General features: G+C 44.0%; 27 protein-coding genes across 45 annotated transcripts; 18 read left to right on the top strand and 9 right to left on the bottom strand.

Annotated features, from left to right (window-relative positions):
- Positions 1 to 273: 273 nt before the first annotated feature.
- LOC130537707 (olfactory receptor 52K1-like) lies at positions 274 to 1236 on the bottom strand. Its single transcript, XM_057054711.1, has one exon. The coding sequence runs from the start codon at positions 1234 to 1236 to the stop codon at positions 274 to 276; it is 963 nt and encodes a 320-aa protein (XP_056910691.1).
- Positions 1237 to 5671: 4435 nt separating this feature from the next.
- Positions 5672 to 10901, top strand: rnf167 (ring finger protein 167). 2 transcript variants are annotated; one of them, XM_057054746.1, is made up of 11 exons: positions 5672 to 5835; positions 5944 to 6077; positions 6952 to 7083; positions 7213 to 7290; positions 7385 to 7522; positions 7597 to 7684; positions 7775 to 7865; positions 7950 to 8055; positions 8649 to 8742; positions 8902 to 8982; positions 9068 to 10901. In XM_057054746.1, exons 3-11 carry the CDS (start codon positions 6979 to 6981, stop codon positions 9514 to 9516), a joined length of 1230 nt encoding a protein of 409 aa, XP_056910726.1. In that variant the 5' UTR covers positions 5672 to 5835; positions 5944 to 6077; positions 6952 to 6978; the 3' UTR covers positions 9517 to 10901. The 2 variants fall into 2 exon arrangements, with proteins under 2 accessions (XP_056910726.1, XP_056910725.1); XM_057054745.1 differs by having other exon boundaries at positions 5672 to 5868.
- Positions 10902 to 12997: 2096 nt separating this feature from the next.
- srrt (serrate RNA effector molecule homolog (Arabidopsis)) lies at positions 12998 to 19688 on the top strand. Its single transcript, XM_057053453.1, has 20 exons — positions 12998 to 13086; positions 13772 to 13890; positions 13991 to 14119; positions 14200 to 14346; positions 14471 to 14659; positions 15887 to 16056; positions 16182 to 16354; positions 16429 to 16539; positions 16611 to 16764; positions 17017 to 17162; positions 17243 to 17304; positions 17406 to 17484; positions 17617 to 17805; positions 17903 to 18073; positions 18194 to 18347; positions 18450 to 18643; positions 18755 to 18911; positions 19056 to 19148; positions 19218 to 19341; positions 19471 to 19688. Exons 2-20 carry the CDS (start codon positions 13772 to 13774, stop codon positions 19544 to 19546), a joined length of 2637 nt encoding a protein of 878 aa, XP_056909433.1. The 5' UTR covers positions 12998 to 13086; the 3' UTR covers positions 19547 to 19688.
- Positions 19689 to 20698: 1010 nt separating this feature from the next.
- mogat3b (monoacylglycerol O-acyltransferase 3b) lies at positions 20699 to 23916 on the bottom strand. Its single transcript, XM_057053456.1, has 8 exons — positions 23244 to 23916; positions 22819 to 22909; positions 22603 to 22710; positions 22306 to 22376; positions 21968 to 22172; positions 21696 to 21870; positions 21437 to 21621; positions 20699 to 21358 (listed from the first exon to the last, which is right to left on the bottom strand). The coding sequence occupies exons 2-8, from the start codon at positions 22898 to 22900 to the stop codon at positions 21204 to 21206; spliced, it is 981 nt and encodes a 326-aa protein (XP_056909436.1). The 5' UTR covers positions 22901 to 22909; positions 23244 to 23916; the 3' UTR covers positions 20699 to 21203.
- Positions 23917 to 25025: 1109 nt separating this feature from the next.
- On the top strand, positions 25026 to 47483 carry LOC130537050 (neuronal tyrosine-phosphorylated phosphoinositide-3-kinase adapter 1). 4 transcript variants are annotated; one of them, XM_057053450.1, is made up of 8 exons: positions 25026 to 25461; positions 25534 to 25637; positions 36835 to 37075; positions 40936 to 41300; positions 41471 to 43312; positions 43403 to 43639; positions 44198 to 44304; positions 44891 to 47483. In XM_057053450.1, the coding sequence occupies exons 3-8, from the start codon at positions 36888 to 36890 to the stop codon at positions 45320 to 45322; spliced, it is 3171 nt and encodes a 1056-aa protein (XP_056909430.1). In that variant the 5' UTR covers positions 25026 to 25461; positions 25534 to 25637; positions 36835 to 36887; the 3' UTR covers positions 45323 to 47483. The 4 variants fall into 4 exon arrangements, with proteins under 4 accessions (XP_056909430.1, XP_056909429.1, XP_056909431.1 ...); XM_057053449.1 differs by lacking the exon at positions 25534 to 25637 and having other exon boundaries at positions 25027 to 25461; XM_057053451.1 differs by lacking the exons at positions 25026 to 25461; positions 25534 to 25637 and adding an exon at positions 25721 to 26053.
- Positions 47484 to 48256: 773 nt separating this feature from the next.
- Positions 48257 to 56992, top strand: atp1b2b (ATPase Na+/K+ transporting subunit beta 2b). 2 transcript variants are annotated; one of them, XM_057053459.1, is made up of 8 exons: positions 48257 to 48726; positions 51791 to 51919; positions 52003 to 52110; positions 52294 to 52499; positions 53064 to 53123; positions 53314 to 53340; positions 53571 to 53666; positions 53757 to 56992. In XM_057053459.1, the coding sequence occupies exons 1-8, from the start codon at positions 48636 to 48638 to the stop codon at positions 53922 to 53924; spliced, it is 885 nt and encodes a 294-aa protein (XP_056909439.1). In that variant the 5' UTR covers positions 48257 to 48635; the 3' UTR covers positions 53925 to 56992. The 2 variants fall into 2 exon arrangements, with proteins under 2 accessions (XP_056909439.1, XP_056909440.1); XM_057053460.1 differs by lacking the exon at positions 53314 to 53340 and having other exon boundaries at positions 48259 to 48726.
- Positions 56993 to 57252: 260 nt separating this feature from the next.
- On the bottom strand, positions 57253 to 62000 carry gltpd2b (glycolipid transfer protein domain containing 2b). The gene is made up of 4 exons (XM_057053457.1): positions 60861 to 62000; positions 59234 to 59292; positions 58907 to 59085; positions 57253 to 58782 (listed from the first exon to the last, which is right to left on the bottom strand). Exons 1-4 carry the CDS (start codon positions 60940 to 60942, stop codon positions 58167 to 58169), a joined length of 936 nt encoding a protein of 311 aa, XP_056909437.1. The 5' UTR covers positions 60943 to 62000; the 3' UTR covers positions 57253 to 58166.
- A 1058-nt stretch (positions 62001 to 63058) lies between these two features.
- On the top strand, positions 63059 to 69748 carry chrne (cholinergic receptor, nicotinic, epsilon). 2 transcript variants are annotated; one of them, XM_057053455.1, is made up of 12 exons: positions 63059 to 63216; positions 65848 to 65981; positions 66063 to 66107; positions 66194 to 66300; positions 66392 to 66547; positions 66637 to 66737; positions 66810 to 67010; positions 67315 to 67429; positions 67516 to 67630; positions 67900 to 68107; positions 68204 to 68337; positions 68439 to 69748. In XM_057053455.1, exons 1-12 carry the CDS (start codon positions 63150 to 63152, stop codon positions 68619 to 68621), a joined length of 1566 nt encoding a protein of 521 aa, XP_056909435.1. In that variant the 5' UTR covers positions 63059 to 63149; the 3' UTR covers positions 68622 to 69748. The 2 variants fall into 2 exon arrangements, with proteins under 2 accessions (XP_056909435.1, XP_056909434.1); XM_057053454.1 differs by having other exon boundaries at positions 66191 to 66300.
- A 1849-nt stretch (positions 69749 to 71597) lies between these two features.
- On the top strand, positions 71598 to 84305 carry pld2 (phospholipase D2). The gene is made up of 24 exons (XM_057055006.1): positions 71598 to 71968; positions 74208 to 74375; positions 74488 to 74615; positions 74973 to 75115; positions 75233 to 75326; positions 75508 to 75573; positions 75648 to 75706; positions 75781 to 76026; positions 76116 to 76259; positions 76340 to 76423; positions 76642 to 76720; positions 76816 to 76926; positions 77000 to 77203; positions 77307 to 77463; positions 77782 to 77900; positions 78147 to 78260; positions 80061 to 80165; positions 80370 to 80458; positions 80576 to 80689; positions 81123 to 81169; positions 81309 to 81443; positions 81613 to 81766; positions 81915 to 82032; positions 82140 to 84305. Exons 2-24 carry the CDS (start codon positions 74243 to 74245, stop codon positions 82362 to 82364), a joined length of 2868 nt encoding a protein of 955 aa, XP_056910986.1. The 5' UTR covers positions 71598 to 71968; positions 74208 to 74242; the 3' UTR covers positions 82365 to 84305.
- A 312-nt stretch (positions 84306 to 84617) lies between these two features.
- On the top strand, positions 84618 to 106407 carry mink1 (misshapen-like kinase 1). 9 transcript variants are annotated; one of them, XM_057055001.1, is made up of 32 exons: positions 84618 to 85987; positions 89966 to 90031; positions 90279 to 90461; positions 90553 to 90663; positions 90750 to 90840; positions 90938 to 91068; positions 91143 to 91197; positions 92588 to 92666; positions 93149 to 93324; positions 93419 to 93488; positions 93564 to 93774; positions 94700 to 94807; positions 95326 to 95412; positions 96252 to 96425; positions 96521 to 96688; positions 96960 to 97226; positions 97432 to 97511; positions 97607 to 97710; positions 97805 to 97896; positions 98077 to 98100; positions 98821 to 98972; positions 99423 to 99540; positions 100488 to 100502; positions 100697 to 100808; positions 100988 to 101137; positions 101314 to 101457; positions 101637 to 101771; positions 101896 to 101996; positions 102078 to 102227; positions 102485 to 102644; positions 102728 to 102867; positions 102942 to 106407. In XM_057055001.1, exons 1-32 carry the CDS (start codon positions 85931 to 85933, stop codon positions 103023 to 103025), a joined length of 3795 nt encoding a protein of 1264 aa, XP_056910981.1. In that variant the 5' UTR covers positions 84618 to 85930; the 3' UTR covers positions 103026 to 106407. The 9 variants fall into 9 exon arrangements, with proteins under 9 accessions (XP_056910981.1, XP_056910980.1, XP_056910977.1 ...); XM_057054997.1 differs by having other exon boundaries at positions 84619 to 85987; positions 94706 to 94807; positions 100386 to 100502; XM_057054996.1 differs by having other exon boundaries at positions 84620 to 85987; positions 100386 to 100502.
- A 635-nt stretch (positions 106408 to 107042) lies between these two features.
- On the bottom strand, positions 107043 to 112287 carry gnb2 (guanine nucleotide binding protein (G protein), beta polypeptide 2). Of its 2 annotated transcripts, none has more exons than XM_057055010.1 (10): positions 111955 to 112287; positions 110173 to 110252; positions 110053 to 110091; positions 109838 to 109944; positions 109519 to 109582; positions 109176 to 109338; positions 109011 to 109077; positions 108739 to 108940; positions 108380 to 108596; positions 107043 to 107916 (listed from the first exon to the last, which is right to left on the bottom strand). In XM_057055010.1, the coding sequence occupies exons 2-10, from the start codon at positions 110227 to 110229 to the stop codon at positions 107810 to 107812; spliced, it is 1023 nt and encodes a 340-aa protein (XP_056910990.1). In that variant the 5' UTR covers positions 110230 to 110252; positions 111955 to 112287; the 3' UTR covers positions 107043 to 107809. The 2 variants fall into 2 exon arrangements, with proteins under 2 accessions (XP_056910990.1, XP_056910989.1); XM_057055009.1 differs by having other exon boundaries at positions 111554 to 112286.
- A 1079-nt stretch (positions 112288 to 113366) lies between these two features.
- On the top strand, positions 113367 to 121008 carry slc12a9 (solute carrier family 12 member 9). The gene is made up of 14 exons (XM_057055007.1): positions 113367 to 113599; positions 115171 to 115404; positions 115475 to 115609; positions 116242 to 116379; positions 116469 to 116771; positions 116856 to 116963; positions 117082 to 117193; positions 117274 to 117431; positions 117514 to 117596; positions 117685 to 117809; positions 117917 to 118109; positions 118179 to 118353; positions 119232 to 119378; positions 119454 to 121008. Exons 2-14 carry the CDS (start codon positions 115200 to 115202, stop codon positions 120281 to 120283), a joined length of 2712 nt encoding a protein of 903 aa, XP_056910987.1. The 5' UTR covers positions 113367 to 113599; positions 115171 to 115199; the 3' UTR covers positions 120284 to 121008.
- On the bottom strand, positions 120932 to 124578 carry hsd20b2 (hydroxysteroid (20-beta) dehydrogenase 2). The gene is made up of 11 exons (XM_057055011.1): positions 123343 to 124578; positions 123199 to 123245; positions 122989 to 123064; positions 122784 to 122894; positions 122629 to 122696; positions 122509 to 122553; positions 122373 to 122407; positions 122219 to 122300; positions 122051 to 122116; positions 121316 to 121462; positions 120932 to 121238 (listed from the first exon to the last, which is right to left on the bottom strand). The coding sequence occupies exons 1-11, from the start codon at positions 123491 to 123493 to the stop codon at positions 121125 to 121127; spliced, it is 942 nt and encodes a 313-aa protein (XP_056910991.1). The 5' UTR covers positions 123494 to 124578; the 3' UTR covers positions 120932 to 121124.
- A 2262-nt stretch (positions 124579 to 126840) lies between these two features.
- gucy2d (guanylate cyclase 2D, retinal) lies at positions 126841 to 135488 on the top strand. Its single transcript, XM_057055005.1, has 19 exons — positions 126841 to 127352; positions 128217 to 129240; positions 129323 to 129624; positions 129703 to 130075; positions 130157 to 130241; positions 130318 to 130426; positions 130520 to 130639; positions 130717 to 130797; positions 130979 to 131155; positions 131239 to 131395; positions 131484 to 131633; positions 131789 to 131937; positions 132018 to 132181; positions 132612 to 132804; positions 132909 to 133083; positions 133503 to 133601; positions 134673 to 134767; positions 134852 to 134934; positions 135084 to 135488. The coding sequence occupies exons 2-19, from the start codon at positions 128370 to 128372 to the stop codon at positions 135166 to 135168; spliced, it is 3468 nt and encodes a 1155-aa protein (XP_056910985.1). The 5' UTR covers positions 126841 to 127352; positions 128217 to 128369; the 3' UTR covers positions 135169 to 135488.
- A 2820-nt stretch (positions 135489 to 138308) lies between these two features.
- Positions 138309 to 149635, top strand: si:ch211-284e13.4 (insulin receptor substrate 1-B). Its single transcript, XM_057053927.1, has 3 exons — positions 138309 to 139040; positions 140375 to 143419; positions 145437 to 149635. The coding sequence occupies exons 1-3, from the start codon at positions 138692 to 138694 to the stop codon at positions 145442 to 145444; spliced, it is 3402 nt and encodes a 1133-aa protein (XP_056909907.1). The 5' UTR covers positions 138309 to 138691; the 3' UTR covers positions 145445 to 149635.
- Positions 149636 to 152073: 2438 nt separating this feature from the next.
- On the top strand, positions 152074 to 155445 carry slc25a15b (solute carrier family 25 member 15b). 3 transcript variants are annotated; one of them, XM_057053931.1, is made up of 8 exons: positions 152075 to 152239; positions 152323 to 152379; positions 152993 to 153068; positions 153499 to 153757; positions 153842 to 153979; positions 154200 to 154375; positions 154579 to 154737; positions 154822 to 155445. In XM_057053931.1, exons 4-8 carry the CDS (start codon positions 153552 to 153554, stop codon positions 154938 to 154940), a joined length of 798 nt encoding a protein of 265 aa, XP_056909911.1. In that variant the 5' UTR covers positions 152075 to 152239; positions 152323 to 152379; positions 152993 to 153068; positions 153499 to 153551; the 3' UTR covers positions 154941 to 155445. The 3 variants fall into 3 exon arrangements, with proteins under 3 accessions (XP_056909909.1, XP_056909911.1, XP_056909910.1); XM_057053930.1 differs by having other exon boundaries at positions 152993 to 153072; XM_057053929.1 differs by having other exon boundaries at positions 152074 to 152239; positions 152993 to 153072; positions 153499 to 153979.
- A 141-nt stretch (positions 155446 to 155586) lies between these two features.
- tm4sf21a (transmembrane 4 L six family member 21a) lies at positions 155587 to 161179 on the bottom strand. Its single transcript, XM_057053934.1, has 5 exons — positions 156990 to 161179; positions 156741 to 156806; positions 156116 to 156249; positions 155844 to 156030; positions 155587 to 155753 (listed from the first exon to the last, which is right to left on the bottom strand). The coding sequence occupies exons 1-5, from the start codon at positions 157359 to 157361 to the stop codon at positions 155745 to 155747; spliced, it is 768 nt and encodes a 255-aa protein (XP_056909914.1). The 5' UTR covers positions 157362 to 161179; the 3' UTR covers positions 155587 to 155744.
- On the top strand, positions 159595 to 162986 carry LOC130537264 (mannose-P-dolichol utilization defect 1 protein-like). The gene is made up of 7 exons (XM_057053935.1): positions 159595 to 159734; positions 160299 to 160364; positions 160472 to 160604; positions 160684 to 160769; positions 160974 to 161089; positions 161177 to 161287; positions 161762 to 162986. The coding sequence occupies exons 1-7, from the start codon at positions 159653 to 159655 to the stop codon at positions 161882 to 161884; spliced, it is 717 nt and encodes a 238-aa protein (XP_056909915.1). The 5' UTR covers positions 159595 to 159652; the 3' UTR covers positions 161885 to 162986.
- Positions 162663 to 166279, bottom strand: slc25a35 (solute carrier family 25 member 35). Its single transcript, XM_057053933.1, has 5 exons — positions 165724 to 166279; positions 165587 to 165652; positions 165364 to 165516; positions 164651 to 164785; positions 162663 to 164562 (listed from the first exon to the last, which is right to left on the bottom strand). Exons 1-5 carry the CDS (start codon positions 166093 to 166095, stop codon positions 164392 to 164394), a joined length of 897 nt encoding a protein of 298 aa, XP_056909913.1. The 5' UTR covers positions 166096 to 166279; the 3' UTR covers positions 162663 to 164391.
- Positions 166280 to 168763: 2484 nt separating this feature from the next.
- On the top strand, positions 168764 to 173327 carry grk1b (G protein-coupled receptor kinase 1 b). Its single transcript, XM_057053928.1, has 8 exons — positions 168764 to 169148; positions 170242 to 170948; positions 171142 to 171269; positions 171437 to 171594; positions 171946 to 172029; positions 172107 to 172231; positions 172307 to 172508; positions 172583 to 173327. The coding sequence occupies exons 2-8, from the start codon at positions 170250 to 170252 to the stop codon at positions 172864 to 172866; spliced, it is 1680 nt and encodes a 559-aa protein (XP_056909908.1). The 5' UTR covers positions 168764 to 169148; positions 170242 to 170249; the 3' UTR covers positions 172867 to 173327.
- Positions 173328 to 175678: 2351 nt separating this feature from the next.
- On the top strand, positions 175679 to 179254 carry LOC130537885 (claudin-15-like). Of its 2 annotated transcripts, none has more exons than XM_057054983.1 (5): positions 175679 to 175995; positions 177893 to 178057; positions 178308 to 178389; positions 178458 to 178568; positions 178637 to 179254. In XM_057054983.1, the coding sequence occupies exons 1-5, from the start codon at positions 175767 to 175769 to the stop codon at positions 178734 to 178736; spliced, it is 687 nt and encodes a 228-aa protein (XP_056910963.1). In that variant the 5' UTR covers positions 175679 to 175766; the 3' UTR covers positions 178737 to 179254. The 2 variants fall into 2 exon arrangements, with proteins under 2 accessions (XP_056910963.1, XP_056910964.1); XM_057054984.1 differs by lacking the exon at positions 175679 to 175995 and adding an exon at positions 177116 to 177332.
- Positions 179255 to 180022: 768 nt separating this feature from the next.
- Positions 180023 to 181939, bottom strand: sat2b (spermidine/spermine N1-acetyltransferase family member 2b). The gene is made up of 6 exons (XM_057054985.1): positions 181820 to 181939; positions 181678 to 181729; positions 180932 to 181012; positions 180752 to 180853; positions 180636 to 180676; positions 180023 to 180556 (listed from the first exon to the last, which is right to left on the bottom strand). The coding sequence occupies exons 1-6, from the start codon at positions 181880 to 181882 to the stop codon at positions 180377 to 180379; spliced, it is 519 nt and encodes a 172-aa protein (XP_056910965.1). The 5' UTR covers positions 181883 to 181939; the 3' UTR covers positions 180023 to 180376.
- A 294-nt stretch (positions 181940 to 182233) lies between these two features.
- Positions 182234 to 187131, bottom strand: taf6 (TAF6 RNA polymerase II, TATA box binding protein (TBP)-associated factor). Its single transcript, XM_057054785.1, has 15 exons — positions 186895 to 187131; positions 185538 to 185695; positions 185364 to 185450; positions 185115 to 185268; positions 184911 to 184967; positions 184706 to 184825; positions 184491 to 184612; positions 184222 to 184299; positions 184042 to 184143; positions 183783 to 183965; positions 183607 to 183681; positions 183392 to 183517; positions 183132 to 183305; positions 182863 to 183054; positions 182234 to 182785 (listed from the first exon to the last, which is right to left on the bottom strand). The coding sequence occupies exons 2-15, from the start codon at positions 185691 to 185693 to the stop codon at positions 182501 to 182503; spliced, it is 1911 nt and encodes a 636-aa protein (XP_056910765.1). The 5' UTR covers positions 185694 to 185695; positions 186895 to 187131; the 3' UTR covers positions 182234 to 182500.
- Positions 187132 to 187313: 182 nt separating this feature from the next.
- Positions 187314 to 190318, top strand: mrps31 (mitochondrial ribosomal protein S31). Its single transcript, XM_057054786.1, has 7 exons — positions 187314 to 187496; positions 187890 to 188339; positions 188520 to 188672; positions 188786 to 188929; positions 189007 to 189080; positions 189560 to 189700; positions 189780 to 190318. Exons 1-7 carry the CDS (start codon positions 187315 to 187317, stop codon positions 190013 to 190015), a joined length of 1380 nt encoding a protein of 459 aa, XP_056910766.1. The 5' UTR covers position 187314; the 3' UTR covers positions 190016 to 190318.
- Positions 190319 to 191115: 797 nt separating this feature from the next.
- On the top strand, positions 191116 to 205825 carry LOC130537705 (forkhead box protein O1-A-like). Its single transcript, XM_057054705.1, has 4 exons — positions 191116 to 192102; positions 201774 to 201965; positions 202072 to 203259; positions 203356 to 205825. The coding sequence occupies exons 1-3, from the start codon at positions 191530 to 191532 to the stop codon at positions 203245 to 203247; spliced, it is 1941 nt and encodes a 646-aa protein (XP_056910685.1). The 5' UTR covers positions 191116 to 191529; the 3' UTR covers positions 203248 to 203259; positions 203356 to 205825.
- A 10831-nt stretch (positions 205826 to 216656) lies between these two features.
- On the top strand, positions 216657 to 222218 carry f11r.1 (F11 receptor, tandem duplicate 1). The gene is made up of 10 exons (XM_057053476.1): positions 216657 to 216926; positions 219501 to 219560; positions 219838 to 219954; positions 220046 to 220189; positions 220344 to 220546; positions 220631 to 220733; positions 220828 to 220935; positions 221204 to 221216; positions 221351 to 221411; positions 221496 to 222218. Exons 1-10 carry the CDS (start codon positions 216875 to 216877, stop codon positions 221529 to 221531), a joined length of 897 nt encoding a protein of 298 aa, XP_056909456.1. The 5' UTR covers positions 216657 to 216874; the 3' UTR covers positions 221532 to 222218.
- A 518-nt stretch (positions 222219 to 222736) lies between these two features.
- On the top strand, positions 222737 to 233116 carry ubash3ba (ubiquitin associated and SH3 domain containing Ba). Its single transcript, XM_057053473.1, has 14 exons — positions 222737 to 223482; positions 228713 to 228766; positions 228975 to 229161; positions 229561 to 229759; positions 229861 to 230030; positions 230117 to 230325; positions 230482 to 230626; positions 230729 to 230849; positions 230954 to 231076; positions 231175 to 231267; positions 231618 to 231762; positions 231869 to 231975; positions 232158 to 232267; positions 232358 to 233116. The coding sequence occupies exons 1-14, from the start codon at positions 223355 to 223357 to the stop codon at positions 232493 to 232495; spliced, it is 1929 nt and encodes a 642-aa protein (XP_056909453.1). The 5' UTR covers positions 222737 to 223354; the 3' UTR covers positions 232496 to 233116.
- The last annotated feature ends 2354 nt before the right edge of the window (positions 233117 to 235470 follow it).

Below are 235470 nucleotides of genomic sequence, written 5' to 3'. Positions count from 1 at the left end.
AAATGTACACACTTTTTCTCCTCAGTGTGCATGAATGGAACTGGATTTTTATACATTCAACGTATTTCTTTATAAAGATGTAAAGACACTGTATGAAATCCACTTCTGATATGATATTCAATATCCCAAATGACAAGATTTAGTGAGTCAGAAACACCCTTGAAAATAGATTTACCAACAGGAAAATAGCTATTGATAACCACGTGAGAGCATCCATGTCAGACAGAAGGATTGCTGCAAAATAGTTTAGAGAATATTGTAAAATAAGGGTTTTTAAGACTGACGGACTGTTTTTGATAACTTTGTTAAGGGGATCTTGTGTCTCATTAAAAGTTTCAGTAAATTAACTCTTATTAATTGAGTACCGAGTCCGTACAGCACAGGGTTGCTAATTGAAGGAAGGATGACAAAGTATAAGGACATAAAGATGCGTGCTTCAACCACCATGTGAGTCATGCTGAACCTGGTTTGGCTGATTTCAAAGATGCTGCCAATGGTGTAGTTCAGCAAAGACAACAAATGCGGTACGCAGGTTTTGAGAGCGCGGCGCTGAGACTCCCGGGTTAGTTTCCTGCACACTTGGGAAATCTGCACATAGGAGAAAATGATCATCAGGAGTTGAGGCAGAATCAAAACCAGGATAAGCAAAAGGCCTACGATGTTTATGTGAGCTGGAATGGAACAGGAGTTTTTCACCACCTCCATGTTCACACAGTATAATTTTGCGATGAATCTCCTGCAGAAGGTCAGCTGCAAGGTCAGCGAGTAATAACACAGGAAGGCGACGTTCGGGTAGACCACCGACAGAGTGACGAGCTTGCGCATTGTTGAGTGAGACATGATGGTGTGGTAGTGCAGCGGGCGACAGATGGCCAGGTAGCGGTCATAGGCCATCAGCGCTAAAACACAGAACTCTAGACTCGCATAGGTGTGGAGGAAATAGACCTGAGTCAGACAACACTTGACGGGCATCTCATACGTGGTGGACAGGAGCAGGGCCATGACTGCGGGCAGCAGCGCGGTGCTGCCGTACACTTGGTTGAGACACAGCAGGAAGGTGAACACGTTCATAGGCTGGTGCAGCTCTTTGGTTTGGTGAATCAGCATGAGTATCACCAAGTTCAGCGTGAGGATGAGGAGGTAAAGGAGGAGGAACACGGTAAAGATGCCGCTCTTGTAGTTTTTCATGACGGCGTAGGCCGTCATTGTGAACGTCAGCACCGTGGTGTTGTCCATGTCCCAGTTCACTTCTGGAAAGAGAGAGATGAGGGCATTGTAACGCCATTTTAAACGCACACAGGCTTAAACTGATGTCAAGCAACGCTCCGGGTCGGAAATTTCACACATTTAATGGTACACAAAACAAATATTTCCCAAACTTGATTTCACTGAAGTGTTTGAGGCTGAAATTAAGCGACAGTTACATTGGAACCATGCAGTGACGTGACACAGGACACAGTCCACCTTTACCTGGGTGAGCGTCCTCCTCTCCAGGCAGCAGAGGCCGGCAGCGACCTTTTTACCATTCTAACAGTACACCAGGGGCACAGTAACCATGGTAACCAAAGTGTCTTCTTTTTTCCTGACAAAACAAACATCCTGGCGCTGTTTTTGTTTTTTTTATTGCAGGTTGGACACGTTGGAGGACAAATGAATAAAAACTTTCTATCAATTACCTCGATGTAAATATTAGAATTTGCATGCATGTTTGTTTGGGGGGGTTTTACGCTCCAAATACTTTGCAGTGATGACTTTCATGATTGTGACCGTTTGTTGGTGTTTTTGGCCATTGAAACAAACATTTTTCTAACTATTGCTGAAACCTCCTGCAGCAGAAGGAATAAATAAAGTCCCCACCTCAACCCCATCCAGAAATTGGTCTTAATTGGTCTTAATTTCATTTTCATATGAAATTTAACTGATCTGTTGCGATGCTTTGGCTTGTAAAAGGGATGCCTTGTTTTGTTTTTAGAAACTATACTGACACCATTGCAGAGAACGATGTGCTGCTGAAATTACTGCAGAGGTTTGTGGTATTTATACTATTTAGGGATTCTCTGTGTTTGTACTTAGAGCCCTGATTTGCATATTTAATTAAAGATACTTCCCACAATGGGGGAAAGCGATGTTGTTATTTAAATAAAAACCTTTTTATGCATCCAAAACACAATTTCATTTCATTCTTTTAATAAATAGCAGGTATTGTGGCTGACATTTTTCAAACTGAAATCAATGATGGAAAACATTTTTCTTCTATAAATCAGGTTTTTATAGAGTATGATGAATCAAAAATGATCAAGGTCATGTGTATTTGTTATTCCTGTTTGCTTTTTGCTCAGGAATCTGATTCTCTATGGCAAGAAAAGAAAAAGAACTGGTGCATCTTTGAGGAGAATATAGGTTTGTTTGATTACATTTTCAATCATTTAGTCATTTTGCTAAGGCCTTTAATATGAACAATTTCCATGAGTAGTTAAATAAGAATGTAAAAAGGTGGCATATTTGAATCTAAGTTTCAGCTTTAATGATGCAACCACCACTGGACAAACACACTTGTTTGTTATTGTTGGGTCATTAGTCCACCATAGATTCACATCCTCTAGAAAGCAATTAGATCCCACCAACGAGACCTCTTTGGACAGCACCTGGAGAATAAACCAGTAAATAAGCGGTAATGACTTCCCTTCAGACGGCCCTGATGCAACTCTGATGAAACTGTGTCTGGTTGACAGGTCATCACACACCACCGGCGAGCAAGTAAGACGTCAGCGTCTCACCGGGACAACATCAGCTTCATCAACAGTGGAAATGTGCAGATAAACATCACAACTGGAATTTAAAAAACAAAGGGTTGATGCATCAAGAAGAGTGCAGCGGATGCGAGTGTTTTAAATGTTTCAGAATGCAGAAATAGTTCATCTGTCTTACACAAGCATTATTTAAAAAAAATCTGAACAGTTGTTTAAAAAGTATCATTTAATGATAGATGTTTTTAATTTTGGGATTTCCAATGTTTTTTTTGGGGGGGTTTTTTTTACTGTGAGAGCAAGAGGTAAAGTCAGATTTAAATCAAATGTAGTTCTATTAGATTAGTCAAATTTGTTTTGTAACATTAAAAAGGAGGAGTTTAGACTTTAGTAATTTAGTGCTGCAGGCTGACTGTCAAAGCAAAAGCTGTGTTTTTAATGCTGCTCGCCTGCTAATGCACGTAGTCCAGATATAATCAGACTGACTAGAACATGTGACTTCTTCATGCACAAAGGCCTGAGTCTTGATGAGTTTAATGTGGTGCAGCACATTTCATATTAACCAAGTCTTTATTTAGGTAGGAAACATAAATTGCCACTGGGTTGAGACCCAACTGGGAATTCTGTCCTTCCAGGCAGATAACACTGTCCCCTGGAATTCAGTTTTCCTTGGAGGAAAGATTTTCTTCCCGGTTGGACAAAAAACCCAGCTGAAAACCCAGGGACTGGACTTGGGTACCCCGCACTATAACATACTGGACTTCTCGCACTGATATTGATGCAAGAAGAGAAGACTTTTACAGATACAGATCCTTCTAATAAAGCTCAATGATGTGGTCAAACAAGATGGACAACTGAGCTATGGAGGACATGTTGGCTCTGTTACCTGAGATGTACAGGACAAGTCTTCAAAACACAAGACTGGGTCACCTGTGCGTGTGCATGTACGCGTAGACCTCTCTGACCACCATCTAAGCAAAATAGGAAACTTATGAGACAATATGTATGCGGCATTTTGATGATGCTCCAGAGAGAATAAAAATTTCTGATTAAACGCCTTATATGATGAATAACAGCTGGGTGGAAAAAAGAAGCCAGCCTTTGTTCTCGTGTCCACGCTCTCGTCGAGGTATAAGTAAGTGCATGAGGTTTAAATCAGCTGGAAAACAAGACTTTCTTGATAACATATGTCTTGTCTCATGACGACGTGGCCACGAGTTTAGCTCAGCAGTAATGATGTAACGTGATTAAGGTCCCCGAGTTTGTAAAAGAGCCCTCTAATTGAATAATATAAAACCTAGCGACCAGTTAGAGGGACATCTCCATTCTCAACCCCAAACTGCCCAACCTCACATCTTCTAGTTGGAGCAAGAGTTTCGGACTCAACATGGCCTCTTACCGAGCTGTCGTTTTGGCCCTCTTGGTTGTCTTAGTGCTTAATGGTAAGCCTTACTATTGTTTTTAATTTCCTACAATGGCCTTTTTTCCCCCACGAGATTCTTGATATATTCAGAAATCTTACAACTAAATTTAACGGAGGTAAAATCCCCCCATCCCTACAGCTGTGGAGAACGAGGCAGCTTCGTTTCCTTGGACTTGTCCCAGCCTGAGCGGAGTGTGTAGAAAGGTTTGCCTCCCCACTGAAATGTTCTTTGGACCTCTGGGCTGTGGAAAAGGATTCCAGTAAGTCCGGATGTTGTGACATGTGAACTGATTGTGTGTATAACATGCAATAGTGGTCATGTTCTCGTGTGTTCCAGGTGCTGCGTGTCTCATTTTCTATGAGAGTTAAACCCCAGCAGACTGGAGCGTAAATCTCTTTCATCCAAGGCAGAAGACTTACATATTTGGCTTTTCAGTCAGATGTGACACAGTGGACTTATAGTAACTTAAATATCATAAAGGTTTCAGAGATAGGAAGTGGTAAAATGAAAAAAAAGAGGCATTTAACTTGCTTGTTTTTTATGTCCCTCCTATGTGTAACTAACGTCCTGAACTACAGACAGCAGTTGAGCTACGTCTTCATGCATGGTGTTTGTAAAGCCTCAACATGTCACTGGGCAGAGAGACTGTAAAGGAACTTTACCATAAGCAAGTGAACATTCCATCTAGCTGCATTACAGCTCAATAAAAATGAACTCTAGTCAAAAGGACATTTGTGTCTTTAGCTCTGATTTGCCATTTGTTTATGATTCAGGTATCCGTGTGTGAAGATGTAAATTTGGGCTTTTAAAATTCTGAAATCAACTTACTTTGCCCTCTGTTGGACATCTGTGTATCCAAATTAAAAATAAAATAACACAGTCTCTTTTTGTTATGTACTTCAGCGTTTGAATCTTTTTAATGATCAAAATGTGTTGATCTTAAAACCCTTTAAGATTATTTTAATCAAATTTCATATTCTTGAATATTGACACACAAAGGACACAGATAAAATGCTTTAAAATGACTTCCCAGACACTAAATTGCATATGGAATCTCAAGAAAGGACAAAGGCCAAGTCTGAATTGCACATGCAAATATGTATCCATTTCTTTCTTTCATTGCAACGACTGTAACAAAAGACCATACAATCATGTGTCCACACTGCACAGAAACATGACTGGCTGCAACGGTAATTTTTAAATGTAATGGAACTGTGTCTGACTCGTCCAATAATGCAGCATCATTTGTCCCAAAGTGGGGGAAATTGCAAATTGGCAGCAGGGACAATGAAAGTGGCTGCTACTGTAGGCGTCCTCTAATGCATTAAATCGCTTTTCATGCTGAATGAAACAATGGCGCCGTCTATACGGCATGTGCATCCATTAACATCCGTTACCACGTTAGTTTTCAAGGACTTCTAATTCGCCCAAGCCAGAAGCTGCATGCTGCCATGTGTCATCCCTGCCGTTGGTGGCGCTGTGGGCCCAGACGCTGGTGAGTTGTCCCCGATTACAAGTAGAGATCAAGGAGCAATAACAAACAAGTGTAATAGTCAACAGCACTTTAAATACAAGAAAAGTGCTTCGGCGTATTATTCGGCAAATATTGTGTTTTTATACAATCGTAAACGTATTTAGTCACAAACCTGGACTACAAAACACTGGTAATATTTCGTGGAGACGGTCGAGCTGCCTGTGTAAGGCTTATACCCGTAGTCGTTAGCCATCCAGTGTAAGCTAACGGTTATTACCATCGTCTTTGTTGTTTTCAGGGGGATAAAACTGTTTTTAGCAACCTGGAGAAATGTGATTACAACAAAGTCGTGTGTTAAGGTTACTTAAGAGATTCGAGTGAAACGTCTGGAGAAAACATTGTTCTGTGCGCCAATTTTCAGAGGATTCTAAGGTAAGTCGTGCACTGACGGGGAAATGGACACATTCATAGATATATTCGATAATTTAGAAAGAAAAATAGAGCGTGACTTTAATCTAAGGCACTTAAAATATAGAATATTAAATTATTGGTTTCACTGTTATTATAAAACGAGATTTGGGACAGGAACACCACAACAATACAGATCTATAACAAATGACAAAATATGCTGTGTTATATTTTGTTTAAATGTGGCAAAAATCTATGTGTTATGTATTATTTACTTGTGTTCTACCAACTTTTTGTTTGGTGTTTAATTCCTGAGCACACCACTTTATGACACTTGAGTAATATAGTTAGTGGCTCCATAAACCTGATTATGTCCATAAAAATAGGTTTATCCTGTAGACAAAGAATTGTTCACTAAATCCACAGCAAGAATCCAGAATATTCCAGGATTAACAGTAGAAATTCCACGTTAGTAGCCATTAATTACAGATACTTTAAAGTTGTAAAATCACGCTAATTACCCATGAAACCATTTTAACCTGCTGAATTCTGCAGAATTAGTGAATGTAATTGTAGAGCTCGAATTATTCAGAAGTTAATTGATAGAGTTTCTAAAATATGTAAAAAACCTTTTTTCTGGTAAAGACATGCAAGTGGTTTACAGAGTACTTTTTTCTTTTATTCTGATGATAACATACATTTAAATGCATGGTGGCAAATGGGTATGAATTCCATAGTTTGCATATCTAGATGCATATTTGTGGGGCTTTGCTGGGTAGTCTCTTCGTATTCTTATGCTAATTACTGATCTGTGATCAGAATGCAAGATCACCTTCAAGTCACAAGGTGAGGGCTCACTGCCCGTTATAGCAAAAAAAACCCTTTTCCTTTTGCACAGGTTAATGTGACTTTAATCAACTCCAGGATGATTTTCCATGGAGATTCCTGGGTGGGTGCTCAGTGCTGCATCCTTTCAGTGCTTCTTTGCATTGTAATATGTCCTTCACCTACACACGCATACATCTTTGCTGTAAGTAATTTCTAATTTTCAGATTCAAAAAGCATTTAAATTTTTTTTTGGAATGTTCTTATAAATATTACGATGCAAATCCTGTGGGGGAAAATCATATTTCTTTTATCTACTTTGTTCTGGATGCAGTACACCAATATGACCTCCATGTTATTTGAGGACCTGCCTGCCTTGTTTGGTGCTGAACTTCCAAAGGATGGACTAATGGTAAGAGCTTAATTTATTTATTCACTCTATGTATTAGGAGCATTATACCCTCAACATAAAGAACCAATTTATAATGTTTCTTTTTATGTGAAAGGGAGTGTTGGTGGTCTCCCGTCCACTGAATGGCTGCACCCCAATAGACCCTCCTCCTCCACTGTCGCCGATGTTTGACCTCAACATCACCAAATCCATTGCTCTGATCAGACGCTATGATTGCAATTTTGATTTAAAGGTGAGTGATTCTGGCTTCTTGCTGCTCCGTTATAAAAGCGCTGCAGAACGTCAGTGGTCAAATTGTTTTTTTAGGTTTTGCATGCACAGCAAGCGGGATACAGCGCTGCAATCATTCACAACATGTATTCAGACATTCTGCTCCACATGGACTACAGCAATGGTACATTTCCTTCACTCGTGTACACATTATCAAGATTTACACATTAAACACATCAGTTTCAGTCATGTTGTGTTTTTCTTTACTCTTCAGAAACTATTGCAAAGGAAATTTTGATCCCATCTGTATTCACCAGTTACTTTGCTGCTCAGAGTATTAAAAATGCAATAATACCTGAACAAGGGTAAGTAGACAACTGTTTGTTCAATATGATGGTTTTAGGCTTATGATATAAAGTGATGGTATTCTCTCCTTTCTTGGCCCGCAGAGCTTATGTGATCCTTAAACCGGAATTTTCTTTTCCCCTCTCGTACTACCTTATTCCATTCACGGGAGTGGTTGGAATGATCATTCTTGTGATGTGTGTCGTCATGGTAAGTGGAAATTTACATAGTCTCACCTGGAGTTGCTAGCCTACATGTCATTGTTCAATCACCAGCAAGAAGTGCATTTCCACGTACATCCTTCCGTCTACAAAGCAGTTTGCAACAATCGGATTAGGTGGCGATTTTACTTTGTTGGTTTTGGGCGACACTGGCTGACCTTTGCTGTCGAACCACAACAACCCATGATTGAGTTAGCCAGCGAGGTCGCAGCCACAGCAGAGACTTGGTGCACGCTCAGATCCCATAGGCTGGTTTGACGTCCACATGCATTTAATGTAATTGAACTAATGCAGGAATTTGGTTTTGTTGCATCCCTGTCAACGCACCTAATGGGGTTACAGTTGAAATGGAAATGCTAAACACTCTATATATTGTTTCACTCAGCTTTATACACTATTTGGAAATCAGGCATCGAGCCTTCAATGTGCCTCTTTGTCCTGGAAATTCAGGACCTAATTATAAGTCAGGAAAGCCAAAAGCGGATAAATTCTCTGTTGTTACACAGTACTTGTTGCCCTGCTAAAAAAAGTTTCCTTGGGTACGACGTAGCGAGCATAAAAATGGTCTGCTTGGTCCTTTAGACAATACGATGTGTACAGTACAGGAAGAGGATAAGGAAAAATCGCCTGTCAAAAGAACAACTGAAGCGAATTCCAATCCACAAGTTCCGTAAAGGTAAAAGAAAATCACAATGGTTTATTTTCATAAAGAAGCAGAGGATATAATTATAACAGGAAGTGATGCAAAAGTGCTTGTCAATTAATAGCAGCATTGACAACATCAATTTTGTTTTAATTTGAAATGACTGAAGGCTTTTTCTGTTCTCCCTCCCAGGGGACGACTATGACGTGTGTGCAATCTGTCTAGATGACTATGAAGAAGGGGACAAGCTCCGAGTTTTACCTTGTTCACATGGTAAATATATTATAGTAGACACTGGTAGCGGTGCTTTGAGGATGCCAAAAGTGGGCCGTGATGACTTTTAAATGTTTTATTCCAGCGTACCACTGCAAATGCGTCGACCCGTGGCTCACGAAGACCAAAAAGACGTGTCCTGTGTGTAAACAGCGCGTCACTCAGAAAAACCCAGAGCACTCTGACTCTGAATCTGAGGAGGAGAGCGGAGCACGTGGTGAGGACGAGGGGGCCGAGGGGGAAGCACAGTCGGAGCGCACGCCCCTCCTCCGGCCCTCCAGTCCCGACTCCCCATCGGGGACCCCTGGGCCCTACTCCTCCATCACCACTACTACCGCCCAGTGTCTGGTCTCCCCAGTCCACTGCGACTCACCCACCCTGGGCTATGGAGACTACGAAGACTACCACTCCCCACAGGAGGACACGGACTCAGAGAGCGACGACCCAGATGAGAGACGCCACTCTGATGACGACACTGCACAGCTCATCCGCAGGGGTAGAGCGAGATCTGACGATCGTGACAACATAGTTTAGTTTCACCTGAACCCAGACATACTGCCATCGCACCCTACTGTTAGAAGACTTTCTGATTTGGTGTTAACTAGACGTGTTACAGAAAAGGTTACTAAAATCTTGCAACAGTTGTTTTGATCCTTTTAACTGGAATCCAACACTGAACCTTGATCCGCTTCTCTCTCTCTACAAACACACACACACACCTTGTACTTCTATCTTTGCGGGGACTTTCATAGATGCATTCTCTAGCTCATCACAATGAAGCCTCCATTCCTCATTGCTGACCCTGACCGGGACCGACACCCAATTTTATCCTCTACCTTAAAACCACGTCTTAACCCTCAACCAGTCCTTTGAGGTTATAAGGACCTGTCAAATGTCGCCACTTCTCAAAAATGTCCTCACATTGCTAGTAGAATGTGGCTTTTGGTACCCAATATGTAGCAAGTACAAGAACTCACACACACACACACACACACACACACGTCCTGCACTCCTGTTTGTAATTTTCTGAATTAATGTTCTTTAGAAATAATTCACATGTAGTTTCTGTAACGACGAGTGGGACGTTAAAGAAGATGGATTCAGTGGTCACTCTTGAAATGCACATTAGAGCAGTCTGAGGTTTAAAAAAGAATAACTGATGAATCGGACTCGTTCGGGCTTTGGTTCCCAGCCTTGTATCATTTCCCAGTGGGTGGAAGAGAAAAGTCTAATCAGATTTCATGTTATTCCTTTAACTTTAAGATGACTTTGTTCACTGTATTTTAATCTTATGTAAAGCATTTTCTCTAATTTTGCTGCTTTTATCATTGTTTTCACTCCTATTTTAAGAACAGATGGTGAAATATTTTAGATTTATAGAGTTAAACAGACTTGGGTTTATTGCCGCAGGTTATGGGTCAGTTGGGGTTATAACTCGATGATTAAGAGGATTTTTCTTTTTGCACATGTTGGGTGGTTCAATTGGACCATGGAAGGAAAGCATTGCCTTATGTTGATCTATATGTCTGTTAAATGTGTGGAATGTTAAGGGAAAGGACTTGTCATCATGTCACATTGGGATTAATACTGCTGGTCAGAAAGTTTTGATCATCTTTCCCTCTGAAGAAGACTTTGTTGTTTTTAAATAGGAAGGACCGTGTTTTTACTGTATTCTTATTTCTTTTTTGCATAAGGATGCTGGTGGTTTCATGCAGAATTGATTTGACCCAGTTTGATCAGCTCTGCCTTGAAATGTCCAGCAATGAGCTGGGAACAAAGAACATTCTTCACTTCTTCACAGTCTCCTACATCTGGATGTATTCTAGATTCAGAAGGATTGGTTGTTCTTTATGAATGATTCTGTTCAGATTACGCAACATTGATCCTACTGTGCTCTCAATAAAAACAAATGCTCCAGATTTTTTAAACGTCTCTTTGGTTTATTAGAATCATCCCACAAAATTTTTTAAATCAGGTAAAAAGGGGAGACTTTTAAATCAATCTCTTTTATCTCCAGATTTGGCTGATGCGTGATTTCAAAATGCAACTGTTGTTGCAGATTTGATTCTTAAGACAAAATATACTGTAACAAACTGACAGGTTTGAAAATATTTATATCGTAAAATCATCTGTAGAAATCGGTTTTAATCGGTGCTCCATCCATCCATCCCTCATCCATCCATCCATCCCTCATCCATCCATCCATCCATCTTCTGTTGTTGTTATATCCCTTCAAGATCTGGCCATTAGTCTCCTGCTAATAATGAAAGACTAAGCTTCATTAAGAAAATGCATTAATTGTTAATCATGCCGACCAACTCTGGGTAGCTAATTAGCTCAGAGAGGAGACTCCCTGCAGAAATAAGGTGTCTGATCTACAAATTAGAGAAATGCTGAGATAGTGAATGTTATATCAACCCTGAGGTTTACACACAGTTTTTAACACACAGTTGTGACAAATATTCACCTGACTGTGAGATGCTGCACTAATTTGTGTCAACTGTTAGTTATGCTCGTAGCTTTTAGTCCATCTTATTTATTAAGTGAGGTGTTGTATCAATGGCTAAAGAATAAACTGATATTACTGTGTTTTTTTTCCAGACCGGCTTCTTTGTAATGGTGATTCATTAACATTTCCAGTTATAGACGATAATCCTTTCTGAATAGTCCCCTTTAACAAGCTCGGCGTCTTTAGAATTTCTCTATTTAATGTTCCCTTAATCAAATCTCCTGCTGCTCAGAAGAAAAGACAATTCAGATCTGAGCCTGTTAGACCTGCAACTACAGTCATAATGTAAATATGGTGGCTGGCGCTCGGGGTGTGACGTGACACCATAAAGTATAAAAGTATGAAACCCCTGAAGGCTTATTCTGGTTCTGGATTCTCTGATGTGCCTCCAGCAGTTGAACCTTCTCTGCACATTGATACAATTTGAAATAAAAGATGCCTGGATCCATGTGGCCAACATCTCATTATATTTTTTTGCTGACCTTCATGTTGACTTTGTTTGTGCTGCTCCACTCAAGAGAAGCTGAAAATGAGGTAAAGTAAATGTGTATTTGACTATAAACATACAAGTTCCATCTATGTTAACAAACTGGAACCAAAGAGGCAAATGTTTAAGAACTATCAGTTTGCCTGATGATGTCTGTGCAAATTGAAAAGGAAATTAAGTCATTGCTTATGCACTTACAGGATTTTGTGGAAAAACTCATCCCTGATTCATTTCCAAAACAAATGCTGTCTACGTTTCTCCTGGAAGATGAAACACAGACAACTAAAGTGTGGCCGCGTACGATGCTGGATTACATGAGGCACCAGATCCGCTTCAGAGGAAGGACGAAGAAAAGCTCGAGAAAATGATGCGTTATATTCAGATGTGTGTGCTGTTGGTAAAGACAGTGGACGCAGTCATGAATGTGACTGAATCTGTTTGACTATTGTTGCAAATATCAGTATGTTTTACACACAAATCTGCTTTCACATGTGTGCAAATATGTACAGAAATATTAAGTAAAACAATGCAATGCTCATGTTGCAGTGGGTGATTTATGACCACCATGATTGTCTTGTTTATTTTTAAATCCATCCATCCATCCGTCCGTCCGTCCGTCCGTCCATCCATCCATTCTAACTAATATTGCAAGGTGCCTGAGTTTGCCCTTTGTTTACTTCCTGTGTGTTCTTTCACCTGATGACTGGATCACATGACAGTCGTAACGCTCCTTTCCACCGAGGGTCAATCCCATAACTAAATCAGCAGTGGTGTGTGTCATCAGACATCTTCTATTTCAGTACCGATTTTTTCTTATTGCATAAGATCCTTTTAAAATTAGTACACACCCAAAGAAAATCATAAATGTCATTACTTTTGGAATGTACAACATGCAAAAAAAGGCATTTTTTTAATCAAGTCGGTTGATTTATAGACTTGACAATGATTTCCTGAGTTGCAAATAAACAAATAAATTAATAAATCGCACTCCCAACCATTTGGGGGCAGCATTGCACGATGTGGCCACAACATCCGGTCGGTAAAAAGGTACGAAGAAGACAAAGCTCTGGTAGTCGGTAAGGAACACGCGAAGTCGATCCAGGCAGAGGTATGATTAAATGTATTACATTGTAATACAAATGGTTTTTTTTTTAATAAATGTAGTCAGACTGTAAATGGAGTATCTATTCTCTGGTGTATATGAAAAATCCTCTCGCGTACAAGAGACAGAACACATTTCAAGCTAACCGGCGTAGCCTAATAGCTAACATTAGCCATCCTGTTACAATCATCTTACAACAGAATAAAAACTCTAGTTATTCTAGTCATCATAGCTATATATTTATCATTATCAATGCCCATTTAAGTAAATAGCTGTAGATTGTGATATATAAGATATTCTATACTGCTGAGTTTGTGACTTTATGCGTTGTACCAACAGTTGGTTGGTTTAGCCAACTGATGCTAGTTAGTTGACAATATTACAATATTTTTATACTTGTCGAATATTCAGTTTATGTGGCAATAATTTATCGAATTTCGTGGATTTTCTGCGCCTACCTTCCGATTTATTCAAGAAACAGCATCTTTAACAAATATTTAAAAACAGACTATCTTTGGTGCACAATCACCAGAAATATCGCCTTATTTACAAATTAGGAGGTCTCCTATCTTGTCACAATTTTGAAATTCCTTGCAAGGTAAAATCCTGAGAAATATTTTATATTGCTTTGGTGTATTTGGCTTCCCCATTCTAAAGTGTAACAGCCATTTTTGTCTTAACTTGATAACAGATGGGAGACAGTGACGATGAGTATGACCGCAGGAGAAGGGACAAATTCAGAAGGGAGAGGAGCGACTACGACCGTTCCCGAGAGCGGGAAGACAGACGCAGAGATGAATGGAATGAAAGGTGCCAAAATAGCCTTCTTCCTCGGCATTTCGTTTCTCAGCGGGGTCTAATATTTGTCTGGCCTCACCTTAATAATTCCTTCTGAATTCAACTTTTACAGGGAGTGGGACAGAGGCAGGGAGCGGCGTAGTCGAGGAGAATACCGGGATTATGAGAGAGGTCGTAGAGAAAGATTCACACCACCGAGACACGATATGAGTCCCCAGCAGAAACGCATGAGAAGAGAGTGGTAAGATTATAAGCACTGATTCATTCAAACTCCTTTGAACAGCTATCTTGCTCCATGTGAAAAAAAACTGTCCTCATCAGGGATGACCATGGTGGAGATCCCTATCGTGGTGGTTATGACATGGGTTTTGGTGGAGGAGGTGGTCCCAGTTATGGCCCACCACAACACTGGGGTCATCCTGACTTGCATCTCATGCAGCCTCATCATGGAATCCCTATTCAAGCAAGGTAAGAGAACTTTTGACTCAGCTTGTACTATTTTTGCATAAAGCTATAAAAATCAATGCGGTTCTCCAACTTTTAATTTTTGCTACTTTGCTGTTATTTAAATTTTTTGTGTCCCTTCTGGTAGGCTTGGCAACATCCATGACATTGAATTAGGCCCACCACCTCCCATAATGAAGAGCTTTAAGGAGTTCCTGCTGTCCCTAGATGATTCTGTGGATGAAACTGAAGCGGTCAAACGCTACAATGAGTACAAGATTGACTTCCGTCGGCAGCAGATGCAGGACTTCTTCCTAGCTCATAAAGATGAGGAGTGGTACGATCATATCTGGTTCATTTTAATGTTTTTTTAATATTATTAGTAGTTGTTTGTATAGATCATTTCCTTTGGTTCTCATTGTTTTGATTAGATTTACTCTATTGATCCCAAACTGGGAAATTCTTAATCGTGACTCTAAGATATTAATTTGTTATCAATTTGTTAATACCAATCAAAGTTTGAGCCTGGTGCTGCTGTTGGTGGATCAATAGGTCTTATGATTCATATTGAAGAGAGTAAATTATATTCAGGAAAAGGCAGTTTAACAATTGGTTCTGGTTCACAATTAGATTTAATCCATTCATTTACTATAATTAACCTAGATGTTATTGATTTCGATAGAATACTCCATGTAGAGGCAACAGCATATTTTCTAATAATATAATCTTTTCAATAATTTTACAGGTGTTGTGTAAAATTGTTGTATTTTGCCTTAACCATTTCCCCCTTCATTCCCACTACCATGTTGACAGCGTGGTTTTTGAAGATGAGAAAAAGTGGAACTCATCACCTGGAATCGGTCGTAGACAGCAAGGGCATGCACTGCGCACAATGCAGTTGCTCTTAGAAACAAAGTATGAGGGAGCTTAGATAGATGGTCGAGCGTTTTTCCGCGCGTGGAGATTTTTTTCATCTTTTATGATTTTTTTGAAGCTATTTTCTTTTTATATCCGGATCAAAACAAATCCCAAATCCGAATTTGTGTGTAAACAGACACACCACTGTGGTGAAGTGGAGCGCTTTTCCACAGAAGAGATCCCCCCTCTCTGTATTTATTTGTTAATAAACTGGCAGAACACAAGGTAACTGTAGTTTACTCACTGATCAAGCTTTTAAGTGTGAAATTCTCAATATGTGAATGCTTCATTTCATAATTTCTGCTTGAGTTTTTTTCCTCGTTTATTGGTGAGTAAATCATTTCTCAGAATGTGCAATAATGAGACAACAGTACAACAATCAGGCAAAGGTGCACACACTGAAGGGCATTTAAGCAGACTAATTATCTCATCCTGACTTAATAATTGATCCCAAATTTTGTATTTGCAAACTCTCACAAGAGCTTACTTTTAAAAAATATATTTTTTGTAATATTTTTCAGTGAAACATGTCACTTACAACATAGACTGATAATATGTGGTAATGTATAGATTCTAATTGTCAAGTTTTGCTTCCTATTCATCCTACTCCCTGCCCACCTCTTTCTGGAACAAACTCGGAACGCAGGTTCAGGACCAAGTATCATCCAGATGAAACCAGCAGGCTTAAAGCAGAAACTCAGAGCGCCTTGAACAACCGTCTGAACGTCTTCACTTTCCTGATGGAGAATGGCTGGTTTGATAACGTCTCCCTGGACATCGATCAGACCCCAGCCATCATTAAGGTTCTAGATGCAGGTGAGATGGAATGATGAAATAAAAATCACAACAATCGCACACAAAAATCTGCAGGGAAAGAGTTTACAATAATTCATTGTGGAACTGGATGTGATCAAAATGAAATATGTCATTTATTTCCACAGCTGTGATAAAGATGGAAGGAGGGACCGATCATGATCTTCGAATCTTGGACCTGACAGCTGAGGAGGAGGAAGAGAAGTCTGCTTTAGGAGCTGGCGAACCCCCCAAGAGAGAGCTCCCCAAAGGCGTGGATGGTGACCGTAAAGCCTTAATGGAGAAAGACAAGAATGAGAAGGTGGGCTGTGGTTTTTGTTTGGCCTCATTAGCCTCATGTGAGTGCTCGGTTGTTAATAAAGACCTGCGCCGCAGGAAGAGGACAACTCCGCAGTCACACAGAGAGGAGCCGCGACGGAAGGAGATGGGACGAAAGAGGAGGGACAGAAAGAAGGCACCAAGGATGAAATGTCTGCGCCGAAGAAAGTAAGTTTAGAGTCCATGTCAAATCATTTTAGACAAGACAGGAATCGTGCAAATGAACTTTGATTTATCAGCCAAGAAGAAAGAGGAAGCGCAGCGGAGACAGCGACGATGAGGGCAGTGGCTCTGAGAGCGACTCCGACTCCGATTCTGACTCCAATTCCTACTGCTCCGATAAATCGCAGAAGGACAAAGACCTGGAAGACAAGGATGATGACGAAGAGGAAGGTGAAGTTTGGGCATTTATTTGGTTTGTGACTGAGTCTTAGTAATGTAGTAACGACCTCCCCCGTTCATGAAGCACATCTGCGATGTGGCGCTACATACGCATGAAACGATTGTATTATTGGCTTATTCACCTTTTACACTAGTTTAAAAGGAAGTAGACTCTTGAGAGTGAGGTTCAGTTCAGTGTAAAATACATGTGCATTTTGTTATGGCTCCTGACACTTTATTCTTTGACGCTTTAAATAAAAAAAGATGAGCCAAAGGACAAGACTGAAGTGGAAAAGAAAGAGGAAAAGAAGACCAAGGATGACGCTCCCAGACCTCGGCCGCTCCACAAGACCTGCTCTCTGTTCATGAGGAGCATCGCTCCCACCATTTCCAGAGCCGAGATCATTTCAGTGAGTTAACGCGGCTGTTTCTGACGCACAGCGAGCAACGCGTCTTTTAACACAGCATCTGTGTCTGCCGGTTTTCTTAGCTCTGCCGGAGGTACCCTGGGTTTCTCCGCGTTTGCCTGTCTGACCCTCATCCGGAACGCAGGTCGCTATTTGAAAAATTGTTGTTGCGTTCAGTTTTCTTCGTGATTTTTGCGGTGCGGGTGACATCACAGTAACGTGACGGTACGCTCTGCATGGCCACAGGTTTTACAGACGTTGCTGGGTGACCTTTGACCGTGCCGTAAACATAAAGGAAGTTTGCTGGAACCTGCAGAATATTCGCGTATGTATGACAATGAATGATTGTCAGTCTCATTATGTTGATGAACTATGTTGTTTTGTTTTTAATTTTGATAGACATTTAAATACTCCATTGCTGCGTTTGAGAGCTCTCTGTTTCTTGACTCTTTTACAGCTGCGAGATTGTGAACTGGCACCTGTGGTAAACAGGGACCTGGCCCGGAGGGTGCGCAACGTCAACGGGATCACCCAGCACAAGCAGGTGCTGCGCAATGATATTAAACTGGCCGCTAAACTCATCCATGCCTTGGATGAGAAGGGAGACCTGTGGACCAAGTTCCAGGAGGAGGGGCACAGCTCTGAGGTAGATCCCTGATTGATCTCACTCAGTCGCTGGGTCACTTTCAGCAATTTGGCCTGAGAGTTTTCCGTGTAACTGAGTTCATTTGCGTATGTTGAAGTTGCCTGCTCAGAACCCCATCCTGAAGAACATCACAGATTACCTGATAGAGGAGGTCAGTGCTGAGGAGGAGGAGCTTCTTGGCTCCGGGAGTGGGATGGATCCCGATGAAACCACCAAGGAGGGGAACCCCACAGAGACCACTGTCGAGCGAGATGACAAACTAGCTAAGGTCTGATATTTGTCTGATGAAATATGCTTTATATTTCATCTCTATAGTCTCTCCAATGTATAACTACAATTGTCTAGATAAGAAAAGGGAACAAGATTCTTTGCCATGTCTCTCTTCCAGGTGTTGGATCGACTGGTTTGGTATCTGCGCATCGTGCACTCTATTGATTATTACAACACATGTGAATACCCCAGTGAGGATGAAATGCCCAACCGCTGTGGCATGATTCACGTGCGTGGACCCATCCCCCCAAACCGCATCACGCACGGGGAAGGTGAGAAACCCTTGTTTGTTGAGCACTACATTGATTTTTAGGTTTTAGTGACAAAATCGAGTGTGGTAACATTTAAATTTGTAAAAAAAATCTGTCAAAAAGTTCAACAGTGGCAGAAGGGGATGGAGGAGAAGCTGAGTCCGTTGTTCAGTTTAAAAGAAATTTTGTCTGAGGACGAGGCAACGAAAATGGGCCGCAAGGATCCCGAGGAGGAGGTGGAGAAGTTTGTGTCTGCCAACACTCAGGAGCTGGGAAAGGACAAATGGCTCTGCCCACTAAGTGGCAAGAAATTTAAGGTGCGTCATTAATGTTTATGATGGTTATAGTCTGACACTGAAGACCAGACTGCACATTCATTCGCTGATTATTATTTCAATATCAACATCTATGTTTCATATTATTTTAAGGGCCCAGAGTTTGTTCGGAAGCACATCCTAAACAAACACGGAGACAAGATAGAAGAAGTGAAAAAAGAAGTGACTTTTTTCAATAACTTCCTGATGGATGCCAAGAGACCGGCAATGCCAGAGATGAAGCTTCCTCCTCTCCCAGGCCCCAGTCCTGGTACACACAGCTTTTTAATGTTGTCACACCCAGTGGGCAGAAAAAGGGTCGTGGCTGTTCACTGATGAATTCATGCTTTGGATTACCAATATAATAACTCTGAGATGAATTTATAGTTGGAAATTTGTCTCTTTTATCCTACAGCTTTGCTTTCACCCAGCTTGCCATTTCCACCACAAGCTCCCCAGGGTCCAATGGGCTATGGGCAGCCGCGTCCACCACTGATGGGCTATGGGGGTAAGTGTTAGTGTAGATAATGAAAGTGCGAAGTCTGTTCTGTCATTATTTATGAGTGTTTGTGAACAGGCGGGCCTCCTTACCCTCCTAACCAGTATGGCGGAGGAGGAGGGGGAGGAGGAGGAGGTGGCCGAGGGAATTATGACAACTTCCGAGGACAAGGTGGCTACATGGGGAAGCCGCACAACATGAGGTGAGCGCGCTGTATGTGTGATATATAACTTTATTTTTTACCATGACCTTTCTGTTTGTGTTTGATATTGAGCTGTGGATTCATTTTTCCTGATTCCATATTTTTCTCTTGCACCAAAAACTGCATCAGAATGTCTCGAGGTGACCCACGCAACATCATTGAATATCGTGACCTGGACGCTCCAGACGACATGGACTTCTTCTAGAGCATTCACTTAGTCCCTTTAGCGTTTTGTCCAGATCTGTAGTGTTTTACTTGCTCTCTACTGCAGTAAATTAGGTTTCTGTGCATTTAGGTTTTTTTCTTCTGTTCCAAACTTTTTCTTTAATAAAGATGTGATGTGATCAGTTTGTTTCATGGTTATTTTAAAGGTTGGAGGAACAATCGGTAGAAAGTGAGTGAGTGAGTGGGTTATTTTAAAGACTATTCCTTTTTTTTAGAGAGAATGCTGGTACTTCACTTAATCCCAAATATACATTCTTTGTGGCATTAAGACGGGACGATCATTAACAGTCAAGACTAATTATAACTAACTAGTCAAGACTAATCACTGTGGCTAAAGACAATTTTTTTGTTGATGTTACTGCCCTCATAATTTCTCTGCACTTTCTTCCTCGACGCTTCTGTTGGGAGGCTGAACGGAGCATTGGGTGCCCTCTACTGAACAAACCCCTGAATTGCACGTGTTTGTCCACTTGTTTTGCTTTGCACCAAACTGAAAGATTTAATTTGTACAAATATTAATGCAATAATATGGATACAGTCCCCGATATGCTTAACTGGTGCTAAATTGCATCAACAAACACAAAAGTGTCTGAAAATATGCTCAAGTCTGCTCAGTGAATACATCAGAATTAATATTGTGGCCATTCCGTGCTGGTCATTTTAATCAATCTATAAACTTCTGACAGTTCTACTGAAACAAGTCTTTTTTTAATCATAGATTCTGGCCTGTTCTAGGGTTTATGGGATTTTTTTCTGGTTCTTAGTCTGCGTCAGGAGCCTTCTTGAAGCTTTCACGCCAATCGACTGAACAACGCGTTCTGAATCTGAGCGGCGTCTAAGCTGAAAGGGACACCAGGCCTTATAATGATCTTTAGCCTTCCATCCACAATCCTGATCGTTTTCCTGTCAGCAGCAGATGATTAGCTTTTGTTTCTGTTTCTGTAGCAGAGGCAACTGGACCAGATGCATTTGTATTCCAGAACAGCTGCTGACCTGTAGCTGCTTTAAGAAGTGACACTGTTGACTTGTTCAAGCCAATAATCCAGTTTTTCAGATCAATACCGAGCTCTTTTCTCTTGTTTGTGCGTTTGTGTCAGGTGGTGCTTCAAAAACAAACTCAACTGGACCAGGACAGCGTGCATGGCGATCGATCAGAACGCTGTGATACATTAATTTGACTGTTTTCTGCAGCATTAAAATTGATGATTCCGGCGACTGTAGTCATTTCTGACTCAGCAACCAAAGCCATAAAGAAATACAGCAAAAAAATCTGACATTTTATGACCCAGCAGTGTTCGTTCCTCTGGAATGACGTCAATTGGCAGTGACACCCTTATCTCATGGACCTCAATCAGGCAGCTAGTTAAAAAAAAAAACAACAAAAAAAACAAGTATCTTTCATATTCATTTGTGTTGCCCGTTTTTGTCAAGTTTGGTCAGAGGTGTTGTGGTTTCTGCTGCTTTCCCCATCAGAAGAGTTCCAAATGATGGCTGTCGAAGCCCATGAGCGTGCACCTTATATACAGTAATGGCAGATGCTGTCAGAGCATCCAGTGTTCACAAGAAACCCACAGGGTTGAGGCCTGTTTAAAAATTCAACATGGAAGTAAAGAGTTAATGAGTCGAGTTAAAGAAATCTAGATGATCTGAAGTTTGTGGTCTTCAGGAAGTCCACAGCTGAGCTTGTGTTCATGGAACAACTTGGACAAAGCCTCCATGTAAAGTTCATGGTAGTGGTCCACTTCTTCTTCCGTGGGAGTGGCCCGTTTCGGCACCGGGATCGGTCTTCCCACTGAAAGAAGCAAATGTTCAGCATGACAAACAAGATATTGCCCAAAATTTAGAGGATGCGGAAGAACTGCAGGCTTACCAACGATAGTGATGGGAATCTTGTAAGGCACCAGCGCCATGCGCTCGCCAATGAACAGACACGGGGCAAAACCCATGGTCTTTTTGAACAGGTCCTGTAGCCTCCGACCCAGGCTCCCCTCTGGGAAAATGACCTGCTGGAAGAGCTCGTTCTCCCCGAATGAGTAAACGGGCACCAGATCAGCCCTGTGGAACATCAGAGGTCCCGTCAGGGTGTTTCCCGGTTAGAATTCCCTCTGTGTATTAAACCCACTTCTCACCCAAACTCTAGCGCCATCCGCACAAATCCTTTCCTCTGTCTCACGACCACCGTGTTGACCCCGGGTGAGGAGGCAAGAGACTCGGCAGCGCCCCCTATCACAATCACCACTGCATTGCCCTTACCACTTTTGGAGAGAAGGTGCACCAGACTGGATTTACTGACCGGGCAGAGGCCTGTTCAGACGAGGAAGATATCAGATTAGGTGCATTTGTTGTTTTTTTTTAAAGCTTAATTGCACTTTATTACACTGAAGTGCAGAAACAGATGTACCTCCACTCATGAGGTACTCCCTAAAAATTGGTATCATGAAAAGTCCAGCCAGTACTGCCAAAGTGGGCTTGACACCAGGAAACACCTCCATGAACCCGCAGCTGTCGGTGCCAAAGGTGGCGAAGGCTCCGGTGCTCATGATGCCATGTGGGTGATAACCTAAGATGTAGTTCTTGTTTGGATTCAGGTCCACAGTCTTCACCAGCTAGTAGGAAAAATCCCTTAATATTCTGTATTTAATCATATTGCTCATTTACACATTTTAGACGCATCTGCAGGGCAAAGTATTGCCAATTCAAATGATGAGTGGAACAATCGCGTTCCTTAGGGTTACTTACCTTGATTGGGAAGAAATCTCTAAAGTGGTCCCACACTTTCCAGTTTCTTACAAATCTTGTCCTCCGGCCCCCTGAGAGTATATTAGAAATCACCGTTAAGCTCTATTTATCTGCACACAGTCTTAATTACTGTAGGATTCCAACAAAACCGTTCATTCACACTACAAACATGAATAAGTACGTTAACTCCCATAATGCACCACCACCTTTGATGAGAATGTAAACGGCGTTGCTATTCCCCGATTTTGCCTTTTTACACAAATTCTACAAACTCCTCTCATCGATGCTTTGGTGTACCTCGTTCAGGAGTCCTCCAGTCTATCACCATCCATATGAAGTAGAGAGTGGAGAGTGGCCACAGTGACGTAAACATGAGGTACACCAGCAGGACAATACAACCTACTCCTGCACGGCGAGGCGCATGTTGGGGTTAGAAAAGATGTCTTGGATAAGCTCAGCTGCATTGTTAGAGATACTCCATCTGAGCTGGGGGGGCAGATGAAAAGACCTTACCCATGAAGAGAAAGCTCAGCACCCACTGAAGAACACTCACTACCTCCACGTACTCCTTCAGCTGAGATTTCTCCTTAGTCATTCCTGCAACCTGGAGGCCACATTAACTACAATCAAAACACTTCATGCCTGGAAATAACATCTTTTTTCTGTGAAAGGAGCTGATATGTGAGGGGTATTTTTGTTGCGAGCCAGACTGCAGTGGCAATCAGCACACTTGCATGTGATCTCACTCTTCCTTTAGGGAACCCATAGATTTACAAGTGGTGCCTCAGGTTTCTGCATTTACAGCACACACAGACACAAGATTTCAGCGTTTCCCTGATATGATGCGTCTTCAAATGATCCGGCCTGTTTTACAGTCATTTACACACCATAAAACAATGCTCACAGCTGGTAAGAAGTATAAAAACACAGCGTTTTACCTGGTTAAGAGTTTATTCCAGAGTTTTAATCGTTCACTCAGATTCACTCAGCAGAAGCACGGACTGCGGCGTGCACTTTGACCGGATGGTTCTGTCAGCTGATAACAAATCCACTCCCCCCGATACTTTGGCACAAGCAGACGGCTTTACAGATAAACCACAAAAAGAAGTTGTAGAGTGGGGATCCTTTGTGCTCTGGGTCCGTGTCATGTTGTCGGTGATGTCACAGTCAGATAATGAAATGTCCACTCTCTCTTTGGACACGGACGTTGATGTCCTCGACTGCTACAGTCCCGATCTGATGCTGCTCTGCCAAAAGTCAATTTTCCCCTATTGATCTCCTTCAACCGGACACTTCTGGATAGTTCTTTGACTGTAATTTCCTTCACATTAACGCTACCTCACATGTTTTCTGGGTCCCAAAGCTGATGCAGAAACATAAAATGAGAAGCAGATTGAGGAAGGAGCAGCAGCCCTCACTAACAAGGCTGTTTAATGGAAGAGAGCTGGCGTTATTGCTCCCACCTGTGTTCATCTTTTTTAAACTTTGAGAAAGGCCCTCCGCTTCAGCAAGTGTGTTGCTAATTGCTGGCTGATGAGGGATGAATGGGGCTCTCCTGGGAAGGGCGGTGAATCAGTAAGTAACGCTCCTGCGGGTGCCTCGTCCTGTCAGATCCAGCTCTCGGGAAGGCGAGGAAAACTTAAATGTCATGCCCACATGACCCTGAAGTCTAATCAGGTAAATCGAGTGAAAGCACCTGGGTAGATGGATTATAGATCTGTGTGTGTGGGTGAGTGTGTGTTTGTGTGTGTACCACCTAATCTGAAGACAATCATGTGAGCGAGAGGTGCCAACAAAGCTTCGCGGCTGCTTATTTGAACGCTCGGCCCACATCTGCGACGCCCCGCTGCTGAAAATGTGGGTTTTTAATTCCAAGAACACCACGAAGGCCCAACCTGCAGTATTTCACTTCATTCCCCACAACGGAAAGGATGATGACTCAATCTGTGAACAGGCTCAGTGTGGACTTTGCATGCACCTGTCATATACCCAGAGCAGCTGTACCTGTGTCAGTCCAAAGATTTCTGCGATAATAACTGACATGTCCGCATGTGCTCCCCCCTAATCTCCAAGTTTCCCTCCCTGCAGTCTTCACAATCTGACACCGACTGTTTCTTTGGTGGGGGGGTGCCAGACAGGGCATGTGTTGGCCTGCTGGTCATATGACACCCACCTCCTGTTCCACCAAAACCGTCCAGTTACTCATTGAACAATTCTGTCGGAACAATAAAAACAAAATGGTTCAGCCATGTCATTTTAATGCTCCCCCGCTTGTGAATAGGCGATTATTCAATATTTCTGTGACAGCTTAGCCTACTTCATGCGGGTTTATTTCAAGCGCGTTTTATGCCTAATAGTAGTTTATCCCCTGTGAAATCATATAACGCGTTCTCATAGCCTTTGGCAGCTCCGCTTCCTGGTGGTCTTATAAAACAAACATTGGGTTCATTAAACTCGGGCGGGAAAAAAAAAATCAAGAATCCACTTGAACATCTAATGACACCGTTAGTGAACATTCTAGTTCAGAAAGATAACAATAACAATAAAAACCCAAGCCAGGATGGGCTGCAGATGTTTCCTTCTCCCAGGAAGTCCTGCGTGAATATTAATATGGTTGCCCAGCGCGTGAACCCAGCGCGTGAGCCACACTGCGCGTGGTGATCTGCGCATTATTCTGTTGACGTTTTTTTTTTCCTCCCGTCCTCGATCCCGTGTCTGAGCTGCCTGTTTTGGCGGAGGCAGTTTAAAACATACACGCTCGCACGCACGCACGCACGCAGGGTTGGTGTTTCGCTCGGATGCTCGCAGAGGAACATTTTGGCACGATTGAATCGCCTCCAGGTTTCCAATCCGCTTTCACGCTGACCAGCGGGCTGCGCGCCGAGCCTCCGCGCCACGGCGCGTGTTTATCATAAAAAATGGAAGATCCTTCGCGTCCAGAGAAGGCGTCATCCCGGTGATGTGCGTCTGAATTACTGATTTTTCAGCTCCGCGTCAATTGACACATCTGGGGAAAGCTGTTTTTTCCCTTCGCCCGGGCTACCAAGACAGCTGTGTCATCAACAACCGGCGTGGTGTTGTTGTTGTCTGATTTTTTTTTTTTTTTACGACTGGATATCGGCTGCCTCTGCGCCTCGCAGGCGATTCGGCTGGAAGGTAGGTTGCGCACACCTTCGTTGGCATTAGCCATGTTTTTAACCATATAGCACAGCTTTTGCTCTCCATCAGGGGGAGAACGCGTCGACTGTCCAGTCAGAAAATAGGATGCTGCGCTGCAGACGAGACGTCGGCTCCGCTGACATTTTCCAACGCGTAAATTTGCCCAAGCGCAGGTTTGTCAGTTAACACGCCGTACGTACATGGCAAATTATTCAACCTTGAAGCCTCACGGCTCATGAAGGTGAATATTGGGCCCGCGTTATTGCCCCCAAAACACGCCTGAGTCTGGAGGAGATGGCAGGATCCGCAAGACGCTGCCTCTATTAAAGTTAAGTCGTGACAAAACGTTATGAATAATTTCGCACACGCATAAAAACAAGCCGCCGTCAGCTGACCGGTGATGCTGGAGCATCCGCGGCGGTATTAATCAAACCCCGACACCGCAGACAGCCCGTGTCAGTGTCTGGAAACCCGCTCTGTGGGGCCATGATGGAACATCTGCATGTTTACGGATGGTACCAGTGAAGCGGGGCCTGCGGACTCGCTCCCATAGCGGGGCACGCCGGTGCGTGTTGGTGCGTATCGCCAGGTGAGATGTTGTTGGCGCGTCTTTGAGGTGCGGGAAAGGCGGCCCCCGTCTGGATGGGTTGTGTGTGGATGCCCGTGTGTGCGCGCTTTAAAGACGAACCCACCAATAAAGTGCCGCAGTATACCGCCTTTAGAACCTTCATAAGAGGATTCCAAAAGGAGAAAATAGGTTTGCGTAGAATTAAGGTTCGAGAGAGCAACGTTGTGTTTGTGCCCTTTTATCCGGGCGTGACTGCGACGCCAGACCAATATCATTTGACTGAGAACACTGTTCCATACCCAGCACATGCCTATAGCAACTTTAATAAACAGTAGCACATTGACTGCTGAACCCAGTGTTGAGGATCTCAGTATTGAGAGGCCCTTTAAGAGATGTTGACTGTGTGTAAAAACCAAATAAGCCTCCTGCGTTGGGTGGGGATAACCCAACGTTCCCGTCAATATCTGCACGACCGTCACTTGTTTATAGGGATCAATTGGAGTCTTGAATAAAATAGCAGTCGTTCCCACTTGACCTTGGAGCCGCATAACAGAAATCCTCCTTTCGCATTTATTTGAATTCTTATTGCGGTCAGCGGTTCCGTCTGAGCAGGACTGTGTGACTGTGCCTTTTGTGCTGTTTGGTTTATGTTACTGATAGAGGCAGCAGGGATGGGCAACAGCAGCTGTGACTTTGGGGTCATTGAGTGCAGGCTGGGAGCCACACATACTGGGCAGCGTGTCTTGAATGCAGAGGGAAACCAGGGCTGGCATGACTGTGTCTGCTGTTGCTCACCTGGTGAAAATACCACAAACGTGGTTAGATCATAAAAAAAGGACGGAGGTCTGTTTGGAAAAAACAAACAAACCTGTGGCGCCGGAGGATTAGCGCTGCTAAATCAGATTGAGCGTTGAAAATCTATGAAGATCAAGCAGGGACCTTTGCTGAGCATTAGAGTGATTGAAGCTCGTGGTTGAATGCATTGACAAATAAATAAATAAAATAAACACATAAAGTCGGAGTACGAGAAATCCATGTTGGAAGCTCAAGCAGACTCATCAACAAGACCCACACTGGAGAAACAAGGCTGAGGGAGCATTTCTGCTGCTGAGAGGATACCCCTGCCTGTCTGCATGTGAATTCATGGATTTTCTTTTCTGTCTGGATTTCCTGGCTAATCTAAACAGGTGGTTTCCCTGGAGTTCAAGCAGCAACGGGCCAATGGGTTTGTTAAAGTAATATAGGAGCCACCGCTCATGCTGGCGTTTCTAAATGAAATGTTTAGCCATAGCATTAGTCTGCGTTGTTGCTTTTCTAAAGAGGCAGCTTTCATTTGTGCTTTCACGATATCTTAGTGGCGTCAGTGGGATGGACGCTGTTTCAGGCAGCGCAGATATTCCAGGTTAATTAGTCTGAGGATTTCAACTTCTGATTAACTCCTGTTTATTGCTTTCCTTGCTTGTGTTCTTTTATACGCAGTGAATTAGAAAGGATTAGTCCATTTATCAATCCCATTGTAACACATTAATTGGAGATGTTGATTCTACTCTTTTGTCTGAGATGAGGCTTTTAAGGGCTTTATTTTCTGTTTGGAAGTTTTCAGTTAAATTCCTCCGTACTGGAAACATTATTTTGGTTGAAGTGTGTTAATAACAGGCAAAAACCACAAGGACATCGGGAACACACAGGTCAAGGTCATTGCATTCTCAGAAATACAATTTTTATGGTTTATCACCGTTTTCTGTTTATTTACAGTTTTGCCTTGACAGGAGAGGGTCTGGTTGGACTAATCCCGGCTGTCCATTTACAAGACCATATGTTTGTTTTGCGTTGACCGTAAATTCTCCTGTAAGCAGTAAAGAGCTCTAGGAAGTGACGGCTGTTGCACCGGTGCGCTGCACTTCAACACCTGCTGGACACACTTTGCGAAAGACCCAAATTGATAAAGCAGAGACAGAAAGACTCAGACGCTGCTCCAGAGGTCAATTTCCTCCTCTCACCCTGCACAGGTGACGTTGGTATGACATCATCTGGGTTATTGTCTCAGTTTCCCAGAAAGCCACAGATGTCATCATAACACTTCATTTCACAGTGACAGGAAATGTAGGAGGCAGTGGACTGTGCTGTAAAGCATCTGTCAATTCTGAGGTCAGATTTCCCGTCCTACTTCTGTTTGTCTGTTTGTTATGTTATAGTGCACGATTCAGTGATCGGTGTTACTGTTGCAGACTTTCTTAAATCAATGGTTTGCATCCATTTATCTGTTTTCTACAGATCAAATCAACTTTTTCCACTCGCCGGAGTTGTCAACGTGTTGAGTTATAAATAGAGCTGGAGTGGTAGAAGTGCTCTCTGGTGGCTCCTTGATTAAAGGGCATGCCATTTACTAAGGATGTGTTAGGTACAAATGCATCTCCTTGCACATTTTCCTTCATCCTCCTCTTTTTCCTTGTCCTTTCGGAGTTTCAGGCTGTCCAGGAACGAGTAAGAAAAACATTGAGTTCCGTTATTATTTTTTTCCTTCAAAGGACCTCACTGTGAATTCAGTAGACATCTTTTAGGCATGCAGATTGCCCACTTTTCTGCAGAATTAGTCGTATATTTACGCCTCACACTCACCCCTCTTAGTCATGTGAGGCACTGGTTGCAGCACTAAAGGAAGGAAAAAGCACTATGATAAAGTTTAATGGAAGAAGAACAAATTACTCCTCCAGCAGCCATCCATGTATTGGTGCTGCATTAATCTGCCCCTGCAACCACGGTGATGGGCGCTGGCGGCCCCTCCTGGGTGCCCCGCGCCCCCAACGAGCTCCTACATGTGTGTTTCCCGTCTGACTGGAGGATGTCTGGGATGCATATGGTCAATTTAACCACTCAAAATTCAAATTAAATGCTCCCTGTAAATGCTTCCTGCCCGGACTCTAAGCCTCTTACAGCATCCAGTCTTCATTGCGATGTGTAGTCAAGAGTAATGATGTGTGGTAATGATTTCCTTCAGGCGAGTCATCTTTGTTCATTTCCCCTGTGCTTTCATCTCGTTGCACATCTCCGAGCCATTGGCATGGTCCCATGCAAAATAAATAAAGTTAGGAGCCAACCGTTGCCCCTTTGTTTTTGGCACGCAGGTCTTCTGCTCCGTGCTAATCACCACCTCTTTATCAGTGTCTGGGCTGAATGTCTCACATGGATGGGCAAGCAATTTGGGACAGAAGGCCGTTCTGCCTGTTTACATATGTTGCTGTGCCGTGTGTGCTTTTATTTTTCTCGAGTTGTTACAGTATCGCTATCTGGGAGAAGGTTTTTCAGATCTTGTACGTGCTTCTCTCAGTATTTTGAATTACACATGTTTAGACATGCATAAATAGATTAAAGGGATGCCTTAATATCCCTATTAGCACTAATGTGGAGCATTGAACCTCAAGTTATGTCCAATAAATAATTAAGAAAGTGTTTTTTTGAACAGCTGTTGGTTGTTTGTATGGGTTTTAAACGGATTTGGGTAGTGAATGCTGGTGGAAATGTCTCAGAGGGACCTCGCAGGCTTCCTAAAGGTCAGAGTAGAGCAAAAACTCTGGATCCAGCAGCACTGTGTGCAAGGGGACACTGTAGAAAATGCGAATCTTGACACGGACGAACTTAAGTGTGCTGTAAATGTCAAAGTAATCTTCACTTGGATCTACCTGCTGTGGGAGGTCTGAAAGGTGCTCGATGCAGCACTTTATGTGATTTTTAAAGCAGGGCCTTCAATGATCGCCCATGAACGTCCTGCACAGCGTTGGTTCTGTCATAGAGGCCCAGCTTCCTCTGTGGCCGCCTGTCCCAACCATCCTCAGGAGGACAGTGTGGGAACTGGCTGGATCGGGCTTTCTGGTGTTATCAGCTATTGTCTGCCATTTGCCCCAGTTAGTGCTTTTTCATTTCAGAACTGTCAGAGGGGTGAACAGCAGGAGTGACAGGAATAAGAATCGCTTGAGTGAAGAAAGATGAAAACCTGCCCATCACACCTGTAAAACCAATGAGCTCGAGCGGTGTAACACCGCTCTTGCTTCTCTCGCGGCAGAAATGATTTTAGACGTGTCTGACCGGCGGAGTGTGGACAAATCTCACAGGACCCACCAGTTTGTGCGTACTTTACCTTCACTTTCCCACTGTTTGCTCTCAGAACGTTGTGAATTACAAACAAGTGAGCCATAGGAGAGTGGATTCGTATGACATGAGATGAATGAGTGGGAGAGCTGTGTGTGGGCATGTGTGTGCTTATCCTCAGCTGCCTACGCCATGACTCGCTTGCTGGGGGAGTTTGAACACAAGGAGTAGGAGGATTCAAATGTTTGAAGGCCACAAGTGGTCCACCTGTCCTTGTTAATCACAGCGGCGCTGCTGCATGGACTCATGGACTTGAATAGAGAGACGAGCAGCTCAGTAGGTGCAACAGGGGTTTTACTACAGTCAAACAGTTGGAGACGACTGTTACACGTGTGCGGTTGTTAGATTTGTGAATTGAAAATCAAATATTTAGTAAAGACAGTTTGGAAAAGAAAAATGGGTGTCTTCCTAACTTCCAGGGTGGAATTGACAGCAAAAGTCTGAACTTTTAACGTTTATATCAGGTAAAACCTTAATATAACAACAGGAAATGGTTTCCACATGACACACAGGGAAGTATCCAGACTATCACAGATGTGTTACCGTTGGGAGAAGACATAGGGCAGATACCCATTATATCGAAATATTACACAAATTTTAGCATGAGAAAGAAAAAAAATTGGCCTGAGCTGTTTTTACTGTAGCCTCTGGGCCTTTTTGGGTGAAGGGAAATAAGATCTAGGTCTGTAAAGATAAGAGCCAAGCCCGGCGCAAACAGGTCACATTCGTTTACAGCGACGTTCATCTGGTACTCATTTAGCTCGATCGCGGCTGAATAGTTGATGAACCTCGTTATGTCGACCCACAGTCCTGCAGCAGCTTTTCTTGATATGGGTCACTCAAAAAAAACCAAAATGTTGGATTCAGCAGTCAGCAGCGGGGGTTAAAGTCTGACAAAATAGGTCCAGCGAGAAATAATGTGCATGCGCTACACGCTAGGTGGAAGCTTTGTTAAAATAATGGGGACTATGAATGAGACGGGCAATATTGCAGCGTAATTCCCATCTAAAATAAGTCGAGAAGGACGCAGGCTCACTGAAGCGTGTGCAGCTGCAGAGTGAAGTTCTTCCCAACATGCCTGAGCATGGAGAGATGATTTTTTTTGTCCCTCCTTTCTTTTTATCAAGCGCTCGTTCTTCTCCCTGCAGCAAAGTATCTCAGTCTGGATTTCAGCATCCAAATATAAAGGGAAAACAAAACAGCCTTTCTCTCCATTTCTTTTGTGGCTCTTTGGCTTAAGTAGTGCTCAGAGTAATGTCTCTGAAGTTATCATGAGGGAACCCCGCAGAGAAAATGTGAATACACATGATATTGCATTCTTCTACCACATCAAGTGACAGCTTCTCATATTCTGAGCTCTATTACGCATAGCTTCATCTCTGCGTGTGCCATTCCCCCCACAGCTCGTCCTCTAGGTGCATCTATTGTCTGGGATAGGATTGTGTTGTTCCCATTATATTTGCGAGATGGTGAAAACACACACTGGGTTTTAGCACAAGCAAGGTCTCGCGGACGCAGCCTGCAAGTGTCCACGTATGCGAAGTGCAGTGGGTCACCTTGGTTATAGCAGATTCCAGCAGAAGATGACGGAAGCGGGGGGGGCAAGCTCAGGTGGGAAATGATACAGAGAGGTCATATACTGGCCGTCTCTTGTTTAACCACAGAGCTAATAAGTGCTGCTTCATTTCATTTACATTAACCATAAAGCCGTGCGCTCTAGACTCATCTCCCCACAGCGTGAGCTGTTCATTGCCATTCATAAACTATTGGCCAGCACCATCATATGGACGTTTACTGGGATGCGCGCATGCCAGAAATAAAAGGGGTGTTTATCTGCTGAAAGGGTTCGTGACGAGTCAAAGCGGCTTTGCGAGTTTGTGGCTCTGGGCTGCGCCCTGTAGCACAAAGTGCAGACAAAGTGTGTGGTTTTTTTTATGTAAGATATTTTGAGTTTCAGCGTATAAAATATTTAGCGCTCGTTCAGCCTGCGCAAGTTTTAGGGAGGAAAATCCCAAAAGTGCAAATTGTCTTTCATTAATGCAGCAGGACACAAACGTATAAATAAATGAATGTCACGGCACTGAAGTATACAGGTTTGTTTTTGGCATTTCCTAAATATCAGAAAGAGGTCAGGAGAAAAACACAATTCCTGTACTCCTCCTCCTCATGTGTCTTCCATCCCTGGCCTGCAGTGATACATCAGCCTCTACACATCTTCCTCCTCCTCCTCCTCCTCCTCCTCCTCCTCCTCCTCCTTCTGTCCATTCTCATCAGCCAGAGGCATTTCACTGCACAATGCAATATTGTGGCGCATTCAGCACACAACAGCAGGATGAAGGGAAGTTGGGGCATCAGCAGCAGCACAGAGCCTCATGTAACCTAAAGACAGCAGAACACAGCAGCTTCTGCTTTACTTGACGGACAATGAGGAAATGATTCCGATAATCTCATTGTCCCTTTTCGAAATACATATTAATTCAGCTGAAAGGGGGGAACTAGATGTTTTTTCTTCCCCTTTGGATTTAAATTCCACACAATGCTTTTAAATCGGGTGAGTAGATCGGACAGTTAAAGTACGAAGAGCTGCTGCTCGTATGTGTGTTTGACATGAACGCCCTTAAATGCTACTAACCACAGCTACTCAGTTGCTTCACTTTGGTGCAGTCACAGGGTACTTGTTGATTTCTTCCATTTTTTGCTGCCTTAAAAGTCCATCACTGTAATTTATTCCTCAAGTTTGACTTGACACTAGTAGTTTTATTTCATACTTTTAGTCACGAGTTGTGTTGCACCCTGCAGCATGTGTTACAACCAAATATGCAATTTACATCTTTTTTATTAGAAGTCAGGTTTAAAACGTTAGCTTCTAATTTTGAAATAGATTTTCATCCTTGAAATTCTGAAAGTTTATGTTTATATATAAATGATGTAATTCGGTTATATTTATTCTTCAGCTTCCATACATTGTGTGGCTCATACATTTATTATTTATGGCACAGTGACTTCAATAAGTCACTGACGCTGTATTATTACACACAATCCTCCTTGTGCATTTGGATGTGAAAAAGTAGATTTCAACCAGATGTGACAGATGAGAAGAAGACCGTAAGAAGGGATTAAAAGAATCCTCTGGTGCTGGCAAGTGTTTGTCTTTGGAGGGCATCTTTTTGCAATGGCAACTGTTTCCCATAGATGCAGCTGTACATCTTGCCCCTGTTGCCCAGGTCCCGCTGTAGCGAGGTGAGCTGGTTTTACAGGGGTAAACGACACGAGTCGCTCAGACAGAAAGCAACGAGCAATGACTGATGCGTCTGGAGGTTTGATCAGACTGTCTGGCGCACGAGGAAACGGCTATATTTGTGCGCCCCGTGAGCAGATCTCTAATCTGACCAGTTCATGAAAGGGAGCCATAACCTGGTGCCGAAAGCCCAGCATCAGACTGGTATTGTTGCTTTGTTGCCTCGTTTTCACTTGTGGCAGCTGATGAAATGTTGACATAATGTAGAAAGTGATGACCGAGCTTCATATGCACAGGTTTACCTTTACCATGAGGAAATAGATTCACGCTGCTCCCATCAGTAGTGGTCAGATCTGCTTTGTTCCGACTCTGCCCAGCCCCTCACTAAAGAGCGCATATGCCACAGATGCTAGCTGCAAAGGGATGCAGCTCTGTTTTCCATTTAGGAGACGGCTGATATTGAAGATCAGATGCACGTGTGACGAGGCTGACGTCCTGCTTTGTGCATATTCAGTAGCTACGGACGAGATGCATGGCTGACAGTGTTGCTAGGAGACCACACACACACGACTAGTGTGAGCCGCTTGATTTCACCTCCCTCCCCCATTCCTGTAGTCTCCCTGCCTGTAATGTTTTTTTTTCCATCCTCATCACACTCTCCACCATTTGCTCACTACATCCACTGTGATATTACCTTTGTCTGTCTCTCTCCAGGTTTCCATCTAATCATATGCACCTTCACTCTGCCTGATCCCTGAGCGACTCCCCATTTATTAGCCAGCCCCGTTTTCCTCCTTGTTCCCTCTCCAGCTCATTGACGCTGCCTCCATTCTGCCCTCCTCTCTGGCTGCGCGTCCGTCTCAAGCTGATCGTTCATCTCCTGAGCATTTTTGCTCTTGTGCCGCTGCCTCTCATTCTCTGTCGCTGTTTGTTTCTGGGCTGAGCGACACTATTGTGTCTGGCATGAGAGTGCTGAGTGTTGTGTGCTGTAAGGCTGCAGGGTCAACGTATTGATACTGTACATTTATGAGCAGAAGGCAAAAACAGCAGGCATGTCAATTCTACATGGAAATATAATAAAACTGCACCCAGATTCTGTTTTTGATATTTTATATGACTGTTTTACCTCTGCATGTTTCATTAATCCTTGTAGGATCTTGTTACATGTGAGAGAAATCTCAGGATTTGAACCAGTGTAATTAAATGTGTATTTCTGAACCTACTTCTGGACCCCGAGCTGTCGCTGTGTGTCGCTCCGCCTGCCTAACACGCAGTGGGGTGGAGCAGCACCAAAGGAACGCTGGCTCAGGTGGACAGCGGATGGCAGCAGGCTGCACCTTCGCCAGCAGAGTTAAATCAAAAGAACGGATTCCAGGACTGACTAATATTTCACTGCAGCTGTTTGAAACGTTGTCTGGAAGACGCTGAAACCCCTCCCATTGCTCATAACAGCTTCGGATGATCTGTGCCCGTGTGTGTTTAACACATATAGAGGTCTTTGGGCACGTGCGCGATCCGCTTGCTTATGTGCACGAGTGAATGCAGCATTGCATGCACATCCATGAATCACTGCTCCATCTGCCTCCCGGTCCTGATGTGGGGAATTCAGTCGACCCTACAGTCGCCCCTGTGAGACCGCGGTAAACGCTCTGAATTTATGCAAGATTTAAAGTGACAGGATGAGCATTTTCCCACGATGCCAGAATCGTGTGTGTTCCCCCGTTTTAATGGCACCAGCACGGGCTGTTTCCCACACCATAACCTGCCTGCCCAGCTGTCCGATCCTAGAAACCCAAATCAAAGCTCCAGTTACCAGACGAAGCAGCTCCTACTGTTGCAGCTCCCTAACGTAATTAACATTGAATCAGCAAGCATGGCAGCGGCAGCGGCAGCGGCTGAGGTTGTGGTAAGGGCTGTGGGATACAAGAATAGCAGGAGCCACGCTGACCAACTGGATGACACACTGGGCCGTGACAAAAGAACCACTTCCCGCTTAACATGCTGCCTGGCCCCGGTGATGGCCCCTGGTGCTCTCAGCGTAGCTATTTTTGCTCTTTTTAAAATGAGATATGGTTGATATGCTGTGTAAACAGGCTGCCGCATGTGCCCCCTTGGTGGTAAATGTGATTTAAATGGTCTTGAATATTTACAGATTTGGGAGATCTTTCACGCTGCCGGCATGTGGAAATGTCATGTATTTTTAATGCCCTTTTTTGCTGCTTGCACCCAAAGTCAAAGAGTATAAAAGCATCATCCAGTGCTCATTAAACTGGAAGCTCCTTCAGTTTCCATTGTATTATTTTAGGATTTAAAGAAGAATCATGGTTAATTTCAGTAGTTTCATGATAATTGATGCTTTTTTGATGCTTTGTGACTCTGAAGACCTTCAATTATAGACTATTACATTATTAACAAAATTAAATCAAGGTCAAAATTGACAGTTTTTACTTCGTTATGATATAAGATTTTCTTCGTTCTGTTTAACTGCTGGAATACAGATTTCCTTCTGCTGGACCACTTTTTATTGACTATTTCACTACTTTAGTCTGCTCACAAAACAATGAATTTAATCACATATACGGGTCAATATAAACACAGTTTACACTCGGTCAATTAATCTAAAAGATTGATGAAAACAATGTCTTCTTGCTGTTTATTTTAATAAACAAACCATGTAGGATTAAAATGATAATTTTGATAGATATGTGATAGATAGAGTGGTTAATAAGCATCATTGAAACACAATATTTTTTATACTTTAAATATATTTCTTGAGCAGTATATATATAATGTCAAGCCATAGTCCCTGATCTAGTTTTGTGAAGCTGCTGCCAGAAGCACGAGTGATGCAGCCTCTTTCTCCACCAATAAGAAAATGTGAATCTCTGTTTCTATTTATGCTGGAAAACATGGGCCACATGCGTCAGCTGACAGCTGTGCTTTTCTTAGCCAATTGCCGCGCACACTCACATTCACCAGAATGAAAACACTGCGTGGCCCTCAGATATCTGCCCCACAACAAGCATGACTTCTCATGGGTGAGTCGGAAGCTGTGCATGCGCTACATGTGACAAACCGCATTATCGTCCGGCTTGCAGGCAGCCTTAGCTAGGCCATCGCAGAGCCTGCAGCTGGAGATGCTGCGCTGCTGAGTTACCATGCTTACTCAAATATTCATAACGTGATAATGAAAATGTAAATAGTCTTCATATGATACATGAGAGACTGGGGTAGAGAAAACAACAGCCTCCATCATGGTTTGCGTGTTGAACGCTGCCTGTTGGATTAATGGCCTGCAGAGTTCACTGTGACAAAGTGAGGATGTTAAATAGCAACACCTGGAAAGTTTCGCTCTGAGTTTCATGTTGGATGCGGAGATGTGGGAGTTTAATCATTGTCCTTGTGTTTTCTGGGTCAGGTGAGACGGAGGAGGGCGCCTGTGACATCCGTCCCAGAGTCTCCTTCTCTACCATGAGCTCTGGCTCTGCCCAGGATGTGGCAGTCGAGCATTTCCTGCGTGACATAGAGAGGAGAAGCAGGCGGCTGCACTGTGCTGTGATAGGCTGTGAGGAGGAGCGACCTCGCAGCGACATGAACCTGCTGTATCGCAAGAGCCGTTTGGATTGGAGGCAGAGGGACCAAGATGGGAGTAAAAAGAGGTGAGAGGATCAGCTCGCGGAAGCTCTGCATATGTGGGATTACATTAGGGTGCAGTTCAGCTGGGAAATAAACCTCTTAGCCACTTTCAATGAGTTTTATTTTGAAATCTTAAATCCAACCGCCGCTCATAAGGTCGGTCAAGTTTGCCCGAACAGTCCCAGAGAAATTTGCATAGCAGAGCTTCATAATGAGTTTAATATGCTCGGTAGGAGCGATAAACCATAATAATGTCGACAAAATATCAGAGGGCAAAATGAGGCCAAAACTGGTGAAAATAAAATTGAATTGACTCGCTGCCTCATTTATCACCTCCTCTGGTATTATTTTGACTTTATATCAAATCATTTTTATTAGAAACTCCACTCTTTACACTTTATGAGGACATTTATTTAAATTCACAATGTTGTGGAACATGAATGTGGCCAGATATTTAACTTTGTTTTTATTAATTTATAAATCTTTTTTTTAATCAAGTTTAAATATGAGTTATAAAACCAAAAGGTTTTAGTAGAAGTCATAAAAGGGGGTGTACGCCTTTCAGCTCATCTTGTCAAAAGAGTTTAAGTGGTACTAAAAACTGCTTTTCACTCTAATACCTTTGGCTGACTGCTGTAACCTTTAAATCACAACATATATCCTGTCAGTAAGATTTAGGTTATGTATAATCTTAAATCATTTAAAATCAGCCATTGCCAGATCACAGGCAGCCACCTCCAAAATGTAAATCTTTAAAAACTGTTTGTCTGTTCATGGTTTTAACGTCTCCACAAACAGAAAGCCATTAACTGAGTATCGGGTCCAGTCTTTGGAAACCATCCAGCAGAAGGGAAAATAAGTCATAATACATCGACAGCATCGACTGTGCTGCAATAATGTCGTTAATAGTAATCTTTATAATGCTAATGAAATTTAACCCCTTTGATTTGATTTTGGGGTTGGATTTTACACGGAGCTGCTGTGAGACGCTCATCAATGCTGATAAATCCCGTTATCATAACAACGATCAAAATCCTATCAGATCAAATGTGAGAGACCCCGTGAAGCTGAACACGTTCAGCGCAAAGATCCCGTTCAAAAGTGACTCAGCCGTAAATGACCAGCCTCGACGAGCTGTTTGTGCCGCAGAGGCGAGAGAGAGAAACTATCAAAGGCAACAATGCAGTTAGTTCAGAAGTGCCGTCCGCTGCTTCCTGACTCACAGCAGTAATTGGAGGCACTCGTGTTGGCAGCAGAAGTCAACATGATGGTGGAGTGAAAGCAGTGGAGGTGTAGGGCCCCGAGTGGAACAGCGGGCAACAGCAGCAGAGCCGGAGCACGAGGTGAGAGGCAGAACATGGTCGGCCATGATGACAAACTGGGCAGGGTCAGGGATGGAACCCTGCGAGCACGGAGAAATGGACACTGGAACGGACCACGGAGCTGGTGCCAGCGAGGACGAATGCAGCCGTGCCGGGGCAGGAGTAGACAGTTTGAGTTAATTTAGGAGGAATCACATTTATAAACCAGAGACAACTGCAGACAAACAACAGAGAAGGACATAAATTGTGTGCCGCAACAAATGTTCACCAGCCTCCTCCCTTATTTTTGTGTAATACCAGCAACAACCAAGTCAAAACTAGGAAAAGCTCATTTTTTTTTTTATCTTTTGAGGTGTTACATTAACAGTAAGACAGACAGACAAACATCTGTCACATAAGATTAAAATAAAGGTAGTAACTGGCTAAAATCACTGTCACTTGGGAAAATGTGACATTTTCTTTCCCAAAAACGACAAGACGTGTATTGTCCTCTTGAAAGATTTGCTGTGTGCTTAATTATTGCCGTTTTAACGATCAGTGTTGTCATTGATCGAGGCCGAGCGATCTTTTAGGTAACAGTACCACAGCGCTCCTGCGCTCATGTACGGATCAATACAATACAAATCACGTGCTTTATCATTTTAAATACAACCGCCACACAGACCAGTCGTGTATTTTTCAGTCCTGCTCTCTCAGATCAATTTCCAACCATGCAAAGCCAGCCCATAACCAAGGGAGCCAGTTCAAGTTGTGTCAGATGTTTCGGCGAGGTTCAACAGAACGAGGGCAGACACACACCCAGAGTCAGCTGCTCAGTTTTAACCCACTTAAATCATAAATGTTCGGATTTGCCTTCGAGCCACTTGAGCTGTTATCAGAGATCATATTTCCTGCAGATGCAGCAGTGCCCCTCAGGTTGTTTAAACATCATCTGCTCTCAAGTGACCCCTTGCAAAAAGGTATGATAGAAATTATTTGATGTGCTGTTGCACAATTCTGGAGCAGTTTTAAAAGGGTATGAGCATTTCTACATGATATCCCAGACCTCAGAGCAAATGTGGAGATAAATGAGCTTTAGAGACCCATTCGGATTTGGTCTGACCAACCAGTGTGAACTCTTTTAAATGTTTCAAACGAAGGGGCTGCATGGCCTCCACTATAGGCTAAATTTAGCCCTGTACTAACATGAATGTGAGCAGTCACAAGTGCACTTCCACCGGCGTTGGAGAGCGCAAACATGTTAGTGCAGAAGCAAAGAACCTGTGTTAAGACCACAACACTTTCTAAAACAAGCAGATTGCCTCACAAAACAGATTTCACAGCTTAGAAGATAGGAGCTCCTGTGTTCTCCATAAGGAGCAGCCCCTGCTGAGCCTGAATGGAAGCTCAGAAAAGGCTTCTGATCTTAAGAGAGTGTGACCTGTAGTCATATGTTACATAATGCACTGTGAAGGATTTCTTCCGCAACAGAAAATTGTGCATTGGGGCTGTTTAATTACGGGCGCGGAAGCAGCGTTTGTGGCCTCAGATGTGCAGGCGCAGATGTTGACATCCAGTTGTGCTCCTGCCTGATGTGAGGGGGGGATGACACCTGTGGCTGCTTCTCACATAACTGCAGTGAATTCTGATGTTGTTTCCTCTTTATTGTGTTATTTTCACCCCACAATGAAATATTTATTGTCCTCGCTGACATTTGGCGTGAGTGCAGTAACCTCACAACAGCCTTGTTAAATGAAAAGTCTTGGGTAAAAGAAGTAAACCGATCGAAACTTAAAGGCCAGGAATTTGTGTTGCTGGCGTGCAGGGTCCCCCCCCCTCCGGGGAGAGAGAGAGCCACATCATGGCAGCATATAACTGGAACATTACAAAAAGCTAACAGATCCATCCAAGGCAGCTTATAAAACCTTTATTCACCTCAGCAAAAACAAACAGCTACAATCTTTTGAATATTTCCAGTCAGCCACTCTATCAGATTTCCTCCCTGTTATTTTCCCATTATTCAAGGTTTCGTACTTACAGGCAAAAGAAAAGACTCCAGCTATGGTTCAGTTTGTGAAAACACTACAGGGTTTTTGTCTGATTGTCAGATTAATTTAACGTTGTGAGAGCTTGTATCATTGATGATTTCAAGTGGGGGGGGATCAAACACATGAAATGCAAAAGTGTTCCCATGGTAACGGATTAAAGGCTTCTGGCAATCATGAGAGCAGACCGCTGATGTGGGTTGAGGATATAAAGGTGCTGGGATTCCAGCAGTGCGGCGCTCATAAATAGTGTTTTTGACATGGGATTTTATTGTTTTCTAATTGGACGTGTGAGGTGGAAACAGATGTGGAGGAATTCAGATGAAAAAAAGCAAAAGATGAGGGATTTCCTTTTTGGTTGTGAAAGCTGTGCATTCATTTCTTCATCAAGACTGATGTTTGAAGACTAAAGGCAGAATAAGGGGAGACTACAAATGGAAGAAGATGACTCCTTTGTGCTTACAGTTACCATTAATGATTCATGCTCATAATTCTTCCTGCGATCCTCAAATTCCCAACCCCGTTTCTCCATCGCAGTTCCAGCCAAAATGACCCATCCGCCACTGTTGGCAAAGTCAGAGACTTGGCTTCTTTCCGCCGTCACTTCCGGATGGGTTTCATGACCATGCCAGCCTCCCAGGACCTGTCACCTCACTCTTGTGCCTCCGCCATGGCGCCACGATCGCAGTCCTGCCACGCCGTTGGTGCCGGGGATCCGGATCTGGAGAACGGAGATTACTCTGACACCCAGTCGCAGCACGGTGGCCGCTGTCCCCCAGCCAAGCCTAAACGTCACCCCAGCACTCGCCTCAGCTCCTCTTCTGCTGAGGGCCGAGGACTTACTGAGATTCCGCCGCTTCCCTCCGGTTATTCTCAGTCCAAACACTCAGAGAAAAAAAATGGTAAGTAAAGATTCTTCTACTTCCTGGTTTAATATGATACTTCTACAGTTCTCATGACTTCAAATTCTTTATTGATAAAATTGTGAAGAGGATAGAAAACAAAGCTAACAAAGTACGATCAAGCAGAAAATTATAGATTTTATTTTTTTATTTGACCTGTTTTTCCTCAGCCATGAAGAAATCAGAATCTGGAGAGATTGGATCGAAGAAGGTGCCTCCTCTTAAACCCAAGCGAAGTCCCAGCACCCAGCTTTCCTTTGACCCTCCTGCTACGCGTGTGCCTCCTTCTGCCGCATCCTTGCCTTTCCAGGCTGCAGACTCTCAGATTCAGACAGGAGATAGTGAAGATGAGCCAGTCTATATCGAGATGGTGGGCCAAGTCTTCACCCGGGAGAGTCAGACAGCCACCCCACATCCTGTTACTCCTGTGGCAACCACACCTGACTCGGACTCAGATCAGAGTGAGGCTATCTACGAGGAGATGAAATACCCAATGCAGGAGGACAGAGAGTCCCACAGACACCTCCCTCCAAAACACGAAAAAGCGCGAAACTCTAAACACTATCATGTCGCCACTTCCTCTTCTGCTAACTCCTCCTCTCTTCCACGCCCGTCCTCTTCATCTCCATCCTACTCCAAACCGAAATCATCTGTGTCAATCTCTCATTCTTCTCCTCTGCCTTCCTCTACGTCTTCTACGCCTGTCCCCCAAGTCCTCTCCACCAGTCCCCACACGCCGCGAGCCCCTACCCCCTACCTGCTACAAGGTAATAAGTCGGAGTCAGAGTCGAACACTAAGATCCCGGCCCCTTTCCCCAATCTTCTCCAGCATCGGCCTCCACTGCTCGCCTTCCCTCAGCCGGCAGCAGCCTCCAGCGGGGTTGGAGTGCAGAACAAAGCGTCTACATCCTCCAAAATGGGAACTCAAACCTCCAGCGTGACAACTCAAGCCAGCGCCTCTTCCTCAACTTCTTCCTCTTCTAATGCCACTGCATCAGGTTCCAAGGAGTCATCGGGTGGGAGTGCCACCCAGCAGGACAAACACAGCAGAGACTCCCAGTTATGTCCAGCTCCGGGACTGAGGGCCAGAAGCCATTCCACGCCTCTGCCTCCCTCCTCCAAATCCACGTCCCCATTCTCCCATCACCACCACCACCCACACCATCGACCTTCGCATTACCATCACTACCGTAAGCCAGACAGAGGAGACTCGCCCGTTCCAAACAAGAGCAGTTCACAAACCTCTACCGCCCAGACCCAAACCTCAAGTACCGGCAAGGAGGGCAAGTCTGTTAGCTTCCTCCTGAAGTCTGAAAAGGGGGAGCGGGAAAAGGATAGGGATCGAGACAAGGATCGGGAAAAGGATAGAGACAAGGACCGAGACAGAGAGCGGGATAGGGATAGAGATCGGGATCGGGATCGGGGTAGAGACAGAGACAGAGACAAGGAAAAAGACAAGGACAGAGAAAGAGAGCGGGACAGGGACAGGGACCGAGACAGAGACAGAGACAGGGACAGGGACAGGGACAGTGACAGACATAAAGACAGAGGTCATGATCGGGATGGAGGGCCTCACTCTTTACCACTGGATCAGGGTCACTCTTCGAGCAGCCAAACATCTCAAAGCGGCACCAGCTCAACTCCGACACCATTTTCCTCATCCCAGCGTCCTCATTCTCGCCCACAACTTCGCTCTCATACTCCTCATGGCCTTCCAGCGTACAAGCCCCCCTCTTCAGATAGCCCCTTGCTGTGGACCTACCCTTCTGGTGGTTTCCGGAGACCACCTGCTTATGAGAGCTTGAGGGGAAACTCTCAGACGCCGTCCCTGCACCAACCCTCCAGTCTTACTGGTGTAGGTGAGCTGTCCAAGAGTAATGGGGGGTCTCTTCAATCTGCAAAAGTTGGCTTCATTCCGTGGGACAGCAGTGCCAGTTTGACTACAGATGAGGGGTCTTACTGGCCTATGCAGAGGAAATCATCTTTCAGCCACGGAAGTAGAGAAACAGAGAGTATGTTCTTTTTAAATAAGTAAAAACTGCATCACTTTCAGCCAGATTTTAAGCATAAAATTGAACTCTTTTCCCCCCCACTCATCTCAGAAGATGAAGGACGTGCGTGGAATGGCAGTGCCGATGCCCTCTTGAGGATGGATAAAGAAGAGTTTGGATTGGGCTCACGAGCGGGCCACTCAGGCATCCCAGTCCATTTCAGTGGTGCCACCAGCAGGACGCACAGCGACTCTTTGGCCGGTGTGGACAGCAGCGCAGGTTTCAGAGCCCTGCCAAGGGTTGGTCTGCCTCTTCCCTGCCAGACATTCCCCGCCTGTCGAAATGGAGGTAGGCGAACATTCAGTGCTTGTCATCTTTGAGTCATAGTTTCTAAACACAACATGCGATTTAAAAAGGAGCTAAGACGCTGAGTTTAAGGAAGGATTCTTTAACTGATGCTTTAACTGAACTTGTTTCCTGCAAATGCAATTTTGAACCCATAATTTAACATAAGCTGCTGACCAGACTACCTACTTCCTTGTATTACACCCTCTTTCCATGGAATTAGTCTATAAGGCTTTAGCTATTTTCCTGCATCAGCACTCACGGATGGAAACAGAAAGAAGCCGCTAACCTGGGCAATCAATAAATGTTTCCTTGAGGCATTATCACAGAAAAGACAGCAACCCTGAGCATTGTCCATTGTTGAACAGCGGATGTTATAGTTTAGGGTTGCCTCTGAAAGTTGAAAGCAAATAATGATTGAGCAAGATCATTAAAAATGCCAATAGGAATCTTCTGGCAATATGCAAAAGGATTGTTCTGCAGCTGTGCATGCTACAGTGAAAAGTTAAATGTGGACACCTCCACATGTGGAAACACGGCGTAATGTTTGCTCCTGTGCAGAAGTGGGGCGGCTGGGCCGCTCGTCCTCAGCTGCTGGAATGAGACACGTGGGTACAGGAGATGTCCAGAGACAGAGCAGCCTACCAGCACGAGAAGCCCTAAATCAGGTGAATATCCGGTATATGTATTAAAGCTGCGATATCTGCTGACTCATTAACATGATAAAAATGAGGAGAACATTAATATTGCTCTAGTTATAACTTCTGCTAGAGACAGCGCTCTTGCAGATCTATTTTTAGCTGCTAGATATGCCCAATGAGCAGGATAGGTTTCTGGCCTGCTTTGGAGGAACAAGAGCAGCAAAGGTCTGTGACGTAGGTTTCAACGTAATCTGAAAAGAGAGAGATCACTGGATGAGAGCACATGCGGGTCTGTGTTTCAGAGCGATGAGCTGCAGTCCTTTTAGCTGCACAGTTTTGCCCAGATTCTGGCTGCATAGCAAGTGCTGACGCAGTTAAGTGTGCTGCAGAGACTGTTTCCATGCGGCTCTTTCACCCTCCTGCAACATGTAACGGATGAAGCAGTGCTGCTTCCTGCTGGCTGCTGGGGAAAACTGCAGATTTGTTGATGCAGCATTTGTAGTTGCCCCGTTTAGTTCAATACTCGATGTGTAAGTTATTGGAATAGGACGTCCGTTAATGTCATGAAACACGGCATCATATCCACGTCTTGAATCCCCCCCCCCGTGTTCAGCTACACAGTCTGCCGCAGCCTCAACAGCCCTGCAGTCCGAGCAGCCCCAGCGTCTCTCGGCAGCAGCAGCAGCTCCAGCTCCACCAGCAGCAGCTCCAGTTGAAGCAGCAGCTCCAGCAACTTCAGCAGCAGCACCACCTGCAGTTGCAGTTCCAGCAGCTGGCCCAGCTGGCCCAAGGACAGCCTGCTGTCAGCGGGGGCGGCATCCAATCCACCACCCAGACCCAGAGAGACGGAAAGCTGCTGGAAGTCATTGAACGTAAACGCTGCCTGTGCAAAGAGATCAAGGCTCACAGGCGTCCTGACAAAAGCCTGTGCAAGCAGGATAGCATGCCCATCCTCCCTAGTTGGAGAAGGACACCTGAGCCTCGTAAGACTGGCACGCCACCCTGCCAGAGACCGCAAGCCGTCGTGTGGGACACGGCAATCTGAGGAGGAGAGTCCAGCTGTGTCAGCGTCGGGCGGGGGACTAAGCTGAAAGAGACTAAAACGTGCGTTTAACAGACAGAAATCTCCTATTGTGTGAGAAAACAAATCCGAGGACATTAAACCATTAATGAAGACTTGAAACTTGTGCGATCAATGAAAAGGTGAGGAAAAAAGGGGTTGCAATCAGACAAAATTAATCTCTTACCCAGGGGATTTGTACTTGCTCTGTACATTTTCATGTGTTCTAATTGCCAATGATTTGCCACAAAATGCCAGTATTATTTCTACACATCGAAGACACCAATTTAACAGCAACGGGTGGGATCTTAATGACAATTGGTGAGGCCAAATTTGCCTCTTAACTCCCTGAGACTTAAATTAAATGTATTTTCTCGAACAACAACAAAAAAGGGCCCAACACCAATTGATGAGTTATTGAAGTGTTTCTTGAAATCGTGACTGCGTTTGAGATGTCTTGGTATCAATAGATTGTCATTGTGGATGCAAATAATCATCTCCGAGGAGTCAAAGCTACCTACTGTATCTGTTTGCATATTTGTAATGTAAATCTATCTACTTTCTCAATGTTTCTGCAATTTTATAGCAATATGCTCCCCATTCTGGAGCAACATAATTAAAACTTGTGTCAACTAGCCTAATACATATCTAAGACTTGAATAAGTCATATTTACTGTGTCATTCTCTGCATGTCACAATAGACATACAGTATTGTGAAAGCGTATGTGTAGAGATGATCATGTCTGACTTTTACATACGGCAGATCTTCATTATCATATCGTATAAAAAAAAAAGATAAATATATTGTTTGGGATATCGGTCAAACAGGCGATGATGACAGATGGCAACAATGTGCATTCCAGCCAAAAATCTTGAGATGAGTGGTATAAAATCACCATAGGTCATGCTTATCCGCACTTGCACATTAGTGACTGTTCCACCAGAAGAAGAAAAAAATCAACAACACCGCACTCACACCCATCAACTCAATCTGTAGGACGCAGTGCAACTGCTGAGACTGTGAGTATCGATCACCTCAAACAGAATGCTGGAACAATCTGTCCAAATCATAGCGTACGCTTTGGAGAATTTAAACCTTAATGTACTGTAAATAGATATGTACAATTGTATTGGAAATGTAGCAACTATTTCCATTTTCATACTTGTAATCAATACATATTATGTAGCATATACTGTATAAACATAACTTTGTTCACCTGTTTTTCTAAAATGATTAAGTACTTTATCTGCTGCAGCCAGTCCATGTATTACATATAGTTTTCCTATGAACGGTAAGCCCTCTAAAGACAGGCACAGTCCAACAGTTGTTTATTTCAATTTATGCAAGAGTCCCTTTAAGCTCTGTTATCCTTTCTGTTTATGCCTTTTTTTCTAAATCTGTTTTTATTTGTGTACAGATCTCAACAGCTCATTGTCCTGACATTTTGAATACTTCGCTGCTATCTTGAACTACTGGTGTTGTTCACTCAATAACGTGGTGTTGCCATGAGAGACATTATTAATATAGTGGTTATTGTTACATATTGTTTTAATTTCTCAACGACATGTGAAATGAAGTTTGTACCTTGAAGAGTGAGCCCTTCTGTACTAGTATTAAGGCACTTGAATGTCTCATGGTTGTTGTTGTTCTGATGATAGTTAGCACCAAGCTGTACCGTGCAGTACACCCAAGTGAGAAGAAGACCCATCTTAATGTGACAGTCACTGCTTGGCCTTTTGTTTTAGTTCTACCTGCTTGTGTTTGACGGTCAGGTCTTTTTCACGCTTACTGAGTCCATTTTCAGACAAACACAGGCCAGGAAATGCAAGGAAATGGGCAAGTGCAATGCATGCAAAGATTTCTCTACACTGAAAATGTTCCAACGATACTGACTTTAGTGCCCAATCTAACTTTAGAATTGAAGTAATCACCTTATTCCTTTTCACAGACTGATATGGAACCCTAGGTGTCATTTCCAAAATAGTTTACAAAAGCCGTTGGTTTTGTGTGTCTTCTAAAACAGTGGCCATTATATGAGTGCCATACTATATTGATACGGTGTACCTTGGAAATCACTGTAGTGCTATATTTGCATTGATATTGTCATTAAAAATAAATTTTATATAATGAACTTTACACATTAAATGGATTCGGTGTCTAATTTCATGTCTTATAGTATACAGGGGACATAAGAAGGGAAGTGAACATTGTGTTCTCAGTGCACTTTTCGTGGGGCGAGTTGTAGAACCTTTGGCGGCCATGCGAGGGCGCTAATCTGCAACGTGCATTTTAGCGTCGTCAGCGCCAAAACAGCCCATAATCTATCAAATTTATCAAACTGCCAAATGGTCTAAAATTATTACAAATAAACGAACCGTTAGCAGATTGTGTGAATATTAAATGATCACAAAAAGCTGATAATAATATGTTCCATGCGGAATGATGTTTACAGAGGAAAACTGCAAAAAAGGATTTATAAAGTGGTCAAATTTGTTTGTTCGATGACAATAATCAAATATAACTGAAAATAGAATATTTCCAGCAAAGTCAAGTGGAAATTAATTAACAGTATTTTAGCATTAATGGTGGCCACGATGATAAGAATTGGAGGCTGCAGATGAAAGCACAGACAGCCCTGCGTGAACTCAACAGCTGAGGCTTCTAGTAGCCACGGAGACACACGGACACGCAAAATCAGAGGGACATTCGCTTGGATTTGCGTTTGAAAATGTGACGATGCGGACCTCGGAGCCAATGGCCTCGGCCGGCGCGCCATTCGCTCCGAGCTCCGTCCGTCAGGCGTGGGGCCGCCGAGCAGGGAGGATGCGGAGCCTGGTGATTGGCCAGAGTGGAGGAGAGGGGGGGGATGGAGCGGTGGAGGAGGGAGGGGTGCGTGCACGAGAGATAGAGGCGGAGGGACCGCGCTTTACCGCAGTATCACTGGGTTTCTGCACCACTCATCAAATCTCTGCGGCATGCAGGCTGGAGCTCAGAGGGAGGGCAGTTAGGTCTGAGGGTCTCGCTCTGTCCGTTCTGCGGCCATCACCTAAGTGCAGGCTCCACCTCAGTTCGAACTTCTGCTTCTCTAATTGCTGGCTTTATCTGTTTAATTGGCTCTTCTGCAGTTTCCAAGGCGGAACTCTCTCTCTCTCTCTCTCTTTCTCTCTCTCTCTGTCTCTCCCTCCCTCCCTCTCTCTCCCCCTCTCTGTCGGTTAATTTGCTCCAGCCGGCGTTCTGCATCAGGGGCGCGCATCTTATCAGGGACTTTCGAGAGTCTGACTGAACTTGTATGCGAAAATGGCCAAGGATGGAGAAAAAGGCGGGTGGAAAGAATATATATGGAACCCGAGGACGAGGGAGTTCCTGGGCAGGACGGCGAGTAGCTGGGGTGAGTACTGTCCAACCGTCCTCAGCAATGCAGTAAACGCGGTCCCCTGGCTCCGTAACAGGTCTGTGCGGGAACATCCGTAAAGCAGAGGGCTTATCAAAAGTATCCCGGCAGAAGTTCATTTAATAACCAGCCGAGCTGTCCGCTACAGTCTGGTGCTGAAACCTGAATACGCGAATGCGGCACCAATCCACAGAAGTCTGCCTGAAGAAATAAATAAATATATAAATGCGATTACATTAAATTATATATTAATTTGTGGTAGCGCTTTATTTCCCTGCGCAATGCGCTGAGCACAGGGGTGGAGGCATGGGCTCTTACTTCTGATTTGAATTAGCTAAATGACTGCAGCATTGCTGAATAAGACAGGAGTCGCCAGCTCTTGCGCGAAGCGCTGTAACGTGAAATCTGCTGCAGATGACACTTGTTATTGCGGGGTGATTGGCCCTCGGAACTTACAGCAGTCACCGGGTTGCGCGCCTGCAGGTACTGTGAGGGATTCGCAGTGTGGAGAGCTCCGCTCCTGTTCGAGATGACAGCCCGAATTGCATTTTGTCCTGTCTTCTCTCCTGCCACATTAGCACCCTGCAGCTCTCTCAAAGATTCATGACATGATGCGCGCATATGGCTCTGTTCTAATGACATTGGAACGCTTTAATCTGGGTAAAGCCGGAGGGGTGGGGGGTGCAAATGCTATTTGTATCACCTCCAACCTGGCCCCTCCCAGTGAGTGTAACTCGGTGAGGAATTTAATCCTAATCTAATGACTTCATTGGCAGATTGGGAAGGTATTAATTTAAGATGTGTTTAGGTCAATCACCCAAAGAAACTTTTTTTTTTTGCCATCCTTTCTGAGAAATGTTTGATTTTTGGAATACCACAAACCGACTTTGCCTGTGGTGATTATGTTTCGTGAATGGACGCTCTATCAGAGCAGAGGTGACTGAAGCTTCTTGGAAACCTCCTGCAGCGTCCATCTTAATCCAGCTCAGTGTCCCAGGTGCCTTCAGGTTTGGTGGCCTTTTTAAGCCGTGCTCTCAAAGGCTGGTTAATTAGGCTATTTCTGTGTTTGTCTCTACGCGTAGGTCTGCTAAACTTGGCCTCTCATTAGTGACACATACACCTCTCATCCATTTTCCATCCCAGTGCATTCTCTACAAGGCTTACTTCAGGTGTCCCGCCTGTTTGGAAAGTAAATGAGTTATCTACATTTCTAATTATGTGGCAGATCAAAGTGGTGGATCAAAAGCCCGCTTTGATGAACCGCAGAACACTTCATTGTTCTCTGCTTTGTGTAAAAGAGCTCTAATGAACAGGGCACGGGCTTGATAAATGGAACAGTCCTGTAATCCTGATGTTACATCGCCACCAGCTGACACCAGAAAAGCAAGATCAAACAACAGTTTCCTCTGAAAATAGAAATAATTACGCCTTCTGCACCTCCTGGTTCCTAAAATCAACAAAAAGCTCATTAATAAAGCAACGCAGCATAAAAGACCTGATACAAAACATGCCTTGGTGCCCGTGCTGGTTTATATTTCCAGGTTATTTACACGATAGAAGGTTCGATTATGGGAAGCTGCAGCTGAAGGCTAATGGAGTTTCTTTGGGGCCTTTCATTTTCAAGCGTGGTGCATTTGATTGCTAATCGTGTCCTGCTAATTAATTCTGAAAGAAAAGAGACACTTCCTGCTATTACCATCAACAAAAGTGCAGCGTGTCGGGTCGTCCCACGTCGGGCTTTTTGTTCTTGGCTCTCAGCTGGCATCTGCAAACAAAACCCAGTCTGAAACAGAGATGCTCTGCTGTCCATCATCGGCGTGCACTAAGAGGGCAGACTGTAAACCCAACACCCTCTCTGCTGGGGGGGTGGGGGGAGCGGGGCGCAGCACATGCACGCTCACCCCTGTATGCATGCGTGCACATCCAGTCTCCCTGGGGTGGTGTCATATTTGTGTGCTGCGCAACATCCCATCTGGATCACACACACACACACACACAGACATAAAACAGCTAAACGCTTTGGTTTTGGTTGCGCCTCCTTTCTGAGCCCCCCCCCCCCCCCGGCTGTATCGCCTCCGGCCAGGACCTGCTGGACCTGGGCCCAAAGTTCTGACTTTGTATATATTTAATGACTTGGCTGGGGTCTTTTTCCATGCGACAGTCGGAGCGCTCTAGCCCATTTTACTCGGCCACCCGTCAGTTTTGGGTCCATTAATTCCAGGAATTAGGAAAACATGCGGGGGGAAATTTATTTTTCCCAGATTGAGGAATTACCCCCACTGAGGAAGCTTCCTCTTGATGAACTGTAATGGCTTTATCAAGCCTTGTGTGCACTGACAGACGAGCGCTGCTGGCAGCATGGCAGGGCTGCACACTGGGGGGGGGGCACGCTGCAGAGGCAGGAGGTCAGAGGACTCGCTAACAACCCAGTTCTGGCCCCAGGTGTTGCTACTTAAAATGAGGGATGTGTCACAGGAAATGCTGTGTATGCTCCCCTGGAGAGGGCGGGGGTGGCCGAGTTGAGGATTTCCACTATCCCCGTAGCAAGGTAACATCATTTTACACATTCAGTGACACCATGATTCTATTAATAGCTGGAGGGTCTCAACGGGACACTATTAACAGGAAATTGATTGGAGATAAATAATTCAGTCCTGTTTTAAATCTTCCCAGGTTGAGGTTGGTGGTTTCTTTTTCTTTTGCAGTGACAATATTTTTCCACACTGTTGCGCAAATATTGATGTTTTAAAATATCTGAAATGAGTGACAGGTGACCGACCTCCAGGTTAATGAGGTCCAACACGTCCTTTCTCATCACAAAGTGACCAAACAAACACTAATCCCAAACAGGGTCCTCGCACATATTCCTATCGAAACATTTGATGATTAAAAAAAATCAAGTTTCCCTTTCTAACCTCCAACTAGCAGCCAGACATAGAAGTGTTAAAATCTGCAATGTTGCATTTGTGTGATCAATAAATGTGCTGCATGTGTAGCTAAATCACATCTCCTGATGAGTGAGGATGTTGTTGATCCGACTCTCTCCCCTCTTTGTCCGCAGGCCTGATTTTTCTCTTCTATGTAGCGTTCTACACCTTCCTGGCCGGCTTGTTTGTGCTCACCATGTATGTCATGCTGCAGACTTTGGACGACCACACACCGACCCGGCAAGACCGGCTCACCACGCCAGGTGCGGCACGTGATCAGACGGTGCGTGTCGAGGTCCGGCCTGCAGCAGGGCGCTGACACCCCCCCCCTGTCTGTCATTCACAGGGATGGTGATCAGACCCAAAGCAGACGAGACCTTTGAGATTGTCTATAGCATCCAGAAAACGGAAAGCTGGGACATGTATGCACAGGCGCTGGACAAGTTCCTGGCACGTAAGTCTGACCCCATCATGCGGTTTACCTCTGCGGAACATCTTGTTCCCTATCGCGAATCCTTTTTACCCAATAGATGATTCCGTTACAGTCTGAGTAGGAGAGTGCCTTGCAGCAGGGCTTTAGTTGAGTCATAAGCCCTTGCAAACAGAATAAAACCCACCCCCATCCTCTCCCCCTCAGCCTACAACAACACCGCACAGGTCCAGAAGAACGACGAGTGCACCCCGGATCAGTACTTCCTGCAGGAGGACAGCGGTGACGTGAAGAACAACCCAAAGCGCTCCTGTCAGTTCAACCGCACCTTGCTGGAAGAGTGCTCCGGCATCAATGACCGTTACTATGGATACCAGGAGGGAAAGCCATGCATCATCATCAAGATGAATCGGGTATGAATGAGGAAAAGGAAGAGGAAAGGGGATGGTGTTGCTAGGAGACATGGAGTGACTGAGATGGTGAAAGTGGCCGGGAAGGAGGCAAAGATGATCGCGGGGATCAAATGGGGAAGTCGGCGTCAGGGTGGTATGATCGGCCAGCTTCCATCCTGAAATATCGCAGGTGGTCAGAACACGACGCGCCCGTCGACCTGAACGCAACAGAAAATCTGTCCGACACACTCGTGTCATCAACTTCACCCTCAACCTGCGACCGTCTGACGAGCGCAAGCGCTCGAGATCTGCTAGTCGTGCGCTATTTTCAAGGCGTGCGTTCCAGCTGTCAAACGCTCCCCCCTCTTTTGGGGGACTACTTTTACCGGCTGAATAGCATGGCGGATGCTTGCTGCTCCCAGTTGCTGTAGTTCAGAACCGGGTGATACAAGTTTTGCTAATTTAGCAGATTTCCAACACTTCAGACAGCGGCCGTGAAGCTTCACCCAGCAGTGACGGTGATGTTGGTGTTTGCTGAGAGTAAAAGGAGAAAGTGGAAAGTGTTGGTCTGTCTTTTCTCACCAGGTGATCGGGATGTTCCCGGGAAAAGATGGCCAGGCTCCTTTTGTCACCTGTGCAGCAAAGGTAATCCCTGCGGTGGCGAATCCGCCTCGCCCTTCTGCCACTACTCGCCCGCGGCTCAGCCTCTGCCACGTCTACACTTTGTTAAACTTTCATTTCTACATGGCGCCACCTTGTCCTTTCCATCACTGTTCTGTGTTGTTCATTTTCTCTTTTTCCCTCTTTTGTGTTGCATTAATCTGTCCCGTCTCAGCGATACAAAGTCGGCAAAGATGAATGGGTAAGAAGAGGGCAGAAACCGGTCCTTCTAGAGATACAGTGCGCTGCAGCCTCGGTAGCGTAGATATTAGCTATGCGCATCCAAATGAGGTGATTTGCTTTGCGGAAGTAGAGTGTGGGTGCGCTGGGAAGTCAGCTCTGGAGAAAAGAAGGAGATTAACGAGGCTTACCTCGTCTTCACCTACATATATCCGTGTTCAGGTTTTACTGACGGTGCGTTTCACCCTTCAGAGAGAAGATACGGAGAAGATCGGAGAACTGCGGTACTTCCCTCCCAATGGCACATTTAACCTCATGTACTACCCTTACTATGGCAAGAAGGCTCAGGTAAAACTGTCTGTAATCCAGAGCGAGCTGTTGGAAAAGGCCACTTCCTGTCGTTAAATCCGCCTCCGCGACCTTGTCGTTTCTCTGCAGGTGAACTACTCTCAGCCGTTGGTCGCCGTCAAGTTCCTGAACATCACTACCAACGAGGACGTCAACATCGAGTGCAAGATCAACTCCAACAACATTCCCACCGGACACGAAAGGGACAAGTTCGCTGGAAAAGTGTCTTTCAAGCTGCGGATCAACACCAACAACTAGGTTGACCTTTGCCCTCCCCTTGAAAAATACAAAAAAAAAAACAACAAAAAAACAAAACCAACCGCACTGCACCGCACACACACACGCAGAAACGGATCTCAGGATTCACACCCTTTGTAGGATTTGTTTACAACCCTCAGATTTTTTTCTTCTGGGGGAAGTTGTGTAGGGAGGTGAGAACAAAAGGGTGCTAATCCTGTCCTTATTTCTGTCTGTGGGCTTTGGGAATTCTTTTCTGTATATTAGGTTGAGGTAACGTGTATTTATACTGCATGACAACAAAAGGGGACGTCAAGGGAGTGAACATGTGTTTCCAGCGTTTGCAAGGATCAGCAACATTACAACTTTAATGCTGCTCCCTTCCTGCTGCCTCCTTATAGAGTATGCCTCTATATAAAAAATATACACAACTTACAATACAAAATGTGTATATCTATAGTATTCATACAATATCATACGATTATACCAGTACAGTATGTCTTTTTTTGTTGCATTGAAAAGCGTATGGATGCAGAAACGAAGCCATGCTGCATGTGTGTGTTGTCTTCAGTGTGTTCTGAGCGCAGGAGGTCCATGTGTCCTGCCTCACTGCTACTGTAAATGTGCACTGAGGTTGCATAGAAACCACTGGCCACCAGGAGGGACCCCACCATAATCCACTAATCCTCATGCACAGTGAGCGGCAGGTGAAGCGAGCGACTCCAACAGTAGAGGTCACGACCTTTAAAGTCACAAGCGCGCACGTGTGTGTTTGCTTCGTTCGCAGGCCCCGTTTTGCACCAAATAACTTAACGCTGTAGGTCGGGAAATTGCATGCAACGTGCAATAATCGGTATCTGGTGTACACGATGAAGGGGCCCTTCACACTGGCTGCTTTTAAATCCAGCAGCGTTTTGTCAAAGGCCCGATTCATGTCGGGGCTGCTGCCAGAACGATGACATCAGCCCCGTTCGGGGAAAAGTGACATTTCCTTATAAAACTTCAAGTCGGAGCAGAATTGTAGCTTTCGGTCTGTGGAAGAACCGTCTGAATATCGACCACAACGGCGACGCTATGCCGCCGTACACGCTCTGTCTCCGTGTCATTGCATTCCTTACGTTAAAGAGTCTCATATTGTAAATACAGCAGAATTATTTAGTGATTTTCTTTTTCTGTGGGCATGTGTGTGTGCACGCACATGTGTGTGTGAATTGCATCTATTTTAAATATCAGAAATAGATGCTGACCTTGTCATTTTTGTATTAATTTACGCTGAAAGTGTGCTTTTCGTCTGTCACTCAAAGTTGAATTGAACTCATACATGTATGATAAGGTAGAGTTTATGTTTGTTCCCTTTGTCTCATTCTAATCGGTTCTCTTCAAGGATATAAAGTTGTGTAGTTTGTGTTATTTGAAAGTTGTCTAGGTTCTTCGTTATTTGAGGTGAGGCATCACAATTCGGCACGTATCAGATCAACACATCTGCAGGTAACGCAAAGAAAAGCTGTTTTTAAAAAAATGAAGCCTGAATAAGCAAGATGTGCACTTGCCATTCATCAGTTTTATGGAAAGGAACATTTAAATCTAGTCCCACTTTAATCCTGCAATGTCACTGCTCCAAATTTGGAACGCTCGCATCGGTGTCTGGCCTAATCCTGCTCCGTCCTCTGCCAGAGTAATGTATTTTTAAGTGTACCTGCGGACATCTAAGCAGGACACCTGATCTGCACTTTCCAAAGAAAAGAAAAGGACAATAAGATCCACAGTGAATGATTATTTCATATATACCTGCAGGTTATTGATAATGAATGAAGTGCTCCGGATGAGTTTCTTTTTTCCTTTTTCATTTGAGACACTCCACTGACCATTTCACATGCGTTTCTGTTCTGGCATTCCTGCAACCGTTACTTAATTTCACTGTAATCTCTTAATCTGGAGCTAATCCAGAGCAGGCATGCTGAACTTCTTTACCCTACTTTGTCGCTCCTCAAAGGCATGATTCACCATTTACTTGCCCAAAGAAGAAAGTTTCACTCATTTCTCTCCAGAATTTATTAAATCTATCCGTTTTTTTAGCTTTGCTGCATTCATCATATTGCCCCATCACTACACGCACTACGAAGATTTACTATTTTAACCAAAGATCTTCATAACAATTGGATTTTTCTTTATTTTTTCTACCTCACCATACCCTCAGCAGCAGCTTTCAGGGTAATAATCTCATGGTGAAAAATCCATCCGATCTAAATCCTGCAGTTATCATAACTACACGCACAAAAGGAACCTGTTTTCTTATAAAGAAACAGTGCCTCCTGGTGGACAGATAGTGTTGCTACCCCAGTGTCAAAATGTTTCCACTAATCTCTATTTTTTTTCCCCTTTTTTTTAATTTGAGGATTTGGAGATGTCCTCAAAAAGCAATACATTAATTTATGTGTCTGTTTAATTTATTTATTGGAAAGAGTGGAACAAAAGAAGTGTATTGTGGCGCCACAGTTGCACACTGTCGTGATGGAGGTGTTTATAAAAGAGTATTTTACTGCTATTTTGGTGTAAAGATGAGAGAATGTATAAGCCTGGGTGGTAGAGGAGCATTCTGGCTGGATCTTATTTCAATAAATCACACTGTTTATGGTTTGGAGAAGTTTTGGTATTTAAATCAAAGTTTTTTGTCAGCGTTTGAGTCTTACCTTCTGCTTGCGGTGAAAATGCCAAGGTCCGTAAATATATATCAGAACTAACATATTGAGAGCAAATTGATACAAGACCAGCATGGACAATGAGTTTTTGCAACTGTAACGTGCAAAACTTTGAAAAATCTTTCGGAATAAAGCAACATCAAGGTCCAAATATGAAAGGGAATAATTTAGCAGTTGCTTTAACAGACACACATGATGTTATTGTCTTAAATCATATTGCCTCAGATCAAGCAAAGGTCCATGAACTCTGCTCTTCTAAAGGGAAGAGTATATTTTCACTCTGGCTTTTTAGTTGTTGCTCTTTCTGTGTGTATATTTTTGCTCATGTTTTACTGCAAACCAGGATAGATGCATAAATAAATGTCATTTAAGGGTACCCAGTCACCCCCATTATTGTCTCTGCCTGCTGGTATTTTTTTAGGTTGATTAAAATGGTGAGATGCGTTCGTGGTAATAAGATGAGTCATTATGTGTGAAATTAATCATGTTAAATGTAGTGTGCCCTTTGTAGGGGATAGAACGGTCAAAATTAGCAAGAGTTGGATATAATCTATTGTAATCTCATCCTCTGTAATCCCTGTAGCCTGCCATCCCATTGAATATCAACGCTAACCTGTGCACACAAACTGAAACATGGTAATTAAATGCCATTCTGGGTTTAACTTTTTTATTCTTTGGTGGTTCAACTGAAGAGCGTTGCCAGCATTTTTGACAAGGTCATCCCACAAATGCTCATTGACCTTGAAAGATCCCCCGTTAGTCCCGCAGCTCTGTGTCAGACACAACTTTTTCCTCACTGGCTCACCAGAATCATGAAACCTGGAAGAAGTCTTTGCAGCAGTCCAGAAAAAAAGTTTTCTGTGGATTGATGGTTGCATACAGCTCAAGTCACACACTCCCATATACATCACAGTGTGGTCATTCTAAATCATATGCAGCCATTTGATGGCATCAGATACGCTGCCGCTTTCAACGTGATGCGTCCAGGAAAGAAAAAGCAGACGTGTCCTCCATGCTGGAAACACCCCTGTTGGCACACGTCTTAAAGACAAAATTCCAACTTTCCAGAACCGAAATCCTTAAAACTGGGTAAAAGTATTTAAACAGATCATTATGATTGTGATAAATCAGTGTTAAAGGACTACAGCACCCCCCCCCCCCCCCCAGTACAGTTGATCATATCCTCTGCCATAATTGAGGTAGCTTTCAAACTACTGATTTAAAGTATACAGTATACATTTTAAGTGCAGTCTGAGGACTAAACGTGGACGTGCAGGACTTATGTTACTGCTTCCACGTGTTTAAATCATTTACGCTCTGTGTTTAGTCAGACATACGAAGGCCTCTAAGGTGACAAGTTAGAAGGAGATGGTGTTAAAATCTGAAGAGCTGCATGTTCAGCTGAGCCACAAACTGGCCGTCGGTGCCAGCAGACTAGAAACAGCACAGTCACAGAGCTGGAATAAAAATATATGAGTCACGTCTCCTTGTTTATCTCTCTTAAGATGCCCAGAACCACAAGGAAGACATAAAATATGTTTAAAAATTCCAGTTTGAGGGGTTTCTACGGCAAGTCCAGCATGCCGTTTTCGTCCAAGGCTTTCTGCGTCCTGTTATAAACCTCATCGATGGCTCGGACCACTTTTGTCAGCACCACATTCAGTTCCTGCTGGTTCCCCACGCACACCAGCCTGAAAAAGAAGCCCCGCTCGGGCATGGCGATGAAGGCCAGCTCGGCGGCCCTGCGGACTAACCAGGTGTGGTGCTTTGAGAGGGTGTTTTGGTAGGACTCGCGGCAGAGCTCGGCGGGGCTCCTGAGTCGGCCCGACTCTGACATCTCAGCCAGTTTCTCCAGGAAGAGCCTGAGCCAAAGCAGCGCACGATGCAGACGCAGAAGAGTCCTGCACCCAGAGTCCGTCGGGCGGTGAAAGTCCACCACACCTCGGTTCAGCTCTGACTGGATCATGGAATGCACTGAGTGATAGGCACGATTGTGGTTCAGGGGATCCAGCCCGGACTGAATTGCATCCTGACTGTTCAGACCTGTCAGGTGTTCATCTGGGACCATCTCTGCTTCGGGGCTCTTCTCAGACAACAGGGCCAGCTCACGGATAATATTGGTCTTGGTTTGTATTTCTTTGGATATCAGTCCCACCACTGGACCCAGAGCACCCATAAATCTGGGGGAGGAACATAAAACAAGATTAATTATCTTACAGAGTCCAGATTCTAACCATAAATCCCTGAACTCCCTTGTTTGATGGCTCTATTAACACGTCGCCATGTCTTATCTTGCAATCTTACTTGACGAGCTCATCCCAGCTGGACAAATATGGCTGCATCAGCACGTCAGAGCTGTAGGCCGGTGAAGCCAGCAGGTGGGAAAGTAGCATCGACACCTGGAAGTTCTGTCCCAGACACTCCTTCAGAACGTGGGTGCCCCCAGGCGCAGTGGGCCCACTGCAGTTGTGTAAGTGGTGATGCTGAGAGTGGGGTAAGGGGGGGGTGGGAGGGTCGTGGGAAGCAATAGAGAGAAAGAAAGATGGGAAAGAGACATGAGGCAACGTTGATCGTCTGCTTGTACCCAAAAGTCGGCCTTGTGCAGGAAGTTTTGGAAGCCTTTGTCCCTACCTTGTTTTGCTGATCGTAACCTTTTAAACAAGATTCCCAGTGGTAATCCAAACCTCCCTCTGTGGAGAGACATTGGAAAGATCAACGAACGGTTTCTGTTTGTACAGACGTTCTCCCTGAAAAAAGAGATCCCATTAAGCAAACAAGCCCTCGTTTTTAAATTAGCCTTTTTACACAGGCTGGTTCCATAGGACAAATTACTTTACTGTAATGGCTTAATAAGAAAGATTGATGCCGTGTGACACTCACGGGCCATCCTGCTGACGGAAAAAGACAGATAATTATAGAGCTTGGATGTTTTACGCTCCCTTACCGCGGTCCGTGTTCATGACACGTGGAAAAACATGAGCCATGGAGCAAACGCACGGCGCGTCCGTTCTGGGTTACATGCATGCAGAGTCCATAGAAAAGTCTTTTATCACTATCCCTCCATACATACATGTTTTTGGGTTTTATTTTTCTGCGGCTGCACACAGCATTAAAGTGGCCAACAATTCTCAACCCCACCTTGTGGCTGGCTGCAGTACTGATACATCAGAACCTCTAAAATCCAAGACCAAGACAGGTTTATTAAGAAAAGTTTATGGAATTAGTTCAATTCGTACATTTGTGGTGATTGATTTGGACACTGACAGGAGACGGCGTCTCGTTATCCTTGTCTTCTTTTAAATCGGCGCAGCGCGCTCTTGCAGCTGCAAACAACATTCCTTTAACAGCATCTCGGAATGTTGAGTTTAAATCATCACCTCGTTCCCGCCCGTGCCAAAGCAAACCTCGCCGTTACAGATGACTCAAACAGGAAGTTCCTTTTAATGTGCGTCAAAATAATAACTGGCATCGCCTTTGGTGCTCCTTTAAATGCTCTGACCTGGTTTTGCCCCAGGTCACAAGATCCACACGCTGTAATCTCTCCTGACTACGCACCAGAGACCACCACACTAGAAAATAATCAATGCTGCATCAGAGAGCGGCCGTGTTCCTGTCAGAGGGCTTCATGATGGCAGATATTGTCAGTGTCCTCATGTAAACGTTTCCATAAACCGAAAGAAGGGTGCAAAGTGTAGTGAAAAGCATTTGGATCGAAATGTACGTTTGCTAGCTTGCAGTGCTCGGGACAGCAGAGTCAGCTGGCTCCCCCAAATCTCCTAAATCTGAGAATTTAATCCGAACTGTGGAGGAAAAGAGGAAAAAAAATGAAAGAAAAGAAAAGAGATCACATGTTCGTGGTTGAACTTTGTTACACTTCTTCCCTACTGTCAACTATTCCCTTGGCCTGAGCATTGAGCGAAACATTGTCCCTCACACCCAAATTACCCTTATTTCCAGCATATCCGGATCAAATTATATACTTTTATATAAACGTTCAATTATCTACTCTGGGTTATAAAGTAATTGGTTTTTCACAAGCCGAAGACCCAGTTCTCAACCCTGCTGCCATGGAACATGTGAGACATACGTGACCTGAGGAATATGTGGTTCAGACAAGGGATGGATTGTATAGATTAATAGCAGAGCACAGAAACGACACACACACACACACACACACACACACACACCACACACACACACACACACACACACACACACACACACACACACACACACACTCAGAAAGAGAATTACTCACGCAGCCACAGGGAGCCGAGGAGCAGCAACAGGACAACGATGGCCACTGCAGCTTTGCTCTTTACACCCATCCTGAAAAACATCTGCCTCCCTCTGCCGGTCTGGTCCTTCTGTGTCCCTAGAATGAAATTGCTCCGCGTCTCACATGGGTCCTTGTCCCCTCGCGCTGCCTGTCACCACTATTACTTCCTATCAGACCCCTGCCTCTAACCCCCCCTTCTCCTCCCAAATCTCTCATACCCTCTTGCTCAATCCAAAAGGAAAGTTCCCTCAGACCTGAGACAAAGCTCCTCCAGTGTTGGTTTCTTCCATAGCTGTCCTCCCCTGTCACACCCTCAAGCCTGCGTCCTTCTTTCTTTTTCTGTGCGTCTGTCTGGTGACTTTTCCTTCATTCACCTCCGCTATCCCTCCTTTGCTGGAGCCGTCTGCCTTTTTGTAGCGTTGCTCAATCTGAGGGTTCAGAGATCAGTCGTGAGCAGCCAATAGCTGATAAAGCAACGCCAACGCGGCGTGTCCGCCAGTAACCCCCGTTCCTCCACATGCGTCTCCCAGAAATGCGCTATGTTCCCGGCCAGCACGAGTAAACCGTCGCCTCTCCTCTCCTCCCACCGCTACACACCCTCCTCCTTCCCACCTCGCTTTTCTTGGTCCTCTCATTCACACACTCGCCAATAAAAACGGCGACACACACACACAAGCATATTCAGCAGAGCTTTTCCGTGGAAAAATCCCGTATCAGGTCATATCTCCAGTCTCGTCGAGCAAAAAACAATCCTTTGTCCGGATCTAGTTCTATTTTTTTTTTTTTTTTTTAATTTTCCTGCCACCCACACCTCTGCATCGGTCCATCTGCAGGATAACACAATCTCCTTTTTGTGGCTGATATCGCAGCCGTATTTGTCAATGAATAACAGAATAACCAACCTCCCCGTATCTGTTCAAAAATAGCCACATGTACCAACTACACAACTATTTTTTGTTTTTAAAGGAGAATCTCCTCCTCGTTTTTCAACAGATCTGCTCATTTCGTTTATGTTCTATCTCATTTTCAAATGTTTCTTTGCATCAGTTGGTCGAGTCTGAGGTCCAGGAAGTAAAAGGATGTTGGTGTTCCCTACACCGTTAGACCCCCGTCTGCTGGGTCTGCTGCTGCTTTGGGGGGAGGTGAACAGACGCTCAACCCCGTATTAGAGCCACACCACTGTGCACTGAGGAGCGCACATGTGGTCTGAACAATACAGGGGGGTTCTGCAGGGAGGGGCGGGAAGAGTGTGAAAGCAGGGCACTAATGAATTGGCTGGGAGGGGATTTTTTAGTCCATGGAACCATTCGGCTGAAGGGAGGGGGGGCATTTCTAAGCGCCAAAAAGACAATTAAGCAAATCTGTTTCAATAGGTTAACAGGAAATTGGAGAAAAGAGTTCATGATGTCACTTCCTCCTGATCTCTGCAGTGTGTTTTGTTTTCACTGCAGCAACATTTTTGTGGGCCAACTCGAGCTGAACGCATCCACACTTCCTTCACCCTCTGAGGCTCGAACGGAGGTTGGAGACCCGCGATCCCCTAAATGAGGCTCCGGTTACCTTAAAGAAGCTCATCTCTGTTTCACTAAATGTATATTTAGAAGTTCATCACATACTTTGTAACTCACATGGCACATTCCAAAAATCAGTGATGCCCTTGTCACCGAGCAGCACGACTTATATTACTCACAGGACTAATTATAAGATCAAAAATCCAGCCTATGGATTTAAAACACATCTCAGCAGGTGCTTTAAAGGTTTGTCTTTGCTGCCTGACCTGCGTCTGTTGCAGGAGGTCGTGACTGACTTTGTGTCGCCATGAATTTTCCAAGCATCGTCTGCCTCCAGCATTTCCACCTGATCCAGACACTCTCCTGCTGTGTAAGTACCAACACCTTATCAAGCACTGGTATGAGAGGCTTGATTATTAGAAATCCATCCACCACTTTATTAATCGCTATATTTGCAGCCAGTGTGACATTCAGAAATGACCTGCCAGGCTTCAGCACAAGAGATGTTGTCTAATGATCGTGATGATGGTTATTGTGGGTGACCAGTGTGACTTGGAGTCCAGCTTTAGTGCTTCCCAGCTGCCGTGTAACCTGAGCCACGGACAGCGACAGCCGGCCGGGGTGACAGTCAGGGTGTTGGGTGGAGGGATTTAGGGCTCTTCCTCCATGTCTTTACTCTCCCTTGCTCGCACGCTCTCTCACTTTCTCTATCCTAAACTCAATATTTGAACGGAGCTCGGCAGTGAAGAGGGACATAATGGCTGCTCCAGGTTTGGGGATGTTCTATGGATTTGTACTATTTCTCGGGACCCTAATATCTGAGGGTAAGTGGCGTGGTGGCAAACATTGGGCACATCTCCACTGACTAAGCACTGAATGCCTTATGTGCATCCACCCAAGGTCCTTTCATGTGCATGAATTCAATCCGTGGTACGGGCAGCTCTTTGGTGAATAAAATCCCTCCACGTACAAGACAAGACATGCACACATGCTCTTGTCAGCAATCGTGTTTGTGTACAGGATTGAAAGGAGAGCATAGCTGCGAGCCTCTATGGTTGGTAGAAACACAGAAACTTGTCTCCACTCAAGCAAACGTAGTTTTATTTTACAGCAGCTCGTTTCCTGATTGACTGTGGCTGATGCAGGAAAAAAATGTTAAATGAGTGCAAAACACTGATAAATACAATCGTCTGTGTATTTCGTTTCCATGAGGGAAGCTGTTCTGGAGGGTGTGGAGCTGTAGGCACAGATGGACTCTGTGACAGGAAATAAAACTGCAGGGCAGACAGGCTGTGGCGAAGAAGACGCCAAAGCCTCAGATATAATGAGAGATTTGGGGAAAATGTGATTTGAGACTGGTTTTTGGTGATTTTCGTGAAAAACATGTTGACCACAGGGACCTTGGTAAAGGTCACCAGGGTGGGATAAAAAGATCTGACACAGCACGAGTGTGAATTCTTCCTTGATATTACTGGTCTAGCCTGGATGTGACTCACATGGACTCCAAAAACAAGGCTGGTAGCTGCCACAACATGCCACTTTCACTTGGAATATTTTATTTAATTGTCTTATAAAATTAGAACTTTATATCAGAAGCCTTCTGCACTCCTTCTGCACCAAAAGAAGAAAAACTATAAGAAAAAATAAGGTGTTCTCTAGCTCTTAAAATCATGCAAATCCCTGCAAACAATGGGGTTATCTGAGGTAAATGTGGCATTTCAGCAGCCAACAGTAATGTTTAACTCCAGTTCTTTCATCCCTGACCTGCTGTGCTGCTTTATCTTTATTTTTACCTAAAAGGGTGCATTTGAACTCAGGGCCAGTGCCTAATGATTTAAATGTCAGACTTGGGTGGTACGCAACCCGTTTGACCATTTTGTCATCGGCGGAGTCCACATTCCCTCAGAGGTCACCTGTGGGCTCTGTCTCTAGTTTCTTCTGGGTCCCACTGACAGCTTCAGTGACAGCTGTAGGAAGTGAGCAGCTCAAAGCACGGACACCAAATGTTATCTGTGATTTCTCACCATTAGAGCACATATAGTTCTGTAAAAAACAAACAAACCCACAAACACACCCTGGCCTTCGGTGACCTAATCTCTTTGTTGGGCTCTCAAGGGAGCGTTTTTGTAATAAAAAACATTCTAGAGTATAAAATGTGGCTGCATAACTCACATCCTTACTTCAACTATCGCGTTTGAAGTAAGAGCTTTTTGGTTTTTTTCTTGTGGTCAAAGCCCCGTTGAAGATCTGAACATGCAGCCACAGTCGCACAGATTGTCCCATGAGAGGATTACAATTACAACACGGGACTATGTGAGACATTTCTGCAGCAGAGAGAGGACGTATTTGCAGATATGATGTATCGGCTACTCTGTTATTTATTTACACATTCATGTTTGTGGTAAATGTTGATATTGGTGATCATCATTGGCGTATGACCCACGATTTAACGTGCCAGGTTCAAGTTTCCCAGCTGCTGTGCCGCTTGAGTTATAGATGGTGACAGGTGGGGGAGGGAAGAGGCAGCAGGTTGGAAATAACCTGTCACGTTTATACTGAAATCAAGTGTGGCTGAAGAGCAGAACAAAGTGGGGCTGTAGCAATCAAATGAAGCTGTGAGCACGGAACATATTCATTAGGTAGCATTAATGAAATCATGCAGTAGCTTATAATGCAATGCTTTTGTTGGAGTTTGCTTGGATTTAGAGACATGCATCCTGACTGCCATGTGGTTTCACAACCGCCCAAAGTCTCCCGAGTGTTCAGCCAGTAAACCGCTGCGCCTTCTCTCGGGCTGCAGCTGGCGCCGAAGCACTCTGATGCGTTTCCACAGCTAATTTGCTAAGGACAGTGGCCACAAGCCACAGCTGAAAGATGATGGTAAATGATAAACTGTCATCACCATAATGTGCAAATGCTGGCCATAAAGCTGCTCAGGCCACATAAAACCGAGTAAATACTTACTGTTGAGCAATCCTTTTATTATTTGAAGGATTACAAGCTAGATGCTACTTGTTGGGCCATGCCAGTGCAGTAACTGTGTGACGAATTCACCAAGGATGGATAATACAGGTCGCAGCCTGTAAAGTACAAACAAAAACCAAGCATACATATCATAATATTTGGAAACACAGCTTGTGAAAGAGTGCGTAGCAAAGTCATGGGTTTGTATTTCTGCATGTACGTCCAGCGGAGGCCAGCATGAGGAGATCTCAGCTGTCACTCCTGATGTTTCACTGTTTTTATAGCATCAAATGGATGTAAACCAACCTGTGGGAAAGTTGTGACCCCCCCAAACACACACACACACACACACACACGCACACACACACACACACACACACACCGAGAAGTCTTTGGGTAATATATGTATTTAACTGAATCGCTACGATGCCAATTATAATGAATGCCAGCAGATTAGTTTGCTCAGTCTCTTGTCTCTTTATTTCGTGCAGTGCAGAGCAATGAGGAGACTGAGCTGATCAAGGACTTGTTCAAAGACTACAACAAGAATATTCGGCCTGTGGTTCATCCCGAAGACAAGGTGGAGGTTCAGATCAAGCTGACCCTCACTAACCTTATCTCCCTGGTGAGTAGTCCAAGCCCACCTAATAAAAATGTTTATAGCGATTTTCATTTTGAGAAAATACGATCTTCACTAATTCCACAGAATGAAAAGGAGGAGACTCTTACCACCAATGTGTGGATTGAGATTGTGAGTTTTCTCTTGACATTTTCGATCATGCTGGCAACGTTTCAGTACTGGGGTTACTCAGGCTGCGCAAATGTCTTCTACAGCAGTGGCTGGATCACCGACTCTCCTGGAATGAATCGAAATATTACGGCATTCAAGTCATCCGCGTCCCATGCAAGACGGTTTGGCTCCCTGACATCGTCCTTGAGAACAAGTGGGCCAACACTGACTGTTCCTGGAATTTCTACGGCGTTATCGTGCAGATGCTTTAGCGAATGATCTGCTTCTAATCTTTATGTCTGCAGCATCGATGGCAAGTTTGACGTGGCCTACTACGCCAACGTGTTGATCAGCAGCAACGGTTGGATGTACTGGCTACCCCCAGCTATTTATCGCAGCACTTGTTCCATCGAAATCACCTATTTTCCATTCGACTATCAGAACTGCACCCTGGCGTTCAGGTGCCGCGCACTTATTTCACCTTTAAATGCAACGTTCTTACCCATGCAAGATTTAGTGAGAATTTACTCCATGAAATCCTCCAAATCAGATCCCAGACGTATAGTGCCAATGAGGTGGACCTCATCTTGGCCCTCACAGAAGAAAACGGGACTATTGAGTGGGTGGACATTGACCCAGAAGCTTTCACAGGTACACAAACATCCTTTTGTCATATTCTGAACGCAGAAATCAGCCTCAGCTTATTCTGCTTCTAACACTCAGAGAACGGCGAGTGGGCCATTGTCCATCGTCCAGCCAGGAAGATGGTCAACATGCGGTATTCCCCAGATGACCTGGAGTACCAGGAGATCTTGTTCAATCTGGTCATCCAAAGGAAGCCCCTGTTCTACATCATTAACATCATCCTGCCCTGCTCGCTCATATCCTCGCTGGTGGTGCTGGCCTACTTCCTACCTGCTCAAGGTCTGAAAGTAAATCCCAGCCAAATATTGTTGCCGCCAATTATTCTAATGTAAAAAGGTTGCCAGAGCGTTTTTCTGAGCAGGGAAATGATTCCCCTGGAGACCAGGAAATGTTGAACAGAGGAGAGTTTTAACATAGGAGGGTATGATGAAGGTCGTTCAATTATCTGGATCTCAGAGGAAAGACTGGCATCGCTTCATTTGGATCCGTTTTGACCCTGTGTAATATTATTAGACCATTTTATTGTAAAGTAAGCGATTCTAAATGTCTCCTGTCCCCTAAGACTCTGTTGTCCCCTTTACAGCCGGGGGACAAAAGTTGACTGTGTCCATCTCTGTCTTGCTGGCTCAGACTGTCTTCCTCTTCCTAATTGCTCAGAAGGTCCCTGAGACATCACTTTCGGTTCCTCTCATTGGCAAGTGAGTCGGTGTGTGTTCTGTGTGGGCAGCTGCAGGGTTGTCCCTGTCGTGACTGACCGACACTGCTCTTTTCTCACCGTCCTCAGGTACCTGATCTTTGTCATGTGTGTCACCACTCTCATAGCCACCAATCAAATTGTGGTGCTCAACTTCTCCTTGCGTAGCCCCAATACTCATACCATGTCCCAAACCATCAAACATGTAAGTAGATCCAGCGCAGACGACTCGGACAACTAGTGTTGTCATGACACCAATATAAGTCAAAATAAGAAACAGTACTAAACACACACACACACACACAGACACAATCTCTGATCACCACTTAGGTCATTGGTCTCTCTGACTCTCCTCCACCTTGTGAGGACTGTCCCACTTTGTCCTCAGAGCTTCGGGACAGATGTTTCCCTCCACCACCTCCACTTGATCTGGCGTTTCTCTCTATTTTTTTTAACACTCTATACTTTCTTCAGGTGTTCCTGGAAATGGTACCTCGCTTCCTGTGCATGCCCCCGCTGGTGGATGAGAGTGAGGCCACAACGGAGGTGAATGGCATAAGGGAGCGGCGCCGCAGCTCCTTCGGTCTGATGCAGAGAGCAGAGGAATATGTCCTGAAACAACCTCGCAGTGAAATGATGTTTGACAAACAGAGGGAGAGGCACGGTCTGACGCGATCCATCGGTAGCTCATCTTTGTTGCGATCTCCTTCCTCGTTCTGTGTTGTTCCAAACTGTAACGTGTTTTTTTTGTTGTTGTGATTGTCTCTGTGCCACCTAGTGGATAATATCGACGTCACCAGTACGGCCAACTTGTATAAGAGTTTGGCTCAAGCTGCACCTGAGATCAAACAATGCGTGGACGCCTGCAACTTCATCGCTGACAGTAAAAGACAGCAAAACACAATTGGATCTGTGAGTGATGAGGAATTGATCATCTAACAGTTTGTATCTTTTTTTTTCTCCAACTTGTTTTTCTAATCCTCAAATCTCTCTCTTTATTTTTCTAAATAAAGGAAATTGAAAGTTGGGTCCTAATAGGGAAGATGATTGACAAAGTGTGCTTCTGGGCTGCCATTCTGCTCTTCATCATTGGCACAGTGGCCATCTTCTTAATGGGACACTTCAACCGGGCACCAGACTTTCCATTTCCTGGACAGAACAAAAAATATGTTCCAAGTTCCACAGAAACTTTCTGATCAAGCGCGACTTTACCAAGTGTCAGCAGGCCTCATGCGGCCTATAGAACTGAGCAGATCTCACTTCAACTTGAACACCAGGACGACAGCTCAGACTTCATATATATTGAGTCATGTACAACAATATGTATATTTTGATGCATGTAGTACATTTTAAACTGCATCAGCACAATCATAAATGACTCACAAGATACGAGCGCCGTGCTGCGAAGACTTGCTGAATGTTTTTACCTGTGGCCAATATTTTACAAGTTGTCCCAGCAATCATCCGTGCATCGTGTTACAAAAGTTTGGAGGTGTTTCCATGCTTCAATTACGTCTTATGTGAAACTCTAACTTGCATCTAACTTGGTCCAGGCAACCCTGAATCAAAGCCCTATTTTTCTTACAATTACTTATTTATTAGCAGATCTTGTTAGAGATAATGTAGATAGGTCAGATGCACGTCATCGTCACTTACTGTTCCATGAGTTTGTTTTTTATAAATAAATATTTTATTTTGTGCATTGTCACTTGACCGGTAGTTGCAAGTGCTGTGCATATTTTGTAGGGATTGTGCGCCGCCATGTGGTCAGAATATGTACTCCACCATCACGTTCAAGCGTCTTTAATGGAAAAATGCTTTGCGAGTTTTGCTCTTCCGTGAGTGGGATACTGTCATTAGGTCAATTACTGAAGCCTATCATTACACTTTATGTAACACGGACAAACGCACATAGATAATATTTATTGGATCTCAACTATACCATCTACATCAGTGCTTTAAGTGCCAGTACTCCCCTTATTTAATTGTTGGCAACTGTTATATTCAAAGACTTGAACATTATGCTGATTTTTAAAAAGAAAATTGATCTATTGAACTGAAAATTACTCTCGTCTCTCGTCTTCTTCACTGCTTTATCCTTTTCGGGGTTACGGGATGGGCAAAGGCAGGGTCCACCCCTGGATGGGACTGCAAATTATTAATAAAAATCATGTCTGTTCACTTGGATAGTGGATAGATTTTCTTGCATGCAGTCAAATCTCACTGACTACTAGACACATCTGTAAAGTGTAATAACAAGCCAATACAACAGCTCTGACACGAGCTGTACTTCAATAAAACATTTCTTTTTAACCTACAGAAACCTGATTATTTTAAGACGGATTATTTTCAGACATAAAGACTACTAAGCATTTACAGCAGAACTTATGGCAGCGTTGCTGTTCTGGTTTGCATCATATTGAATAGATTCATCAAAAGAAGTGGACTCTGAGTAACTAAGACCATTGTGATTATATTTCTACCTACTCCAAAGGTTCCAGCAGGTTTTGGGGTCATCTTTGCTCAAATGGCAGTAACTTTGTGAATGGAACTGTTCTAATGATGGCCCAATACCTTTCAGAAAACTCAGGTTTTGAATGTCTGGTAACAGCAAAAGAACTCCTTTTATGGGTACTAATGTTGTTCTTGCACTGGTGTGAACAGTTTTCAGCAGAGGCTTCAAAGCTTCTGGTGTCTCAGAGCCTTTCAGTTCCTTGTCTTTTCTGAAATCCTTGTATACTTCTCCTCTCTACTGTCACACAAGTGGAGCACCTCCTTATCACCATGTTGTATGCCCAGTTCTGCATCACCTCTGTGTGAGGAGCTGTTTAGTGTGCTGCATGAGAGGAAGAGACACTCAGGCTTTAACATTTTCAGCCATGTTTGCGGAGGAACTGTCCTGAAGTGAGCTTCTCGATTCTTAGATAGTCATGCAGTGCTTCATTCTTATTGACCCTCCCTGAGTTGGAAGAACACTTTTTGTGTATGGGCATGGCAGAGAAAACATCGACTCAAAGACTCGAACCTGTCGAGCCAGCAGCTTGTCTGCATCAGGCAGCGCCATGTCTCTCTTTTGGAGCAAGCGTGACAGATCATACCTGCATCATGAGAATGTCGCCAAGTGCACTTCCAGGTGATGACTTGAGCAGTGCCACATATATGGGGATGGAAATCTGGTACAACGTGTGCAGCAACCCCGGCTCTTCTGCCCAGCATTACTGATGCCCCATCGCATACAAACGCCACAACTCACTCATCCAAGAAGTGGTCTTCGAAGCCATTTTTATGAAGACACAGCAACAGTTTCTCTGTCGCCTGCTGTGACCCCATCCAACCCAATCAAGTCAAAAAATATTGTGTCAGGCTCAGCGTTGGATATCGCTGACACAGCGACTTTATTCAACATTTTGTTCGAAACATGAATTAAACTCGACCCGTGTTGACATTCAGCTAAGTCTCACATCAAATTGGCATATCTGTAAATGGATGTCCTTGTTTACCAATTCTGTACGCTGTTTGGAACACTTGTATCATACTCAGACTTATCTTGAATGTGTTTTTGTATTTCATAGCGTGTTGAGACTATAAAAGCTCTAAATTCTTTGAGCTCCAACAACTGATGCATGTATTCATTACTCAAACGACCTGCAAATCACCTTTCAATAAATATTACATTTTTTGAGAGATTTGTCATACATGCCATACACACTTTAGCTATTTGGACGTGGTTTAGTAATTTACACAAATTGATCGCCTATTGTGTTTCATCACTATGCCAATTATGAAACCAAGGTAGAACAAATCACGGTAAAAATTTAGGAATAGTTAATAAGCGATGTTACTATGGGTGTTATTTCCGACTTTTTTTAATTTATTTTTTAAATCGCTATCAAAGCCAAACCTGCGTAGCAAATTGGAGTCAGAAGTTTGTCTGTCACGTCAATCAGACGATTTACCAATAATCAAATCCTCTTTTTAAACACAGATCCTGAATTTTATTATTAGATTATTGTCAAAGCGTTGGAATCGCTCAAGTACAAAACTTTATTTTGGAAAATAGGACCGGAAACGATCCCATTTCCGCATTGCATTTTATGCTCCAAACTCCCGATTAATCGACATTCCTGTGTTGGTTGGGACATGTCTGTCATTTATGTCTTTGTGGATTTAACTTTACATTAATAAACGAAGGTTTCAAGTCTTTTTGGTCGGTTTAGAAACCGGTCATGTGGACAAAAAAAAATCAGTTTAAAAATATCATGAAGACAATAATCCAGACACATAATCTGTCTGCTTTGACAAAAGTGTCTCGCTGTATATGTTTCCCCTTGGCCCCAGTTCTGCCCCACTAAAGTCCAGTTGGACACCGAATGGGAGGGACTAAACCGCATCATCTACTGGGTTCACAAATGAATTCTCTTCGGTGAAAAGCAGTTGCCGGGTTACGATCGAACAACGCCGTCCTGATCATGGTTTTGCGGTATTTTGTCGTCTTTTTTTAGGATTACCTGTGTATGCTGAGCAGCGGCGGCCTCTAAACACAGTAGGTGCCAAATGTGGTTGGATTTAACGCACAATTCTCTTTTTATCTGTGCGCAGTCGCAGCGCTGCTGATCCAGCTGCAGGTTTGACCCAATGTGGCGCAAATATTCTGGTACCGTCGGGTAAATGTGCCGCGTCTTGCGACCAGGGACACTTTTAGTGTGATTTAAAAAGAGGTGCACTTTGGAAAATGTGTCGCGGCGAGTAAAATGGGTGGAGACGGCCAAATTTCCTCCAGCAGTTCTGCTCTCCAGCTCTGGATATCCGCACTCTTCAGGCGACCTTTCCCAACTTCCATAAGCTTAAAACAAAGCAGAATCACAAAAACACGTTGCCGTCCGCTAAAATCAAGGCTGTCCGAACCCAATCAGAAAGGCTCCTGCAAACTACAAATTGCAAACACTTCTTTGGCTTTGCTGTGATGAGATGAACACACGCTCTCCCCGCTTTCAATGTAAAGTTTCGGGTTTACCCCGTGGACATAATGTCACGTTAAAGTTTCCCCACTGTTGTTTTAGCCAAGCAGGAATTCGAGAGTCCCTGAGCTCCTGCCTTTGGGTGCATGCGTGTATTGTTTGTCAAAGAAACAATCACAGAGAAGATTATCTGGGTGTACTAACGTAACACTGGAATGTGGTTGGCGTCGCTACAATAACACAACTGCAGAGATGGAAGGCAAATTTAGAATTTAGATTGACAGCTGAAGATCCGCTTTGCAGAATATTGTTGGCTGGACAGCTGGTCGGCCTTGTTTTATTGTTTGAGGTGTTCATGTTGCCTTTGCAGGCAGGTGAGCCCTTCAAGGTCAGCCTGGAAACCAGAGTTTCAACTTGTGTCAGGTTTCAGCATTAAAGCCCGTATGCAGTCTTTCCATGTAATTATACTAACTTTGACATCCTGCACATGAAAAGTGTGTGTTTATTAAACCAGGCCATCAAAATAAATCCTTGTTTTCAGTTTTCATTACAACCAGCACAGTGTCATGCAAATGTTTGGCCTTTTTATGATCTCAACTGACTTTAAAAACCACATATGGCATGACTCCATGTTTCTTTCCTCATGTTTTTTCTTATCTGAATGGCACACATTTCCTTATTTTGCATTTCTACAATATTCACGAGTCATCTTCACCGTTTAAATTTTGGGCCATTATCTGACCTTATCTGTGTCCCATTGGCTACTGACTCCGGAAAGTCCCGATGTTTTGCTACAAACCCTTATGTATTACCAATTGAAAAGCCAGGAAAGATCATTTTTAGGCACATTGCAAAGATTTCTAAGTTTCAGAATGATTTCTTACAGATGTTTACACACAGACACACACACAGAACCAGAGTGCGTAAGTCCCAATGGTTCATATGCAGTACTTGTGGCTGAAGCCAAGCATGTAGTCATGTCATTTGGGAATACTCCAAATGAAGTGCAGGTGTTATCCAGTTTATCCTGCACAATAGTTCTCTTTCCTGAGAACACAGCTAATCTCCACAGCAACATGCATCACTCTATAAAGAAGGTTTACAAGGTATTACCATCTATTCCATTTGAATCTCTTTTCTTTATTTGATTGTCTTTTTCCACACGCACACACCCACCCCCTCGTAAAGTCTTGTTCCTCAGGAACTGTACACCTTTTCACCTGCTGCTTCACACACACCCTCCATTTGCATCGGGTGGGGCCAAGTACTCGCCTGTCACAATGTCAGCGATCAGGTGTAACAGCCACTGCAAAATGTCTGCTTTTAATATTTTATCTCTTATCAGTCAACTGTTGGCCTGTGTGTCGCTGGGACACTTTTCAAGCTGCTCTTTAAAAAAACATTAATCAGGGTATTTAGTATATATCTTGTGTTTCTTTATTTATTTATCTTTAAGAGTGTTGTTTAATACTTTGTTAATTTTATGCACTTCCACAACCATAATGATGTTTTATTAAATGAGTGGCCTTGTAGTTAATTAAGCTGCTGTTGCTTGTAGAGCTACTACTGTTTATTAGTGTTGCAGCCTCTTCTAATTCAAATCAAATACTCTTGCATGAATCCAGCTAGTTTGGTCGTTGTGTGTACTTTTACACGTGCACATACTGAAACTAGTGGCAGCATTATGAATTTGATTTCTTTTACTAGAAAACTTTCTTGCACTTTGGAATGTGAGGTGTGTTTGGGTTGTTTGATCCAAAGTTTTGCCATGCCTTGAGCTGCCTGGTGTGAGTTCAGTTGCTAAACTTTAATGTGCTTTTTTAGTCACCAGGGCAACTGGCACTTGCACCAGCACCCCGATGGCAAATCCAGAACAAGTCATTGAGCCGATGGTTCAAAGCTCGACCGCCCAGAACCTGAAACAAAGACGCTTTTTACATGACTTTCACAATCTGAGTCCCGATGAGCTAGACAGTCTCATGTCCAGCAGCGGTAAGAAGAACAATCAGCATCATCTCTGCATTAAATAGATCAAACCTGCTGTTGAAACCTTTACACAGGTCGCCTTGGATGTGTTGTTGAAGTGATTTATTCTCACACACAGATGGACGTCCTTTCCTTGTGGTACACCATCTTCCTGAATTAAAAGAGCAAGGAGTACCTTACCTGATACCCGGAGTCCCTGTTACATGCAAAGTGGACAACACTGAGAAATACACTACTCGATCAAAGGTACACAATACATATATGTGCATTTAAAAAATAATTAATCAGCTCTGAGATTCACTCATTTTGGTTTAACTGCCTCTTATTTCTTGTTATTAAGGTAATAGTTAGATTTGTTTGGAAATGTAGATGTGCAATATTGTGCCAAAAGTTGTTTAAGTGGCCCTTTATGGCCTGTCTGCATTCATCTGTGAGCATATGTTTGACAGAATACTCTCAACATTTACTGGCTGCTCTAAGAAGAAATGTAAAAAAGAGCATTTCAAATTTGGATGAAACCCTGTTAAAAGTGCAAGGAAGCTATTTGTGACATTTGATTCTGATTCCTGACCCACGTGAATCCGATCTACCATGCCCCGTCAGGTCCATGTAGGCACACTCTACACAGTGCGGCTAACGCATGGCCCATTCCACTGGACCGTGAAGAGGAAATACAAACACTTCCAAGAGCTGCATCGAGACCTTTATAAGCACAAGATGATGATTCATTTGCTGCCCCTGTCAAGGTTTGCATATTGATCTGTGTATTTGAATACTGTCCATCTGTCATTCTGAGGAATGCAGCATTAAGTCATTTTAAGTGACAGACTTAAGCATTTTCAATATTTACATTTCTTTCAAAGGTTTACTAAGGACAGGCAACAACTGAGAGCCATGTCAGAGGAGATGCCCAGTCTACAAGGCACAGAACGGACCAGAAGAACCTCCAGTAAAATGGTAGCGGACACAAATAAAAAAGCTAAGGGTCCTTTGGCACCTGGTCTGGACACATGTGTTTAACAGCCACATGTTCTCTGCACACATTTTGTTCCCATGACTACATTTAATATGATGTTTGATACTCTCAAGAGTGTTGTATTTAGCCACAACAAAGCTATCCTCTGCTTTGGAACCACAGAAATACCTGGAGGAATACCTGAATGGTCTGCTGGAGAACGTCTTCTGCAGGAATGATCACAGCATGGTAAGATCGTTAAAAAAGACAAGCTTACAAATGACGGTTCGCGCCGTGATTACATGTTTCTTCTTTACTTTCAGCTGGAGTTCCTCTCTGTTGGTGCACTCTCCTTTGTCACTGACCTGGGACCCAAAGGCTTGTAGGAAAACATTTTGATGTTTTAAGCATCAATTGTTCAGGCTGTGGCACATTTCTCCTACCTTTGTGTTTCAGGGAGGGGCCCATTTTCAAGAGGTCAGGGGGCCACCGGATCCAGGGCTTAAACTGCTTTGGTCACCACCAGTTCTGCTTCCGCTGGTCACGGCGCTGGCTGGTGGTGAAAGACTCCTTCCTGATGTATATGAACAGAGACTATGGACGCATAAACTTTGTGCTGCTCTTTGACAAGGAGTTCAAAGTGAAAGTGGGCCGTGCCTACACAGACACCAAATATGGAGTCTGCTTTGAGAACTTCACTAGGTAGTTCAGCAGATTCCAACCACGGCAGCTCCAGCGTGATTCACATTTCCTGATAACGTTGTGATTGGGATCGTTCTTTTACTTTCCAGGAGTCTGGTCATCAAATGCAGCAGCTACAGACAAGCTCATTGGTGGAGTCATGAAATCAATCAGCTGGCGGAAACCTGTGACTTTCTCAAAGAACATCGCTTTGATGGGTTTGCTCCTCCACGGGAGAATATGCTGACTAAATGGTCAGAATCTACCTGACATTACCATTCTTGGGTCTTCAGGGCCCTTTCTCATGCATTAAACATGCGGTTGTTGTCTGAAGGTATGTGAATGGGCGCGACTACTTTGCAGACCTGGCTGATGCTCTTGATCAAGCTAAGGAGGAAATTTACATCACAGATTGGTGGTGCGTGGAATTTTAATTACCTTGCCATTCAGAATGTTGATTTTAAATAGTGTAAAAAATGATTCTAGATGCTGGAAACAGAATATTAAATGAAGCATAGTTTTAGCAATTGGTTAATTTTACATTTTACACGCTTGTGCACTTCTTGTTTTTAAAAACAGTATTTGTCAGCTAATGATGCTATGCTACCTGTTTTATTTCACCTGTCTTTTCTTTAGGCTTAGCCCCGAAGTGTTCCTGAAGAGGCCGGCAACTGACAACTACTGGCGCTTAGATACGATACTCAAACGCAAAGCTGTAATTTCTTTTTATGTTTCTTGAATTCCATTTTACTATCTGTCCTGTTGATTGTTGTTACACGTCGTTGTTTTGCTTTGAACTGTTTCGCACAGGAACAAGGAATCAAAGTGTGCATCCTGCTCTACAAGGAGGTGGAGCTGGCGCTCGGCATCAATAGCGAGCACAGCAAGAGAACACTAATGAATATGCATCCCAACATCAAGGTCTGTGGACAATTATATGCAAGGAGCCGCACAATGAAGACAGCCCGTCATTTTCATTTCTTCTGTCCTTCAGGTAATGCGACACCCAGATCATGTTTCCTCTGTGGTGATCTTGTGGGCTCACCATGAAAAGATGGTGGCCATTGACCAAACGGTGGCCTTTGTTGGGGGCATTGACCTGGCATTCGGGAGGTGGGATGACTTCGAGTACAGATTAACTGACCTGGGTTTGCCACCGGAAGGGGTGACCAAAGAGGAGCCTGAAGGAGATACAGTAGTAAGAATATTTAATTGCATCTCTTTAGACTGAAAAAACATGTTTGTGTTCATGGGTATTTATTGAAAGGGTGATATGTCACACTGAGCCTTTACCTGAACAGGACACTGCTGCAACGGCTCATCCAGAACCATCTGAAACCAATAACCAGGACAAAGAGGATCCACTTGACCTGATAGGTAACAGTAAACTGTGGCTTGGAAAAGACTACAGCAACTTTATCAGGAAGGACTGGGTCCAACTGGATAGACCATTTGAAGGTATATCATCTATCCTGAAACAAAATAACATCATTGTAATGCTCAGTGCTAGTTTGAGGTATCACCGCCCAGTATTCCTTCACACTCTGCTACAATGGCCTTACACATACCTACACTTTTATACAAATAAACAGATTCAGTTTATTTACTGTTATGTCTCGTGAGTTTTCAGTAACCACACTAAAGAACATATTTCATTGTTGTCTGTATACTATATACTCTATTTATTGCTCCTGTCACTTGTGTTCTCTAACAGTAGCTCTCAAAGTCTCTGCACACCAGGGTCAAAGTCTTTTCTCTTTTTTTCCCCCTTACAAGATAACATTGACCGTGCTGAGGTTCCTCGCATGCCGTGGCGTGATTTATCTGCTGCCGTACATGGCAAAGCTGCCAGAGACGTGGCCCGCCACTTCATTCAGAGATGGAACTTCACCAAGGTCAGGCGGAGATTTAAAAAACAGATATTCCTGCATTTGTTTTCATAGTTTCTTATTTTGAATGTCAGTGTAGAGTCTGTCCAGTATTTTGGAATCACCTTTACAATCGAAATTGCATGTTTTTCATTGCTCATTTGAGATTTGAAGATACGTTTTTAGTGCCTTTGTTTCTTAAACGCTTTTCAAGTCTAATATTTCTGCTGAAGGACACACCCATCATCCTTTTCCCTTTTTTGTCTTTTTTAGATCTTCAAAATTAAGTACAAGGATGATTTCTATCCTTACCTTCTCCCCAAGTCTCAGTGTACAGCTGACTTGCTCTCGTTCACTGTACCTGGGTCCAAAAAGGCCAGAGTGCAGGTAATTATGTATTCAGCAAAGTCCAGGTCATAATTTTGTCAAAATGAAATTGCATTTTAAGCAGGAAAACAGATGGATATATGTAACAGGAAATGGAAACTCACTACCTTACCTTCACTGCTTCAATTTTGCTATCCATGAAACCCTGAATGCTGTCAAATGTGACATGTGGACCTTTATATCACACATACCTACAGCTTCTTATACTGGCTGTGCCCACATGATGTTACAATAGTGTTTCAGATCAATCAGGCTTTGGCTCCAAACTCTGTGGGTGGTAGTTTTGCAAAAGAACAACAGCCAGGTGCAAAACAGGCTCAACAAATACTGAAGAGAACAGAGTCTTCCTGCTAGAGACGGCCAGAAATCCTATACCGCATATGCAATAGTAGGAGTGTGTTTGCCATTTAAATATGTCCTAGTTTATAGATTTTCTTTTGGTAATATAGACTGATGTAACCACTAATATCCTTCATCAAAGATCAAAATCCTAAAATTGCTTTTACTCTAACGGGCTCTGCTCAATTTGTGAGATCTCCTTGAGTCAGATGGGTTCCTAGTCCAGCAGAGACAATGCTGTGGCGTGTGTAGTGCAGCCTGTGTGTTAGTAGTATAACAGATGGCACAACAAGAGTAGAGCCCACAGAGGAATAACTCACTTCCAACTGTTTTAATCTCTTCAGTAAAGGCTGAGAAAACAAGTGCTTTGCCAAAGACAGAGAGAGAGACAAGAGGAAGTATTTTACTTCCAACACGCATCTGAAATGTGGTCGATGCTCATTTTTACATAAAAGACGATCGTGTACGCTCATGCCTAAATATTAAATATATCATGTTGTATATATCACGGTGGTCTTTACACCCACTGGGGTTTCTTGTCCGTGTGATTATTGGCAGATTTCTGCTGAGCTTGGCTGAGTGTTCTAGTTTAAAAGCAGTCTCAGGATGACATTAAACACCAGGAGACTAGTGGATTTCACATATTTCAATCCAGTGCAGAATTGCTTTTTGGCCTGATTTTAAAGCCCTGAATTTCACTCAGCTGCATGTGATAGTTTGTCTTTTCTACCTGATCACGACTGCAGCTTCCAAAATACCTAAAGTTGCTGCATTTGTTTTTGCCACGACACATTCTATCTTATTTTCAGAAGATCCAGTGTGGATTAAATGTTCTCTTATGCGGTAAAGGTAGTTCCCCTCACTGCAAAGTAAGAGTTGTGGGAATTATTGGAATCATGAGTTGTCGTGATACATTTGATCTTCTCACATGTATATCAGTTCATAACTCGTATTTTTTACTGGGTGGTGGCCTGTAACCATATCCTTGTGTTCTATTATGCTATAACTTTGCTCCTTAGACTTTAATCCCTTATTTAGGTTTCAGGCCCTCCCTTTACAGATTCTTTGTCAGAGCTACAAAGTTTACAGAGTGTCCCTGCTGCCATTTCATATTTTTTTGTTATCAAGTACATAATACAGCTGCATTTAAAAGAGTTAAGTCTCTTAAAAGTCCCTTGAATTCATGTGCTTAACTGGGCTCTTAATTTTGTGACAATATTCTCTGAAAATGGTTCATGATGTTTCCGGATATTTGGTGTTCAACAGATGTAATTCAGTTTTTTGTCAGTATTTTTAATTTAATTTTACAGAGAATCACTGCATAAACATAAGTTAAAAGCTATGTAAAAGTTAAATTGCAGCATAGTTTCTTGTGATTTAAAAAATAATATCACATAAATGACAGCAACAAATATTATAATGTTAAAATATGACATAATAATAATACTATATTATTTTCAGGTTTTGCGCTCTGCTGATCATTGGTCAACTGGAACCTGTGAGAACTCAATTCTCAAGGCTTATATCCACACCATCGAGAACAGTGAGCACTTCATCTACATAGAGGTAACGCTTTCAAGTGGTCATGAAACAATTACAGGACAAAACATGGCAAAAAAGTCCCTGTGACCTTGAAATATTTTTACACCAAAAAAGGAATGAAAGTGAATGCAGCCAGAGCTCAGGCCCTTCTTGGCCAGACACCTGTCACCTTTTCCCCCAGCTAGGACCTCATGCTGAGCCACCATCTGCTCTGTCCTCTGCCCTCAGAACCAGTTCTTCATCAGCTGTGCCGATGAGAAGACCGTATATAATGAAATTGGTGATGCAATCGTGAATCGAATCTTGCGTGCACACAGGTCTGCGACCAGCAAAGATTTAATACCTTTACCTGTACAGTTTTGACTCCTGTCGCAAAAATGTGTGTGTAGATCACGTTTATAGACAATACTTGTTTTTATTGTATCTTGTTGCAGAGAGCAGAAGAAATACCGAGTGTTTGTGGTGATTCCTCTGCTTCCTGGGTTTGAGGGAGACATCAGTGAAGGGGGTGGAAACGCTATCAAAGCGATACTGCACTTCACGTACAGGTGAAGGACTTGCTTCCATTCTCATTTCCCTTTACGGACCAGCTCAAAAACAGCAACTGAGAGAATTAAAAACACTTTTTTACGGTTCAAACAGGTTTTTTCATCATGAAAATGTAGCCGATTTTTTGCAACTTCTGTCATATTCATATTCATTCAAACCAATTAATTCCCATGCTTTGATATTTCTGTCATACATTTTCACTGTTGGTTGTCATTACATTTATTAACACTGTCCTAATTTACCTACAGTATTTTTGACTGTTCTTTATCACATTACTACTAGTATGTTAAATCAATATTTTTAAGGTTATAGTCCAACAAGTGGGCGTCACTGAAGACTGTTAAACATGAATATTGTACCATTATTATTGTACCATTTTGTGATGTATTACAATATAATTTGTTGACACATTTGATGCTTTCGATATCCCAGAACCTTGTGCAGAGGAGAACATTCCATCCTTTCAAGACTGAGGGAAGGTAATTTTCTTGCATCTGCATTCATTTTAATAATCAGTCAATAGTTTTTCTATAATTAAAGACACTGTTGATATATGTCATTCATCCTTTCAAAATCGTTGGTCTTTTTATGTCTATGAACCAATGTTTCTCCTGCCAGTTGAGGACAAATGGACAGAATACATCACAGTGTGTGGCCTGAGAACACATGCGCAACTCTCCGGGTCTCTTGTCACAGAGCTCATCTATGTACACAGCAAAACCCTCATTGCTGACGACCGTTGCTATATCATTGGTGGGTCACCTTGAGTCGTCTTTTACCTCTTTAATCCTTATTTTAATCTGCAGCCTGGAATATTAACAGTATATAACAGTAACGTACATGCAAGTAGGTGCTTCATGTGGGGATTTTAGTTTGACAAAGGATGCCTGTAAATGGTCGATGTTTGCCATATGTGTTCCAGGTTCAGCTAACATCAATGACCGCAGCATGCTGGGCAACAGAGACAGCGAGATGGCAGTATTTGTGGAAGATGAAGAGCGAGTGCCATCCATCATGGGAGGGCAGGAGTACCAGGCAGGGCCCCTCACACTGGCTCTGCGCAAAGAGTGTTTCAGGTCAGGAAATAATCCAAGGCAACATACACACATTTGCTGCTATGCTTTTGAATTGTGATGCATTTTTACCACACAAAAAAATCAATCTCAGCTAACGCTGATATTTTGTGATCAGTTAATGTGATCTGATACCTATTTTCATTTTTAGTGTCCTTGTTGGGTCCAAGTCAGACCCAAGTATCAGTGTCGATGATCCAATCAGCGATGAGTTCTTTTTCGTGAACTGGAATGCAAGTGCTATTTTGAACGCCTCCATCTATGACAAGGTAGAAGTCAGAGCAAAGAAGCGCTGTTTGTGACATCATTACTGTTGAAGTACTGGTTTATGTTATTTAAGTAGACCTGTAGATTCACTGTGATATCCCACAACCAGGTATTCAAATGCCTGCCCCATGACACCGTGCACAACACGCGAGAGTTGAAGGAGTACACTGCCCAGGAGCGCCTCTGTGACACAGACCCTGACCAGGCCAGAGAGGAGCTGAAGGCCGTCCGAGGGCTGCTGGTCCACTTCCCCCTGAAGTTCCTGTGTGAGGAGAACTTGCTGCCTCCGCTGAACACCAAGGAAGGCATGGCCCCCGTTGGGCTGTGGACATAAACACTGCTCAGCCCTGACTAGACCACTATAAACACTGTAGAGCTGCTGCACAGGCTGATTCTTCCTGTAGTCAGAGCCCACCTTAACACTGCACTGATGCAGTTACAGCGCTAGCTGGAAAAAGATTAGGTTAACGCAACTAATTAGGTAATGATTGTTGTTCTTGTTATTTTTTTTTTAGTCAGAATTCAGTCAGTTAGGATGATAGGTCGATTTTTAAAGATGGAATATGAGTATGTGCCGACCAGTTTGATCATGATGGCGTCTGCAAACAAAATGGACGTATGACTCAGGAGGGAGTTGTGAGGTTATATTAGAAATCGAGCACATCACATGATCTGGGAACATAGTGTACAGTTATTGGTCCTGGGATTTTTTTTTTTTCAGTGGGTGGTTGTCTTCTCTCTCATTCTCGCTCTCCCTCTCCCCCTATGAGGCTTCACCTCTCACTGCAGTGCCAGCAAATCTGTCAGAACATTTGTGGTTGTTATGGAGACAGATATAAAGAGACGACTGGATTGTTGCTGAAATAAAGACTGGAGGGAGCAGAGTAGGGAGGGCTCCTGTGAGAGGGATAACATACTAATTTAGGATGACAAGCTGAAAAATGAGCAGCATCGTGATAGAGAAGTGACAGATTCTGCATAAGCAAAGTCATTTGGGGAATTTTGGGAACAACTGAGGGTCAAAAGAGACAGAAATAGCACTTTTGATTTAATTAGTACTTGTAATCATTGTTAAGCCAAGTGACTAAAAATCTTTCAGATCAAGATTAGAGCATTTATTAGTTTGCATAGACAAAGCTGGTAGAATCAGAGGTGCTCAATGTTTGACTATTATTAATTTTCTAGTTCCACTAAAATGGCTTCCATGTCTACTACGAGAGGAGATTATTATGTCATTATTTAGGAGCTTTACATGTAGCTTGTGTGTTGTCCAGTGTCTATGTAGTAGACGTGCCGGTTCCTTAGAAGTATGTCGTTTATTTTTACTGAAACTGTATTTTGCCTACTAAAAAAATCATTTTATAGCTAAACAAAAAAATAACCAGTGTGGTGGAAAAGTGAGGATATTTTACTACCTTGGAATGAACTTTTGGGTAAATCAATGTTACTATCTACATATTTGATGATCTAGTAATTACCAAGTTATGCCAAATTCTCTCAATGTCTCTATAAACTGCATATGTGCCATAAGATTAAGGAGAGAGGTAGACGGTCAGCACTTACCAAGTCTGCATGGTGTATAATCTCAATAGTGTTTAGATTCTTTGCATCATTTTTCATGTATTCCATGTTTTTTTACAATGCATTTTAAAGAGCCTTACACATTGACAATGTATAACTAATTGATGAACATGGCATTAATATAAGGTAGTCCTTCGTCTAACCTTTGACAGAGACAGTAAATCTGCAGAATGCTTTGTACACTTTTCAACACGATTACACAGCAGATGATACACAAGTGTCCTGTGTAAATGCAATGTTGATGACTTGGAGCACCTTTCACAGATTAGCTAGTAACACATTGCTACCTTCAGCACTCTTCACACATTCCTGTCTTATACATTTATAAACCACTATAAGCATTTGCACAATTCAAGCTGCCTTACAGCAAAATATGGTTGTCTTGACTGGAGATCTTGAAGCACAGACATCTTTGATGTTCTAAGAAGTGACATTAGATTGTTTCTGTCAGGAATCTTATTTTTCCTGGAATATAAGTTACTAAAGTTTTCACCAGCATTATCACAATTAGCATTTTGTTTACTACTACTGCCTTCTAATCATTGTGAATTTATTTATGCAAATCTGCCTATTAAATCTGCCCATTGTTTTCATCTAACACTCAGGGGTACAATGATAATAATAATAAATGAATTTCAAGGTATATTACTTTTTTATTCCTTCAATAAACATTCATGGTATTTTTAAACTATAATGTTTCTTGTCCACTTTCTTTACATGGCTGGATTTGAAAGTCGAGGTCAAACTCCAGATTATGATGGTGCAATGTGTACGTTTTACTGTAATAGTTACGGTGACATCCTACTTATTTATCTTTGCAGCAATTCCAGTACACATTACATGCGAGTTGAATTTAAATTTATAAACCATCTTATTATAATTGGTGCCATAGTGGACGAACACGGGAAAAAACATGTGGTTTGTGATGATCCGTCTGCAACTCCATTGCTCCCGCATTGATTTGAGTGGTTTTGCGGGATGACCTCAGCTGGAGTCTTTGCGTAGGTCGCCTTTTTTCCTGCGGCTCTCAGGTAGGTTTTTGTCCCTGGCGAAGCACCGTAGATGTTCGCGAGGCGAAAACACTTGAGGAGGCTCGCGCGCAGCCAATCGTTAACACGACCCCGCAAGACAAGCCTGGGAGTGGGAGGAAAGACTTGAGGAGCAAAACATGGCGAAATAACAAGTTTGGCGCTTAGCTGCAGTTTGGAATTGCGTCGCGTCTACTGCGTCGGATTTGAAGTACAAAGTTGCCCCCCCCCCACACCCCGCCGAATCTGGACGCTGACGAACGAAAGCGACGCTTGACTGTAGCGGAGGGCTCCGGTTTCCAAGTATTACGGCGGCCGGTGAGAACATAGAGCCTGCCTGTTTTCCCAGGGAGGTTGGCAGTACTGGGCACGACTGTCAACACGGAAAATGGATGAAGACGGAAAGTTGATTCTGGGGGAAGAAAAAAAAAAAGAATGTTCAGCCTGTTAGCTTAGCCGCATTAGCAAGACATTTAATGTCGATTAATCACGCGCACCTGACTCGGCGTTTAAGTGACCGAACACTGGCGGACTTTAAGTCGTCTTAACAAGTTTGCTAACTGCAGACGCACTGAATCGTGTTCCGGGCGAGGCTGTTAACGCACCCCCCCCGCCCCACACACACACAGACACACCTGTCGTTTGGAATTATTTTGTGAGCATTTTTAAGGCGGACAGTGACAGCTTGACAGGCGGTTCTGGTGCGGTGCGGACGGATCCGGACGCCATCACATCAAGACGTTGCGTTTTCCTTAAAAAAACAACCGCCGCGTTGCTGCGCAGCAAACCCCATTTTCATACTTGGCAAGCGTCACAAGGAATCTTTTCAGCGGCAAATCATATATTTCCAATAGTTTTCGGCAACCTTTTTTGTGTGTGTGTGTGTATTTGGGCAAATTAGCTGCGATGTTGTACAGCGGCAAAGACGCGTCGTCTTGTCAAAATGAACGCAGCAAGGTGTTCAGCAACAGTGGAGGTGTATCGCGTTGAAAACCTTTCAGAACGACGCTGTAGATTTGTTTAAAAGAAGGAAAATCTCTTCATTCGAGTTAAAGGCGCTGTAATCTTGCATCGCCGGGGGGCATTTCTGGGGAAATAACCGCGGACGGCACAACCCTCGGCCAGAGTTGCCGTGAGCTAGCCAAGCTGGGTGCGTCGAAATCTGCGATGTGTTGCCTCATCTAAGTCGTTCCGCAACACTTTCGGGATACCAACGCAGCCAATTCGTCGTATTAGCGGCTTCCAGCACTTGCGAGCAGGCTAACTTGTTAGCTTTCAAGTTTCAGCAGCTATGACTGAAAACGCCCCCACACGAAGCCTGGATGACATCGACCTCGCTGCTCTGAGGGTGAGTAGAAACACACGATTGTGCTTAAATGGATGCATCACACGTTGGTGCATAAAGGAGACGGTCTGTGACATGACCACGGCTATTAAACACCAACGCAACTAAGTTGGGGTGAGATAAACCGCCCCTGGCCTGCCATCTCTAAAGGAATCAGCTGGTTATTCAAGGGAGATTTTTATTTATGTTCCAAAAACTTACTTGTTGTCCTTATTTCCGAGGCAGAAGTTGACCCTTTTTGTTCTTTTTTTGCATTTGATTTCAGATATTGCAAAAATAAAAATAGAACCTGTGGTGTTTTCAAATGCCTTTAGAAAAAGAAAACAATAGGGGGGAAATAATCAAGTGTTAAAATTGTGACACATTGCTTTCGCTGTCTATCGCCAGATGTTGTCGTTCACAGCTGTCGGTGCCAACGAGACGGGGAAACATCTATTTAAAATATTTTAACGAGATAAAGTGATGCAAATGTCCACAACAATTCAGCCGAATGCACTGGGCACCTCCCGGAGCATGAGCATGGGGTCAGATACTGATAGTGGAGCCTTGGCTGTGCATTCCACTCCAAACAATTGACTGTATTCATGGGATGGAAACAGGTTGGGGATCCTGTTCTCAGCCAGTGGATGCAGAGTGTTTGAGAGGTGTCCAGTCGTTCCCTGACCAATGCGAACTGTTGGAAAATGAAATTCTTAATGCAGGTTTATCTTAACTCCAATTGTCTGTCGGATGTTTCTGTTGCAAGTGCTCCAAACACAAATGTATTATTATTATATTTTTGGAATTGGCTAGATAAGAGTTAAGTCTTATTTACCAACATCATGCGCGTTCTTATCATAATCCTTATCATTTTACGCCACCTGTTGATCAGTGGAACAGCCAGAGAAATGGCCTGCACGCTGTCAATGTCTGAGCTAAACAATGGCTCCTCTGATTGGAATAAAAATAGTTGTAATACTTGAGCACAGAAACATTTTGGAGAGTTGTTAGTGTCTCTGTTGTTCATTCTCAGAGATAGAATTTAAAGAATCTCAGTTCTTTAAAAAGCTGCATTTACTGGTGGTGGTTCCTTCACAGTAGCAATAAGCTTTTTACAATGTCTTTCATCCTTGTTCCCTCCTGTCCAGCCACATTCACTTCTTATCCAACCAGGAATCACCCGTTACCTGTTGGTTTGTTAACCAACCCGTATTTCCTCTGTTCGTGATGATTCTGACGTGTGAAATAAATCAATGGGGATATATTTAGATGGAATGGTTGACGTATTTATCCATTAAATGCAGGCACATAAATTGGCAGCTTGAAAGGACTACAGGTTTAGAGTTACTTTACAAGTTACTTGAGTAAGTAATTTTGAATCCCAGAGAAATACAATGATAACCCAGATGAACAGTCAGGTAACAGGGTCACTTTTCCATCAAATGAATCATTTCAGGGTCATTCCATTGTCTGAATGTCTGTTTGCAGAGTACGAGCACACGTTGGACACACAGGGTTGACATTTACCGGATTTGACCCCAACAGCCTCCCTGGTCCTGTAGGCATCCTGGGCTTTTAGGAGACAGAGGGGGTGATTCCAAAGGGAAACTTTTGAACAGTGCAAATCAACAAGCATGTTGTTGTTGATGCTTCTGCAGTCCCCACCCATCAGTGTTCTCGATGATTATCTGCTGAATTCCTCATTTATGGTCATTAGAACCCACAGCAACTGACTGTAAAAGTCATGCCTTAATATCCCATGATGATAAAGTGGGATACAGATAAGAAAGTAGCACCAATCCTTTGGAAATCAAACGCCCAAGAAATTTAGTCTTGTGTTTTTATTTTAGAAAAAAAACAAAAAAGTCTTGCTTGCTGTAAAAAAACCAAAAAGTCTTGTAATAATAATACCAGTGATAAGGACGGGTTTTGTGCTTTAAAAAGATTTAACCCAAATACTCTGATGTCTTTGGGCATGCATGGAATCTGATTTATTTTATTCTTCTGTGCATGTGCTCAGAAAACCATATAGAAACCAGAGATCACACAGTCAAAACACAAGTGGACAGGAACATAAAGGGCATTTCCAGGGAGGACAACAGCAGTGAAGCCTGTTTTTGTGGGTCTCAGCTCCCACATTAGGACAGCTGATGCTAAAACTAGGCATCGCCATGATGAATGAGACAAGACCAGCTTGAAACAGGAAGGTTTCTTCTAAACGTACTCCAATGAAATCTCATGATTGTACTGAAACATGTACACCAAGGTTTTTCATGAGTGCATGTAAATGCGACTCCCAGTATGTATTTTCCTACTATGTATTTTATATAAGATATATTTTGTAGATAATAATCCACCATTTTCAAAGGGGCTATCCTAACAGATACGATATTTACCATGCAACAATGAGAAGATCTCATACTGTTGCTGCCAGTTAGCATTTTTGCTAATACCAGGATTGACCTGTCACCCAGTGAATGGTTCCTGTCACTGTCAGTGCTCTGGAAATGCCCCCATCTATAGTTCCCAGGATGGGCCAGGGGTGATAAGGGGTGATATAGAGTATTTGAGGTCTTAAATCATAAATTTGTGCTTCCTGCTGCACAGATTAGTGAAGGTTCTCTTGTGACATGAAACATTTGAAAATGCTACTGTATATATAATGGAGCTGCATGATGGTGGATTTTGAAGTAAAATAGCCAAAGCATCCTGTCTCTGCAAACTTTACCCCCCTGCAGAAAATGTATAGTCAGCGTCCTGCATTACCGGTGTCTTTAGAGTTCATTCTCCTCAAATCTAACTGCATTAGAACTATTGGTGGACAGAATGGGTTTTGTAGGTGGTGTGCAGTTTTTTTTGTTTTTTTTTCCCAACCCTTTCCTGTTTGAACGGACTGTTCCACTCATCGAATAGAACTGTACCCTTCCCCTTATATTATCTCATTCCTCTCATCCCACTCTGTGCACTAGATGTGGGTGAAGCTACCGCCCCTGCCATACCACCCACGTCATTACATTATTCTCTTCACACCTTTATTCTCCTGCTTGACGTCACGCACACCCCCATCCCCCTTTATGTCCTTGTACGCAACATGCTTCAAAATGTGGCGCGTTTGTTTGTCATAATGTTAACACTTTCAATATAAATTAAATTGTGGCCATTTTATACTTTTAGTAGCGAGTCTTTCATATATAAATGCACTTTGTCTCTAAGGAATCATTCGTGTGTTGAAGGTAGAAAACCCATCATTGGAATAGAGATGAAAGCAGGATAGGTCACACTGTACATTCTAAACCCACAGCAGCAGTCTCACCACCCACACATTTTCTTTAAGCCGTATTGAAATCGCTGGAAAGTGGAACTGCTTGTCATTTTCCCCTGTCTCCCATGGGAGGAGGGTTGCATAATTGAGTCCAAGCGGCCTCCTCGTTATTATTGAAGTGTCTGATTGAATTTAAATTTAAAATGAACAAATCAGGAAAAGGCCAAAAGTCCTGTTTTGTCGGCCTACCTCTGTATATCTACATCTACATTCATTATATCGTTTGTTTGTTTGTGCCATATGGAAAGATGTTTGGGTGGTTAGTGATTGGCCAAGAAGGGTAATGTGGAAACGTGAGATCTGAATTGGCATGAGCTTCAAAGTAGTAGCAGAACATGTTTAGTATGTGTTCTGCTTTGGCTGATTTGTGCTATGGGTTGATGAAAATGCAAGGATTTGCTTTGGTAAGTAAAGAACTGCACTGATTAAATCAGAGATTGGAAGAAAAATTACAGGAAAAACATCAGTTATTTTCAGTCTGCCAGACATAGTTAACGGGGGATTTCAGCACTTAAGTAACAGTAAGAAATCACTTCTGGCTAAAATGAAAAGAGGCCTCCATTCTGGCATTAAAAATAAGTCTATTCAATATTGCTTTTATATAAGACTGGAAAAGGAAAGTCTCCTGTGGGTTAACCTGTGGCACTAATGTGTCAATCTCTCCTAAATGTGTCTCCTAGGATCCAGCAGGAATATTTGAGCTGGTGGAGGTTGTGGGCAATGGGACGTACGGACAGGTGTACAAGGTGAGGATTGTGATGAGTTGCTTTAAAACCGACCAGACTAGAATGAATGCTCCTAATAAAATATACATGAATTAGTTTCACAGTTGAGAGGTTGCAGTTTCTTAAATTTCACTTTGATGTTGGCATATATCCAGTCTGAAAAATGTGAGCCTCCCTTAATTTGCAAAACACACAGTTCAGGCATGGCACCGCAGGTCTGGAATGGTTTTGTAGACCGCCATCACAGTGACCCAATTTGTTGACCCAGGGCCGTCACGTGAAGACTGGCCAGCTGGCTGCCATCAAAGTGATGGATGTGACGGAGGAGGAGGAAGAGGAGATCAAAGCTGAAATCAACATGCTGAAGAAATACAGTCACCATCGCAACATAGCCACTTACTACGGTGCCTTTGTCAAGAAGAGTCCCCCAGGACATGACGACCAGCTTTGGGTTTGTCACCTCTGCACCCAGTTTGATGTTTGACAGTGGTGAGGCTCATCCGGTCCGTCGATTCACCTGTTGCGTTTGTCGTCTTGTTTAGCTGGTGATGGAGTTTTGTGGCGCAGGATCAGTGACCGACCTTGTGAAAAACACCAAGGGCAGCTCTCTTAAGGAGGACTGGATTGCGTACATCTGCAGAGAAATTCTGAGGGTATGACATCACAGTGGCCGCGGTTCAGAGAAAACTGCAGCAACAGTCGCTCTTCACCGACTGCTGTGTGCTTTGTCTGCCTGCAGGGCCTTTCCCACCTCCATGCCCATAAAGTCATTCACAGAGATATCAAAGGGCAGAATGTGCTGCTGACGGAGAACGCTGAAGTCAAACTTGGTACATCAAACACCGGCAACCTTTATTTTTTTTTTACATCTCTGGGTGTGAAAATCTGTTCATGCCATCTTATGCTTTTGTTTTTGCATACCTTCAGTTGATTTTGGAGTGAGCGCTCAGTTGGACAGGACTGTTGGACGTAGAAACACTTTCATCGGCACGCCGTATTGGATGGCTCCTGAAGTTATCGCCTGTGACGAGAATCCTGATTCCACCTATGACTACAGGGTATGATCAGTCTGTGTTCACACAAACAGGGTTTCGGTGATTGAAGATAACACGGTTATTTGTGTATCTAACAGAGCGATATCTGGTCTTTGGGGATCACGGCCATCGAGATGGCAGAGGGAGCTCCTCGTAAGTGTTAATGGTCATGTTATAGTATCTTGCAGATGTAATCAAATGTAATTTCTGTGATCTAATGGCAGGTATAGAATGTAATATGACACTGGATCAATGGCAGCATTGCTGTCTGTACCCTCAGAGAGCTGTAATCAAGATAGTGTAGCCATGAGCTGGCAGTCGGTGTGTGAAGGTTGATTGCACAGATCTTGTCAGTTTAATGTGCAGGAGGCCCTGCTGTGACATTTTTTTGTCCGACCTGACTGTTGCGTTTGTACTGTTTCACAGTAGAAAGGTCTAGGCTACAACGTTTTGAAATTGCAGTTAAAGATGGAAAATATCTTTGTGAAACACGATGAATGACCCTAATGTTTTAGTACTACAGAGCTGCCTCATGGATTGGAAACAGGCCATTTCTCATTAATCATCTTAGTTTAATTCCAGCCTTCTTACGTTCACAATGTTTTCAGCATTGGTTTAAAGCGGTGAACTATAATGCTAGCCACTAAACCTGTGAGAAACTCGGACACAAGTGTCTCATGTGGTTCACCTGGCATATGGCCTTATTAAAAATACATTTGTGGCACTATTATGGCTACACCACATCCTATAGCTGCTGTTCTGAAAGACCACTGCACCTGTTACATTACAGTTGTGAATTATGCAGTACCTTCTAGCCACTCCATCAGTTTCATAACTGATAAAACGTGAGCTTTTTTTTTTTTTAAATGGGCAACAATCCTTTCTTATAATAATTTTTGATCAACAGTTATTATCCTAGAATGTACTTAAGTGGCGATTCTATTTCTATAAAAAGTAAACAAGTACAGCTATCTACGGCCCACAAGACAATAGATAGGTGAATTGACCTTAAACTTATTGACTTAACTACTTCTATTTTCCAGATAAAACTGTCAATATCCTGTCAGTGGTAGTAATACATGCACACTTACTGAAGACATGGTGCTATCTTTAAATTGTTAGCATGTTTAAACCCCCGTGTTAAATTCACTTTCAAAGTAGAGCTTGCTCACATGTTTTATGGCCATTTTAAAATGCTAAAATTAAAGTCTCTTTGTGCCAGTGGCAATCAAGTTTTCCAAAAAGAATGTGTTACAAAAGCCTATTTTCTGAGGAAGTATAAAGCTAACCAGTCAGGTTTAGCTACCTACGCTGGGAACACAATGACTCACATGCCTTGTTCTCACACTGTAGCAATAAGCCTGGGGCAACAGGAAATATTGGATAACAGCAGCTGTAACCATGTTTGAATATATGTAATGGAAGCTACAGTTCCAGCTTCCATATGGCAATGTTCACATTTTAAATTGAAACTACAATATGTTGTCCATCTTTCAGCATTAATAGGCAGATTTAATAACTATTTCCATGTTTATTTATGTAGCCTTGTGTGACATGCACCCTATGAGGGCCCTCTTCCTGATTCCCAGGAATCCCCCACCGAAACTGAAGTCCAAAAAATGGTGAGTTACCAGTCGCTCTGCTAAAGATGGTTGAATATGGGTGACAGTGATCACTAATGTGTGGAGTTAAAAGTTGAAAAATCCTTAACAAAATCCTTCCATCGAAAGTGGGAAATGGTATTTAATATCCAGTTTTTTTACCATTCAGTTATTACACAAAGGCCCACACAAATGTTAAAGCATTAACTAGGACTATAATCCTTTCCAGCTCTCCTAAAGTTAACCAACATTGTCCCAAAATAAACTACAGTCCATAATTTCCCCTGGTAATTGCATCATATTCCTTTTTGTTTTTCCATATGAATCCGGTATTACTGCAAGATTATTTGATGATCACAGATAAAGGTTTGAAGAATAATAGTTTGAACTGGAGCAAAGGTCGCAATATATTTGTGTTAAGGAGTCAAACAAAAACAGTGATCCGTTTCAGTCTTAGTACTATTGGCCAGATCAAGATCTACCATTATCCATCCGCATCACAGGTCCAAGAAGTTCATAGACTTCATAGAAGGATGCCTTGTGAAGACGTATCCCAGCCGTCCATCTACAGAGCAGCTGCTCAAACATTCATTTATACGAGACCAGCCCACAGAGCGCCAGGTCCGAATCCAACTCAAAGATCACATTGATCGTACCCGCAAGAAACGGGGAGAAAAAGGTGAGTGAGCAACATCAATATTAATGTGTGGTCCTATTGGACTGTGATTTGTTTGAATTTTGATTAACTGAACTCTGTTGTAATGTCTTAATAGAGGAAACAGAGTATGAGTACAGTGGTAGTGATGAAGAGGAGGAAAACCGTGGCGATGACAGAGAGTCGAGGTAAGTCACTCTCCTACTATTATGGCTGGATTTTCTTTACTGTGCAGCTAAATGTTCCTCTTCATCCTCTCCTAGCTCAATCCTTAATGTACCTGGTGAGTCCACACTGAGGAGGGACTTCCAGCGTCTTCAGCAGGAGAACAAAGAGCGCTCCGAGGCCCACAAGAGGCAGCAGGCCCAGCTTGCTGCTCAACGTCGAGACCCCGAGGAACACAAGAGGCAACTTTTGCACGATAGACAGAAACGAATCGAAGAGCAGAAGGAACAGCGTCGTCGAATTGAAGAGGTAGAGTCACCCCAATAACTCTTAACAAGCTTATAACAAAAAAAGATATTTTCATGTCCCATTTTGATGCATCATACATTTCTATCTCTCAGCTTTCAGAATCCTACAAACCATTTTGTTGTGTCTTAATAGTTAAGGCACTTTATTCCTTCACTCGCAAACATGGCATTGTTATTAATCTTGTCATCTTGGCAAGAACGCAAAATGCCAAACAGTTCCTTCCAAAAATTGAGATATTTTTCTTGAATTGAGCATAATTTTCATTCTTTTCTAACATTCCAATATGAGTATGACATGATTTTCAGTTAGGTAGTTGTGGGTTTTTGTCAAAATATGTCCTCCAGATGTATTTTTCCACAATACAATAACTAACCAGTTCTTTACTAAGCTGTAAATCAGCCCTTAAAGTAAGCACTATATATGTATGCGTGGTCTTTCATGAGATGCACTATATGTATCAGATGATGTCTCACAAATTCAGTGGAGAGCACTACCAGGAAGAAAAGCATAAAAACAGGAAAATTTATTTTGAAACTTTTGAAATCTCAAAAGAAGGCTAGACTTGGCAGCACGACAACCACCATGATTTTGAAATGAGCAAACATAATTGTAACACTGGGGCCTCTGTTTTCATGTGTTATTTTAAAGTAGTCGGTTGAAACGGTGCAGTGTTATTGACCCTTCACTTTTTTACTGGCTCATCGAAAAAGTGCAGAGCTACAATCAAGTGTGGTAAAAATTAGAGCTTCTAGTGTTTTATATAGCTGCCAAATAGGCGATTCTTGTTTCCCTGCAAGAGAGAGTGAGTGCTAAGGGCTTTCATTTTCTGCCTTGTACTGCAAGTTCTCAAAAAAACCCGTGTACAAGTCTCGTCTAGCAATATCCTACCCTTAGTACTCATTTTACTGTCACCCTTCTCTCCCAGCAACAGAGGAAAGAGCGAGAGATGGTGAGGCAGCAAGAAAAAGGTCCCCATCGGAGACTTGATGATATGAGACGGGAAGAGGACAGAAGGTTGGCAGAAAGGGAGCAGGTAACCAATCACAGGAGATGTGGGTCTGCAATCAGCCAGTCAGCGTAGTGTGTGGGTGTGACCAGCGGCAACGCAGTAAAAGTAGCCCTGGTGGTGAAATTCCACGAGTAGGTTGCCATAGCAGCAAGGGTCTAAATTAGTGTATTTATTCAGAGATGAGTTTTCTGTGGGTGAGCTCTCTGCGCCGCTTGTGTTGTTTCCAGTCTACCCTTACCAACGCAAAGGTCTGGCGTCAGAGCAGCTCACCTCTAGTATGAAAACACACACATTTTATGTTAGAATGTTCACAGACGTCACACTGTGCTGCTGACAATTTCAATGATTTGTCAAAAAGTCTATTAATTTGTCACAATCTCTGCAGCACTACAGTGTTTATGTGCTTAGATAATAAGTGTTTTAACTTTTCAGCTAATTGTTTCCTGTTAATGACAATTGCATTACATAATTGTTCCATTGTTCACCCTTATTTCCCTCTTGTGCATTAATTTGATATAATTCTGCCATCTCCATTTCCTCAGGAGTTTATTCGACATAAGTTAGAAGAAGAACAGCGACAATTAGAAATCCTTCAGCAGCAGCTGCTTCAGGAGCAAGCATTGCTTATGGTAATCAGTGCACATTACATCTTGGTCGTTTGTCTTTCGATCATTGAACACTAAGGTTGGCCTTATTTCAGTTTAATACAAAAACATCTGCTAAATGAGAGTATTCAAGAATAAAGCTCCTTGTGATTACATAAACAGCATTTCAAAGTCAAATTTTTCTATATTGTTACACCTCTGCAGGTTTGTGATATTCATTGGGGATACATCAGGCCTGGATTCATTTTCCCAAATGTCTTTTGCATCTCCCGCAAAAAGCTTGCCTTAAAAAGGAATACGCTGACCTAGATTTTAGGGGCAGTCTGGCAAAAAATTTAGTGGAACTGAAAGCTCAGACATCCTTGTTTGAGCTTGCTCATGCAGAGTTATAAAAAGTTGTTCCCATTTGAATTAATCATAGACATTGCTCATTCTTCCTCTTTTTTTATCCCGAGTTTAAAAAAAATACCACTGATTGCTAATATATTACATAATGTATTTCCTTGGGGACCAGCGTTGAGAGCGGATGGTACCCCATAATTTGAGGCCTCTAATGCTCGGCTTCATCATAATTACAAATATTACGTGTGCATTTAAAACCTTAGAATCATCTCTGTCAGGCTGTTGGATTATAGAAGCTACAGTTTGCAGGATAAAAAAAAAAAGGATATGTGACTGAAATAATTAAGCCACGACCAAAACCTATAAAAATGAATTGAGATATTTAAAGTGTATTGATGTGTACTGACACAATGGACTAAACACTCCACTTATTTGGATGAATTAAATTGTTGCGGTTGAGCATGTATTCTTGTCTAATCTGTGTGGTTAAGGCTGACAATAGCATTATTTTCTCCTTCAAGGAGTATAAACGCAAGCAGCTGGAAGAGCAGCGTCAGTCAGAGAGACTGCAGAGGCAGCTGCAGCAGGAACATGCCTACCTGGTGTCTCTGCAACAGCAGCAAGAAAAGAAGCCCCAGCTCTACCATTATAACAAGAATCTGGACCCAAACAACAAACCCACCTGGGCCCGTGAGGTACAGATTGAACCATTTCCTATGACACCAGTCTTTTAATGCACATCAGCCTCTTAGAGTCATCCTTCTTCACTGTTGTTCACCCCTTAATTTAGGTGGAGGAGCGAAGTAAACTCAACAGACAGGGCTCTCCTAAAATCTGCACCACTGTCTCCGACACTGCTATCCAGTCACGCTCCGACTCTATCAGCCAATCGGGAGTTGCCCAGTCTCAAACTCCACCCATGCAGAGACCTGTGGAGCCCCAAGGGGGACAAGGAAAGGTGGGTGTTAAAATTTTTGAATATTATACAACAAAATGTACAACTGCTAAGGCTTTTTAACCCTTAAGCCCTGAGCTGCTTTATATTTTATTTTCTATTCTACTGTATTCACACCTTATTACCCCTCCTTTCCCCTTCTTTTCCTCTACAACTGTTATATATTAAACCAACTATTCTCCATCTCATCTTACTTCTTTTGTGTTCTTCCTTCTTCCTTCCTCTTTGCTACTCCTCCCGCCTGGCGTGCTGCTGCTCCTGCTGTCCTCCACAGTTTCAGATGGCTCACTTGGTTCCCCTCAAGCCTTACGCTGCACCTGTCCCCCGCTCGCAGTCACTCTGTGACCAGCCTACTAAGACCATGTCCGCCTTTCCCACCCAGGATCCTTCCCTTACACCCACACCCCGTCCCAACCACTCCAGAGAGTTAGTGCGTCAAAACTCAGACCCCACTTCAGAAATTCCAGCACCACAGGCACACCTCATCAGAGAGGATCGCGGCCCCTGGATACGCCTGCCAGATGTGGAGCTTCCACCTAAGGTAAGATTTAGGTATAACTCGGTCAATGTGATTTTTATTTTCTAATTAATTTTGGGAGATTATATTTAGTCTTGATGCTTGGTGCGTGATTATGGATCGCTGCACAATGGCAGGTGTAAAGAAGAAATAAAACTATCAAACATGGTTCAGTTTAACCTGCATTTTGGCATACTTACAAAGACATATAACATGATCTTACTGTCAGATTCCCCAGAGAACGGCATCTATTGCCACAGCTCTCAACACCAACCTTTCCTCGGGGATCAGGCATCCAGTAAGAGCAAGGTACTGCCTCGGACATGCTGAAAATATCAGTCTCTTTGAACAATTCGGACATGATTCATAAAACGTTATGTATTTTGAATGTGCCTTAATGGTAGTAATCCAGATCTCAGCCGCAATGATCGTTGGGAGCGAGGGGACAGCATGAGCGTCATATCCAATCTCCCTCAGACTGGATCACTTGAGAGGCATCGCATCCTGAGTAAGTCTGCTCGCTCACGTTTATCCCCAAAGACTGTCATTAGCAGTGGGTCTGTTTTTAATCATGAAACTATACTTTATCTTCACGTTTGCAGGCTCATCCAAAATGGATTCACCCATTCTCTCCCATGATAGCCGTCACAAGCCAGGGGAGTCTCGCACCTCTTCCCGCCCTGGGCGTCCCGCTGTAGGTGGCACTTACAGACACCCATGTTTATTGTCTCCAGTATTTATTTGTTTGCCAGCATTAAATGAATGCACGCAAACCAGAGACCACTGGTTTACTGACATGGGAATTGAAATATTGTTTCCTCATAGTTGCACTTTATCTGTCCCTAATCTGTATTTGTTTACTTCAAAAATGCAGAGTTACAAGAGGGCTATAGGGGAGGTTAGTGTTACTGTGGCAAATGCTCACTATTCCTGCATGAGTGTGTCAGTTTCATCTTTACGTACTTGTTTATTTATTTTGAAATCCTGTGAAATGTGATTTAAATGTCATTACGCCTCATTAAGGTACTTCATGTTTTAGATATGTATATATTAGCGCTGGGCATTGATTCAAATCTTAATTGCATTTACCGTCATCGGGATTTTTCGGCACGTAATCCCATTATTACTGCACTGCAGTTTGTAGTGGTGCACTTCGCTGTGGCAGCTGGTCTTGCTGTTGGTTATCTGTAGTTTTTAGTCTGTTTTGATCAACAGACTTGCTCCAGGAGTATTGGGTCCAAACCTACTGCTGTCATTGGATGAGACGCCTGATCTTACACGACCAGAGCCAATGCTGATTGTATATGCATTCAGAGGAAGTTTCCATTGATTTTCGAAATACTGATTATGAATGTTAATGGAATTATGCTTTGATGTGATAACATGATGCATTCATGTGCCCATCTCTAGTATATATTCACCTCATTGATATCACACCCTTGGTTCAACTATTGTAGCCGTTCTAAGTTATTTAATTTACCACTACCTTACATGTTCTGTCATTGTGTTGAATTTTTATGATGAATCACTTTCAGTTTTCATTGAACTACCTTTAAATGCAAAACTACAAACTTACAGTACTAACTTATTTGAAAATAACGCTGGTGTATGTGCATAGGACCATGGCCTCTTTGCCAAAGAGCGTGCCGAAGAACAGCCACGGCCACCCGTCAAAGCCAACGATTACTCTTCCTCTTCTGAGAGCAGTGAGAGCAGTGAGGAATGTGAGAGTGGTGAGGGGGTAGAGGAAGAAGAAAGCCCCACAGATCGGTAACAGGAACATAAATGATTGTTTTTTCATTCTTAAAACTTGCACTGGGTTCTTAAAATGAAGATATAGTCTTAAAAATGTAGGCAGAAAAAGTGAGGTGGTTTATTTCTCATTTTTGTGGGTTAATTATTCATTAGTATCATTCAACAAAGAAACAAAACCAATCTTAATGTTAACATGTAATGGATACGTGGGCCAAGATTGACTCTGATTTCCTAACAGTGTAAACTTTCTGATTAAGTTTCAATTTAGATAAAGGAAGTTTGTGTGTTTGCAGTTATAATTATAGTGGATATTGTCACAATAACCTTATTGATTCAAGTCAGGAAATGTATTAAACAAATAGAATGAAATAGAATTTGGGTAATTGATCCTTTCCAACCTCTTTAGACTGTGTTATGCTGGATGTGCCATGTGGTCATTCACCTGTATTCCTCTTTTGATTTCAGTCACCGGGATGCAGACACTGACTCAGTCAACACTATGGTGGTTCATGAAGATGAAGGCGAGGGTGGAGAGGAAGAGCAAGCTGGAGGCTATGGAGATCAGACTATGTTGGTGCAGAGGGTGAGTCACATATGCTGTGTGTGTGTGTGTGTGTGTGTGTGTGTGTGTGTGTGTGTGTGTGTGTGTGTGTGTGTGGTGTGTGTGTGTGTGTGTGTGTGTGTGTGTGTGTGTGTGTGTGTGTGTGTGTGTGAAATGCATTTTGATTTGAAGAAGATCAAGGTATAACAAACAGCTCAGTGTGGCATTTATCATCAAGCTCTAACAGCCAAAGAAATTCAGGTATTCAGAAAGCAACTCAACCTAAATCCTGTTTTCTTTTGTGAACAGTTCAACATTTTTTACAGTGGAATTTTGAGTGAATGGCTTGTAGAGAAATAACAGGAACTGAATTAATCACATTTTTATTTTATGTGAGGCATCCAGTTTTCAGATGATTCCTTCAGAGACATGGAGATGACTCATTAAACAGACGGTTTTACATCTCATAGATGGTTCGTTATTAGAAACAGTTGTAACCCTACATCAGACTGAATGACACGTCATATACAGAACACCAGGTTTAGGCATTTGCACATTTACTATAAAAACTACAAATGCACAATAAAATGTGATCACTTGTGTAACTATTGCAAGAGCAAAAGTGTAAAATTGTGTCTGTTTTCAGCACAACTGCTTGTAGTTTCCTCTTGTCTGTACGTTGGCAGTAATGAAAAAGGTGAAGGGTCTGGGTTTGATCTATTTGGGATAACATAATATTTTTGGTAGAAGAATAAAATTGGGTCTTAACTGCAATGCTTTTGTCACCACTGCTACTTCACAGCATGTGATCACTTGTTGTATGTGATGAAACACACCGTCCTGATATTACTGTTGTGTAATAAGAAGCTGCGGTGTCTCTTTTGAAGACCCCAGAGAAGCGCAACCATAACGGGTACACTAACTTGCCAGATGTGGTTCAGCCTTCCCACTCCCCCACTGATTCGGCCTCTCATTCTTCCCCTGGGAAGGACTCTGTTTATGATGTAAGTTACTGTTTCCAAATATATCATTCCTAACTTCCTGGTTTATTTTTAGGTCTACTCTGCCTTCACTATACAGCCCATAAGTTTATTCCAGTCCAGTGTGTCAAACCTTCCGTTTGAATGCCAAATTTCCACAGAGATGTTGTTGCCTTACAAAATGCTGTGCAGCTCATCGTTTCTCTCTGCTCCAACAGTATCAGTCCAGAGGTTTGGTCAAAGCATCTGGAAAGTCCTCCTTTACGACCTTTGTGGATCTGGGAATGTACCAATCACCAGGAGGAACTGGAGATAACATGTCTCTGTCTGGTGAGTCAGCCGCCCGGCTAGAAGTTACAAAACAGCCCTCACCTTTTCAAAATGTCGTCTTGCACAAGCAACATTCTTCTGGGAAACATTAACTGTTTTTTTTTTTAAAACAAAAAAACAATTCTTTATAGGACCTTGTTGTGGTTTACCTTTCCCCACCATGGTTGTCTCTTTAATAGGCTCCAGGTTTGAGCAGCTGAAGATGGAAGTGCGAAAAGGATCGATGGTGAATGTTAATCCCACCAACACGCGTCCGCCCAACGACACACCTGAGATCCGCAAATACAAGAAGAGATTCAACTCAGAAATCCTGTGTGCAGCACTCTGGGGTGAGGAGAAATATTAAAAACAGCTGTACTGGTGCTCAAATGCAGAAAAATATTAAAAACCAAAGACAATTTTAAAATCGGATAATGTTAAGAACAGCACTTTATCGTTAAGGAAGTGGTTATTATTATATAATATATGTAAATAAGCTGTATATTTGTGTGCCTCGTGTTTTCAGGCGTAAACCTTTTGGTGGGTACCGAGAATGGTTTAAAGTTGCTGGACCGCAGCGGCCAGGGCAAAGTCTACCCCCTCATCAACTCCCGAAGATTCCAACAAATGGACGTGCTCGAGGGTCTCAATCTGCTCATCACCATATCAGGTTATTCATGATGCTCGTAGTCAAGGCAATCGGAGGATTCTAATGAAATGCGCGTTATCGGTGTGCTCGTGCCTCCACTGTTTTTAATTAACTTTGGATTCATCAAATTCCCAAACTTAGAGAGCAAACTAGTCTTGGTTTTAACCAAAAGGTTAAATGTGACGTCTTGATCTATTAAGGCAAGAAAAATAAGGTGCGTGTGTATTACCTGGCCTGGCTGAGGAATAAGATCCTCCACAATGACCCTGAGGTGGAGAAGAAACAAGGCTGGACCACAGTGGGGGAGATGGAGGGCTGTGTACACTACAAAGTGGGTGAGTGGCTAATGGGGGCTATCTGGTCCTGTTGTCTTATTTGGATCTTCAGCAACACCTCTGAAGCAGGCAGTGGACTGAGCTTACTGATGTAATGTGAGTGGGCTGTGCTTACTTTGTCCAGTCAAGTACGAGAGGATAAAGTTCCTGGTTATCGCCTTGAAGAATGCTGTGGAAGTGTACGCGTGGGCACCTAAACCTTATCACAAATTCATGGCCTTCAAGGTAAATTCCAGTTTAAGGTGGATTATTTCTTCCTGATCACAAATGAGGCTCAAAGTTGATGACTTGCTCTCTGTGACTCAGTCTTTTTCAGACCTGCCTCACAGGCCCGTCCTGGTGGACCTGACAGTTGAAGAGGGGCAGAGGTTAAAGGTCATTTATGGTTCTTGCGCTGGTTTCCATGCCATTGATGTAGATTCTGGAAACAACTATGACATTTATATTCCAGTTCACGTAAGTTGGAATCTTGAAGGTTGTGATTTAGTAGAAGCTTTGCCTGGCAACCGCTGAAATGGCTCATAATTATAAAAGGGTTTCATTTTCTGGATCAAAGGCCTGTCTTCTGCAGGAGACTCTTTGGGGAGCTCAACCCCCCTCCCCCCACTCACAATGTTAAAAACAAAACTGAGCCAAACGCTGATGCTTGTCTTGCATTTAGTCGTCCTCCGAGCTTGTTTTACTGTAGGAAAACTCTTTGTGATCTAAAACAGATCCAGAGCCAAGTGACGCCACATGCCATAGTGTTCCTGCCCAGCTCCGATGGTATGGAAATGCTTTTGTGCTACGAGGACGAAGGCGTCTACGTCAACACCTACGGCCGGATCATTAAGGACGTGGTCCTGCAGTGGGGCGAGATGCCCACTTCTGTTGGTACGACTCATTTCCACGGACGATGAAGATACGGCAATATACCGGTGGCTTTTAAACATCTTAACATCACGTTTCGCCCACAGCTCACATCTGCTCCAATCAGATCATGGGATGGGGAGAGAAGGCCATTGAGATCAGATCGGTGGAGACCGGCCACCTCGATGGCGTCTTCATGCACAAAAGAGCTCAGAGGCTGAAGTTCCTCTGTGAGAGAAATGATAAGGTGAGACCGATCACTTCACTGACAACAGCTGGACCCTCCCACGCTGGAGACCTGACGCCTGTGTCGTTCCGCAGGTGTTCTTTGCATCCGTGCGTTCTGGGGGCAGCAGCCAGGTGTACTTCATGACCCTGAACAGGAACTGCATCATGAACTGGTGAAGAAACGGGGCGGAAGACGGGGGTGCATTCAGAAAGTCTCAGAAAACACATGCACAGCGATGAGCAAAGGTCTCTGTCACCCGCACTCACACTCAGAAGCTTCTAAGATGAACACACATTTACAGTCTCGTTCTAGTTCCTACCGAGGCCTCTCATAACGCTGTTTCTTCAATCGTTCACAGCTTCAAATGTTAATACCAATTATGGATCAGTACTGTATATAATCCTACGCCTGTCTTGATTTACCTTATTTGGTGGACCTGTGTTCCGTTGTGATGATTTAGTTCCTAATTGTGAAGTACGTTACAAGCATTCCTTGGTGGTTCTGCAGGAAGTTCAGGAGGAATAATTACTGATATATTGCGTCTAAACAAAGCTGTAAATAGGTCGCACCTCTTACTGGGATCTCAATCATTTGCAGCCATTTGATATCATCTTCACTCACAGGCCAACACAGAAGTCAAAGAGTCTTTCTGCACATGTGGGAGTTCCAAAAATAAGAGCTGACTGGAGTGTGAACACGGCGGCACGGTGAAGTTTTAGGAAATGTTAACCTGCAGTCTTGCTTTTGACAGAGTAAATATGAGGAGACTTGAGTGACAACGTCTAATACAGGTCAGTTTAGCAAGAAAGATCAAATGAAAACCAGTCAGAAGTGTCAAAAATGTGCAGTACACACTAAAGTACTGTAAAATCTCCAGCTTTGCCTTTAAGTAAAACCACCAGGCTTGTATCTTTGTTTCCATAGATTTACAAAATATAAATATTTGTTATTTATATGTAGTGTTTCTGTATTGGTATTAGCCTACTGGTATCTTTCATTTTACTGTAATTATATTGCTGTTATATTGCAATATTGTGGAGTCCATTAGGAGGAGGAGATGTTATATTTGGATATTTGGATGACGGCATACGCATGAGTAGATTGGACAACATGGAAGGGGGACCTTATCTACTGAACTATATTTTGGTTGCTCACTGGTGTGGATCTTTTTTGTCTGTGCGTCCGTATTGTTTGTGGAGGGGATTGGATCAGAATGGGTTTCAGACCAGAGGAAGAATTTAACGCAGGGCGACCGCAGCACCGTCGGGGAGGGGGGCTCCACCTTATCGGGCACGCTGCTGTAACCCCCGACTTGATATTTTATGTCTCTGCGTTCAAAGTGGGCAGCGTATTCTGCAATGATATTATATCTATATTAGTGGGAGGAAGTTTCAGTGAGGACTTTAGAGATTTTGAGCCAAAATATTTGCTATTAATCACTAAGTAATGCTCGGTTCACATCAGCAGCCTCACTGATGTCTGAGAGTCACTGATCAGAATAGATCTGTTTATTTGGCGTGCAAACGTCTCCGCTTCCTTTTGGAAGCCGTCTGCCTCCATCAACTAAGCAGCAAATGTTGTGAGACCCAGCGGGAGGAATCAGCCGCTGCAGTCTAATGTTCTAGTTCACAAGTTTAGAATCACCTGAGCGTTTAGAGAGTTTATCTTTATATTCTTCAGTTGCGAAGGAGCCGTTTGCACGTGATCAATATGATTTTTACAGCAAGGACGTATATTTTACAGAGCCAAAAACGAAAGCCATTAAGAACGCAGGGCCGTGAGCACGTAATCAAAAATAATCAACAGAGATGCTTCATTTTATGTTGAGAAAATTAAACAGTCATGAAAAGCACTTTCACAACCATCTACAGATAAATGTTGATAGTTTTGCATGTAAGTCATTTATATAGTACTGTACCAGAGTTTCCCCCTCTACAGAATGTTTTTATTCCCGAATAACTGTTGTGTGCATTTCAGGTTTCATAATCACACAAACTATAACCTTTTTTTTAACTCAACCTGTCATGTTTACAGTATAAGCAGTGCCTTGGAACTGGGAAGGTCAAAGGTTTATGGATAGATTGAGCCCCCATGCTTAAAAAAGGCTTGATATGAAACTTCTTTTTCGTCCTGTGCCAGTTAAGTGCACTTAAGACAAATCCAGAATAGCCTGTTGATGGACTCCAAATGCTCTTTGGCACCATATTAGAAGACCTAATATAATCAGCAGACTGTCATACGTGACAAAAATTGCAATAAAGGAGTAAATAAATGTGCAGTTATCCACCGGAACATGTAGAGTGACAGCTGGAGCTAGTATAGAGAAAAGCCATATGTATGAAACAGAAAAGTAGATCCAGATCAGCTCTGGGATGTGAGCTGGAAGAGCTCAACGCTTATTCTTTAATGATTGTGTGACCTTGTAATGAGATTAGCTTGATATGAGAACCCTATTTTATAAAATATGTAAATTAGCCTATATTGAGACATAAAAGTGAATGTACATCTATAAGAGGTTTGTATTTATATTGAAACGTATACCCCTCCATTAAAGCACAAAGCATCTTGAGGCAGGGGCATCGATGTCAGTGTAACAGTGAAATGGACTCCCCCCCCCCCCCCCCGTCTCCGTGAGTGTGCGCTAGTTGCTTTATACACGCAGACGCTGGCGGCTCTGGGCTCCACGAGTGACCTTGAGTGACCTTGAGTGGCGCAGCGGCGATGGCGACATGACGTCCGTTAGCTTGATGGAGGAATTCAAGTTCATTTACATTGTCTGCTGTTCAACTTAAGCCTTCGCTCAAGTTTCAGACGTGGCGGCGGCGAATCCCAGATCTCGGTAGAACGCCATTCCAGGAACCCTCTAGAGGCAAAAGCTGAGCCGGGCCGTGCGCTTTCCGAAGCTTGAAGGCTGTTTCACGAAGTTCAAACGTGAGCGTGGATGCATGACGGATACAAGTTTGCTGGGGATGAAAGGGGCTGCTCGGAGTTTTGGGGTGGCGTGCTGGAGAACTAGAAGGCAGGTCCTGTTAAATGAGATTTTCTTTCCCGACTTAATAAGCAATACTGAAAATTTGGACGAATCAAACGAGGTTTTTCCACCTCTGACGCAACGGGAGCTGATCCTTCAGCGACTGTTGGCAGAGTAAAAGTAGGTTGACTTGTCTTTTATTGTTTCTATTCCTTTGTTGGACACTTGTTGGTTTGTTGTCTTGAAATTCCAGAAACTGCCTTTATGAACGGATAAATAGGTGTTGGATTATAGTGACGAGGCGCAGCACGTCTGATCTGTGCTGGATGGATTGGCAGACTTCACGGAGCCGCGAGCATCTTTGGATAGAACTACAGTATCTCTGATTCTTTTTTTTTTCTTCTGTATTTTCTTTTTTAAGACGATCGGCATCTCTGCAACAGTAGTGCGCATCTGTGTTACTTGTGAGGTCAACTCCAGATTGTATTTCATAAACTGATAAACTTTCAAAAGATTGTGTTGATTGAATTCATGTCTTAATACAGGATTGTTTGGAAAATAAAATCCTCGATCTCACTTTAACCTCAGTTGGCGTCTCTGTTGTCATTCCATATCTCGCTCACATTAACGCACCATCAACTTAACGTGTAGTGATCATATGTAACCACACGATGGCGCTACTATCCTCAGTCTATTCGCACTGGTTCCGTTTCCGTCATGTTACACTATTTTTAGCTTCAAATTCAATTCATTGATTTTCTTATTGTTCAGTTTTAGGTTCATGACATTAAATTGATTAATCAAAACACATGTTTTACGCCACTGCGTCACTCTGACCGACTCCCCCTGGTGGCGGAAGATAGAATAATCAAAAGCTGAAGCTTTTCCTGTATGAAACATTTATTACAATATAAATCAACACAAAATGATGCACAACAAAATACTCTGACCTGCTTTTATTTAGAAATGGCTATGATTAATGATGACAAAAAACCTCCTCACTGCTGACAAAGGGTGTGGATACATAAAATAATCTCAGTTCAAAGCATGTTCACACCAAATGTGCTTTTTAAAAATATTATAGGACGTCATAGGACACGTAAAGAGCCTTAAGAAATAAGGTGATTAAAAGAAAATACTTAGTGGTTGTTTCAAGCAGAAAAAAAAACAGTTTAGCACATTTCTAATTGATGTGTACAATTAACAAGAAGCCACAATCGTCAACAGGAGAGACTATTTTTTATTAGTATGTACAATTATATCATCAAACTGTCCAGATAATACAATGACAGAGTCAAAGTAAGAATTCTGGCTCTTGCTTTATTTTTCCCCATCATGGCAAAATACTCGATAGCGTATATCTCCTGTTGGCTGAACTTTATCAATATTCTCTATTCATAATTTTCATGTGTATCTGAGGCACACAGGGAGAACATGAATAAAAGAAGTGTAGAAAACAGAAACAAAAGCTGTACTGTACTGTATGTGGAGGTATTTAGCTATTTTTTTAAAAAAAATCAGTATTTTCGATGGCAAATGAAGTTTAGATGTTTGGACTCGAATCAGCCTTGTGTTTGTGTGAAAGACAAAAGAATACAGGAAAAGTTAACTCATGTGCGTTTGGACCTCTGGACGGAATTGTCCAATGATGTCTAATCCTCTATTTTTGAGGAGAAAATGTGTGTGTGTGTGTGTGTGTGTGTGTTAAATGTGATAAAATGCTTTGTGTCATAGTGATGTTTGTCTTTATTAAAGCAGTTTAAACTAATTTGTCACATATTTATATTTTACAGATCTGTGTGTGTGTGTGTGTGTGTGTGTGTGTGTGTGTGTGGGAGAGAGAGAACACAGACCTATTTCATATATATTATGTACAGTACAATACTGAAGGTTGCTGAGTTGTACATACATACAGTGAATACAGGGTGCAAAGATTGTGTGTGTGTGTGTGTGTGTGTGTGTGTGTGTGCGCGCGTGCGTGCATGTGGCTCAGTTCCAGATCTTAAGGAAGCTGTCCCAGGACCCAGTACACACCGCCATGCCGTCATCCGTCACACCCAGACAACTCACACGATTGTCATGGCCAGCCAGGACTCCTGCAGGAGGGACAAAGTCAGACAAAAGAGGACTTGTTACTGTCGAATGTTTTCCTGCCGACTGGGAAAAAAATAACTCGTTTTAAAAACCGCACAGAACACAGCGATCCAGTGTTTACTACCTCCTCCAGATAGAACACAGAGCGGCCTGTTCAGCTGGAGACCAGTATATCTACTGGCATTTGGAAAATAGTTATTTTATTTTGACAATTTAAGCTGTTAGCAGCCTTCCTGGACCGTCAACAGGACTAGTTAGCATCAGGTTTACCCATGATCAACCACCTCCAACAAGCATCTGGACCCCTGAGCAGATCTGCAGCGAGAGTTCGACCCAGGAGGACTTGGTGAAGAACCTTTCCTCACACAAACTAAGAGACCAGTGACCTAAAATGGGCCTATTTGAGAGAAGCTCACCGAGCGATGCTGTAACCCTGGGCAACAAGGCCCGCCTTCGTCCACCCACCTGCTCGGTCTCCCTTCATGGCGTCCCAGATGTTGCAGTTAAAGTCGTCATAACCAGCCAGCAGCAAACGGCCGGAGCGCGAGAAGGCCACCGACGTGATGCCGCAGATGATGTTGTCGTGGCAATAGAGGCCGAGCTCCTGGTCCGCACGCAGGTCGAACAGCCTGCAGGTGGCGTCGTCGGAGCCTGTGGCGAAGGCGCTGCCGTTGGGAAAGAACTGCGGAGAGGCGCCGGAATCAGTGTCGATACCAGCAGAGGTTGGAGGAAAACCGGTGACATCATCGCGCGGTCGTGTCCTGCTTTCGGCTCTGCGTGAAGTCGATGTTCCGGCTCACCTGAGCGGCAAACATCATACTCACACAGATGGCGTTGATGTCGGACTCGTGACCCGTGAACGTCTGCCGGCACATGCTGTCCCTGATGTCCCACAGTTTGACCGAGGCGTCGCAGGCCCCCGAGACGAAGGTGCGCTGATCGGGCGACAGGGACAGGCTCATGACGTCGCCGCTGTGGCCGGAGAACACCGTGGTCTGCTGACTCGTCTCGATGTCCCACAGCGCGCTGGGGCAAAGAGAGAACGCGGGTCAAACAGAGTCCGCGCCTGAGGCCGGCCCGGACCGTGGCGGCTCACCAGGTGGTGTCTCCAGAACTTGTGATGATCTGATTGTCGTCGATGAAGCGGCAGCAGGACAGGTAACCTGACACCACATGAGACAGGTAAATCTACGCGTCCCCGCTCATTAAAAACCAAATGTTCCCAGGCTCCGATCCACCAGAACCAGGTAACCGGGCTCACCTGTGTGACCTGGCAATTCCCTGCTGACCCTGACGTTGCCTTCCCGAGTCTTCAGGCAGTAGATGGAGCAGATGTTGTCCAGGCCGCCGCAGGCCACGTAGTTGCCCGAGGGGGCGTACGCGCAGGTCATCACCCAGGAGGAGCGCAGGGGAATGGCGTGGATCTAGGGAAGAACATTTCTGAGTCTAAAGAAAACCAACCCTGCGAGTTGAACACGACCCGGCCATGAATCCACCCCTGCAGTAGGAGACCCGCTTTAGTTTCCAGTTGGGACAGAGGCCAAACTGGGACAGCGAATCCCCCTCTGATGAAGAACGAAGCTGAATTATTCAGCGGACTTTACCTTGTTCGTGGTGTAGCTGTCCCACACGATCAGCTTTCCATCCTGGGAGGCACTGACGAGAAGCCTAAACGGACGCAAGCAAACAACGGACGATGTCCACGAATGGACGCCGATTAGGGACCTTTTCCAACACATCGTGCTGCTGAATGACTGGAACTAGATCACAGTTTGATGCTCTGATGATATTTGTTGCATCTTTTGTGCGACGTTATGAGTTGTAATAAAATTGGAAGGTTCAGGAACCAGGAAGTGCATGGACAACCCCCATGTTGACACGTTTGGTGGAGACGCAAACCAGTCGGGCACCTGGAAGACTCACCTCGAGTCCGTACCCCAGTGCATGGCGTAGATCTTGGCGAGGTGACCCCGCAGGGTGCGTCTCGTCCTCATCTGAATCCGCCCGACTGGATCCAGACCAGCGGTTATCTGTCATGTGGGACAAAGTTGAATTAGCTGAACAGGAAGTAAGGTTCTGGACCAGATTCAAGTAAGAGCTGCATCCACGTTATCCATAAACAGTCCAGCGTTATTCACCTGTGTCAGGGTCGAATCGCCGCACGCTTTCCTGGCATCCTAATGGACGGAATATACATGGAAAATATCAATATCACTGGAATAAATTCCTTAAGATGAAGCCGCAACGGCCGGACTCACTCGTATCTGGTTCCGAAGCTGCTCTGCTTCCTGGCGAAGCTGCTCCAGCTCACTCATTCTGGACGTGTCCGAGGCTTCACCTGTTCAAACATCAGCCGCGTTTAGCGCCGGTGCCGCAAAAAACGACCAGCGGCCGGGATTAACATTCATAATCCAGGAATCCGCTTTCACCGAAAACGAATCAATTAATTATCAAATTAAGATCATTCGTTTAAAACGCGGTTTGTCCCAGATTTAAGACGCAACTGGTGGGGCGGCGAAACCTGGCAAATTTTAATCTCTGAGGTCTCTGAGCACACCCGGTAAAAAAAAATAGCCTGACCTTGTAATCTGTTTATGTCTGCACAACCATAACAGAGAATAATCTGTGCAGACTAAGCTGCTCTCTGGTAATAAGCGACACAACCGTGCTGCAGATACTCAGCAAACACTCGCTGTGGGGTTTCTTTTTTTCTTTTTGAAGCTGTGCACTTACAGGATGTGCATCAAATCAGAAGTGTTTTGGTTTCCTCTGCAACCTGAGGTGGTGCTGGCGCACCTATAACCCCGGCGCGGCTGTTGTGCGAGCTCTGGAGCAGGCACGCGCTGCAGCTCCCATCGCGGGCTTAGTAGGAAGCAGCATTTCCTGTTTCTGACAGCTGCACGCTCAACCAGCTTCCCAAACGGGGAGTTTCCATTTTGCATTTGAGAGGCGGATCCAATTCACAGCAAAACCTATTGAGGGGGGTGGGGGGGGTGGATACAGCTACAGTGGGTCACGGCCCCCTCGGGGACCCGCGACCAGATGGATCACACACGGCTCTGATGGAGGCTGAGCGTGGTGCATCATGTGTCTCGGTCTCCGAGCACAGCTGCCCCCAGCCAACATCAGCAACTGGCTTCAGCTGGAGGGATGCGTGGAGAGTTCCCCTCCCCCCCCACACACATGGGAAGTTCTCTGGCTTTTTGGAGCAGAGACATAAAGGCAGAGAACACCATGGCAACTTTGCCCAGCCCAGCTCCCCGAGAGCACGGCAGAGGTGCAACATCTGCAAATGGAGGAGAGTCCAGAACCTGAAAGATAACATGGATGACACCGGGGGCTGGTTCAGCAGCTTCTCATGGTAATGCAGAGAAACAAGTGGTTTCTATGGCAGCCTGCACATTTGGAGTGGAGTTAAATAAGTGGGTGACAGGCCCCGGGCATGCAGGCTGCATCATTTACTGGCTGATGAAGGCCCTGAACGCATCTTAGATGCTGAGCTCCCAGAATGCGGACACAAGCAGAGTAATTTAGCCCAAACTGCACCATCATCTTCCTGCACATCATCATCATCATCAACATCCTGCCATCTTTACGCCTATCATCCCGGCCTACAGCGAGCTGGTAATGGGTGGCTACCTGTTAATTCTCCCGATGATTCTGCTGCTTTTCTTTAATATCGGCGGTGAAAAAAAAAAATCCAAACGGCGTCTCCGAAATCCCGCAGTGAACAGAACTGGACGCCTTTTCTCAGAATCAGACGCGGTGCAGAGCAGATCCACTTGAAGCTCCGTGTGTGTGTGTGAGTGTGTGTGTGTGTTTGTGTGTGTGTGTCACGATTAGGTTCCTTCAGCAAACGGGCAATCGGAGGAGGAGAACACACAATTCCATTTTTCCCGATTTATCCTGGAGCTCCTGCGGGAGGAAACGGATCAGATCTCTTCTTTCTCGCCTTTTAACGCCCCGCAAACGGAGAAAATCCGCCCCGATGTGCGCAGCATGGACGGCTGTTCATTTAAACACTATTCTGTCCGTCTTACTCTGCTTTTTGCCTCTCGTCGTGACGCTGAAGCCGTTTCCTTCCTCTCTGGTTTCCTCCCCCCCTCTCCCGACTCTTCATCGGGACCATGGACAAAAAAAATAAAGGGGTGGGGGGAAATGCCAGCTGGTAAATAAACAGTTTTTCAGCTGCTCCGCGCAATGATTCCAGTCCTAAAGTGGATCTTCTGTGTCGCTTTCCTCCCGTTTTGAAAGGCGCCCCCCTCGGCCAGTTCCTTTTTTAACACCATGGTTGAGGAACACGCAGGCGGATCATGTGGTGAGCGCTCTGACGAGATCCTCAAATCCATGTTTCCACCACACCCAGTCCCATGATCTCCCCCATCTCTGATTAGACCCCCCTCCAGGTTGATTAGTTTTATCTACTTGGATCAAATCCTGCAGGCAAGGCCGCATTCAAGCAAAGCTGCGAGGGGCCCGGGTCCCCGGGTGCCCAGGAATATGATACATATACGCACCTTTATTCTGGGAAATTCCTGGAAGCATTTTAATAAATTAAAATGATGTCTGTGTTTCTTTACAATTCCTTATTGTTTGTTTTTGTTTATGCATTGTGAGTTTTAGTGAGATTTCTGCTGAAATGTGGTCCAAACATGAGATATTTTTCCTTTTTTAAAAACGGTTTATCTACCTTGTGTCCTTGATTTGAGGTGTAGGTTGAAAGGCCGAAACATTTAAAATTATGTTGCTAAAATCAGCCATTTCACAGCATCTTACTCCAGGCTGAGGACACTTCTCGGCATGGGTCCCCTTAAGGAACCATCCTGATCAGTCTTTACTGGCTGCTCACTCTAGGGGAGCTGGAGCTCTTCCTGACCCTCCCCCAGACACCCTGCAGGAGGAACTAATCTTAATTTTTTTTCTTTTTTTAAATCTATGTCATTACAATAAACAGTTATAATAAGAAACAAAGGCCCCTCAGGTCACCCAACAAAAAATCTCTATATCTGTCTTAACATGAACATCAGAAAACACAGAGAAGAGGCTGAATAGTATGCATGGGTTGGTAGAAGGTATAAATCCTGAATTTAATAATAAAAAATGTTGTAGGCAGACCTAAATTAGGGTTAGGGTTAAGATTAGGGGCTAAACGGAATGTTTAGACGGTCATGCGCGTCATCTGCGAGGCAGTGACCTCTGGTGGAAAACCCTCGCCATTGCAACGCATCCGTCAATAGAAACTTTACATCAGATATTTTTAAACAGGAAATGCACACATGTGATCAACATTAGAAAGCTCCACTTTCTCGGGAGGTCAATTTCAACTAAATTATATCGGAGTATGCGTGCCGGCAATGGTTATTGTCGTGCTGGTTCTGTTATTATCACCCTCCCCTTTTGGCGGTCACATGGGCGGATTCTGCTCACCCGTGACACTTTTGAACAAATAACAAGAGAACGAGGCGTGTCATGGCCGTCGTGTTTTTATTGGCAGGACATCTCAGCAGCATCCGACTCACGGGACAGTTCTGCTCTGTCCAGCAGCCCGACGGCGCGGACACGTCTCAGCGCGGCCCGCATCCGAAGCGCCTCATCTAGAAGAACTCCTCCCGAGAGACCGGCGGGGGACAAAACGAGGGGCCGAGAAGCAGGAAGTGGAACTGTCACTGCAGGAGCCTCCGTGAGGTAAGTTTGCAGGTTCGGGTTTTTCCCTTCCGGTTATGAGAGAATGGAGCCGATATGTTTTGCGCAGTTTTATGACGGGTACCGGCGGGACCACCTCCTGCCTCCAAAATATCAACCTTCCAGCGCGCATAAATGTCGCGTTGGTGCTTTGTTTTTGGTGCACCTGTACTGCACACATGTGTCACGGAAACCGGGTTTTATTTTGGTGACCGGTTTGTGTGTTAAACTCGGGTCCGCGGAACCCAAAAGGGCCCGGAGAGGGGCTCAGCCCGGATTGCGTAATAACGTCCCACAAAACAAGTCATCGTGTATTACAATGTTCTCTTTGCAAAGCTCTTAATAAATGAACATGGGATTGAAAATATATACCTGTTTCACCATATTTCTTTACTGTTGTTGTTTCATGTAACTGTGCTTTCAATATTAATATGTTGGTTTTTATTAAATAATCATCACCTGCCAACACCTATGGGATATCCTGAATATTAGACAACGTACGGTGACACATAATGATGAACAATATGTTGTTACGTAAGCCAGCTAGCCCTGGGTAAACAGGAACATCTTTTACATGGTTTCTGCTCAGTAATAATCTAATATAATTATGTTTTCCCACAGTCAGGGTTGAAATCGCGTAAAATTGTGTTAACTGTCAGCCAATGTGTTCTACAGACATGCTGAATTAGTTTTAAGATGTTTCAGCAGTATGATCACATGGGTATGAGGGGGGGAAAGGCATCAGTCCACGGGTGTGCTCGCTTTTAGGAGCTTATGTCCCTTCGTGTCCCATCACGCCTCGTCGAGTGAGACAGTGTCGAGTGTGTTTGTGGTTCTTGTGTGATCTGACGGGGTGACGAGGACTCGTTACTCCAGCTGTAGCCTCACCAGTGAGTTCTGCTTCAGAGCGAATGCTAGATGTGTGAAAAGGATCCGGTCCAGCCGAGCGCAGCAGCGCCGACCTCTGAGCCCAGACTGTAGAATCTGGCGTGCCACTGTAAGTCATATGACTGCAAATACCAACCTGGGGCGTGAGTGGCAACTTTCATTACGGAGTGTTAAGAGTGAACAACAAAAAAACAAGTAAATTATAGGATAGAGGGGTGAACAGAACAGAGCTTCCCTTGAGGATGGAAACTGCAAAGACATGAAGTCAAATGACTCTTGAAAAATAGGCCGTCCTGCACTCTTAAGATCAGGTGACTACATGGAAGCGAGACATAATCTGCACCTTTTAAACCAAGCTCGGCAACCTTCACCAAGAACTGCTCGTCACGCTATTGTGCACATGACGATGTAAAGTTTTTAGGAAGGTCAAATATATGAACAAACGTCACTGAATATACAGGAGGGGGATGTGCTATATCTATATCTATATCTGTATCTGTCTATATCTGTTGAACGAATACAACAAGCAGAGACATAGTGCAAATGTGGTTTTGAAGCCCCCCCCAGAGGGCAAAGAATGTTGAACTGAAATGTTGAAAAGCAGAACTGCGTGTGAGAGATGGACAAAGAGATAAGGTGGAATGGGCGCCTGTCAGAACCTGTCCTCGCTGGTTTCCTCTCAACAGGTCCAGCTGAAAGCATCTTCTGGGCAGCCATGTCGAACGAACGCACTCCTCTGATCACCTCGGGGGTGTGCGGCCTCGCCGTGACCTCGGCCGTGTGCGGCGGGGGGGCGAACGCCGCGTCCGACTCCAGCCACGGCGCTCCGAGTAAAGATCCCCGACAACTGAACACGTTCTTCGGGGTGATGGTTCCGACCATCCTGTCCATGTTCAGCATCATACTCTTCCTGAGGACAGGTGAGCGGAGACACAGGACGCTGGCGGACGTCCCCTGGCGGCCGACGCTGATGCGAGTTCTCTCTTCCAGGGTTTGTGGTTGGTCATGCCGGACTGTTGCAGGGTCTGTTGATGCTGGCTGTCGCCTACACCATCATATCTCTAACAATACTCTCCATCTGCGCCATTTCCACCAATGGTGCCATACAAGGGGGCGGAGCCTACTGTATCCTGGCTCCGGTCGTGATCGCCAAATGTAGTTTTAGATTGATATTTGAAGGAGCTGCATGTGAGAAATGTATCTTAAGTAATCATATAATGGTCCTGATATGTTACCGCATATCAGGGAATGATGTTAATTTCAAATACTTTATATTGTTGGCAACAGTTCTGAAAGAGTGAGCGATTACAGTAGTTTTCTTTCTAATTTTATTTGGCTTATCTGCATTAAGCAATTTGTCTTTACATAATTGCTTCACAAACCATAACACATGAAGCATAAACATGATCAAAAGATAACAAAGTTACAGTGTCGCTCTCCATTAGTTTGTATGTGATTGCAGTACCACTTCTGGCCACAAGCATACGGCTCCTTTACATTTAAAGGTCTGAATATTGGAGGTTAATTTTGGAGTTGTGGACCAAACAGCACCTTTGATTACGCAATCTCATGATTTAACATTTCATGGCATCATTTTCTTCCATTTAGGTTTTAAACAGATGATAATTTAGAAGGATAGATTAAATGACCCGGAATGAAAGAAAATGAGGCAAACCTTTGCTGTTTGGAGATGAAGGGCTCAGCATTCTTCAGGCGGCTCTCCAGTCGTTGTTTCTTCCTTAAGCAAGCGTGAGAAGACATGATAAGTCGATCCCTGGGCCCAGAGTTTGGAGGAAGCATCGGTTTGATGTTCTTCCTGGCCAAAGTGTGCGCGTGTGGAGAGTACGTCCTGGGTCTCGTGGAGGCGATCCTCGACGTGTTCGGCTCCGACCCCGGTAAGCCCCTTCTGAGGTTTATTCCCATTTCAACAAATGCAGCGCGTCTCGTCTAACCGTCCTTTCCTGCCTGTTTGCGTCTGTCACAGAGTCCCCTGTGTCTGTGGGGGTGCGGGTGCTTCCTCAGGGTTACTGGTACACGGTGTTGTACTCCTCCGTCATACTGGTGCTGTGTCTGATCGTGTGCCTGGTGGGCGACCACATCTACTCACGCACCGCCTTCGCCATCCTGCTGCTGATCACCGTGTCTTTACTGTCCATCTTCGTCAGCTCGGTGGTGGTCAAACGTCAGGATTTCGTCATCACCCACCAGCTATCCGGCAACCAGACCGTCCGCTACAACACCAGCTACACAGGATTTAACGCCACCACGCTGAGGAACAACCTGGCCTGTGAGCGGCAGGATTGGCCAACAGTTTAAACCACATCTGCTCTGTTTCCGTAACGACGCGGCTCTTGTTTTTTCCTTGTTGCAGCTGGTTACACTCTGGATTACAGCACCAACTCTGTCATGTCTTTTGCCACCGTGTTTGCTGTCTTGTTTACCAGCTGCACTGGGATCATGGCTGGAGCCAACATGTCAGGTGGTCATCTTACTGTCAGCATGCGTCCATCTGTATTAGTCATTTAGGAATATCTGAGGACAATGTGCACTTTTTGTCAATATTATTTATATTTCCCTCGCACCTGATGTTTCTCTAGGCGATCTAAAGACCCCGAGCATCTCCATCCCCAAAGGCACCATTGTAGCCGTCCTTTATACATTTATAATCTACATTCTCCTCTTTCTGCTGGTCGGCGCCACCTGTGAGAGGTCTGAGCCCATTTTTAAAGGCTTAATATTTCTACCGTGAGTAATAAAAAAAGGCTAAAATACATATTTTTTCCTTCTAGAACACTGTTGACTGAGGACTATGGGTTCCTCCAGAGAATAAACCTCTGGTCTCCGTTCGTCACCATCGGGATATACTGCTCCTCGCTCTCGGCTGCGATGTGCGCCATGATCGGCGCGTCGCGCATCCTTCACGCTCTCGCCTTGGATCAACTTTTCGGTGAGGCCTGAACCGATTCTCACCGGCGAGTTTCTGGGCACATGGACATTGTTCCTTAAGAGATCTCTGTGTTCCTCGCAAGGTTTGCCGCTGGCTCCAGCCGCAATTACGTCGCGCTCAGGGAACCCGTGGGTGGCGGTGCTGTACACCTGGGGTCTGGCGCAGGTCGGTGCACCCTCTGCCGTGTCCTTTTGTGCAAATTTTTGTTTGACGGTCGTCCTGAACTGCGGCGGGGGTGCTGTTTGTGTTTCAGTGTGTGGTGTTTGCAGGACAGCTCAATGCTATCGCAAGCCTGGTGACTGTGTTCTACCTGCTAGCCTACGCTGCCGTGGATCTGGCCTGTCTGGCTCTCGAGTGGGCGTCGGCACCAAATTTCAGGTAGTAGAAATTCAGTTCAACCAGAAGTGTTGAAGACCCTTGAACAGCTGTTGATGTGAGATCATGCAAACCATTCAGCCTCCTCCAGTAAGAATTGTGCTCCACAGACCGACCTTCCAGTTCTTCTCCTGGCACACCTGCCTGCTGGGCATTCTCAGCTGTTTAGTGATGATGTTCGTGATCAATCCCGTGTACTCGTCCGGCAGCATCGTCCTCCTGCTGCTGCTTCTGCTCTTCCTCCACTACAGATCTCCCACCAGCAGCTGGGGCTACATCAGCCAGGCTCTGATTTTCCATCAGGTACCCCGCGGACACACGCCTCCACAGATTTCAGGCGTGGCGTTTTGTCACCGTCTCTCTCGGTCGTAGGTGCGGAAGTATCTGCTCATGCTGGACGTGAGGAAAGACCACGTGAAGTTCTGGAGGCCGCAGGTGCTGCTGATGGTGGCCAACCCCCGCTCGTCCTGTCAGCTCATTCTGTTTGTCAACCAGCTGAAGAAGGGGGGGCTGTTTGTGCTTGGCCACGTGCAGCTGGGAGATCTGGGTAATTCTCTGCAGACGGGCTGTGCTGGCCATTCACAGCTAACAGCATTAAATTATTCTTATCTCCCAATCATTTCTCCCTGTTATTTCATCTGAAGGGGATCATGAACCATTACCTACTTTCCATCTGCTGTTGGTGAATTATTCAGGAGAGAATATTTAGTGCCACTCTGGCATCAGAGTTCAAACCAGAAAAATAACTTTAGCTTCTTGTATGCTAACACGAATAACTCGAATTCTATTATTAGCAATTTGAAACTATTTTTTTTCTCTCTACAGCACCTCAAAATCCAGCCTTTTTTCAGCCATTAGGGAGATATAACAACATAATTTAACAATTTTGCGTTGTGCACAATGTCGCCACCTACTGGTTAGATACTTGATGCTCTGCTGCTTATATATTCTTGTCTTCAGAGACAGAAAAAATGACACATTTCTTTTGCCCCTTGTATCTACTTATATGGGTGTGCTGCAGGACATCTGATGGATGGTGATTCAGCCATCTGTACCGATTGCTTTTATGACCCAGTTAACAGAAGGCAGTCCTCCCTGGAACAGAGGCTGCAACATGCAGCAGCAGCAGCAGCTCCATTTCTCCTCCTTAATCACAATCAGAACTGTCACAGCTTCGGCTGAACTAGCTTGTTATATATTACTGTTTACATTCAGCTTTCTGTATGGCTGAATGCTTTAAAGTAACGATGCACTGCAGCAGAATGCGAAGTCAAACAAAATCCAAAAATATATTCATCTTACAGTGAACCAAGAGCTGCTTAACCATAAAGTAAATCCAAGCTATTTTAAGAAAATTAAGGCTTAAAACTATACAGAGGCTTTGTGGGAATCGGTGTGTTCAATCCATCTTTTCCTGTCTCTCAGACGCGCTGCCCTCGGACCCCATCCAGCCGCAGTACAACTTCTGGTTGAGCCTGGTGGATAAACTGGGGGTGAAGGCGTTTGTAGACCTGACGCTGTCTCCCTCCGTCAGGCAGGGGACCCAACATCTGCTGCGCATCACAGGCCTCGGTGAGCACCGCCATTGTTCTCACGATGAGGTCCAGCACAGATTGTGACACTGATGCCTTTGTGCTTCTCCGAAAGGTGGGATGAAGCCCAACATGCTGGTCTTAGGTTTCTATGACAGCTGCACCCCTGAAGACTTCTTCCTCCAGGACAAGGCTTTCTGTGACGCCGCGGTGGGAGGAGGGACTGAAGGTGAATACAATTTTGGGGTGGACCTGCCTTCATTACAGGCTCATTTCCCTCCGGTGCGACATGTTGAGAGTCCGCGATGGCTGCCCCCGGAGGAATACGTGGGGATGATCTCTGACGCCATCAAAATGAACAAGAACGTGTGTCTGGCTCGCTACTTCTTCCAGCTGGAGGGGGAGGGCAAAAATAGTAAAGTGGACGGTTCAGAGAGGACCATAGATGTGTGGCCCCTGAACCTGCTCCAGCCAGGCAGCCGCGACTATCAGGACGTGTGCAGCCTCTTCCTGCTGCAGATGGCCTGCGTGCTCAACATGTCCAACAAGTGGCGCCACGCCCGAATGAGAATCTTCCTGAACGTGGAGACCAAGTCCGACGATCAGGGCTGGGTTGCGGACGAAGAGACGTTCAGAGAGCTGCTGAGGAAGCTGAGGATCAGAGCGTCGATAAAGATCGTGCCGTGGGACTCGGTGGTGCAGCGCCGCGCTCCCCCAGACGACGAGTCAAAAGGAGCCCTGTCCCAACACTTCCTGTCTGCCGTGAACTCCATGCTGGTGGAGCACAGCTCCCCAGCGGCGGTCCGCTTCCTGTACTTGCCTCGGCCTCCCACTCAGCAGAGCCAGTCCCAGCAGTACCTGGCTCAGGTTGACGCCGTGACCAATAATTTGGGACCAACACTCCTGATTCACGGCGTCACCCCCGTCACGTACACTGACCTGTGAGTTTCCTTGATCCTCTGCTTTCAGTCGCTAACCAACAAGAAGAAATTTAAAAAAAAACCGCATGAAACCTGGGTGCCAAGCTGAAGTATGTGGCGCTGGTTAGGCCACTGCTGGGCACATTTTTAAACATTGCACTTGGTTTTTCCTGTTTTCATATACTTGAAGTTGGTCAAGTCCAGAAAACACATGTAATGTTCACGGGTATAAGCTCTTGTTTATGTCATTTTATTGACATAAGTAAAAAGAAATGAAACAAGGTTTGCTTCAAGAGGCCGGGATTGTGACACTGAATTCGTCGATATTTGTAAGATACGTTTGACTTGAAACAATATAGGTCACACCAAGAAGTCATTTTGTGCTTCAGATAAGCAGTTTGCTCTCTTCTGTGCTGAATCGTTGTTTGGATGCTTTGCTCACTGTTGCCATGCGGCTGCTGGTTTCCAAAGACTTTGCTCGTGTGCGGCTGACCGTGCGTCTCTAGACTCCCCAAAGGGAACCGTTTTTTACATTTGACCTCAGAGAAGCAATCAACTGTTGTTGCTGCTGTTGTTCTTGTTTTTATGGAAAAACACTTTTGTACGATGGCTTTGCATGTTTGTCGCCTTCCTTTCCCAGATGCAGTTGACAAAAAAACAATAGAAGTACATATTAAAGGATGTAAACATGCTGTGTATTGTTTATTACTGTAATGTTGGGGAAAAACAATATAAAACATATTTAAAACATTGCAGAGTGAGATGTTTTTCCTTCTTTTTTTTGGTTTTAACAACTCTAACATTCACAGAAACAATCCAAATGGCCCCGAGATGCAGTAACGGTTGGAAATGTTGCCCTCAGCAGGTTATTCCTTCTTTCCCCTGCACGCTTTGGCACGGCGTCCTATACGTGTGAGCTGCCTGAGGAAGAAGGATGAGGTACGAAGCCAGTCTGGCAGAAGCAGCGAGAGGATGAGGTCCTGATGAAGGAGGAGAGGAGGCGTTATAGACGCTGCAGCAGTGGACAGCGTGAGCGGCGCTGCGGCACAGCTCTGACCTGCAAGGCGTGGCTCAGGCACCCACTGGTGGAAGTGGAGTGACCCACAGTGTTCAAAGCCTCGTGGGCGAACTCTGAGGCGCTTTTCACCACACGGCTGACTTCCAGAGATGTCATGCTGGTGGACACCAAGAAAGGAGCGACACACTGGGGGAAAACATGGATGAACCAGTTTGAGGAAGAGATAAGACATCAGTGAGGGCGCACACCATGTCGCCATACGTGTCTGAAGTTACCGACCAGAGATAATAAACCAGTTCAATTGTTAAAGATGGATTGTTGCTCAACCATAATCTGGCTGTTGTAACAGCAGAGGTATCGTCACATTCCCCCTTCTGCATTTATCCGCTTAAGTATCTTCATCCAGGTACCATTTGTAGTGTATTTTTCTTATTTCATATGAAAATGAACCCTTTCTCCTATCAGGAAGACCAGCTACAGTGGAATACGAAGGAAGGCGTGCGGCCAATGAATATTTTGTCCACCAGATGGCGCTGTCAGGTATGGTTAACAGGAAAGTACTTTTAAAAGAGGAGAACAAATAAAGAATTCCCTCATATTACAAGATTAAGACTCCAACACTATTCCTGTAGATATTACTGAAGCTTATTAATATAAATGATATTATAAACAATGCAGTTCTTATTAACATCTATACTATTTTACCCTAGATTTGCATAGTGGTTCATTTTTGTAGGTTCACAGTGATTCATATATCTTGAAATACTAGTTTACCTGGACAGTAATTCCTTTTGACTTGTATTCAGCATGCAGGCACTCCGAGAAACATAAAACAAACCTCTGAAAAAAGAAAAACGTAGTTATGGTGAGGAATGATGGGGCGGGGGCGGGTGTTGAATAAGTGTCTGTGTAGAACTAAAGGTGATGTCTGGAGGAAAATACTTTAGTGGATGAATAAAGGGACAGCAGAGGCTGGGGGTGGACGCCAGCTTCAGAAGACATATTGATGATCAGCCCCGTCCCCCTATGGAGGTGAGAAGACAAATGCTATCAATCATTTGTCTGCATGCAGGGCTTTGGATCGCTGCAGCTCTACCTTTCAAGCATGCCTGGAAGAACCAGTCTGGTCATCTGAGTGGAGGGAAAAGTGTTTTATACAGGGCAATAACCAACAGAAGGAGAGGTGACTGATGCTGCAGAGTAGGACGTTTATCATCCTCCCTCTATCATACCTGAGGGACGGACAGCATGTTGCAGTTGACAATTTGAGTGATTTTCTAGTGATAAGAAACAAAATGAGGGTCAGAATTTTGCTTGCAAGTCAAAAGCGCTGTCGGCGAACAAATACGAACCTGTTCCGCGTCAGGAACTTGTAAGAAATAAGCAAAACATGTGCAGTACATCATCCCCACGTTGTTTACTGTTGAAATCAAGGACAGACGCCTTCGTCGGTGGGACACATTTCTCTAGAATTCTAGATTTTTATTTGCTTCTTCTGTCTGCTTACCCAGAATTCCAACCTCCAGTCCCTCCAGCTGTTCAGCAACAACGGGATAAATACTCTGGCCCTCTGTGAAGTCCACTTGAATGGTGCGCGTCTCTCGTCCAAACCGATCCTCTGCAGGACACACAGGTACAGTAAGTTGGACAATGAGATGGAGGGACAGCAGAGAAAAAGGCGTTGTTGTTGTTGTTGTTGTTGTTTTACTCACCTATCTCTTTAGCAACAGCTTGAAGCTTATTGCGGCACCTGCTCACTAAAACAATGTCCAGGCCTCTACGGGCTAGCTGGAGACAGACGGACAGACAAACAGGCGGACGGACGGACACTTGTCTTATCATTACAATTGTTTAGCTGTTAACAGGTCAGGACTCATAAGTATAAGAAATAGATGTATAATGACAGTAATTTGGAGCGTTACCTCGGTGGCGTAAGCTTTTCCAATGCCAGATGTGGCACCAGTGACAACTACAAACCACAGAGGAAAAAGCAGAGGCGTCAGAGCTTCTGACATTAGCAATAATCATCACCACAAGTCTTCGTCTTGGGCAGATGTCTCTTTTACCTGCCCATTTCCCGTAGCTCCTCAAGTCCACTTGCCAAAACGCTGACAAAACAAACTGTCTGAATCCGCACCAACACCTCCACGCCAGTTTGACCAGCTGATAAACTACGACCAGTCCCCCGATGAAGGCCAACAGTCCAGCTGAGGACATCCTGCAGCAGAGCTCCGACCTCTGGAGGCTGCACAAGGAGTGCAGGAAAAAGGTGCAAACTGTAATTCTGTACTGAAGAGAGACACCTTTTTATGTTCCTCCCATGTGGCTCCGCCCCTCAGCGTGCGCTACTGTCATGAGGGTCATTTTGGGTAACACAGCATACCCTCATTACAAACCATCTTCAGCTCCCATCCAAGTGACCACAGTGGCTAGAACAGTGTGAACTGGTTAATAATCTGAAGGTTAAACACGCAAAATTAATGAAAAAAAAGAACGATACGGTCTAGATACTCTGCTCTCACATTCATAATTTGTATCACTGTTTCTCCTTATCAAAATAAAGGTTTTTTTTCCTGACAAAAATGTTCAGATCAAAGTAATTTTATCATTTCGTGCATTATCACAATGTGACTGTTTTTGACCTTTCTCTCTGCTTAAAGCCGTTTTTAGGCACAGCTTTCTTTGTAGAAAGAGGAATTTGGTTGACTTTGAAGACAGAATGACGTAAACACTGACATCACCAACAGTGGAAGTAAAAACTCCCTTTTAACAGGAAGAAACCTTGAGCAGAACCAGGCTTATATGGGGTAAGATGAAGCTTCGTGGCTCCTGTGTTTATCAGACGGAGTCCTGATGACGTCATTATGATGTCCTCAGGACCATGTTCTCAGGTTTCTATGAGATATGATAGAGTAGTTTATGACAGCTCGTCCATGTCCACACTTAATCACAGCACCGAGTTCCTAATCACCAAAAACCAAAACACAATTATAACAGATAAATAGAACAGCCTAAGATGACAGTAGTTCTGATAGTTCCGGCTGCAGAAATTACTGTGCGAGTTGATAAATGACCACTGGTTTGGATTAAATGTCATGATCAGATTATTTTTGTGTTCTGTGAATTAGTGAAATTATGAGGAAAATCTGTTTCATAAACCCTTTAATATAATATAAAACGGATTTTTAAATGTGCTGTTTGACCAAGTTCCTCTTCTTATAATGGGTTTATTAACAGAATCATTGCTAACAGGACTATAACAAGCAAACTACTGTAGGTTGGTATTCCTTTTACCGAGACCAATGTCAGGCCAGGCTCTGACCTCTGACCCCTGAACTATATTCATCATTTGATAAAAGTAGACACTATGTGGGGGTGAATTTGTGTCTCGTGAAAATCAAATAATTTCAGCATTATGAGGTGAATTTAAACTGTGGTGTGACAACATAACGCATTTGTAAAATCCATAACTGACTATTACATTGGAGGTAACCTTTAATATGAGAAAAAGAAAGCAAATAAGAATGGAAACCAGTAGAGGGCGCTAATGGCGCTCAATTAATACTCTAATAAGAATAAGAATAAATGTGAACTATATTTCTCGATGACTAAAAGCTATTGTTTGACAACAGAATGTTACCCCTCACTTTTATATAAATAGTTCTTTACCTGGAGGACAACAGAACTCTGTTTGTGTGACATTCACAGGGGAGTGAGGTCTGCCAGAGGTCAGCGTTAAACTGTACTGCCTCTGAGGTGCTTCTGTATTGATCCTGATTCGCCAATCTCTGGAAACACGCACATGCCCTTTTTTTTAAAGCAGTCATATTTCAAGTCTGGGCCCTTTTGACGCAGCACGAGTGTCTAAACTTTGACAGGATGCGCCGAAGAACCATCTGGAACGTTTCCTCGGAGAACTCTCCCTGCTTTTCCTCCAGCTCCTGCATGCTCTGAACTGGTAGTCCTAGAAAGACCGATGTGGAAGGCAGCCAACTTTATTCACCCAATCAGTTAGGAGGGTGACGGACAGGGCAAAAGTTGAAGCTTCCCTGTCGATCCACCCATAAAGCTTCCATCAGCATTTGTTTAATTAACACTGACAAATTCAGTTGAGAGGGGGAGGAATTCCGAGAGGGATCTACTGGAATAAATCACAGGACATCTTCCAATATCATGTGACCGATTGAGCACATGCCAGTATCACACCTATCTGTAAAGATCAATCTAAAGAGCCCTTAGAGACAAGACTGGTAAAACTGATGGTGAATCACGAGTGGAGAAACCTCAACAACAGAGAATATCTAAGTGTGTACACACTTTAGCGATGCCTCGTTTGTTTTAAATCAATATTTCCATTAAACTGTGATTAATGGGCTCTGCAGGCTGGAGAGTTCGAGTTTCGAAGGCACAAGTGCAGGTAAGCTGCAGTCTCTGCAGCACTTCTGCCTCTGACCTTGCTCACAAGTGATCTCTGACAGCACTGCTGGTCATGTCGCTAAGAGGCTTGCGGGCAGCAGATCAGTTTAGCACAGCCTCATCGGTCTAATCTGATTACCTCGGGCTGCCACCACTTGTGAAAGGTAAGGCAAATAAGAAGAGCAATGGAGTCGCACAAGGCCACTTCCCAACAAGCCCTTGAGAGGTTCGGTTCCGCCGATTGTGTGGCGCTGCTTTCCCAGCATATTCACATTTACAGGTTTGTCCCTAATCACAAATGCCAGCTGTTGTGCTGCCACGACAACAGAAAACCGCAATTTTTCATTATTAAGATATTTTTTGTGCCTCGGCTCCTGCTCATATAGTCTTTCTTTTATTAGCCCCATGTCCCGCATGTCGAGCCCTCCTGTTTGCCTCATATTATCTGAACCCCATGCAGGTAGATGCATTAAATACATTAAAAGAGCTCAAACATCACCAAGACCTGCTAGCAACAACGGTCCATCTATCATCGACATTATGGTCAATATCACCGGTTCAATTCATTAAAGATGTGTTCAATAGAATCTGATTTAGCAGTTCTTTCATGCTAGGTCTTTAGCATCTCAAGCTTCTATAGAATGGGAAAGTAGGACACATGTGTAGGACTTAACCTACAGGGTGATATGAGGCTACAGACTCAAGAGTCTTGAGCACCACACGCTGATCCTTTGGTTGAAGCTCCACTATTACACACATGTGTTATTAGCAGTGACAGCTAACGACTGCTCCCCCCCAAGGTTCACATAGCCTCAACAAATCATCCACATGTTCAAAAACATTTTAATACACACGACTAGATGTGTTTGGACTCTTTTGGGGACATTTGTTGTGATTTGATTGGCCTCATGTCCATTTTTGGTTTTTTCAGCCATGTTGGGTTTTTTTTTGTTTTTTTTACAAAATCAAGCAATCAAATCATCATCTGAAGAGGCCGGTGAGTAAAAAACTACAAAGTGATGCGAGCATGTTCTGGAGGCACACCTGCAGGTCGGAGAAGGAACACACAGTCTACTTTCCCCTTCTTTTCATCCCCTCCTTCCCCCACAATGTTCATGCACACACAGGGATTAAAAGCTAAAGAGGACTGAGAGCTTCCAGGCGCTTCCAACTCTTCTCTTTCTTTAACCTGTTACCTCTCCTCACCTCTATGCCATTTTTCTTCTTTTTCTTTTCTTTTTAACCATCCATCTCTACCTTTTGTCAGTCTCTGAGGTTTGGGGCAGGTCTCAGTCCAGTCGGGGCGGCTCTAAAGTAAGAAATGAGGACATTTTTCAGGCCTGAGTTTGAGGCGGCCGGATGCAAAAGGAATAAATAATTCGATATCTATCCCTCACGTTGCTTGGATTACCTATGGTGTTTTGTGTCGGCAAAGGGGCAAAAAAGAACTTTTCTGGCTCCTGCTCGTGGCTCAGCCTCCAACGCTGACATGGCTTCTGAGTAGAAACGCTGCTCCAGGTCAGAACCAACCAATCTATCTTCACTTCTAGAGCAAATATCAGTGTGGTGAGTCTTTCATCTCGTAGCGTCATTGTCGTAGAAACCAGATGGAATAAGACCCCTTCAACCTTAAAACGCTTTGATGAACACATTCAGAAGGGTAAGAATTATTCCATTTAGCAGCAACTCATATTAGTGAAGCGAGGTCAAAGAAACCACTCCGTTAATTTAGGGGGGCACTGATTTTTTTTTAAATGTAACGGGCTGATGTTAGAGCAGTCTCCTCTATCTGCCCCGACAACAATGGCAGTGTGTGATACCACCAAAGTGATTACAGCTCAGCCTGTGTTACGTTTCATTTCTCATCAGCGGCTTAAACCCCAAGGCTAAAATAATAGTCCGTGCTCTACTTAACGCATTATCGACAGATAAGCCAGCGTAAGCGTCAATCAGTTTATGGGTCTTTGGCAGTCGCTGTTTGCGTCAGAACAAGGAAAGAAAATGACCTCTGTGATACTTTTTCCGGAATTAATACTATTATCTGCAGCATTATGTAATAATGTAGTATGTATTGTCAGAGGGGGACACAGGCAGGAACAAGCATTCTTCCTACCAGACAGTTGCGTTTAAACGACCATCATTGCCTAATTGTGAGTTTACAGCCAATTATTATTTGTGCTAAATAGACTTTAGGTTCTGGTTTTGAGAATCTGACTGAAATATAACTTTTGAGATGTGCAGATTCACTTTAAAAGAGGGGAGTTTAAAATGGGCCAATCAGGCTAAATTTAGGCCCGTGCTTATGCGGCACGTTTTTATTTAAAACTCTGAGATCCTGGCTGAGCTGATCAGCGCAGTAATTCTACGAGCGACAGCGGTGACATTTTGACACTGTCAGATGTTCCCTGTACAGCTCGGAGAGCATGTGTTCAGTACCAGAACAGAGAATACGGGACGCAGAACAGACTTGTGTTACAGATTTCCTAAATCTCCAACATGTGTTTGTCTGTTTTTCCGGAGGCAGTGATGGTTCGGGGGTTCTCTCATCACCTGTCCAGGTTTGGACTAACCTCCTGCTGAGTGCCAAAGGACACCGCCTACCCTGAAAAATCACGCTCGCGGCCGCATTTCCCGCACTCGGCTCTTCTGTGTCTAAAACATCAGGAGAACAGTAGAAATGGCGAGTCACAGGGACCCTCGATTTCTGCACAACCTGTCCTACCACCCACGGTGGCAGCACAACGCAAATAAGGTCAAGAAAAAAAGGCTCCACCGAGGGGCCACGGACAGTTGCATTCAACATGCTGGACTTAAAACGTCAGCAGTTTCGTCGCTGTCGTCAACACATTCGCTGACATCCACGCCGTGCTCGCCATTGTCCCCGTTGAGATGCTCTGGGAGGTGGTGCAGGAACGGGTTTCTTCTGCTCTTAGTCTTGTTCATATCTCTTCCCTGTCGAGCCTGGGCAACCACATTCAAGGTGGCCCTGATTGGACCCTGGACTTGTGACCTCCTGTACTCGAAAGCCCTCCCTGATTTAGCGGCCCGTCTTGCCACCAGCCGTATGAACAAGGACCCCAACCTAAACAGAGGCTACTGGTACGACTACACGCTGATCAACGAGGACTGTAAATCGTCCCGTGCGCTGGCTCGCTTTGCTGAGCTGGAAGGTTACGGTGCTGCCTATCTGGGTCCTGCCAATCCGGGCTACTGCTCCTCTGCTGCTTTGTATGCGAAAGAATGGGACGTGGGGCTTCTTTCCTGGGGTTGTCTCAATCCCAACATGAAGAAAATCGGGATGTATCCCACATACCAGCAGCCCCTCCCGCTGCCTTCCCGTGTTCTCTTTTCTGTGTTGAGGTACTTTCGTTGGGCCCACGTGTCCATTATCTCGGACGAGACAGACCTGTGGGAAGCCACAGGAGCGGAGCTGGCTGCTTCACTGAGGACCCTGGGCCTGCCAGTTAAACCTGTGGTCACCATGGAGGACGGGAAGGAAGGAGCACGGAGAGCCCTGACAAAAATACGGGAAACAGATCGCGTCAGAGGTACGTTAAAGATATGACATTGCTCCTGTCCCAACGATACGGCCATCAAATCAGTTTTTTTTGGTCTGCTTCTTCCCCACAGTGGTGATCATGTGCATGCCTTCCGTCCTCATCGGTGGTCAGTCTCAGTACCAGCTGCTGACAACAGCCTTGGCCATGCGTATGATTGACCGCGGCTACATCTTTATCCCCTATGACACCCTCCTCTACTCACTGCCCTACAAGAATGCGCAGTACTATTCTCTAGGCAATGACACCAAGCTGAGGAAAGCCTACGACGGGGTCCTCACCATCACCATGGACTCTGGAGAGCGCAACTTCTTTGAGGCCTTCAAAGATGCTCAGGAGAGCTATGAAATCCGCAGCAGCACCAAACCAGAGCAAGTACGGTTGCCGATCGCTGCGGGTGATAGCGGTGTTTGAATCCCGTCATGGTTACCGTGTCGCTGTCTCCTCTTTCAGGTTTCCCCATTTTTTGGCACCATCTACAACATGATGTACTACATAGCTATGGCCGCCGAGCAGGCCCGTGCCAGCGAGGGCACCTGGGTAACGGGACACATCCTTGGCAAGAGCAAAGGTGGCTTTGAATTCAATGGCTTCAACCAGCCCTTGAGAGCAGGCCGGGGCAGTCAAGGCATGCAAGCGCGCTACGTAGTGCTGGATTACAGCGGCATGGGCACATCCCTGTACTCCACCCATGCTCTGGAAGCCAGTCATACAGATGGCATCACCGGGGGGTTGAAATACCTGGGGCGTTCCATCCACTTCGCTGGCAGCACTCCGTACACAGATTCAAGCTGCTGGTTCAGTCCTTACTTTGCCTGCAGCGGAGGTGAGTGGAGAACTAATCAGGCACTGTGATCACCTCTGTGCTCCGTTCACACCTCCCCATTTGTGCCTTCTCTCCCAAAAGGCATGGATTCAGTCACACTCCTCTTTCTTTTCCTTCTGCTGATCACACTGGCCGGATTTGGAGCTAATTTCCTCCTCGCTTTCAAGTAGGTCCCTCAACGAACCGCGCCTGTGTGACAATGACACACCAGCTCACTTGCTCCCTTTTGCCGCTCTGTCCAGGCGAAATGGTCGGGTGGGGTTCAGCTTCGGAGGAGGGGGAGGTGGAGCAGCAAAAGTAGTTCTGACATTGGACGACCTGATCTTCATCAACACTCAAATCAGCAAACGGGTCAGTCCTGAGCTGGGTCTTTTCCTTCTTTTTCTTCTTTTTGTTGATGTTGGAGCGCCGATTGCATCCTCTTTGCGTCTCTTTGTGTGTCAGAAACTAAATGATGAAAGCATCTTGAAAAGCCAAGTGGATATGAAGACGCCTCACCACTCGGTGTCGGGGCGCAGCTACTTGGCCTCCTCCCCTGACAGCTCCAACGTTGCCGTGTTTGAGGTGAGCCTCTCCTGACAGGTTTGGCTGAGCTGTTTCGCCGTGCTTGGTCTCACAACGTTGTTCCGTCCGCGTCGCAGGGTGACTGGGTTTGGCTGAAGAAATGCCCCGCTGGTCTGGTATCAAGTGTCAGCGGCAGCACTGAAAATGATTTTGTCATGGTAAGCAAAATGAAAAAAGCCGACAAAACATCGTGAATCACCAGATGATGGCAAGAACTTATAAAAGCAGCATCACACAAGTTAAAGTATCAGGATTTAATGTAGATGAACAGTGTGATGCGCACCACCTACACCGACTGGGCTGCCTTATCAATGCGTGTGCCTGCTTCCATCATCTCAGCTCAGAGATATGAGGCACGAGAACATCAATTTGTTGCTGGGGCTGTTCTTCGACTCTGGCATCTTCGGCGTGGTGACGGAGCACTGCAGCAGGGGCAGCCTGGAAGATCTGCTCAACAACGAGAACGTGCGACTCGACTGGATGTTCAAGTCGTCCCTGTTGATGGATCTGATTCGGGTAAGAGAGGCAAATGCCCCAGGCTGTGCTTAAATAAAGGGTGTGATCTGCATTAAAATGCACTTCATGAATTGATTTGTCAGGGGATGAAGTACTTGCACCATCGTGATATCATCCACGGAAGGCTCAAATCCCGGAACTGTGTGGTAGACGGCCGCTTCGTGCTGAAGGTGACAGATTATGGCTTCAATAACATTTTGATTAGTCAAGGTGTGAACATGGATGAAGAAAAACCCGAGGGTGAGTTCACGCACCGAATAATAATAAGAAAAATTCTCCTGTTGATTTTCTTTATCTGTCAGCATTTTTCTTTTTTTCTCCATTAAAGATCTTCTTTGGACGGCTCCAGAGCTGCTGAGAAACAGCAGTTTGAGAAGGAGGGGGACTTTCTCGGGGGATATTTACAGCTTCTCAATCATTACTCAGGAAGTCGTCAGTCGCTCTGCCCCATTCTGCATGCTGGACATGCCTGCCAAGGGTCAGTGACGAGGCAACAAACATGTTGCCTACATGAGTTAAAGGCCATAAAAACTATTACTGAGTGACACACACCAACGCTGAACTGCTGGACTGACACTGTGTGGTTGCTTCTCCGTAAACTTGTTCCCTGCTGTGTTTTTTGTGTCCTGGCAGAGATTATCAACAAGGTCAAATCGCCTCCTCCGCTGTGCCGACCTGAGGTGTCGGTGGACGAGGCGCCGCTGGATGTGATACAGATTGTGAAACAGGCCTGGAGTGAAGAGCCGGAGAGGAGGCCGACCTTTGAGGACGTCTTCAAACAGGTGAAAGGACTGAAAGGCCGCTTCTCTGCGGCGCCTCTTTTGTACTGATAAGTTTCAGAACCATCCTTTCCTTGTTGTAGTTCAAAAACATCACCAGGGGAAAAAAGACCAACATCATTGACAGCATGCTGCGCATGTTGGAGCAGTACTCCTCCAACCTGGAGGATCTGATTCGAGAGAGGACGGAGGAGCTGGAGGTGGAGAGGCAGAAGACTGACAAACTGGTGGCTGCAATGTTGCCCAAGTAAGTTTCCAGCAACTTTATATAATAATGGACTGCAGAGTCAGCGGTGGAGACATGCGGGAGAGTTAAGGGGATGTTCTTTTGACCTCCTCTGGGCAGTCAAAGTTCAAACACAGCTGTAAAACAGTCTGTCAGCACAGAATGTTGTTGCTGTTAGAATCATTGGACAGAAAAAAAATCACCAGATCAAAGTCACTGATCCCTGAAAAACAAGCAGTCATCTAAACTCCAGGACTTATTATTTACGATGTGTGCTCTTTAACATGAAGGGTAATCAAATTTTAGCTAGTAAGAAAGGTCTGCTGTGCTTCTTTTTAGACATCACTCCGTCCATTCCCTAGAGTTACAATAATAGGTGTGATGGTTCGGGAACAGGAAGTAGCTGATGTGCCAGTTACCGGTACATTCAGCCCTGATGGTTCCCTTTCAGGTCCGTGGCCATAGCGCTCAAGACAGGCAAACCCGTTATACCGGAACACTTCAGCCAGATCACGCTGTACTTCAGCGACATCGTGGGTTTCACGACCATCTCGGCTCTCAGCGAACCCATCGAGGTGGTCGACCTGCTCAATGACCTCTACACACACTTTGATGCCATCATTGGGCTACATGACGTCTACAAAGTGAGCGCCGGCTTTCGTTTGCACTTTATTCAGGAAATTTGCTCCAGCTGCTGTTTTGTTGGGTCAGTAAAGAAAATAATGGACGTATTGCGTGTTTTTTACAGGTGGAGACTATTGGAGACGCCTACATGGTGGCGTCAGGAGTACCAGCTCGCAACGGTAACCGCCATGCTGCTGAAATGGCCAACATGTCTCTTGACATCCTCCACTGCATCGGGACCTTTAAAGTGAGGCACATGCCTGACCTCAAGGTCAGGATCCGAATTGGATTGCACTCAGGTGAGAAGTCTGTGGAGCAGCGTTCCGTCCTTATGACACATGCAGCAACCTCACCTATGGAAAACACTCTGCCTTGAGAGTCTCCTGATGATATTATTGCATAAATAAATCTCAGCGCTCCAAGTAATCTCCAAGTAAATATAGTTATGGCAAGAGAATCAGAAAAGTTGGACGCAAGCTGCTAAAGGAAGGTGTTATTTTTAACCTCCTTTATCCTTGTCTGGGACTACTTCTTAAAACAGTGAAACTCTATCCACTTAGCGTGCTGTCATCCAATTAACTCAAGGTATCTAAATCTGGACGGGGACCTACAGACTCAGATGATTTGATAAATATTTCATATTGTGTTTTGCTCATATTGTGTCTTTCCCGCTCCCTGTTGCCTCTTCTGTGTGAGCGTCTCCTGTTGTGTTCTGCAGGCCCAGTGGTGGCAGGGGTGGTGGGTCTCACCATGCCTCGGTACTGTCTGTTCGGAGATACCGTCAACACAGCGTCTCGGATGGAGTCCACGAGCCTGCGTGAGTGCCTCCCGTCCTTGTGAAAAACACATTCTCCTTCCTTTTCTACTAAAAGCAAAGACAGCTGCAGTTTGTGTGCATGTCACCGGCGGCTAAACGGAGCTTTAAGTTGGTCAGTAATGCTTAATCTTTTAAGACTATCAGCAGAATTAGAGGCCAATTTGAAATGTCACTGGAAATGCCGTGAATGACCAAGTTTCCCTCAGCTATCTCCGCCTGCTGTATGAATTAAGTATAAACTTCAGTATTAATCATTTAAAGCACTTTGTGTTTAAAAATAAAACGCTCACACCACACAGCATCTAAAGGTTTCGAAAGACTTTTGCACAGGCTTGGCGGGTGAGTGAAGAGACGTCATGATTTTATGTGCTGGGAAATTCTCTTTAAAAACAGATTTTTTTTAATGGCTCATTAGGAGGAAAAAAACAAAATGATTGAACTCAGCTGCCCAAAGAGAAGAAACAAGCAAGGAAACAAGAATAAGAACAGTTTTCTGTTTTTTTTAAAAGCCATAAAAGCCTTTAACAAGTTGGATAAACACATTTTTTGCCGCATAAAATAAACACACTGTAACAAAACATCTCTAACTAGATTTCTATAGGTCACAAAGAAATGTTGATTTACAGAATTAAATCCTCATTTAATTAAATCCAATTAAACATTTATATAAAATTGCTGGAACACAGCAACAATATTCCACTTTGTAGTTCAGCTCTGTGGAGACCTTTTAATTATGTAATTAGCCTTCTTCGTGTCCCAGCACTTTCCAGTTTTGAATAATATATTGTATTTTTAATTAGCATGTTTAAAAAACAGTTACTAAAAGAATGAATGAAGGTAGCATTTATCATAACTAAATAGTTAAGAGTAAAATTCAGTCTTAAAATTATTTAAGCTTGACTTTTGCCACAGAGGTCAGGGATTTATGAGCAATATGCTGCCACCTAGTGGCCACTTGTGTGTATAATCAAAAAGCGGTTCAAGCGGTTTAAGAGTGTCAGATAAACATGAAAAAGGACCAAGGCTATTTATGCTGCCGGTGTGTCATCGTGTTTTCTTATGTCCCCACAGCTTACAGAATCCATGTCAACCAAACCACAGTTGATATCCTGAACAGCTTGAAACTGGGATACAAGATTCAACTCAGAGGACTCACAGAGTTAAAGGTAAGGACAAAAAAGACACGCAGTCTATCTGCTCTTGCACCCCATAATGATGGCTAATGAATATTATTGACTGTGCAATTGTAGGGGAAAGGGATTGAGAACACATATTGGTTGATAGGAAAAGAGGATTTCAACAAGCATCTGCCTGTGCCTCCAGATACTAAAGGGTGAGAGAGTCGTTTGTTTTCTCCTCCAGTCACCCATGAATGAGAGTTCCTTGATGCCAGCCTTGCAGTGTTGCGCAATGTTCGATTATTGCCCCACGATCTAATGTAATTAAATGGCTGGCTTTATTTCAATGTGAATTTTGTTGCAGGGGAGCTAATCACGATATCACTTTAGAAGAGATCCCTGTGGACAGACGGCAAAAGTTCCTGGATCGACAGAAGAAGATGAATTAGTTTTTGTTGTTGTTGTTGTTAAACCAACACACGGACATGTGCACATGGTCAGTTCTGCAAAAATGAACCCATAAAAAGAGCTTTCTGCAATTGTCCAGAATTATCAGTTGTGATGTGAATATTTGCATAGATTCAATCTAAGGTGATCTGGAGCAGCATTAGTCCTGTTACAGCATTAAACCTGATAACATCTGTGCATAATCTCTCCCTCAAGGCGACAGTAGCTTTCATTTATGTACTTTTAGCAGCATTGCTGAGAATGTTGAAGCGTTTCATTGACGACTGACATAAAAATAAACAACACATAGAAAATGTAATAATCTATTTCTATACGTGGGCTTACGGAAGCTTGAGTCATGCTCCCATTCCATAACAAAATTGATGTAGGATGATTTGTTCCTTGGCAGAGTGACTCTCCAGCAGTTTAATGGTATATCGTGTATTTGCTAGCATCGTAACACAAACGTTGTAAAGCATAACCTGCAGACCTCTTAGGAATCACTGTGTCTGATAACGCGCTCCTCCAGTTTAGGCCTTGTCACGTGTATTTCCCATCTTCTAGGGAATATTATCTTATTTTTCGGCCTCTCCGGGACCTGGAACAGGTGCCACTGAAGGTCATATGGACAAAACTGGGTCGGTCCAAACCCAAATCAATCAAAAATGATTATCCTTACAAGTTCAGGGAGCATTCTGGTTGGTTAATGTTTGGCCTGTGGATGTGTGTAAATACTGTAAATGTGTACATACTCAGTGTTCTTTGGAAGGACTTTTTATTACACTCTTTTTCCTGCTAAGCCCCTGACACCAATGAGACGTGATGCAGAGGCAGGGGTGTAATCATTGTGCATTAAAAAGGGGGGGAAAGGCCAGCGCCGTCGTTGTTTTCGCAGCGTTAGCACTGGATTTTCCTGCAGAAACAGTTTCAGGCTGTGGACGTTTGTCTCCATTGGGGCGTCACCACTGACCACCAGGGCGTCACCAGCAGAGTGGACGTCTGATGGCTCCATCATCAGCTTTGCACGCGCTGGAATCTCTCACACTATTAAGGGTTTAGCAGCAGCATTTGGCTCCGCAAGCACCCGTGTACCATTGTGGATGAGGATAACAGCTTCGTGGGAGCTTTCTTAGATGGGATCTTCATTTTTTTGGTTGTTTTTTTTTTTTTTTTTTAGATATGTAATCAATTTGCCAAATAGGTTTTAACAAAACTGAATGGACTGTATAGTTCATTTTGGAATGTGAACTCATTATGTTTCTGCAAATAAATTATGGTTCTAGTGAATTCTGCCCTCATGCCTCTGCTGTATCACCTCCTCTGTTGTCAGGAACATCATCACCCAAGCGATAAAAGCTAATGTGCACAACAAACACACTGATTTACGCACGAGAAATAAATAGGATTATTGCAAGTGGAGGGAGAATTAGACAAAGACTGACTACGATATTAAAAGGCAGTATCCCTGTTTCAGCAGATATGCAGGGCTAAATTAGGGGGTTGCTGTTTTATTCTGCAGCAGAACAACATAATGAAACCGCAACGTCTGTGCAACACAATGCACATCGCAAACACACCCTCTGAGCCTTCCTGAACACCGCTGGAAATGGAGATGAATTGGAAGCAGCATTGCCATTTCATAAAAAAATGCAAAGATATAAACCGATTTTTCTTGGCTGACATCCCAATCTCTTTAAACTCCAGTTGAAACAATGCCTATACCGCACGGTCATATATCTTAAATGCGTTGCTGAAGTGATGCTATATCCAGATATCTGCATCATAATATGCCTGTTGCCTTTAGGTAAGTCTGCAAGAGTTATAAGAACCCCCGTGGACATTTACAGCTCAAAACAATTCATATTTCTGTCACTAACCGGGGTTGCTGTGAGGACAATGTCATCACTTTGACAGGTTGCTATGCCAAAGCTTTTTTTTATTCATTATTTTTTTGTGCTTTTTTTTTGTACTTTGATGGCGCAATCACACCCCTAGGACTGTAAAATCTAAAGATGTGACAGGTTTTCCCTCTAAACCCCTGTTTGTTTTTGTAGGTGACGATAAAATATACTTTATTATCTGTCGCAATTTTTTTTATTATATCCAAGTGCAGTTCGTCACATTAATAATAGAAACGCCTCAAACTACGCTGATATGGGCAACCCGCTCACAAATACGCTGAAAAGAGGTGATTTTTGTGAAGTCTTTTTAAAATAAATAAATGAAAACGAAATGTAATCAAAATCTAAGACACATTATATTAATACATGTGGCAAATATCGCGACGACTGGGGTTTTTAAGTTACATATCCAATCTGCAGGTGCGTTCAGGGTGATTTTAAGAAAGAGTCATTTCTGCAAAGACCCCCATCAGACAGTGTGCAGCGACTGCGGCTGTTTCTCTCGTGTCTGAATACGAGAAATGGTTTCAGCCCTATTTCGATTTCACGACATTAAGCATCTGATGGCACCGTCACACCGACAGTGAACATCGTGTTCCTCCGTGCACATCAGCGCCAGCGACCCCTGTAGAGATGTGACTGACACCGGCTTGCAAGTGCCAGGACGACTGGAACTGCGTCGAGTCGGCAAAAACAAGCGGAGCAAACCGGAAGCTGTGCGGTCTGACTTTCAAAATAAAGCTCAATAAGACAGTAACTATACGTTAGAGCATCCGCCTCTTGTTTTTAATTTGTTAAATGACGGTGATGCAATATTTAGACAGAATTAAAAAATTTAATCAGCTCTTTCTTGACCCAATACCGACATTTGCTGAAAAACGTTAATAAAATTTATTTTTGACCTATTTTGTTAACAAAGGCCTGCTTGACGGGGTAAGAAATTTAAAATAAGGGGTGCTGAGGGATATTTAATAAAAAAGAGTTTAAAATACCAGAGTAATTTTCTGACAAACACTGAAGTACGGTGGGAGTTGATAGTTCATGTAGTTTAGCCTCTGATTGAACCTATTCAATGACGGAATCCCGCGCAATCTTCTATAATTTGAATAATTGAAAAACGTGAATAATTTAATAGGGTACATTTCACTTGTCTCCAATATGCATGCCATTGTACCAACCTTGAACTTTTCCTTTTGCTACATTTATTTTGAAAGCATTTACCGGAAGTCTCGGCTCCATCCCCTGCAGCTTAGCAGTGGTGGGTAGAGACGGTGGGCAACCTCAGACAGGTGGAGGAGACGTCCTCAAGCTGCAGAGGTGCACCGCGGTTGGACTCGGTCGTGCCGCTGGGCTGGGCTGCGGGCAGAGCGGGCAGCGGTGGACGCTGTGCACGCTCCGTGCGTGGATTCTCCTGCAGCTGCTGGGCTCATCGTGTCACCGCAGATTCAAACCATGCGTCGGCTGGTTTTGATCAGCCCGAACCTTCACACGCTTGCTGGACACCCAAACGTGGACGCGGGGAGGGCGAGCGATGTAGTTGCGATGGATTAATGGGGAGAGCACTTGGACTGAGATAGATTCCCTGAGATTACAGTCTTCTAATATTCATCAGTCTGTCCTGGCCATGGAGAACCAAGCAGCCGAGCCGCAGAACTATGAAGATGTACAGAAAAGCGGCTACCTCCGCAAGCATAAATCAATGCACCGGCGCTTTTTCGTGCTGAGGGCGGCCTCGGAGCATGGTCCGGCGCGACTGGAGTATTACGAGAACGAGAAGAAATTTCGCAGCAAATCACCTGTGCCCAAAAAAGTCCTGAACCTGGAGACTTGCTTCAACATCAACAAGCGGGCAGATTCCAAGAACAAGCACATGATCGTCCTCTACACCCGCAGCGAGAGCTTTGCCATCGCTGCGGACAGCGAGGAGATCCAGAACGAGTGGTACCAAGCGATGCTGGACCTCCAGTGCAACTGTAAGATATGAAGTGTGCCATGATTTCCACAGTCTGTCCCTGCATCAGGCCTATCCTGCCGTGGGCTATTTGTTATCCACACACCGAGCCCGGTTATTCCCGATTGTTTAGCGTGCATCAGTGCGTGGAGGTGCCCGGTCATCGGTGCTGCTTTACGCGTAGAATCGGACCAAATCGGTCGCGATTCGGACGATGTGTTTCGAACTGTGAGGTGGATCCGTCTGAACGGGGATAGACCCGCACGCTATGGGCGGCATGTGCTGTGTTTGTGCAGCATATCCTCAAGCGCTGCTCGAATTCCGCACGCCGAAGATGTGTGTTTTTTTCCCCCCTGCAAAAAAACAATGATTTAAACGAATGCATTGACTGCGTTTCACCTGATAATGTGTAGATTTTGGGCCGTTTGCGTCTAACGTGCAACCCCTTTCACACGGTGGCGTGTTTTTTTTTCTTTTTTTTTTTGCATGGCGCAGTGGGCATATAGCAACCACCCGACGGATGCATCATATAGTAGCAGCCTATCGGGGTGCACTCTGCTGGAGCCCGTGTTTTTGTTTTTCTGCACAGCTCCGAGCGCCGCTCGCCTAACCTACATTCCCCTTACGCTGTTCAAGGGAGGAGATGGCACCGTCAGTGCGTTCCGACCAGAAAAAATGGAAATAAATATACGCGTGTGTGTGTGCGCGCGCGCGCGCGTGTGTGTGTGTGTGGTGTGTGTGTGTGTGTGTGTGTGTGTGTGTGTGTGTGTGTGTGTGTGTGTGTGTGTGTGTCGGGCATCCGCGTGCTTTACGTTGTTATCCTTGCTGGGGCAGAATACCACCACCCAGCCTCCGCGTTATCTTCTGCGGGTTTTTCCCCCCCAAGTCTGACGCTCAGCTTCGGTGTTGACATGTTGTGGACCCCCCCACCCCCCACCCCACACACACACACACACACTCACACGCACACGCACACACCACCCATTTTGTTCAAATTCTGCCTCACAAAACGCTGTTTTTATTTTTTGTCTACATTTTATTCTCGGAGTGACGTCAAAACGCATTGAAATTTGTGGAATTTATGCATTTCACGGGGAGTTCGATAGATAGATAGATAGATAGATAGATAGATAGATAGATAGATAGATAGATAGATAGATAGATAGATAGATAGATAGATAGATAGATAGATAGATATTTTAGTGGATAGAATTTCAGTAGGTGAATAATAAGTAAATGCTCATAAATAAGTAATTCTAGTCAGTGTTATTAGCCCTTTGGTGCCTTGATTACATGGTGTACGTATGCATTTATGTACTTATTTATTTATTTGTTAATTTTGTTGTGTTTTCTAAGGTAAAACCCCTGAAGATTATGGCAGCAGTGGAGAGTGCAGCTCTCCGTCACCAATTCCAACCTTCAAGGAGGTGTGGCAGGTCAAAGTTTGGCCCAAAGGTCTTGGACACGCCAGGAACTTGGTGGGCATCTACCGGCTGTGCCTAACAGACAAGACGGTCAACTTTGTCAAGCTCAACTCGGATGTCGCCGCCGTGGTGTTGCAGCTGATGAATGTCCGTAGGTGTGGCCATTCGGAGAATTTCTTCTTCATTGAGGTGGGGCGTTCGGCCATCACCGGCCCCGGAGAGTTCTGGATGCAGGTGGACGACTCTGTGGTGGCTCAGAACATGCACGAGACCCTGCTGGAGGCCATGAAGGCCCTGAGCGAAGAGTTTGGCCAGCGCAGTAAGTCTCAGTCCGTGGGGACGTCCTGTGGGGGAGGCACTGCTTCGAACCCCATCAGCGTCCCGAGCCGTCGTCATCATCCAAATCTGCCGCCAAGTCAGGTGGGCTTCACGAGGAGAGCCCGCACGGAGACTCCGGGGACCGGAGGCAGCACGAGCACTTCGCCCACATCACGCCACGGATTCCCCAGGGCACGAACTGCCAGCATAGGTGCCAGGTCAGAAGAGGGCGGAGCAAGCGCCAGAGGAACGTGGGCCAGCTCCAGTCCAAGTCTCAATGGTTCCTGCTCAACTACACCCACTCTAAAACCCAAGCCCACCAGGGCTCCGACTCCTGCCAAGATTACCCTCAGCCTTGCACGTTATACACCCAACCCCGCCCCCTCTCCTGCGCCCAGTCTCTCCTCCAGCTCTGGTCATGGTTCAGAATGTGGCCTTGGGGGGGCAGCTGTGGGCGGCATGACAATCTGCTCCTACCCCCGTGTTTCTCAGAGGGTTTCTGTTTCAGGTTCACCAAGTGACTACGGTTCTTCGGATGAATATGGCTCCAGTCCCGGGGAACATTCCCTCCTTGTGCCCAGTCTGTCTGGACATCACGTACATGGAGAAAGCTCCTCCAGCTACATCGTGATGGGACAGAGGGACGGTTTCCTTGGCTCGCACCATCGCTCCAAAGGCCGACGTATTCTGCGGCGTGCATCCAGTAGAGAATCTGAGGCGGAACGTCGGCTTCTAAGCAAGAGGGCTTCGCTGCCTTTGGCGGCCCATGAACGACTTACTCCACATAGAAAAGACGATGACGACGAAGACGAAGAATATGCCGTCATGTCGCAGTGTACTAACCGTGGAGTTGGAGGGCAGCGAGATGTTGGTGGGGAGAGCAGGAAGAGGGCAGAAAAAAGCAGGAGAGACGTGGATCCTGGAGCACCTCTGGATAGTGGCTACATGTCAATGTTGCCTGGAGTGACGTCTCCTGTTTCCCTCTCTCTATCCATAGGTACATCTGACAGCAGCCCTAAACCCGGAGCAGACGACGAGTACATGGCCATGACCCCTAACAACAGTGTGTCCCCCCCTCAACACATCCACCAGCCCAGCTCAGAGGGCTACATGGTCATGTCCCCTAACAGCAGCAGCTCCACAGATCTGCACAGACTGGGAATGTGGGACAGCAGGACCAGCATGGAGAGCCGGGCCGCCAGTGACTACATGAATATCTCACCTGTCTGCAGCCGCTCTGCCTGCAGTACGCCGCCCTCTCATCCGGAGCAGCACCAGCTGCAGCCAAAAATGTTCAATTCCTACTTCTCCTTACCACGAGCCTACCAGCACACTCTCTATTCCCGCTTTGAGGAAGACTTACACAAAGGGGAGGGGAAAAAGGAGAGCAGCGGGCCCGACGGTGCCGGCAGGGGAGGGGGGGTGGGTTACAGCAAAAGAAACAAAATTACTGTGGGCTCTGCAGGAGGCTGTCAACTGTCCATGTCTTCCTCTTCCTTCTCCTCCAGCTCAGCCAGTAGCGAAAGCCTGGAAGACAAATCCATATCAGCGGGGAGAGGGTTAACTTTACTAAGGACCGGAGCGGAGTACAAGAGTGCAGGAACAAGCACAAAAGAAGGGCTCCATCATCAGAAATGTGGATCAAGTAGTAAAAGCCCAAAGCAGCAGAGGAGGGGTCGTCCCCTTAGTGTTTCTTCAGACATTACTAAGGCGAACACGTTACCCCGGGTGAAGGAGAACCTACTGCCATCGCAAAATGTTGGGGAGTACGTGAGCATTGTGTTTAAAGAGGAGAAGGCTGGAGGACAACGCACAGGCTCTAAACGTGGACAGCCTGTGATCCACGGAACTCTCCGACCCATCAATCAACCTCTCCTCTGCCACGAAAATCCCGCCAACCTTCCGCGCAGCTTCTCTGCTCCGCTGTCCGCCTCTGCTGAATACGTCAATATGGACGTTGGGAAGGCCCCGTTGCCCTTAGCACCGATATCCACATTCAGCAGCCCACAGGGGTCGCCGACCGTTGCTCCCAAGAGCCGCCATGAACGTGGCACGTCCTCTCCTCTAGCAGCAGAGGGCAGCGGCGGGTTCAGAGCAAAGGTTAAGGTGGTGACAATGCCAGACCCCCCTCCAGCGTATATGGACAGCAAAGCATCAGATCCCAGCATTTCATCAAGAGCAGCCAAGCCCTTATCCACGGAGCAGGAGGCAGGTTTGGGCTTTTCCCCAGTTAAGACCTTCCAGTCCCCCGAGCGGAGCGGTAGGTTGGTCCGAGGCGACCCACAGGGGCGTCAAGGCCACTACCCAGAGACTTTTAGCGCTCCTCCCTCCCTGTCACACCACGCATCCTCTTCCACCTCCCTCTTCCAGGAGGGCAGCCAGGCAGCGAGCCATCGGCACGGTTTAGATTGCTCGCCGCACACAGCTCCATCACAAGCCTCCACCTCATCCGCTGAACAGGGCCTTAACTATATTGACCTCGACTTGGCCATTAAAGAGAGCACTCAAGCTGGAGTGGAGCGGCCCTCCGCCACCTACAACATCGGAGGCAGCGCCATGGGCACTGGTGCTGGATCCAGCCTCAACACTTATGCCAGTATTGATTTCTATAAATCAGAAGAGCTGAGAGCGCAACAGGGCAGCAGAAAGGAGGGTCAAGGTAAGCTCAGTGGGAACTGAAGTGGATTTTTTGGTTAAACAATGCGTGAATAAGGAGTGATTTGATAACACCTGACTGGAATCAAGAAAGCTTTTTTGTTTGGAAAATGGATTTTTAGATGTTATCGTGTGGCTCAGTCTGTAGTGAGCTACTCATTAATCTTCTGGATTTACAAAAAAATCATAGCCACCACAGGTAAAAAAAAAGAAGAAGGACAACAAATATGTGCAGTTTATGGATTTCAGAAAGAACTGCGTCGCTGATTCTCCAAAATTTAAACAAAAAGTCAATTGGACTCCAAAAATCACCTCCAATTTACCTTATTAAAGTATTTTAGTATCACTCTTTATTGGTGTTTTATTAACCTTGTAGATATATTTTACTGAGATATTACAACTATTATTATTATTATTACAAATAAACAACAGTTAATAAAATGGAACGTTCTGGCTTTGATTGCCATGAACAGCAGGTCTTAGCCTGACTGATGCTCAGTTCCTCACGTGTGCTGGTGCTTTTTTATGCGTTCCGTGTGTTCTTACGTGCGGCCAGCGCTCACGTCTGGGCCTCCCTAACTCTTTTTCATCTCCTACTGAGGCGCCCCTGCCTCCAGCTCGAGGGCACTAGCATGGTTCCAGCCTGTGGGCTGTCTTTTGAGGCTCTTATTATCACAAGTGGGTGTTCAGAGAGCAGAGCCAATTGATTTGTCTGCTGGTAATGAGCCATTTCACATAAATGGAGGTAGAGGTGACGGAACACAGGCCCAGGTGTTTCTGGTGGTGTGTGGGTGTGTGGCAGTGGCTGCTGGAGCGCTGAGCTTTTGCCTCACACACACATGACAGTGATTTGATGGTTAATGTCAGTGGCTGAAGCACATGTCCAGTGGATGGACGCACGCTGACGTTTGTGGCGTTCTCCTTCAACTTGCTGCAAAAAGCAGCGGTATATTAAAATGCAAAGATAATAAATAAAGGCAAAAATAATCAGAGGACTTCCTTGAGCAAACTGATTATTGCGGTTATTCATTTCAAGCTGCACATTTGCATAATTGATTGACCTAATTGCTATTCAATCTCCTCTGTACATGTGTTATCATAATGAGTGCCTAATTATTTCCATTGGGGACAGTTTGTTTATGTATTTAACATGCATAGAAATAAATAAGGACCTGAAAATGACTATTTCATGCAATGTTCCGCACTGCAATTAATGATTCAGTGTGCTTCCCCTGCTGTAAACTACAGACAATTATTTTTTTCTGCACTCATTAACTGCAGAACACATTCGAATAATGGAATTTCACCTCGGTGGAGAAGGAGCGCCACGGTTAGCAGCGATCCAAATATGCAGGCTTAGCTCAGACGCGTATGGTCAGAAATCAAAATCTGTTGCTCTTTCATCGCTCTGCTTGTGTTAATTACCTACTAATTACAGATCCAAATTAACACAGCCTTAAAATATGCTGACTGGGTTAAGATACTCATCCGTGCCACCGGTCTGTGCGTCACTACGCATCAGTCTTGTTCAGTTGATCAATGAGGTAAAGCCAACAAATATCGGATGCTTACAGTATTGAATATGCAATTTATTTATTTTTTTTATAAATGAGTGCTGTGATTATTGTGTCTGTAAGTGGGTTTTACATTCAATACTCTGACATGGTTCTGTTAAATTACATTGGCAGGAGGTTTTTTTTCCATGCAGCTGTCATCTGAAACTGACTTCAGTTTAATGTGTCAAAGTGGTTTTAAATATAATTATAATATGGTTTTTTTTTCTAATTTCTGATGTTTTCTGCTATTTAATTGACTAGTCCGGATCAAACACACACATCTGCAGCACTCTAAATCCTTTTTAAAAGATGTCATGTGATATTTGCTCAAGCAACCACTCCAGAATCAACAAAAGCAACCTGCAATAATCTCTACAGCATCTCAGATGTGACTCCTGCTGTAAAGCACAATGGTGGTGGTATGATGTTTAAATCCCTGCCGTCTTTTGGTTCCTCTCCCTCCAGATTGCTGAAGCGAGTCTTGGCGTCGGATGCGAGCGCGACAGCAGTGTGACAGCTTCACGCTCGTTCTGCCAGTGGACGGTCGGCGGCTCGTTCTGTTGCCACAACACAACCGGTCTGAATGCTAAAAAACCACGGAGAAGTCATCCCCATCCCGCCGTCTCCCGCTTTCTGTCAACCAGACGTGTGCCAAACACACACACACACACACACATACACGTGCACACACACAGGAATTACCATTTGCCTTTGTTTTGACAAAAAATGACATCAGTATACAGAGGACGGTGACATGATTTGCGATCGTGTGTGAGCTCTCAGGTGGCCGTCATGTTGATCGTGCGCGCTCCATCACACACTGACAGTCATGTGGGCAAGGTCATGAATTAGCGAGGCTTTCAGGGAATCCTACAAATGGCAGGAAAATGTCCATCTGTGTATCGTTTGCATCCACTCTTGCTTGCGACAGGAGCAGCCCGCCGAACGCCGACACGACCTCAGCTGCAAGTGTCTTTTAACGGGAATCCTCAAAGTTCTTTAATGCGGCGGCATCGTTTAAATAATCATTAGGTGTCATTTTGACTCAAAATAAGAAGGAAAATGCAGCTTGGTGGAGGTTTTGGTCACACACACGGTCAGTAATTGCTTTATTAGACACAGTTGCCTAAAAAAACACTTTTATACTTTTTTTGAGGGACTTCAGCCTGAAAATTTGACCGTTTCAGACTTCTGATGCTTCACCTTTTACACACTGTGTATCGTGCGTGTGTTGCTGCTGGTTTCCTGCAACACGCAGCTTCAGACAGGCTTCAAACAGCTCGTGCGCACTAAAACAGACTTGTTATTGTCGTTGGAAGTGTTGAAAGCACTGAAAAGCTTCAGCACAGGAATCTAAGCTGCAGTCATTTCAGCGCGGATAAGGTCAGAATCCCCAGACAGCGCAGAATATCACATTAAAAACAGATGAACATAATCATCGACTCCTAATTTTTCAGACCCGCAGATGAGTTCACCCCAGCTGCACCGCAGCGTAGCTCTCCTCGCAGACCTTCAAATCAAAAAGTCAGGGTTTCGACCAAGTCTCTCAAAAGTATAAATCCTTTTCTTTTGGCAACTGTGCTCTCTGTTACAGCTGCACATCATATAACAGGACATACTGTAGTTAGTTCTATGTTAACGCTAATGAAGTAACACGCCACAGTGGTATATAAATTATACAGTATACATATACAGTAATGATTATACTATATAGCCTAGACATCTATATACTCTTTTATAAAGTGCCTCATTTTTGATTGTAGCTGTTTTTTAGACAGATGGTCTCAAAATGGGTTGTCAGAAAACATGTATCTCTCCTGAGTCTAAATTGTGAACGCGGTGATCTTTACAAACGACAGAGCAGAAACTTCAGTCAGCCATAATCAAACTGCCTTTCTGTGTTTACTAGAAACACGGTGGAGAAAGAAAAAAAAAAATCATATTTATTTTTATTTTTTTTTGCAGTGCCTAATTCTTCAGCCACAATGTAAGCACTATCTGCTGTTTTGTTCAGCTTTATCATGCTGATATTTGGCCAAAAAAAGAAGATAAAAAAGAAACGCGCGCACACACACACACACACGCACACACACACACAAACAGCCTTCCATGCCTGATTCTTTCTCTCAGCAGTTTTACGCTCTGGGATGCATCAACGTCAGCTCCTCGACTTTACTTCTTGCTCATTTTTTGTGCAAAAGCTCGAGCTCTGTTGCAGATGTGACGTCCTCCATCTGAAGCTGACCATTGAAGCACACTGTGAAGCAGAAAGAAGAAACAACCGATGAATCTTGTCATTCTACATTGCAGATTTTAATGTTTGAATTTTAAAGGACTTTCTGTATTTTGACTTTTTACACCAAGGAGAATCCAGTTTCTGGTTTCTGACATTGTCCACTGACTGGACAGAATTACAAATATGTGCACTTATTTATTTGCAGTATTTTGCGAACCCCCAACACTAACACCAGAGGCCCGGTGGATGCAGCCAGCGCTGGTGCCTGCCTATTATCTGGGCTAACTCAGCACTATCGTGCCCGTGTGTCGCTCACATTATTTGGATATGGAATATCTGGACTGGGCTCGGTTCCCAAAAGGTGGGACGCAGTCAGAGCTGGAGGACTATAAGCTGCTGCTGCTGCTTATTAATTTTATTACATTTCTAATATGTTGCTGCTGCCAATCTGCCCCAAAACAATACAAAGTCTGCACTGTTCTTCACCAGGAAGAGGAAAATTCACTAAAAGCATAATCGGAAATTGGTTTTGTTTACTTTACTTACCAAAAAAGTTCAAATTTAGGCTTTTCTGTTCATTGAAATGTTATTGTTGGGACATAGGTTGTAAATAAAGCTGGACAATATTTGAATTCTCCAGAAAGCATCATGGTCAGACTCCGGTGTCAGTCTTAATTAAATGAATAAGCTTCCTTATTTTCTGCTCCAAATGGTTAAATCGATATTAACATTGCTTTGTTTTTTACACCACGAGGAAATGTTGTCCATCTTTATTTCCCAAGAGTGCTAAGCTAGTGCGACAGGTTGCTTAATGATTCCAGAATGGTTCCTGGAGATTTTGGCCATGTTAATGTGAAAAAAAAGAACATTTCTCCTGTATGTGATGAAGCGATGCCAAACTCTCCACTAAAGCCACGTTTCCACCAAGCTGTGCAGTTCACTACTTCCAGGAACATTTTAGAACGTTCGCCAGCACAAGGCTGAATGCCGATTCTGCTACGCAGTTAGCATCATCGTATCCAATCAGTAGAGTTTGTAACCAGGCTGCATTAAACCACCGACTGTCCGTCTAACTCAGCCTGTCGCATTGACTCTGTTCTTAGTGAAGATCATTGTTAAGGTGTCAGCAGCGCAGCGTACTGAGCTGCATCGCTTGGTGTAACTCTGTCTTGAGTGTATTGACCAAACATTTAAAGGCCAGGGCTCTTGCTGTGTGTAAACAGGGTAAAGATGAAGAGATTTCTCATATTTTGGTAGCTTTTCCCACATTTAGATTGATTTTTATTACCTGATTATTTTTATTACAGCTGCTTAATGGGGCTGAGGGTTGTAACCAAATATTTGGACTCTGCTGCCGCTTTTGGGACACTTTTGAATCCTCGCTGGTCAAACAGCCATCGGTGGTTGCTCTGCTTAGGTCCGGAGATCATCCCGAGGGTCACATCTAAAAGGACATTCAAGTGCCTGGCTGTAATTATCAATCACCAATCAGTCCTGGAGCCGTTTCCATGTTTGCAACAGCTCAGAGCAACATCTCCCTGCTGCTCAGTTGGAAACATGAGATCTCCTGCGTCACCTTTTCAAAAGTCTCTGCTGCCAAAGTTTCTCATTCAAGCATAAAATCTGTTTTGTTTTTTTGTTTTGGGTCAAACATGTGAGGCACTGGATTTAATTCTGTGTGGTTAAAATGTAAATTGAGCACTGCCCATCAATACTCCAACATGACTTTTTTCCATGAATTGTGTTACTCCTCTGTTGTTTTGGGGTTGTTGTTTTTTTTCCTAAATAACCTCTTTGTTACTCTTTTTGTGTAACTCCTCTGATTGGGGATTAGGTTGATTCTCTGACTGTGCCTCATAATCTCAAGTATGACCCGACCAAGCAGTTAAACCCCCCTTGGAGGGTCTGAGAAGGGTTCAGCGCGTTATTGGCGTCAGAAATAAAGGCGGAAGCGTCAGTTAAAGCAGCGTTTTCTGGCTCGTTCCCGCAACACGTGGAAGCTAGTGCTTCTCATCTTCAAATCATCACAAGAATTTTGGTTTCATGAGAGCAGAGTCTCGTGTTGTCTCTCCAGATTATTTTCTAAGAACAAAAGGAGGCACACAGCAATTCATCAGACTAACTGTGGGAAACGATACTGTGTGTACAATCAGGATAGACTATAATTAACAATGGAAAGAGCATTGTATGTATTTTAAAGCTATTGATACTACTTTGATAATTATGTAAAATGCAAAAAGACTGAACAGGGACTATAGGTATGTAAAGTATACTGTGTATAGACGAGTTTTCTCCACGGGAGGGACAGGGTCGGGGTCATTCCGTTCATGGCAAAAATTGTTAAAAATATTGATGATTCTTGTCTGTGATGTAGACAATGTCAATGTTTTTTTTTTTATAAATATAAAAGGAAAAACAACAGGAAAAAGAGGAGCGTGTGTGTCCTTTATTTATTAACCGACAACGTGTGAGGCTAGACTGTTGCTATGGATACGTTTTTAAGGATAAGCCTGCAGACGGGGAGGCGCGTGTTTAATCCCAGGCTACTCTGCTCAAACAGATGGTATTTTGGTGGCATTTAAGTTCCTAATCGATTAACAGCATTGTGACTTTTGGGATCTGGCGCATATTTATCAATACACCAAACTACAGATGAAGAGAACAACAGGGGACCACCGATGCATTGCAGCATCCGTGGAGGAAGCTGCTTGCTGAAGGGCTTTAGAAATGTTTGGCACAATCAATAGGTGTAATTACTAAAGAAATGGATGCATTTATTGAGAAAGTTACAAGGAGTTTGTTATTTAAATTCTGTTACACTACAAGTGTCATTTTTAGTTACTATTATTTTCTGTTGTGCTGAATTGGATCCTATGTTGCATTAAATTACTGGTTTGAGAGCGCAGATTTTAAAGACTAACTAATAACTGACCTCAGCCTTGAGGAGTGTTCTGGTTGTTACACGTCTGTGTGTGTGCGGAGACACAGCTGCTGCCCTCTATGTTCACCAGGCCAGTCATGAGTCTACACGTGTACAAGTGTGAGAAATATTTCTACATTTCCTGACTGACAAGGGCTTGATTTATTGACAAGGAGGATTATCTGTCTTGACCTTTGTTCATACGTGTTCTGTTGTTTTCAAAATCCTCCCTTTGGTGTTTAACTCCCAGCCTCCCACAGGCATAAATGCCAAATTGATGTTGAAATTTGAAGATTCAGTCATGCTTGTCAGGAGTTCAATGTCTTAAACAAGAAATAGAGAAAAGAAATAGAGAAATGAATTGACATCTTTACTGGTCAACAGGAAGACGGCACATTTGGCTCCCTGGGTACCAACTACAGTATATTTGGGTTTCCTTGTATTCCTCCTTCTGTGCATCTTCCTGATCACATGATATTTAAAACAATTGCAGGGACACTTTGTTCCCCTATTCTGAGCAGTGTATTTGACAAGGTTTTGCCTAAGATACATTTTGTATCTGACCTTGAGTCACCACCACAGATTCTTTCATTGTGGGAGAACACGTGCCGGTGTGAGGAGTTCTAAGTGCTGCAGCATCCCGAGAGGCTCTGCCAGAGGTTTTAACTTTAACCCATTTGCTGTTCTTGGTTTAGTCTGGTGTGTTCAATTTTGGCGATGATGTTAAATGTGCTTTTGACTTAAAGAGTCGACTTTAAGATACTTGTGCGGTTGTTTTGTTTAGGTTTGTTTTATGTCAGGTTGTGTATTTAGGTCAGTGTTGTGTCCTGCTCACCTGTCTCATCACCTTCATGTCTGAGGTAATGATGAGGTTCATTATTGTAAAATAAGACTTTCCTTCTCTGACAACAATCTAATTTAAATTAGTAGATTATTTTAATGTTTAAATACACTACCTGAGCATTTTATTCTGCTTTAATGGGACATCAGATCCTCTCCCTCCTTCATTGTGCTCACACTAACAATCTCCATTTTCCTTATAACTCCTTGTATAAACCTTTCATGCATAAATATTCCAAACAATTTTTTTAACGTTGTGTACCTATGCAAATACGCTATAGCTCAAAGCAATTCAATTTCCCCACGGGGATGAATAAAGTACATCTTAATCTTAATTCAGTGAAGGAACAACTGTGTTCCCTTTACAAGGTTTTGTATTGCTGAACTTATTACTAATGAGTACAGTCATATATTAGGCTCTAATTAGGCTGCTGAAGTGATTGTCCAATAGCCTCAACACCAAAACCAGCAACATGTGGCGTAATTTTACTCTTCAGTACCGCTAATGGCTAGCAGAAGCGTCAACTGGTTACATCACAATTTTACTACGTATGCAGGTTATTTCAATACTCTAAAAAAAATCTATAAGCGTTTCCTCAAATGCTATGTATTAATGATGTACAATATATTAAAGATAGTTGGCGATATTACGCCTTAACCTCTCACCATAGAACAAACTAATAGACAGAAACGCTACATTGAACAAAGAGAACGAGCAACACACTAATGTTGTGGCCCACTTCCGGGGTTCTGTCGAAATAGTTGCCCCACATTCAGCCTGTATTTTATTTACTATCATTGAAGGATAGTCAACAACAACAACAACAACATATTTAACAAAGGTGTCAACAAATCGTGTATATATTTTTTCACACATGCATAAGGTTTTGCCTAATTTTTATGGCTCGTTAATGTAGCACTGTAAATTATTCCGTTTAATTTACGGAATACGTGGTTTCAGAATAATAAGCCTAATATTTACTTTGTTGACATAAACGATGCACCGCGATGTTTACTCACATTTGCATGTCGCAGAACAAATATTTGCATCATTGGCATTTCTATACAGGACACGCTACAATTGTACTGGGACGATGGAAAAGCACGTGATGCAGATACAGGAAGTAACGCTCTGTCCTCCTTGCGGGGGCTTCTCCACAGGACTTCTCTCATCAGCTATCGGAGTGTCGCTGATGATGGTTTAGCTATTTATTGACCGGTAAACGGTGTGCAAGATAGGGTGCAACATGTTACAGATGGGTTTAGATTAAGGTGAACTTTGATTGATTGATGAGAGAGAGAAAGACTGTTGAAGTTTTGTGTGCTCATTTGTGGACAATGTTATATCTTTGCAGCCCTCTTGCTATTTCATGGGTGTCCGGACCTGAAGGGCAACAACTAGAGACCAAGTTGTAAGTTTTGTGTTTTACTAAACTTTCATCTTGGGCATGTCATTGGTTAGTGATTCAAACAGGAAACCATAACTGGGTTAAATAACTGCAACAAGTGCAATTTAAAATTTAAGTGAAAGTTATTTTGTCACATCTTGCAGGCCTGTTCTCCTGTGTTCTTTTGGCATCAGTAATTTTCTTTTCTATATTTCCCTTTTACCGCCATATGGAAGTATCCTTTTCCCTATCAAAGAAACACTTAATATATAAAATTTTAATGTGGTAGTAAAATACCAGAAGCTATTTTTGAACCTGTATGTTAAAAACAGACCTTTTTAAAAGGAAAAAAGGTTTTTAATCTTCTAATTATGTAACTTGACTGGTGGAGTCTTACATTTTGAATGAACAAAAATAGTACTTAAAAATACTGTTGCCATAATGCGGGGAAGTTTTATTAGTGTGAACTTTGTTACGCAGCTGCCGCTACCTGTCCTCAAAAGCACATGTCGGTCTTGGAACACTGTTTTAGGAAACGTATTAACCCTGTTCACGTTTAAATTAAATGAGGTGCTTTGAAATGGTGCATGGTGTGATTGAATGTGTCATTTGTGGGGTTTTTTTTGCTTTTAATCAGTTAACAAGGAAACAGAAGAGACACCATGGCCCCTCATCCAGTGGTCCAAGCTATTATTGACCTGTCAGCTGGAGCTGTAGGTAAATTGTTTTATCTACATTCTCATTGTATTATACAATTTTAGTAGTTAGTAGTAGATGTTTTCTACATCTTCCCACTTTTCCTGTTTTCTCCCCAGTGCCCATAGGCCCCTGCCTGCCATTGCGCTTTTGATGACTCTGTGTGTTTTCCACTTCATTTCTTTCAGTTTCTATTGACTTTGGCTGCTGCTTACTGTTCTCACTCTTACAAGAAAGGCTTTTTATGATCCAAAAGTTGATAAGCTTTTTTGGACAGTAGCCATTTTCTTGTTAAATCACTGCTGTGAGGCCATCTAATTTATTTCCTATTTTTAAACCCAGTCACATTAGTCTGTGCTCACTGGTCAGTACTGGGATGATACAGCCGCCTCATTTAACCGTACAGCTGGATATCGGACTAATGAAGTGTCTTATTCTCGCCACCAGGGGGAGCTGCGTGCGTCTTTAGCGGGCAGCCTCTGGACACTACAAAGGTCAAAATGCAGACCTTCCCAAATATGTACAAGGGTTTCATAGATTGTATCACGACCACCTATAAACAAGTGGGACTGCGTGGCCTCTATCAAGGCACCACCCCAGCTTTGGTGGCTAACATCGCCGAAAACTCCGTGCTCTTCATGAGCTACGGCTTCTGCCAGCAGGTCATTCGGTTCGCAGCTGGGCTTCGCAGCGATGCTGCGCTGAGGTGGGTGTCTGGAAAGGTTACCCAAGCTGTTGTTGAGGTTTACATAAGGTCTGAAAAAACCCCTTTTGCTTCCCTCTATTTTAGCGATGTGCAGAAAGCGTGCGCCGGTTCTGTGGCGTCCATCTTCTCTTCTCTCGTTCTCTGTCCCACTGAACTCGTCAAGTGTCGGCTGCAAGCCATGTATGAGATGGAGGTATCGGGAAAGATAGCAAAAAGCAACAAGTACGTCATTTCAAACAGTAAAAATTACTTTATTTCTACTGATATTTTTATTGCAATGTGTCACCGATAAATATAAAGTATCCATTTTGCTCTTTTAAAAGCTCTAATTTAATGGTGAAATTCTGAATGTTATTCGCTTGTCTTATGCCTCAAACATAAGGGGTTAAGCGTGCTTGATCATGGTTTTTTCCCCCTGTGTTTTACTGTGTTCTTCGTGAAGTTCGGTGTGGTCAGTGGTCAAGTCCATTATGAAGAACGAGGGTCCGCAGGGGTTCTTCCAGGGTCTGACCACCACCATAGCCAGAGAAGTCCCCGGCTACTTCTGCTTCTTTGGGGCCTACGAGCTGAGCCGCACCATGTTTGCAAACTACATGAAATGCGACAAAGAGGACATAGGTAATACCTCAAATGGTGCACGTGACCAATATTACAGGAGACAGATGCTATGTGAACCCCCCCTCCTGCACCATGAGAACTTTTACTGTGTAAATAGTTTTATCATGGGCTGCTGACACCATCCTGATGTGGATCCTCATAATGGATCCTCCTTTTAAACACAGGTTGACAGACTGTTGGTCTATCTTGTGTCACTATTGAAGGTGCGGCTCCAGTCATCTTCAGTGGGGGTTTGGGGGGCGCGTGCCTCTGGCTGGTGGTCTACCCTATGGATTGCGTCAAATCTCGGATCCAGGTCATGTCTATGACAGGAAAACAGGCCGGGTTCTTCGGGACTTTCACCGCCATCGCTCGTGCTGAAGGTTGGTATCCGAGGCTGGTTTTATATTTAGTTGCGGTCAATTGGTGGATGTTATCAGAACATAAAGGGTGTGTTTGTTATTTAGGTGTCAGGGCGCTCTACTCTGGTCTTGCCCCGACGATGGTTCGCACCTTCCCTGCAAATGGAGCTCTGTTCCTGGGTTATGAGGTCAGCCGGAAGCTCATGATGAAGCAGTTTGATTGAAGTACTTTGAACGGATATATTAACATTTTAGCAAATTTTAACGTTTTAAAACATCTTTTTAGAATTCAGAGTTGTAATAACTCTATAAACTTGCCAGCATCCAGTTGCTGTGATTTACCTCAACAATGTTCAGGCGGTTATCTGGACAAGAACCTGTTTTTGCTGCCAATCATCTCTGTTCCTTATGCACAAACATCTGTAGCTAAAGTACACAAAAGGGACATTTTTACACTCCAAAAGATGGTAAAAGGTGCGTAGCCTAATTGTCACCTGTTTATTTATAAGAACACGCACAAATGCAGTGGCTTTTATGCTACAAAAGTTTACGATACGTTGCGTAGTGTTAACGTTTGCCTTTTCAAATGTGCTATTCACACTGTGTAAAGTAAATAGTTTTGAGGACTCTGAGTGCCAGTATCCCTGTAATGAGGAATATCAGCACTGGTCTTAATGATTTCAATCAACCATTTGAAAAACAGCCACAAATAAAGTGCGCTTTGCAGTATCTTGTGTGTGATTCTATTGATTTCATTTCTTTTGTTCTGCTCTTCATCCTTTTTCAATGGTGAAATTCAAAACTCGCAAAGGCAAAAGTCCTGTGGGAAATACTGTGTGATTTGACATTTAGTTTTGACTTCAGTTTAGATTATATTTAAAAAGAATTTATTTACAATCAACAAAAAAATTAAAACACATTCTGTTGTGGAATACACAAAATATAAAAGAATCTCAAAAGACGACGAACGTATGGCGACGTGGTGCAGTACTGGAGTCAGCCAGGAGGTGTCAGCGTTGAGTCGCTGTTTACAGAGGCTGGAAACAAAAGCAGCAATTTAAAAACAAGTTGTTTTTTTTTACCAATGTGACCCTCGTATAATGAACTCATAATTTGCTCCAACATACCCCCTTCTCAGTGCATGTTCCACACAGGCAACCAAACAGACCATTGATCATCTGAATGGCGCAAAGGACGACCTCCAGACAACTTACGGCCAACAGGGTAGCGAACAGGCCAATATGGAACGGCACAATGTTGTCGGGTGCTGTGCACGATGTCCACATTGAAGAGTCACTCAAGTAATTGGTGCTCCTGTGAAGAAAAAAACCCCACAGAACCGATGAACAAACTGGACTTTGGAGCTATTTTAAATATGCCATTGATAAAACACTCTTACACTTCTTTGAATGGTGTCGTCCAAATCACCAAGACTTTGCAGAGAGGCCCATTCTGCAAACCCAGCCCCGCCACGACAGTACTGTACAGCCCGCCAATCACACCCACTGCAGCAAATGCTATTGATAAGAACATCTGAGGAGATAAAGCGATTAGACAAGGTTGAGAACACGAATGTCAGTTAGTCACACCTTCCTCGGGTTATTATTGAACTGTCATATAAATTATCTGTTTGAGGTGGACCTAGATCTTATCTTTACCTTTCTTCTTCCTCGCAGTTTTTTTTAAAAACTTTTTTTCAGTAGATATTTTATTTTTTTTAAAAACTGCCTTCTTTAATCATTAATGAGGTTCTACCTCTTTGGCCTTTACAGATGCTAACTGTCATTCTACAGTCATATGGTGATTAAAACAGGCCTTCCGATACTTTAATGAGCAGATGAGGTGGGGGGGTCTGAAGACTGGCAGCACTGTACGGCCCTGCTATACCCATACACGACCTCGAAGGAAACTCAAAAGGTTCTTTTTAAATGATCTTAAAAAAGCCAATGGGAAATGAGAAGTGTACTGCCGATGCTGTTTACTTCGCGGTGCACCGGAGTGGTCACTTCTACTTTCCGACTCACCCCGCAGCGGTTTGCACAACAGCTCTGTGATCCCGTCAGGTGGATGTAAAGAGCGGGGAGCAACACCTGTGACAGGAGAGGAGTGTTTACTGCAGCACTACAGTCAACAGTGCAGCTTTTTCTTACACACACTTATAACATTCGTTACATGGCCGGGCTTTTGTGTCTTTCTTCATTTTTATCTTAAAAATCGCCAGGAGATGCCTCCATTTAAACCCGCATGCATATTATAAAAGCATATAGACTTACCATGACACCCCCTCCGATGACTCCCCCCATATATTTCACCTCCTCTGTGATGTGATCATCTTTGGCGTATTTGGTGTCCCCGTCAGGGAAAAACAGCACGATATTACAGATGATGGCCAGCAGCGCCAGCGGGTACAGGGCCACAGCGATGAAGCGGGAACATTTTCCAGTGCACATGGTGTAGCGCTTCCTTGCCCTTGAGCAGATCCAGTCAGAAGCTGTGCCTAAAACTCTTTCAGAGGAAAGAGGCTGAATTTGCACTAAATATGGAGAGCAGGTCCAGGGTGTGGCATACGTGACGACAAGCTGATAACATGGACAAACAGAAGTCGGGATAGGCTGCGGAGGCGCTGTGGAAACCACATGACTCATCCCATGGTATCCATAGGAGACTTTGTTTTGTAAAACACAATAAAAAAATATAACGATTAGAAAAAAGTCCTTCAAAGCGGTGAGTCATTGTCGTCGACTGTCACAGAGATGAGTGATTCAGTGAGCCGAATGTTTATCATAGTCAAATCTCTGCTCTTTACTATTCTCACAGGAAATAATGACGGGTGATGATTTTACTACATGAGACAGTTTGAACTTCACTCGTCTGCTGTGCAGCTGAAATGTCAGCATGGGGTCAGAGCAGAGCGCAGACATTGGACCTGCCTGGCACCACATAACACGAGATGTAACTGATATAAACTGTTGATAAATGACAAAACTCTGGGTGGGCGGTTTCACGCGGACAGGAAGTGCCACATTTGTGAGTTTAGCCGCTGGGCTCAACCTCTGCAAATAGGACTAAGAATAGATGGCTATTTGGAAGCATGAGACATCTCTGAGGAACGTCCGGGTGAACTCGAGGTTAACCGGGGTAAAGGTGCTCATCAGGAATTCCAAAAAGAGAGAGAGAGAGAGCATTACAGTTGGAAATTCTGCCAAAATCTTAACAAAAACTAACCTGAAGTCAAAAATTAACAGAACAAAATAAGAGTGTACGTGTCCCAAAAGCTTCAACTTGGTGCCGGGGATATTTATTTATTGACACGTTTTAGCCTCGGTGCATTCACACCGTTATTGTGGTGGCTCTCAGCCGTGTTTGCTTACAGGGTTACACGGTTACACACTGACACAGGCTTGTTGTACAGCAGCTGTGGAATTGTGGGTAATGTTTGGCATTCCTCACTGATTTTTATTGGGCTTGGTTGTAGCTCAACGCACCCCTGGGACGAGTGGGCGCGCAGATTGGGGTGAACTTCCTCTTTAATGTCTCAACGTTGGGCTGGTTAATATGAAAGCCTGTTTTAAAACAGACCGACAGCAGTTTTGTTCTTTGCACAGGGCAGGACAGAACGGCAGCGTGTTTACCGAACACACTCCATCCTTTTTAAAGGGATATCTGCGGGGCGAAAAGCACTAATGGGCGTCAACGGCAAAAGAGCCAAAAACAAATCGTGCATTGTTAAAAGAACAACAACCAGAGGTTGACCTTTTCTCAGGTTTTATCCCAGGCTGCTTTCACAGTATTTTTAAGAGCTCATCCAAATATAAAGGACCTCAAAATGAAGTTTCCCAGCATGTATGTTTCCTGCCTGTGAAAGGCAAAGAGGAATGGATAAAAGTTTTGGAGATCGTAAAAGAAACCGCTGCGCCGACCGGGAGCTCGTTCACAGGCAAAGAGCAAAGTCCTCAGACAGGCGGTCACCATCAGGAAGACAAACACACCAGCGCTTTCCTGCTACAGACCTTCAGGTCTCAGTGGACCCCCTCCAACGGGGCCGAGCAGGAACTCCAACATCCGGACCACATCCCATAAGCCATTTGGCAGCACAGCGCCCACTCTCAGAGCAGCAAAAACATCTGGAGAAAGAGAAAGCAGCACAGCTGTCCAAGTGAACTTCAGATCTGTCCATTGTCTCTTCTATCTCAACAGAAACTCTAGAAACTGTCCCACTCACCGCAAAGGTCGATTTCAACATGTTTACCATTGTGGGTGACATTCCCAATCAATACCGAGCCATCGTATCATCTCTCACCTGTGCAGTGAAGTTAATGTTTAATATAAATCAAGCAGCACGTTGTCAGCCTGAGGCCTGAGGCCGCTGTCTAAATCCTTGGTTACTTGATGACATTAGCGCTCATGCAAATGATCTGTCTGACTTTGACTTATAGATGCAAATTTATAATCCAACAGTCTTGGCCACAGCACAGTGCAAGAAGTTCATATAGGTACAGGAATATAATCTGGAACGGAGGAACGAGTGTTCAGACATTCTAAATGGGCCAAAACGTCCTGCGTAAGGCCTTCCAGACGTACAGTGGCCTGACAGATGTGTCGGGGGAGTTAAGATGTGAACTCTGGGAGGATCATTCCAGAATACTTAAAAAAAGAAAGCTCATCTTCTAGAATTAGTGATAGCTGGGGACTCCAGATACGACCTTCAGAGCCTTTAATTTTGCATCTGCTCCTGCAGCCCCGCCAGGATATTTGTGATGAGCTGCTCACTGGAGGGCTTCACTTTTATCCCACTGAAGAACAATGAATCTGCCACCCCCCCACTCCTGAACACACACACAGGCACACACACATACACAGTTGGCTGCTTCATCCCCTACCACTGTAAACACGGGGCAACCTTTGACACGCCTGACAGAGCTGCAGTCGACCCACGATGACCATCAAAGAGTTCCTGGTCTCCTTTTTAATGCCAGAGAAATGTTACGAGACATTTTTTGTCGAGTTCCATCCACACGGTGAGACTTTTTACTGGGAAATATTGCTGTGGTATGAGTGAAATGTCCTTAACTTGCTGGTGAAGGACACCTAGATGCCGAAGATTGAGCGTTGTGACTAAAAACATTCCAGTAAGCTGGGTGATTGTAGCGGAGGGGCCGAGCATGTGTTGGTTTTTACATCACGCTGTCAAGCAAACATACAAGCCAAAAATGTGCTCTGACGCATGTAAATAGTACAAATGTTCTGTAAATGTAGGTAATAACTGTCTTTCACCTCACTGAAGGTTAAAGTTGATTACCACCAACGCTGTATGTTTTAAAATCACTGATCGCATTAGCTTAGCTGTTAGCATTTAACCAGAATTTACCAGCACCTCGAACATCTGTGTTTGTGTCAGTTACAGATGGTGTAATAAATGTGGTACTGATGAATGTGTACATATGAATCCGTATCTTCTTCCTTCATTTTAGGGTTTTAACAGTAATGCTAATTATGGCATCAATTTTCAGAGTCCACAGGGAAATGCTAAATATTGAATGCGCGTGATCGTTTGGTGTGATCCCGTCTCTCTTGTGCCTCAGTGGCCTGCTTTGTGTTTGTGCTGAACAAGATATTTGGATTCTGGATCTTACTGGACGCTCTACTGGGTGAGACGTCTGCAAACCTCTTCACCCCTGACAGCATTTCACAGCACGGATCTTGAAATGCTTGAGCCTATCATGAAAGTCCTTCTTGACCCCCCCTCCCCCCGCAGAACAGCTGCCTCAGCTGCTGAAGATCCTGTGGAGAAGAAGCGCTGCGGGTCTGAGTCTGACCTCTGCCCTCCTGCAGCTGTATGCCTGCTCCTGTCCCGTCCTGTACGCCGCAGCCAACAGCTTCCCACTCTAGTACGCATGTGATGAGCATTCAGTGTTGCTAGTGGCTCATGTTGATGGTTAACTTTGTTTCACTGGTCCTGCTCTCCAGTTCCTGGGGTGAGAGGCTCCTCACGTTGGTCCAGAGCGTAGCTATCGTCTTCCTCATCGTGCACTATCGTGGCAAAACCATGAAAGGTATTTGGATGTGAAGAGAACTTGCTTATTTTGACTGTTCTTTCTCCACTCAGAGGTTTTCCTGATACGTCTCTGCTGCTTTGCTGTAGCGCCACCCTGTGGCGATCATACGTAATTGGGGATTACATAGAAAAGAACCTGCTGAAGGTCTCTGGGGTGTCATGTTCCAGCTTGTTTTCTTCTTCACTGGATTTTCTTTTGCAGGATTGTGGCTCCTCTCGGCCTACACCGCTGCCATGTTCCTTCTGGGTTCCTACGCAGCTGCAGCAGTCGTCTCACTGCTGCACGAGTCCAGGTTGGCTGCAGCAATTGCCAGCAAGGTAATAATTTAACCTGTCGTGCCCTAATTACTCTATCAGTAGCAGGTCCTGAGTAATTATATCTGGATGGACTGGTTTCATTTCCAGGGTTTCCAGGCGAGAATGAACCACATTAACGGCCACACGGGCCAGCTTTCCAGTGCGTCTGTGCTCCTGTCATGTGCGGGGTCTCTGGGTCTCACCTTTGTGACCCTACAGGTAGTACACACGGTTTTGCACACCACTCCAATCCCCACATCCTGAGGGGTGTGAGGGTGATGTTTGGTCACCCGCGCTGTTCGTTCACTAGACTCAGATCAACCACACAAACAACAGGAGGCCTTGCAAGGGAGAGCTGACGAGCAGTTCAAGCTTCCTCTCTCAACTCCGTCCGTCTGCTGCTCGCTCTCCTCTTTTATTTGGTGCACACAAGATTTGTATCAATCTGACCTCATGATTCCTTCTCCTTCTATCTCTACGACTTCCTCGTGTCCTTGAACATGATACCTCCCAGTGCTGGGTACATAACAGCTACAATACTTGATTCAAACACTCATACATTCCTTTTGATTAAACATTCTAAATCTACTTACTATACTTACTATAGCATTGAAACGATAAAAGTAATAACAACAATAATTCTTCTCACAGGGGTAACAGGCTTCCCTTTATTTACTTTATCTGTTTTTGAAGGAGAGAGAAAGCTTCTTTCTCACTGCGGCTCACATACTGTCGACCTGCGTGAGCTGCGTCCTCCTGGCTCAGATCTGCTGTTACAGGAGCAGGAAGACCATCCTTAAAAACCGGAACAGGTAGACGTCTACAAAACCTTCCCAGTCAACTCTGGAGTCGAGGGGGAAAGCCGACAGCTCCTTTTGTGGATTCACTTCAGTTTAAAAAGGCGTCAGGATGTGTAAAAATCAAAGTTTAGTGAAAAAGATCGGTGTTCTGATGTTGGTGATGGAGGCGAACCCAGGCACTACCAACAAGCTGTCCAGTGTTGCCTGGCAACACCTGAGCTTGGATGCAGGAACTCCGCCGGGACAAACTGAAAGGCGTCTAACACCGTCCACCGGCACCGGCCGCCTGTTTTTCTGCCACCCTGATGTAAAAGTGCCCGTCTGTCAAACTGAATGATCTCATTAGTTGAGCGTTTAACTACTTTCAATTCTAATCAATTATAAAATGTCTCTAAGGGCATGAATTCAGAGTTGAGCTGGCTCTCACTCCCCTCTAGAGCGACCGGGGTAACTCCAAATAAATGAACATTTCCTCAGCACAAACCAAGATCCTCCTCATTTAGTGGGTGGGCCATCTTTACAGCACCATTTCAGGCAAAAACACTTTTTAAAAATGTTCTTAATGATCTAAGTCAATGTAAAAATGTCAGAAAAGATAAAAGCTGAAGATGTTAGTTTGGCTTTTTCATCAGTTGGTGGAAACCAGCAGAAATATTTCCTACTGATTTGTTCCAACAACATAATGTAACACTGGTTCTGAACAACATCTTTAAGAAGGTAAGGAAGCTTCGGGTGTGTTGATGCAACTCTGCCTCCAACGGGCAGCACAGGGAACCATCAGAGTCCACCAGAAATTGCTTGGAAAGTTTATTTGCTTTTTCAGCGCAGTGTTGAAAATAATGCTCAAGATTTGGAGTGCATTACATGATCATTACTTCAAAAATTAAAACTCTATTAATTAGAATCTAAGATTAACAGCCACAACACCTCAGCCACAGGTGCAACCAGGTTGTTGTAGCTACCATCACAAAGCAACATTTGTTTTCCCTTCCGAGTTAAACTCTGAATGAGAATAACCAACGTATGTGACCTGTCAGCGTCTGAACACAGTTCGGACCCATTTTGACCATTGGACATTGCAAAAACAAAGCAGAAACATGAACAATCGCTCACAGGCATTTTAGACCGAATAAACATGCTAAATAAAACTGGCATAAAATATGAAAATACACTAAGGAAATCACATGTGGAATTCTTCTTAGGCACCAGATCCTCAAAAGTAGGTCTTAGCTGACTGCAGAGTTCTGTGTACTTAACAAAAAAAAGTCCCTCATTGGCCCATAATTACTTTTTTGGTGTGCTACCAACACACTTTCCACACCCATGATACGTTTTATTCGAGTTCGTTTGAAGGTCATATGGGTTTTTCCCCTGTCTAAGTGACGCTGAAGACGGCAGTAAAGTTGTTAAAAATTAGTTTAAAGTCAAACAGATCTCCACTACAGTTTATTGTGGATGAGTGATTAAGGCACACAGATACAAACTGGAGTGTTTTCAGCCAGGACGTCACGCTCGCTGACCAACTGCTGCGTTAGTCCAGTGTCAGTGTAAAACATAATAAAATAAAGGCATTTTAAATAGGCAAGCTAACCATCAAATGGATAAAAAGGGTCGCAGCCTTTGGCGTTTTTTAGCGGCATGACAGAATGGCAGTAAAATTTAGAGTAATAAAATAAGCATCAATGAAGTATTTAAACTACTGTACAACTGGAGCTGTGTCCCTTGTTCCCTGTGTTATAAATGAAGAGTTAATACTCAGGCGGAGGTAGTTTTATCCACCAGAAACACAATCACAACATGTCGCTGCCTCTTATTTTTGAAACCACCAAACACATCACTTCATTCACCGTTCACTTCTTGAGCAGTTTCACTGCATGAGCGGCTCTTTACAGTGACGCTAAAGAAGGAAACCTTTCCTTTATCTTTTTGGTTTGTTCCCCAAGAGGAACTGTTGAAAAAGCAACAGAATAACCTGCCGTAATAATTCCATTCATTAAGAAAAGTCTTTCTTTTCTTCTTAAATATCTGCCCTGAAACACGCCTGGCTTACCTCAGTTTGGAGTGTAATTCATAAGTCAGTAACCGTGATAAACGGTCTGTTGCATCGACTATTGACATTAAAAAGCTATGTAACGTTTCTAAACTTCAGTTAAATAAATAGAGGTCAGTAAAGGTCATTAATAGGACTTCACAAAGTTAGGTTTTACTTGGCTAGCCTAGTCAGTGATCCTCAGTTTGCTTCATTTACATGCCTATCCTTTAAATACTTGACACTTTCTCTTGTTTGGAATGGCATAAACGATTGAACGTCTGTGTCTGCGCGACCTGTTCAGGCACCATTTCATATCACATCTGAATTAAAGTCCATTAAACAAATCCTGAAGCACGTCTGTCAAACAGAGGACAGAACTTCTCCCACTGCATCTATCCCATAATAATAATTAGGGTCTCCTTCACAACAAGACCTTTCGCTTACACTCTTCAAACCTACCGAGTTACCCATGACCGTGGTGATCCCAGGTGCTATCTGACCTGCTGGTACATCTTACGAAGCTCGTGCCAGAAGAACAAGGACAGGATGGTGTGAGGGCCCAGCCGGAAATACGAGGCCCCCAGGCCTTTGTAGAGCCCCACCACGCCCTCCTTCCTCAGCGTCTTCGAGAAGCAGTCGACGAAACCTTTATAAAGCTGCCCCTGAAATCCAAGTTCAAGACCCATCAGACAAAAATAAATAGAAAAACATCGCCCATTTAAAAAAAAAACAACCAAAAAACCTGCTTGCCTTTCCCAAGTGATCCACGGGCTGGTTGTAGAGTCGCGTGCTGACCACATCGAAGGGCGTCATGGCCATCACCACCACCACGCTGCTGATCATGCCGGCGGTCAACCCCACCAACCAGCTGTCCTTCGGGAACACCTGAGCAGAACCAACGGCGTGAGAACAACAGTGCACGTGCTCCAGCCGCACACGTATCCTGAGAGGTCACTTATGTGTGTCGGGGGCGCTGGAAAAGGTGCTTAAAAATGAAACATTACGCACGCGTATCCTGCTCCTGAACTGATGTTACAGCTTTCTAAGAGCAGCCAGGGTCCCACTGGTCAGTTATGTAACCCACATGTTTTCAGGGGGCCCAGCGAAAGGTGTCGAAATTCAATTCCAGAACAATGTCTGGTGCTTTGTCAGTGTCACAAGTACTGCCCTGTAGCCCACCCACTCACTCGAACAGCCAACCAAAGTATTTACATATAAAAACTCTTGCGTCATGGTGCACCCTCCAGCGTTCATTCACATGATCCTGTAAATGTTTCCACCAGGAGCGAGCAAGAGTGAAATGTGTGGTTATTTGACCCTGCTTTAAGTCAGATTCCACTAAGAGGCCCTGACTACAAACCTACACACGCAACTAGCACCAAATAAGGGTTTTAATTTGAAAGATGGCCTCGCTGTCCCGGATTGGTTGCTTGTGAATATCTAGAAGGTCAGACCATTCTAACCTGAAAGTCAACCACCATCTCCTTGGAGGAGGAGAACGTGGAGAGCTGTGCCGCTGACCCCACGCTGACCCTGGCCACGGCCGCACTGGAGCCTCTCCACAGCCCGATGACGCCGTGTTCCTTGTAGATGGCTCTTAAAGCGTGGATCATGCCCTATCCCAAAGTGGAAGAACTGGTTATTTTTGCGGGCCCTTCCTTCTTGAAATCCTCGGTGTTCCTGTACCTGATGTTTATACTGATGTCCCACTGCTATGGATGAGGTCGCCTGGCTCTGGAGATGAGTTTTCACCTGACAAAAGTTACATTTGGGGTTAATTCATCTGCAAGTACTTAAAGAAGCCGCAGAAATAGGCCACTGACCAAATATATGGGGCTGCCCATCACGGCTCCCACCACACCAGCCACCGACCCAGCGACGGTGCTCTTCGCCGCGCTGACCCGGCCATTGGTGTGGATGTACCCGGACGACTCGATGATGGCGTACGAGCCCAGCCGAACCCCGTTCATGAAGAACTGGTAGACTAAGCCCGGTGCCAGTCCCTTCTGTAAGGCTGCCAGTCCGTCCACTTTCCCGATGGTGTAAAAAGCGTGGAACACGTTGCGGTAGTAAACCTGGTAGGAGCCGCGGCTCTGCAGCTCTCCCTGCAGCTGCATGCGGGTTTTGACGACCTCCAGCGGGTTGGTGAACAGACACGCTCCGCATGCCGCCACCCCGCTTAGAATGAAATCCATCGCGGTGGGTGGGGAGGGCAAATGCGGGGGAATTCAGGCCTGCTTCCAGACACGACTGCGATTCATAGCGGGGGAAAGTCGGGAGAGCGGCCGCTGTGTTGGCCGGGGTCGGTGGCGGCACTGAAGACAGCCGCTGTGTCCTATTTCCGTCTGCTGGCTCCTCAGTGGTCAAACAGCAGCGCATCAAGGTGTGGACGTGGTTACTTCATGACGTAACGTAAACTTGGAATTCAGAAAGATTTCAACTTCTTTACTGTACAACAGAACAGAGAGCGGGGGTATAATCAACGTTAAGGTCGTTTATTTGTTTATTTTGCTATTTTAACATCTAATGGCTGTACACTTTTATTATTCTTTCGTTCCGGGGATCTTGTACGATGTCATTTAACTTTGAATTATTTTGTGCTTATAACGTCTTCAATATTAACTTTATACTATTATGTACACCATTTTACAGGAGAAAAACAATAATTCATAATAAACATCACTGCAAGGCCCAAAAATGAAAAGCCGGAATGAGTGGAATTCAAATTTCCCTACACTCTAAGGGTGCCGTAAATGTCTCACATTCAGCCTGGTGCTGACACCGGAAGCATCGCGTGTGACGTATCCTCCTGTCAGCCAATAGAAAGTCTTTGCGCCGTCAAGGCCATCAGCGCCGTCATTCATTGGGTAGATCTGCTGTCCCCTTGGGTTCGATTCATATTCCTACAGATGCAGTAACGACATTTTGGATTTCCTGGGAACAATATAAAAATAAGCCTCAGGTGTTGAGCAGTTGTGCTGAACACCAACAGTTGTTCAGATGATCACTTGGACCGGAAGTGGCGTCATTCTCAGCCTCATCACCGCAACCTTTATTTAAAGAGAGATAAAATCATGAAATAAATGACAAAACTAATCAATGCAATCGTCAATTTGAGATTAATTCGTTATTAAAGGTGAAGGTCTCCAACAAGGTATCTAACATAACCTACGTAAATATGCTGCTCTTATGGCCAGAACAAATATGCATTTTAGTCCGCCTCCAAAAAGAGAATTTGTTTTTCTAAGCGTGGCCACAAGATGGCGCCGATTTGTATATTTCCAGTCCCGGTACAGCAAATCTCGTTTATCAAAATTAAAAAAATGTTTCCCAAATAGAATTTCAAAGGGAGAAAGAGAAAATTCCATAACAAAATGTCCGTTAAAACTTCTCCCGTCTGTAGTTGAAAACGCAAATTTCCCTCTTTTATATAATTAACTTATTCCCTGAGCGTCCTTTATTGCGCCCCAGTGTGCCCCCTCGTGCATGTTTAAGGATTGAGAGCAAGGGTTAGCTCACCCGTCCATAAGTTGTTGAAGAAACTCCTCATTTACGATGACAACATGAAATCTGTTTTTGCGTTCAGAGCGTCACCTGCTTCAGATGTGATAATGCAACTTTAGCGTTGGCACCGCAATGACAGCTGATCTTCTCCAAGCAGTGGAACTGAAGTATAGTAGGTCAGCAGAGCATTGCTGTCACAGTCAATTACAGAGTAAAGGATTCCCAGCACTGCTTCTACCCACGTCTGCGTAATCATCTGAGCTTCACTTATATCCTGCACTAATAAGGCCAGCAAATAACACATTTCTATCTGAACAAACTAAACCACACAGAAATGTATCTAAAAACCCTGACGCATCACTCATCAGGCTATTGTGGAAAATGAGGAACTGCGGAGGAGGAATGACTCCAACACAGATCATTTTTAATGTTTTCTGAGGTGTTGTCGTTATTTCTGAGGGATAATAAACTCCCCGTCTGGATGGGTGGGTTTGCTCTTGGCCACTGAGCTGGATTAGACTTGACAGAATCTGTTTCACCTCCAGCTCCTTTAAATAGGATTTTAGCTTGTGATCCCTTTAGGTTTAAATAGACCTAAGCTAAATTACTTTTTCTTTCATTTTTAAAGGGTTCTTGCATTACTTTTGTTAAATAAAACCATTTTAAAATGTGACTTTCACCATTAAGGTTGTTGCTGTGCTACTCTGATTACCTCCTATTAAGGTCTGTTGACCTACTGTGAGTTTTTTGTGGCCACAAAATGCAGTTTTCAATTCTTTCTGGTTAATAGAGAGCCTATTTAAACGTAAAAAAAAGAACCACAATGAGCTACAGTTAACTTGGTCATTCCCTCCAGCCCCCTTTTAACTCATTACATGGTCCATTTTGAGCAAAAAACTTCTTGTATACTTTGATTCATCACTATCATTTTTTATTCTATTCTTCTAATATGACAATAAAGGTATGATGTCTTGCAGAACCACTGTCAGGAGCATTTCTGTGGTGTTGGTCACAATTATTCTCTGCAGTTTGACACAGTTTCTGTCTGCTTAAGCTACGTGATCCACAGTAAATCCTTCTCTTTCCACCAGTCGTCTCACCTTAAATGTAGCTACAGATTTAATTTATCCCCACCCATACAGTAATGGATCTTATAGGGTGTATATATTTCTCTTTTTCTCCTCCAGACAACAGCATTGAAGTATTAGCACATCTTAGAAGTTTCGCGTGTCACCAGACAATAAAGATGACTCAGCGCTGCAGTTGCCCACGAGACACACTCACGCTCTGCATGTGGTCAACCATCATTCAAAGCCCTGTCGTGAATATTTCTGTCCATTTCCTTTGTCAAAATGCAAATGTGAGCAGATGTGGATTTCAGTGTGAGCGGTCGGAGCTGCCCTCTCTGTTAGTGCAGGAGTCCTCATTCAGTCATCCTGCTGTCCAGTTACACTAATAGCCTCGCCCAGGTTACTCCCTCCAATAATGTTAGGGTGTAATCCTCACCAGCTAATGACCTGCCAGGGATTTCATGTGATATCACAACCTTTTCAGGAGACCACACTGTAGGTAGAAGGGGGAGAGGAAGGACAGACGGAGAGAAATGCCACGACGTGGACAGGACACGTGTTTGCTTTGATTAATGGAGGGAAAACACAACAAGATCTGATTTGGACGCTTCTGCGGGGTTTAACTTAATGCCACTGGATTTCCATTTGTCTTTTTAATGCAGTAAGAAACTACGGTAAGTGCTATTTTATCAAGGCTGTGTGCAGCTTTGGTTCCTAAATGTCAAAGATTCTGCAGTTGCAGATGTTAGTTCGGACCACTCCGCCTAACTGGGCCAGTGGGCACATTTGACAGATTCTATTAATCAGGAAGCTTTTTGCTCATTTGACACAATCTAAACAGCCAGATTAGATTTTTCAAACTAATAGTAGATTGTTAATTGTGTTTTAGTCTTAGCACAGCTCTAAAATTAATTACCGGTAGTTAGCATTAAATTAATTAGTTAGCGTTGACGTCCTCTCAGATTAGTCTTCAGGTATCAACAGTCAGTGTTAATTGGGTTATGTAAATCAGGAAAGCCTGAGCAACCAGGAGTATCAGCTTCAGCACCGGGCGTACCAGGTAAAGACGTAGCAGCTTATTTACATGAAATAATTACACAGACTTAACATACTAATCCTTAGATCCACTTTGCATTTCCTGTCCCATTTTTTTTTAAAGCAGCCGCCATTTTTCTACACCTTTCACTACACTTATGAGATCTATAGCTATTGTCTCTTAAGTTATTAAAAAAAAATCGGTGTTTTAAACTACAGGAGAGGCCGTTTATCCATTATAGTTGAGCAGGAATCCAGCAGCTGCGGTCAAAACGTCTTGGAAGTCAACACCTTACGCGGCAGTTATAGTTCTGGCCACCAGGGTGCGGTATAACAGCTTTAATCTTCTCACGAGGAACGTTTATCTCTTATCACAAATATTACTTCAATAAAGGCAAATGAGTGGAAGTAAATAAAATAAAAATAGTATGATAGTCATCATTTTACTGTGGATTAAATAAATCATTTAAAGAAGGATTTTCCTGCATTATAAAAAGATTTAGTAATAATCAGGGACTTCGCTCACTCAGGGTCACAGTGATGGAAAAACTTTGAGAGACCAGTTAATTAAGTTGACTGCTTTGCTGTTATAACCTGACAACTAAAAAACAATGACCAAAAATGGATCTGCCTGAGTTTCCCATTTAGTTTATTGCGTGGCTCTACAATATTGCGAGCTCTATGAAAGCCTTCACTCTGTTTACCATCCATTCCTTCTTTCGTGCATCACAGGTGCAGCCATGGACATCGGAGGTTTAGAGACGGTGGTGGCAAACTCTGCCTATGTTTCAGCCCGTGGAAGCATGGATGGAGCTGCCGCGGCCACCATGCGTGACAAGAAGATGCGCGCCAGGCTGAATCTCCCCCACATCAGAGATTGTCAAGCCATGAAGTCCACCATAGACACGACCTTTGACAGCATCTGTATCAAGCAGCCAATCGGCAAGCGCCTCTTCCAGCAGTTTCTGAACAGCGACGCGGCCCATAAAAATGTCGGCGAGCTGTGGAAAGACATAGAAGACTACAACGTCTGCCAGGAGAAGGAAAGAGGTCAGAAGGCCCAAAAACTTGTCAATAAATACTACGAGTCCTCGTCAAAGAGTTTTTGCAGCTTTCTGGAGGAAAAGGCCGTAGCTCGAGTGAAAGAAGATCTTAAGAACGCCCGCAGCGATCTGTTCAAGGAGAGTGAGGTGCAGGTGCTGAAACACCTGGAGAAGACCTCCGTGGCCTCCTACAAGAACAGCATGTACTTCCTGAGATTCGTTCAGTTCAAATGGCTGGAGAGTCAACCTATCGACGAGGAGTGGTTCATGGACTTCAGGGTCCTGGGCAAAGGGGGCTTTGGGGAGGTTTTTGCATGTCAGGCCAAGGCAACGGGCAAAATGTACGCCAACAAGAAACTGGATAAAAAGAGGCTGAAGAAACGCAAAGGCTATGAGGTAAAGTGGATTTTGTTGCAACAGGTTCCAAATGATCCAAGTTCTACTGACTGTGACTCCATGAAGAAAGGTTTACCTGCATTTTTTGCACTTTATGTCTGCAAAATGCTACATTTCCTCTCTTAACTGGACTAGATGCTACCTGACGGACCATGTCCCGCTGTGACTTGTGCTCATCACGTCTCTTGTTCAGGGGGCCATCGTGGAGAAGCGCATCCTCGCCAAAGTCCACAGTCGCTTCATCGTGTCGCTGGCGTACGCCTTCCAGACCAAGACCGACCTGTGCCTCGTTATGACCATCATGAATGGCGGCGATCTCAGGTGCTCACAGCTACATATTTGTTTCTGTGCTTCGCAGTTCCAGAACTCTATCTAATCTCTCCTAAGCGGCCTCAGGTAGATAAACCTCACAACTAACATATGAACAAGGCCCTCAGGAGTAACACATGTGGCTATCCCTTGATAACTCGCTGCCACCTTTCATACAGGTTTCACATGTACAACGTGGATGAAAAAAACCCAGGCTTTGATGAGAAGAGAGCGTGCTTCTACACCGCCCAGATCATCTGCGGGCTGGAGCACCTCCACCAACACAGAATCGTCTACAGAGACCTGAAACCAGAGAACGTTCTGCTGGATGATGCAGGTGAACAGCTCCCCCTGCAGATATTTAGCCACTGTGATGTCATCAGGGCCAGAATATGCTGTGAACCTTTCTGATCAGCACTTGCATCCACTTGTGCACCTCTGATTGGTGGAAATATGTCTCCTGAAATCATCTGTCAGAACTTCCTGTGCAGGCATGTTCGCTAATAACGTTGGATCTTAATAAAGGGGGTAAAGCACCAGCTCCGGGTTTGGGGCAAAGCACAGTACTACCTCCCCAATAACTCCCAAGAATGAAAGAAGAATTGTTTGGGTCAAGTCACAAAGATCTCTGTATGGAATCCTCCACTGGGGTGTGATTAGAATCAGTCTCATGCCTCTTTCCCCACAGGACATGTCCGCCTGTCAGATTTGGGTCTGGCTGTAGAACTTCCACCAGGCAAAGACAAAACCTCTGGATATGCTGGAACCCCAGGTGAGTGGAACACTCCGGCATTTCAGGACCACCTTCTCAAGTCGACACATTGTATGTTTAAAACTACGTGGCTGCAGGTTTCATGGCTCCAGAACTGCTGGAGAAGAAGGAGTACGACTACACAGTGGACTACTTCACTCTGGGAGTTACTCTGTACGAGATGATCGCTGCCAAAGGCCCCTTCCGAGTGCGAGGAGAGAAGGTACCGGATATATTTCCACGACCAACCGCTGTCCTTCACATGATGGAAATGTTGTGTCCCTTTGTTTTCATCCAGGTTGAGAATACGGAGGTAGCTCGCAGGATCCTCAACGATGCAGTTTCCTACACCCCAAAGTTCACCAAAGAGTGCAAGGACCTCTGCGAGGGCCTGATGGAGAAGGACCCGGCCAAACGCCTCGGCTTCAGCAACAACACCTGCGACGTGCTGAAGAGCCAGGCATTCTTCAAGGAGATCACCTGGGGCCGCCTGGAAGCAGGTGAGCAACCAAAGAAATCCGCTCCTCCACCATCTGCAGTCTGATTGCATTAAAATCCTCCCGGTTCTCTGAAGGAATGCTCCCGCCGCCGTTTGTCCCGGATCCTAAGATGGTCTACGCCAAAGACATCGACGACGTGGGCGCCTTCAGCACCATCAAAGGCGTGGTCTTGGACAACAAAGACACCGAGTTCTACGCCGATTTTGCCTCCGGCAAAATCCCCATCCCCTGGCAGGAGGAGATGATTGAGACGGGCGTCTTTGGAGAGCTGAACATCTGGGGAGAGAACGGCAAACTGCCCAACGACCTGGACCCAAACTACGTGGAGGCCAAAGGTGGAGGATGTGCGATTCTGTGAGCGGTAGCAGAGAAAATAATCCAGATTAGACAGTGCGTGCGCTCAATTTTTAATCTGTAAAACCTGTCAACCCTGTAATTAGTGGCTATTTATTATTTATCTATGGTTGTGCATGTTATTACCTGTACATAGATGTATTTATAGTGTTCCTGGTGAAAACATAATATACATGCAGACCTGGTCAACATGGTACCATGGTAACTGATATCAGATCTATATGTTCATATTTTTCTATAGCAGCCACATATTAAACAAACACACGTACTATTTATCAGGCAATAAAACCTCTGCTGGCATTGTTACATTATGCAACACAATGAATCTTATAATATTTGCTGTACGTGTTATAAAGGACATCATGTTATTACTGTTTAATAATGTAGATGTAAACATGAATAAAGTACTGCAAATATGAATCTCTGAAGTTCCTCTGTTCCCAAATAAAAGAAATATTAATAGAATTATTCTCAAAATGCTGACTGAAAATGTCCTTCCTGAGAGTGGTAAAAGGTTTGAGTACACTATCAGCCAGACTAATTGCTGTTTTTAAACTGTCAATAAACTTTCAATAATTAGGTAAATGAGGCAGTAAATCAAGATCAACAAGAAGCTGGATTTAGCTGGCAGAGCCAGTGGATACAGGCTGAGCCTCTGACCTATGACCCTGAGCCAGGCGCGGCCAACCGATCTTTCATTTACACATCTCGATCTTATCCGTCCACCTCTTGGTGCGTGTAAATCCATCAATGTCAGATGTCTTGACGTGGCCTCTCTTTCTAATTCCAACCCCTGCAATTATGGATAAAATATCCCATAATTACACCTGCCAACTACTCAGCAGGTGAACCATTTTCAAAGACCTGTGTGATTAAGAGAGATACACGGATCATTAATCTGGTTATCGGTCCTAATGATTAATGGAAACATAATGAGGCATCGACTTCACCGAAACTCCATCAGTCATAGAACACACACCCACGCCGACTGTACAAAGTTGATCAAATACGTTGTTGTTTGAACAGCTTTCACTGAGAACACATTACTGAACCCAAAATGGGAACTAAGGTCTAAATTTAGCTTATAGCCTGAAAGGCTGCATAAAGTTATTTTTCCAGTGATGCAATATTTAACTTTATTTATTGATTATTGGCCAATAACAATAATGCAAAACTACATTATTGAGAAACCGTAGCTGAATAATAGTTAGTATATATTTATCATTTTATCTGACTGATAACAATTATCTACTGCTACAACAACACAACAACAACAACAACAACAATGAGCAGCATATTGAATGACTGGAGATTAAATCTGTAGGATCTGGTCCCTTCTGGGGTTTCACTGCCTGTTTCGTCCCACCGTTTAAACTTATTCTCTTTTCTTTTTACATTTAAAAAAATAAATCAACATTCTATTATTTTCTGTTAAATTGTCCTTAATTCTTCCTTTCATTGGTTCATCTCTCTGCTAATTAACAGGTTCCATTCGGTGCCTGTGAGCACGTTTTATGTCACCGAGCTGTTGCATTGTTGTTGTGGTGTAAACACGGCTGCCTTCTTACATGTATAGATATAATATACATATTCTAAGTTTGTATTCCCATGTTGTACACTTTAATTTAATTTCATTTTAATTCTTGTCCAGTGTTGCTGCAATAATAGTTCAATTAAATTCTGTGTAGGAGCCTTTTCTAATGTTCATTTCTGTGTGGTAACTAACAATGAACTCAGCGAAAACTGTAAACCCGGGAGGGGGTCAGAGTTAACAACGCGCCCATCTTTGCTCATTGACATCAATGTTGTATCTATCTACGATTTTTCCAAGACTTTGTTTCCAACGTTCGCTGTATATTGAAAGTGAAAACAGCAGTATTGACATCTGGATGCAGATGGAACCAGGAAACCACTTCAGGCGTGTTTATCACAAAGCTTCTCTCTGAGCAGGAAGGTCAGCGCGGACACCGGAGAAAAGGAGGGAAGGGCACAGGAATAAAATATTAACAAAGGATTATGGGCTCAAACCACAACAACGCTTTAGTACCGATAAGTTCATGACAGTACTTTGAACCATGCTCGCGATTACAGTCGAGAATGCGTATTTGATAAGATTCCTGGAGAGGTCCTCAAACACACATCTGCTATATGAATACACACAGCTGCACAGTCTATGTGCATGTGATGGTCATCCATTAGAAGAGCAGCCAGATGTTTGTCCAACTTGTCTTGGTTGACAGCTCTGTACAAAGTCAACGCCTCTCCTAAGAGCAGCCGTCGGCGTTAATGTACGCGGCATAAAAAATGGACTTGCAAAGAAAGGGGATTTCAAGGCATCTTTTGTTTCACCTTTAATGCCTAACCTGCACTAAAGCAGAGCCTCTCGGCCTTCAATCAGTCACCCTCCTGCAGCGTTTGCTCACGGAACTCGAGATGACCTCAAAGTCTGAGGCTACCAGTTCCTCAGAAGATGACACAGGCCAGGCAGGAGGATGAGGTGACAGTCGTGGCAGGATTACACCCCCATGATCTGTGTCATCCTCATCTTTCAGGGATGGGTGCACAATTAAACTCCAATAAATCGAGAGTTAGATTGGAAGGTGCTGACTCAGCAGTTAATTCATCCGCGACAACTCAGGCTACATCTGCCTCCAGTGCCAATCAAAAAAAGAGGGAAAGGGGGAGGCTCATTGTACACTTTCATCTCTATGGTAACGTGTCAGCCATGTGAAATCGATTTTGGGCGGGAATAGCCGACATAATAAAGCTGCAGCCTTTAAAACAATATTCAAATTGATGCAGGTTTACGTTTAACAGGTAAAAGGGAAGCTGGGAACCTGCAAGTGATTAGATAGCAGAGGTTGCAGGCAGAGCTGCACAGGCAGGGATCACAATCATCTGTAGATGACTTGCACAATGAAAGATGTCCTAGAGGTGACAGCACTTTTCCTCGGATTTGCAGCGTGGATCATGATTTTTGTGTCGCTGCAGGACCAGTACTGGAAAGAATCCACCACAGACGGCAGTGTCATAACCACCTCCACAATCTACGAGAATCTTTGGATGTCGTGTGCGAGCGATTCAACGGGAATCTATAACTGTTGGGATTTTCCGTCCCTTTTTGCTCTCCCAGGTGGGTTAAAACAGAGTTAATTATCGTCAACTAGTCTATTTGTAAGGAAAAAAATGATTAAAAACTATGGTAAGGTAATTATAATATAAATACAATTAAAAGGTATAATAATGACTTAATTACTTTAGTTCTTTGCACAAAATTTGGTTATGTTTAATAAGACAGCTTTTTTTTAAAAAAATCTCTAATTTATCATTAGAGGGAGAAAAACACCTTTGAATGATATTTGCATGGCATTTCTAACTTTATTTTCTGAATATAACTGCAGCTTATTCTAAAAAAATACACATGAAAATCCAGTACAGACGAGAGATGAATGCAAGAAAGGTGCAATTGCACGCGACAAAATAAGTGAAACAGTGATTTCTTTGGGTGTAGTTTTTTTTAAAGAGTATAAAACCAGTTTTTGATGTTCGAAAAGACAAAATTCTCTTATAATTCAAGGAAAATAGTTTTTATTTAAACACCACTGAACTCACCAAGAACTGTGCAAAAAAATAAAAAAAATAAACAACTAACCCCTCAAAACATCACACAAAAGGTGACAAAAAAGGTGCTTGTGTAGGTGCGACCCGAACTTTGAGGTGGTCCTTCACCGGGGAGATAAAGCCCTGATATCAGCCTCATTTGTTAAAGCGGTGACGTCTTCTCAGGCTCAGGTGTTGGACGAGCAAACAGCTTTTACTGATAGGACGGCGGAGAATGGTCCTCTGTGGGTCAGTGTGATGCTCCCTCGCCACCCCCTCCCCGTTAGGCCGCTCCATCCACCATCCCTGGGGCGAAGCGAGAGACTTGAGGGCCATCAATCATAGTTTGATGTTATTGATACAGCGTTCAAAGCGCAGGTGTCAAGTGGTGACGGATGGCTGGAGGTCTGCGGTCATTAGCGAGCTGGAGGGTTGGACCTCACCTCAGTTTGTTTAACACTCCCAGAAAATAGAATTGAGAATAATGGGGGGGAAATCACGAGTAGGTGCTTAGGAATTAATCATTAATTCGTAGATTTCTATAGCATCAGAGCTTTAGAGTTGGCCACGAGTGTTCCGGGACGTTGAACCTCTGGCGCTGACGGTCCGGGACGCCAAAGTCTTCATTCTTGGGAGAAAAGCTCAAAGGAAGCATGAATGCGATAGTGGAAGCCCTCGCCTTCTTTTTGGGGTTTATTGCCTGGCTGATGGTTGGAGTGGCCCTCCCAAACCGATACTGGAAAGTCTCCACGGTGGACGGTAACGTCATCACCACCTCCACCATCTATGAAAACCTGTGGATGTCCTGCGCCACGGACTCTACGGGGGTCCACAACTGCCGCGACTTCCCCTCTCTGCTTGCACTTAATGGTATGTGGCCAACGCCGAGACGGGTTAGACTATTTATGGATGATGGGACGCAGGCTAATACACCTGCTTTGTAGTTTATTTAGTATTGAGAGCTTCTTACCTGGCGGAAGCCCGTGCTGGATCCATACAAACAACCGAGGGAACGGATTTTAAAACCGAAAACTAGCTCAATGTTAGTTTCTCTCTAAACACACTGTTTACAGAGTTTGAGTGTTGGCTCAAATGTGGTGTTTATCTTGATGGGATCCTGTTTAAAAGGCCTGCAGCAGTAAAACCGAGAAAGTTACAGATAAGAGAAGTAAACTCAGTGAACCCAGACAAGTACTGTATCATTTATATTCCAACAATAAATCTGAAGAACAGGCCAAAAAAAGATGGACATCTTTTGGGACTAGTTGAGGTGGAGGGAGCGTCTGCTTGTCGTTTCAAAGGGAGTGAAGCATTTTTAACTAAAAACTTGAGCCGATTTGATTCAAAGCTCGCTGAAACCATCCTGACTGGTGTAAGAGAGACCTGCCAGGGTGGACAGGCGTATCTTTCAATCTCATTTCCCCCCACAGGGTACATTCAAGCCTCCCGGGCACTCATGATCGCTTCGATCGTGTTTGGGTCTTTCGGGATCGTGGCCACCCTCTCTGGGATGCAGTGCTCCAAGATCGGAGGGGAAAATTACCTTCTGAAGGGGAGGATCGCTGCGATTGGAGGCGTGTTCTTTCTACTACAAGGTAATGGCGCAGGACCGGGCGGAGCGTAGGGCAAACATGTTTTTAGAATGTCTGGGAAAGGAGAACAGCCTGTCTGTAACACTAAACACCTCGAGAGGTGGATCAGGTGTTGCTCACAAGTCTGGGTGGGCTCCATGAACCGGAAGACAACTTCTTTGCATCTGCATAGTGTTTTATAGGTCATAGAATCGACTTTACAGTGAAAACAGAGACCCCAGCAGCATCTCTCTGAAGACGCCTTGTGTTGCAGGCATCTGCACCATGATCGCCGTGTCTTGGTATGCAGCCAACATCACGCAGCAGTTCTTCGACCAGTTTTACCCCGGGACAAAGTAAGTCTGCACAAACCAGACGGCACATGCTGCCTTCGGCCGCGAGCTCACGTGTGACCGTGCCGCAGGTACGAGATCGGCGAGGGCCTGTACATCGGCTGGTCTTCAGCCACGCTGGCCATCTGCGGAGGGTCGTGCCTGGTGTGTGCGTGCAAGCTCACGACACCCCAAGAAAAAATGTAGGCATCGCCTTTACCGATCCCCTGTCAACGAAGCCAACGGTCTAACCTGACCTCTTGTGTTCTAGATCGTACCCATATCAACCATCATCTCGAGGACGCGTGCTGACAGCCACACCGACATCGTTCTCCATCCCCAGCAACTACGGGAGAAACGCTTACGTCTGACAGTCACGTGCACGTTCACAATGGTTTATTATTGCAAATGGAATATGAGAGCGCAGCAATTACGATGAAACACACTATTGTAGACTAGATAAGAGCTTTTACTCTAGTAAAAAGCTCTTAACTCAACCCAGTTTGAACTTTAGTCTTTCATTTTCATTATATTATATATAAAGGCTTTATTTTTATTGTGTAACGACACTAAACTTCTTATTGACTTAGCAAGGAAAAACTGCAAGATAATAAAGAGCAGAAACAGTGTATCTATTATAAACTGAATACTTACATGGTTACATTTACAGTGATTACATATATACTCCCTTTTTCCAGCAGCAATACTAGCTGGCTAATCAATCACCTGACCTGGAACAACAACTACGAACACACAAAACTATGTTTTTCAGTTAGGACACAACATTGTTATCTTTTACTGTACATTTGGCGCGTGTGGATTTTTAATGTCATTCAGGTTTTACCTGGAAGGCCTTGTGTGTCTTTATATGTTTTTTACACAAATTAATAAGAGAAATTTATTATAATTTCATTGTCTTGCTCTTTATTTTATCATTAGAACCTCTGGCCGTTACCATGGGAAATAACCTTAAAGGTGGAGCAGCTCCGTAACAGAAATAAAACTAAGAGTTTGACAGCAGCTGACACACACACACACCATATTTTATATCTTGCCATGTTTGAACTACAGGCCCAAGGGATCCAAATATAGAATAATGATCGCTGCGACCTGGAATGATGCTGAATACCTGGAAATAGGAAAATGGCTTCAAACTTTCTGAGACAGTTTTTAATGGGCAGAGTTGCCTGAAATCTCCTGGAAATGTGCAATGAGTAACACAATTATGGAGATGAATAAGTAACAGGATACACAGGTTACGCCCTTCCAAGAGGAACAAGAAAGATCCCCAAACATCTGGTCGGGTTTGTGTTTCATCAAACTATTCGGGTCTGGTCTGTAACTGTTGACCAGTTATTGTTTGTCAAACACCGTTTATCTCCCCTCTCGTTGAACTACTGAGATATGAACTCTGTACTTCCCCCCCACACACACACTTTTATTCTACATGATCGCAAAAAAAAAAAAAAAAAAAAGTGTTGGTAACAACATTTTTTAAAATTGATTGTGTCTTATTAGCTTTGACTCTCTGGCTGCCAAAAGGAAAGAGCAATGTGTTGTATTTACATACTTATTTTGATACTGTGCAGTCTTGACAAAATTTAACCACTTTGAGTTCTACATTATACACTTTAAAAAAGGGGACACACAACAGTCGATGAATCAGAAATGTAAAGTTTATCTACATTCTGTGCGCCACACGTGCGTCATAAGGTGCATCGAATGAGCAAAGCTGCCCCCAAGTGGCGCTAAATAGTACTAAAGCAGGAACTTTCAGGTCAAATCAGTTCAAAATATTCAGAAAACTGGTTGGATTAGGTACATTTTAAAACCATAAAATGAGGAGAAACATTTAATGACCTGACATTTCCAAGACAGATCTGTTCTATGGGAAACATTCCACTTCAAATAAATGTAGGACCGATTTTAAATACATTTTGAATTTTACAAAAAAGGATTTTAAAGGACTGGAAAGGGTTATTTCTGAAAATTCAATATCGATTATCTTGGGTCACTCTTTAGGTGCTTCACCAGCTAAATTATCCAGGTGTTGTCCTTCGAACCGCATAGCGTGCCAGCCCTCGCTGACGGTCAGATCCTGCGCTCCCTTAGATGTGTACAAATTCTGTGCGTTAGTATTCCATTCCAACACGGACAGCTGCAGCCGTGCACACCCCTTCTTTTTAACCACCTGAAGAAATATTAACCACTCATAAAGACAATGATCTTTCTTGATGTTTAACATTAAGGGGATTAAAAGCCGTTCTTACCTCAGCGACTTTGGACAACAAACCCTTGCCAATGCCCTTCCCTGCACAAGGTTGGGATTATATGACTTGGGAATCAATTTCTGCCTTCACATTCATTAAGTGCTGTATCAATTTACCTCTGAATTCTGGCATCACGTAGAGGTCTTCTAGATATGCTGAGGGTCCTTTCCATGTGCTGTAGGTGTAGAAATAAAGAGCATATCCGACGACTGCAAAGCCTGAAAGAGAGACAGCAGACGACAGTGTTGAACAGAGATCTGTGGACTGAAAGTGAGGCATAAGAAAAGACACCCGACCTCTGGATTTATGCTCCTCTGGCACTTCTGCAACGATGCATTCAAACAAGGGATTCTGGCAGAATCCGTCCCGCTCCAACTCTTAACAAAACAAAAGAGACTACTTACTTATGTGCAAAGATGTAGTTGCAAAATTCAGAGCAGAATTTGTAATCAGCAAAACAATGAAAAATCTTCAGTTCTAAATAACCGTTCAAATGGATCAGCAGCTCTCCAGCAGCACCTGGTTAAAATAGTTTCATGATTAAATATTTATTTTCCCTGCAGCGCATCATGGATGACGCACCACGTAACTACTGTGCTGCATGATGGTGCTTTAACTTCCATTATAATGAGATGTTGAAATTAAATATTTATTATACACATTTTTATAGCATTGGAAAACGTTAAGAATGTTTGTCATGTTTTTCCCCCTACAGAAATTATATTAAAACAATATATTCACACCATCTTTTTCCAGGGGAGCCACTAGGGCGGCTCTAGGGCCGCCGAGCCCTGTGCCAGTATAATGTTGACTCATTATGTAAAGTTTCTTCCTTTCTGTTTGCTTTTTTTCCCCCATCAGAACAATAAAAATATAAGCTGTCTTTAATCGTTAATTAAACACAGAAAAGAATTCAGCGCATTCAAGTTACTAATAACACACATTCTGCAGTTGTTCATTGAATCAAAACGTGGATATTTTTGTGGAAGTTTTGACGCAGCATGAAGTGAGCAGTTACATTTCAGTGTAAATGTGACAATACCTTCGTGAGAGATTTTCACTTGATCTGGCATTTTATCAAACACCGCCAGCTCCTGAGAAGTGCACAAAACAGGCAACACAGTGGTCAAAGCGTGCACTTAAACGTTGAGCAGCATGAGGAACCCCTAGAAGAACCCGCTCACCATGACCATCCTGCTGATCTCCCTGCAGTCCTCTTTCCTCGCCGCTCGCAGTTTGACATCCATGTGTGCGGAGGAAACGTGAACGCAGCACTTCCGGTTTTTATGGTCACTTTCACGGGAGGGCCCGCCCCCTCCCCCCTCACGCGCCAATCATGCAGTTTTAACAGGGAAAACTGTCCGATAAGAAAATATCTCACAGAACAAAAATTTAAAAAAATTAATCATCTAAGTTAATAATGGCTTTTGTTTTCACAGACGCTGTTTGCGTGTCATCAATGTAAAATAATTAAAACTGCTGATTACAAACGGGATCCATTGCAGTCATTGAAGCCTTTAACACATTTATTTTGACCAGGGATCACTTAAATGCAGTTTTCCCCAAGAATTATAAAAGAGCACGAGCCAATGAACAGATGTCATAAAAAATGGGATTTATTTAGTACAAAAGCACATGGTATCAATAAGAATATAAGCTGAACATTACAGTTTTTACCGACAGACTTCCTCTCTCATTGGGCATTAATATATTTACATCACATTTGCGCTTTGTCACTAAAATGTTTCAATTCCTTGATACCTCCTCCTGAGATTACTGCTTTGAGTTCAGCCCAAACACTCTTGTTCAGCTTCAGAACCATGATTTTAAAAAAGAAAAAAAACAACCACCGTTTCTGCTCAGTCTCAGTGTGGCGACTGTGTGCTGGCTCCGGGGGACTCGGACCTCTCCAGCTTCATCCCCGTTTCCACCGGGGTTGAAACTGAGTTTGGTAACACAGAGCTCTTTGACTCTAAAGAGGAGGAGGCAGACGAGGGGAGAGATACGACGATGCACTTCTGCATCGGCCGGGAGGCCGTCAGTCCGGGGCCACTGGACTCCAGTTTCACCAAAGGCTGCAGGGTTGACGTGGCACTGGGAACAGTGCTGGTGACTGGTGAGGCAGACTGGGAGGAGCTGATGGTGATCACCTGGAGAACAAATTAAATGACCCCAAATAAGTGCAATTTCTGAATAAAGGGCGCCATCTGCAGTGTAATTAATGTACCTGCTGAGTGGAGGCGGGCCCTGCACTTGTTGCCATGACGATGTATTTTGTTGCTGGTGGGGAGGGCTGCGACGGGGTCCCAGGACGTGGCGACATCAGGGTGAGGAAGCTGGGAACTTTAATGATGCTTGGCGTGCGTGGCCCTGATGAACCGCTCAGCCCACTCTGTGAGACGGTGAGGGTGGGACGAGGCTGTGACAGAGAGATCATTGATAACTGATCAGCTATCTGGTCAATTCCACCCAGCAGATGATTGACAGATGATGTACCTGGGTGATCGTTAACGTGGTTCTATTGACTTGCTGCGCCTGCAGAGCCGCTTGGGTCCTGGCCTTGATTACATGGGAGCAAAGCATGGGTCCCAGATAACCGTAGTCTGTCCGATACTGTTCTACGCTGTCAGGTGGGGATCGGACCTTGGCAATAACACTTGCACAGTGTTTCTACGACAGGTAAAGACATTTCGAATAGTAGAATCCTCAGCACCAGTGTAGAAAAATGGTTTCTTTAAATCCAGTTCCTTTATTACCAGTAAGAGGCTTTGAACATGTTCTGCTCCTATCTTATCAATATTGGAGACCACCTGTCCCTCCATCACTGCTTTGATGCGAGCACCCTCTACAGTAAGCCGAGGAAGGATCAATGTCTTAATCACCTGAAAAAAAGCAGAAAAACAAGAGGTTGGTGAAGATCCCAACGATACAGCCGATGAGGGCTGGGATATAAAGACAGCAGCAAACTCACGTCAGGTCCGAGTTCAGCAAGTCCAGCGATGCAGCCGTAACGTGTCGTCCACTGGGTTTTGTCATCCAGTAAACTCTGCAAATTAGGATTAGTGACATATAACAAAGGATATCATCAGATCACTGACGATTTAAACGCAACATTTGCTTCTGAATTCCTTAACAAGGAAAGCCCACCTTAGTAAAAGTTTTGGTGATTCGGGACTGGATGTTGTTGGTTGTGGTACTGAAGGTTTTGCAGCTCTGGGCCATGAGGCGAGCAGCAAAGTCGCGCAGAGCCCAGTGGTTGTCGACATCTGGCCGCAGGCACAGCTGCTTACTGACGATGCACGTCACCACAGCTGGGATGAGCTCATGCAGCTGCGATTAAAACAGAAAAATCAAAGATGGAAGTGAGCTCCGTTAACAAGGAGCACATTTTGATTGCAGCACTCACATATTTCTCCAAATACAGGGTGGGGTTGTCCATCAGAGCTTTGACCATCCGCATCAGATAGATGAGTAGAGCCAGGTTGTTTTGCACCACATTAACACGAACCTTTGAGGAGAAAAAAGGCAGGACCTTCAGCTTATACTATTATGTATTAATGAAGCGGAAAAAGAAAATGAAGCTCACCCCTTCAGATATAAAGGTGCTGAATCTTGGGAGCATCTGATACAATCCAGGATCTGTAGCAATACTCTGTAGAGCTTCCTGAATAAAGCAGGTATGCACACTAGTTAAACACGTATCACACCGATAACAATGCTTTTTTTTTTTTTTTAACAGTTTTTCTGTTATGTTTTCATTGTGCTGATATGTTATTTTGATAAGAAGGTACCTTACACCGGTACACTGAGCACAGTATCCAACACAATGGAAGCAGCCAGACAGGCATGACTTACAGCTCTCTTGGCTTCACAGGAACCAACACACGCTTCCGTGATTTCCTTGTAGTAGAGCTGCTGTTCTACAGAAAGCTCGTGAGTGCTGCGTGGCTTCAACCGTATCAGCCCCTTATCCTTTCCTGTATGAAGGGAAAGTCAAAAAAGAAAAGAAGGATGTATGGTAGCAGGAGAGGAAAAGAATTTTCCATTTCACTCTACCAGAAAATACTGACCTTTGCCATCTGCAGCTGTTGCCCCCTGGGTTTTGCCTTGGATGGTGCCTTCCTCCTCTTGACCAGGTTTGACAACTTTGAGGGGCTCCGTTGATTCAACTTTTTGTTGCTCTTTTGGGACTGAAAAGAAATAAATAAAATCAACAATTTTATTTTCGGACACATCTGGTCTATTTTCAGAGAAACGTGAATAATCAAGACTCACCGGGTGGTGGATTTTCTGGAATCGCAGGCTGCATCCCCTCAATACTTAACCAGTGGGCTGTGGGTTGACAAACAAGCAGGTGGTATAAAATGCATACGATAATAGTAATAAAACCTATAGTAACAATATCTAACATCATACAAAAACCTGAATTATGGTCGCATGTAGTGAAACGCTCGATGAATATCTGTGAAGGGTACAAACCTTTTAGAGACACATCTAGTGGAACTCTGGGAAGGGGCGTGTTGATAATATCACTAAGGTCGACTTCCTTTTCCTCATAAAAATGAAGCTCTCTTCCACCACCGCTTGCAAAGCGAAATGGGATAAACTCTTGCGACTGAAAGCCGTAAAGGGGCTTGAAGGAGAGGAATCACACAGAAGACAGAAGTTAGACCGACTCAATTTCATCAGGACCATTTTTGTTCTTTACGAGTGTAGCTTCCCCTTTACCTCCACATTTTTTAGCTTGAGAGCATTATCTATGTCGCTGGTAGTTAATTTACGCCTCTTCCCATGACGCATGAATTTGAGTGCATCCTATGGAAAAGGGAGAAAGACAGGACGTGGCCCCGTTTAAAACCCACAGTTTCATAGGAGTTTACAGACAACAAAATATATCCATACCTGTGCAATTTCTTTTATTCGGTAGCTGACTTCTTCACTCAGAGCAACACAGCTTTCTTCCTGTAACTGTCCCACTCCAATAGACTCTGCCATGGCCTTCATGGACTCCGTGGGCAGGACGACCGAACATTGTTTCTGCCGTCGTTCTTCCGCCATGGCTAACAAAAGTGAATAGGTTGGTGAATGTCACGTCTATTATACTGTACATACAAAGATGAAGTCATCTTCTATAGTGTTTTTACTACAGCCTTTGTTGTTGTTAGGCCACACATTTCTTTCAATTTCGCAATACGAGAAGACTAAAATATTACACAGGGTTGATCTTTTAAATCAAGACTGGAAAAGAAAATATTATGCTGGGACTATTAGTGTAATCACTTAATATCCTGCTAATGAAACACATCTACCTATAACGTGAAGGAAAGGACGCAAAACACATCACGTCAAAACTGAAAATACCGTTGCCAATTATTTCATAGCCAAAATAATTTAGGATTGTAAACACTTCATATTCACCATGAAAAGAAAAACACAGACAAAATGCATTAACACAGAAGGTTTAAAATCTATATGTGCAATGGAGGGCTGTTATTGTTCTGAGCACCTGTAACATAGAGGTGAATATCAGTTCTGTAAACTGGGCACAAAAATATACAGTGCTGACAAATAATTACTAGTACATTTTTAGAAGCTTCCATTTGAAATGCTCATGTTCTTTTAAACTGCACCTAAATATTAGCCAACAGGATACAAAGTAATTTTTATTTTTTTTTAAACTGAATTGACTTATAATTTCAATAAAATGTATTTTAAATGTGTAGTGTATCAAAGAAATGGTGGGGAAACATTACAATATGATTGCACTTTTGGCTTGGTTAAACTTGATAAAAAGTATACGTCTAAATATGTTACACATAACTTGAAGGATAAACAATGAATTATACATTTGTAGGCCGATTTAATAAATGCACTCCTTTATAGAGGATGAGCATTCTGCTATCAGTATCAGAGCAATGATTGCAACCACTGTAACTCAGAGTGGTTGATAAATACATCGAAAATGATCAAATATAAGAGAAAAATGGGATTTTAGGGATATTTTAAACCTAATATTTAAAAAAGCCTAAGAGCGGGTTCACAATCTGACGGGCGATAAGTCACCAACAACATATAGCGCACATGCCACAAAAACATATTTTAAATCAGTGCAAGAGCAACATAGTGAAATTAAAACTGCATTAGTTTTAAGTCGTTTATGGATTGCACTTTTGTTTAACGTATCATTACAGGAATTCAAATATGTTGAATGGTAGCGGTTAGGCTAGTAAGTTAGCTGCCGCTGAGTTGACGTTTGTACCTGCGTGAAGTTCCCCTCCCTTCCGATGTTGTCTAGGTATTGCGAATTCAAAACAGTCAGTGTCGAGATTTGCAATAATAATTTTTGTGCATAGACAATTTTTCTTTAAGTATGTCCATCTCTTAAAGTAAATAACTAAACTAATCGAACGTTTGCTGCTGAGACCTCTATTAATGAATTAGCGCTTGTGTTGCTCCGCCATTTTGAGTCACGTTCCGGTTGTCGTCTCGCGAGACTTTAACGAGGCGCTCGCCGCTCTTTTTTTTCGAATCAAGAAAATACAGTACATACAAATTTAAATGATTAAAAATCAAATGTAGAAAAAATAATTTATACGATTTAAATGTTTGACCGAATTTTCCCATCAAAATCTAATAAAACAGATTTTTATAAAATTATCCATCTTGTTGGCCGGAACCAATGTCATCTTCGAGTTTCCAATGGTGTCTTTTTGCCGTACTAAGGAAACGTCAGGAACGTGGAAGGACATTGCTACAAGCAAACATGTATAGATATTTACTTCGAACTTTGCGTATTGCTAAAAAATATCCTCTCGAGTCATCAGAGTTATTATCTAAATTTGACAAAGGCCAAGTTTGTTGGTAAGTTTCACATGAAATCAACGTTATGAAACAGTGGATGTCACAGCTGACTTGGGTTTTCAGAGGAGGGTTACTTAAATCATTTTATTATATTTTTTCCGAAATATGTGCATATTAAGAGGGGTATTTTAATTAGGATGCACTTCTGACAGATCATTTCTTTTGCAACATACCCCGTCTGACATTGCAAGAGTTCTAAATGACCCACAGGAGTGTTGCAAAAGGCTTATGGTCTGTTTTTTTGTGTGAATAACATTACAACGTGTACTGTCTGATAATATTTATTTTTGCAACTGCTATGCTATTTTAAATGCTTGTGCTCAATAGCAATTGGCATATTTTACTATTTCTAAAGAGATTCCTATTGACAGCTTGTCTTTTGCTCCTACATAGGTTTGCAGATGAAGTTGGAGTGAGATCTCTCTGCACTACATCAGTCAAGCTGTGTGAAAAGCAAAGTGGTGTCGCTTCGTCTAGTCAAAATGACATACCAAATGGAAATGGAGAGCGTGAACCAACAGAAACTCCCCTTTCAAATGAACAGAAAGTTGAAGTTGCCAGTAAAGGCATCATAATGGCCGAGGAAAGTAAAGACAATGGAATTAGAACACAGTCACAGCCAACTGTTATTACTGAGCAGCACACACAAGTGAAGGCAAAGAGTGGAAAAGAGAGTCTCCTTGACCTTCTTGGAGGCATGAAGGTGGAAGTAACAAATAAAAGGAAGGTCAAAGGTGTAAAATTTAGGCAAAGTCCTCAGTCCATACCCATGTCAAAGCCAGCCGCTATGGAGAGCACCATCAGTATGTTTCAGCAGGCAAAAGGGGAGGCTTCAACAGAGAGGTAAGCTTGTTGCTGCATTCTTCAGCTGTGGGGTTTTCAGTTTGGTCCTTTAGCATATCTTTGGCAAGGACTCCCAGGTTACTTATCTGATGCTGATCCAAAACGCAACACCTCAGAAAGATGTGCAGTGTCTGTGTTTCTTCAGTTATATTCAAATCCTCTTTACATTCTGTTTCATAGTAAAACACTGGACCCTGAACTGGTTACAGCTGCATCTGCTGCTGCTTCCACTCTTCCAAACAGCAGCCAGGTGGAATCTGAGCTACTCAGAAAACTGAGGCAGCACGAGTCTATAACCGAGTCTCAGAGGAAAGGTGACACTCAAAAGCTTGGGTATGTGCATAATATATCCAGCTGCTGTATTGGAGTTTTGAGTAGAAAAGTATTTAATCTAAGTTGTGACTTCAATTCTGTGTAATTTAAGTTCTTATGTGTTTTTTTCCCAGGGGACTTATTGCTGATATGAAAGTAGGAAAGAGAACCAACAGACAGAAATCTTGGGCTACAAATCCAATCCGGTTTGATGATGATGGGCGAGGATATACGCAAGATCGCTCAATCACTGGTGAGCTGGAGGGTATTCGGAGAAGGTAAGTGCTTTGATTTCCTTCCCAACCTGATGTTTTGCAGTGGGGACAAAGTTTTGAATAAATATATTCTTTATTAGGAAGAGCTTTCACTCAGGGAAGAGACTTAACATCTTCTCCCCAGCCACCAGTGAAGAAGCTGAACTTGCACCAGGTAATGAAGACTTTTAAGTTTCCCTTTTGCATCTACAACTGATTAGTTGGAGCTACAATTCCTTAGAGTAAATGATTCATGGCTATTTAGCCACTCAAATCCTGTCAACACTTCCTTTGCACAACACAAGTCCACACAAACTGCATAGTTTAAGTAATCTGTAATGCTTTCATGCATCTTGAGTGTTTGCTGCGAGTTGCCAAGTTAGAGGATATGAGCTAGATAAATTGAGTCTCTTTTTAGAACTCGGCTTGAGAGCGCTGCGTAATAAACTCAGTTTCTCGCGGTGAGAAGGCATGTGTGTCGCTTTATTTGCTTTATATGTGAGAACCTCAAAATGATTAGGACCTAATCGTTAGGCGGATAAGTGGCATTGCATGGCAAATTAAATATGCTTTTCTATTAAAAAATAATACTGTAGTTTGGTCATGTGAACCTAATGCAACATTTTTGTTTTACTGCTGTCTTTTTTTATTTAGCACGACCAACTCTTTGGGACGTCGAATTCGCTAATCAGTTGTCCGTGTCAATCAACCACCAAGCCCGCAATGGACTCGAGGAAATGATTCAGTGGACCAAGGAGGGAAAACTGTGGAAGTACCCCATCAACAACGAAGATGGTGATTATTATACGACACAAGAGCTTGAATTCTGCTTGATCAAGGCACTGACTGAAGTTGTCCTCTTGCTCGGTTTCAGGTCTGGAAGAGGAAGCTAGCGTCTCCTTCTATGAACACGTCTTCTTAGAGAAACACTTGGAGGAGGGATTTCCACGTCAAGGGCCAGTTCGTCATTTCATGGAGCTCGTGGTGGTCGGTCTGTCCAAAAACCCTTATCTGACAGTTCAGCAGAAGAAGGACCATATTTTCTGGTTTAGGGATTACTTCAGTGAAAAACAGGAAATTCTAAAAGGAGCCGACGTTTACCTCAATTAAGGGTTCGGAATTGTTATCCTACGAAAGGTCTGGGAAGAACTTGGTAGTGTAGCACCTCTGGCTTAATAAATTATGTTAGAAAATGTTAGAAGACATTACAATGTTCCATTACTATAATAAGCAGCCAAAGTACAGTCATCAAGTTTGATTTAAATATTTCAGAAAATCTATATAAATGTATGTAAAGAAGTTTGTCTGGAAATACACGTGTTTCAGAAATAAGGAATAAATCTGCTGACTTAGACAGAGTGTTCCTTGATAATTCTAATGTGTTAACTTGATTAAAAGTTTTTATTTAAACTAGTTTTCTGTCATTGTGTTTAATAGTAGATTGGTATAAAACAACAGGTCAGTTTAAATTTAGACAGAAATATTTTCTTCATTGTCTTTAAAGGAGAAAATAAACATTTGTGATCATGATTAAATGGTGTTTTCCCAGTGGCTCATGGGAAAAAAAAGAAAACTACGTGCAGCTTGGAGGACCCAAAGTTTACAGTAGAATGAGACCTTGAACCTCACGGCCTCTGAAAGGGAAGTGCTTTTAAAGTTAAAAAACATGGTAACAATGAACTGCAGATTCCTTTTGGTCTAAAAACACCCGGACAATGTGTTGTCTAAGAAAAGTGTGTAAAATGAGAGTGTGACAATCACGCATGTCTCATTTCCACATTTTGTTCAGTTTTCCTTAAACACTGATGAGATTGGCATGATAAGACTTCCAGCCGTACGTGAATGGGCTGAGTAAAGTACAAAAAATACAGTTGGCATGGAAAGACACGACACCGAGTTTAGAATAGCCTCACAAATATGCAAATGCTCCACTAGATGGCACCACCAAGATTGTAGGAATCACCGATAGGCGTCAGAGTCTGTGTGGATTTAAAATAATTAAACACTTAAAATATACTTACTCAAAATCTCACTAGTTTGTTGATTTTAAAAAGGTGTGTGTGTGTGTGTGTGTGTGGGGGGGGGGGGGGGGGGGGGGGGGGGGGGGCGGAAACCCCAAACACAATATATGAAGTTGCTCTGTAGTCATCGGGTAGACGTCACAGAATCGATCCTGTAATGTGAAAAACCCAATTTCTTTACATATCAAAACTGATTAATTCCCAGCAATCGGTATCACACAAGTTATTGTTTATATGAGTTAATTATTAAGCGATTCGTTATTCACATCTCCCCTCACGCTATGAAGGGAGATTCCTGTTGAGAAGTTGAGAAAAACGAGCTGGCTGGCGGGCCGTGAAGGCGTCACCGCAGTGAAGCAGCGGTATTATTGAAGGAGCAGCAGACTTGAGAGTTGAAGGAGTCACAGCAGGATGTTGCCAACTTCGTCCAAGAAACTTAATGAAGACCAACCCTCGCCTTGAAATTCAAAACTCTCCGACCGTCACTGAAAGAAACCTTTTTTCCTCCTTGTCACCCTTGGGGTTCGTTTTAATTTTTTATCACTTTTTTCTTGTTTTGTGTATGAGCGTCTTTTTATCTGCAAGGATCCGCTTGACATTGATATGGCTCAGATTCAGCTGGCACAGGTCGAAACTGACCCAGATTTTGAGCCCCTCTCCCGTCCACGGTCCTGCACCTGGCCGCTCCCTAGGCCGGAGCCGAACGAGCCGGCCAGCTCCAACACGTCCTCCCCGGCCCCGTCTGTGCAGCAGGAGCCTGGAGCAACCACCGACTTCATCTCAAACCTCTGCCTGTTAGAGGAGGACTATGAAGAATACGGGCAGAAGCCACCTGTGACCCGCAATGATTTCCAGGAGGGCAACAGCGTTCATTTACACCATCATCTTCCTCATCCTCATCCTCGCCATCATCATCAGCAGCAGCAGCAGCAGCGCCAGGCGCCGCAGCTGCCGCCTCAGCAACAGGTGCCTCCTCCTGGTGTTGCACCGCAGAGGAAGAGCAGCTCGTCCCGCCGTAACGCCTGGGGCAACATGTCATACGCCGACCTGATCACCAAGGCCATCGAGAGCTCGCCCGAGAAGAGGCTGACCCTGTCGCAGATCTACGACTGGATGGTCAAGAGTGTGCCGTACTTCAAGGACAAAGGAGACAGCAACAGTTCCGCGGGCTGGAAGGTAAGTGACAGCGTGCGTGTGAGGGCGCGTGGGTGCGCGTGCACACGAGTGAGCGGTAACCGTTGTCACCCTTTTGCACGATCCTCAGCTGTTGCAAAGACGCGCGTGGAAAACGGCCCTTGCAGCGTTCGTGCTCCGAACAGCCCGAGTTTGCAGTTTTGCATCCAAATTTACTGCCATGCGTTTTCAGTTAACAAAAACAAGACAAAACTTTTATGTTGCATCCTGCAATAATCTAGTGCACAAGAGGACTGCGGCCGTTTTTAAGTGGGCAAAGAATTAAATATGTGTTTAATCAATGGCCATAATGACGTGACTGTCGAATGGTTTGCCATCTGAGTAGGCTTTGATGATTCCGGAGCGGTTTCCTCTCTCGGTGGTGCAGCAGCATCGCTGCTGTGTCAGTGAGGAAATGGCTCAGAGGCAGCAGATGTGTTCAACATTTGGAGGAGCCCGACGAGAATCCTGCCGCACACGTGTCTGCAGAAGTTGCTCAGAGTAGAGGAGAATGTTGGAAGTGGTGTTAGCGGTGGGGGGTCGTTTGGGACACTCATTACCATTTTTTATTCTTATTAAATCGCACACAGGAATGTTGAGAAGAGTTTTTACTACATATTCCCAAACATGGGAAAAATCCCGTCCACTCTTAGCACGAAACATACTGAGTCATGGTCTGTGTGGTAGGGTAACACGGAAAATTGAACAATGGAATTTGAATGTTTTCCAGCCCCCTTTTGGAAACAGTTAGCGGACAGCAAAGCATTTGGGAAAAGCGTGTGCATAATACCTGCATAGACGGCCTGGCTGAGGGTTAATTTGCCACCAAGCACAGACTTAAAAGGTTTATAAAGAAAACAGACGAGTCACATTAGAACTCTCACATTCTACTGGTATCATTTCAAAGTCAGGAAACTACTGCGAACCTCAAACGGATCCAGGTTTCATTGTTCGACACCCAAACAGTCTGAATTATTGCCCTGCTCAACCTCCCTTTCCTCCTTTTCTTAATCGTTCTGCCGCTCCTTCGCTTCACCGCGTTGCATTAGCACAGTGGGCCCTGACAGGGAAACAGTCCGGAGCAAACTGGTCGCAGGTCTCGCAACAATAACAGGAGACCACGCAAGCAGCGCAATCAGTGTCGGGAGTGCGGTCGGACAGGGGAAGGGGCTGGGAGACGGGAATACTGGGAACAACGTCAAACATCCTCCATTCCTGAGCTGTGTGTTCATATCTTTTTGTCCCTGTCTTCTAGAGTTTCCTCAGCGGATGCTACAGCTTGGAGGAAAGGATTGCTACTCTTTTTCCTGTCACTTCCTCTTCTGGCCTCCCTTTGGCCTTTAGCTTTAGGTGTCTGTGTTTGTAGTAGTTGAAGATGAGCCCTCAAATCCAACGAGCACGTCTGCTTTTCGCTACGCCCTTTCTGTTTTCGCACAGATGTTCCCTCCACTGAACATCAAACACAACTTTCTTCTTGGAAATGTGTGCGGTTCAGACACGTCTGGATGAAGTGGACGAGCTTAATTCTAAAATCAGGCCCAGACTCTAGGTGTGAACTTGGTTCCCCACTGAGCAAAGTGATGGAATTCCATTTAACTTCCAAAATGGGTCACGCTGAGATGCAAATGAATCAATTTAATGACTTGGATTTTTTAAAATGCAGTCACTGGCTGGAGCAGTGGGTTTGAATGGGAGGAGGCCTCTGCATGGTTATAGAGTCTTACTGTTTGCTGGTGTCGTAGCAAATGAACCTTCATAACTTACATCATATTTATATACACCATATTCTGGATACAGTTCTTTGTTTCGTGCGTGCTCAGCTGCCGGTCGGGCGCCGCGAACATGACGAAGGAGCAAATCTGTAACAAAATCGTTCATATCAGTAACTTGTTTATCCTCACATCAGCACACCTCTGCTTCAACTATTGCATTCCTAATTGTTGGCACACTGGCTGGGCCCTGTAGCCAAAGGCTGATAGTTATTTTTACACTTTCCTGTTAAAAAAAAAAAACTCACCCCCCACCACCGCCAACAGCACCACAATGAACTATGATGCATTTCCTGCAGAGTGGATGGAAAAACATAGCCATGTGCTAACATCCCTCCTCTGCGAGACACGAGGGTCAGGGCTGGAAAACAAGGGGGAACCAATAGCTGAGGCCACATGAGAATGTTTTTTTGATTCCTCATCAAAAGTATTTTATTCCATTGCAGCTATCCATATCCGGAAAGAAGGGATTGTTCAGGTTTGTGTATTCACTCCATGGTCCGAATGTGTGCACGTTTCTGATCGCAGCAATAAGTAGATAGAGCCGAGGCCTCGAGGTGGGTGGAGGGCCTCACGCCTCACAGGTCCACCTGGAAACTGAAGGTAGGTGGAGTTTGGGGGAATGCTGCTGCCAGTAGAGCTTCCTGTCTCTTCTCCTATCAGTGAGGGCTTTTTTTTGCTATCCCTGCTCATGTTTTACTGATCCCAATGCTCACAGGAGAGGCCCCAGCTCACTGGGAGGACTGGTTCACCCTGGAATATTGTTGCATTAATATGCATCAAGTTTACAGGTATATCAGGGTTCTGGGCAAATCCTGATTATAATATGACGTCTACTCTGTGGGGATTCACTGTAACTGTGTAGCCAGACTTTTCTTCATAATCCACCTAGTGATAAAACATGAAATATGTCAGATGGTGAATTTAGAAAACAATCCTGGAAATGAAGCGTTGTGATTATTGTTTGATATTTTAAAAAAAGCATCATCAACAGTACTCAGGCTAGTTTATGGATCTCATTAACATGATGGTGCCCTCACCATTGGTATCACATATGGTTTATTCAGGTCTGGCCTGACAAGGAGGGTAAAGCTCTTAATTCCACATGGGGGCACAGTGGGGGCAGGACTGAAATAGATCCTCACATGAATTCAGCCTAAAATTATATCCCAGCCACTGAAGGCCCCTCGGGGGATTTTCATTAAAATCAAACCAAAAGCTTTTGAGGAACATAAAAAGTCTTGTGTTTAAGGGTTTATTAAATGCCTGGAGCTTTCTTTGAATAATAAAGGTAGGAATTATCATGTAGTAATGTGTGAATGCGGCTCTTGGAGTGATTTATCAGCACCGTATCAGCAGCCCGTTGGCTGTGCTGTCAGCTCCTCGGTCTTTGCTGGTGAAAATGAACTGGATTATAAATCGGATTTTACCCCAGTGTGTGCGGGGCCTCAAATGCCACCTGAACAGCCTGAGTGTTGCAAGTTGCGTGAGTACTTTTCGGCGGTGCCCTCAGTTTGGCACGTGCATCAATGGCTTCGGTTATTCCGAAGCGCCGACTGATGTGAATCAAGTGCCTCAGGGAAACGGCTTATCAAAAAAAAAAAAACTTTATCAGCGTTATCAGCATCAACTGCACTGACAATTATTGAATAAGCTAATTAGATAAGTATGTTTTTTAAGTTCTGAGAACATCTCTGCTAAGATCTGAGAGAATCCTGGGAGCTTTTTAGACTGGGGCCTGTCACCAGCCGGTTTGCTGCTCGTCACCCCAGTCTGCTGTGGGATCTTCGGACGCAGTCCTCCCCATACTGGCTTAGCAAATCCCGCAGCCTCTACATCATTGTGAGACCACCTGTCAACAGTGTCTTCCAGACAATGCTGGATTTAAACCCAGCGTAGCCTGTAGCTGCAGAGAGCTGATATAAAGTGGTCGGTTTCATCCTGCAGCCTCCACCTCACAGGTCCTCCACCTTTAGAAGGTCGGGGACTTTTACATAGTTTTTCTTTAGACTATGGCACCATGTCCCTCTAAGCACAATTTGTGCCACCAGGCCACAGCTGATAAGGGAACTGGAGATAACAGGAATCTTACAAGAGTGTAAGTGTTGAGATGGTTTCAAAAGAGGGAAATTACAATTTATAGATGCCGTAATGTGGATCAGATTTGGCTTTTGCTTTTCTGATCCAGCACCAGGATGTTGGCTGTGGGGTGAGGGCTTCAGAGTCCGGACCTGCTCCAGCATGTCTGTTTAAATGTGGTCAAAGTTCTAAGCTCTTTGTCACGGCTCCAAACCACAGTTTCAGTCCGGCAGGGCTTACCACTCCACACTGAAGTATTTACACAATTTATTGGCTTTATTGAGATGAAATGTGGCACACATCCGTCTCAGCCTCAGTAAATTTGAGTAACCTGTCCAAATATTTAATGTCACAGCACAATGAGAACAAATGCCGTTAATTTTTGACTCCATTCTGTTGTTGGTGATAAGTAATCAACGTCAGTGTGGACATACTTGCTTTAGCTGAAGGCATTGTTGCTTCGTTAGGTAGAGACTACAAGTTGTTACGAAGAGATGCTTTAGAAGTTGTCATTAAAAGGAGGGAAGAAGCTCCTGGAGATTTGGAAGATTTACTCGTGTAAACAGTTGAGTCACTGTGGATGCCGCAGGCCCGAAAAAGCATCAACCGCTATTTTTAAAAGCAAGAAAATTGAATTACTGCCAGTTATTAGTCTTAAGATCACAAGGTTAAAAAGTAAGGCCGGACCAACACTCAAGAGGCCCTCTGAAAGTGACTCCAAGAAACCCCATGAAGAAAGGCAGGCTTGAGCGCATGGCTTAAGGGGAGAAGGGGAACAGTCAGCTGACTGGCGGGCTGTGGACTGAGATGTGTGTACAGTGTGTATCTACGTACACCCATGAGTCTGAGGAATCTGTGGCATGTGGCTTTCTGCATTGTCCCATAACCAGAACAATTATCTTGCTCCATTAAATGTTGCAACCTGTCCACAAATCCTTCCTGCCAAAGCCAAAGAGACCCACCATTATGACATGATGGACACATCCAGTCCGGCTGACGGTGCTTTAAAATTCAACAGACCAGGCGAGAGCGGTGTGACCATCTATCATCTCATTTTGTTGTTTACATCGAGCCCAACTCCTCACACAAGGCTCCCTCTTGCTTTTCACCGTCCCGCTTTGAAGCCGGCGCACAAGTAGGTCACTCATTTAGCTGCTCGGCCCTAATGAAGCAGCCTGCCTGGTGCCACCGCTCGCGAGGAGGGGACGAGGACGCGTTTGATTGTTCTGCCGCTTTTCTGCCGTCAAAGGTTCCACTTCCTGGGTCAGAGAAGTAAAGGTGGGAGGGGGGGGGGGGATGGGTTCGCAGGAAGATGCTGTCAGGAAGTGGCTTGTTGGCTTACTGTAATCTCTGCAAGTGCGGTGCTCTCTTAATTACAGCAGATCTGCTCGCGATCTGTAGTGGTAACACGACAGCAGCTATTAACTGACAGCCATCTGCAATTTTGGTTTTGGATGCGCTTGTGAACAGAGACGGGCAACCTTTGCCCGCAAAATCATACGGTGCAACATGCTGCAGCAGTGTTTGGCGATACACACAAAGCCCATTACATCAAGCGAGACGTTTCTTTTAATTCTGTTTTTTTGCAAACATGTGTTTTATTAATCCACCTGTGTCGGAATACACATTTCTGATGCCCGTTTGATGTGTGTGTTATTTCTACTTAGTCTTTCAGTGCCGTTCGGGGATTATGATATGAAAATGTTGCCCCAATATTCTGTAAAATGATTTTTTCTGTGTGTCTGAAACAACATTTAGACATAATTAATGTTTGGGTGGCCCGTGCTTTGTCTGTCTGATTTGAAATAATGTCACAATAATTAAAACCTGACGACAGGTGAGGGTGCGCGATAACAGTCGAGTAGCTTTAATGTCCGAAGCAGGTGAATGCTGCAAAGACAAAGGTGGTTCATAGAGATTCAGCTTTTTATATCACAATATGTAATATTTTTGGTAAGATTTATAAGCTCATATTTAATACAAATGATAAATGAAGAGCTGTTACTAAACCCCTACTCTGAACAATCCGAAGTTTGGGGATTATATTTAAACAGGTTGCTGTTTGATTATTTTGCAGTTCGACTTTTTTACTCGAGCGGCAAATCTTCAGAAGCAGATTATTTTTACCCTTTATTCTCTGAAATACCTCCCAGGCTGCGGAATTGACATGAAACAAAGTTCCTGCTTTGAGCGGCAGCTCCTCTGGCCTCCTGGGAGAGCCACCGCTCTGTGGCCACGTCTGCTGCTGTATGTAAAACATTTTGCAGCGGTTACCAGTGATGCCACTTTCACTGTGGCTGCACCTGTCCCTGCGACTGGGCCCTGTTTGTTTACTCGCCCTGCGACCGTTACTGCAGCCCTCATGCTTCGGTACACAAGGCTAACAGCAGCTGTGTCAGGCTGATTGTTTTCGAAGCCCAGGAGGAGGAGTCACTTCATGGTGGAGCACTTTGTTGTGATCGCCACAGATGATTGACTTGGAGATCCTTAATGGCGGTTTGGTAGAAACAGTTGTAAATGATCTATAAGCTGGCGTCTGCTTACCAGGAGGCGACTCGAGCAGGTAGACGCCTGGAAACAGACAGACAGCTGCCGGCCGCTGCTGCGTCTTCATCGCCATGTGGACCACTCGAAATAGATTTGGTCAGAAGCAGAAGGTTCTCTCAAATGTCTGGCACCAGCCGACCCAGCGAGGGAATGTAACTGATCCTCAAATTCTTTACACTTCTTTCCTGTCCATTTTCTTGTGGTTTTATTTCTATTCTGCTACATTCTAGCAGCCAATACAGCTCAACTACATTTATTTGGTGTTTCACCGTCAGCACTAAAGCACTGGATGGTAAACCGACTTGATTTGTTGTATTAGAGCCCTTTCTTAGTGCATCTACATCATAATTATGCCTTTACGCTTCCTCTCATAACGCTGGCGTTCATCATGGGGGAAAAGGGACTTCAAATAGATCACAGCTGATGGGAATCAAATAAACCTCACGAGAACTGCTCCAATGAATCCTTTCATATAGTTATGGTTGTTTTTACTGGAACCTTTAATCCTTTTCTTCAGGTAAACATTGAATGTATATTCAACAGTGATCAAGCCAAAAAAATGTGCTTTACTGTCCTCTTCCTTTAGATTTACTCTGTTTTAAATGTAAAATGTTGCCTACATTTTTCTTTTTTTTTATCAAAGTCTCTTTGGCTTTATTTTAGAGCCGGTTTGCTTGCGACGCGACAAATAAACTTTGAGCCACTAAAGCCAAGAATGCAGATTTTTGACGCTAATGTTGTGTTCTATTCCACGAGCCCAGAGCAGCAAAGGCAAAGCAGATTTGTAGTACAATAGATGACTCAATAGATCTTTTAGTCTTAGAATACGTCACTCCTGAGCCTCATTAGTCTGGCCCTGGGAAATACTCTGGTCCCCAAGAAAGGTCAGTAAAGGTCGTGTATATTTCTTGGTTCCCAATATTCAGGTGCACATATTATACCACTTCAAAGTTGCTTAACTGGCCGTGACAATCTGCTTTATGCAGAAGAGTAGCGATCATGATATATATAGACCACCTTGAGTCAGGATTTTAGAGACACAATGTGTGAGAGGGGTACCTCCTGAATAAGTGAGGCGGGGGATGTCTTTTGTTCTCCTCGGCCCGAGGTGAGGTCTGTCTGAGACAGGGATTATCCCAGGCCGAGCAGAGAATAGTCCTGGCCGACAACCAGTCATGCAGCTCGTGAACCATTGTGGCCTTGAGTCAGGCTCACAGTCATTTGCATATTGACATTTATCTCAGCACTGTGTGAGAAAGATCAGCGTTTGGTAAACGGAGTGAAAGTGCTGCTCGGATATGAGGGCCTCTGCTAATGACTCATTTCCTGTCTTCGCTTACAGATTTAAATCAGGTAAAAAAGGTGAGGGGGAAAAAAAAGGTCACCAGCTAACACGAGTGAGATTGAGCATTGCATCTTGTAGCTGTGTGGTTAGGTGTTGACTCCGCCTCCAGCCTCTTCAGGCGACATGTGCAGGATGTCCTCTTACACAGGAAACCTTATTTAAAAGTAGATGGAAGAGCGGGGAGCAGTCCGGTTCAGGAGGGAGGGAAGGGGTGCCTTCGCTCCTGTCATGGTGATGCGTACAGTCGGACCCAGCACGTCACATCTGAGGCTTCTCCTCCCCTCTCTCTGCTCCTGCCTGCAACCTGTTTGCAAGTCTCTGTCAGCGCCGCCCGAGCAGCTCATGTTAAGTGCAGAGTGAACCCGGTGACCCGAGCTCTGCTGGCAAAAACATCCCATTCTGTCGCCCTCCCCAGCCTCAATTCGAACTCCATAACCTCCCCTCGCTCTCTTTTTCTGTTTGAGAAAAAAAAAATGACATTCATAGACAGCCTGCTGTCTCCAGTCGAGGACCAGGCTTCACAAGGCTGTTATTGATGTACAGTCTGAGGTCGGATCACTGTGGTTCTGCACGTATATTTGGGGAAGTTCCAAAATACTTCTGACTTCTGAACCGTCATCATTTATGACACTACGGTCCACGAGAAGGTTTCCTTTATCCTTTGACCTTCTCGGCCACCTTTGGATGATTGTCCTGTTTGGTTCGCATGCGTTTCTGTGTTGTACATATACGTTGAATGCTGTGGTTGGGGACATCTGGCTTCACTAACTGCAAGGGAGCAGCTTCACCATTCACATGGGTATTTATGGGAAATCCCCACGCTGCTTTGTCTCATGTTGTGCTTCTGATTTTACTGCACGGTGCTGAATTTAAAGTCAGGATAATTTTATCCGGCGACCACTGACCATATAAGACCCCCCTTTTCCTTCCTGAGTGGCGCCTCTGCATTATTTTCATGGCTCATGACATAACTTGACATGTGCTGAATGAGGCTTTAGGTGAATTCGTGTTAGTACAAGGAGCCACGCATGTGACCACATGTTGGGCGAACCTTAAGTAAAAGAGTCTTTTCTCAGGGGCGTGGATATGGTGTTGAAAGTGGCGTTGTTCCACACTTACTCACTCATGAGATGAGATGAGGGGGGACCGATTGTGTTATATAGTCAGGACCTAATCTTGGAACATTTTCTGGTCTGTATTTTGATTTTAGTGCAGCACATCCACGGCCAGTGGAATGTAGGATAGAGCTGCACAGATAAACCGTGGTGGAAATCACCGGAAACAAACTGTATATTTATGCTCTCTAGTGGAAAAGGTGACCACCCAGGACCTTGCAAAGCAAGTCACGCAGGAAATAGGGCTCTTTTTATTGTTTGAAATCATTTTTATAAAAAAAAGATTCAGTTACATACAAAAAAACCCTTTTAGATATATTCAAAAGAATCTTTTTAATTAACTGTTGAGATTTTAGTCTCTCGATACTAAACTTTACTGTCTATTTTGCCAGCACATTCTTCATTTCACACCCAGAACCAGTGTCCTTCGCTGGTGAATGTGAGGACGGAGTGGAAAAAACGCTCAGTAGACATAATATTGTTAACAGAGGATATGGACGTATTTCCTGTTAATTTGCTGGCTTTGACATCACGCTCAAATACTAGCTTCTCCACTCTACTTGGAAAATGAGACACATTGGCCCTTGCAGAAATATACCTTCTCATTTAATTCCCACACGAAAGCAACCACAGTTAATTCAGGGTTTCTTATTTCTGCACCGCCATTTACGCGCACAACAAGACTTTACATTAATGCAGTTAAGCAACGTGGAAGAACAATTTGAGTTCATTTATAGAAAAATGGCTATTTATTTGATGTGGCCTCTTAAATGACTGTAATTCGTTTTATTTTACACTGACTCCCTTTTCTCTCAACAGAACTCTATCAGACACAACTTGTCCTTGCACAGCCGCTTCGTGCGCATCCAGAATGAGGGAACAGGAAAAAGCTCTTGGTGGATGCTGAATCCAGAAGGGGGAAAGAACGGAAAGTCGCCTCGTCGCAGAGCAGCCTCCATGGACAACAACAGCAAGTTGATCAAGAGCAAAGGGAGGGCTACAAAGAAAAAGGTACCTTTCCCCCCTGTGCTCACTCTCGTTAATACGACTACTGTGTAATGTGAAGAAATGAGAATACGTTTGCTCATTAATGCTTAATGTTTTCAACTTTCTGCAGATGGCTCTGCAGGAAGCGGTTGAGGGTGGAGCCAACAGTCCTGGTTCCCAGTACTCAAACTGGCTTGGAAGCCCAAATTCCCACAGTAACGAAGAGTTTGAACCGTGGAGCTCCTTTAGAACGCGGGCCAGCTCCGATGCCAGCACGCTGAGCGGTCGTCATTCTCCTTTCACGTCTGAGCACGATGACCTGACAGAGTCTGAAGGCCACATGATCTATGCTGGAGTCACAGGGACCAAGATATCTTCCACCCTTCCCAGTGTGTCTGAAGTGGCTGGATCGATAGGTCAACACGGCTCCGAGAATGTCATGGGGGGTCTGCTGGAAAACTTGAACCTGGTGTCTCCTAAGCCCTCTCAGTTGGGTTCTGACTCCTTGCATTCTTCAAATGCAGCTATGCTTCAGGGTGGCCCCTACTGTTCCACTGGCCTGACCTTGTGCCCACAGCAGGACTACCGTAAATGCATGTACAGCCAGATGAGGATGAACTCTTTGTCCCCCGCTCATGTGCAAACGCTCCACGGGAACAAGCCTGTCTTTACAGCTTACGAGAACCAGTACATTTGTTCGGCTGGTCTCCTCAAAGAGCTGCTGACCTCAGACGCCGAGGCCAGCAGGGACATGAGACCCTCTATGGATTCGCAAGTGTCTCAAATTAGCAGGGGAGGTCGCCCAATGCCCGCTTACACCAGCCAGAGTCATCCAGGGGGTCACAATGGAGTAAAAATTATGAATCCTTCACAGACTCACCCAGTTCCTCATGTCAACCCACATGTTATACATAGCCAAGGTCCTTCGACCTCACATAATTTAAAGGGCTGTAATACAATTCCCTTGACTAGTCTGACTAGTCTTCCAGGGGCCCCTACTCAAATGTCCAGCTTGAAGGCATGTGTGCAACTGTCCCATGGTCTCCCAGCACACACAAGTTCTGTTTCTTCAAGCTACAGCTACAGGGACCTGAACTCAGTTCATCCGCACAGCCACCATCAGGAGCGGCTGCCCAGTGACCTGGACAGCGTGTCCATCGAGGGCTTTGAATGTGACATGGAGACCATCCTCCATGAGACTTTCATGGATGGTGGCGCTCTGGACTTTAATTTTGACCCCGCGACTGCCACTCATGGGTTTCCTCAGCGGGTGAAGCCCACTGCACACAGCTGGGTGCCGAGCTAGGGTCCGCATCAGGTGAGATCAAGCGCTGCTTTGGAATTATGCAAATTCATTAAAATAAAAATGTCCATGTATGATTGATTGCTGAACCATTTGCGTTCTCGTACGCAGGTTTTTATTCTTAGCAGCAGCGTCAATTCGACTGGAAGCTGAAGCGTTGAGAAATGAAAACATCGTCATTCTGCACAAGTCATGTGACAAATCTCAAGCAACAGTTGTATGTTTGTCAGTGTAAAGTCTAAAAGGCTCAAACCCATGAAAATATCCTTGACTGCAAATGTCTGTAAAAAGCTGAAATGAAAAAAAAGACATTTAGGACACCTGAAGAAAACCAAAGCATGGTAATTTTGTTAAAATACCTGATTTTTTTTTTTTTTTATCGTCAACTGAGCCAGGACTAACCATTTCCTTATACTTTTGAAGACTCAGCTTGTAGCAGCCCAAATGAGTTTAAACATCCAGTTGCACTGAAAACATAGAAAAGCTGCGTCTCTATCAAGAGGTAAAGTTCAATGGAGTACGTTTTTAATTGGCAGTCAAAACTAGTTTCGGCGATCCAGTACGACAAACGATAGACACTTCGTCCACTGATGAGTCAACAAATGACACTAAATTTTAAACTGAATTCTCACTCCAATAAGTCAATATGTGATGAATAATGTCAGTGCTCATTGCAGCATGGACGACCCAGCAGGACATAACTGTTCTATGGTTCTATGATGGATTAAATGTGGCTATCACCACCTGGACTACATGCCCTCCAGTGAAAAATCTAATATTCTCACCACCTGGGACTCATTTACGCTTCATGTTAGCAACTCTACTCCTTTTTTAGAGACGTGGCTTAACTATGTTAGAAAGTTTTTACTGTTTTGGTTTTGACCAACACAGTGCTTTGTATCAGGCCCTTCAGACCAGGTCATTGCTCTGGGCCAGTTGATTTGGACCGAGCAGAGCAATAGTTAACAGTCACTCCTAAATGGCAACAGCAGTCAAATCTTTTAAAATAGCTTAAACTACCTTATGTAGAGGACCAAAAGCCATTACAAATGTGACATTCTGTACGGTGCCATCATTAACATAAACACTTGAGTCATCTGCATAGTGGAACATTCCGCACCATGTAAATATGAAGATTACAGACTGTTGTCATGGCACTCACCCATCTCAGCCACCTTTATCCTCCAATTCTGCAAACTGAGCTGGGTTTCTGACTAACATGCATTCTTCACACATTTACAGGTTTTTTTTTCCTCTTCCTGGAATCGTATAATTTGCATTTGGCTTTGAGCTTTCTGGGTTTGTAAAGATGCTTTATACTTGGTGCCTGCTGTGAATAATGTATATACAGTTTATGATATATTATTGCTGTGTTTTATTCCTAAATCTACAACCCCTTCAACTTTCGCTCTTTCAGCATTCAGTTTAAAAAACATCTCACAAAGAAATGAAGGAAATTTTGTTACTTACGTTATTAAAGGAAGCTGGAATTTTTTTTGCATTTTGCAGATTTTATGCATGAAAATGATGAAGCTTAACCTGCCTGAAAAGAAGCCTTTAATAGCTACACCTTTGAGTGAACCTTGAACTCCATTCTGCCCTACAGTGCAATGCACACACCCGTTTTGTGTTCTGTTCATATTCCCCAACACCTGTGTCAGTTCACATACCCGTGTGTACTCAGAGGCCGAAGTGTTGTCTGTTTATTCAGTTTACAAGAACACAATGCGAAAGAAAATGTGAGCAGTTAGCCGGAATGATGATCTATGATCAATCAGGAAATAACTGCTAATTAATGAAGCATTAAATGATGAATAAGACCGATTAATTACTCCTGAATCATCATTACCATTTGTAATCTAAAGATCATATAGATATGGCCGAATTAGCTGTGTGCATAAATAAAAAGCCTGATGTTCAGACGACTGCTGTGTTGACCTGTCCCTCGTATTCTTCTCGGTAATGTTACATTAGTCATCCAGCTATTCCTGATTCAGTCCATTCTGAACAACTGTGCACGTGTTTGCATCCTAAAGTGGAACCTGATTGTTGAAAATGGCTGTTTACATATCTCGCTCCACTCTGTCTTTAAATATCTGAACACTCATACCTCAAGATATTTTACCTCTGAAGTGTTGAAGGGATTTTTCTTTTCCTCAAAAATGTTATATTTTGGATGAGATTGTTCTTTTGTAAACAAGTTTTTTTTTTTTTTCTAAACAAGTGAATATGATTATGGCTGTCTGGGTCTATTCAGAGCAGTTTATTATCTGCTCCTTTTATGTCACAATATTTCATGTTTTTGAGAAATATACATTATGATAAGTGTACATTTAAATGTTTAAATTTTTAAGGTGTTCTCAAGATCAGAATAAAGGAGCCCAATATGCAGCATCCATTTAATGAAATTGTGTTTTTTTTTCTGTAATTATAAATTATAAATATTATTATAAACTTGTTTTCAGGTTTATGTACCTTTGCTATTAAAAATATTAAACAGATGGGATGGCATTTTGTCAGATGTATAACTCCTTTATAATGCAAAAACAACATCAACTTGCAATTAAACACACAAAAACAGCCCAGCGTTTGTGTCTTTCATCATGGGAACAGTTTGAAACATCAAAATCCCAGTTTTCTGGTCGGAGCGTCCACAAGACTGATCCACTCCGTGTGTCAACCTCCATCCAGCCCAGATTAGATGTCTTACGGTTAATAACCTGAAGTGGCTCCCTCCAGCCCGTCCTCCAACGCTTGATTTGCTGGTCAGGTAGAAAGAGGAACCTTCATCATGGAGGACCATCATGAACACGCAGAGGGTCACGTCTCATGCCTGCAGAGCTAATGAAATGAATTAGGAGATGCTTGTTTGGGGGCTGACAAGGATCGATCAAACGAGGTGAGTCACCTCCTCCATGCTCACAAACACAGTTAAACCGAGAACTTCAGAAGAAAATGACTCATGAGGGCTCAGATTCTGGGGTTTTGTGGCAAATGGATTTTTAGGTACATGTAAAATTGTAAAAAGTCTTTTTTTAGTCTCTGACATGCTGTCACCTGGGACCCCAGTGTTCTTTGCATAGGGCAGAAAACCCGGCAGGATTTTGTGTCTGGTTGAAGACAACTGGTATAAACTGCTTGAATGAGGAAGCAGAAGAATCCTCAGCAACCCTTTTGCCATCAGGAGGAGGGAGAAAAACCTCTGAATGACATTTTAGTGCCTGCAGGCGGGCGTATATCCACATTCTTTAGATTAAGGAGCCATGCTGGGTTAAAGATGTGCTTAATTTCAAAGATGATCTGCTTTTGACAATAAAACATGTTGCGTGATGAGTCTGTTCTGGGTTGAAGCTCCTGGCTGACGAAGCCTTTTCCTGCTATTCAAACCATTTCGACCACCATTAAGTGATAACTTGTCCTGATCAGAACCGGGGGGGCCTGCAGAGGCAGCACAGCAGGGGATCAGCTAATTTATGTGAGGCTCAATCACAAAGCCAGGAAATTAGCTGGGTTGGACCACTGGAGCTGTGCTAATATAAAGGATGATATGTGCACGCACACCCGGCATCAGACCTGCAAGGCCTCTCTGCAGCTCTCAGATGGAGGCCTGGATGAAGATGAATTCGTGATGAGATTAAACTGGCAGCGGCTGATCAGCCCCACGCGATGGTCGAACAGGAAGCAGAGGAAATCAGGTTGAACATGCGGATGCAAACCAGTGGAATATAAAACAGTTGTCGTGTGTCATCCTTTATTGGACACAATCATTTTTAAAGGGGGGTGAGGGTGAAAACCATCAAGGAGGAATTCATATTTCAGATGTAGGAATTGTGACATGTGAATGTATTTTTGGCAGCAATTAATCACAATCTCATTATGCTTGTTGATATTGTTGCAACTGCTGTTCTTTGTGGTTCTTTCAAGGCAGACGTTGACGTAAATCACAATTTAAAGTTCTTTGTGGAGACATACAACCCACATAATTGCCGTTAATGTTCGCTTGAACGCAGTCTGTGTAATTTCCATGTAGACATTTGAGCCATCTCCTCTGATCTGCTTATTATGACAGGAAGTGACATCAGCGGCCTCATTTTTCTTGTTTTGATTCTGGTTTGCGTTTCGTACTTATTTCACCTACATCCTGTCCATCAGCACTTATAAATCAAGTTGGCTCTATCGAAAACAGCTGTTTCTCACAGCTCTTTGTCACATAAATGGTTTCAACAATTGCAACTTTTTAACCACATCGCAATTCAAATTTGACTTTTGTGAATTTGGCTCTAAAAAACTTCATTTTCTCTCCATTTCTTGACATAAGTGGTGGTTGTTCAGTTTTCCACAATTCACAGTCTTCATCATCTGATCAGTTTTACCTCCTGGGACCCTCTGTCCGGAGGACATACTGTACTGTGAACATATAGATAAAGTTAAGGTCTCAGGGGTCAAAAGAAAAAAAGGGGAAAAAAAGCAAATAATGTACTTGAAAATTCTAATTAGCAAATAGATAATCAGTCCAGTTTCAAGTTAACCTGAGGCGATAACATGATTGAATAGAGGATTAAAAAACAGGAAAATAATTATTATGGTGTCCCACAGGGGTCTTTCTTCTCCTTTCAGTCACATTGTGTACATTTATCAATTATTTATTAAAGTGCTATAGGCAATTCAAACTCACTTCATTTTGAAATAGCGAAAACATAAAATTAAACCGCTAGAAACAGACAATCGAGAGAAGAGTGCAAGAACTGACGGGCTCATATGAAACACAATATGGAGTCGAGTGAAAACAACGCTTTACATTCATGTAACTAATGTGTGAAGACGTACAGGACGAATCCACATTAGTCCACTTAGAAAATTACAAATGCCACAATGCGGCAGGTGAAAAGTCATGCTGAGGAAATTGAGGCCACCTCCCATGTACTGTTATATGACATTAACCACAACTTGTCTGTTGTTTTCTATGAAACTGGTACTTTTGAGCTTTGCTCATGTGAAAATGCAGGGGTTTTTTTTCCACTAGTGCTTTCTCTGGGTTTCTGTAGAACTTGGAAAAATCTTGATTGGAACTACTAACACTATATAAATAAAGTTACAGTTGATTGATGTCAAAACACAGAACATTGGGGGGAGGAATTGCTTATCTCTATAGTCCTTCCTATTTTTTCAATCTACATCCTGATTAAAAAACAATAGATCTGCAGTAGTACATATAGAGGGACTGGATGTGGTGAAACAGCGCCCCCTTTTGGAAAAATCCTGGATTCACTAAAAAACAAAACAAACGGCATTAATGACCTCTAGTGTTCCTAAAGAGCAGTGCACGTTGATTTTAATTAAAAAGGATTTATTGAGTAAAACCAATGCAAAGGAAGCCTTTAGTTATTCAATATTATAGTCTTTAATAAACTTTGGGTGATAGAATAAAAGAGATAAAAGAAAGTTGACATCGTACAACTGAAATGACTGCCGAATATGATACAAAATTCAGGAAAAACAGCAATTGCGGGTTCCAAAAGTCAGACAAACAATATTTAAGGGGTTTTATCGTGGGAGGAGTATCTATGTCATTAAAGATGCTTTTATCATAGGATATAATGTGAGATTTAGATGTGTTCATTATAGTGGATATACAGATCAGACAAGCGCTAGCAATAGCAGGCAGGGAAGGCAGTGTTTAGGCATTACTCATCGCTGATATCCTACCTACCACTTGATTACCTAAAATACGTTCTCTGTGTGATAACTGAGTTGTTGTGTTGTGTTGCTATTCCTAATACATTAACTCTTTTATGACAGGAATTGAAAATAACACATGTTCACAACAGCAATATGGTGCAATAAAAATCCTTTCTCTTCAAAAATAGAAGCATCATAAAAGTAGCATATTACTCATTTTCAGTGAAATGGGTATTTACAAGTATCTTATAATAAACCTTTTGCCCATGGTATTTTTTACTCTGACAACCTACTTCCTAATCACCTGTTCACCTGTCCAACAAAATTGTTTTTAAGGTCCAGAGGGAACTTTTGTAAAAACTAATTTGTGATTCTAATCCAGTTTCACTAATTCTAACACCTTTAAGGTTGAACTTTCGAATTATCCTGACAGAACATCAAGACATCAGAGACAATCAGAAGTCCTTGTGAGAAAGTTCCATCAAGCCGATGCGCTGTCACAGTGGTTAAGGTGCGTTTTCAAGGACAGAGGAGACCCACGGCCACAGGAAGTGACATCAGCAACGATATCAGCCACGGTGCTGATTTGGCCATTACGCTGATTGCGGAGCAGATGGGAAGGAGCCCTGCAAACAAGACAAAAGGTGTGTTTAGATGGTTCCTGCTTATGTCTGAGGGACAAAATAAAGTCCTCACTGTGATGGACGGCCATGCTGTTCTCCTTAAAGTCTTCGCCCTGGTAAACCCTGCAGGTGTAGGTGTAAGGCCTCTCATCGGCGAGTGGGGCCCAGGTGAGGCGGCACAGGTTTGGAGCCACCAGGCTGACGTTGCTCCTCCTGCGGTCGTCTATGGACACGTAGGTGACGGTGACGGGGTAAGTGCTGCCCACCAGGCGGCTGTCCTGACGATACTCGCAGTAGGGGCCGGGACTCGAGTCGGTGGCCGGAAACTCACAGTCCACCCTGACGTTTCGCTCCAGGTACGTCAGGCATGGAAACATCTGAGGCCCCCGCGGAGGGAACAATAAAGTGGTCATGGAGCTCACTGGAACACGGATGACAGTACTTCAACACATAACACCTCTCAGCATCACAAACTCTGAGGATTGGGGTCCACGTACTGTGAGTCTGGTGCGTCATCACTATCCTACCAAAGATGAGGCAGACCGTGGTGAAAAGGTGCAGCTCCATGGCAACAGAGATAACCAACCCTTAGCGGAGCTGAAAGATTTCAACGTGGGACATCGTGAGACAGTGGGACATGCAGGACCGGGTCTTTAACCAGTTTGAGGTGGTGGCCTGAAGCGTTCTGACTGCTCCTCTGACAGCCTTAATGGAGGTGCAGGGTCAGTGGTTCTTGGGCTCTTATCGCCTCTCTTAGCTCAAGTATGATGCTGTTGCTGACAATGTGCAATTGTACCTCCCTCTGAGCGTGGACTGAGAGGACTCTGCATCCTCTGCTGTCTCATCACAGGGACATTAAGGACTAACCCTAACCCTAACTATTTCCTAAGTTTTAAAACTAAAAAGACGGAGGTCAAAGTGTTCAAATGACCAGGATTATCCTGCTGGTTTTTGGGGGCCCTACATAAAGAAATGGTGCTCCATAAAGTTATTTGCATGCAGTGAATGGACAACAGAACCGGAAGCAGCAGTCTGAAATCACTCCCTATTTCCTAAATAGTGCACTAACTGGGGAGTTCGCCATTTTATGGGGCGGCCCGAATGCTAAATAAGGATCATTATACCCTTTTCAGTGGATTTCAATGTATCCCATGATGCAGTGTGAAAAGTAACGTCAAGCAGATGGTCTCTGTCCAAAATATTTGTACTCGCCATCGTCGTGTGCGGTAGTTTTCCTCGGAGGGGGTGCAGCGCGTGAACGTTCTTTACTGCAGTTAATCACCTGAATCTGCACATAACAACAAAATCTACCAGATCTTTATTATACTGTCACTAAAAAAAATGACGAATCGATGGTATTGTCAGAACTGCCAGTCGGAAATGTCGGTTCTGCGCCCTCATGACTGATTCTGAACTTGGGGTTTGGCGCCGCAGCGCAGCGCAGCGCCTCTGCGGCGCCTACGCCCATGCGGAGCCAAGCGCTGCGGTAAAACTGCTGCACCGTCCCGGGCGCCCGGCGCGTCCTCACTATCGTTATCTGCTGGGACATTCTGGTGCGAAACGGGCGGCGGCTCTTACCTGATGGTGGGAGAATGTCCGCAGACTCAGGGTCACACGCTGGTGCATCCACAGCAGCGCTCAGTCTCCGGGACGTGCGCGTCTCACGCCTTCAGTGGCGGAGCCAGAACATTTTCACAGGGGTGGCCAGAATGAGACCATTGCTCACGCAGGGGTGGCCCACCAACGGATCTTTAGGTTTCAAATTGATGTGGATCTACTTGTGTTTCTTGGCCATTAACGTATTTATTTCTCCAGTGACTCTAGTGCAGCCGCGTCATACAATAAAGTTTCTTAATCAGCTGTTTATGATAGAAATGTTAAATGATTGTCATTTCGATTTGTGAAATCTCAGAGAGATGATTTTCATTTTGCAAATAGAATTATTTTACAAATATCTTCTCCCAAGACTGATCCCATGTTACAGAAGACAAAGAAGACAAAGTCATTTTCACTGGTCGCTGTTTTAACGCAAACTTTGTGCACCAAATTCATCCATCTCGTCCACATTTAATCGTTGTCAGTATTGAAAACTTTGTTTCACAGGGAGTGAACAACCAGAACACAGCAAACTAAACCGAGCAGCTATTTCACAGACATTCTGCAGGGATATTTGATCATTTGCCTGCCAACTCGTACGAGCTGAATCTGCAACTTACGACACCAGAACTTGCCAGTGAGAACGCATGGGGACACCCCCCCATCTCTCCGCACCTGCCTACACAGAAACACACACATCTACACACACATCCTGTTTCGGTGTAAATTAATTTTAGCCATTCCAGAAAGTCAGCCAGCATGTTACAATTGGCATTTAATTATTGTGTAGTTCTGATTCTGAACATTTTTTATCATCCAGATATCAAACAAATATGCACCGCTGCTGCATTGGCGGCAAGATTCGTTATTTCAAAAGATTTTCGGGTTGGCGCTAAAGCAGAGCTCCCTCTGCAGGAAGAACCGGGTATAACCCAACACTCGCACGTTGAAAAACCTGTTCAACCTGTAATTAGGATTAGCAGTAAAATAATAATTAAAAAAAGAACAACAAGCTTTAAAGGTCAGAGAAATAGCAAGTTATTTGTATTTTAAATAGAAGGACAGAAAGCAGAAACTGAAGCATTCCTTAGTTGGAGGTGACAGCAGCCTTTTCAGATGGACACCACAGACCTCACTGGAGTCACATACAGGACACGTCAACAGCATCTGCAGCGAGTCCAGGCGCACGAGGACATGCAGGAGCTGATGGTCTGTAGAGATTAAACAATATTGTCAAAAGAGATAAAGTAAATGCAGCGTGACGGGCATTATGGTCCGGTTACATATCGTCTATACCGGGGCTGGTGAGCTCCAGAAAGCTGCACGGCCGACGCTCCTGTCAGTGTCCTGGGAGACTGCCTCGCTCTGATTATTCAGCGAAGGCCCAAAAATGACCTTGATGGTGGGTGAGTGTGGATGAGCAGTGTTGCAGAGAGGATACAGCCTGGAACATTCAGTCCACGTTCCTTATATATATACTGTATATATATATATATAATATTATGACTGTGTCCATGCATTTTAAGCCCTCAGGTCTGTAATTGGAAGAGATAATGAAAGCCGTTTATATTTCCTACATTTGGACTCGTGCGCTGAATTGATTCTCCAAGAAAAACTGTTCAAAATAAATACTGTTATTAGTGGATGGTGCTAAATGTCCTGAAAGTCCAGTGGAGCAGCGGTTTCTCTCTCCTTTGCTTTCTCTCTCTCTCCCTCCCCTCCTTCTTCCTCTCCCTCCCTCACTTCGTCTAGCTTCCCCCGGTTCTTTCTGTCAGCCGACCTCTACTGTATCTCGCACTGCAGAGCAGCGAGGAGAGCTCAAACTGCATCGGACAAGGTGAGAACCGTTCGCATCCTCTTCTTTGTTGAATCTCAGCCAGAAATTGTGCTGCACCCAAAATGCTTCTCTTCAAATGTGATGGGAAATTAGTGCCCAAGATGACCGTTGAATAAATGTGGAAGTGAAGCCAAAATAAAAGAGCGCAGAATTGCTTTTTGTGGTTGTTTTTTTTAATAAAAAAAACTACAGTACTGTTTTTGCAGCACTGAGCAGTTCGTCAGCTAGCCTCTTGGGAAGGGCGAAGCCCTGAAATGTGTCATGGTTGGCCCTCCACCGGGGAAGTTTGCAGCTTCTCACCGTGCTGCTGCGTCCGTGACAGCACGGAGTCGCCCCTGCGTGTTGCACTGACAGCACTGCTGCTTGCTCAGAATTCTGACCCCGCTCTTCATCGCACAGTCAGCGTCATGATCCAGTCTGGCTGGTGTGGGGCGGGCTCCCGGGCCCTCTGCTCACCTCTGCTGTCTCACTCCACAGCTGTCCTTCTTTTCAGGAAACTTGGGAGAAATGCTCTTTCTGACAACTGTCTTACTTTTTGGTAAGATTGTTTGTCCTTTCTTTTTTTAATATTACCGTGCTTTTTTTCCTGTCATTGGGAACATGTTTTTCAGTGTCAATCCTCATTCCACACTGTGACACCCCACACACACACACACACACACACACACACACACACACACACACACACACACACACACACACACACACAGGCTTGGTATCAGCCCAGAAGGTGATTCGGTTGAACTACTGCTCCATTGCTGAGGACCACCTCCGCATCGATTGCAAATACACGCTCCCCCCTGAGTCACCGGAACCCTTTTGCAAATACACAAACGGCAAAAGGCTCTTCGACACCACCGACCCAGACGAGGAGCAGCACGCCCCTTTTAGGAACCGTGCCAAGGTGCGCCTCTTTCCAGGCAACATCTGCCGCCTGCTGTTCAAAAATCTGCCCAACGGCAAGTCCAACTTCACCTGCAACATCAAATATGGCAACTCGAGCACAGTGTCGAAGACATCAGTGGTGGAGAAAAGTAAGATGGCCTTGTTAGCGTCTCCGTCAGGTGTCCGCCAGCACGTGCGCATCCTTTTCTTGCTCCAGCTGCTGTATTTCTGTGATTGCAGAGCTGCTCCTCCCCTGCTCGGCCTGGAGTGTCCTGTTACAGAGCTGCAGCGGCCTGCTGCTGACCTTGATGACACTTCGTGTGCTGCTGGAATGTCACTGGCTGTGATCGCCGTGCCAAAGCTGCTGCGTACGTTACCCGTACTCACCTGGTGACTGCTGCTGGATGTGCACACGCAGCGTCAAAGGAGCTGATCCAAATGTGCAGTATATACACCATTTATCTGCAACGTTATACACCTGCTTACGCTGCATATTTAACTCCAAATACACGCAGTAGCTGCACAAAGGCACGGACCCGATAGCCTACAGTACTCTCTGAGCACCAGTCAGACTCATGTGTCGAATAGATTAGCAAAATGCATGAAAGTTTAGACCTAAAGCATAAATATCTATATTCTACCATATGTAACATCTACTGAATACTAATTGGTTTCTTTCAGTATAATTAAAACAGTTAAAGCTGATCTTAAAGGAACAGTTCAATTTGAGCGACGCTATAGCCAAAAGGCATCCCACACTACTTTGCGTCAGCTCAGTAAATGAGAAGTCCGGACAGAAACACAAGAATATTGATTTTGGGGTGGACTGGCCCTTTAATAACAGGAGAGACGGAACAAGCAGCCAGATGATGAGAACAGATAGAACCAACTCAGTACATCAGACATGTAGGCAAGACAGTCAGGATGGGTAATATGTATGAGCAATAAGGTTTTTATTCTATTCTGAAAAAGTGCGTGAAAGGATTTGACCGTACGCTTCACTATTTTTGTACAACAACAGCTGATCCATCTCGATCTGAGTCATGTCACACAGACAGAATTCTTTATAATCTAAATTTTTGTTTCTCACTTTAAGATTATTCGTTTGTTTATATGACTAGGGGTTTTAAGGTATATTTCTTCAATAACTTTGAAAAAAACCAATACTTCATTATTTTAAAAAATTTTTTTAGTAGGTTCTCTCTATATCCTGTAGAGGGCAGCACTGGTAACACACGTACCAGAAATTAAGACACTGACATAAAGAAATGATCATTTTTAACTTATAGCTACATTAAAATGCATCCATCTCACATCATTGCTGCTGTCATTTTAATATAATTAGCACAGTTTTCTAACACAATATAATTACACTGAAGTAACTATGCAGTAATAACTTACTGAGCTTGAAATGACTGCATACAACTACTATTTATTTGTTTAATTAACATTTCAGTCTTGGTAAAGATACAAGCCCCTTTAAATAAAAAAGCATTGACATTGCACCAGATTTGCCTCATTCATCTATTTTTAATCGTTTTCTTTTTGCTTTGTCATGAATAAAGATGTGAATCATGGTGTGAAAGGAGAGCACAGACAAACACGACGTACTGGATAAGAAAAAGGGAGGAAGATGGATCTCAGGACTTTACGGGAATCTGCCCTGCTGTATTTTATACTTTCACTTCCGGGAATCAGTCTCATCTGCTGACGCTTATGAATGGCATGAGAAACCTGCTTATCAGATATGATAAGATATATGAAAAAAGTCATTGTCATTCGCTAACAAAACATCAACCTATTTTTGGTAGTTATTATATTTATAGTGACTTTTCTAAATGAATCGATCTCGCTTGTCAGTCCTTCAAATAAGATTCTTAAAAATTCAATGGTTATCTTACCATTTTTGTAACCAAATAAAAGTCATTATATGTAAAAGTTCACAAATCGGTAAAGAATGTTGCAAAGGTGGTATAAAAGTTTTAGAATTTGAATAGTTGGAACTGGTTAAAAACAGGAATGTCAAAGATCAATTTTTCATTTTAAAAAACCCAAAAATAAGCAAGTTCCTGTCAGACTTCCTGTTCAGCTGTTAAATTTCCAGACAGATTCTTCAGCACCGGAAGATGATATCTTGACAGATAAACTGTGAGTTTAAATAGATTAGAATGAAAAGAGAACTTTGATTGATTTATTGGATGTGGCAGCCTGATGACAAAAAGAATATAACATGGTTTGTAGAACCTTTCCCGTTGATTCAGCTCATTCAAATGTTAATCCTGTGATGTAGGCTGTGAACCATTGGAAGCCATTTTTGTTTCATACCCTGTATCAACAAAATCATCAGAAACTGGACAGCAGTGAAGGTCCTTGATATTCTGACTTTTAACATTTCTTATATTCTTATATTTCTTATATAACTATTCTTATAGTTCCTTTTTTATTTGGGCGGACTGAACCCAGCTGTGTCTGATATGGTAAATGTGGTACTACACGAGGGTAAATATCCTATTCATGGTAGGAAATGGTGAGGCACAAATCTTGTTTTTTGTTGTTATTTTGAGGTTCCATGTCCCACCTTAAGTCCCAATACATGCTGAGACATTAGGACTGACCTCTACATGCCCCCATGTATTCTATTTTATTTTATTAATATATTGTTGTTGTTGAACATTTGACTACAGTAGTACTCTTGAATGATGTACTCTATACTTTTTTCCCCGTGTATTCCCAATAAATGGATTAAATAATGCGTTTAAAAACCCTCTTTTGTCAAACCGGTCTTTCCAGCCTCTGAGAGGATCCTGTTACCGGAAGTGAGACACTTGTCACCTGGGCGGATTCCTCAGGTGATTTGGGACACAAACGCTGAGAAGAGGCGCGTTTAAAAGTTTGGGATTTATACACCTGTGTCGTTTATTCGACGCCAGAGCAATTTTTGTGCCCGGATTATTATTTGGTGGGATTTTGGAGAAACTCCGTCGTGCAACAGCGAGCTGAGCGGGTCGACATGTCGGTCAGAGTCTTGGTTTCGGCGGCTTTGTTCCTGCTCTCGGCTACAGGTGAGTCACGCGCTGCCGACAGGTTCGGAGGTTCTTCCGGATTACACTAGTTCTAGATTAATATGTTGATAAACAACGACTGTACATTCAGGTTCTTTTTCTTTAAAACGTTTGAACTTTTGTTGTTATTGATTAACAAGAAAGCAAACTGGGGCCTGGGAACTATTTTTTTTCCTAAAGATTTTGGTATCCTTGGTAATAATTATTTAAATAACCACAGTAACACATGGTAAATATATCTAAAGATACCAGCATTTTATATTATCTGCCCAGTAATGTTTGTAATGTTTCCCTGCTCCTAATTAGCCGAGCTGGGGCGCACAACAGGTCATGTTTGTGCCGCCATCTCTCAGAGCTCCAGCGAGCTTCAGACTTGGATGATAACTGAGGAGCAGATCCTGGAGCTCAGATCTCCATCTTTTTTTATTCATATCTGTTCCAGTTTGATGCACGACTTCAGTTGGTATTCAAAGCAGACCTGCTTTAAATCCCACTCTAGCAGGATTGTTTCAAGGCAAATGTGGAGTGTTTCAGACACGTCCTGAGTGCTGGAGCTCCACTAGAGATGTTTCTGTGGTGATGAGATTAGTTTTCCACAGCATCTCCTGTCCTGTCTCCCTCTACTACTTCGTGGTTTTCACTCAACCGTCAGATTCCAGTTTATGTGATTACAGTATATATTAAAGTCTTGGGGTCAGAGGTCATTTGAGACAGTTTGCGTTAGCATCATTGAGTTTATTAGCAACCAGGCTGTATGTTGTTACTGCCCGCATAGCTAAAAGATGTATAACATCAGACAAGTATTGATGTTTTCTGGTTATCAACAGTTCATTTTCAGCAAAACCACTGAAATATTAGCCCACAATGCTAACAGGGGATTCTAATCTCACTAAATACTTCTGTAATAGGAAGTGTGTGTGAGCCTGTAGGAAGCATGCTCTTACACACTTTATTAACAATTACTGTTTAGCATTGAGTTACGGTTCTCTTTAAACTCATTATCACCCCAGCCCCGAAACTCGCAAAGTATGTAAATAAAGCCTGGTTGTCTGGTTTCACTTGACACTGGGCTTATCTGGGCCTGATGCACAGCAGCGTGTGGAGACTGTGAGACGCAGCAGCAGGGTGTCGAACATGTCATTGAGCCGCTGTAAGGCCGGTAGAAGGGACAAGGTGCTGTCATTTTCATGTTAAAATCTGCGTAAGTGAACAGCTGAAGGCCCAGTTTGCAGACAGTTAATGATTGACTTGTGCGCCTCTGTTGCCGTGTTTAAGGCTTCAGAGTGACACACATCACAACAAAGAAGTAAAGTGTGTAGAAGAGGGTGTGTGTATTCTTTTCTACCACATGCGGCTTTAGAAGCAGCACGACAACGTCTGAATCATCAATTTCATCATTGGCTGTTGACAGTTTCACTGAAAGCCTTCTGCTTATGCAGTGTGGAATGAGCAACTATTTCCCCTGTTGTTCCACACCCTGAAGGCTTAACACTGCAACAACTGGTGTCTTATTCCATATTTGTTCTCAAGGGATTGGTGTAAATTGCCCCTGGACACGATTTGTATTTGGCAACAGTGCAGTGCATCTTTTTACCCCAACAACAAAGCAAAAATAAGACACCTATTGAATATTATTGTTTTCTTCAGTGTCAGTTCGTCACGAGTCCAACAGTAGTCATCTCGACTGTGCACCTGCCCCTCTTGCTTTCATTACCCTTTTCTACCCCACCTGCTGTAGAGCAGTGTAGACACAGTCGCCTCTCTGAGGTATTGAGCATTTTAGCTGCCATATTTTCCGTTTGAAAATGATTAAGGAATATTTGTGTTCTGCTGGGGTATAAAAAATATTCCCCTGCTGCTCAATTTCAGAGTTTTAACCTTTCGGCCATCTTGAATTGGATCCGCGTTCGTTGCATTACTACTGTTATCCAGTAGGGGGCAGCGTGTTAAATACAGTGGCGCATATTTGGCTCTCTTACAGAATCTGTGAAAAAAAAAAAAAAGCTTACAAATAGGTGTCCATTGAAATGTCTCGATGTCTGTAAATTTTCCCATATGTCCATCAACATAAGGGTCTTTTGTTTTCAAATAATTAAAATGTTTCTAATGTGATAACTAAGATTAATTATTAATTAAATAGTCCTTCCTGGGAATAAGAGGAAAAAAATTCACAGACTGACAGTGACATATATGCATCTGATTGGCCAAATAAGGACACAAATTGTAAATTGAGATATTGGCCAATAAACTAATCCATGAATCAGCTCATTGTTTCACTTTTGACCACAGACTGCTGCACCCTCAGAGAGATCTGAAATCTCACATAAGTTTCAACAGTTCTGACAGGAAATGAGATTTTCACTCTGCAGCTTTTGAGACGCCAGCTGACGAACGTCCGATACAGTTTAGGTGACAGACATGATTGTCAGGCAAACTGAAATACTGCAACGACTGTAAACCTGCTGCATTCACTACCCTCGCTACAGCTGTGGTCTTGGGGCCTTCTGATAATGAGGAGGATAAATATATGTTATTATTGATGCATAACTGTTTATCTTTTATCTCTGTGCGTAGGTGTATTTGGCTTTTCAGTCAGTACCAAAAATAAAGAGGTGGAAGTGAAGGAGAATGAAGGTGAGAATTAAACTGGAAATACGAGAATCTGACATTTTCTAGCGCTGATGCCTTGGTTTGTGTGTCGTTATGACATGATACCTGCTTATCTGTGCACTGTTCCTGTCTCCTGTGCTGGGAAATTTCACAATATTTCCTATAACTGTTGTTTAATCTCAATCTAGAAGTGAAGTGCTTCCTCATTTCCTTTTTCCCACCAACTTTTCAATGCATCCCTACCATTTATGCCAGTAAAATGGTGCGGGATTAAAGTGACCACTTGATTCCGTGATTTCAGGGATCGATCTCACCTGCTCCTATTCGGCCGACTTTGGCTCAAATGCCAGAGTTGAGTGGAAGTTTAAAAACATGGAGGGCTCCCAGGCTTATGTGGTCTTTGATGGAAAGCCCACAGGTGAGTAGGCTCGTCTTTTGACTTGGACCTGAAGATGACCTGTAATCCTGGGGCTTTTCTTGGTTATTATTATTATTATTTTCTGTTACAGACCCGTATTCCAGCAGGCTGTCGATGTATTCCGGCAGTAATGTGAGATTCTCCAAAGTGACCCGCAAAGACACAGGAGTGTACGACTGTGAGGTCTCTGGAAACGGCCAGTTTGGAGAAGTCAGAGTTACACTGACGGTTCTGGGTAGGAGTCCTCCTTTATTACAATAATAATAAGAATTATTTACATTAATGAATCACATTGTGCCAGCTAATATTTATTTATCCAGGCTACGCAGCTGACATGAGATACTCTCTGCTCTCTCAATCTGCTGATATCTGAACATTCTGTCACGCAGTGCCTCCATCTCCACCTGTGTGTAAAATTCCATCTTCGGTGACGACGGGAAAAATGGCCATGCTCAGTTGCCATGACGGTGATGGCTCACCTCCGCCCACCTACATGTGGTACAAAAACGGCGTGCCTCTACCAGCTGACCCCAGGACGATCTCCGGCTACCAGAACGCCACCTACAGTCTCAACACCACCCACGGCAGCCTGGTTCGTCACGAGTCCATGCACGTTTATGAGTGACAGCTGGGGTATTGCCCCGCTGCACGCTTTTAAAGGTGCCTTTTCTTTCAGACGTACGCCAGAACATCAAGGTCGGACTCGGGAGAGTACTACTGCGAGGCTGCCAATAAGGCCGGGCCCGTCCAGCGCTGCAGAGCTGCTAGAATGGAAGTCCGTAAGTGCTGCTCTGAGCCACCATCTGAAGTGAACCGTCAAGTGTTGCAGGTCTAGATGAGACGCGCCTGACTTCTCCACCTTGTTCCTTCAAGGTGACATAAACACGGGCGGGATTGTTGCTGGTGTAATCGTGGCTCTGCTCTTGCTCGCTCTGCTGGGATTTGGCATCTGGTATGCCCACAAGAAAGGCTACCTTCCCAGTGAGTTTTCTTCATTAGCTTGAATTTCCTCATTTTGAAAGGTAACCACATGTGAAACCATTGTAAGACATATGCAAAGAAGTGCGAAGAGTCATTGGTGTATGAAATAATGGCCTTTCGGACGGATTGTTGTGTTCAATTATGAGTCTACCAGCACATTTCTTAGCATGCAAGCAACGTGTTTAGAATTGGACAGTGTGGTTTTTATCAGGTGGATTTTTGTTGTGAGTGATCTTACTGACGTGGATTTAATTTTGTCTCTTTACAGAAAAAACTGAAAGGTAAGAGGAGTTTCTTTCCTAGGCTTGGTGCATGATTTCCACAGTTTATCCACAGCTAGATTGATACAGTCCTACGATCTTTTCTAACACACGGTGGCTTGTTCTTTTTCTCCTCTCTCTCTCTCTCTGTACAGCAAACCCAGACCCAATGTTGTCTACCAGCCGCCATCACTGTACGGCGATGAAGAGGCAGATGTAAGATAAAGCCTTTCACTTCTCAATTTTAAACCTTTGATCTGAAAGAAAGTTGTTCAGATGATTTCTGGTCCTTTTTTTTAGGGGGATTTCAAACAGAAGTCGTCATTTGTGGTATAGTCGTCAGTAAACCCAACACATTGGGACCAGTGCTTCAGCGGTGGATATTAGTGACAGTTTGATCAATTTTTTTTTTACCATCTATGAAGTTTCAGCTTTTACAGACCGGTACAATTGTTTTATCTGAACCTAATGGGGTTAACGGTGTCAGGGGCACATCAACTGGTACCAAGACTAAATGGACCAATGTTCTAGAGCCCAGCAGTGGAATTTATCATATTAAGTGAGTTGTCAGTGCTGACATGTTTGACTTGTGTCCCTGTGTGCATCAGAAGCTTCTATAACAGCAAACTTTGAATGAATCCAGCAGAATACAGATGACCCAGATGAGAAATGACCTGGTTTTTTTTAAAAAAGTGGCTAGTGTGAGTGGACATTTTGTGGAGTTAGAATGCCACGTCTAAATGCCCCGATTCTTTTATTCTCATAAATTTTGCTGTATGGTGTTCTTTTCTAATGCAGTTTGTGTTTTTTGTTTTTTTTTGTTATTGTAAATAACAAAGTTGAATATCTGTAATTTAAATGTAGTTTCCAAACCTACTTGAGGACAGCAGTGACGCGTTAAGTCACAAGAATCTGTTGGTGTCAATTTTGAGAGTAAGCTTCTATATTGTGAAGTTTGTTGAAATTTCTCAACCTCAGCTGATAGTTGCTCTTTTTTTAAATGAATAAAATATTGTGAAATCACTTTTCTGTCCTGCTTCCAAACCAGTTAAGGAAATCAGGCTAATCGGTGTTCATCGAGCTCATGTCTACGTCCTGTCTAACTTTTGAGATGTTTTTGGAGATTTGTCTGGAAAAACTGGAAACTATAAATTCTTCATATAAAAAGAAATTAAGTTGTTCTGGTGTGAAGATAAGGTGCAGTTTGATTTTGATGATCCCTGAAGAAAACAGGCATCAGCCAGAAAAAGCCTCTTGCCATGACTGCTTCTCTATATTTTTTGTAGACTATATATATTTAGATATTAACACTGGTTTATAAGCTTATAAAGCAGGGAAACTTCTCCACAGTAATACAATTGCAGAATCTTCAACTTTTATTTTCTTTAACATTGACACGATCACACCGCAGTCAAAAATGAAACGAGAGTAAAAGTTTTCTTTAAACCAACCACGTTGCCGTGGCAACGGATGATAGCGTGCTGGCCCCTTGGCGCACTGCGCATGCGCGGGATGTTGACACCCTTTTTCTCAGACAGGAAGTGTGACCAACTTTTTCCCCCCGCAGAAGCTCCACCTCGCCGCTTTCCATCGAACCTTTTCTGCCCTCTATTTTTTTTTGTTTTCCCCCCCCCCACATATATATCAAAGCGAAATCACACAGGAGGTAGAAAAGGGCGCGTCGTTCCGCTTTTAAGCCGCCCAGATTTGCGTCGGCCTCACGGAGACGTACTGTCCCTTTAACTGCCTGCAGCCGTCCGCCCCGCTCTCTCCGGAGTACGGGCTCATTCATTTAGTACACACCGAAAGTAGGCTCCGAGAGTCGCGGCAGATTTTTCCTCATTCAGCCTGACCGGATGCGAAGGGCGAGCAGGAGCCAGACATATCCGCCTCGGTCAGAAACGGCGAGTCTGGGGCCCGGCTGAGAGCGAGATGACTTCCCACGGCTGACCTCCCCGCTGATGGCTTCACGTTCGAGCCGTCAGGAAGATGCTCTTTTCCCCGGGTGCTTCAGCGTTTAATGCGAGCTGCCGATAAACGCGAGTAGTTCTCATTGCGACGGGGCACCACTTCCATTCTGCTCCCCTTTTCTCTCTTCCGTAACTAAATGATAGACCGGAGGAGCCCAGGACCTGACGTACCGATTGGAGCACCGAGTCATGGCCGCCAAAGAGGAGCTGTACGCCAAAGTGACTCCGCGGAGGCAGCGCCAGAGCCGGCCGAGCACCGTCAAACATGGATCCACTCTGGACGTGCTGCTGTCCATGGGTTTCCCCAAGACCAGGGCGTGAGTACACACACACACACACACACACACACACACACACACACACACACACACACACACGTTTTAGAATTTTGGCCCCAGGGAGATCGTTGGACCCACATCATGAGTGGAATCACAAAGTGGAGAATTAACAGATGTGGAACACACACATACACACACACTCCCTCTCTAATCTTCATCATCATCATCATAATGACCCTGAGTAAACCCGACTGCTGTAGTCTTTCCTCACGAGACCCGGTGGTCCCGGAAGGGTTTGCAGTTGCAGAATTGTCTCCGATAAATGTGAACCTCCAGAGGTGGACAGCTTTGGTTGACCAGGGCTCAGTGACTTTATGTCTGTTTTTTTGGTTTTAGTGGGTCCAATATTCTCAAAGAGAAACCCGGAAGAATCAAAAAGGCAAGCCCTCTGTCCTGACAGTAAAATCCAGTAAGGTCGCAGGTTTGGTCTGTTCAGTGGACCCCGTCTGCGGGACTCCGCGTCCCCCCGTCTGCTGCACGGTGGACGTCCATCTGATGCTTCTGTGCTTTTCCGTTAACACATGTGAGGGTCAAGTCAAGCGACCCGCAGCTTTTTCTCCTGTGCTCACAGCCATTGTTCCGCCGCTGGATTATGTAACGGGATTGAATGGTTCTTAATGAGATTTGGTGCCACTCGGTGCAGCCTGGCCTCTTTATCACAAAATAAATAACGGATCCTAAACGCACAGGTCACTCCGTGTGTTGGCCTCCGCAGCGAACGCTGGCGGACGGCACGTTTATGACAACCAGAGTCAAAGGATGTACTTATTGGAGCGGAAGCTGTTACCGTCATGTTCAGTGCAGCCTGTAAGAATAACGTAAGTGAGGTAAAAAGATGCCAGCTCAAGCCAATGAACTCAAAACGTCATGTTTTCTGGATAAAATCATACAAAAGCCAAATAAACTAAACTTGTAGTAACCTACGTGATTTAATTCCTCATTCATCGCTGTGTTATGATGCATTTCGATGCTGAATTACTCAACATTTAAAGTCTTTAGAGCGCCGTTTTTACATCTTTCACTCTCTACGTGACCTCAGCAGACCTGATAACATAACATAATCACCAATATTTATCCAACCAGCAGCCCAACGGTCAATTTCACTTCGAATCTTGGAGAGATTGTGTGAATGTTCAAAAGCAGAGAAGGCCAAGGTTACCGAGGCGTTTCAGCGCTGCGCACCCGTTCTTTCCCTTCTCCCACCCAGCAAACCACTGCGGAATAAACAAGCGTCCTTGACTATTGACAGACTCGCATCTGTTATTGGTGCCAGTCAAATCTATTTAGGTTTTGTATGACTACATTAGCATTTTTACTTTTGAGCTTGTTTTGGCACAGCAGCAAAGATAGGGAAAAAAACCAGATGGTTGCATCATGTAACCTCTTTGCGTACAGTATTATGGACATGTGATCATCGAGTATGATCAAACGTTTGGTTGTTATAGGTTTAATCCCATCTTTAATAGTGACCATTGATCAAACGTGAGCTGAAATGTTCAGGTTACATTTACCTTAGAAAAGTGGTGACGTGTTTTTGGGGCTAGTCTCGATAATCTTAGTACGGTTTCATGAGAGTTCCTAAACATCTCTGTTTTCTTACTCCAGGTTTTTAATTTTCCACTCACCTTTATCATTATTTCTTTGCACTAAAGTTCATTATTTTTCACCATTCTCCGACCTGATGATTGGCCATTAAGTTGTGTTTTATGTTGCATGAAATTCATGCAAAAGAAGGCAGCTTTTTTTAGGTTTTAAATAGGTTTCATCTTTTCCACAAAAACAAAGCAGCAAAAGGTGCAAAGAAATGCTTAAATGAAGTTTGTGTTTAGATTTTAAACTTTGACAGAGAAGAAATAAAGATAAAAGATATCGGTCATAGCTTCAGCAAACAAGGGCTTCATTGTATCAGATACGCAAACACGCACACACACAAACACACATACATACAGTCTTTCTGCTGAGTCATTTTGGACTGTAATAAGATAGATTATTGTATTCTGATTGTATCTTATGGTCAGAAGTTGCTCCACAAATGGCTTTTGTAGGCGATGTGACATCAAGGTGAACCAGAAGAACTGTTCTGGAGCACAGTCTGCAGCTTAAATACAACTACCGCACACCTCTAAGCCCTAAAAATCGCTCAAATTGTCCCACATTACCTCTTTCTATGACGATGCAACTAATATCAAGGACATTTACAAGACGTATTATTCAGTCTCCCTCTTCAGTCGAGGCCAATTGAGTGGATTTTGTAAAGAACTACTCTAAACTCCTGTTTTGTTTTTTTAAGATTATCACTGCACAATGCAACACAAACTTGTCCGAGTGTTGCTAACATCCAGGAATTCCCACACAAAAAAGTCACGAGCAGCCTGTTCGGATTTTAAAATCAGATTATCTGTCTGTCTGCACCGTTTACAGATCATGTTTGCGTCGCCGCCACTTCTGTTTAATTATTGGCAATCCACTCCTGTTCCTGGCTCTTTCCTGTAACCAGAGTTAAATAATATCGCTCTTTTAGGTGGCTAGCATTTTTTCGTCTTGCGTGCGCCTTCATTGTGCCGTATACTTCATGACCTCTTCACCCGATCCCAGACTTGATCACACACAAGAACTTTGACGCCCTTGTGTAGCTTCAGGACACTTCTACAGCTTAAACTGTGGAGCTCAGCGAGAGGCCTTCTTTGCTGCTACCTTCGTCCTTCTGGGATGTTTAGCTCTGGCAGCAGAGAACTGTGAAACAGAAAGATTGATAAGATAGCGAGTGAGGGAGGGAAACGATGCCAAAATAAGAAAAAGACTTCTTATCTACGCTGAGCATGAACCTGTGTCGAAGCTGCTGTGGTTAATCTTCACGTAAATGTGCTTAATGTTTGTGGGCAGTGATGAGCTAAGTGCATAAATACAACGAAAAGGAGAAGGTTGGTTCTTTCGTTGGAACTGTTGAGGCAACCTTGCTTTGGATTCGCGTGTTTCTGTCACGTTTGTTGTTTCTTTGTTCTTTGTGAAGACTGTGGCTACCGAGCTGTAACACGCAGTCATTCTGAAACAGGAAGTGAACCCGACGCTGTTCCACCTACACGATTTTTAGAACTCCTCCATTAAGAAGCTTCTGTACGTGAAGGCACCACAGAAAACGGAGCTTTAAAACCTATTTAAACTTGTTTGATAAGGTTGATTCAGGTACCTCGGACCAGCATCTTGTGTAAATGTGATACTTGTGCAGCTCACAGAAATATCTCTGTGCCTGCTCAAACCTCCCAGGAGGAAGTTGCTCATTTCCGGAAGTAGCGAGTGACCTTCACAAGCGCTCAGTTTGGTGAGGTGTTTTTCTTTTTGAGGGCGGCTGAGGCAGCTCATACGTTTCTGGCAGAGGTGTGACGAGCTGCCTGACCTGTCACATTTTCCTCTAGAAGATGAGGCCCGGGAGAAACCAGTCACTCCGGTCGTAGCCTGAGACCGGGCAGAACAAACACAGAAGGAGTCTCGAGTCTGTGCTGCTACTCATTGTGAGACCTCTGAGTTGTTGTGCCTCTCAAACATGAAACTTTTCACCGTTCAAATTGTGACCTGAACACCTTTGCTGGCACATCCTGTTCCTCTGACGTTGGGTTTGCTGCGTCACAGGTTTGGCACCGGGCCTCTTCTATTCTTCTTAAAGCTACTTTGTTTTAGCACCTCAGCTCAAAGCCAAAAATAAACTCTTACACTAGCAGCGCCCTCTGCGCTTGTCAGAATGTGTGATGGCCATTTCTGATCAAACTGTTGACTTTCATGCTCTCAGTAACCAGACATGGAGTATTATTAACATCCCAGGCTGCACAAAGGCCCACACAGTTCATTTAATGGTGTCACTCTCGGATTTGCTCTGTGTGACCTCGTGGACGTCGCTCTTTTCTGCAGGCACACAGCTGGCTTTATGAGACGGGCTCCAGACAGACATGGAGGCATCACAACGCGTTTGCCCCCAAAGAGACGATCAAAAACTGATCACTTGAAATTGGTCCTGTCTCCATGGGAACCTTTGGTGACTTCAGACATGAAGCAGGTCGAGTCAGAGAGTGAGACACTTCTGATCACATCCTATTGGGATGCGGTTTCGGTTTCACAACCAGCTTCCTTCGACCAGTTGGTCAAAGTGAATGTTCCGTGCAGTCGTTTGGCTGCTCTGGCAGTAATATTCAAGTGTGACTGAGTGCAAGTGAAGAGCAGGAAGTCGTGAGTTTGCATAAGAGCCTGTTGTAATATTTAGTACGAACTGGAGATTTGGTCGTAAAAATGGGGATGAGCAGAACCGGTGGCGTACTAAATGAATGTTTGTTAAAAGAATGGATGACTTTGCTTATTATCCATTGCAAATTTCCAATTCCAGCCACAAGTATCTATATTATTGGAGTGTATAGTACATGCCAGACCTACCTACTGTATACATTCTAAACCTTGTAAGCGCCTTGTATGATCTCTGCTGTGCTGCTTCAATTCTAAACCACTCTTCGATAAAGAAATCCATGTTCCATGCTGGATTAATCTCCATCCCCTCTGCTTGTAATCTCATCAGGCCAAGCAGCAAATCCTCTTCTTTTCCTCCCTCATGCTGCACCAGGTGTTAATCCCTCAATATGGCTGCTGCTGCCAGTCGCCGAGTGGCCCGACGTGTAGAAATATCCAAAAATCTGATGCAGGAGACTCTTTGTTGTAACAGATGTTGACTCACTGGTGCGAGAATGAAAATAATAAGCCAGTCCCTTCACAGGCATGAGGCCATACTGGAGGCTTTATAAAAAGACACTAATTAGATTGAGAACACCGGAGAGCCATCACAACCAGCCCTATCTGGTTCAGAAACTCACTCCTCGAAATGACACAGATAAAATGGGGCCTGGGTCGTTATAGTGAAGAGTGTTTGTGCCCCCTTACACGTGTGGGGAATCTCGGACGCAGCAGCGTGTAATAGGACGGGCACGGCCTCATCGAGTGAGAGTGAGAAATGCTGGTCATGGTCATGAAATCTGTCCTGATGGTGAGGTTTCCAGGCCGCGTGTCAGGATCGGACCCCCGCTGTGAGTCCCAGTGCTGTTTCACATCACTCTGGGGATGTTTCGGTCTTTGTTCGCTGTCACGTGGAAGTGCTCCTAGCTCCTCCTAATGAGCACAGAAACTATTGATTTTCCCACTGCCGTTTGATCACTGTCTGCTTTTGTCTCTGCAGCTTGAAAGCTCTGGTTTCGACGGGGGGGAAGAACGTCCAGGCGGCTTGTGACTGGTGAGCTCATGCGCAGACACCCACGGCTCCCACAGACTTAACTTAAAACTGAAATTCTCTCCGAAACAGTACATTAAATATATGCTGACCTATATTCTGGCAGCTGTGCGCCGCTGTCAGTGCTGCCCTCTGCTGGACAGTAAATGTCCTCTCTTCCATTTGACATTTAAGCTCAGCTCGGGTTGACTCGCTGTGTCTGCCACTCCAGGCTCTTCTCCCACGTGGACGACCCGTTCTTGGACGATCCTCTGCCCAGGGAGTACGTGTTGTACCTGCGACCCAGCGGGCCGCTGCTCCAGCAGCTCTCGCACTTCTGGCAGCAGTCGCGCATCTCCTGCGGCAAGAACAAGGCGCACAACATCTTCCCTCACATCACCCTCTGCCAGTTTTTTATGGTCAGTTTTATGTGGCAGCAACACATTCAGGAACTGTTGCCGATGGCATCATTTTTTAATATTGCATCTTTTGTGTGCTTGATTAATCGTTAATCGCCTGTTAAAAAGAGAATCAAGTCATCAATTTAAATTGTTTTCAAGGATTTAAATGTTGCGGATCTTTTTTAGCTCATCATTTGGAGTAGTTTTACACATTTGACCTTAAAGTGTTTCTTAACTTTCTTACATTTTTTAGACCAAACATCTATGAAACTACTCACGTTCGCCTTCATGTCATTTGTCTTAATCGCCCCCTGCTGGCCGCTAAGCGAATGTACAATACAGATAATTGATATTCAGAGATATTGGTATGTTTACAATATATTTGACATTTCATAAATCATTTCTCTGTTTTTTCAGTGTGCTGATGGAAAGGTGGAGTCCCTGTCCGATGCTCTGCAGGCCACCGTGGCCAAGTGGAAGGCTCGTATCCCAATGCCGGTCCCTCTGGAGCTCTACACGACCTCCACCTTCATCGGCCTTTTTGTGGAAGAGCAGGTTGCCGAGCTGATGAAGAGCTTCGCTGCCGACTTTGCTTCTGAAGCGGCAGCTAAAGCAGGTTTGATTTACCACAGAATACACATCTGTACACATCTGTATCATTCGAGGCAACCAGACACTGCAGACCCGATGTGCACATTTTTCTCCTCTTTCTTCCAGATGTTCATGTGGAGCCTCATAAAAAGCAACTTCATGTCACTTTGGCGTACCACTTCCATGCGAGTCACCTTCCAGTTTTGGAGAAGTTGGCCAAAAATGTGGACGTGGGTTCAGGCTGCGACTGGTTGGCCGTGCTCTATTCAAGAGACATCCGCTTTGCTAACCACGAGGTCACTCTCCTTGTATTTGCTTTGTCAAATCCTGTTTGGTCCTCAGCGCCTCTCTCTAACTCTTATCGCCACCATCCCCCCTGTAGACGCTGCAGGTCATGTACCCGTATGTACCTCAGAACGATGACGAGCTGGAGCTGATGCCTGGAGATTTTGTCTTCATGTCGCCCGTGGAGCAGAGCACCGTCAGCGAGGGGGGGGTGTACGGCACCTCGCTGGCCACGGGGCTGTCGGGCCTGCTGCCTGAGAACTACATCAACCGAGCAGATGAGTCCGACACCTGGGTCGTCCACGGGTAAGACGCAGAAGCTCGGAATGCTTCCAACAAACTCACAGCCTGTGCCGGGACTTTGAGTCCGAGCACAGACGTAGAGATCAGGCGACCGTTATGTCAGCAGGAAGTGGAAAAGTCCTTTCTGAATCTGTTTTTCTGTCTCTGTTTGGCTCTCAGGTCCTACTCAATTCTCAATTGTGCGTCTCCATCTAACTCCAGCGGCTCTGTTGGCGGGTTATTGTTCGATGGAAAGCTGAGCGACAGTCTACTCGACAGCCTAATGGAAGCTTCCAGCCCCTCTGGCCTCTGCCCTCCGATGCAGGTGCGACCTTCAGCGGCGCACGCTCGCCAGCGGAGCCTAGTCTTGTGTTTACACACCGATTATAAGGAAACGGAGATTGTTCTAACTTGTTGTTTATGTCAGGTGATGAGGGCAGCTTCTCAGCCCTCCCTGTCTAAGATGAGACTGTTTGTATGTCGCCATGGCGAGAGGATGGATGTGGTGTTTGGGAAGCACTGGGTCACCCAGTGCTTCGACTCCAAAGGTTAGCGTGCTGTTGCAGATTAATAGCAGATTCCTCTCATGTCTTCATTAACACCGCGTTGCCATGGTATCATTTGCCTGTAACACTCCTCTGTTGTTGCGTAGGCAGATTCATTCGCTCCAACCTCAACATGCCGTCCAGCCTCCCCGCTCGAGGTGGAGGTCACCGGGACTACGACAAAGACTGTCCCATCACTGTGTTCGGCTCCACTCAGGCCCGACTCGTTGGTCAGTTCATTCTTGCCCTGTCCTGTCCTGTCCTGTCCTGTCCTGTCCTCTCAACAATCTGCCGTCCCCTCTGAAATGCTGCTTTCTGTCCACTGCAGGTGAAGCTCTGCTGGAAAGCCACACAGCTATAGACTTTGTTTACTGCTCGCCTTCTCTTCGCTGCGTGCAGACGGCTCAGAACATTCTGCAGGGTGGGACCGCGTATTCATTAACTTTGTTCTAAAGCCCCGGAAACGTTTGGATACAGCTGCTCTTTGTTCCCTCACTTATGAGAAATTCCTGTCGGATTTTCCACATTTGTTATGGATGCAAAACTGGGATGGATCTAGTGTGATCTCAAATAGTAATGAACTATTATAAAGCCCGTGTGCTACCTGAAGGACAGGCTTGGGTTCTATTCTTATCTATTTACACTGAGAAAACGAACATGCCGGGTTATTTTTAGGAACTTTTTATTTGCTGAGTCAAAAAAAAAAAAGCATGATCGTTGTGAAATATTTCCTGAAGATGATCTCATTTCTTCTTCTGTAACTCTTATCAGGTCTCCAGCAGGATGGAAGTACAAAAATTCGTATTGAGCCGGGGTTGTTTGAGTGGACCAAGTGGGTCCCCGGCACGGGGTTACCCGCCTGGGTGTCCCCAGCTGAGCTAGCCGCCATTAACCTGAGCGTGGACACAACCTACAGGTACACAGAAACTCATTGTTTACACCCCCCTCACACACTGGGATGCTTTCATGCTCTCAGCTCTGACCTTGGACCCGGTTTAATGTTCTCTTCCATTTGCTTCCAGACCTCACATTCCCATAAGCAAGTTGGTGGTATCAGAGTCTTATGAAACCTACATTGGCAGGAGCTTCCAAGTCACCAGAGAGATCCTGGCCGAGTGCAAGAATCAGGGTAAAGGTTCTACAGAAGCACCATTATCAGAACATCCCATGTGGCCTTTTCATGTTCTTCTCTGGAATGGTCTGTGTACTCTGGAATTCTCTCTCAAGCTGACGCCGAGTGTCCATAAACGGTTTGGAAAGCTAATGGTATCTATGGAATGTGATTCTCTGATCCCTGCCTCTTTCACACAGGAAACACGGTCCTGATTGTGGCCCATGCTTCCTCGCTGGAGGCCTGCACTCGCCAGATACGAGGCCTCACCCCGCAGAACCCAAAGGACTTTGTCCAAGTCGTCCGCAAGGTCGTTTCACCGCTATAGCTTTCTTTCTTTTAAAAAAAAAAAAAAGAAAATCTTTTCATCCTTCCAAACATCTGTGTCCTCTCTGTACAGATTCCATACTTGGGTTTTTGTGCCTGTGAGGAAATGGGGGAGACCGGGGTGTGGCAGCTGGTCGACCCACCCATCTTGCCTCTGACACACGGGCCCAATCACAGCTTCAGCTGGAGGGAGATGCTCATGCAGGACTGACGGAAGTGATCGAACCTACATCTTTCGGCACCCCCCTCCCAACTGCTGCCTATTTATTTTAACCCACACTGCTGTACTTCACCAAAAAAAAGGCGCACTTGTCAAAGACAGGCATGCAGACATCTTCGTTTTAATCACTGCACGCACCCTTCAGGACCCGTGCGGACGGCGGCCTAAAAACCACCCCCCGCCCTGTGCACATGTGCAGCAGGAAACCGCGGTTGTGGGTTTTTATGTGTTTGTGAAAACGTCTGTGTCGATGCGGCCCGCACACACACTGTGACAACGTTGAAGACCTGAGACCGCCACGCCGCAGAAATATTTTTCCACTTGTAGCTGTGACCCTCCAGGCAAAAGACAAGCACAATTCGATGATCCGCTTTATTTTGGTAAACGTCATATCCTCGTGGCAGTAGCAGCCGAGTCGGAACCGTTCAGGAGAATGAAGTGTGGGTTGTTTTTTCCTTGCAAACGGGCCACAAATATCAGCCTGAAAAACTTGCGGCTTCACAAACTATTTTTCTTGTCAGGTGAAAACTGCTTAATGACTGTATTTATAACAGCTTGTCACTCATGAATCTATTGATACTTCCAAATATGAATAAAGGTTTTATTACTGGAGTATTACATGAGCATGTGCCATGGATCAAACCAGTTCTAGTCGCAATGATTAAATCTAACTGTAAGACTTGGTGGCATCTAAGAATCAGAAAACGGCATACCTGCACCTATACAGAGTATCGGGCAAACTACGGTGGCTGTCTGGGCACAAAATGGATTTATTTCGCTCATTAATATTACAGATTGTTCCGTCATTTAAAACGGGACGAATGCAGAACCCAATAAGGGTTAACTAGAATATATTTGAGAAGAGGCAGGAATGCGCGCCTATATAATTCATACATTACAGGTTGTACCAACAGCGGCGTTAAAAATGCTGGTGTTGTACACAAAGCAGACGCAAGGTGGCGCTGTTTGGTGTCGAATTTGTTTGGTGAAACGGCTGACTGAAAAAGAAATGTCTTCCTTTCTTGAGGTTGCCAGAAATGTATATAAATATTGAGATGCAGAGATCAAGCAAACAGTTAATTGTAGTTTATGAAAATATTATATAATATATTTTTTAATATAATATTTTCCTCGTTCATCCTTTAAGATAGTAACAGAGTTGACAGGAAATGGTCAAAATATATCATTTAAAACACTTGGTGTTTCTTCATGACATTACATTCATATTTTTAATTATATCTTAATGTAATAATATATTTAATCTTAAACGCTTGTAAGTTTGATTTGCCGGCTCAGCAGTTTGTGGCGACAGGAAGTGGATGGTCTGTGCAGGCCGTCCTCATTCATCGAGGCCGTGAAATAGCTCTCCCTCCGGTCTAGGAATGTTGACCCAAGACGACTTGGACCAGAACCAGATGTCAAAGCTCTCCTGCTAAATTGACACAGTGTTGTGTTCACGTCCTGGTCCTGGTCCTGGTCCTGGTCCTGGTCCTGGTCCTGGTCCTGGTCCTGGTCCTGGTCCTGGTCCAACATAGAGAAAAGACTGCGTATGAGACAGAGAGGTCCATTTTGATGTTCTCATGCTTCAGACCTTTAAATGTGTGACCTTTTCAGTTGGCAAAGGTTAAATTATTGTCTCTCGTTATAACATCATGAATCACAAGCAGTAATATTTTTAAGCTAATTTTAATTTCATAGCTAGAATAAAATAAAACCTCTTGGCAGAGTAATTGATGCCAATGACTTCAGCTAAATCATCTTCAGCTAAGACCTCTGGGTTATTTCCTCCAAATTTATTTCAAATGTAACACTTATAAATATATGTTTAACTGATATATAATTCATGCATTTATCAACAAGATCCTGCAGGAAACAGGTAGGTGATGCTTTCCCTGGTTCCCAAAGACAAATATCAGCTTATCTTGGGTTTTATGCTAAAAACAAAAATCAGTCATATATAATATTTATTAGACTGGTATTAAATAACTCACCGATTTAAATTAAAACCATATTTTTTAAGACATTTTTGATGATGGCATTCTGTATTTAATCATTATTTTAGTGCATCTCCCATTGTTCTTTAGGTTGTTTGATCTTAAGTGTAAATGCAATTAATGAATGGGAGGTATTTTAATTTTAATAATAATTCTCACCTTAATGTCAGTTCTTCTACTGTGTCCAGCTAAAACAAAAACAGGAGCCTCTTTACAATTTCTACAGATGTTGTCATGATTTACAGGCTCCTTAAACAGAACAGCTTCCCCCCAAAAATGTCTCAGCGTCTACAGGAAGTCAAATTTTGGGTCCCGAACATTTGAGATGGGGGTGCAGACGTTGTTCTCTGTAAAATCCTCTGTTACTCATCTGGCTGGAGTTTTGTGTGTTGTTGCCATGTTCTTTATGTTGGCAGCCCACAGGTGCTTATTACAGCCAGCATGAGTCCTTCCAGGCTCTTACTTTACTCCACTGGGATGTCGAGCTCGTTTTAAACCCATTTAAACTCGCTCGTTTTAAACCCTTTTAGTGTCCTTTGCCCCTGTCGGGTCAGTGAGGTGATGTGACCAACCTTCCACAGTTCTAAAGTTAATGGTAAGTTCAAATGTGGTTAATGTAGAAAATAATTGCAACAGTAATTAAATAATATGACTTATTTACTGTTTGTACCAATAATCTGTTTTCTTGCTGGGTGTTACAACCACACATTTTCCATCCAAATACTGAAACACAAAAAAAACAAACAAATTCTCAGTATTTAAAAACAGAAAATTAGCACAGTAGGTCTGTAACTATTATAAGTATGATTAAAAACCACCACAACAGCTACAACAACAATGATAAAATATTGTCTCTTAGAATTTCATAAACATCCATTTTATAGATGTTAATTCACCCCAACAACAAACAACAAACAGCCGGAAAGAGGTTGAGATTAAGTTTGCCAATAATAGATTAATGTAGAATTAACA

Source organism: Takifugu flavidus, chromosome 14 (genome assembly GCF_003711565.1).
Source record: "Takifugu flavidus isolate HTHZ2018 chromosome 14, ASM371156v2, whole genome shotgun sequence".
NCBI classification, from domain to species: domain Eukaryota; kingdom Metazoa; phylum Chordata; class Actinopteri; order Tetraodontiformes; family Tetraodontidae; genus Takifugu; species Takifugu flavidus.
Note: the sequence above shows the minus strand (reverse complement) of the source record. Positions and strands in the feature narration are given on the sequence as shown.

Coding starts and splice junctions, on each gene's coding strand:
- LOC130537264 (XM_057053935.1), top strand. CDS start 159,653: ATGACCATCAAAGAGTTCCTGGTCTCCTTTTTAATGCCAGAGAAATGT. Junction 160,605..160,683: donor GCCAACAGCTTCCCACTCTA/GTACGCATGTGA, acceptor CCTGCTCTCCAG/TTCCTGGGGTGAGAGGCTCC. Junction 160,770..160,973: donor TCGTGGCAAAACCATGAAAG/GTATTTGGATGT, acceptor TTTCTTTTGCAG/GATTGTGGCTCCTCTCGGCC.
- taf6 (XM_057054785.1), bottom strand. CDS start 185,693: ATGGCGGAAGAACGACGGCAGAAACAATGTTCGGTCGTCCTGCCCACG. Junction 184,613..184,705: donor AACAGCTGCAGATGGCAAAG/GTCAGTATTTTC, acceptor CCCTTCATACAG/GAAAGGATAAGGGGCTGATA. Junction 183,682..183,782: donor TCACCAAAACTTTTACTAAG/GTGGGCTTTCCT, acceptor CCTAATTTGCAG/AGTTTACTGGATGACAAAAC.
- srrt (XM_057053453.1), top strand. CDS start 13,772: ATGGGAGACAGTGACGATGAGTATGACCGCAGGAGAAGGGACAAATTC. Junction 16,540..16,610: donor AAATGTCTGCGCCGAAGAAA/GTAAGTTTAGAG, acceptor TTGATTTATCAG/CCAAGAAGAAAGAGGAAGCG. Junction 16,765..17,016: donor GGATGATGACGAAGAGGAAG/GTGAAGTTTGGG, acceptor AAATAAAAAAAG/ATGAGCCAAAGGACAAGACT.
- gucy2d (XM_057055005.1), top strand. CDS start 128,370: ATGGCGAGTCACAGGGACCCTCGATTTCTGCACAACCTGTCCTACCAC. Junction 130,242..130,317: donor AATTTCCTCCTCGCTTTCAA/GTAGGTCCCTCA, acceptor CGCTCTGTCCAG/GCGAAATGGTCGGGTGGGGT. Junction 132,805..132,908: donor GGCTACATGACGTCTACAAA/GTGAGCGCCGGC, acceptor TGTTTTTTACAG/GTGGAGACTATTGGAGACGC.
- gnb2 (XM_057055010.1), bottom strand. CDS start 110,229: ATGAGTGAGCTGGAGCAGCTTCGCCAGGAAGCAGAGCAGCTTCGGAAC. Junction 108,941..109,010: donor AGTTCTGGAGACACCACCTG/GTGAGCCGCCAC, acceptor TCTTTGCCCCAG/CGCGCTGTGGGACATCGAGA. Junction 107,917..108,379: donor CATGAAGGGAGACCGAGCAG/GTGGGTGGACGA, acceptor TCCCTCCTGCAG/GAGTCCTGGCTGGCCATGAC.
- LOC130537705 (XM_057054705.1), top strand. CDS start 191,530: ATGGCTCAGATTCAGCTGGCACAGGTCGAAACTGACCCAGATTTTGAG. Junction 192,103..201,773: donor ACAGTTCCGCGGGCTGGAAG/GTAAGTGACAGC, acceptor TTCTCTCAACAG/AACTCTATCAGACACAACTT. Junction 201,966..202,071: donor GGAGGGCTACAAAGAAAAAG/GTACCTTTCCCC, acceptor AACTTTCTGCAG/ATGGCTCTGCAGGAAGCGGT.
- slc25a35 (XM_057053933.1), bottom strand. CDS start 166,095: ATGGATTTCATTCTAAGCGGGGTGGCGGCATGCGGAGCGTGTCTGTTC. Junction 165,653..165,723: donor TGGGCAGCCCCATATATTTG/GTCAGTGGCCTA, acceptor AACTTTTGTCAG/GTGAAAACTCATCTCCAGAG. Junction 164,786..165,363: donor AGATGGTGGTTGACTTTCAG/GTTAGAATGGTC, acceptor GGTTCTGCTCAG/GTGTTCCCGAAGGACAGCTG.
- mrps31 (XM_057054786.1), top strand. CDS start 187,315: ATGTCATCTTCGAGTTTCCAATGGTGTCTTTTTGCCGTACTAAGGAAA. Junction 188,340..188,519: donor GGGGAGGCTTCAACAGAGAG/GTAAGCTTGTTG, acceptor TCTGTTTCATAG/TAAAACACTGGACCCTGAAC. Junction 188,930..189,006: donor CTGGAGGGTATTCGGAGAAG/GTAAGTGCTTTG, acceptor ATTCTTTATTAG/GAAGAGCTTTCACTCAGGGA.
- LOC130537707 (XM_057054711.1), bottom strand. CDS start 1,236: ATGGACAACACCACGGTGCTGACGTTCACAATGACGGCCTACGCCGTC.
- grk1b (XM_057053928.1), top strand. CDS start 170,250: ATGGACATCGGAGGTTTAGAGACGGTGGTGGCAAACTCTGCCTATGTT. Junction 170,949..171,141: donor AGAAACGCAAAGGCTATGAG/GTAAAGTGGATT, acceptor TCTCTTGTTCAG/GGGGCCATCGTGGAGAAGCG. Junction 172,509..172,582: donor CTGGGGCCGCCTGGAAGCAG/GTGAGCAACCAA, acceptor GGTTCTCTGAAG/GAATGCTCCCGCCGCCGTTT.
- chrne (XM_057053454.1), top strand. CDS start 63,150: ATGGCTGCTCCAGGTTTGGGGATGTTCTATGGATTTGTACTATTTCTC. Junction 66,108..66,190: donor CCAATGTGTGGATTGAGATT/GTGAGTTTTCTC, acceptor TGTCTTCTACAG/CAGTGGCTGGATCACCGACT. Junction 66,548..66,636: donor AACTGCACCCTGGCGTTCAG/GTGCCGCGCACT, acceptor CCTCCAAATCAG/ATCCCAGACGTATAGTGCCA.
- slc25a15b (XM_057053929.1), top strand. CDS start 153,018: ATGGCCCCTCATCCAGTGGTCCAAGCTATTATTGACCTGTCAGCTGGA. Junction 153,980..154,199: donor AAGATAGCAAAAAGCAACAA/GTACGTCATTTC, acceptor TTCTTCGTGAAG/TTCGGTGTGGTCAGTGGTCA. Junction 154,376..154,578: donor ATGCGACAAAGAGGACATAG/GTAATACCTCAA, acceptor TCACTATTGAAG/GTGCGGCTCCAGTCATCTTC.
- pld2 (XM_057055006.1), top strand. CDS start 74,243: ATGGCAAATCCAGAACAAGTCATTGAGCCGATGGTTCAAAGCTCGACC. Junction 76,260..76,339: donor GAGAATATGCTGACTAAATG/GTCAGAATCTAC, acceptor TGTTGTCTGAAG/GTATGTGAATGGGCGCGACT. Junction 80,690..81,122: donor ATACTGCACTTCACGTACAG/GTGAAGGACTTG, acceptor TCGATATCCCAG/AACCTTGTGCAGAGGAGAAC.
- si:ch211-284e13.4 (XM_057053927.1), top strand. CDS start 138,692: ATGGAGAACCAAGCAGCCGAGCCGCAGAACTATGAAGATGTACAGAAA. Junction 139,041..140,374: donor GCTGGACCTCCAGTGCAACT/GTAAGATATGAA, acceptor GTGTTTTCTAAG/GTAAAACCCCTGAAGATTAT.
- tm4sf21a (XM_057053934.1), bottom strand. CDS start 157,361: ATGAGTCATGTGGTTTCCACAGCGCCTCCGCAGCCTATCCCGACTTCT. Junction 156,807..156,989: donor TCATCGGAGGGGGTGTCATG/GTAAGTCTATAT, acceptor CTCCTGTCACAG/GTGTTGCTCCCCGCTCTTTA. Junction 156,031..156,115: donor ACGACACCATTCAAAGAAGT/GTAAGAGTGTTT, acceptor TTTTCTTCACAG/GAGCACCAATTACTTGAGTG.
- f11r.1 (XM_057053476.1), top strand. CDS start 216,875: ATGTCGGTCAGAGTCTTGGTTTCGGCGGCTTTGTTCCTGCTCTCGGCT. Junction 219,955..220,045: donor CTTTGATGGAAAGCCCACAG/GTGAGTAGGCTC, acceptor TTTCTGTTACAG/ACCCGTATTCCAGCAGGCTG. Junction 220,547..220,630: donor ACACCACCCACGGCAGCCTG/GTTCGTCACGAG, acceptor CTTTTCTTTCAG/ACGTACGCCAGAACATCAAG.
- LOC130537885 (XM_057054983.1), top strand. CDS start 175,767: ATGACTTGCACAATGAAAGATGTCCTAGAGGTGACAGCACTTTTCCTC. Junction 178,390..178,457: donor CAGTTTTACCCCGGGACAAA/GTAAGTCTGCAC, acceptor ACCGTGCCGCAG/GTACGAGATCGGCGAGGGCC. Junction 178,569..178,636: donor ACGACACCCCAAGAAAAAAT/GTAGGCATCGCC, acceptor CTTGTGTTCTAG/ATCGTACCCATATCAACCAT.
- rnf167 (XM_057054746.1), top strand. CDS start 6,979: ATGATTTTCCATGGAGATTCCTGGGTGGGTGCTCAGTGCTGCATCCTT. Junction 7,084..7,212: donor CACACGCATACATCTTTGCT/GTAAGTAATTTC, acceptor TTCTGGATGCAG/TACACCAATATGACCTCCAT. Junction 7,291..7,384: donor TTCCAAAGGATGGACTAATG/GTAAGAGCTTAA, acceptor TTTATGTGAAAG/GGAGTGTTGGTGGTCTCCCG.
- hsd20b2 (XM_057055011.1), bottom strand. CDS start 123,493: ATGTCCTCAGCTGGACTGTTGGCCTTCATCGGGGGACTGGTCGTAGTT. Junction 123,246..123,342: donor GAGCTACGGGAAATGGGCAG/GTAAAAGAGACA, acceptor TGTGGTTTGTAG/TTGTCACTGGTGCCACATCT. Junction 122,697..122,783: donor ACTGGAGGTTGGAATTCTGG/GTAAGCAGACAG, acceptor TGATTTCAACAG/TAAACAACGTGGGGATGATG.
- LOC130537050 (XM_057053450.1), top strand. CDS start 36,888: ATGAGCTCTGGCTCTGCCCAGGATGTGGCAGTCGAGCATTTCCTGCGT. Junction 43,313..43,402: donor CGGAAGTAGAGAAACAGAGA/GTATGTTCTTTT, acceptor CACTCATCTCAG/AAGATGAAGGACGTGCGTGG. Junction 43,640..44,197: donor CCCCGCCTGTCGAAATGGAG/GTAGGCGAACAT, acceptor GCTCCTGTGCAG/AAGTGGGGCGGCTGGGCCGC.
- atp1b2b (XM_057053459.1), top strand. CDS start 48,636: ATGGCCAAGGATGGAGAAAAAGGCGGGTGGAAAGAATATATATGGAAC. Junction 53,124..53,313: donor TTGTCACCTGTGCAGCAAAG/GTAATCCCTGCG, acceptor GTCCCGTCTCAG/CGATACAAAGTCGGCAAAGA. Junction 53,341..53,570: donor AAGTCGGCAAAGATGAATGG/GTAAGAAGAGGG, acceptor TTCACCCTTCAG/AGAGAAGATACGGAGAAGAT.
- ubash3ba (XM_057053473.1), top strand. CDS start 223,355: ATGGCCGCCAAAGAGGAGCTGTACGCCAAAGTGACTCCGCGGAGGCAG. Junction 229,760..229,860: donor TGAAGCGGCAGCTAAAGCAG/GTTTGATTTACC, acceptor TCTTTCTTCCAG/ATGTTCATGTGGAGCCTCAT. Junction 230,850..230,953: donor CCAGTGCTTCGACTCCAAAG/GTTAGCGTGCTG, acceptor GTTGTTGCGTAG/GCAGATTCATTCGCTCCAAC.
- mink1 (XM_057054996.1), top strand. CDS start 85,931: ATGACTGAAAACGCCCCCACACGAAGCCTGGATGACATCGACCTCGCT. Junction 96,689..96,959: donor CCCAAGGGGGACAAGGAAAG/GTGGGTGTTAAA, acceptor TGTCCTCCACAG/TTTCAGATGGCTCACTTGGT. Junction 97,512..97,606: donor AGGCATCCAGTAAGAGCAAG/GTACTGCCTCGG, acceptor CCTTAATGGTAG/TAATCCAGATCTCAGCCGCA.
- sat2b (XM_057054985.1), bottom strand. CDS start 181,882: ATGGATGTCAAACTGCGAGCGGCGAGGAAAGAGGACTGCAGGGAGATC. Junction 181,730..181,819: donor AGATCAGCAGGATGGTCATG/GTGAGCGGGTTC, acceptor TGCACTTCTCAG/GAGCTGGCGGTGTTTGATAA. Junction 180,677..180,751: donor CGTGATGCCAGAATTCAGAG/GTAAATTGATAC, acceptor AACCTTGTGCAG/GGAAGGGCATTGGCAAGGGT.
- gltpd2b (XM_057053457.1), bottom strand. CDS start 60,942: ATGTTTTTCAGGATGGGTGTAAAGAGCAAAGCTGCAGTGGCCATCGTT. Junction 59,293..60,860: donor CCTCGGCTCCCTGTGGCTGC/GTGAGTAATTCT, acceptor GTCTCTCCACAG/AGGGAGGTTTGGATTACCAC. Junction 58,783..58,906: donor AGCTGGGATGAGCTCGTCAA/GTAAGATTGCAA, acceptor TTCCTCCCCCAG/ATTTATGGGTGCTCTGGGTC.
- slc12a9 (XM_057055007.1), top strand. CDS start 115,200: ATGTCGAACGAACGCACTCCTCTGATCACCTCGGGGGTGTGCGGCCTC. Junction 116,380..116,468: donor CGTGTTCGGCTCCGACCCCG/GTAAGCCCCTTC, acceptor CGTCTGTCACAG/AGTCCCCTGTGTCTGTGGGG. Junction 116,964..117,081: donor GGCTGGAGCCAACATGTCAG/GTGGTCATCTTA, acceptor ATGTTTCTCTAG/GCGATCTAAAGACCCCGAGC.
- mogat3b (XM_057053456.1), bottom strand. CDS start 22,900: ATGACTAAGGAGAAATCTCAGCTGAAGGAGTACGTGGAGGTAGTGAGT. Junction 22,173..22,305: donor GAGATTTCTTCCCAATCAAG/GTAAGTAACCCT, acceptor TTTTCCTACTAG/CTGGTGAAGACTGTGGACCT. Junction 21,359..21,436: donor GATTCCCATCACTATCGTTG/GTAAGCCTGCAG, acceptor TGCTTCTTTCAG/TGGGAAGACCGATCCCGGTG.